Source organism: Triturus cristatus, chromosome 6 (genome assembly GCF_964204655.1).
Source record: "Triturus cristatus chromosome 6, aTriCri1.1, whole genome shotgun sequence".
Taxonomy (NCBI): domain Eukaryota; kingdom Metazoa; phylum Chordata; class Amphibia; order Caudata; family Salamandridae; genus Triturus; species Triturus cristatus.
In genome coordinates, this window is record NC_140589.1 from 471612455 (window position 1) to 471900812 (window position 288358).

Consider the following 288358-nt stretch of genomic DNA (forward strand, 5'->3'; position numbering starts at 1 on the left):
CGAAGCTCGCCAGCACACAGTATTGCCTTATGATTTTAACGCAGCTGATGTCAGCTTTGCAAAACGGTGATCTGGCGATGTATAGTGGGTCTCAATTGGGGTAGAATTCATTTTTATGTCTATCCCAATGACAGCTTTAGCTCTCTCTAAAGCTCCATGTTTTCCAACATATTCATAATTCAATGCATTCATATGCATACATACAGGGTCTTCAGGTTAATCCTCTTCAACCATTGAACTCTTTGATCGTTATTCACATATGTTTCCGGGACCACAGCATACAGCATGTGGTAAGTGGTCAGCCCACTTAATCCATTGACTATTTTGATCAATGAGTGAGTTTTTCATGATCAGATGTGCACAGCCACGTGAAAGTGGTGCACATCAGTGCCAGACCTGATGTGTCATTTTATTTTATATAATTGAATAATTGTTTGCATTTTCATCTGTTTGCAATTTTTCTAATGCACACTTGCCATGGCATGAGCTATTGACAATGCCAATGCTTGTTAGTGTGATGAGGTGCGAGTCTGACTGAATAGCTGAGTGCATTTCATAAGCATGTGGTTTTAATGTATGTAGGGCCAGTCCTGGACCAGTGATATGAAACACAGGGAAAACCCCTCCAGCAGCCCTCTGTGCCTGAGTCTATAAAATGGCACGGGTGAAGAGGCAAAAGGATTCCCTCATTTGCATGGGGCCGCGCCCTCTTGCAAATTAGAGAACACTCTCTGTGGGCGTTATATGTGCACCAGTGCTATCTGCAGTGCTTAATTTGTGGCGGTGCTTTCCACTGCTTAGCACCGGCACTTATTTATAAGGGCCGGGTCTACAGCTGAGTGCCAACTCACATCAACAAATGCATGATGTGAAATGACTGCAGTGTTCCCACTCTTTCTCCCGAGTCCCTGGTGAAGAGTGCTGCTGAGGCGCTGCCCTGCTTCAAACATTTGTTATGTTTGGAGCTGCGGTGGGGGCAGGAGACCTTGGCTGGCGGATCGAATTTCACCGGCTGCATAGATTTAACATAATTTTTTGTGCTGCTGTGCACATGGAATTCCAAGATCACTGGAGTTCGGAGAGACTCGTAGTATGGCATTTGTAAGGTACATTAAACTGCAAATATTTTTATTGTTAATACTGGGGCCTAATTGTTTGCATTATCATTGTCGAATGTCAAAAGAATCAAGATGCTGTAACTCACGAAAAGGAGTTTCCAGGCATAATTACGGCCTGTGACTGGAAGGCAGCACACCTGCTTGGAACAGTATATGGGTGTATATTTTAAGATAAAAGACAGTGCCTACAATAATGCATACCAATTTGCCGCTGATTCGGCAGGATTTGGTACTGTGGGCCAGCGGCATCTGCCGCAGCGTGCGTAACCTTTTTCAACATTCCGCGCCCTGCACACACGCGCGAGTCTCGACGCACCAGCACCGCCTCACTCAAACGCCGTGCCGTTTTATGCACATCTTTAGAAGGAAGATTTAAATTGGCAGTTCTCAGCCAAATTCATCATGTCTGCTGGATCTGAGCTTTGGTGAGTGTTGTTGTTTCCATTTTAAACACGTGTGTATTATTCTATTCACTACATCTTGCAGGGATTGATCTGAGAAGGAGGTGCTGTGCTTCACGGTTCTAAATCCCAGCTTCTTGAGCATTCCAATTCCCACAGATAAATCGGCAGTGCAAGTGTCGCGCTGGTTTTCCGAGAATTGTATTGTAAATATATCAGCTGTGCAACGGAGTCTTTCATCACCTGTCACAATTGCGGGGCTCTCATCTATCCCGCTCAGGCAGGCCATGGAATCGGTTTGTCAATCCCTGGGCACAGCTTTTTTGGGGGGGAAATTGGCGTTCAGCAATTCCTCTCCTGACTGAGTGTGCCGTAGCCAGGACGTGCTTTCACAGGCAATACCATGAATTACTAATGATTACAATATGCTGTGCTAGATTTGGGTTTGTGATGCTAGAAGTGCTGTGAGGATGATGGTGGGAATAATAACACTTCTGTAGCACACAGTAGCATTTGTCTGGTCTCTAGGCCCTGATAACTATATTAATACTCATCCCACTTATGTAGCATACAATTCCATTTTTGTATGTTTATTCGTGTCAGACTGTGGCTGGGATCAAATTTCTCTGCCACCTCCTGAAGTAAGTGTGGACTGTTCACTAGCCTCCTTTCTTGCTAATCACGGAGCCCTGTTTGTGCCTAGTTGCTGGTGGGTTTTTCATTCACCAGAGGTTTTTAAACCAAACATATCTTGTCCCCAGCACCAAACAACGCACCAGGGTAGAGCAGTGGTTGAAGCAGGGGAATCTGAGGGGCAACACTTACCCATACTTTTAAAATTTTAGACGAACAGTTCCCCTACTTTTTCTCAAAAGACCATCGTCCTCGGGCGGTTAGAGAGAGTAGGCATTTCCAACCAAAATGAAATGTTTACAGCTGCAGTTCAACGTATGCTATTCACTCAACCTACCCCCCACCCACCACCTCCTCAGCTTGCTTAGTCGTCCATGAGCCCCCTCTGAATCTGAGTGTGGCGTGCCCTTTCATAACTACGTATCAAGACATCACCAAGCACTTCTTTCCTGCAGGGACTGGAATTGGAATAGTAAGTTAGCCTGGTTCATAACGTTAGCCTGGCTGGAAGTGATTTTTATTGAAATATCTAAATTGTTAATGAAAAAAACAATATAGTGATAATTACGGTATGTAAACAGCGTAAGAGCAGGTCGAGTTTATTGTAGTAGATATTTTTGGCACTGATATTTGTATGGTGGATATTTTTGTTGCCTCAGTTAAGGCAGGGAACCCTGTTAGCTGTGTTGCCCCGGTGTAATGTTCGCCTGCGTCATAATGTTGAGTATCGCATTTTGACCTCCCTGACAACTTGCATTCATATTGAGAAGGACAACTGTCCTTCCAATCTCAAAGCAAGGAGGTAAATGCAAATCCCAGAAGAAAACCTCACCATGGTGAAAATAAGACCACACAACATGCCTTAATGCATTGTTAAAAACTCCAGTTGTCTACACAGTTGCCCTTGAGACTGCTTCTTTTTCTTTCTAAATGCACACCCCCCCTCCTCTCTTTCTTACAGCATCACGTTCATGGGAAGTATGTCATGTTGTGATACTGTGTTTAACAAGTAAAGCATAAGTTACACGCCTGAACTGTGACCAACACTCCTTCCGTGGGAAGATAGCTCAGTGATATATGTTCTAGCTGTTGAGAGGGGTGTATATATGTGTGTGTGTGTAATCTGAAAGCATCCCACTTAGTCATTCATCCTTCTGAAGTAGATGCACTGAATAGTAACACCGAGTATTTATAGTGCTTTAAAGTGACAGTGCCCACAGTTAGCTAGCACTCTAAAAGCAAGTTACCACATTATATTGTTCTAACTTTTAATTTGGCCATATAACACTATATGAAGTAAATTGTCTAGACACAGATGTTATTCACTTTTTTGCTTCAGAGTCGGAAGACACCCTTTCAGAAATTCAGGTCAGGGATTACATCTGCCAGTGATAGTTGAGGATGTGGGTGGAGCCATTAGAGTAAGTGGAAGGGGCCAATGGAGGAAGTGGGTGGGGCTGGGGAACGTGGGTGTGGCCTCTGACAAACCTTTGAGCACCTGGACTTCATATTTTACAAATTAAGCACTGGCTATCTGTCTTACAGAAAGGGCCTCACAAGCATTTGCAGCCCCTTCTGTAATACCAAAGTACCCTGGGGGCATGGAAAGTGGGCACAAATACCCATTGCACCCCCAGGGCACCTTGTATAATATGGCCCCAGGATCAGTAAGAGCTACTTTTAGGATTGGATTGGCAGTTGAATCATCAGCTGTCCATCATGGCATACAGCCCTGCTGGAAAAACATAATTTTCTTTTAGAAACTACACAATTACCCCTTCACACCCCAAAATTCACCAGGAGATAGACTCACTGATTACACTCACTTCATACAATGTTTGGTATGAACACATTTTCCACTGCTGTTTTTAGATCCCAGACAGATACTGAGCAGGATCAGATAAAGACTAGGAGGCTTTTAATTTTATTAGCGATGTATGTTTCCTGCTGGTACCTTGATTCAATGCCTGCCCACATGGTCACCGCCAAAACTAAATTGCATTGATGGGCTGTATTGACAGTTACTACCAAAGAGTTTTCCACAGCGAGTGTTGATTTTCTACATTTTGATGTTAGCTAAAGTTTAAGACTCTTGGATTTGCACTCTACTATTTGCAGTGATGGCCCCTTTGTGAAAGCGTTGGGGCATTGCCCACTATGTTTGGTACCCCGCACCCAGCCCCTAAGTTTGGTGTAAACAGAATTACCAAGTATATTTGTTTTCCGGCTGTAGGTGCATTTTTGTTGTTGTTGTCAATGAGCCATGGGGACAGGATGCTTGGTGATGAGTGGGTGGGGCTTAGAAATTCAGTACAGCAAGATTCACCTAGACGCACACTTGCACTTCAAAGTGCACATGTCAGGTTGGCCGACTATCTGTCCGCCTATCCTCCTCTGTGCATAATGCGAGGAAGGGGTGGGAGGCCGCAGCTCCTTGCTCTCAGAATGAGCGTTGGGTTCACCTGCCTGATCCAATCCTGGTCCTCTCTCATCAAGGTAGCAGCATCTGCTTTGGCCAGGACTTGCAGCGCGGATCATTTCTGCATGCTGGGTTGTTCTGTTTTACTGCGGGGTTCCAGCAGTTGCTTGTCACGATTGGCAGTGCAGTGGTTTGGACACCGACAGGTAGTTTAGCAGGCTGATTTGGCTTGTGAGACCCAGAAGAACTGCTGCCCTGCTTTACATTAGCCACTCAGAGCACAAGGTAGGAAAAGAATGTTTAGTAGAAGAAACTTGAGTGGACGTCACTGTTCTGCCACTTCTTGACAGATGAAATGACGCAGGCCCATTATACTTGTAGCTAGAGGGAGATGTGATGCTGATGTACAAAATGTTGGGCCACAGTAAGAGATCATGTCCCTTTACTGGGTGATGTAATACCGCACATGTTAAATACAGATACAGTAAAATTAGGTATTTCCCAGGTGTTGCATAATCTCACCATTCCCAGTTTCACAGGCCAAAATGGGAAATAATGTGAAAATGGATCACATTATTACCCATCCTAAGCTGCAGAACTCGACATACTACATCTTTCCCCCATACAAATTTGGATTGAGCATGAGGCCTGAGGTCGTTCAGCTGCACGTGCAGCCGTGTTTCATAGTGACTGGTGGACCCTTGGAGGGACAGCCAGGTCACAGGGTTTGTGCAGCTCCACACTCAACAATCTAATTCAGCCACAACACATCGACTAAACCCCATTGTACCTTCGCAGCTGTAATGAAGATGCAGGAATCAGGATAAAGGTAGCAATATCCTTTAATAACTCGAAGAGCAGACCAGCATACAAACAGTCCTCCTCAAGTCTAGTAACTGTCTCACAATACAAAAGATACATTCCATAATGACCTAACACGTTCTACCAAGAACACTAAGCTGTCATCATACAGAATTAAGAACTAAGAACACACTAAGAATGTAAACACAACACATCCCCCTTTTTCCCAAAACAAAAACGAAAGCTAAAAAAAAAACATAAAAATAATAATCATAAAAACAACTTAAAAACACTAAAATTCCCTAATAGTTAACACCATAAAAAAATATCAAATGGATATGAACATTTAATAACTTAAGCGATACTAAACCTACTTATTGGTGACAATGTAATCTTTTAACCAGGAAGGCACCACCCTCTTTCTTGACGAACGACGATGAGAAATCGATCCATCCATAGGAGAAGAGGAGTCAGAAACAGTAAAATCTGAGGTTACAAAGGCTTGTGCAGAAACCCCAGTGTTAACATTAACATCAGACATGGTAGTATTTGAACAACTGTCCTGAGTATAGATGGAAGGAACCTCTCCAGAAATACAATCATCTAAATCATCAGGCATCCAATTATAATTAGCAAGGTCATTCTTGCACTTGGCAACTCTGGTTAAATTCCAAACCCTACCATCACTAACCCTCACAGAGTTAAGTAGAACTTCAATTACTTTAATGGGTTCAGAGAATTGAGAAACCCCCTTTTGAACCTTGAACGGTTTTTTAATACGTACCCAATCACCTACATCAATGACAACTTCTTTAGCACTATGTTTCATGTCATAATAAGCTTTGTTCCTATCATGCACACGTTCCATACGAGCACTCACTTCTTCCCTAGACCAAGGTTGCACCTCATTCGAAAATAACCACGTGGGAATAGCCTTAGACCTAGGATTTCTCCCTTTCATAAGTATAAAGGGAGAATATCCAGTTGAGTCATTTACAGTAATACGATAATTCCACACTGTTTTCCCAACTTGAGTTGGCCAATCAAGATTACTCTTCAGTGAAAGTTGAATAGTGTTTTTAAGAACCCTGTTGAATCTTTCAACCATTCCATTGCCACTAGGGTTATAGAGTGAAGTAGTTTTATGTGTAATGCCTAATTTTTTGAAATACATGGTAGCTTTTAAAGATAAAAACTGTACCCCATTATCAGTAAGTATATATGAAGGAATACCCTCAATCACAAATGTCTCATCCAAAAATAGTAGAACCGACTCTGTATCTGCACTTTCCACAATTTTAACAACTGGCCACCTAGAAAATAAGTCAATAAGGACAAGCAAATAACAATGAGAACCATCTCTATTACTAATAGGTCCCATGATGTCAACTGCAATGCACTCCCACGGGTTTTTAGGTACAAAACCAGTAGCCATTGGAGGACGAAAAGTTTGCAAAATTTTATCCGAAGAAGCACAGATGGTGCAATCTCTTACTACTCTTTCAATTTGAGAATCAAAGTTTGGCCACCAAAACAATCTTTTAACCAGTGACTTCGTCCTAACAATTCCTGGATGGCCTTCGTGACATAAATCTACAATTCCTTCACGCAAATTCCCTGGTGGAATTATCCTCTCCCCCCTCAGAAGAGACTTATGAGAAATAGACAACTCAGACCTAACCTCCCAATACGGTCTATAGTCTGCATTCAATAATTTTTTATCCTTAGGCCAGCCATTCGTGATAAAAGAAATTACTGCTTGGAGAATGTTGTCATCCAAATATTGCTTATCCCACTCTTCTCTATCAATTGCAGAAAAACCCTGATCTTGTACAAAGGCAATATGTAATTCATTCCATTCATTGTTTTCACATTGTTCCAACATTAAGGGCATTCTTGATAGAAAATCTGCAACCACATTACTTTTGCCCGGTACATAAACCACCTTATATAAAAAAAATTGCATTCTCATAGAGATCCTAGCTAATCTTGCTGAAGCAGTGATAGCACCTTCTGTAGTTAAGATCTTAATCAAAGGCTTGTGGTCACATCGAAGAACACATGGTTTCCCCCAAATAAAAGATTTGAAATGCTCTAACGCCCATGCACACGCTAACGCTTCTCTTTCTATTATTGGATATTTCTCCTCACAAGGTGACAATGACCTGGATGCATAAGCTATAATGTTTTCCATGCCCTGATTGTCAACTTGAGATAAAACAGCTCCAAGGCCCTGGTTACTAGCATCTGTAGTAACTACACTATTTAACGAAGGATCAAAACTATGAAGAGCAGTAGCTTTTGCTATGGCTTCTTTAATGGTCTTAAAATCAGTGTCACAATCTTGTGACCACACAAAGGTACTGTTTTTTTTTTAAAAGCTGACGAATATTGTATGTTTTTGTTGCAAAATTAGACACATATTTCGAACAAAACTCTGCCATACCTAAAAAGGATCTAACATCGTCCTTACCGGACGGTGTAGGAGCTTCGGCAATGGCAGAAACTAAAGAAGGTTTAGGTTTCACCCCTTCTTCATCAATAATATGACCTAAATAGGTTACACTTTTTTGTGCAAATTTACACTTCGAATGCTCAACCGTAAGACCATTACTTTGCAGAATGCTTAACACTTTTTTTAACCTAGCCATATGCTCTTCCTCATCACAGCCAGAAACAAGAATGTCATCTTGAAAAAACATAACGCCTTGTTCCTCCTTGAAAAGATGGTACATCAACCGTTGAAAAACAGCAGCGGCTGAGGCCAAACCGAAAGGCATGCGTTTATATTGAAAACACCCGAAGGGGGTGATAAAGGATGTAAGTTTCATTGATTCTGGGGACAAGGAGATCTGATGATACGCTGATGACAGATCTATGGTCGAAAACCACTTTGCATTGTTTAAATTAGAAACCATTTCATTAATTTTTGGTAACGGAAACCTGTCCACAACAATATTGCTGTTCAGGTACCTCAAATCTACACAGAGCCGAATTTTTCCGTTACTACGTCTCGCTACGACAATCGGAGAAACCCAATCTGAGGCCTCAGTAGGTTCGATAATATTATTAGACACCAATTTATCCAATTCCTTACTAACTTCCTCCCTAACCAAAATAGGAATATTCCTGCATTTGTGTACTTTGGGAGACGCATCTTGTTTTAGAATAATTTTGTGCTCAAATTTTCTAAGATTACCTAGAGCACTACTAAAAACGTTCGGAAATTCCTTTAAAATTTCCTTACTCACTGTCTTACTGTCATCAACAACCAACACTTGTTCACTACTGTTGGGGTCCAAAATTATATGTAATTGTTTTTGGTCAAACCATCCGAGAACTGGTGGTCCCTTTTTCGCAATATATAATTTCCCTCTGCACTCTCTTCCTTTGAATTTAAAAACAAACCAACGATAACCCAGAAGATCAATGGTTTCACCACCATACCCTTCAGGGTGAATGTCAGGTTCCAATAACTGTGCACCCACCTTTTGTATAAAAGAAGATTTCCATAATTCTTCATTAATGATTGTGAAAGGTGAGCCTGAGTCTGCGTAGATTTTGATATCTACCCCACCAATATCCATCAAACACATTGGTTTGTTGACCATGGTTCCCTCATCAATATTTAGTACTAATTTATCATGTAAATTCATGACCAAATCCCCCTCATCACCATTTCCTTCAGTCTCACTAGCACCTTGATAGCTTTCATCCGAGTTGTTGACAAACCTTACACTGCTTTTACGTCTTCTACAGGCTTTAGCAAAATGACCTTTAAGTCCACAATAAGTACATTTGAATTTAAGTGCAGGGCACATTTTGTTATCTGCTAAATGTTCCAAACTGTTGCATCTATAGCATTTAGGTTTAGATCCATTAGGAGGTGCATATTTAGTAAAAGCAGGTTTAAAACTCGAATTACTTTTCTTTTTTTTCACTCACATTAACCTTACGTACAACATCAGCAATACTATTATCTTGTTTGAGAACAGTAGCACATCTGCCCGAAATTTCTGCTTTACGCACAATAGCCAGAATATCATCCAAAGGTGCGTCACCATTTATCCATAGTCTATCTTGTATTGTGGGGTTAAAGGCATGCATTACTATTTGGTCCCTTATTAGATCCTCTTGTAACACCCCAAATTTGCAATCTAAAACCATTTTTTTCAAATCCGCTAAGTAATGATCAATACTTTCGTCTTTAGTTTGCTTCCTAGAAAAGAATTTATACCTCGTAACGCCAATGCAGACCTTAGGCGCAAAATAGGTATCCAAATGTAGTAAGGTCAAAGCATATACATTCATATCACCTGGAAAACAAGGTTTAGACATTCCTTCATACACTTTTAACCCAACTGGACCCAATGCATGTAACAGTAATCTTTTCTTTTGCGCATGAGACATTTTCCCTTCTTCATCCAATGCATCAATGTAATTTCAAAAGTAAGGTTTCCACTCCAACCATTTCAAAGGAGGTTCTGTTCCTGAAACCCAAAATGCTTGTGGGGCTGTAATATTATAATTGGGTTGATTCATAATGTGTTAGATTATTACTTGCTTAGTCTCAAGATAAAACTTTTAAAATTGTATATAGTACTCCTCGTTGAAACCCGGTTTGATTACCGGCAAGTAGGTACGCTGTTTGTGCTGGAGCAATTGCAAATGAATATCCTTGAAGCAACAAAAAAATATATATATAAACGAAATACTCTAAACTGGATCCACAACACTTTTGATTACTCCTTCCGCTGAAAAATTCAGTGCAAACGTAGCGTTGACTTCTAATTCCTCTGAATCACGATTGCGCTGTGTTAAATGTGTTGAAACGTTGCTCTGCGCGTTATTTCCTTGTTCTGCCACGGAGTGATGGTATCCTAGCAACGCGTACACAGGGTTACGCACGCACGTTGCTACGACGCTTCCGCGCTCGGCTTGATGATCGCGCACAAAATACAGGCAGCAAGGGCGCGCTCGAGACACCGCAATGGCGAAGACGAGCTCGAGACTCAACGGATTCAGGTAGGCTCTCACGTCAATTACTTGACCTCCCAGTCTTACTTTCTTCGTTTAACTTGAAGATTAAGCTCCGTTGTCCGCTCCGCTCGCTCCGGTTCCCTTTTATCTTCCGATGCTCCCGAACAGCATAAGTTCGTAACTTCCTCCCAGCTTGACAATCTTCTTAATAGTGCTTCCAAGGTTAATGTGGGTTCATCCGCTCTTCGAAACTCGTCGCCAGTGTAATGAAGATGCAGGAATCAGGATAAAGGTAGCAATATCCTTTAATAACTCGAAGAGCAGACCAGCATACAAACAGTCCTCCTCAAGTCTAGTAACTGTCTCACAATACAAAAGATACATTCCATAATGACCTAACACGTTCTACCAAGAACACTAAGCTGTCATCATACAGAATTAAGAACTAAGAACACACTAAGAATGTAAACACAACAGCAGCGGACTGCTTTGGGTTGAATAACAGAGGGACTGTTGCTGCATGCTATTATAGTACCCCAAAATAAGTCCGTTGACTCAGTTCATTTAATATACACTGCTCACTTGACAAACTGTGCATATTACCTATTCTCAATGTAAGATTGCGTAACAAACTGTGGGCGGCTTCGACAGCCCACTTTCCCCTAGAGAAAAATAACGTAAATTATAAGGATTTCATTTATACAAAACCTGTATAATGAGAGGAAGTGCCGTGAATATCGCTTCATGACAAATCCAGTTGTCAGGGCTCCCTGATACACAAGCTGTTCATGCATTTGAAGCTTGGTGGCGCTGCGCGCTCCCTCACCCTCGTGAGGTGAGCACAGTGATGTGCCACGGGATCTGTAGCCAAAGTTTACCCACTTTCACTTTGATTATGTATTTGGAACCCGTAGAGTATGAGCTTGGCTTCTACTCCTACAAAGAATACTAACATGTTCAAATGTGCTATCTGGGCTTAAAGAGGCACATCTATCAAAAGCTGTAGTATTGTGCTTAATACAAACACAGACATGGCGCACGGCTGGTGGTAAGTGAGCGTAGGCTAATACCTGACATAAGGGTCTCCTAAACAATTTGGGGTAGAGCCCTGCATAAACTGTTGTTTCTTAAAAAACACACACACCTTGATATATTTCAAGAGAAGGGACAGATACATCTCTTGCTGTGCAGTAGTGCTTTGCGAGTCGAATGTGACAATTTGCTGATCTGCATGTGGTGAATTTTAGTACCTAACATGTTCAACTTTTTTTGTTCAGATTTCGTGGGGGTGGAGGCTATGTGTTTTTAAACCACAGTACACATTGGTATTTAAAGGAATCTAAGGCAGTATTCTTCAGAGGAGATACATTACTGAAAAGGTTGTTGTGTGGCATCCACTGGCAAGATGTTAAATGTTGCGCCTTTCCATTGTCGCCTTTGTACCCCCAGGTGAGGCCATTTGCTAATCTCGCATAATCTGCGGTGTTGATTACAAAAACGGTGAGGATGACCCCCCCAAACCTCGCCTTATGGTGCTCTCTAGGCTCGCTAGGCTTGCTTGCCGACTCGGTGATGGGGCGAGCACAAGGTAAGTGTTTTTCTTTTTTTAAATGTAATTTTAACTCGTCGTTGTCTGTCGACTCCCTCCCCGCCCCACTGAACTTACCTGCACAGGCCGCTCCTGGTTTTTGAGTCATTTTTCTTATACATTTTTTATAGATTTTTAGAAATTGGTTGTGGGATTTTTATTGTGTGGTTGCTTTATTGTGTTTTGACCTCTTAAGTTTTTTTGTATGCTAAATATCTAAAAGGTTTTACTTAAGGTAAACCTGTCAGCTCTGTGCCAGATCTTCCAGGTGTTGATCCAACATTTATTTTACTGAACTTGTGTGATGGACCTGACATGATTTTTGGAATTATTACTTGGGAAGGACTCACAACTTCCCAACTCATAATATTGGAGACCTCTTTTGAAAAGTATAAAAGTTAAATGAAATTTTGAAAAAAGGGCTGTTATGTTTGATCACTCTAATACAAGTCCATATAGTCTTTTAAAATACAACAACCATTATATTAATTTTTTGGAGTGCCCATTAGCTTAGGGTTCCTCAGAGGCTAAGGATTGGAACTTGCTTCGCTTGTTTGTAAAATCTAAGGGGCTCAGAAAGTGGTGGATTCATAGGAAGTTCTAGTGTTGGCAACGCCAATCTCAGATGGGTACGGTTCTGATATCTTTCTTGAAAACATGAGGGAGAAGTAGAATTCTTGAAAAAAAAAAGTTTAAGTGCTAGAAGTGCTAGAAAAAATATGCTTTGTTTTAAAGGTAAAAAAGGTTATGTGCACTCAGTCAGTAAAGGTAAACAGAAATGGGGTGAGGCCCTTATAAAGCCAAAGGAGTTTAGGCCCTTAAATTCTGATGCTAGCATATATAATGTACCCCCAAGCTGATTATTTAGGAAATGGTTTTTAAGCAATAAAATGTGTTAATTGTGCACAATAAATGACAGCACTGCACCAATGTGAACCACATAAAAAAATGTTTCTGTGAATAATGGTAAAAACTGGTACTTTGATTTGGTTGCAGACAAGAAGCGACCCTTATTAATTCCCAGGTGTCCAGGTGTCCAGAGACATTATGTATGCACATGCCTGTATGTGCCAGATTACGCCTGCCAATGCACACGATCATCCAATGAAAGCAGCCCCAATTTATGAGCTTCTTTCACTTTGCTATCCATCAGCATGGAGCTGCTGCATCCACTGAGAGCAGCCTCAGATTGGCAAGCTGGGCAATCAGTAATCGGCCGATAAGGCTCTGGCTAAGGCAGTTAGTGGGCTGTTTTTTTGGTCTACTAAGGACTCCAGCCCTGGTGCACAATATGAAAGGTTGTTGTTATAGCCCTATTAAACATATATTTAGCTTGACCCCATGCACAAGAAGACAGGCCATTGGCCTCATGTCCTAGGCAGAATGACAATGGGCTGCTCCATCAGTCACAGCACGAGGAGTGTCTGGCTCCCTCTTGGTGTGAAAAAGGCCCAAGGAGCTGCTGATGGGAAGCCATTAGCACTTGCTTTGCAGGGGACTGGGGCAGGGGAGAGGACTGCAGGAGTGGTGGGGAGTAAGTGAGAGCCAGTGAGGGAGCTTGTCAGTTTATTTTTTTCCCCATCTACTCCATGCAACAGGCGGAGATAAATCTGTCTCTGCTATTCTCCTGTGTCTGCCAAATATCAATTACTGCAATCAACATTGGCCTTAGTTGACCTTGAAACTGGGGAATGAGGTTCAAATCCCAGCATTAGCTCAACATCTGTGATTCTGGGCAAATCACTTAATCTACATGAACCTGAAAGATGAATGTGACCCTCTGTAATTTTATCTGATGCTGTTTAAAGTGCTCCAATGCCTCTGGGCCAAGTTTGTACTATATAAAACTGCATGTAAGGAAAGTGACACTATTTTTTTTGTTTATTTTTGCATTTACACACTAGCATCATTTCATTTCTCAGAAGGTCATGTATCCCAGCAAACATTAATCATAACACCCACAACAAATCTACAGATAAAAAAGCAATTAGAAGTGAGTTCCTAGTATTTTTGATAATTCTGAGGTTCCAAAGCATATTTTTTCCATTAGGATGTTAATTTCCTAATTACAATACTGTCCCTATAAGATTTAAAATACTTTTATCACTACAAATGTTTGGCATCATTTAGCTCTATGATCCTAACCAAGCAGTGCATTTTGAAAGGTTGCGATCTGCGATTGTGAGCACTTTTTGTACAGTAGTTTGGAGTGCAAGTGTCACACGGCCCATGGGGACATTGTTGTTTTTTCTAAGTTAGCATGAGTACGCTGCAGATTGTTCGCTGTTTTGCACACGTTACTACACAAGTCTATTTTGCAAATGCCTCTTTAGCCGTTTTCACAAGAGAACCTATTGCTATGTTCACACTCTGCAGGTTCCTGGGATTTAGTCTGAACATTGCGATCAACGTCGATCAACAATGTCCCTTGCTATGCTGTTCTGGTCAGGCCAAAGCACCTAGACGAAACATACTGATGCACCTGATGTTTGGGTATATGTACTTTGGTCTTATTGGAATACAGGAATAGGTTGCACACACTTGGAGAGGGACCTTTCCATGGAGAAGAGCAAGACAGCACCTATGATGTAGAACTACCATCTAAAGATTGAGGTACGGGGGTCTGCAGATAATGCCCAGAGATCTTCTGATATATAATCCTTCTACTTCTAAACAAGGGGAGGGAGCATAGGCTACACTGTCTTTTTTTTTATAATGGCAGCTCCTTTCATGATTTACGAACTAATTGTTATGCTTACCATATTAGTGTTATGCATTTTCCTGATTGCTGTGGCACGTATACTGCATATTAGAGCACGTTAGTTAAAATAAATATTTTAAACTTGTTTGTGTCTCTGTCAGATCTTATTGTAGACCAGTACAAGAGTGTGAGCACAAGCGTGTGTCTTGCAACCGCGATTCCTGGGGTGTCTAATCACTTAATCTCTGTGAGTGAGTAGAAGAGCAGGCGAGACACTATAGATAGTCAGTCCTGGGCTCATGGGTACCAAGGTGGTAGGAAGACTCAGTCCCTATACACTAAGGTTCCATAATCCTACGCATAGTTCCGTGTGCACAGAATCCCTGCACCACAAGCTCACAGCTGATCACCGCTTCGGACACATTCTTGCCATTACAACAATCAAGCTGTTTAAGCATGAGTAAGTTCCTCCCAAAATTTTATGTGGGACAGCTGAGTTTTCACTCAGCTTAGGCCAGCAGGTCAAAAGGAGACATCATCAACAGACACACACCACAATTCCACCCCCTCACACTCCTGGGAGAAAGTCAAAGGTTGGCTTGACCCCAGGAAAAGACGAGCTCTGCACCAATAGCACTGCTCCGTTGACACGGATATTGTGTTTATTATCAGGGCATTTGCTGCACCTTAATGGTGTGAAAGGGGCCTGCAACTTTTGCAACTGAAATTCCTGGAAGGAAGATAGGTCTTGCCTTACAGCCAAGGACTGGTACTTGGAAGAGGGTGGTAATTCAGCATGCATATACGGGTTCTCAGTTTAACAACCTCAGACTGGGACAGAAAACAGGCCTTGCCTCCGAATTGAAAGTGACCCCAATAGCAAATCAGATAGCTGATAAGGCGGCCCACATTTGTAAACCAGGGTAGTTTTAAGCTTATAAAGACAAGCTATATAGGCATTTTGCAAGATATGGGAGACTGCATGCATGTATGCTTACAGCTGGCAGGCAATGCTTGTGGTAATATTAGAGAAATCAACGCAAAAAACCGTCCCACCAGACCATAAACCAGACACACAAAAAGCCAAAAAAACAGCCACACACTGATCTGTCAGACCACTTCCTCGGGCACTGCCAGATTACCCCCATATAGGTCTGTCCGACCCTCACCCATCCAGCTGTATGTATTTGCCTTTGTTGCGCACGGCCCACTTAGCCTCACAATGCCACTTTAGCCACCTCATATCATATGAATATCAGATCTCGGGTCTGGAATATATTGTCTTCTACTCTTTGTTTGATTTGCAAAACCCTAGTACTACTGTTGTGCTTTTTTCGATGTGTTGTATTTTACTTACCTCACCAAATAATGAGCATTATTTTCCCCTAGAGTTATATATAGAGCAAACCTGACCCGAAGGTATCAGAGCACTTTACATGAGCACCAGTTGTGTTGCAGATGGACACATCCATTTTGTTAGACATGTGGAGATTAAGGGATTTGCCAGAATCACAGGATGTTGTGCGCCCTTGCCAAGACTCTAACCCGGTTCCCCAGCTTCGGGGGGTGGGGGGGTCTACTGCTCTAGCCGTTAAGCCACATCCTCTCCCCAAAGTATTTATTTTGCTTGACAAGACCAATGCGCTGCTGTCAATTTGATTCTGTGGTGATGAGGTACACCGATCACCCAACATATTCTTATATTTCTCGTGTTGCACTTTCAAGTCATATGTGTTCAATTTAAAAAAAAAATGCTGTGTCTAAAAACATGAGCAGCGTTCTATTTTTTGTTATCATTAGATGGCAGTAGAGTAACATGACTGAAACTCCAGTGGCTGCACACACGTTGAAAAGTAGAAATGGAGGCCAAATTGATGGCACGATTGCCTAGGCTCACAATTCATATCAAGGGATACACCGCAAAAAGTTTTTTAACTGAATATATACTTTACAACCTGAATGATGAAGGTTCCATTGAAATGCACCTTTCATATATTATAATTAAATCGTGTAATTGTGCAAAAAGTCAACGTTGCTGGCCTCGCAAACATGTTTTTTAAAATGTACTCAGAGATATGGTCTGCGTAGAGTGTCGGTCGCATCCTCGCCACCTTCCTTCCCAGAGCACCGCAGGCGCCATTCTAGCAAATTCAAATTGAAAGTCACGCAAACAAGGTTAATCATAACAGCAAAAGCTTTCGACTGTGGCCTCGTTCTAACAGGGAAGACACGAGCCACTTCCTTGTTTCCATCAACATAGATTTCCCAACGGCAGCCAGGTGAAGCAACACACCGCCCCCGGAAAAAATAAAAGAAAGCGTCTAGAGGGTGGGGGAAGAAAGCCGTCAGTCTTCTGCACGCCCCTGCAATTTCTAGGTGAACACCGGCCTCCGAAATATCCCTCAAATCAATGTTTGTTTTCCTCTCTGCCTATTTGGCTTGACAACACCAAGAGAGAGATTGAAAATTCCAAACAGCGTAAAGCTGATCGAGCGCGGCGCTCTACCTGCAAAGTGGTGATAATAAAGAGGGGATCTGGAATGACTCCCGCAGAACCTTGGCGCCGTGGCTTCATTTACACACATGATTAACCAGAGCAGTTGTCAAGGGAACATCTAACCAGCTGTCAAGCCGTTCCGGGGATTTTTCAGGAACAGCGACTTCACTTCTAACCGCACACAAGCGTGAGACGGGCACGCATGGTCCACTTCACAGCGTCTTCCCGTTGCCCTGAAAAGTATAATGGTTTCTATTAATTAAAACATGTAAAATTAAGTTATGATAGTCCAGGCACCTTGAAACAGTACAGTCAGGCATATTTTATAATTAACCACGTGTTTTGAGTCACCTTTCACATTTGAACGCCGCTGACTTCTTACTCTCGTCTGCAACCTTTCCCGCTACGCGAAGAAAGAAGACGTCTGATTTAACATTTCTTAGGCGGCTTCAGATATTAATAAAAGGCAGGGTCATAAATGATTCATCACGTGGCTGGCATTTCAGAAGTGCGTCCACGTCGCAGCCGCTGCGCCGCGCGCCCCTGCCCGCGAACTTTCCTGATTACTGAAATGAATGGTTCCTGACACCCGAGGCCACACGGAGAGGCGCAGCTTACTCCGCAGGACGGAGTCTCCAAAGGCCTTCTTCTTCTTAGCAAACCTAATGGCGTAATTATTTATGCGCCTATCCAGTTTGTAATTAGGGGAAAATAAGCAGCGGGCACTTGTTTCGTATGGTGAGATAGCAGACGCCTCCCAATGCTTGAGGGGCCTCGGGAGGGTTTTAAACAGCCGCGAAGCAAGCCGTTCATTTTATGCTACCACAGTAGGCTTGCATATTTCTTTTTTTTTTTTTGCTTCGACGAGGCTTTCTATTCAGAGGGATATTCCTGCGGTAAATAAGGTGCACCCCGACGGAATCTGGGACTCCATCTAGACTAGAGGTATGCGTAATACCTCCCCTCGCAGTCTTTAATTCCAGAGCAGTGACTGAGGCAGGGGTGACGGTGCAAGGACTTCGAGTATTGAATCGAATTATTATTGCTAGGATGGCCCGGCGGCCCGGGGCAGAAAGAGCACACCTTTTTGAATCCTCGGATTCTTTTACAAATCGCTGTTAGTGGGTTAGTCTAACCATTTCAACTTAATAAAAAATGGATACCAGGCCTTAATTGTACAGTTTGGATAAATAAAACCATATGACGGGAAATGTGGTGTCCAGGTGACATGGTCTCATCTGGTCACCCAGCCTATTTCCACCTCTTGTAACTTCCCATTCCTTGTTTACACGCGGGAGTACAATGAATGCTTCGGTGAAATCTCGAATATATCGTCGTATTGCACAATTCCGTGCTTGACAGTAAGGGCACTGCCTTGCAGTGATGCTGGTAATCTCTGACAGTGGTGAGGCATAATGTTTGCCCTGATTCCAGCGAGTGAGAAAGCTAGCAAACCTGACTCCTGGTAGAATTCGTGGGTGGGTCCCCCCTTAGAAAATGTAGAAAACAAAAACAGTCAAATAGTGCATTGAAAGGGCAATTTTCACATACATTTGCTAAGAAGCCATAGGCTTATACATTTTCTAAAAAGCAATAGGCTCAGAAAGGTGCACTCCAGTATTTTCATGGCGTGTCAATGAAGCGTGGTGTTCCCTAGGAGTTGACATCCCTTTCTTTCAAAATTTTCCATGAAATCTCCCATATTGTAAGATATACCTCTAGTGTGCAACGCATAGAATTTTGCCTTAAGTGTTCAAAAATCTAATGGGGGTCCGTATATGTCAATTATTAATACCAGTAAGCCAGGGCCAGCATTTTGTCAAGTGCGTCCCCTTATATCATCGGTGTCCCATTTATGAAAAGAATAGCTCACAATATGCCAGTTCCAGAAGGTGGCCTTGCATACGCAGTGCTTTAAACGGACAGGCATCTTAACGGCAGGATACTGTTATTCTCCCATTAGAAATGTCTATCCATTTAAAATATTGCATGCGCCCGAATAGGATAAGTGACTCATACTACAACCTTCAGTATGTTAGTGATAGACTTTTGCTATGGGTGCCGCCCCATATGCTATGGCTCTCTCCTAAGCCAAGAGAAATGTCTAATAAACCAGCACCACCTTATTGCTATGAGTGCCTTCAAAAGCCAAACATGACCTTTACTGTGTCAGGGCCAGCTGCACTCTCGCAAGCATAACACACACAAATACATACACTCAGAATCACCAATGCAGTCACACAGATAAACACACACTCAATCACTCCCACTCTCGTACACTCTCATTCACATTTCTACTTTCTGTAACTTACATTCACTTTCGCCCACTTGCACTCAAGTATTTAAACTCGCAATTGCTTTCTCTCTGTCACACACTGACTCAAGTGGACATGCCCAAAGCTCTTATATACCCCCACACACACAGATCAACATTGAACACATTTTTACTGTGCTAACTGTGCTGGTGGCTGCTTCTAATTAGGGAGTCTCCATTCCCCCGTGGCAGCAGTAGGGCAGGAATTTGGAAATGCTGGAAATAGGGACTAGCTAGCCAGAATTTCCAGGCTGCAAATGAGAAGATGGACAGAGCAGCAGGGACACTATTCATAAGAGAAATACCCAACTAAAGCCCTCTCCAAGTTTCTGATAGGACTGGAACATGTAGCACCATTAGAAGATGGTTCAGAGCTTGGGATCCTTACTCTCCTACTCTGTCATTTCTAAGTTGACACAGGAATGCACTGATTGGTGTCCTGCTAGCACCATTTTAGGAGTTAGCACATATTCTGGCGTTCCTAAGGCACATGCAGTATGTCTTCTAAATAATATGAATTGTGTCTATGCGAATATGTCTGAAAAACACTCTCACACAAGCTCAAGCCAGGCATTTCTCTGCATGTTCTAAACCAACTTTTCAGATGAAATGCTGCTGAGCCCCCTAAGATCCAAAGATGTCAATTTATTTCTGTCACCAACTGCAGAGTCTCTATCTATCTATCTATCTGTCTATCTATCTGTCTATCTATCTATCTATCTATCTATCTATCTATCTATCTATCTATCTATCTATCTATCTATCTATCTATCTATCTATCTATCTATCTATCTATCTATCTATCTACCTATCTATCTATCTATCTATCTATCTATCTATCTATCTATCTATCTATCTATCTATCTATCTATCTATCTGTCTGTCTATCTGTCTGTCTGTCTGTCTGTCTGTCTGTCTGTCTGTCTGTCTGTCTGTCTGTCTGTCTGCCTATATAAAACCTACTGACAGTTGCCAGTAGGTAATTATAGTTAGGCCCTACTTTCAAGAGGAAGAGCGCTTTTTGTTTTGCCAATAACTTTGTCACCGTTGGATGAATCTTCACAAAATCTTCCAAACTAATGTGACGCTCAATTCAACTGCTGTTTGAAAAGTTTCAGGGTGATTCGTAAAGCTGGGGCCAATAAAAAGGGGGGTTCCAAAACACGTTTTCCCTATGTTAATTCTCATAGGGACTTTAGACACCACTACAGCCCGAACCCCTGGAGGGAATTACATCAAATTTGGCAGAAAGCTAGATCTTGGTCCAGAGTAGTTTGGTGTAAATCCATTCAATAGTTCTAATGATATTAACCAAAATCCAAATCAGCCTATCTGGGGGCCAGGATCCTCGCAGATCTGACAGTCCCTATGCTATAATCAGGTTGGCTGAAACACTTCAACCAGGAAGTGTTGGCAGCCATCTTGGGACTCAGCTTCAACTGAGTTCCACAAAAAACACAAAAAATATAGAAAAGTGGGATCCTTAGATTGGTGTCAAAATAAAAAAAGAAAACAAGTATGGTCTCCCGCGCTGGGCCAGGTCCCCGGGGCACTTTAAGAAAAAGAGTTGGGGTCACACAGGGCCCCACTCCTAAGGCTCTTAGAGCATCGGGGACCACCACCTCCCAGGGCTTTATTTAAATAATTGAGAGGGGCAAATGAACTCCCCTCCTGGGCTTCCTTGGCATCCCAGGCAACACCACTTTCCTGGAGCTTTGTTTTTAATTATGGAGGGTGGCCACTCTGACCCCTCCTCCTGGACTTATTACATGACCCAGGGACCACCACCTCCCTGGGAATATATATAAAAGGAAGGGTGTGTGTGTACCCCTGGGGGCGGGGGAACACCACCTTTCTGAGGCCGGCCCATGCAGATGAAAGAAGGGAGCAACACGGCCCCCTTCTAGAGTCAATAATGGCCCTGGGGACCACCACCCCCCTGGGCAAGGTCTTTCTATGTCCCAGGGTGCCCACCCCTGGGACATAGCTGTTTGCTCTGACTAGCGAGTTCTTTGACAGCTCCAGCCACATCAGAGCAAACACAAATTCCTCCCTCAGCAAACAAAAGATGTGAAACCGCTCCCGCTTGCTGAGAGCAGAGTTTACATCTGTTTCCCAACCCATTGCTAAGAGAGCAGGTAGACAGCCAAAAAGATTGCTCGAACAGACAGTGAGCTGCATGTTTAGCAGCTCCGTTTCTAAAAGTGGTATTTTCAAACACACAATATAAAAACCATCTTTACTGAAAGATGCATTTTTACATTCCGAGTTCAGGCATACTAAACTCCATCTTTCTATCTTGTCCCAAAGGAAAGTTATTCTTATAAGATGTTATAAATAAACTTCCATTCTGTTGTGCAATTGTGAAAAACAAAATAAATGGATTTTACTATCAAGACTCGTCACCCACTTCAGTTCGTGTCCTATCTTTCACATACACTGCACCCTGCCCACAGGGGTACCTTGAGCCTACCTCTGGGGTGTCTCACATGTAATAAAAGGGAAGGTTATGTCCTGTCAAGTGGATGCACTTGCTAGGTCGACATGGCAGTAGAGACCATGTGCACACACTGCAGTGGCATTCCTGAGACCCCTTTGAAAGGCTGCTAGTGTGGGTGGCACAATCAGCGCTGCAGACCCAATAGCAGCATTTGACATACAGGCAGGCCCTGGGCACATACAGTGCACTGTACTAGGGACTTAATAGTAAATCAAATAGGCTAATCATGGAAACACCAATCCATATTCACAATTTACAGAGGGGACACTTGCACTTTGGCACTGATTATCAGTGGCAAAGTGCCCAAAGCATCTAGACCAGTAAAAACGAAAACCAGCACACATCAAAAACACAGGAGGCAGAGGCAAAAAGACAGGGGAGAGAACGCCAAGGATGCCAGGTCTAACAACCACATAACAAATAACGATTTCCTATGTGGTACTTATTACTTTATGGATGCATCTAGGCTTGATTCTACTTTCTCACAAGTGGGGACCACAAGGGACGAGTGTATAAGCCCCCCATTAAAGTTTTTTACATTTCGTTATTGGATTTTTTAATAGGAACATTAATAAAGCAATGTGGTAGCAGTGTATCAAGTGTGCCACGTTGTATCTGTAATGATGATTACATGTAGAGAAAAAGCAAAAGCATTTAAGACAGAAAGGATGCCATGTCTAACACTTAGTAGTTAGACCCCGGGTTGGCCAGGTCCCATAGGTAGTTTTTATAGTAATGCAGGGGGTGCTCATGCAATACCCCGTGTGCACCGGGAACCTTCACCTCCCTGGGGCAAACATATGTAACCTGAAGCGGGGGGTCTGCATGGCCCCCCTGCAGGCCCAGGAATTGTCACCTCCCCAAGGCAAATGAATAATGAGGGGGCCGTTAGGGCATCTGCAGCCCAGAGCCCACCTATGGGAGCTCAAATTATATATATATGTAGGGGGTCAGTTGCTGACCCCCCAGCCCTGGGCAGCACCAACTCCTGAGGGACAATTTGAACAAAAGAGGGGAGCCATGCTGTCCCCCTCGTGGAACCCTAGATGTCCCTTTGGGCGGCCACCTCCCAGGGCAGGCTCCAGGGTGCCTATCCCCGGCACATTGCTGTTTGCTATGGCATGGGAGGAGCACAGTTTCCACCATACCATAGCAAACAGTGCTCTGCTTTGAGCAAGCGACAGCCTTTTGCACCCGCTTGCTCAAAGCAGAGCACAATTTGCTTTTACACACAGGGAGCTGCATATAAGCAGCTCCGTATGTCTAAAAGCAATGCTGGTTCCTGAAGGATGTGGGGAGCTGGCAGGGACCATGGGTCAGGGTAGAGGTACTCTCACCCCATTTTTGACATATGGGGGTATTATTGACATAAATTTTGTGTCTAAAATTGGTTTTTTTAATCACTGGTGATATTTGCAATGTCTCCGCAACCGCCAGTGCGACCCCCATGTACTGTCACGGGTATCTACATACTTGTGATTCCCATGAAAGATTGATTTTAAAGATTCATTTTATATAAACTACCTTGAAAAATATGATTTTGAAAAGTGAACTAATAAACCCCTAGTGTTTAAAATACTGTAAAATGTGTGCATAAATGTGTTTTACACTTTATAAAAAAAGGCACGATTATCACAGTTACCGACGTCTTCACGATACTCAGAATACTCTTGAACATGGAAAATTGGTATTAAATATTGTTTTTGTATAAACTCCCCATAAAAATATGAGTCTAAACAGTGCAGTAATAAACCGCTAGTGTCTAAACTACTGTAAAATGTGTGCATGTATATGTTTTTTCCCTCTTCAAAAAGGTGCAATCGTCGCGGTTGCCGAAGTCCTCGTGATCATCGGCGTCAACATAAAGACGAATAGTAGGGTTCAAATACAGTTTTTTTTAAAACGTACTAAAAATTATGTGTACTGTTAGATCTGGGGGTCTCTAGTTGGCAGGGTAGGTACCGCTGTCCAAGTAGGGACCCTTGCTTCTAGTCAGGGAAAGGGGGATACACTGTTAAGATAACCCCTGCTCACCCTCTAGGTAGCTTGGCCTGAGCAGTCTAGGCTATCAAAGGCAATGTGTTAAGTATTTGTACCAACACTCACAGTAACACAGTGAAAACACCACAGATTTACTCCACACCAGTTTTAGAAAAATAAGGTATCTTTACTAAAAACTTCACAAGACCAAATACTACAGACAAACCAACATACAATTAAAAAGGTTACTTTAAAAATAGTTCAAGAGTTTGCAGAAAGTACTCCAGGATGTCAAAATCAGTGTCCTGCACAATGCGACTCTCAATGCACAAAATGCGACACTTTCGTGCCCAACAGTACCTGTAGTTGCGATAAGGTTCCCAAAAGCTATAACAAGGAAGATGGCAAAGGCGATGCGATACTCCTGAGATCCTGGGGAGGCTTTGCAGCAGCCCTGTTTCACGCAGCAGAGGTGGATGCGCCGGCTCCGATCTGTAGGGGGAGGATGCGATGACTTTGGCCTTCGTTGCGTAGGTTTCTTGGGGGGAAGCTTCACGCACAGGTTCGATGCGACACTCTTCGATGTGGTGCGATGCGTGGCGCAGCGTTGCCTTCCGGCGCCGCAACTCTCGATGCGCCACGGAACGGGACTCTGCGTCGACGCACCCGATGACTGGAGACTTTTCACGCACCGGCAGTGGTGCGGCTCGCAAACTGGTTCTGCGACAACCCTCGCAATGGCCGGAATCTTCACGCTTCGGGACGATGCTCGACGCACTCGGCGATGCGGGGACCCTGCGTGTTACGATGGTGCCGCGATTAAATTTTCCTCGCACTCTCGTCTTGCGACACGCAATCGGATGATGCGTTGGGTACCAGTCACTCTTGTTCACGCTTCTGTTTCCCAGCTCCCAAACACAGCAAAACGACCTCCTGAGGCCCCAAGACTGGGCAAGCACTCCAAGGCAGGTCAGAACTCTCTCAGCAGAGTTCCAGGGGAGCTGGTGGTGAAGTCCTTTTGTTCCTGGGACTTCTTAACAGGGAGCCAGCTCTTCTCAGGCCCTTGGAGATCAGAATCAAAAGAAGGGGACACAGCAAAGTCCTTCCCCTCTCCTTGGCAGCAAAGCAAAACAGCAAGCAGGCAGTCTTCTCCTCTTCAGTCCTTTTCAGCTTTCTCCTTGGCAGAGGTTTCTTCTTAATTCCAAAGTGATCTAAAGTTTTAGGTGTCTGGGGTCCTCTTCTTATACCCCTCCAAGTCTTTGTCTCTCTTTGTTCCAGTGGGGGGATTCCCCTGCTCAAACCGGTTCCTGGGTGTGCTCTGCTCTGGAGCACCTGGTTCCTTTCAGAGTGAGGGGCAGGGTCGTTAGACGCTCAGCAGGAGGTGGAGCCTTCTTTGTGCCAGCAGAGGCAGAGTCCTCAGCCTGGCCAGCAGGGGGTGGAGCCAGCATTGTGTTTGTCAGGGGCAGCCCTATTCAAACCCAGGGACTACTCCTCCCACCCATCTAAAGCAGATCTCCCTATTCACCCTGCTGCTGACTCCTCCAGGCTCCTGGAGCCACCTAGCCCATCACATGACACCAGTCAGCCAACCAGCACACAGGCACACAGGAAGGTTAAACAGGAGAATAGCTACTTTCTAAAAAGTGCCATTCTCACACAGTGAATTTAAAAACCATCTTGCTAAAAAGATATATAATTAAATTCTGAACACAGAGATACCAAACTTGGATTTTCTATCTTGCCCTTATGGGAAGATAGGCATGTAAACAGCCTTCCCCATTCTATCCTATGGGCAAGATAGCCTCTCAGCAGTGAAAAACGAAAATGGCTATAATTCACTACCAGGGCATGTTACACACCTCAGTACATGCCCTACCTCTCAGATACACTGCACCCAGCCCAGGGGGGTACCTAGGGCCACCATAGGGATGCCTGACATGTACAGAAAGGGAAGGATAAGGCCTGGTCAGTGGGTACACTGGACAGGTCGACATGGCAGTCCTGGACTGCACATAGGCACTGCAAGCAGGCCTAAGACATCATTTTAGCGCTACTCCTGTGGGTGGCACAATCAGTGCTGCAGCCCACTAGTAGCATTTGAATCACCAGCCCTGGCACACGCAGTGCACTTTACTAGGGGCTAACAGGTGAAACAAATATACTAATCATGAATAACCAATCAATATAACAATTTACCAAGGGAGCACTTGCACTTTGACACTGATCAGCAGTGGCAAAGTGCCCAAAACATCTAAACCAGCAAAAACGAAATCCAGCATAGCATCAAAAATACAGGAGGTAGAGGCAAAAAGTCAGGGGTAACCACGCCAAAGATGCCAGGTCTAACATGTACAAACATATTATTTAAGTTAGTAATGTCTGTATTGTTCTAGTTAGAATCATTTTTTTAAAGGTAACGTTTTTGGAATGTGGTAGTGGTCGTTGAATGTCTGCTTTTGTTTTGCGATTTCACAACGTAATCACAGTCATCAAGTCATGGTTGTAAATATCAGAAATTCTTTACAAAAAATATTTTACAAGAAAATGAACACATTTTTCGGCACTTGGGTGGCTCTAACAAGAGCCTTTGTGTTGAGAGTGTGTGAGAGTGTGTATAAGACATCTACAGATAAGACTGTATGCAGCGTATAAGGTTGCTTAGAAACCCTGTTCTGTTCATCTGCAAAGTGAACTCCCCCACTTCTATACTTTCCATGCATGCCAAAATATAGATTGTTGTTGTAGATAGAGTCCCTGCTATGATCTTTGAGGAAAGCAAAAACTGTTTTATTAGCATGTTTCCTGGCTTTGTCAATCTGTGGACAGAATTGATTTGACAACTTCTATTTCTGTCTTTGGCATATATTAAAGTACAATAAGACAGTGTGAAGGAAACACAGCATCAGGTCTGCAAAGGTATCCTTCATTAAGATTCCAACCCTACCCCAGTGAATGTGTTTCAGCTGCTGAAACTCTGTGCCTCTGTGGCCAAACCAACTAATCTCCACATTTGGCAAACCCAAGTCCCTGTCAATGCCTCTTTCTTTTGCAGCCTCTTTAGTCTTTAGCTGTGGCCTACAATTAACATTCTAAGCATTTTGAAATGAATGAGCAATAGTAGCCAGGAGAAGACTGGAGCTGAATGAGCTAGTTTTCCAAATGAAAAGCAGTTAAAATGGAGATGTTTTAAAAAAATATATATATTTCATTGGACGCTGTCAGCATGTAAATGAGTACAATTAGGTAGTGTGATGGATGCATTAGCGAGTTTCCTATTATTGGTTGTTGCTTAAAAAAGAAATGTAATACAGACATGGGATATGCTTTTGAATCTGTGGAGTAAACCACATCTGCTGTATCTCTTTTTGAAATAGCATGTTCCTTCTAGAATGTTCTGTGAAACTGTGATCTACTGGTTCCACTGGGTTGCTAGGTACACTGAGCTAAGAGTGTATTGGGGGGAAGGATGCTAAAGAGACAGAACCTTTTTTTAAAGTTCAGGAGTTATGATACCATTTAAGTAATGGTAAACTTTAATTTCCAACTCAGGAATATTTAATAAACTGTTGTGCAGTATCTAAATTCAATAAAATGAAGCTAAATATAGGTTTGACCTCCCATTTTTTGGGTGATTACTCTGCGATGATCGTGCAAACATCACCAAAACATGGAGACAGGAACCTTGTTTTGAAAGAGATGGAAAGGGTCAACCTATGCTAACCATTCACAATTGCAGATACAGTAGTCTAAAATAAAGGACATGATTTCATTTGCGGCCTTTCTCATGATCATAGAGTGTAAAGTTGAAGAGGTTTCCATTTATAGTTGCTTTCTATGAGAGTGGTGTACCATTCTTGTGCTTAGTTTTTACAAATCTTAACATTGTCACATCTAACCAGAAAGAGCTAAAACAACAATATAATCTAGGAACTCAATTCACAGGTGTGTATATAACTTTTTAATTATTTAAAAAATGTACATTAGAAATAAGGATGTATATTGGAGTTTGATAAAAAAAGAGTATCACAGTGATGTGAAAAAAATATATATCAGTTCAAATGTACCTGGCAGAGGGTATGTGTTCAGGATGTTAGTACTGTTGAAAGTTACCATGCGCAATGCCTTTAAAAATGACACTGTTTTAAATGTCTAAGCATCATGTGTAGAACATACAGATCTATGTTATCTGGGAACTGAAGTACATATAGTCATAATATTAAACAGGAGCAGTGTAATTATGAGCAAACATAAGTGAATGTGTTGTGCCTGTCTATGGATTATAAAGTAGTAATACTTGTTAGGTATGTATTAGGAAGTGTTTTTCAACATGGTTTTTAACTTATACAACAGGTTTTCAAATGTTTAGATGGTGGGATATGGTTTTTATGGTTGCAGATAGTAATATGTACAAATAGACTTGTCAGTTTACTTAAAGATGTAGAGAACTGTATATTTTTGGAAAGATGGCCTGAAGGTGTATATCTATTATGAAATCACATATATGTTTACATGGTGATCTATGTTCTTTAAGGCTGTTGAACATTTCATGTATTTGTTGAGGGTAGTGCATTTCTTTAAAAATGCTCTGTTTAAAATTGAGGTGGTTAATAGTGCACTGTCTCTTGAGAGTTCTTGTGCTAGCTTCACTTGGTGTGTAATGTTGCTTTTTAGACAAGTTCAATATATGTTTTAAAGACACAGGACATATTTGAGAAATTATGTAGATATACCATTAAGAAAAGGTTTTGTGCTTTGAAAAAGTGAGAATTGTTTTCAGTTTTAGAAACTTACCGATGCATGTGCATGTATGCTCCTAGAGACCCATGCATCCAATTATATAACAAATGAGATATCTAGACTTCACTCATACATAGCTCAGTATAAAAGGAGAAATACAGTAAAACAGGTAGTTTCATACTGACAGGAGGACTTTAACAATGATTCATAGATATAGTCATAACTATTATGTATCTAACAGCAATGGCGGTACTTTCACAGTAAGCCAGGCACTACCCAGGCACTCATCCAATCAGCCAGTCACTACTAAGGCATTCATCAAATCATTCACACACTGTCTACGCACTTTTTCAATTACACAGCCACTAAATATGCACTCTCGCAATAATGAAGGCACTAATTATGTAGTCATTGAACTATGAAGGCAGTACCCATGCATTCATCTGATCACCCAAGCACTAACCATTCACTTATACAATCACCAAGGCTACACCTATGCAGTCATTCAAACAACCAAGCACAACATACTCACTCATCCAAACACACACTTACAACATAGTCACTGACCGAAATAATGAGGAACAACCAATGCACTCATCCAATTGCGCAGGCAGTACATGTGCAGTGAAACTATCACCCATCCAGTACCTTTGTACTTATTCAGTTATTGAAGCAATACTGTTGCACCAAAGCAATCACCCCACGCTTGCTTTCATGCAATCACTCAAACTTTGACAATGGAGTCATGCAATCACATTCAGACACTAGTCATGCACTCATCTAATCAGGCAGGCTCTACTAATGGTCTAATTCAGTTATCCAGGCACTATGCATGTACTTATCTAAACACCCAGGCACTAACTGCTCACTCAACCAAAAACACATCAGCATCAGCAATGTACTCATCCAATCACTGAAATACTACTCATGCACTCATCCAATCTGCTAGGTGCTATGTATTCACTTAAACAATCATATATGCACTACCCATGCACTCTGTAAATCACCCATGTACTATGCATGCACTCCTGCAATTATCCAGGCACTAGAGCTGCACTCATTTAATCATCCATCATCCAACCACTAGCTATACATGTATTGAATTATCAAGGCATTAGTGATGCACATTTCAACTTATTTAGGCACTACTCATGCACTCATCCAAGGACCCAGATAGTAGTGATATACTCATGCAAACACACACGCAGTAACTATGCATATATAAAAGGACCCATGGAGTTCTCACATACTCAGGGAATCATTGAGACACCACCTGTATCCTCAGGGAATCACCTAGGCACTACCTATGCACTCATTCAATTATCCAGGGAGTATTCATGTATTCAACCAAAAACACATATATTTATAAGTTTTAGTGAGACATATGTAGTCTTTAAGAACCATCTGGTGAATTATATATGCAATCTGTCACACAATCTTTTGCATGTACTCTGAAGAATTAGTGAGCCAAATGCTCTGCTAGAGATTAATATGCAGATTTTTATATGCACCGTTTCACAAAATTTAAATGTGATACATTTAAGTCGAAAAGTAATGAGCTACTAAATACACAAGTGGCACAGTGGTATAGAGGCACACAAATAGGTGTTATGTTATGTTTTCGGATTTACAGTGTTGAGACACTGTATGAACTTCTACAATCTTCATTTTAAAATGTACTACAGAAGGGATAAACTGGTCTTTCACCACGTATAAGTGAGAACTGAGATATGATGTGGATGTATTGTAGGAGAAGGTGCTTTATTGTTAAAAGGTAACTAATAAATAAAGTTTTGTGTTTTGCTTTCTGGTTGGTATATTGAGGTAAGTGCACAAGAAAGGAAGATGCACTCTGATTGAAGTCAGTCAGGAGACATATGTTATCCAAAATTTCTTCTTTTTATTAGTTTAGTTTGTTTTTAAAACCGGCACACAGCCAATGCGTTTCGTTCCCAAGTGCCACGGGAACGTCGTCAGGGCGTACTCAAAAATTCAAAAACACAGGTGTAACCGAATTGACTCCAAGGTCTGTTAGTATGCGACGTCACATATAGTGGTCGTCCAATACAGATAGTTCAAATATATCTTTAAGAAAAATCAATAGGATTGCCAGAGAGTGAGGCTCCAAGGTAAACAGAAGTCCTAAGGTATGGAATGAATAAATATCAGCAAAAAACAAACTCCATATGTTTCTGGAATAAATAAATAGAACTCCCAAATTATAAGGCCCCAAGGCATGCAGATGTACTCCGATGTGGAACAGGGGACTGTCAACAGAAGACGGTAAATATCTCTCAAAGAAAAGCAAAGGACATCCTATATCTCATGCCCCAGGGCGCGCAGTGCTCCTCAAAATTAGGAATCACGAGCTCAAAGTAATACGCGAGTCCTATCCGGAGTAGTAAAAGGCAGCAGCATGGAGTTTGTTTTTACTAAACTGAATGATGAACTTAATCCCATTACCTCACCTGTATTAGATTTTTCAAATTATATCATGATTAATATAACATGCCTTAATAGCCATGATAGATCTAAGTTTGCTAACGATTGAAATAGAAACTTGGTTCCTCTTGTTTATCACCAAACAACTTTTGAGTATTAAATACTCGTCTATCATCATTTTAAAAGTGCTCTTTCCGACTGTATCTACAGACCCAATGAACGCTGAGTGGCACTGAAAACATGGCAATGGGCATTAGGCAGTAATGCTGAACCTGAGGTGCAGATGGTGTCCCACTTTTTGGGTTCTATTAGATCTGTTTGGAACTTTATACATTTTGGACCACATTAGACTTATTGATCATTGATCATTGTACTCTCTGGATGTGCATCCAGATTGTGATAATGCAATAAAGGCAGCAATCGTTTTGGATGTTGTGCAGTATTACACACGTCAATTGGCTACTCCATGTGACGTCGCATACTAACGGACCTTGGAGTCAATTCAGTTACATCTGTGGCACTAGGGAACAAAACGAGTTGGCTGTGTGCCGGTTTTAAAAACAAACTATGCTAATAAGAAGAAGATATTTTGGATAATGTATGTCTCCTGACTGACTTCAATCTGAGTGCACCTTCCTTTCTTGTGGACTTTATCTAATGACTGACATCCTTCAGCAGCGGATGCCGGGAGTAGCTGCACTCGTATGGGATATGTGTGGTGGAATTTAAGTGCTTGACCTTGGTCAGCTGCTGTGTGCTTTTCTGCATATTGTGGTAAGTGCATGTAATTATGTAGCAAGGTTCATCTGTAGATTTAAAACTGCAACATAACATAAAAAAGTTTTTGTATTATGTGTAAGTCAGTAGTCAATTAGTTGGTATGTTGGCTAAAGTAAAAATTTAAATATACTTATTTTTTTACTGAACAATATATTCATAATTACAGACAGTTAAAATGCCAACTACAGTTTGAAGGAAAAAGCAGCCGAAGCAACTACAGTATCTCTGCAGAGCTGACACACAAAAGGGGAAATTGCAGAAAAAGTGGTGAAAAAAACCAGCTACTGGTAAGAGGACAAAGTCATTTCTTAAAAGTTCATCTGGACCCCTGCAAGGATTTGAAAATAATGCCAATAAAAAAAAAACTATGAGAAACAATAAAAGTGGACAAAATCTATATTACAGGAACAGGAAAAAGTGTATCAAAGATGTACACACCTTAACCAGGAGACAATAGCAACTTAAGGAAATCAAAGGCAAGATCTTTAGAAGTAGGGTGGTTGCAAATATATTGAGAAATATGAAAAAGTATAGAAGAAGAACAGTGGTACGTTGAGGGAGTAGTTAATAAGGCCTTTGCTTTGAAGAGGAAGCTTTTAATTTTTCTTATAGATAGAATGAAGACTCTTGACAAAATAGTGTTGTATAAAAATAGGCAAAACAAAAAGAAAAGATTAGTCAATAGAAATATCAGAAGCATGCTAGATTCGGGGGGGTCAGCGGCAGTGATCCTCCTGGACCTCAGCGCGGCCTTCGACACTGTTAACCATCAAGTGTTGATCCAACGGCTGTCTAACATGGGAGTAAGAGGTGTTGTACTGCAGTGGCTTCGTTCCTTTCTCACTGGCCGAACCTATCGGGTCTGGGAAGGTAGTGCGCGGCCTTCTCCTATCCCCCTCCAGTGCGGGGTCCCACAGGGCTCTTCCTTGAGTCCCACTCTATTTAATGTGTATATGGCCCCCCTGGAGGAAGTGGTGGCACCTTTCGGGATAAAAATCGTCAGCTACGCTGATGACACTCAATTGGTAGTGGCTCTCTCCCAATTGGTGAAGAACCCGGAGGTATTGCACCAATGCCTGTCCCAGGTATATACCTGGATGTGCGACTCAGCGTTGAAACTCAACGGATCTAAAACTGAAATTATGTTACTAGGGCATAAGGCTCCCCCTCTCCCTATGTCCAGCTGGCCTAGCTGCCTGGGAGATCTCCCCTGCTCCAAACAGGAGATTAAGAGCTTGGGAGTTTGGCTGGAGCAGGACCTTTCTTTTAAGACGCAGGCGAAGAAAACGGCAGGGATCTGTTTTGGGCTTCTTCGCTCTGCCCGTAAAATCCTGCCCCTTCTCCCCCCTACTTCCAGGAAGCTACTCATTCAGGGGCTGATTATATCTAGGCTAGATTACTGTAATGCGATCTTCCTTGGCGCCCCAGAAGCCATGCTGAGTAAGCTCCAACAAGTGCAAAATGCCGCGGCCAGGTTACTGACCAATGCTCCTAGGAGGCAGTCAGCTGGACCAGCCTTGAAGACTTTGCATTGGCTCCCAGTACGTGAGAGGGTCAAGTTTAAGTCCCTCTGTATTGCCCATAAAGTTCTGCAGGGCAAGGGCCCCCCTATTCTATCTAAGCTGGTGGTACCCTATAAAGCTTCCAGAACCCTGCGCTCGGACCAGAAATCCCTACTCAAGGTCCCCAGGGTGCATAAGGCCCGCACGGGCGGCAGAAGATTCGCAGTGCATATCGCGACCCTCTGGAATGCGCTCCCGCTGGAGCTGTGTTCAGAAACTGGCATCCTGCGTTTCCGGAAACTGTTGAAAACCTATCTGTTCCCTCTTTGATGCGCACTCTGTGTTCTTGGTTAGGGTATGACTGATCTAGCGCTGGGATGCCCGAGGGTAACTGCGCGCTATATAAAACCGCCTACAATACAATACAATACAATTTTGTACAGTTTTTAGGAGAATGTATACATACTTCTAGTACAGAGCCTTTCTTTATTGAAGAAAGCTATCTCCAGGATAACACATTAGTTCATGGTATAGATCAGGGGTACTCATAGTACGGCCCGCGGGCCGCCAGCGGCCCGGCAAGCCTTCTTTGGCGGCGCGCGGACCGTGTCTCGCATTTTGCATTTCCGGGCCTACGAGTTAACAGAGAAGATGGCCGGAGCATACGTAGTGAATACGTATTCAATACGTATTCATCACGTATGCTTCTGCGGCCATCCTCCGTTTACTGCTGGCCTCTGATTGTGTGCCCGCCTCTGTGACATCACGCACGGCTCCAGCGGGAAGCACAGGCCCTTTAAAAGTCAGCTGTAAGTGCAGCACTTTTACAGCTGACTTTTAAAGGGCCTTTTGAGAAGATTCCTGTGTCCGTGGGGCCGATGACGTCCTCTCCAGGCCCCGCAACCTCTTCTCTTCGGCCGCAGCCTCTTCTCGCCCCTTCACTGCCTCAGTACGGCTGAGGGAGGGGATGTGGTCCGTCGCCTGCGCTGCCGACTTTGGTGCAGGAAACCAGGGTTCGAGCTTCGAGGTTGCGTGCACATCCTGTGATTCTGGGTAAATAACTTAATCTCCCTGTGCCTAAATATGTAATGTAAATACGGTGCTCATGTACAGCGCTCCAATACCTTCGGGTCGAGTTCGCGCTATATAAAAGATGCAAAAAAAAAAAACGGATGTATTAACCCCCATCCTAGAGGCACAAAAGCCAAAGTTTGTACTGTTTGCACACGTGATTTCTGTTTTTTTTTATCTGATGACTGATTAGCGCCAGGTTTAGAATCCTATTTAGGGCGTTAACTCCTGTTAGTGTTTGCACCTGAAATTAAAATTGCACGCACATGGGAATGACAGCCTAAATCATTTCTGCACTACTGTTTTCAATTATCTTCTTCTCGACACCCCATCATTTTCTTTACTTTCATAGGACACTTTGACGTCCAGGTTTCCGTTGCTTTCCCTTCTATGTAGGCAACGTTGAGTCCAGTAATACACGGTCTTTCCTAGGGCACTATCATTAGTTATTTCCAGTCTTTTCTAAATCACACACTTTGTGACCACAATTTTCGGGAGTGATAATGCATCTAAGTTACCGTGCATTCCGAAAAGTTTATCTGACTGGCACAGTGCAAAGACAGAGTGTGTGAAAGAGACATCGGTCCTCCTCCGCTTTGCAATTTGGAATGGTATGTATCCACAGCTTGCAGCCTCAAGTGAGATCGCAAACTAATGAGTGGTGTCTAATACACAAAGTAGACTCTATCCCAGAGAATGGTGGCGGGCATCCGCGGACATAGGGGACAGGGGTCCAGGGGACCACTGCATGATCCCACTAATGCAGTTACCTGCATATGAACATTACAAAAACACTGTGTGCTTAAGGTATGGGGGTCACTTATGAAACACACATATTCACGGAATACAAACACAGGAGTGGAGGTCTGCTGTCTCTCGTAGACCTCCATTACTGCATTTGCAGTGATTCACCAGGGAGTGAAAAATGTCTCCTGCCTAATAAAGATCTAGGAGTCAAGAGGCTTTGCGTCCTTTTGCAAAGGGGCATTTTGGGATGCAATAGATTACAATGGTAGTTACAAGCATACAAGGGACACCTCAGAGTCTCCAGGGACCTGTGGTATGTTAGTTTAGTGTACAAACAATGATCCCTAATGGGAACTATACTGAAAGCCGAATGGTAATTTAATGTACAAATAAAATGCAAAAAAGCAAAAACATAACACACAACAGACTGGGTACTAGTGACAAACATGCTTGGTGGTCTTTGAAGTGTGATTTACATGTGTGATACAAGTGATAAAAGTGCTTATCAATACACACTGGGAGTGGGGAAATAGCTGAGACGGTCGCAACATACTATGAAAACATTTACACATTCATGTCCAGTAGGTCGGGGGGGACTGCATAGAGCTCCTGGCGATCTTGACATTGGAGATCCTCTATTATGAAGAATGGGAGAATCTGGCTCGTGACCTGATGGTAGAATAAATTGAGGGGGCACTCAGGGGGCTACAGTCGGGCAAGAAGGTGGGACCTAATGGCCTCTCCCTTGACTTGTTTAAATGTGTAACTCATAAAATCGCACCTCACCTCCTCAATATGTATCTGGCTGGAAGAGAGGCAGGGACCCTCCAAGCGGACCAGAGAACGGCCACAATTGTGGTAATCCCCAAAAAGGATAAGCCTGCAACGGCCTGTAGTTCGTACCTCCCTATATCCCTGCTCAACATGGAACTTAAAGTACTGGCTAAGGTTCTGGCAAATTGACTGTCGGACGTTATGACATCACTGATCCACAGCACTGATGGGCATGTGCTGAATATCCGGTTACTGCAAATTGCCATGCAATCCCACTTAAGATTGCTATTGTCTGATAATAAAAAAATATAAAAATGTGCTCCTTGTTGTTACATCTGCTTTGGAAATACAGCATTGTTTAGTAATGTTTTGAAATGGTAGTGATTTTTCCCCCTCTAGTTCCGCCCCCACTGACCCCGCCCCCTACTGACCCCACCCCCACCGGTGCTGCCCTCGGCCACAAACCACACTATAAATTTGGCCCCCGAGAGAAAGTTTGTGAGTACCCATGGTATAGATGAAAGAGGATTATTTTATTAAATGAAGAATAGCACTTCTATAGGGAAAGAGGTGATGTGTGGTGTTCTTAGCACCTCTGCCAGCCCGTGGGTTCTGGAATGCTTATGGTCTGGAATGTGGGTCACCTAGTGATGTTTAAATGAATTGTCAGTTGTCTTCAGCTCGCTGCTGGATGGGGTATCCATGTAATGCTTTTACCTGAATAAACTACAATTGTACTACTCTTCACGTGTGAGACAGCTGCTTGATGATGGTATGATGGTATCTAGAAATGTAGAACAAGTTAATGCTGCAGAAGAGGTAAAGGGAAGGCGTAGTCAGGCCCTGTATCCAAATGGTATCATAGTAGTGTTTGTAGTATTTGATAGCAATCCATTGATATAATAGGAAAATGTCTACATAACTATCCAAGGTGAAGTTTAAAACACAAAATAAGTAATTTAGAAGGATTTGATTCTTTCAAGGTTAGAAAGCATACTCATTTGGAGGGACACTCACTACCTTCTTTATCAAAGATAGTGTGGCGAAGCACCAGTCATCATTTCAGGATGTAAGCTGTACACCTCTCAACAATGCGAAGTATAGTTAGGAGGTGTTACTATGTGGACAGTTCTGCTTTATGTTTAGAAGAAATGAATAGAACACTTTTCTATGGTATTGTGGCAGAGGTAGAACAGATTTGTGATGATGTGCAGAACAGGACTATACAGAAAATGAAGAGTTGATAACAGGAGGAGTTGCACAACAGGACACTGGTATTATAGTTGATAGCTTTGAAGAAGCGATTACGAAATTTAACACAGTGTGCTCTGAAAAACCAGAGTATGTTTGTATATGTTGTCGACACACTCACTACAAGATTGAAACACGGACTGTTGACTTGTATGTAAAAAGTGAAAAAGAAAATAATGATAACTGTCAAAAGGTTGCTGATTACTTATTTGTAGAAGAACTCATTGTCTTGTTCACACAGTAAGTTATATGTAAGTACTATTACAATACATTTGAGGAAGATAAAATGCCAGCTAGTGTTGTGCATAATAAGTCAATACTGGTTTCTATTCCAGAACTACTTCAAGGTTTAACATTTTTATGAGACAATTCTTATACAAAGTATACATCCATTTCAGGCTATAGTCTGTATGGAGCCAAAAACAGGCAAGTTAACACTACCAGAGCTGCAGAAAGGTCTAAAAGGTAGAGTACTATACTGGATTTGTAGTGTTTTTTCAAAATGTTCAGCAGGATGCTCAAGAAATTGTAATGGTAATGCTAGAACTGTTAGAGGAAAAGGATGTGAATATGAATTAATTATTTGGTTTAAGTTATAAATGGAACAATGTGAGAAGTTGGCCTGGTATATGCTGTCCACTAATTAAAGTGAGCACCTTGTACCAGTCCAAACAACCCCTTATGGTGATAGGTTAAAGACAACCTTTATTGAAAGCTATCCTAGTGACCACAATTTTCGGGAGTGATAATGCATCTAAGTTACCGTGCATTCCGAAAAGTTTATCTGACTGGCACAGTGCAAAGACAGAGTGTGTGAAAGAGACATCGGTCCTCCTCCGCTTTGCAATTTGGAATGGTATGTATCCACAGCTTGCAGCCTCAAGTGAGATCGCAAACTAATGAGTGGTGTCTAATACACAAAGTAGACTCTATCCCAGAGAATGGTGGCGGGCATCCGCGGACATAGGGGACAGGGGTCCAGGAGACCACTGCATGATCCCACTAATGCAGTTACCTGCATATGAACATTACAAAAACACTGTGTGCTTAAGGTATGGGGGTCACTTATGAAACACACATATTCACGGAATACAAACACAGGAGTGGAGGTCTGCTGTCTCTCGTAGACCTCCATTACTGCATTTGCAGTGATTCACCAGGGAGTGAAAAATGTCTCCTGCCTAATAAAGATCTAGGAGTCAAGAGGCTTTGCGTCCTTTTGCAAAGGGGCATTTTGGGATGCAATAGATTACAATGGTAGTTACAAGCATACAAGGGACACCTCGGAGTCTCCAGGGACCTGTGGTATGTTAGTTTAGTGTACAAACAATGATCCCTAATGGAAACTATACTGAAAGCCGAATGGTAATTTAATGTACAAATAAAATGCAAAAAAGCAAAAACATAACACACAACAGACTGGGTACTAGTGACAAACATGCTTGGTGGTCTTTGAAGTGTGATTTACATGTGTGATACAAGTGATAAAAGTGCTTATCAATACACACTGGGAGTGGGGAAATAGCTGAGACGGTCGCAACATACTATGAAAACATGTACACATTCATGTCCAGTAGGTCGGGGGGGACTGCATAGAGCTCCTGGCGATCTTGACATTGGAGATCCTCTATTATGAAGAATGGGAGAATCTGGCTCGTGACCTGATGGTAGAATAAATTGAGGGGGCACTCAGGGGGCTACAGTCGGGCAAGGCGGTGGGACCTAATGGCCTCTCCCTTGACTTGTTTAAATGTGTAACTCATAAAATCGCACCTCACCTCCTCAATATGTATCTGGCTGGAAGAGATGCAGGGACCCTCCAAGCGGACCAGAGAACGGCCACAATTGTGGTAATCCCCAAAAAGGATAAGCCTGCAACGGCCTGTAGTTCGTACCTCCCTATATCCCTGCTCAACATGGAACTTAAAGTACTGGCTAAGGTTCTGGCAAATTGACTGTCGGACGTTATGACTTCACTGATCCACAGCACTGATGGGCATGTGCTGAATATCCGGTTACTGCAAATTGCCATGCAATCCCACTTAAGATTGCTATTGTCTGATAATAAAAAAATATAAAAATGTGCTCCTTGTTGTTACATCTGCTTTGGAAATACAGCATTGTTTAGTAATGTTTTGAAATGGTAGTGATTTTTCCCCCTCTAGTTCCGCCCCCACTGACCCCGCCCCCTACTGACCCCGCCCCCACCGTTGCTGCCCTCGGCCACAAACCACACTATAAATTTGGCCCCCTAGAGAAAGTTTGTGAGTACCCATGGTATAGATGAAAGAGGATTATTTTATTAAATGAAGAATGGCACTTCTATAGGGAAAGAGGTGATGTGTGGTGTTCTTAGCACCTCTGCCAGCCCGTGTGTTCTGGAATGCCTATGGTCTGGAATGTGGGTTGCCTAGTGATGTTTAAATGAATTGTCAGTTGTCTTCAGCTCGCTGCTGGATGGGGTCTCCATGTAATGCTTTTACCGGAAAGGACTTCAAGGTTTTGTCCGATCACAAACCTCTAAAAGAGGTTTTTACAAAGAAGGGTATTGACTTTGTTTCCCATCGTATTTGCAAATGGGTAGTAGCCCTTCAAGAATTTGAGTTTGAGGTGTCGTACTTACCTGGTGCAAATAATGTTATCGCTGATTGTCTTTCAAGACTTGGTTCAGTTAAAAATGACAAATTACTTAAATGTAGAACTCAACCACTGATTGTTAGGGAGCAAGCAGTTAGTCCATGGTCTGACATCTCGATAGATATCTTGAGGCCTGTGAAGTTCAGTTCTCAAGATAGGTATGTCATTGTCTGCATGGATTTGTTTTCTCAGTGGCCTGTGATAAAGGTGGTAAATTCAGTGGAGGCTGTTGTGGTGATTGAATTTTTGGATTATATTTTTGCGTGTGAAGGCTTCCCACAAACCCTTTTGTCAGACAATGGTGTACAATTTACTTAAAAAATGATGCAAGATTTTATGTCTTTGAGAGGAATTAAGCAAAAGAGGTCTTCTTTGTACCATCCCCAATGTAATGGTGTTGTAGAGAGGTTTATCAAGGTCTCGAAGGAGTCTATGCAACAAGCAAGATCCTGTGGTGAAAATTGTGAGGTGGCGTTAAGAAAGAAGGTCAAGGAGTATAGATTCACTCCCCATTCATCTACTGGCGTGGCTCCTTTTCGTTTGTTCAAAGGTAGGATTGCAAGTTCTGAAACTGTTCCTTTCTGGGTGTGGGACAAGAGGTCCTTGGTGTGTGACAATGTGGGGAGCACGGATGGATGGAGAGAAAAGGAGAAAAGGTTAATGGATGAACGGAAGGTTCAGTATGATGAAAGGAAGGCTGTGAAGAGTACCGTTGTTGGTGATGGAGATTGGGTCAAAATCAAGTCTCCAAGGAAAACAGGAGGCATTCCCAAGTTTAGTAAGCCTTTTCAGGTTAGTAAAGTGTTTAAGAACGCCATAAAGACAAGTGATCACAAGATTTTGAACCTGAGCAGGGTTGCAAAATTTCGTCCTGTAAAATCTTGCGATGGAACTGACGATTCTCCCACACGTGAGGTGGTCCCAGAGTCTGGTGCTGAAGAAAGGGGTTCCAGACCACTTTGTGTGAAGCGAGTGCCTCTAAGGTTACAAAATTGTGTTACTTGATTGTTTTTTTTGTTTTTGCTCTTCCTTGTTCAAAGTATTTTTTTTTAATAGATATATTTGTTTCTACTATATATGTTCCTTTTCTAGGTTGTTGATTTGTGAAGGGGAGGTGATATGGTGTTCTTAGCACCTCTGCCAGCCCGTGGGTTCTGGAATGCTTATGGTCTGGAATGTAGGTCGCCTAGTGATGTTTAAATGAATTGTCAGTTGTCTTCAGCTCGCTGCTGGATGGGGTCTCCATGTAATGCTTTTACCTGAATAAACTACAATTGTACTACTCTTCACGTGTGAGACAGCTGCTTGATGATGGTATGATGGTATCTAGAAATGTAGAACAAGTTAATGCTGCAGAAGAGGTAAAGGGAAGGCGTAGTCAGGCCCTGTATCCAAATGGTATCATAGTAGTGTTTGTAGTATTTGATAGTAATCCATTGATATAATAGGAAAATGTCTACATAACTATCCAAGGTGAAGTTTAAAACACAAAATAAGTAATTTAGAAGGATTTGATTCTTTCAAGGTTAGAAAGCATACACATTTGGAGGGACACTCACTACCTTCTTTATCAAAGATAGTGTGGCGAAGCACCTTTCATCATTTCAGGATGTAAGCTGTACACCTCTCAACAATGCGAAGTATAGTTAGGAGGTGTTACTATGTGGACAGTTCTGCTTTATGTTTAGAAGAAATGAATAGAACACTTTTCTATGGTATTGTGGCAGAGGTAGAACAGGTTTGTGATGATGTGCAGAACAGGACTATACAGAAAATGAAGAGTTGATAACAGGAGGAGTTGCACAACAGGACACTGGTATTATAGTTGATAGCTTTGAAGAAGCGATTACGAAATTTAACACAGTGTGCTCTGAAAAACCAGAGTATGTTTGTATATGTTGTCGACACACTCACAACAAGATTGAAACACGGACTGTTGACTTGTATGTAAAAAGTGAAAAAGAAAATAATGATAACTGTCAAAAGGTTGCTGTGTACTTATTTGTAGAAGAACTCATTGTCTTGTTCACACAGTAAGTTATATGTAAGTACTATTACAATACATTTGAGGAAGATAAAATGCCAGCTAGTGTTGTGCATAATAAGTCAATACTGGTTTCTATTCCAGAACTACTTCAAGGTTTAACATTTTTATGAGACAATTCTTATACAAAGTATACATCCATTTCAGGCTATAGTCTGTATGGAGCCAAAAACAGGCAAGTTAACACTACCAGAGCTGCAGAAAGGTCTAAAAGGTAGAGTACTATACTGGATTTGTAGTGTTTTTTCAAAATGTTCAGCAGGATGCTCAAGAAATTGTAATGGTAATGCTAGAACTGTGAGAGGAAAAGTATGTGAATATGAATTAATTATTTGGTTTAAGTTATAAATGGAACAATGTGAGAAGTTGGCCTGGTATATGCTGTCCACTAATTAAAGTGAGCACCTTGTACCAGTCCAAACAACCCCTTATGGTGATAGGTTAAAGACAACCTTTATTGAAAGCTATCCTAGTGGTAGCTATAGAGAGCAGCCTTCGGGCTAAGTCTTGAAGGAATGTAAAGCAGCTTGTTTTACCAGTCTATAATCTCTTGAATGACCAAATGAAAGGACAACCACACCAGGTATATATTCAAAATATATGTATTTAAGATAAAACACACCCCTCTAGTCTCTTTATGAGGCTGGAGTTCGAAGTACTTAAGTTACAAATCAGTATTCAACAGTAAAAGCACAAATACACATTTGGGCCCTAGGGGCGTATCAAACCATATACCAATAAAGTGGCTAAACTAGACACAAGGCCTAGAGCCTTTAGAAGTGCTTGGGCCCCAAGGAACCACCCAAGGTAGTGGCGTAGGGGACCCACAGGGGACACGTGCAGTGTTAGAACACAGGCGTGAATCGCCGTTAACTTCTATGGGGAAAGTCGCGGTTGGAAAATTACAAGTTAAGGACGCTTAGAGGACGACTACAAGCAAAACCTTTTGGACTTAGAGGTGTCTAGGGCCAACACCCACGGGAGCACAGGAGTACTCATGTTACCTCACCCAGGGAAGCCGGGTGCATAGGTGTCTTTTGGTGTCGGGTTGTGGCATCGTTATCAATGGAAGCTGGCAAAGAAGTGCTGCTGCCGTGAAGAGGAGAAGTGTCCGAAGAGATCCAAGCCTGGATCAAGAATGGTAGGAACCTGAAAGCAGAGGGAACAGAGCCTGGGTCACTTACCAGTGACCAGGGGCACTATAGTCCAATGCCCACAGAAGGTCCAGGATATATGTTAAAGAGTTTCGTCCAGGGTAATCCAAAGTCTCTAGGACTGGGTTCCTATACTTATACTAAGATAGGGGGTTGGACATACTCTGGGGACCCACCTGTGAGAGGGTTTGGAAAGGGGGGTGGTTACACCCATTTCCTTTGTCCAGTTTCACACCAGAGCAGGGGCAGGTAGCCCCTGCAACCGGTTTGAACTGGGCTATGCACAGGGACAGCAAACGTGCCCCCAGTGTAGGACTTCAAAGCACCAGAGAGTGCTCCCGCCCTCTATGTCGACACTGGCGCTCACTTCTAAGACGGTGCGTCCTTTCCGGAAGGGACAAGCCGGTTTCAATTGCATCAAGTATAATTCCGCCGCCTCGCGACAGCTAAATCAGGAGAGGCAAAACGCGTTGGGTATGGCAGCGTTTTTGAAATAAAGCCGCCTTGAACTTTAAACACACGAGTGAGTGCGTCCTTAAACAATAATTTTAGCTGTCGCGAGGCGGCGGAATTATACTTGATGCAATTGAAACCGGCTTGTCCCTGCCGGAAAGGACGCACCGCCTTAGAAGTGAGCGCCAGCGTCGACATAAAGGGCTACATTGTGGCAAAAAAAAAAGAATATATATATATATATATATATATATATATATATATATATATATATATATATATATATATATATATATATATATATTCAGTGAAAAAACCATAGGTTTCACACATGTTATAGTTAGCTGGAAATTTAGTGCAGGCAACTATAACTCACGCGACCGCAATCCTCTGCTGATGACATATGTGTCTTTATGAAAAAAAAATATTTGTAATATATGTATAGCTAAAATTTAATGGAAGAAGACATGGGCAAATAAGTGTCTAAATACAGTATTAGCATCAGCAGAAGATTGCGGTCGCGTGAGTTATAGTTGCCTGCACTAACTATAACGGGGGAATTTCATTGGTTTTTTATCAGTAAAATTTCCAGCTAACTATAACATGTGTGAAACCTATGGTTTTTTCACTGAATTTGCAAGGTTTTTTAAATGCTAATTCCTAACTATAACGTGTGTGAAACCTATGGTTTTTTCAGTGAATTTGTGCGTTTTTTTAAATGCTAAGTTACTTTACGCCATTCGTGGCGTGCGTGCCCACTTAACGCAGTTCGTTCCGTGCGCGCACGGTGCGCTTCGCGCACCGCGCGCCCACTTTACGCAGTTAGTGCCGTGCACGCACGGTGGGCACGCGGTGCGCGTAGCGCACCGCGTGCCCACGTTACGCTAGATGGGCCATGTACGCACGATGCGCTTCGCGCACCGTGCGCACATGGAGGACATATGATGCTCTTCGTTGTGAAAGGTAATATTTTACTTTTTCACATCTGTTATAGGCCATGCTCAAATGGTGCCCTTCGGGCACCATTTGCACAAGGGGTGGTGAGAGTATGGATAATTTTTTATTTTTTTAATAATTTTTACCGTACGCGTACGGTAAGCGTAATCGGCGAAATTATCGAAAAAATTAATATTCCGTTTTTGGCCTTGGGGGATCTTTGAGGACTCCCTTAACATGGCTAGGTGCTTATGAGCTGTCTAAACAGCCCCTTTACATGTTTTTTGCCTTTGTTTTTTAACCCCCACTCAGACTGCGAGAGAGAAAATGGCGGCCGCCGCTTCCTGGTTTCGACCGATTCGAATGTTTACTAAGATCTAACAGCCAATCAGAATCGCGCTCGCGCACGTCACCGTACGCGTACGATAAGCGCACCGTAAGCGCACCGTAAGCTGGCTCAGATATATATATTGATTTAAAGGCTATTTTCTCAGAATCTACTGAACAGATTTACACCAAACCTACAAAAGGCACTTCCTTGACCTGTAGACTACCTCTCTGCCAAATTTCAAGGAACTCTGTTCAGCCGTTCGGGCTGTAGCTGTGTCTAAAGGTCCTATGGAAAAATGCATGGGAAAAACGCGTTTTGGGACCCCCCTTTTATCTCAGCCCCCGCTTGACGAATCCCCCCGAGACTTTCAGGGTAGGAGCGGAGCGTAGCGCCCCATTAGTTTTGAAAATTTCACGAGGATTCGTCGCCCGGCGCCAAAGTTATTCCAAATAGAATGTTGCGGTTTTCCTATGGAAACAGGGTCCTAACTATAACTACCTACTGGCGACCGCCAGTAGGTAATATATGTATATATATATATGTCATCAGTGATGTCATGAGTGATGTCACTGACCATGTCATGAGTGATGTAATATGTGACGTCATCAGTAGTACATTGCGGGCGCGCGAGTTATAGTTAGCTGAACTAACTATAACGGGGGAATTTCATTGGTTTTTTACGAGTGAAATGTCCAGCTAACTATAACATGTGTGAAACCTTTGGTTTTTTCATTGAATTTCTAAGGTTTTTTAAATGCTAATTCCTAACTATAACGTGTGTGAAACCCATGGTTTTTTCAGTGAATTTGCAAGGTTTTTTAAATGCTAATTCCTAACTATAACGTGTGTTTAACCCATGGTTTTTTTCAGTGAATTTGCAAGGTTTTTTAAATGCTAATTTTTTTTTCTTTCTTTTTTTTTTTTTTACATATTTTTATTTTAATTTTCTATCCTTTTTTAAAGACTATGGTTAAATTTTTAAAATTCTATAATATGTTTTTTTTAATATATTTTATAAAATAAACATGTAAAATTTATTAGCAATACATTTTTTTTTGTATTTTTTTTTTTTTTTGGTACGCGTACCGTAAGCTTACGGTAAGCGTACGGTTTACGCAACGTCTGTAATTTTTCTACGCTGTTTGCGTATAGTTACGCAATTTGCGTAGCCGCGCGTACTCCACGTGGGACGCGTACGCGTGTACGCTACACGCGCACGTTACGCGGAAGTGTCGGGTAGTGACTGTTATGCGCATGCGCGCAAGCGCGTGTCTTTTTTACGCGCATGCGTACTTTGGCCGTAAGCGCACCGTAAGCGTACCGTAAGCGTACGGTAGGTCATGTGATCATGAAACACAACTTTTGATTGGATGAAACTACTTTCAGTTCTAGAACTCTCCTACACCACACCCTTTCCCCTCATTTCTGCTTGTGATCCCTTAGGAGAAGGAGCTGGGTTGTCTTTGTGATACGATGGCAGAACAGCAGAGCTCTTCTGAGAGTGAGGCTAGCACTAGCAGCACTACCTTGAGGCAGAGAGCGAGGAAACAAAAGACCTCTTATGTATGGGATTATTTTACTTTTCCTGAAGGCCAGCTAAAGGTAAATGCACCCTTAGTGACTTGCAAGCTGTGTCAGCGTGTACTTTCAAGAGGTAATCCTGACAGGAAGTATTCCTTTGGGAATCATACCATGATGAGGCACCTCAAGGATGTACACAAAAGGACACATGCTCGACTTTTTGGAGGTAACCCTTCATTAAGTCAACCAAGCACATCCACAGCAGCTCAGCCTGGACCATCATCTGCAGGGCTGAGTCCTTCTTCTGCAGGTCAGGTGAGCCCTTCATCTGTGGGGGGAGCATCTCCTTTTGCTGACCCTCAGGAAATTAACCCTCGATTTCTGAGGGTTGATATTCGATGCGCCTCTTGTCATGATCTAATTTGTCATAGGGAGACCAGTGTTTCCCTAGTGAACAACAAAATAGATCAGCACACTTGTCGCAGAGACTAATATTCCCACTCTTTCTTTCCTCTGTCCCTGCATGAACACAACGTCTCTTTTAAGAGCCAACCTTATCTTTCATCTTTTTTTTATATATGTTTTTAAAAACTTTATTTTTTTTTTTTTACCGTACGCGTACGGTGCGCGTAATTTTTTTTTTTTTTTTTAAAAACACTAAAAATCAATTATCACATTACAAGGTCCTTGAGAGACTACAATTACTAATATTGACTTACCATACCCACTCAAAAAAATATTTATTCATTTGTTTTTAAAAAAAATTGCTTTAAAAATGGTTCTAGTTTTCGAAAATTTTCTATATCAATCTGAAAAAAAAGAAAAAAGTATTAATATTTTTAAAACATTTTATAATACAGTACACATATTTACATATTTATCAAAAAATATTTTTGCCTTATTTTTGCTGTTTTCAGAATATATTGCATTTCACTATAAATTGTGAAAGCAATTGCATTCATCATTTTACAGCGGGCAAAAAAAAATAACAATCTCAAAGATTGTATTAAAAAAGCACAGAATCTCTTTTTACTTCAACTTAACATTATAGAAATGCATAATATTCTAAAAAAATATCATCTAATACCAATACTTATTTCTTTAAAATACCGTCTGATATGTTTGTTTCAGAAGTATAATCACAATATTATATCTCAAATAACTCCACATTACATCTGGTTCCATTTCCTTTAGGCCAAATAGTAATTTTAAAATTCTTTTTTGATTAAATTTCCAATGGTAATCCAATAAAATTCTAAAGTTTTATTTGTACAGATCTCACCGATTCTCTGTAACATATTGGTTCCCGAAAGATTTATTAATAATTTATTAAGTCCACAATAGAATTGGTTACCTTTCCACATGGCCAAATAGTAATTTAAAAAATCTTTTTTGAATAAATTTCCAATGGCACTCCAATAACATTCCAAAATTTAAATTGTGCAGATGTTACCGATTTTCTCTAAATTTTTGGTTTTCCAAAGTTTCATTAAAAATTAAAAAAGTCCACATTACAATTGGTTATCTTTCCATTAGGCCAAATGATAATTTATAAAATCTTTATTTTTGAAAATTCCAATGGTAATCCAATCAAATGGTAAAATTGTTTTGTCCAGATCTTGCCAAGTCTCTCTAAAATTCAGGTTTCAGGAAGATTAGATAGGAATTTGCTAAATCAAAAGGCAAACGTTGCTTAAAAACCAATTGGGAATCATTACACAGTGTCCAGCCTTTTTCACATTTAAGATAAACTGTGTAATGTCCAGAAGTAACAGTAGGTCCTTCATGGAAAATTATTGCAACAGTTACAAAAGTTTTTCCTGAAATTGATAATTGCTGTCCTGTAAACTTCTTTATTAAAGTATCCAATTTTGAACCATCAGCTCTACATCGTTGCATCATTAAAATTACATACAGTCCGTATTCCTTTAAAATTAATGTTGAAAACATGTCAGATTGACACTCACCGCATTGCATGCTATGATTAGCATCTTTAACTAATTTAGCAAAAGTGACTGTTTTAGTCTCTGGCAATGTCAAAAAAATAAACCTTTCATTATCAACATTAGAGCCACATATATTATAACAGTTTTCACAACTATGTTCCCATTTATAAGAGAGACCAAATAAATTATCAATTGCAACTTCTTCTTCTTCCAGTACCTGAAGAAAAAACATCAAAAATTCGTGTGCATCTTGCTGTTCATTTTGAGAAAACTGTGTTCGTCCTGAACATACATCTAAAAGTTTTCTAATTTCAGTAGCACTTTCTATTTGAGTTTTATCATTACTCAGCTTTTGAAAAAGGAGACTCAGCTCTGAACAGAATCTTTTTCCCTGATTTACTATTATCTGCTCTTGCAAACTTTCCAGATAAAATGCAACATTCAGCACTACATTTGCGTAGCAGTTGACACCAGAGCTATTTTCAAAATGACATCCTACAACCTGTTCTTCTTTTTCCTTACTCTTTTTGCTTGCAATTACATCACTCCTCTTTTTTTTCCTCCTCTGTACATCTTCATCACAGATATTCTCATTTCTCCTTTTACGAGAAACTACACGTTTCTCCAACACAGGATACTGACCTAAATGAGGAGCATAGCTTCTTCTTAATCTATTATACTCCTTTACACAATTTGTATCAGCACTAACTTTTGAGTCATCCAAGTCTATCATGAATAAACCTGATAATGTTTTCACTCGTGACAAAGCAACATGTGCCATACCTTCTTTGAACACAGTTGAACCAATGTTCACAAATGCACAATCTACAGTCAATCCTTGAGACTTGTGAATAGTTACAGCATATGCTAGCGAAAACGGAAACTGCTTCCTACGTACATATAAGTCTTTCACAAGCATGAAACGAACTGAACAACGACAAATGTCTTTAACTTCTTCTATCTGATCAAATTTTATTTTTAAACATTCAGTTCCATCTTTTTTCTGATAATTAATAAAACCCACAACTCTTCCCATAGCTCCATTAACTAAACCTTTTTCAACATCCAAATTTCTCCTTAAAAATACTCTACAGTTCATGCAAACATATAGATTTTTTTCTAATCCAGCTGTTTTGGAAATGTTCTTCTCTAGTGAATCCAATTTATTTTTCAGTGTGCCTGTTACTGTGACAGTAATTCTTCCATCCTCTATTTTGTCCACTGCTTCTAATTTCCTGATCTCTTCCTTTTCCAATTTCAAAAGCTCCTCATTGAATATTGAGCATTCACGTAGAGTTGGCATTAAGCAGATGATACTTTTCTTTTCTGCAATGTTCTTGTATATCTTCTCTGCAACTATTTCTTCCTTTGGAAATAAATTATGTAGCAGCCGACTCTGTAATGCTTTTTTGCCAACTTCTGTGAGTAGTCCAATTCTGATATCTTTCAGAATACTTCCATATTCTTCATCGCTTGCTTGCCTCATATTAGTAGTAAGTTCCTTGTACTCAAAGAAGGACCAAATATTTGTATTTCCGATGCTTCCCAATGACTTCTTTGTGTCTTCATGTGTCACAGTATTAAACACTGGTTGTCCTTTAACTGGAGTAAGTTGCAAAAGATCTCCAAAAACTATGACGTGTTTTCCACCAAATAACATGTCATAGTCTGTCTTCAGAATTTGCTGCATTCTTAAATGCACAAAGGCAAGCATTAAGTTTGAAACCATGCTCACCTCATCATTAATGAGAACTTGCATCTTCTTCAAGACTCTTGAAACTTCCAAGTATGCTTCTCCAGTTAGCTTGTTGTATTGTATTTTGTTCTCATGCTCCACTGGTAACATTAGCAAACGATGTAAAGTGATTCCTTTTATGTTATATGCTGCTAACCCAGTTGGAGCAGTAACCACACAAGACAAAGTAGAATCCGTTTTTTGCTGTAGGTAGCTTCTGATGACTTTAATTAGGAAACTTTTTCCAATTCCAGCTTGTCCGCTTACATACATCCTGATTGGATGAAATGATGTGCATGAGCACTCTTTTTTTTCATGTAGAAATCCGTGATCAATTTTGTTTCTGATCTCTTCATAAATTTGTTGCTGCTCTTCGTTCAGTTGTCTTTCCAAATTTTGTAAGTCTATAAATTCTTCTTGAGCTTGATTCATAGCCGTTTCCACTTCATTCATGGCTATTGATGCTTCATTTTCAACGATTGGTTGTCCTAGGGGATCTTGACTGAGTGTTTCTGAACTTTGGCTGTCCTGAGAACTGTCTCTAGCTATTTCTGCTGCAATTGTAGTTTCCTGTTCAATTTCTTCATTTAACATTTGCAGATAACTTGAGAATGTACTGCATTGTATGCTGTCTTTGCAAGCATTAAAAGAATCTTCATAGCTTTGAAATTCTCCCAGTAGTTCATCCTCTGTACGCCATGGTTTAAACAACTGTAAAAGAGCCAAGTAGTAAAATTCCTTCTTGTCAGTAGTGTCGCAACTCAGCTTCCTGTGATTTATCAAACTTCCTTTTGTTTGCTTCACCAAACATCCTTCCTCACCAATGACTTTATATTTTCCATTGTTGATGTCTTCTGCGGCTTTCCGTGAATAAATGTAGTTCTGCAGCACTTCATAGAGACACATGTTCTCCAGATGTTGACTTCTCTTGGGATAATATGTGTCCAACATGTTTGATTTCAAAATATCTGTACTTTCTGGGTTATTCTCGGCCAAATATTCAATTTCTCCAACAGATTTTAGTACCCGATTTCTCATTGCTGCAAGGCCTAAACTTGCCCAAATTATTCTTCTTGACTTCGAGTAGAGACTTGCAGAAGATAACCTATCTGAACATTCGTAGGATCCAATTTCTCGATGCGATAACATCTTCAAACTGAAACTGTACAGCTTCTTACTGACAGTCTTCTCGTGAGAAATCTCTTCCCACATTTCCTTCAATTCTGTTTTTTCTGATTTTGTAATGTAAGATGTTACATATCGAGCAACAGCAATGGAATTGTCAGCTACATACTGTATATCCATGTTAGCGTTCCACATGGATAAAATGACTGGGTTGTAGTCATTTATATTTTTTGATTCTTCTTTTCTTTTAAGGTTGTAGGTATTCTTAGGTGATTTTCTTGTGATAGTATGTCTCACAGCTGACATAAAACTGTTTACTCTTCCATTTGAAAGAACAGGTCTAGGAAATCCAAATCGACATTTAGTGTAGTATTTATCTTTGCTCTTGTATTTCCGTCGACAGTATTTTCCACACCGATGACTTTGGAAACGTAAAACTTGCTCCTTTAACTTTTTCTCTTCTGTGCTTTTTGGTATAGCACATGTTGCATATTCTTCAATGTAAGATAACACTGCTTCATCAGTATCTGTTCCAAACTTTGGGGCATCCTTGATCCACAACAGCATATGAATATGAGGAGCACCTCTTGCCTGGTACTCTTTTCTCCAAAAGAAATCTACTACTACTCCAAGAGGTGGATTTTTTTTATTGCAGATGAAGGACATCATAGCCTCAAATCTATGATTGAAATATCTGCAAACATTAACCGGATCCAATGAGCACAGTTCTCCTGCTGTCTTGTATTCGATGTTTTTAATGTTTGAATTTGCCTCTCGTAGAAAATCCAGTAAATCATCCCAAGCGTACTCCGCACAGCTTAGGGTAACGAACCATGTTGGTGTTCCTAAATTCCATAACATGCATTTTAATTCACCATGGCGTCGGTACCAATATTCATTTGTCCCACGCTGACAAGCCATCAGATTGATCAGTTGTGTTTCCAAATGATCATCTCGGTGCTGCACTTTCTCCATAAAATCCTTAGCAGACACATTTTGTAAATGTACTCCACTTTTTAAAATGTGATTTACTGCATAAGACAGTGCAGACAAGTCGCTTTCAAATAAAAGATGGAACAAATAAGGAATACTTTGTCGAAATCTGGGATCTTCAGCATATAGTCTTGTAGTCCGATACTCAGAAGATGGAATCTGTTCCGGACGTTCATCGTATCGTCCTCCTTTTCCTTTAGGAAACAGCTGGGGAAAACATCGAGCTTCCAAGCTCTCCAACCATACACTCACAGGACTTCTTTTTGCTTTCTTCATCTGAAAGAGATCAATATTGTCTCCCATAACGTCTTTTGAATGAAGAGGATGTATGCTAAAATGTTCATAAATTTCTTCTTCCTTTGACTTGTCCACTTTTTCAATTTGTCCAGTTGGTGTTTCTGTGTCTTCTTGTAAATCTTCTTCTTCTTCTTCTTCTTCTATATAAATTGATTCATACCATTTGTTATTCCTTTTCAAATACAAATTTGCTCTTTGTACTTTCCGTACATCTACCAGCTCCTGCCAAATCTTCTTATTCTTTGTAGGTACACCATTAACCAGAATAATTAATGGTTCAGTTTCCAAAGTATCCGCATCAATAGTTTCCATATTTTTTTTCAAATCCAAGGGCAAATACACCACTCTACCTTTTAAACCTCTCAGTAAATCAGAAGGAGGTAATTTACCAGTTTTGGGCTCCATACGTACTATGGTCTGGAACGGATGAACACATTGAATGAGTATAGACTCATATGTATTTAATTCAGAAAGTTCAGCAGGAATAGCATCCAATTCTAAATTATTATGTACTGCTCTGGTCGGCATTCTATTTTCCTCTAACTTGTTGTAACAGTATTTACAAATACGCTGTACTTCACCCAATTCAAAACAATTTTCAAGAAATATATATGTGGCAAAATCCTTCCACTTATAATTATCTTCATTTTCACTCTTTCTGTAGAGATCAACATACCTGGTTTGTTTTCTATAATGAGTTCTGCGGCAACAAATACAAGTAATATTTGGTCTTTCATTAGAGATTATTGCAAATTTTGTTATGTGATCATTAAATGTCTTACTTACAGAGGGTTCTACATTCTCTTCCACTTCTTCCTCATTTACTGTGTCCTTCTCTGCACTGTTTTGTTCAGGACCAAAGTAACAAAACTGAATTTCATCAACAACCTTCTCTACATCTGATACCGTTCCACGGAACAGAGCCCTATTCAATTCATCTAACTTTATTGCTGGACTTTTAGCAAAATACAACCGTCTCACAAACTTTCTCATTTCAGTATGATGAACAGCCAACATCCTAAAATGATGGAAAACACTATTACACACTTTCCTAGATAGACAAGCCAGAGAATGACCCTGCAAACCAGTATTCTCTCTCACTCTGCACGGATCTAGACTTTGAAGCACCTTAATCTTCTGTTTTATACTTTTTTTACTAAATTCTCTTAGAAACTCACGAAATTTGTCAATAGATTCCTGACGCACAGTGCAAATACTACTACAATTCCAAGTGTACACTGGGGCTTTAGGACGTCTCCCCATAGCCTCATCCGCCATCACTTGTACCTCATCTCTTGGAACCATTATCTCCTTCTCCATTATGCAACCATTTTTTACTTCGTAAGCACGACCTCTGGTGTCAACTGCATGCAGCAATCTATTACTTTGAAAATAGCTCTCTTCATTAAAAAAAGGTTCACTACTTGAACTATGCATCCACTTTCCTAAAAACACTTTACAAAAGTTTGTTCTGTTCACTACTCTTTTCCTTTTGCTATGTGAATTCAGTACATTAACCATTTTGTCTAATGTACGCATCCTATTCAAAATTAAAATGAATAGTTTCCTTTTTAATTCTAATGCCTTTGCTGCAATGGCTTCAATTTCTTTTTTTCTTTTATAAAACTTACCCTTTTGCTTATATTTCTTCACATCCTTTATCAAATTGGACATAACTCTTCTCTGAAACATTTTTCTACGTATCTCTTTAAACGCTGTTTTTCTATTTATGTAAATCTTTTCAGTTGCAGAAGGTATATTTGCATTAACTAAATTCTCAATTTTTTCCTGTCCTTTTCTTTTCAACACATTCTTTCCAGTACAGACATTTTGTACATTTTTCATTCTTTTGAATATATTTTTTAGAAATTGTTTTTTCTGCTTACCAGAAGATTTTTTCTTTTTCCCAACATGAGCATCTTCTACTAACTTTGGTCCTCCAGTTGTCTTCAAATATAGGTTTTTTTTGTGAGTTTTTTGAACTCTGGATTTTGTAGGCATCTTAAATTTTGTTCACTGCTCTTCAGCAATACCTGAAAAAAACTAAAAAAAAATTCCTTTATTTTATTTAAATACATTACTACATTTCTTTTCACATTAGTCACAAAACGAAATTTCTTTGCCAATTTGAATGCACACTTACTGCTCTTTTTTTTTGGCAAGTGATAATCACTTTTACAGACTGACACATTATGAATCCACTTGTCAGATTTTTTTAAATGCACATGTCCAAACTGCTTTTTCAGACCACCACCATGTGTATCCTGGGTGACTGCCTACACTCCAGCAAGGGCAACCAGCCTTAGTGATGCTGAATGTCTTTGCATTACAGACTGAAACCTCAAAACCCACTCGCTTGTAAATACTGTGCATGATTATACATGGAAAGGAGCTGGGTGTGTGCTAAGAGTCTGCTTCTGCACCAAAAAATCGCTCCCCCTTTTTCCTACTAATGCAACAGTGAAATCACCAGAGCAAAACGCAATAAATCTCTGCCTGTAATTCCTATTTGCACACAGAGTCATGTTTTCACATTAGTCACAAAACGAAATTTCTTTGCCAATTTGAATGCACACTTACTGCTCTTTTTTTTTGGCAAGTGATAATCACTTTTACAGACTGACACATTATGAATCCACTTGTCAGATTTTTTTAAATGCACATGTCCAAACTGCTTTTTCAGACCACCACCATGTGTATCCTGGGTGACTGCCTACACTCCAGCAAGGGCAACCAGCCTTAGTGATGCTGAATGTCTTTGCATTACAGACTGAAACCTCAAAACCCACTCGCTTGTAAATACTGTGCATGATTATACATGGAAAGGAGCTGGGTGTGTGCTAAGAGTCTGCTTCTGCACCAAAAAATCGCTCCCCCTTTTTCCTACTAATGCAACTGTGAAATCACCAGAGCAAAACGCAATAAATCTCTGCCTGTAATTCCTATTTGCACACAGAGTCATGTTTTCACATTAGTCACAAAACGAAATTTCTTTGCCAATTTGAATGCACACTTACTGCTCTTTTTTTTTGGCAAGTGATAATCACTTTTACAGACTGACACATTATGAATCCACTTGTCAGATTTTTTTAAATGCACATGTCCAAACTGCTTTTTCAGACCACCACCATGTGTATCCTGGGTGACTGCCTACACTCCAGCAAGGGCAACCAGCCTTAGTGATGCTGAATGTCTTTGCATTACAGACTGAAACCTCAAAACCCACTCGCTTGTAAATACTGTGCATGATTATACATGGAAAGGAGCTGGGTGTGTGCTAAGAGTCTGCTTCTGCACCAAAAAATCGCTCCCCCTTTTTCCTACTAATGCAACTGTGAAATCACCAGAGCAAAACGCAATAAATCTCTGCCTGTAATTCCTATTTGCACACAGAGTCATGTTTTCACATTAGTCACAAAACGAAATTTCTTTGCCAATTTGAATGCACACTTACTGCTCTTTTTTTTTGGCAAGTGATAATCACTTTTACAGACTGACACATTATGAATCCACTTTTCAGATTTTTTTAAATGCACATGTCCAGACTGCTTTTTCAGACCACCACCATGTGTATCCTGGGTGACTGCCTACATTCCAGCAAGGGCAACCAGCCTTAGTGATGCTGAATGTATTTGCATTACAGACTGAAACCTCAAAACCCACTCGCTTGTAAATACTGTGCATGATTATACATGGAAAGGAGCTGGGTGTGTGCTAAGAGTCTGCTTCTGCACCAAAAAATCGCTCCCCCTTTTTCTTACTAATGCAACTGTGAAATCACCAGAGCAAAACGCAATAAATCTCTGCCTGTAATTCCTATTTGCACACAGAGTCATGTTTTCACATTAGTCACAAAACGAAATTTCTTTGCCAATTTGAATGCACACTTACTGCTCTTTTTTTTTGGCAAGTGATAATCACTTTTACAGACTGACACATTATGAATCCACTTTTCAGATTTTTTTAAAAAGCCCATGTCCAGACTGCTTTTTCAGACCACCACCATGTGTATCCTGGGTGACTGCCTACACTCCAGCAAGGGCAACCAGCCTTAGTGATGCTGAATGTCTTTGCATTACAGACTGAAACCTCAAAACCCACTCGCTTGTAAATACTGTGCATGATTATACATGGAAAGGAGCTGGGTGTGTGCTAAGAGTCTGCTTCTGCACCAAAAAATCGCTCCCCCTTTTTCCTCCTAATGCAACTGTGAAATCACCAGAGCAAAACGCAATAAATCTCTGCCTGTAATTCCTATTTGCACACAGAGTCATGTTTTCACATTAGTCACAAAACGAAATTTCTTTGCCAATTTGAATGCACACTTACTGCTCTTTTTTTTTGGCAAGTGATAATCACTTTTACAGACTGACACATTATGAATCCACTTTTCAGATTTTTAAAAAAGCCCATGTCCAGACTGCTTTTTCAGACCACCACCATGAGTATCCTGGGTGACTGCCTACACTCCAGCAAGGGCAACCAGCCTTAGTGATGCTGAATGTCTTTGCATTACAGACTGAAACCTCAAAACCCACTCGCTTGTAAATACTGTGCATGATTATACATGGAAAGGAGCTGGGTGTGTGCTAAGAGTCTGCTTCTGCACCAAAAAATCGCTTCCCCTTTTTCCTACTAATGCAACTGTGAAATCACCAGAGCAAAACGCAATAAATCTCTGCCTGTAATTCCTATTTGCACACAGAGTCATGTTTTCACATTAGTCACAAAACGAAATTTCTTTGCCAATTTGAATGCACACTTACTGCTCTTTTTTTTTGGCAAGTGATAATCACTTTTACAGACTGACACATTATAAATCCACTTTTCAGATTTTTAAAAAAGCCCATGTCCAGACTGCTTTTTCAGACCACCACCATGTGTATCCTGGGTGACTGCCTACACTCCAGCAAGAGCAACCAGCCTTAGTGATGCTGAATGTCTTTGCATTACAGACTGAAACCTCAAAACCCACTTGCTTGTAAATACTGTGCATGATTATACATGGAAAGGAGCTGGGTGTGTGCTAAGAGTCTGCTTCTGCACCAAAAAATCGCTCCCCCTTTTTCCTACTAATGCAACTGTGAAATCACCAGAGCAAAACGCAATAAATCTCTGCCTGTAATTCCTATTTGCACACAGAGTCATGTTTTCACATTAGTCACAAAACGAAATTTCTTTGCCAATTTGAATGCACACTTACTGCTCTTTTTTTTTGGCAAGTGATAATCACTTTTACAGACTGACACATTATGAATCCACTTTTCAGATTTTTTTAAAAAGCCCATGTCCAGACTGCTTTTTCAGACCACCACCATGTGTATCCTGGGTGACTGCCTACACTCCAGCAAGGGCAACCAGCCTTAGTGATGCTGAATGTATTTGCATTACAGACTGAAACCTCAAAACCCACTCGCTTGTAAATACTGTGCATGATTATACATGGAAAGGAGCTGGGTGTGTGCTAGGAGTCTGCTTCTGCACCAAAAAATCGCTCCCCCTTTTTCCTACTAATGCAACTGTGAAATCACCAGAGCAAAACGCAATAAATCTCTGCCTGTAATTCCTATTTGCACACAGAGTCATGTTTTCACATTAGTCACAAAACGAAATTTCTTTGCCAATTTGAATGCACACTTACTGCTCTTTTTTTTTGGCAAGTGATAATCACTTTTACAGACTGACACATTATGAATCCACTTTTCAGATTTTTTTTAAAAAGCCCATGTCCAGACTGCTTTTTCAGACCACCACCATGTGTATCCTTGGTGACTGCCTACATACCAGCAAGGGCAACCAGCCTTAGTGATGCTGAATGTATTTGCATTACAGACTGAAACCTCAAAACCCACTCGCTTGTAAATACTGTGCATGATTATACATGGAAAGGAACTGGGTGTGTGCTAAGAGTCTGCTTCTGCACCAAAAATCGCTCCCCCTTTTTCCTACTAATGCAAATATAAAATTACCAGAGTTGTACACAATAAATCTCTGCCTATATTTCCCAACATGTGTAACCTGGGTGACTGCCTACATTCCACCAAGGGCAACCAGCCTTAGTGATGCTGAATGTATTTGCATTACTGAGTCCAACCTCAAACCCTTAAACTATTCATTTTTTATACCAATACACCTTAATTTATCGTGAAAACATAGTCCATATTATTTTACATGTTCCTCACATTTAAATTTCTCCCAAAACAGAAAATAATAAACGCAACTTCAACAAAAAGAATTACATTTCTATTTTTCATTTCTTAATTTACCATATACATCCCCTCTCAAACTCTAACCTCACCTTTTAAATTAGTTAGTTGTGAAAGAAATGTGGCACTCAAACAGCAGATTATCAGAGCCAGGATCTCTGTTCTCTACACCTCTCTCCTCTCAGCAGAACCAGATAATGGCAAACTTTCCCTCTATTTTTCCACACATATACATGTAAGTTTCAAATCTCAGTGCTTCCCCCTTTTTTTCAAATGTAATCACACATTTCTATTGGTTGAAAACCAACCCTTTTCCAAAAGTACCCTGCCCCCAACTTGACTTCTGCCTAGTACCCTTCCCCCAACTTGACTTCTGCCTGCTACCATAGCAACAGCTCATGGAACACTGCTGTGTGGAGTTAGGTCAGAAGTTCGCCACACAATGTTTCAATTCCACAGAGCAAGAGTGCTTGACTTTTCAAACCTAACAGCAAATCCATAGTACTGTTCTTTGGTAACACATTTTTTTGTACCAATACAAAACATGCTTCTATTAATTTACACATACAGCCTAGTTTTTATTCTAGAATGGTATGAAACAGCCAATCAGTTCTTTTTGTTTTGAAAAAAATATGTATGCCTCCATTTCCAAACTGTCTTTCTTTTCATATTGCCATTCTACTGAAAGACACCTCCTGAGTGCATCCAATTCTCCTTTGAAGATGTTCACAGTGTGGATTGTAGGGCACAGCTATGTCTTCTGGAGTGAAAAGTTTGCAGAGAAAACAGGTATGGTGAGAGACCTTGCTTTGCCAAATGTAGACATTAAATGGATTGGTCAGAGAGGGTTAAAGTGGCACCAATTGATGCCATTGGTGAAATCCTTCATGCAAATCCAACACCCTGACCTCATAATAGTGCACTGTGGTGGCAATGACCTAGGCACTTTGACTGGGGTAGGTCTGGAAATGCTTATGAAGGACACCTTTGCACAACTGTTTTCACTTTTCCCTAAAACTGCCTTTGTGTTTTCTAACATATGCCAAAGGCAAAAATGGAACTGGTCCAATCATTTCTGTCCGCAGATTGACAAAGCAAGAAAGCGATTCAACAAATCTGTTTCTGCTTTCCTCCGTGACTATGGTATGGGTTCCATTTACCACAACAACTTGCGTTACGACATGCAAGACATTTATAGAGGAGATGGTGTGCACTTCAATGATGAAGGGAACAGAGTCTTCCTCTTGAACCTTAGACTCTGCATCGGTACTTACTTGTAGGTACCACAAAAAAATCACTTAATAAACACAACGGCTCTTTTTAGAGCCCCCTAATATCTAAACACTTAAATCTGAATTTCATTCTTTTTTTGGTTTTTTTTTTACCGTACGCTTACCGTAAGCTTACCGTACGCGTACCCCGTGATTTTTTTTAAAATCAATAAATGTTTCCTTTGTACTTTTCTGTCTTTCTTTGACCCCCTTACAAATGTTAGGGGGTCTGTAACTCTCTCCCTTGCCCCCTTTTCAAGATATCACTCTTTTTTACCGGAGTGAAATACACAAAATGGCGGCCGCCGCTTCCTGGTTTCGGCCGATTCGAATGTTTACTAAAATCTAAGAGCCAATCAGAATCGCGCTCGCGCACGCCACCGTACGCGTACGGTAAGCTTACGGTAAGCGTACCGTAAGCTGGCTCAGATATATATATTGATTTAAAGGCTATTTTCTCAGAATCTACTGAACAGATTTACACCAAACCTACAAAAGGCACTTCCTTGACCTGAGGACTACCTCTCTGCCAAATTTCTAGTAATTCTGTTCAGCCGTTTGGGCTGTAGCCCTGTCTAAAGGTCCTATGGAAAAATGCATGGGAAAAACGCGTTTTGGGACCCCCTTTTATCTCAGCCCCCGCTTGACGAATCCCCCCGAGACTTTCAGGGTAGGAGCGGAGCATAGCGCCCCACCTATTTTGAGAAATTCGCGAGGATTCGTCGACCGGCGCCAAAGTTATTCCAAATAGAATGTTGCGGATTTCCTATGGAAACAGGGTCCTAACTATAACTACCTACTGGCGACCGCCAGTAGGTAATATATATATATATTATCTACTGGCGGTCGCCAGTAGATAGTTATAGTTAGGACCGTGTTTCCATGGGAAATCCGCAACATTCTATTTGGAATAACTTTGGCGCCGGTTGACGAATCCTCGCGAAATTTTCAAAATAGGTGCGGCGCTCCGCTCCTACCCTGAAAGTCTCGGGGGGATTCGTCAAGCGGGGGCTGAGAAAAAAGGGGGTCCCAAAACTTGTTTTCCACATGCAATTTTCCTTAGGGACCTTTAGTCCAAGGTACAGCCCGAACGGCTGAACAGAATTACTTGAAATTTGGCAGAGAGGTAGTCCTCAGCTCAGGGATGTGCCTTTTGCATATATGGTGTCAATCTGTTCAGTAGTTCCTGAGAAAATCAAAAGTAAAATCACATACATATCTGGGCGGAGCCTAACCACACATCTCATCCTGAGATCTGATTGGCTGTCAGCACTTCATCCAAGAAGTGTTGGCAGCCATCTTGGGACCAATATACATGATAGCACCTCATTAAAAAGCATTGCAGTTAATAGAAGGTTTTAAGACTTTAGTTACATTATAAATCATTTGTTGATGGTACAATACTCATTTTAGGAATTGTGGTATGTTCTAAGGTGATTTCACCATGTGAAAAAGCCTTCTGCTGGGATATCATGATTGAGAGATTGAGGGGCAGCTAACTGACCACACAGGGAAGGTGGGAGGGGCCATGGCAGCACAGAAGACCATGCATGGCAAGTGGGAGGGTTAGTGGCAGCACAATGGCTATGATGGGCAAGAAGGAGGGTGCAGGGGCATGCACAAAGGACGATGGAGGATAGAAGGGAGGGTCAGGACCTGTGCAAAGACACGAAAGTTCAGGGGAAGGGACCTCACAACAGACCACACGGGGCAGGCAGGAGGAGCAGTTGCAGCACAACAGACCAGGGAGGGCAGAAGGGTGTGGCAGTACAATGTACCATGTAGGACAGGAGGAAGAGGATAGGGGCATGGCATGTGGACAGGCAGGGTGGAGGTGGCAGGGACAGGTTACAGTCATCTGACAATGCTAGGCAGGTGGGAGGGGAGTGGCAGCTCAACAGAACACTCAGAGTAGATAGGAGTGGCAGGTCCATGGAACATGGTGGGCAAAAAGGATGGAGCAGGGGCATGCACAAAGACATCGGAGGGCAGGGGGAAGGAGAATAGGGGCAGCAAGCTAAGCACAGAGGCTAAGCAGGAGGTCAATGGTGGGGCATAGAATTGGGCAATGGAGGGCAGGAGGAGTGGACTGGTACATCATACTAAATTGAGGGCAGTGGCAGCACATCAGACCATGCATGGCAGGAGGGAGGAGGCTAGTCCATGGATTCACACGACAGAGGATAGGGAGGAGGGGGATGGGGCAGCAAGCTAACTGTTCAGAGAAGGCGGGTATTAGGAACTTTATTGTTTTTAAAACGTGTGTCTGTGCGAACTACTTAAAATATGAACAAGTATGCAGCATAATCTCACTTTTATTCAGAAAGAAGAGGACGTTTGTGACTGTGACTCCGGGCTCACTTGGCAGAAACACCCCCTGACCCTCCACCCCCTATCGCAAAATGTAATGCCCATGAAAAGGGTAGGTGCACACAGTGTTATATAGAACATAGTCCTGAGAGCACGATTGAAAATGAAAACTAGATATAGTGTATGGTATAAACTATGCACCAAAAAGTGTGATATAAGATGAACCGGGCGTGATATAATATGCAATACATTGTGCGCAGTGACAGATTCATTGGAGAGCACGAGATAGCACAGGCACTAGCGCGTGCTATGCGATATGCGCCTTGGAGTGTAATATGCACAGGGCAGTGTTGTGTAACCTAACTAGTCTCTAAAGTTGTAATATAAAATATGTGCTGTGGAGTGTAACGTTGCATATGCACTGTGACAAAGATATGGATCCCAGATTGTAATATGTATGGCATAGCGCTGTGCGTTATAACATAGGCATCGAGGAAGGCACGTTAGATGGGGCAATATAACCCGTGCGAAGACAAGTGTGGCATGACATATTCACGGGGTGGTGTTACAGTGCACATGGGCTAGAGATTGTCATAGCATATGCACTAGCTAGTGGAATACAACACAGAGGTGTGTGGCACTCGGCAGGCAATGGTGGGTGAAACACAGAATTGGGCTCTGCCAGGAGCACGCTGTGACTCTCAAGTGATGTTCGTCCCCTTTCCAGAGAGTAAAATAAAAAGTATTACACATCCGGCAGTGGATGTGTGTTTTATTAACCGTGAGGGGGGTTTCTTGCATAGTTTTGGTCGAATTTTTGTCGAATCCCCTTTGAATGGCTTGGTGTGCGTGTGTATTAAATGTGCCCGTCAATAGCTACCCATGTTTGTATAAAAAAACGACAAGGGTGTCTACCGGGATTAGGCACGGTAGGGCATCAGACATGTCAGAGCTTCACTAGTGGTGTAAATACATTCCACGTGGATTAATTGTATGCATAGTCGCCTTTTAATGAATATCACGCAAATCGTCATGGTGATAGGTACGTACGGTTTGTCCAGCATGTCCTAGGTGTGTCTATAAATATATATTTTTTTAAAATAATAAAAAACAGTGGCCGGCCCTGGGGATTGGGGTCCCTGGGGCCGATTAAGGCCTTGGGAGGGGGGCCACGCGGCGCCCTTCCAAATTTTTTTTCTCAAAAAAATATAATTAGGAGACAGGCCCTGGGGGATGGGGTCATCAGGGCCAATAAATTAGAATAAGAAGGGGAACCACACAGCCCCCCTTCTTAACAAAATAAAATCAATAAAAGACTGGCATCGTGCCGGAGGCCACGCCCCCTCCTTGCAGCGCTCTGCAAACGCGCCCCTTGGCGAGTTGTAAGTTGGGGAATTAATTCCTCTTCAATACTGAGGGTCCCTGAGGGCCAACTAGCCCAACAGGCATCTCCAGTATGCGCCGGGGAGCTGTGCTGCAGACAGGTGTTCTGAGGCCAAGCCCCTTTTTACAACTCTCTGCAACGCAGCTCTGTGGCGCTTACTGGAGGTACCTAGTGGTCTAGTTTGACCCTATGGACCCTTAGGATTCAAGGGGACTTAATCTCTCAACTTAGAACAGCCACAGGGCACGTTTACACAGTGGTGAAGGGAGGGGACGGGGCCTGAGGTGACGTGTGCAAACACGCACTATGGCACGTTTTAAATTGGGGATATAATTTCCCTTCAATCCTGAGGGCCCCTGGGGGTTAACTAGCCCACCAAGTGCTTCCATTAAGCGCCACTGAGCTGCATTGCAGAGAGGTGGTCCAGGCCGTGCCACTTTTTACACCTCTCTGCAACGCAGCTCTGTGGCACTTACTGGAGGTACCTAGTGGGCTAGTTGGACCCTAGGGACCCTCAGAATTCAAATGAACTTAATCTCCCAACTAAAAACGGGCACAGGGCGTGTTTACACAGTGGTGAAGGGAGGGGATTGGGCCTGAGTTAACATGTGCAAAAACGCCCTGTGGCCCGTTTTAAGAGGTAGTTTTAATCCCCCTGCCCTATTATATACTAGGGGCTTACAGAGGAGGTCATGCTAATCACAGGGGAACCCCAACGCATAATGTTCCCTAGTGTATGTAGGTGTTTTCCCTGTATTCTAAGTGTCTTTTAACATAGCACTGGCTCTAGGACTGCTTAGTCAGACTCAGTTACCACCAGTATCCGTCTGAAAAAGTTGAGGGTACAGGATGATTTTGCAACAAGGCTTCTTTCTGCTCTTCTTTTTGTTCTTTCTGCACGTTATCCTTCTTCCTGCACTTTTCTTCGTCTTTGAGGACTTCTGTTGCTTCTTTCTGCACTTCTTTTTTTTCTTTCTGTGCATTTTTCTTCTTTCTTCACATGTCCTATCTCTGTAGGCATAGTTAGAAATTAGCATTTAAAAAACCTTTGAAATTCACAGAAAAAAACATAGGTTTCAGGCACGTTATAGTTAGGAATTAGCATTTAAAAAACCTCAGAAATTCACTGAAAAAACCATAGGTTTCAGGGGCGTTATAGTTAGCTGGACTTTTCACTTGTACCAAACCATTGAAATTCCCCCGTTATAGTTAGTTCAGCTAACTATAACTCGCGCGCCCGCAATGCACTGCTGATGACGTCACATATTACATCACTCATGACATGGTCAGTGACATCACTCATGACATCACTGTTTGAGAGAAAACTATTTTCTCATGCTTTTCCCACAGATGTTTGGAAGGTGATCTATTAGCTAACTGAGAGCATATTTTCTGTAAATTCACATTATCTTTCTCAGTCATGTGAGAATGAAGTCTGACATTCTCAGTAAAACATGTACATCCAACAAGGGCAGAGACTGTCAGTTGATTCCTTTGGGTTCTACTGCAGCTTCCCAGAGTGTTCTAAAGAACAACTAGAGCGCTAACAGTCCTACTTCTGACAAACGTATGGCACACCTGAAGCCATCTTGGTTGGAATAAAGTGGTAATTCTTAAAACATTTAATTTAAAAAGGAACAAAATGGGGGGGTTCATTTTGCCATTGAAAGTATGATTAGTGCTGCAGAAAGAAAAATTAGGGCACATTTTGAGTGACTTCTCAAATCCTCTTCTATTTCATTAAAAAATTCTGACATGCAGACTGAAACATGCACTTTCAATACCAGCAGCAGACTTCCCTGGTGAGCAGTAGCTTTACTACAGTGATCTAATAAGCAACTAGAGTGCTAACATTCTGAATTTATGGCAAATTTGTGACACATCTGAATGCCTTCTTGATGGAATCAAAGTAGAAAACTGAAAGTATTTCCTACTGAGGAGACTGTAGTAAATGAGGAAATTAGGAAACATCATAACAAATAAGTCTCCCAAAATGGCCACCAGAGACAAAAGAGCCCAAATGTAGCCCAAATATCACCCAGATGTAGCCCAAGTATAGCCCAATTACAGAATGTCCCAGAGTGTTCTAACGAACAACTAAAGCGCTAACAGTCTTACTTATGACAAAAGTATGGCACACCTGAAGCCATCTTGAATGAAATAAAGTGGTAACACTTAAAACATTTAATTTACAAAGGAACACAATGAGGGGATTCATTTTGCCATAGAAATTATGATTAGTGCTGCAGAAAGAAAAATTAGGGCACATTTTGAGTGACTTCTCAAATCCTCTTCTATGTCATAAAAAAATTCTGACATGCAGACTGAAACATGCAGTTTGAATACCAGCAGCAGACTTCCCTGGTGAGCAGTAGCTTTACTACAGTGATCTAATGAGCAACTAGAGTGCTAACATTCAGAATTTATGGCAAATGTGTGACACATGTGAATGCCTTCTTGATGGAACCAAGTAAAAAACTGAAAGTATTTCCTACTGAGGAGACTGCAGTAAATGAGGAAATTAGGAAACTTCATAACAAATAAATCTCCCGAGATGGCCACCAGAGATAAAAGAGCCCAAATGTAGCCCAAATATCACCCAGATGTAGCCCAAGTATAGCCCAATGACAGAATGTCCCAGAGTGTTCTAACGAACAACTAGAGCACTAACAGTCTTACTTATGACAAACGTATGGCACACCTGAAGCCATCTTGATTGGAATAAAGTGGTAACACTTAAAACATTTAATTTACAAAGGAAGAAAATGAGGGGGTTCATTTTGCCATAGAAATTATGATTAGTTCTGCAGAAAGAAAAATTAGGGCACATTTTGACTTCTCAAATCCTCTTCTATTTCATAAACAAATTCTGACATGCAGACTGAAACATGCACTTTGAATACCAGCCGCAGACTTCCCTGGTGAGCAGTAGTTTTACTACAGTGATCTAATGAGCAACTAGAGTGCTAACATTCAGAATTTATGGCAAATGTGTGACACATCTGAATGCCTTCTTGATGGAACCAAAATAAAAAACTGAAAGTATTCCCACTGATGGAGACTGCAGTAAATGAGGAAATTAGGAAACTTCATAACAAATAAATCTCCCAAGATGGCCACCAGAGACAAAAGAGCCCAAATGTAGCCCAAATATCACCCAGATGTAGCCCAAGTATAGCCTAATGACAGAATGTCCCAGAGTGTTCTTAAGAACAACTAGAGCGCTTACTGTCTTACTTATGACAAAAGTATGGCACACCTGAAGCCATCTTGATTGGAATAAACTGGTAACACTTAAAACATTTAATTTAAAAAGGAACACAATGAGGGGGTTCATTTTGCCATAAAAATTATGATTAGTGCTGAAGAAAGAAAAATTAGGGCACATTTTGAGTGACTTCTCAAATCCTCTTCTATTTCATTAAAAAATTCTGATATGCAGACTGAAACCTGCACTTTTAATACCAGCAGCAGACTTCCGTGGTGAGCAGTAGCTTTACTACAGTGATCTAATGAGCAACTAGAGTGCTAACATTCAGAATTTATGGCAAATGTGTGACATATCTGAATACCTTCTTGATGGAATCAAAGTAAAAAACTGAAAGCATTTCCTACTGAGGAGACTGCAGTAAATGAGGAAATTAGGAAAGTTCATAACAAATAAATCTCCCAAGATGGCCACCAGACACAAAAGAGCCTAAATGCAGCACAAATATCACCCAGATGTAGCCCACATGTAGCCCAATGACAGAAGTGTGCAAAACACTTATTTTTTGTGTATTTGCAGTTTTATATAGTGCAGACTTGTCAGGTATTGGAATGCTTTACATGAGCATTGGTTACATCACACAAGATCAAATTCATTTTGGTTGTAGACATGGGGAGATTAAGTGATTTGACCACAATCACAGAATGTTGAGCTGAAGCAGAAACTCCAACCTGGTTCCCCAGTTGCAAAGTCTGCAGCTCTGGAAGTAACCCCACATCCTCTCGCCAAGGTGCAACATTTAATCAAGTGGTCAACTGGATAACAAAAACATAAAGATTACAAATAATTTAAAAGTTCTTTGTCGCTATTTGAAAACTCACAAAATATGTCCTCATTTTAGTTTTTTAGAGCACTAACCATAATTTTGATGCAAATAAGAACCTCTCATATATGTAATTTCTAAAGGAAATACTCTAGGTATTACAGTTTTGATTACATCAAGATGACGTCAGGCGTTCCACACTTTTGTAATAGATATAGAATGTTAGCAATCTAGTTGTTCATTGGGATACTGTTGAGAGGCAGAGGCTAGGGGCACGGTCTCTGACAATTGAAGGCAGGTAGGAGAGTGCAGAGGCAACAATTTGACCACACTGGGCAGGTAGGAAGGACAGTGTCAGCACAACAGACTATGGAGGGCAGTGGAAAGGGGGGCAGGGGCAACAAACCAACAATACAGGACTGGCAAGAGAGGCTGTGGCAATATAATAGACCATTGTGGGCAGAAGGAAGAGGCAGTGGTAGTACAACCATACTTGCCAACAGACCCGTTTCAGCCAGGAAACGTCCAATGTTTTTAATCTCAAATGGGCTTTATTTGATCTGTCTCCTGTCTACAATCTCCTCTATTTCAATGTAACTCAAAGGGAAAAATCAATACCCCAGTTTTTTTTCAAAATCTCCCTCTTACCAAGTTCAAAATGTTCGCAAGTATGGTACATTGAATCATGGCAGGCAGGAGGAATTGGGGTAGGGACATGGACTTGGATAACAGAGGACAGGAGGGACATGGAGAGGTGCACCAAACTGACCCTACGGGGCAGGCATCAGGGTTTGCAGCAGCACAATACACCACACAGCGCATGCGGGACGGGAGTGCAGCACAACAATCCATAGAAAGCAATAGGGAGGGGACAGGACCATGCACATGGACAACAGAGAACAGATGGGAAAGAGGCAATGGTAGCTAGCTGACCATAATGGACAGACAGGAGAGAAAGCTGCAGCATAACAGACCATAAAGGGCAGGAGGGACGGATCAGGGGCATTACAATGGAACAGACAAGCCAGGAGGGAGGGAATAGGGGGTCTGCACATGGAAACAGAGGGCTGGGGGCAAGGTGGCAGGGCAGGAGCAGCAAGATGACCATGGAGGTCAGGCAGGATGGGCACTAGATACAAGACACACCATGGAGAGCAACAATGAGACTATGGTGGCATACACACAGACCATGGAGGGAAGGTGGGAGGGAGTCAGGGGCAGATAGCTGACCACACAGGGAAGGTGGGAGGGGCCATGGCAGCACAGAAGACCATGCATGGCAAGCAGGAGGGTTAGTGGCAGCACAATGGCTATGATGGGCAAGAAGGAGGGTGCAGGGGCATGCACAAAAGACCATGGAGGATAGAAAGGAGGGTCAGGACTTGGGCACAGACAAGAGTGTTCAGGGGAAGGGGCCTCACAACAGACCGCGCGGGGCAGGCAGGAGGAGCAGTTGCAGCACAACAGATCAGGGAGGGCAGAAGGGTGTGGCAGTAAAATGGACCATGGAGGACAGGAGGAAGGGGATAGGGGCATGGCATGTGGACAGGCAGGGTGGAGGTGGCAGGGACAGGTTACAGTCATCTGACAATGCTAGGCAGGTGGGAGGGGAGTGGCAGCTCAACAGAACACTCAGAGTAGATAGGAGTGGCAGGTCCATGGGACATAGTGGGCAAAAAGGATGGAGCAGGGGCATGCACAAAGACATCGGAGGGCAGGGGGAAGGAGAATAGGGGCAGCAAGCTAAGCACAGAGGCTAAGCAGGAGGTCAATGATGGGCCATAGAATTGGGCAATGGAGGGCAGAAGGAGTGGACTGGTACATCATGCTAAATGGAGGGCAGTGGCAGCACATCAGACCATGCATGGCAGGAGGGAGGAGGCTAGTCCATGGATTCAGACAACAGAGGATAGGGAGGAGGTGGATGGGGCAGCAAGCTAACTGTTCAGAGAAGGTGGGTATTAGGAACTTTATTGTTTTTAAAATGTGTGTCTGTGCGAACTACTTAAAATATGAACAAGTATGCAGCATAATCTCACTTTTATTCAGGAAGAAGAGGACGTTTGTGACTGTGACTCCGGGCTCACTTGGCAGAAACACTCTCTGACCCTCCACCCCCATCGCAAAATGTAATGCCCGTGAAAAGGGTAGGTGGACGCAGTGTTATATAGAACATAGTCCTGAGAGCACGATTGAAAATGAAAACTAGATGTAGTATATGGTATAAACTATGCACCAAAAAGTGTGATATAAGATGAACCGGTGCGTGAAATATAATATGCAATACATTGTGCGCAATGACAGATTCATTGGAGAGCGTGAGATAGCACAGGCACTAGCGCGTGCTATGCGATATGCGCCTTGGAGTGTAATATGCACAGGGCAGTGTTGTGTAACATAACCAGTCTCTAAAGTTGTAATATAAAATATGTGCTGGGGAGTGTAATGTTGCATATGCACTGTGACAAAGATATGGATCCCAGATTGTAATATGTATGGCATAGCGCTGTGCGTTATAACATACACATCGAGGAAGGCACGTTAGATGGGTCAATATAACCCGTGCGAAGGCAAGTGTGGCATGACATATTCACAGGGTGGTGTTACAGTGCACATGGGCTAGAGAGTGTCATAGCATACGCACTAGCTGGTGGAATACAACACAGAGGTGTGAGGCAATCGGCGGGCAATGGTGGGTGTAAAACAGCATTGGGCTCAGCCAGGAGCACGCTGTGACTCTCAAGTGAGGTTCGTCTCCTTTCCAGAGAGTAAAATGAAAAGTATTACACATCCGGCGGTGGATGTGTTTTTTATTAACCGTGAGGGGGGTTTCTTGCATAGTTTGGTCGAATTTTTGTCGCATCCCCTTTGAATGGCTTGGTGTGCGTGTATATTAAATGTGCCCATCAATAGCTACCTATGTTTGTATGAATAAACAACAAGGGTGTCTACTTGGAGAGTACCCACCGGCGGGGGCTCCGGGATTAGGCACGGTAGGGCGTCAGACACGTCAGAGCTTCACTAGCGGTGTAAATACATTACATGTGGATTCATTCTATGCATAGTCACCTTTTAATGAATATCACACAAATCGTCATGGTGATAGGTACATACGGTTTGTCCAGCATGTCCTAGGTGTTTCTATAAATATATATATTTTTAAAATAATAAAAAACAAAGGCCGGCCCCGGGGGGTGGGGTCCCCGGAGCCATAAGTGGCCTGAGGAGGGGGGCAACGTAGCCCCCTCCTAAAGAATTTTAATTAAAAAAAGGCCATGACCCGGGGATTGGGGTCCCCGGGGCCGATTAAGGCCTTGGGAGGGCCAAATTAATTTTTTTCAACAGAAAAAATTAGGGTGCAGGCCCTGGGGGATGGGGTCCCCAGGGCCAGTAAATTTGAAAAGGAAGGGGGGCCACACAGCCCTCCTTCTTAAAAAAATAAAATAAATAAAAGACCGGCATCGCGCTGGAGGCCACGCCCCCTCCTTGCAGCACTCTGGAAACGCGCCCCCTGGCCAGTTGTAAGTAGGGGAATTAATTCCCCTTCAATACTGAGGGTCCCTGAGGGCCAACTAGCCCAACAGGTATCTCCAGTGTGCGCCAGGGAGCTGCGTTGCAGACAGGTGTTCTGAGGCCACGCCCCTTTTTACACCTCTATGCAACGCAGCTCTGTGGCGCTTACTGGAGGTACCTAGTGGGCTAGTTTGACCCTAAGGACCCTTAGGATTCAAGGGGATTTATTCTCTCAACTTAGAACGGCCACAGGGCGCATTTACACAGTGGTGAAGGGAGGGGACGGGGCCTGAGGTGACGTGTGCAAACACACCCTGTGGCGCATTTTAAGTTGGGGAAATAATTCCTTTTCAATCCTGAGGGACCCTGGGGGCCAACTAGCCCACCAGGTGCTTCCAGTAAGTGCCACTGCTCTGCGTTACAGAGAGGTGGTGCAGGCCGTGCCCCTTTTTACACCTCTCTGCAATGGCGCTTACTGGACGTATCTAGTGGGCTATTTTGACCCTAGGGATCCTCAGGATTCAAGGGGACTTAATCTCCCAACTTAAAAAACGGCCACAGGGCATGTTTAAACAGTGGAAAAGGAAGGGGACGGGGCCTGAGGTGACATGTGCAAACACGCCCTATGGCGCGTTTTAAGTTGGGGAAATAATTCCCCTTCAATCCTGAGGGCCCCTGGGGGCTAACTAGCCCACCAGGTGCTTCCAGTAAGCACCACTGAGCTGCGTTGCAGAGAGGTGGTCCAGGCCGTGCCACTTTTTACACCTCTCTGCAACGCAGCTCTGTGGCGCATACTGGAGGTACCTAGTGGGCTAGTTGGACCCTAGGGACCCTCAGGATTCAAATTAACTTAATCTCCCAACTAAAAACGGCCACAGGGCTTGTATACACAGTGGTGAAGGGAGGGGACGGGGCCTGAGTTAACGTGTTCAAACAAGCCCTGTGGCGCGTTTTAAGTTGGGGAAATAATTCCCCTTCAATCCTGAGGGACCCTGGGGGCCAACTAGCCCAGCAGGTGCTTCCAGTAAGCACCACTCCGCTGCGTTGCAGAGAGGTGGTCTAGGCCATGCCCCTTTTTACATCTCTCTGCAATGCAGCTCTGTGGCGCTTACTGGAGGTACCTAGTGGTCTAGTTGGACCCTAGGGACCCTCAGGATTCAAGGGGACTTAATCTCCCAACTTAAAACGGCCACAGGGCGTGTTTAGACAGTGGGGAAGTGAGGGGACAGGGCCTGAGATGACGTGTGCAAACACGCCCTGTGGCGCGTTTTAAGAGGTAGTTTTAATCCCCTGCCCTATTATATACTAGGGGCTTACAGAGGAGGTCATGCTGATCACAGGGGGACCCCAACGCATAGTGTTCCCTAGTGTATGTAGGTGTTTTCACTGTATTCTGAGTGTCTTTTAACATAGCACTGGCTCTAGGACTGGTTAGTCAGACTCAGTTACCACCAGTATCCGTCTGAAAAAGTTGAGGGTACAGAATGATTTTGCAACAAGGCTTCTTTCTGCCCTTCTGTTTATTCTTTCTGCATGTTATCCTTCTTCCTGCACTTTTCTTCGTCTTTGAGGACTTCTGTTGCTTCTTTCTGCATTTCTTTTTTTTCTTTCTGTGCGTTTTTTCTTCTTTCTTCACATGTCCTATCTCTGTAGGCATAGTTAGAAATTAGCATTTAAAAACCTTTGAAATTCACTGAAAAAACCATAGGTTTCAGGCACGTTATAGTTAGGAATTAGCATTTAAAAAACCTTAGAAATTCAATGAAAAAACCATAGGTTTCAGGGGCATTATAGTTAGCTGGACTTTTCACTCGTACAAAACCATTGAAATTCCCCCGTTATAGTTAGTTCAGCTAACTATAACTCGCGCGCCCTCAATGCACTGCTGATGACGTCACATATTACATCCCTCATGACATGGTCAGTGACATCACTCATGACATCACTGATGACATCTCAAATGACATCACTGATGACATCATCCTTGTGATAGAGTGGCAGACCTCCTCTCCCCCTAATATAACCTTTGATACACACATTCAAAAATAGAAACTAAAATTTTCAAAACATTGGACATACCAATATCAGTTACAACAACCTATTCAGTAATTCTAAGATCCACATACACATCCACTCCTTCACCAACAGTCCTATACAGTCACTCATACATGTACTCACTCATCATATGTACTCATACACCTATACATCCTGTTACACAACGCCACTCATCCATAGAGTTACTCACACACATAGTTACTCATGCTAATAGAGAATCATACATCCATTTACTTGCATATACAGTTATACACACACCACCACACTTACTTCTACAGAAACTTACACATACTTAGTTTTTTAAACAATCACTTATAGAAACACATACTTATTCATACAGGAACTCTTTCAATCTCTCACTCTCACATATACTCACTTATATACACCAATAGTCACATATACTAGTTTAAAACATATGTAGTTACTCATAAAGACACTATTGAGACAGTCTATCACTCACTAACATACCCATGCACACACTCATCCACCCATACAGTCCTGCATACATGCTGTCTTCAACACATACAAACAGTGAGTCACTCATTCATGCACCTATACACTACGTAATACCCCCACCAAACCATACAGACACTCAGACACTCATACTGATACTCAAAAAAACAACTAATAACCTATATAGACACTCATGTAGCTACTCACCAACCCATGCAGCCACTTATACACAAAGTGAGAGACTGATACAGATATTTACACATTTAAACATTACTCATTAAGCCATGTATTCACTAAGATACACTTAATCAGTCAGTTATACAATCAATTTTTCAAAAACAAATCATCCATTTAGACACTTATATACCCATTTATTCTTCCATCGACCTTGAGAGATACATATATAAAACATATGTAATTTTCAGAAAAACACACATTCACTGGATGATGTCATCAGTGATGTCATTTGAGATGTCATCAGTGATGTCATGAGTGATGTCACTGACCATGTCATGAGTGATGTAATATGTGACGTCATCAGCAGTGCATTGCGGGCGCGCGAGTTATAGTTAGCTGAACTAACTATAACGGGGGAATTTCAATGGCTTTGTACGAGTGAAAAGTCCAGCTAACTATAACGCCCCTGAAACCTATGGTTTTTTTCAGTGAATGTATATATATATATATATATATATAGTCACTGAAAAAACCATAGGTTTCAGACATGTTATAGTTAGCGGAAATTTTACTGATAAAAAACCAATGAAATTCCCCCGTTATAGTTAGTGCAGGCAACTATAACTCACGCGACCGCAATCCTCTGCTGATGCTAATACTGTATTTAGACACTTATTTGCCCATGTCTTCTTCCATAAATTTTTAGCTATACATATATTACAAATATTTTTTTTTCATAAAGACACATATGTCATCAGCAGAAGATTGCGGTCGCGTGAGTTATAGTTGCCTGCACTAACTATAACGGGGGAATTTCATTGTTTTTTTATCAGTAAAATTTCCGCTAACTATAACATGTCTGAAACCTATGGTTTTTTCAGTGAATTTGCAAGGTTTTTTAAATGCTAATTCCTAACTATAACGTGTGTGAAACCTATGGTTTTTTCAGTGAATTTGTACGGTTTTTTAAATGCTAAGTTACTTTACGCCATTCGTGGCGTGCACGCCCACTTAACGCAGTTCGTTCCGTGCGCGCACGGTGCGCTTCGCGCACCGTGCGCGCGCAGTGAGCACGCGGTGCGCTTCGCGCACCGCGCGCCCACTTTACGCAGTTAGTGCCGTACACGCAAGGTGGGCACGCAGTGCGCTACGCGCACCGCGTGCCCACGTTACGCACCGTGCGCACATGGAGGACATATTATGCACTTCCTTGTGATAGGTAATCTGTTAAATTTAATTTGTAAGTGATGACAATAATATGCCATGCACAGAGAGTGTTTTTTTTTTTTATTAAAATTTTTAGCGTAAGCGCACCGTACGCGTACGGTAAGCGTAATTGGCGAAATTTTCAAAAAATAAAAATTTACCGTTTTTGGCCTTGGGGGATCTTTGAGGACTCAACTAACATGGCTATGTGCATGGGCGCTGTCTAAACAGCCCCTTTATATGTTTTTTGCCTTTGTTTACAGCCCCCCCCTCAGAGTGCGAGAGAGAAAATGGCGGCCGCCGCTTCCTGGTTTCGACCGATTCGAATGTTTACTTAGATGTAACAGCCAATCAGAATCGCGCTCGCCACCGTACGCGTACGGTAAGCTTACGGTAAGCGTACCGTAAGCTGGCTCAGATATATATATTGATTTAAAGGCTATTTTCTCAGAATCTACTGAACAGATTTACACCAAACCTACAAAAGGCACTTCCTTGACCTGAGGACTACCTCTCTGCCAAATTTCTAGTAATTTTGTTCAACCGTTCGGGCTGTAGCCCTGTCTAAAGGTCCTATGGAAAAATGCATGGGAAAAACGCATTTTGGGACCCCCCTTTTATCTCAGCCCCCGCTTGACGAATCCCCCCGAGACTTTCAGGGTAGGAGCGGAGCGTAGCGCCCCACCTATTTTGAGAAATTCGCGAGGATTCGTCGACCGGCGCCAAAGTTATTCAAAATAGAATGTTGCGGATTTCCTATGGAAACAGGGTCCTAACTATAACTACCTACTGGTGACCGCCAGTAGGTAATATATATATATATATATATGTCTTTGACGTTTGCTATCCTTTGGGCACAGAAGGAGCAGACACAGATGTGGTTGCTTTGATTTTAGTTGTGCTGTCATCCATAACGCGTTTTGCCCTCCTCGACGGCCTTGGTCACATGACATGTACACGTTGTACAAAGCATTTTATATGCAGTGTTTCAAGCAACATAGAAAACATAGAAGCAAGACTTTTCACCTCAGTTTTTTCCTCAAAACAAATATGATTCATTATTAAATTATCTAATATTCATCTATAATTCATTATTACATGGTAGGACTCGTGTTGGACAATATCCCAAAAATTCTTTAATATATGGGAAAATATATACCAAAAAAGTGCATGAGTGCCAATTTCATGGGTATTCCACTAATACCGAGCAAGCACCCTATTACATACTACATGTATTATCCAAGTCCTAATGCTGGCAAATAACCTTTAATTATTACTGACAATTCATAATGTCTCGGAATACGTATTATTTTGATAAAATTATTATAATGGCCAGTGCTCTTTATGAATATTCTAGCTGCCTGGTTTATACTTGTAGTTTTGTTAACCCTTACATCATGTCATGATTTTGAATTACACGATTCTTGCTTTATTTTCCCCTATTGATTCCTATTATGATAATCACTGTCACTCACAAAAATTCATGGGCTAGTGCCCTGGTATGGATTCTACTAACACAACTAAGCATATTTGATTGCTCATTTGATTATGATGGAAGATAAAAAAGAAAAAAAGAAAATTATACTAAAAAAACTCACCCAAAACATGGGGGATCCTGTCATGGGACATGATTGCAGCCCAGAGAAATCTCATATTCACAAACAGGAATGCAACTCCTCATCATAATTTAGCCCATTGGGTATTTTGCAATCCAACATGATTATATATCTTGTTTCCAATTCTCTCAGCAATCTTGTGCTGTCACCTCCTTCTTTACTTGGGGGTACTGCATCAATTAAAAATACCTTATTTGCTCAGGGTCTTTTTGATGGACTTCTTCACAGTGGTGTGCCACTGGGTAAGTACGATCCCCATTTGTGATCACCCTCATGTGTTGAAGAATTTGCCTCTGGACTGGCAATGAAGTGCTGCCTACATATCTTAGATTAATGTGCAAATTAGCACTGCACAGCAAAATCCGTTTTGAAACTGTTTACCCCATTAATTTTCACCCCTCCTCTACCAATTGGAGGGTGGTATGTCATGGTATTGTGGCCTATGCTGCATGCCCTGAAGTGTGTACACTTCCTAAAGCCTTGTGGTGGTTGTAACCAGCTTTGTTCATGATTTGTCCAACTGCATCTTTTAATGATGGAGTCCTCCTATATGTGATTAGAGGGTGCTTGGATACTAAATTGTCTATGACTGGATCTGCTTTTATTACATGCCAGTTCTTTCTCAACAATCTTCAGAGCTCTTTGTCCTGATCATTATATGTGGTTAAAACACCTTATTGGGGCCTGCTCTTCCCTATCCTTAGTTTTTGCTTTGTAAAATATGTTTTTCCCTCCTCTCTTTTTTCGCAGCTTTCGGAGCTGCCTCTACTACTGTAATGTTGTTCCCCCTCTCTTGGAATCTGCCAGTCATTTCATCCTGACATCTTTTAAAATCTTCTCTAGTACTGCAGTTCCTCTTTGCATGCAGCATTTCACCATAGGGAATGCTAATTTTTGTATGACATGGGTGAAAACTTGAGGCAAGGAGAGTTGTGTTTCCTGCTGTGTTCTTTCTGTGGAGTCTAGTTTCTAACTTGTCTTCATGAACATACACTTTGATATCAAGAAATGTTACCTTTGTTGTACTTAGTTCATGCGTGGATTTTAGATTTAACTCATTATTGTTGAAGAGCTTCACAAATTGTTCTGCCGAATTTACTGTGCCCTTCCATATCTCAAAAAGATCGTCAATAAACCTAGCCCAGATTACTATATGATCTTCCATGCTTTTGCATTTTCCCTGCGGAGCAGCTGTTCCTCCCACCAGCTAACATGCAAGCATGCATTGCTGGGGGCCAAACAGGTGTCCATCGCCCTTCCCATGTGGTTGTTGATACAACTCGCCCCCAAACAGGAAAAGATTTGTATTCAAACATCTCCTAGCCATAGTCATCAACATCTGGGTGTCATTGTACAGGCCTATAGATCTGCTCTGTTGGAAGTGTTGCATGGCTTTCAAGCCATCCTCATGGGCAATGCTTGTATATAACACTGATATGTTCATAGCAATTAATACATCATCTTTTTCGATGGGTATGTCATAAATCATTTTTAAGAAGTCTCCACTGTCTCTTACATATGAGGGTAAATCTTTCACATATTGTTGCAGAAAAAAATCTATATACTTTGATGTGTTCTCCATCATGCTGCCATTCGCAGAAATAATTGGACAACCTGGGGGACAGCTGGCATTTTTATGAACTTTTGGGATCAAGTATAGAACCGGTGTTCTTGGATTTTCATTTTTTAAATACATATATTCATCATGTGATAAAAGGCCATCATTCATCCATTTTTCCAATTCTTGTTTGGAAAGGGAATGAGCCTTGATTTGTGCTGTTTGATTGCATTTCCTATAGCAATCTTCCTGTCCCAATTGAGAACGGGCTTCCTGCAAATACATGTCCATTGGCCACAGTACGACGTTACCTCCTTTGTCAGAGTTTCTCACCACCACATTCTTATTTTTCCTCTATTTGACAACCAGATTATTATACTTTCATTCTTTGGCCATTCGTTTTATGCATCCTTGACCTCCTTATGCAGCTTTTTCAGACCTTCTGTTATCAAATCATGAGTTTGAGTCTTTTGCTGTGGCTAGCATCATCCTCCAGCGTGGCCAAAATGGCGTTGGTGCCGCTTCTCCCACCTCTATACCGTGTTCTTGTATGATGTCCAAATTTGTTAACTCTATGTTTGGTTCCTCATTTTCAGTTTCCAGTTGTCTCAAGGTTCGTAGCAAGGATAAGTCTGTGATGGTTGTGCCCTCATCGGATACTTCCAGCATATGCATTTCCACTCTGGGTATATTGGTGGATTGTTTGTTCAGTATGTGCACTTTTAGAAGCTTCAGTTTCCTTCTATACTTGAAAGTAGTGATTCTTGATTGAGGATAATTCATGGGGCTCTTAGGGCACTAGGATAATCTTAATAATAAAATGTCCTCTTCTGCTTTAGATAAAACCAGGTTTGTTAAGTTTACAATAGTCCCTCCTTTGCTATTTTTAGTATCCCTTATTTCTGCTTCCATGATCTTTTGGTGTTTCTGTTTTGATGGCCTGATTCTCTTCTGTTGTTGGCTCCGCCAGTATCTTCTTCTGCTTGCTCTTGAGGCCTTGGATTTCTGGGTCTTAACGTCTACCGGCGATCCAAGAGTAAAAAATCTAGCTCATCTGAAATTGACATCAGTTTGGCTGGTAAGAATTCACTTGAGCCATTGACTCTGTTTGGTTCCTCATTGTCTGTCTCCAATTCCGATCTCATTTCAGGTTCAGTGTCCATCTGTTGTTTTTCTTGTTGTTTTCTGTTCTCTGTCTCTTGCCGCTGTCTTCTTAAATGATAAAACCTTCTGGCAAATGTGAATATTTGCCTATGCTCATAATCAATTTTGTCCCTTGTAAATTTCTGTACTTTCCTTTGTTTAATTATATCCTCATGTTTTTTCCGATAGACTTCCATCTCTGTCCAAAATTTGGAGATCACTTCCACTTCATATCAGGTGTTTAAACCCATTTCCAATAACACAATTTCCTGCAAAACCCGTAGTCTATCCTTGTCAGCATATTTTATTAGGATTTGGACCATTCTGGCAGAAGCTTCCAGGTTGCTGGCTGACCACTCCTTTAGCATTTCCGGATCCAGATCTCTAAGCGTGGAGCAACCAATACTCTCAAGCCTCAAGGTATCCTACCAACATCCAGGCATTTTGTTAAAGACATCACTCCCCACCATTTGGTGATTTCTCTGTGGTGTAATTTATCTAACATTCTTAAACTTTGCTGTATGTCAGTCTCTTGACTAGAGATTGCACCCCCAAGCTGATCTTGTATCAAATTTTGCACGCTTGCTTCACTGAATATTTGTTCTGCTGCTTCCTCCCTTTCGAGTATCATGTTGGCTGACATATCGGCTATTAGTGCAATTATTGCTGTCAGTTGAAAACAGTTGCCAAGCCCTTTACTGACAGTCTCTACTGCCCCCTCACCCGTACACTTTCTTCCCACCTGGAACCTTCCAGATGTACCAGTAAACCCTCCGGTCCTCCGCGCACCACTGAGATCTTCCAGTTCTTATCTTCAGTATTGGGGGTCTGTGGCTGCTTGCGCTTCGTTAAGAAAGCACCGTATACATATACTGAAGTTACAGGTAGCAGGGACGATATAGTTAGAACAAAGAATAAAAAAACAACCTTAGAAGTTCACTAAAAAACAAAGCTTAAAGAGGTGTTATAGTTAGGTTAAGATTTTACACACACAAAACCATGGAAATTCAGCTATTACAGTTATCTCAAGTTACTGTATCTCATGCCCTAAGTAAACTATAACTCTTGACCCCACCATGTAGTTTTCTCATCAATACTTTGTCAACAAATGTTGCACTGATATTTACAATACTGTCATGGAAGATGTCATGAGTGATGTAATATATGGGGTAATTAGCAGTGCATGTCACAGGCGTGAGCTATAGCTATTTTAGGGCATGGGTTATGGTTGCTTGAGATAACTCATCCCTGTAACCATTTTTTCTCAGTGAATTTCCTTGTTTTTTAATGCTATTAAAACTATAACGTCCATGTAATCTTTGTTATTTTCAGTGAAGTCTAGTTTTTTTTAAACATAAAGTAATAGTTACATGCTATACTCTAATACAACCACTACCACTCTTGGCTGGTTTGCTGCAAGGCATGCCCGGTGGCCAAGTCCTGTGGCCAACTCCCCGCATGCACCCAAATAAATGCTGCACATGGCCTTATGCTGTGTGCGGAGGGTGGTAGGCCACATGGCCTGGTCTGCGATCAGTCCCTGTGTCCAACCACTCAAAGGCAGCCAACATGTGGGCCCCAGCCCTGCGCCGCTTTTGGCTCCAGGGACTTCATCCCCCAAGGCTCAGTGCATTTTTTAGGTAGAGTGGTGCAACAGGGCCCGCCTCCCCGGGCTGCTTTTTGTCCAAGTGACCTAATCTCCCGGGCTCAGTCATATTCTAAAGGGGAGTCAGAAAACAGCCCCCTCTCTGGGCTAATTTTAATCTTGCAAACCCCATCACCTAGGGTCACTGCGCATTTTGTGGGGGAGGGGGGCAATTGTACCCCTCCCTTGGCCTTTTTGGCCCCAGGAATCCCATCCCTCAGAGCTCAGTGCTTTTTTCTAGGAGAGGTGGTGCGTGACCCATTCCCCGGGCCATATTTGGGTATGGGGTCATGCAGCCCCCCACTCCAGGCCAATTTCAGCCTCAGGTGCCCCATCTCCCAGGGCCCAGCCATATTGTAAAGGGGGAGCGGGCCCACAGCCCCCCTCCCCCAGCTTATCTCGGCCCCAGCAACCACATCCCTCTGGGTCTATCAAATTACTAAGGAGGGAGGAGGGTTTCACAACCCCCCTCCTGGGCCAATTTCAGCACCAAGGAGCCCATCACCTGGGTCGCAGCCAACAAACTGTGAGTGCCCTTGGGCCCACCCAGGGCATCTACCATATACTTGTTGAGGATGTGGGTGGAGCCCCAAGGCCCCAGCTGGCTCCCCACATCCAATAAGAGCTGGCATTGCTCCCACCCTCAGAGAGCATCTCAAAAAGCTGAGGCCTGTGGAGAGGGGCAATATTCAGATCTGTTTCCTTGCCCACATCCCTGCAAGCAGGGAAACAGATCTGAAGTCTGCTCCCAGCTATCAGGAGCATTTTTATGGTTGAAATCTTTTTATTGATTTTGAAAAGACAAGCATTACATTAGCTGACACCTACATCCACCTGCCGGTGGGGAACATTTGTTTAAACTAGAAATAAAGATAGAAAAAGAAAAGAGTAAAAAAGAGAAGAGAGGGTAAAGAGATCTATCTCTGTTACTTGTGTGTGAAGCAGCAGGCAAGGGCTGCCTAGATGTTCTAGCTTGGACAGCCGACTGTTATCCCTAGTCCTTGGGGGGAGGGATTAGTGAGGCAGAGCACTCTAAGGTACTTTGGGCAAGTAAGCTCAGAGAACTCATTGGACAAGAATTCTATAGTAGTACCCCATGTTTTATCAAATTTAGAGAGAGTACGGGTGAAGCCCGCTGTAATCTTTCCATCCCCAATATTTCCCATATCTTGTATAGCCAATCCAGAGGAGTGGGGGTTTCTGACATGCCCCATCTAGCCAGAAGTACCTGTTTGGCCGCCCCCAATGCCAGCATAATTGCTCTACCCCTGTCTGATCTCAGAGGGAACATCAGGGCATTCGGGAGTCCCAAAATTATGTATGAGGGGAGTTTAGGTAAATCAGTGTGATATATATCATCTATATGCCGCACAATTACCTCCCAGTAACTCTGTATCTTCGGGCATGACCATAAGATATGGGTGAGCATGCCCGGTAGACCACACTGCCTCCAGCATTGCCCATTCCCGCCCGGTTTCCACTTAATAGTTCTCACTAGTGTGTAATACCAATAATGTGCAATTTTCAAGAACATCTCCTTGCCTGCTGTGCTGCACGAGGTAGCCCTAGCCGTATATATGATGTCCTGCCATTCCTTGGGGGAGAACTCGCGTTCCTATTAGGATTCCCACCTGCGCTGCGCCAGAGATTTATTAGTCTGCCTGGTTGTGTTTAAGAAAGCATAAATGTCGGACAGCAACCGTTTATCTGACATTCTGTTAACATACCACTTCTCAAATTTTATTAAAAAATGACCAGCATGGGGTCTTATCTGTGGTAGTGTGGCCAAATGGCGAAGGGCCAGATATTGCCAATATGCTTTTTGAGAGATCCCAAAGCCTTCTATCAGTCCTGTGAAATCTATTACCCCGTGCTCATCGAATAGGTCCCCAATGCGTTTACAGTTGGCTTCTTGCCAATGGAGACACCCCTCCACTGTGTGGGCCAGTGGGAAGTCGGGCTTGCCTATAAAGGGGGTCAGAGGGGAAAGTGGGTTGAGAGGCCATGTGGTACTTGTACACAATCCCACATACCCAGGGTGGCCCGTAAAACTGGTGACACATATACCCCACTGGCCAGTGTTTCCTGGGAAGCCATGGGATGTTCCAAATGTGCATGCCTGCTGTTGAGCGGTCAATTAAGCACCAGTACTTCTCCGACTCTAACATATACCACTCTAGCATGTACCTGAGTTGCGCTGCCTGGAAATACCGTTCCAAGCATGGGACACCCAAACTCCCTTCCTCTTGCCTTAGATATGACAAGTTGCGGGCTAGTCTCGCTTTCATACCTCCCCAAGCAAAGTTAATAATAAGACGTTGCATCTGTGATAACATATTGGGTGGTGGTCTGAGCAGGAACCTCCACATTACATAGAGGATTTGTGGGAGAGTAGTCCTTTTAACTGCAGCCAGTCTGCCCAGCCAGGATAGGGGGTGTATTTTCCAATTAGAGAGTTCATTCCTGACCCCGGCTAGAATAGTGATGTAGTTCACTGAGGCCGTCATGACCAGGGTAGGGAACAGTTGAAAACCCAGGTACAGGACTCTGTCAGTAGCCCACTTAAATGGAAATTGTGCCCCTAGGGCCTGTTGTTCTGCTTGGGGGAGGATCAGGCTCATAGCTTGAGTTTCATGGATGTTAACCTTAAAGCCCGATGCTGAACTGAAGAGATCTAGTTCTACCATTAGAGGGGGTATCGAGATTGCTGGTTGAATCAGAAATAATATTACATCGTCTGCATACAATGACATTTTATGCTCCCTATCTCCCATGCAGATCCCAGATATTCTTGGGTTCTGGTGAATTTTCTCTGCAAACGCCTCCATATACAAAGCAAAGAGCAGGGGTGACAGAGGGCAACCCTGTTTCATGCCCCTCTGGATCCCAAATGGCTAAGATGTCACCCCGTTAACTCTAATAGGTGCCTGAGGGTCCCTATATATGGTGTCCACCCTTTGCATGAAGCGGTCTCCTGCACCATATTTACAAAGTGTCTGTTGCAGATACGGCCAGTGGACCCGGTTGAATGCCTTCTCGGCATTGCTCGGAGAAGAGCACCGTGGGCGTCTGAGTACGTTGTGTCCTATCCAGCAAGTGGCACATTTGTCGGGTGCCATCACTACAGTTGCGTTCCGGGATGAATCCAGACTGGTCGGGGTCAATCAACCCCTGAATATGGGGTGCCAGATGGGCAGCCAAGATGCTTGTAAAAATCTTAAGGTCCGCATTCAATAATGAGATGGGACGATAGAAGCACACTCCCTCGGGTCCTTACCAGGCTTAGGGTTCACTACCACTTCAGCCATAGTAGTAGTTGGAGTCACTCTACCAAAGTCGCTGAAGGTTTTGTAAAAATTGGTCGAGAAGCCATCCTCCCCCAGAGCCTTCCCTATGGTGAGTCCCGCTATGGCTTTAATAACCTCTTCCAACCGAATATCCGCATCTAGGTTTGCTGCCTCCAAAGGAGGAAGGGGTGTCACCGGGACATCTTTCACGTAATGATGGGCCTCTTCCAAAGCTAGATTGTCTGTCCTGTGCAAATCTGTATAAAAGGATTCAAACCTGGTTGCTATGTCTCCGTCGGAACATAAGGAATGTGAGTACTTCTAATCTCCTCAATGCGTCTACCAGTTATCTGAGCACGAAGCAGAGATGCCAAGAATTTCCCATCCTTATTGCCACCAGCGTAGTAACGCTGCTTGGTTCGCATGAGCGAATATTCCTCCCGGTCATAGTCAAGGGCCTTTAGCTGATGTCTAGCTGCAGTCAGTTGCTACCGAATCTGAATGGCGCCCGTCCTCTTATGAGCCCCCTCCAATTCCTTCACTTGTGATCCAAGCTGCTCCCTCTTTGCTTTCTTATCTCTATTAGGCCTGGGCTAAATTTCCGTTCTGCTCGCGGAAATTGCGATAATTTGACATTTTTGCGTTCCGCAGAGCGCGCGAAAATGTCAAAATTTCCGCATTCCGCAGCTTAGCGATAATTTGGTTCTTGCTCGCGCTGTAAAATAATACATTCTCGCACGCGCGCGATCGCCTTACCTGAATCCCCGCGTTCGCCGACAAGTTTTCCCGATCCGGTCGCGTTCTCCACGAGATGTTGGATTGTTGGTAGCCATTTGCGCTGTCTCGCGACAGTTCGCGCCCGCAGTAACGTCATGCGTCGCGCGATCACGTCTTTCTTCTCGCGATCATGCACCGCGAGAAGAGTGAAAACAAGATGGCTGCGCCCGCAAGCAACCGCATGGGTAAGTTGGTGAGCTGTTAAGAACCAGTCAATATGGGCATAGGTCTGATGAGCCGCTGAGAAGCATGTATATTCCCTGGCTGTAGGGTTTCTGGCCCTCCACACGTCAGAGAGTCCTAATTCTAACAATTTCTTCTTCATCGAATCCGAGAATGCCCCGGTGTGTCCTTGTCTTTGTACGGATCGGTCCAGCTGTGCGTCAGGAGCTATATTAAAATCCCCATCTGAAACCAGGTCGTCGTCTTGGGAATCCAGAATAGTGCCTAAAGCGATATTGAGGAACAACTCGTGGCGCTCGTTTGGGCTGTAGATGGATGCTATATTACATCTCTACTCTCATGGCTAAAGCTAGGGTGACCAGGCGTGCCGGATTTGCCAGGACTTGTCCCAGTTTTAAACCAGCTGTCCCAGGAGATTTCAAGAAATTTAGCTCATGTCCCGGTTTTTAAAGAGCGTCGACTGAAAACGGCGGGAGGTGCTTTTTTATGTTTTACAAAGCAGTGAGAGTTAGCAGTTGTTTCAAGAAAGTAATTTATTTGACAGGCAAGCTACTGGGTTTACAAATTGCATTTTATGTATGTTCTTACTGCCTGTTCTGTAATTCTCTGCTGAGGACCGCTGTCATTCTGTGCGCTCACTTGAAGTAAAATTGTCGTCCTTCTTCTATTTTCATGAAATGTCTCGGTTTTTGGCTTTAAAATTCTGTTAACCCTACTAAAGCCCTGCATGTTACCTCTGCATGCATCCCTAACACCTTGCCTGGGAAGTGTGTAGCGAACAAGACCGCTACCCCACCCTTCTTGTCTCCCGAAGAGGAGAAATATTGTCTGCAAACCACAGGAAGCGGAGGCGCTTCCAATCTGACCGCAATAAATGAGTCGCCTGAATAAGGCAAATGTCATTGCCAGATTCTCGCAAAAGTGCCTGTATTGCCCTCCTCTTCACTGAGGAATTAAGGCCTCTGACATTGAGACATAAGGTAGAAAGTGTGTGGCTAGGCCTAGTCTGCTTTTGGGAGCCAGTCTCAACCACCCACCTCCCCATGCCTCCCAACTGCACCTGCCCACCTCTACCCCCTCCCCCTGATGCAACCCTCCTCCCACACATACGCCATTCTGCTCAGTCACGTTGTTCCGTTATTGACTCACCTCTAACCCCTGTAGGACGGACTGCAAATATACAGGAAAATTACAAAAAGGAAAGATGGGGTTCAACAAGATAGGAAACAAACAAAGCAGGAGTGCATATAGCACTCTCCAGCAGGATTAAAGCACGTCAATGTGCATGGGTCCATTCTGCCTGCATTTGGTTCTCATAGTAAGGGGGGTGTGACTCCAGCTGTGGCCGAGTATTGTGAAGGAGAGGCCGGAGGAATACCTAGCCCATTACATGAGTCTTACTAGGTGCAGGACAATCAATCTCCTTTGGGGTCTCCTGACGCCTCTTTACTCTGCACTTGTTGGAGCAGGGCCTCCCTCTCCTGCTGCTGTTCCTGCTCTGTAGGCTTCCCCGGTCTCTGACGTCTTCTTCTAACGGTCTGCCTCCTGGATGCCTCAGGCCGGCGCTGGCCACAATCAGAGTCCTCCATGATCAGGTTGGCCCAAGTATCTCCTTAGCTTCTCCCAGTGATCGTACCATTCGTAGTTCGTTCTCCCAAGTGAAGGATAAGCTAAATGGATGGCCCCACCGGTATCTTATTTGTTTGTCCCTCAGGAGAGAGGTGAGTGGCTTCAGCTCTCTGCGGCATTGGAGTGTGAGGGGGAGAGGTCTTGGTATACTCCTACCTGGAGACCCTCAAAGGTAATGGTGGCCTTATCTTTGGTTGATTCACAATAAGGTATTTTTGCCTGTATGAGTGGAAACAGGTGAGGATGCCTTGGGGTTGGCCTGGGTTTGAGGCAGGACCCCCGGCGCGATGTGTGCCGTCAAGGATATTTTCTTCTTCCCCGAGTTCTGGTGTTACATGCCTGAGAAAGCGTGGTACCCAGTCTTCCAGGTTGCCCCCGTTGGCCTGCAAAGGTACACGCTTAAGGCGTATATTCAATATTCAGGAGCGGTTTTACAGATCCTCTAGGCGGAAATGCAGTTCCTCATTGTGGTCTCTGAGCTCCAGGAGCTCCCTGGTCTGTTCCGTAATCTCCTCGTCCCTGCGGTCACCTGCTCGCTCGAGGGAGTCGAACCGAACTCTGATCTCTTGAACGTCTGCCTTAAGCTGTTTGACGTCGGAGGCCATCTCCTGGCATAGTGCCGCGAAATCATCCCTGAGAGCACCAAAAAGCTGTTCCATGAAGCACCTTGTTATGGGTTCCATCGTCGGGTCCTGCGCGGGTTCCATTTCCTTCTCCACCATCTGTATGTCTGCCACATGTGAGTCCACCTTTTTTGAGCCTGACTTTTGCAGGAGATCGTTAATGGTGGAGTCTTTCTTGGAATGGAGGCATGACATTTCGAGGACCCAGTTGAGCGGGAGGTGAAGTTTGGAGCCAGGGGGTATACCATCTCCTCCTCAAAGTAGGTGCCCGTATCGGCTCCGACCAACTGACCTTACCGCTCTCTTCGCCAGCTAGTCCATATCTTTAGCGGTCCAGTGGAGAATGCCTGCTAGGGTGCTTGTGGACTCACAGGTACATACACAATAGAACCAAGGAGATCCCGGATCCCAGGTCTGGAGAACCCTCTATGACTGGGCCCTAAGCTGGGCCTCTCCGCCAACAAATAGACTCTGTGTCGCCCTGGGGGCATGGATTGGTAGCAAGTCTCTGTCCACTCGGCTTGATCTCTTCGCCGCTCCTCTCAATTCACTGCTCGCTAGATCTATCTTCCTGGCGCAAGCACTCCGATCCATTTATAAGGCATGTGCTCACTGAGTGCACCAGGGTCCATGCCTGGGCATCGCCGCAGGCCTCATAGCGCCAATCCAGCCATCCGATGCCTCAGGCAGTGTACACTAGCATGCGTGACCGGGCGCTAACCTCCTGCAGGAGATCATTAAGGCTGCACCCTCACAGATGGCGGCTCTAGACCCCTCAAGCCTGGCACCCGCTTCGTTGCGCAGTCTTGGCCTGGGGTTGGGGAGGCCCAGTCACCTACACTGCTGCTCCACTGGGCCTTGCGTGGCTGCCCCCAGGGGATTGCCGCTCTGTTGGTGATGGAGCGGCAAGGAGGCCTCACATGAGCGCCGTCCCACCTGTGCTCTCACAGCCGTGCATGCCGTGACTACACAACTCTGCGGCGTCAGAGATACCAGGTATCTGTTTGCTGCTCCTCAGATCCCCGTGTTGCTTGCAACCCTCCTACGCCACCGGCAGTCACCTCGTGGGAGCCGGCCCTCTCAGGTCGCAATGCTGGTGTGGCTGTATCACGGCAGCAGAGGTCCGCTGATGCTCCTAGTGTGGGCAGGATGGGCACTGGGGTCACTGCACATCGCGGACGGACTCTGGGGACTCCATTAACAACGCTGAACACTGTTCTTCAGCCACAGCAAACGGAGCTTCTCAGGCTAGGTGTTGCTCCACCACCATCTTGGTCACACTCACGCAGGAGCATTTGTAAAGCTCCTGCTAGCTGGTAGTGGACTTCATGTTTGCTTTCGCTTGGTGGGAATTTGGGTGGGTACCTTGGGACATATCAGGAGCTGGCCTTGAGGGATGGGGTCCCCGGGGATGAACTCTCCAAGGGGAGGGGGGCTGCATGGCCTCTCTCCACCTTTTTAAGTGCCGGCAGGTCCTGGGTGAAGAGGTCCCCAGGGCCATTAATGGCTCCGGTAGGGGCCCTTCATCCAGCTCTTTCTTTTAATTGTGACTGGGCCTGGAGAGGGGCGCTGCGTGTCCCTGTGTGTAACTTTGGCCAGGCCCTTATGGATGGGCTCCCCTGGGACCAAATCAGCTCAGGAGGAAGGCCACATGCCCCTGCCCACTTTTGATAAGGGTGGGCCCTCAGGGCCAAAATTGGCCCAGGGATGAAGGCTGCACAGCTCCTCTCCCCTAAAAGTAGCCCGGGCAGGGGGACTTTGTGCGCCCTCCTATATTATTATCATAAACTACCCTGATGTCACTGACCATGTCATGATTGATGTAATTTGTGAGGTCATAAGCAGTGCATTGCATGGATGTAAGTTATAGTTAGCTCAAGTAACTATAACTGCTTAATTTCTATGGTTTTGTTCAAGTGAAATCTGAAACTAACTATAATGTCCCTGTAACTTTTGTTTTTCTTCAGTTAATTTCTACATGTTTTAAATTCTATTTCCTAACTATAACGACCCTGTAACCTTTGTTTTTTCCAGTGAATATATGTGTATATTAACTGGAAAAAACAAAGGTATATATATATATATATAAATATTCTCTGAAATATATATGATGTCATCAGTGATGTCATGAATGATGTAATTTGAGATATCATCACTTATGTCACTGACCATGTCATGAGTGATGTAATATGTGGTGTCATCAGCAGTGAATTGCAGGGGCGCAAGTTAAACTTAGCTCAACTAACCATAACGGCCGAATTTCTCTGGTTTTGTAAAATGTCGAACCAACTTTAACAACCCTGAAACTTGTGGTTTCTTTCAATGAATTTCTCTGTTACTTTTAAATGCTAATTTCTAACTATAACATCCCTGAAACCTATGGTTTTTTTCAGTGAATGTCAAAGGTTTTTTAAATGATGCTTTCTAACTACAACATCACATGGTTTTTTCAGTGAATTTCTAAGGTTTTTTAAATGCTAAATTCTAACTATAACGTCCCTGAAACCTATGTTTTTTTCAGTGAATTTCAAAGGTTTTTTCAATGCTAATTTCCAACTATACCTACAGGGGTAGGACATATGCAGAAAGAGGAAGAACTGCTCTGAAAGAAGCAAGAGAAATGCAGAAAGAGGCAACAGAAGTCCAGAAAGACGAAAACAGGTGCAGAAAGAAGCAAGAGATATACAGAAAGAACCAACAGAGGTGCAGAAAGAGGCCTTGTTGCAAAGTCATCCTGTGCCCCCAACATTTTACTGACTGATACTGGTGGTACTCTGACTAACCAGTCCGGAGCCAGTGCTATGCTGAAAGACACTTAGAATACAGTGAAAACACATACATACACTAGGGTACACTATGGGTTGGGGTACCCCTGTGATTGGCATGACCTCCTCTGTAAGGCCCTAGTACATAATAGGGCAGGGGGATTTAAACTACCTCAAACTCAGAAGTGCAGAAAGAGGCAAGAGAAATGTAGAAAGAAGCAACAAAGGGGTCGAAAGAGGCAGTAGAGGTGCAGAAGGAAGCAAGAGAGGTACAGAAAGAGGCAGGAGGGATGCAGAAAAAAGGAACAGAGGTGCAGAAGGAGGCAAGTGAATTGTTGAAAGAAGCAACAGCGGTGTAGAAAGAAGCAAGAAAAGTGAAGAAAGAGGCAAGTGAGATGCAGAAACATGCAAGAACTTTACAGACAGAACCAACAGTGGTGCAAAAAGAGGCAAGAGAGGTGCAGAGAAAGGTAGGAGAGGTGCAGAAAGAGGCAAGAGAGGTGCAGAAAGGAGGAAGAGAAGTGCAAATAAAAGCAACAGAGGTGCTGAAAGAGGAGCGAACAGTGCAGAAAGAGCAAGAGAAGTGCAGAAAAAAGCAACAGCGGTATAGAAAGAGGCAAGAGAGGTGCAGAAACAGGCAGGAAAGGTGCAGAAAGAGGGAACAGGGGTGCCGGATGAGGCAAGATTGGTGCAGAAAGAGGCAAGAGGGGTGCAGAAAGAAGCAAGAATGAACCAAAAGAGGTACAAAAAGAGGCAAGAGGGGTGCAGAGAGAGGTAAGAGAGGTGCACAAAGAGGCAAGTGAGGTACAGAAAGAGGCAGGAGGGGTGCAGAAAGAAGGAAAAGAAGTGCACAAAGAGGCAAGAGAATTGCTGAAAGAAGCAACAGAGGTGTAGAAAGAAGCAAGAAAAGTGAAGAAAGAGGCAAGTGAGATGCAGAAACAGGCAAGAAAGGTACAGAAAGAGGGAAAACAAGTGCAGAAAGATACAGCAGGGGTGCAGAAAGAAGCAAGACAGATGCAGAAAGAAGCATTGAATGTGCAGAATGAAGCAAGAGAAGTGCAGAAAGAAGGTACAGAGGTGCAGAAGGAGGCAAGAGAATTGCAGAAAGAGGCAAGAGAGTTGCAGAAAAAGGCAAAAGAGGTACATAAAGAGACAACAGGGGTGCTGAAAGAAGCAAGACAGGTGCAGAAAGAAGCATGGAAAGTGCAGAATGAAGCAACAGGGTGTAGAAAGAGGCAAGAAAAGTGTAGAAAGAAGCAAGGGAGAGCGCAGAGCACGGAGCAGAGAGGTCTGAATGCCGCTGGCCATCCCGTGTTATCCCGACGAGCCCAGCCCTCCACCCTGCTGAGTCCCACCACCATCCCGCCGCCCCGCTGCACCCGTGGAAACGTGTAGCGGGAAAGCAAGCAAAAGGTCTGGTCAGGCCCGGTGAGGTCCGGTGAGGGCTAAGGGAGCTCAGCCACCCAGGACTGGACCCGAACTCGGCTCTATGCTCTGGGGCACCAGCGCAGAACCGTGTTGGGAAATTAAAACAGAAAACAGAAACACCAGAAAGAGGTTTGGAGCAACGCGAGTCATCAGGCACCAGAAAGGAGGCTCGGAGCAACACGAGTTTGCAGGCAGCTGGCAACAGGCAAGTGAACAAGTGGCAAGAGGTAGTACCTTTGAGCGTGAGAGCAGTCGCCCTTAGCGGCTGCTGCAGAGTGAAGTGCCTGGGTGTGTACACGGAGCCGGCCCAACTAGGTTGGGTGCGGCTTGCGGCACCCCAGCATGCTCTGCTCGCTCGCTCCTTCCTCTGCCCCACTCGACCTCTCCTGTTCTGCGCTGCCCTAGCCCACGCCACGCCACAGTTGTAGTCCTTTACTGCCTCACCCTTCACTGACTAGCCGAATAGCACATAGCACTTTTTAAGCCCTAGTTAAGTCCTAGTGTTCTGTTAAAGTGCCAATCAGCACGCAATACTTTAACCGAGGACAGTGGATCCCCACTGAGTGTCTCCCAGAAGTCCCAGAAGTCCAACCCCCAGGTTGGTGAGCACCAATTGGGTATGAGGTCAGGGAGAACAAGAGGAGGGGAGAAAAAGAAAATAAATCTCAACCTATGCCCAAAAAAGCAAAGGAGGGCCTCCTGCCCACCGATACGGACCGTATCAGTAACTCTCCCGGAATGGACCTCTCAGTCCAAGGTGTATCAAACAAAGAAGATAAAATAGACCGGTAAGAGCCAACAGGAGCACCCTTAGTAAGAGCAAGTGCTACCACTACAAAAAGAGGTACAGACTCTGCTCCACTCTTCAGCAGTGAATGAAGCAAGGAAGCTACTCTCCTAGCCCCAATAAGGTACAACTCATGCCCAAATAGCAGCAAACGGGCGCTGATTACCGATTTCTTAAAAGTAGCCATCAAAACCACTGAGGAAAACAAGGGCCGCAATGATCCTAAGTCCTCTAAAAATAAACATTCAACCAACAACATCACAGACCTCTAAAGCGAAGCCGACACATTTCCCCCTTGTGACATAGGTTCTAATAGCTGCGAAAACAAAAGGAAAGTACCCCAGGTCACGGGATCAGAAGCTGTACTTGACACAAACAATGAAGTCCCAAGCCTCCAACTTCTAACAACCAAAGTTCTTCACCCCCAGGAAACTCGCCAAAGCTCTAACCACCAAGTCATCGAGGCACTAATTCATTGTCATTTGCCCTCTTTAGACTCCCAATTTCAGCCGCAACAACATTTTTCACCCGAAAATAATGTATACAACAGAGATAACGAAGAAAACTCAACACATCAGAAGAACACAAATATCTTGAGTCCTTTTTGTGTTCAGGGGTTCACTAAACTATACACTAACAATCAAAACAAGCTCAATTCATCATTATTTCTCTTGGAAATGGATCATCAACTCGGTCAGGAACTTTGTCAGTCTGAACCACAAGTTCAGAACCATATCAAAAACTTGGAAACTAAGAAGTCACCTTCCCAAAAACACAATCAATCCAGCATTAGTCAGGGTTCCTTGGGCGACTTAACATCGGAGTACCCATTCCACCAGGAACAATCTGTTCAATCCTACTCTGCAGAACCCAGCACCTCCCCAACACCTTTGGTTTGGCTGCACCTGTTAAACATCATGGACACTATTGGCAAAGCAATCTCCTATCACGCAGACAAGTTAGATACACAAGTCGATCTATTAAAGATCCTAGCAATTCATGTTCAAGGGGTTGAACAAAAGCCGCACAACTTTAACGAGATGATCAAGAAGGTGCAGGGAGATCGGGAAACAACACACCAAATCTGCCACTGCCATTGTACTCAAATAATCGAAAAACTAGCAACAGTTCCAACCTTACTGACACAAATACTGGGGACAACCAGGGACACCCTAATCAAGCCCGTAACACCAGCTGAGAAAGAAAATAAAGCATTAAGAGAGGTGGATATGGTATGCCCCAGCCCTTCTATGGGAAAAAAAATACAAGTGAAATGGGGACGAACCCAGCTCAGGCACAGGCAAGTTCCCCTTCTCTAAATCCACCTATTGTATCTGGGAATCCAGGCGTTCCAGACACGGCCAAAACACGGCATCTCCTGCAAGGCAATCTAAAGTACTAAAGCCACTAACAAAGCGGGAAAGAAAATGCCACAGAAATGCCAGAAAAAGCAAACAAACCAGACAGGCATTCAACTCAATCACCGTCATGACCGAGCAGGACAGAAACCAAAATGAAGATAACACAATTCAAAATATCCTGGAAACAGTAAGCTCCAATGAGCCACTGACTCCACTAACCAACTCGGATATAATCTCAAGTAGACAGAATCAAAACAAAAGGGAGCAATCTCCATCAGAACATTTTTACAGCCTATTCAAGCCTTCTGTAAGGAAATGGAAAAAGAGCTCAAAAGCTCAGGTTACACAAACTGCAACACTAATACCAACATCAGGGCACACCACGCCAGAAAGCAGTACTATTCGCCAACCAGAGGCCACTTTGGTCACGACAAATTATAGCGGGGAAAGATGTACCCCAGAAACAACTCATAGTTATGGGCCAGGAGGCAATGAAGTTTCTCACGCAAGGAACAACGAAACAGATTCACAAAACAACATACATGTTCTCTCAAATCCACCTCCGACCAACGCAGAGCACATAGCAGGAGATAAAGTCACTGTAAGGAGCTTAAGTTATGCACCGCAGCATGATCTTCCTAACAATAACAACACATTTGAGGTATAGAGTTCACACAAAACTCTTACCCCCCCGGTCAAGAAATCACCACAGTTAAATTTTTTGATTACTCCTTCATAGGCCAGATCTGGCAGCAGAAGGACTCATTTGCAAAATGGGGTATTGAGTTAAAAAAGGTCACTCATCCCCGCTATTCAAGCCCAATGCATCCGCCAAACCACACAGAGGGCCTCTTAAAGGGAGCCAAAGGCCCTGATCATCCTAGTTCAATGAAGGGCACAGATCATACAGCAAGGAAAATCATCATCACCGTTGCTCATCCAGAGGCAATCAAGTCTCTGGGTTCCCGGCAGTCGAACACAGCCGGTACTTCCCTTGAAGGGGCATGAAGAAACTCATCATATCTGCTCATGGAATGTGCACGGCCTCAGCACGAAGTTAGAAGAACCAGATTTCATGGAATTTATCATCAAGTCCAACATCCTTCTCTTCCAAGAAACATGGCAGATAAATCCTTCGCCGATTGTAGGCTACAAATAATTTTTTAATCCAGCAAAATACGGGAGAGAAAAATGTGGCCTTTCTACTTTTATTTCAACAGACATCGCATGGCAGGCTTCTGCCATAGAGCTTGACTCTTCCTGGATGTTATGCATTAAACTTGAGTATCTGTCCATCAACAGTTTGTTAATACTGAATATCTACATTCATCCAGCATCCAAACAAAAGAGGTCAAGAATTGAGAAATTAATAGCTACATTAGTAACACTTAAACTCTCCTACCCAGATGCTAATATCATCCTGTTGGGAGATTTTAACATGAATTTATTGCATGACACAAAAAAAAGCACAACAGGCAAATCACCAGCCCCCAATTGACGTGATACACATTGCAAGAGATGTGTGGCCCTTCTTGAGGACCTTTCAATGTGCAAGCTTACGGACGAGACCAGACTGATTGCCCTGCAGCATTCACAAGGGTAACTCAAAAAACAGGATCAACCATAGACTACACATTCACGAATAAGGATCTTTTCCTCCACATCTCAAATTTTCAAGTAATTGACAGGGCGGAAAGTGACCATTAACCGCAAACCTTCACGCTGCAAAGAAATACGGCAATACCAGACAAAAACAACACAATATCCCTTCCAACTAAAAGCTACAACTTAAACACCTCATCTGCAAATGTGAACGCATCAACGATATCATGAGCACATGTATTAGTCTCCTGGAGAGTTTTAAATTAGAACCACTGTGCATAAAGGCCTGGGAGTCTTTTATTCATGAACTAAACAACTAAATTCTGAATCAGGCCAACGGCCGTAAAGTTGGAAGACAAACAGGGGCAGCTTGGTTTACGAACAGCTTGAGGAAACAAAAGCAACAATTGAAAAAAAAACTAAGACAATTAAGAAACCGGAGTACAAAAACCTCCCAGGAAATTCTGTCCTTAATATCAAGAACAAGAAAAGATTTTGTAACGTTTGATCAGTTTGAGCTAGAAACAAGGCTTTTTTTGTTCAAATCTGCAGATTAGGGAGCAGATGATGAATTATGTAGCTAATGCAGAAAATGTATAATTGTGCGAAAGTCGGTGCAGCCAAACAGTCACATAATTCCAGTGGCCCTGCTCATACCTCTGACTAGGTCCACAAGTGCCCCTCAGTGATTTCTTCTTTTTTTGTCTCACTGATTTCATAGTTGAGCTTCTATGAAAATGAGGAAGGCTAAACCTGAGGATAACACTCCACAACACAGATTACCACACCACATAATTACTCTCCATAACACATAATCCCACTCTACCTAATTCCTATACACTAAATACCACATACTTTCTATCCACATAATTTCACTGCACAACATTCCACATAATTCCACTGCACACAACGTACATCCACTCCACTCCAAAACACATTAGTAAAAAAGTTTTGCATTTACAACGCCAATAGCTCTAATTCTCGCAAATGCGAAACCTATTACATTGGAAACACTTCTTTAACTAGTAGTAGTCGCGTCTGCGGAGTGGTGGAAAAAGGGTGCTGGGCCTCGGACCAGCGCTCAGGAATTGTGCTGCGTATGACTTACAGGAGGTATCAGGAGGGTTTCTTGGCCCTCAAAGTCCCTCAGTAGTAAATTGGCCCTCATCCCCCTTCCTGTAGTATGCCAGGAGGTGTGTTTGCAGAGTGGTGGAGAAAGGGTGGCATGGCCTCCGAAGACATTTTAGCAATCCCACTGTGTGGGACTTACTGGAGGTAACAAGAGGGGTAGTTGGCCCCCAAGGACATCCTTGGGTACCAACTACCCCTCCTATTACCTCCAGTAAGTCCCACACAGCAGGATTGCTAAGTTCTCATAGCAGGCCACACCCCCTTTGCCCACCACTCTGCAAACGGGCTCCCTGGTGGACTCTTGGATGGGGATTGAAGTCCCCTTCTCTGCTGGGGCTCCTTTAGGAGCCAACTAACCTACCTCGTACCTCCAGTAAGCCCCACACAGTGGAATTGCTGAGATGTGGACAAAGGTCATGCCCCCTTTCCTCACCACTGTGCAAATGCGCCTCCTGGCATGTTCGAAGTTGGGGTATTAAGTCTCCTTCATTCCTGAGGGTCCCTGGGGGCCAACTAGCCCACCGGGTACCTCTAGTAAGCACCACAAACCTGGATTGCTGAGAGTGGTCCGAGGCCATGCCCCCTTTTTACACCACTCTGCAAATGCAGCTCCTAATGCACTGCTGCTTGGGGGATGAAGTCCACTTGTGTCCTGAGGTACTCAGGATACAAGAGAACCTCATTGCCCCACCAGCAGTGCATCTAGAGGCGTGTTTGCAGATTGGTGTAAAAAGGGGCATGGCCTCGGCCCACCTCTTTTTTTTCAAACAAGCCCCAGGGAGATAGCGGTCCCCTGGGCTGCAGGGGCCAGTGCGGCCCCCGCATACATTATAAATATTGCCCCCGGGACCTGGCCCACCCTGGGGCTTAATTACAACACTTTGTTTTTTTAATTTTCTCGGACGGATTTGCGCACCCAGCGCGAATTCGGATGAATTTCTTTTTTAAATGCTTTTTTGGGCCCTGGGGGTCCTTGTGGGACCTCCTGAGCAAGCCTAGGGGGTCAGGGTATTCGACCATGCCCCCTTTTCTTGTTTTTTTAATGTTTTTCCTACTCTTTTCTTGTGACTCAGATGGCTGCCAACACATTCTGGCTTGGAACAGCCAATCAGAATTAAGCTTGTGCTCGGGAGGGTTCGAGAATCCTCCACGGTGCTCAGATATCGATATTCTTTTTTTTTTTAAATCTCAGGAACTACTAAACGGTTTTACACCATTTAAAAAAAAGTCGCTTTCTGAACCAAGAGCTACCTTTTTGGCAAATTTGGTGTCATTCCGTTCAGCAGTTCAAGTTATAGCCTGTTCCAAAATTTCCTATGGAAATTAGCATGGAGAAAATGCGATTTGGGACCCCCCTTTTTTCTTAGCCCCCGCTTAACAAATCACCCCCAAACTCTCAAGACAGGAGCTGACCTGAGCTGGTCATTAGTTTGGAAAATTTAGCGAAGATTCGTCAAACTGCGCCAAAGATATTGGCAAATCAAAAAACCCACTTGGGATTTACTATGTTTTTAAGTGACAGTAACGAAGCGGACCCACTTGAGGTTATATTGCCGGCACTACATGATCCAGAATGCCTTCGGCCACGCCCACTGGGGCAGGAACAGTGAAAATCAAGGGGTGCCGTCATTCCGCTTTTTTACCAGTCAACAGTTTGCCACTGAGGAAGAGACCAAGTCTCGAAACGCGCCTGGCTGGCTGAATATCGTGATGTTTTTCCACCGTGTCTGACTGCTGCCTTGCACACAATAAAGCGGATTATCACATTTGCAGTGCGGCTCTTCAGGGTAACTTTCTTTGTTGTTTATATATGCGGCCGACCCAGCTGCAAAAGAGCTGCCACTGCGAGGAGCGGGTCCGTGGAGGTGCTGACTGCACTTCCAAACTTACGGAGGCAAGTGGTAGCAGTGTAAGGCACAAACTAAGCAGCATGCCACGTTATGGATTTAAACGTCAACCCACTTGGGATTTACTATGTTTTTAAGTGACAGTAACGAAGCGGACTCACTTGAGGTTATATTGCCGGCACTACATGATCCAGAATGCCTTCGGCCACGCCCACTGGGGCAGGAACAGTGAAAATCAAGGGGTGCCGTCATTCCGCTTTTTTACCAGTCAACAGTTTGCCACTGAGGAAGAGACCAAGTCTCGAAACGCGTCTGGCTGGCTGAATATCGTGATGTTTTTCCACCGTGTCTGACTGCTGCCTGGCACACAATAAAGCGGATTATCACATTTGCAGTGCGGCTCTTCAGGGTAACTTTCTTTGTTGTTTATATATGCAGCCGACCCAGCTGCAAAAGAGCTGCCACCGCGAGGAGCGGGTCCGTGGAGGTGCTGACTGCACTTCCAAACTTACGGAGGCAAGTGGTAGCAGTGTAAGGCACAAACTAAGCAGCATGCCACGTTATGGATTTAAACGTCAACCCACTTGGGATTTACTATGTTTTTAAGTGACAGTAACGAAGCGGACTCACTTGAGGTTATATTGCCGGCACTACATGATCCAGAATGCCTTCGGCCACGCCCACTGGGGCAGGAACAGTGAAAATCAAGGGGTGCCGTCATTCCGCTTTTTTACCAGTCAACAGTTTGCCACTGAGGAAGAGACCAAGTCTCGAAACGCGTCTGGCTGGCTGAATATCGTGATGTTTTTCCACCGTGTCTGACTGCTGCCTTGCACACAATAAAGCGGATTATCACATTTGCAGTGCGGCTCTTCAGGGTAACTTTCTTTGTTGTTTATATATATATTTATATATATCTATATATATATATATATATATTACCTACTGGCGGTCGCCAGTAGGTAGTTATAGTTAGGACCACGTTTCCATAGGAAAACCTCAACATTCTATTTTGAATAACTTTGGCGCCGGTCGATGAATCCTCGCGAATTTCTCAAAATAGGTGGGGCGCTACGCTCCGCTCCTACCCTGAAAGTCTCGGGGGGATCCGTCAAGCGGGGGCTGAGATAAAAGGGGGGTCCCAAAACGCGTTTTTCCCATGCATTTTTCCATAGGACCTTTAGAACGAGCTACAGCCCGAACGGCTGAACAGAATTACTCAAAATTTGGCAGAGAGGTAGTCCCTAGGTCAAGGAAGTGCCTTTTGTAGGTTTGGTGTAAATCTGTTCAGTAGATTCTGAGAAAATAGCCTTTAAATCAATATATATATCTGAGCCAGCTTACGGTACGCTTACCGTACGCTTACGGTAAGCGTACGGCGGCGTGCGCGAGCGCGATTCTGATTGGCTCTTAGATCTTAGTAAACATTCGAATCGGCCGAAACCAGGAAGCGGCGGCCGCCATTTTGTGTATTTCACTCTGAAAATAAAGAGTGAAAACAAGGAAAGGGGGCAATGAGGAGAGTTACAGACCCCCTAACATTTGTAAGGGGGTCAAAGAAGGACAGAAAAGTGCAAAAAAAACATTTATTGATTTTAAAAAAAATCACGGGGTACGCGTACGGTAAGCTTACGGTAAGCGTACGGTAAAAAAAATAAAAATAAATAAATGAAAAGCAGATTTAAGAGTTTAGAAATTAGGGAGCTCTAAAAAGAGCTGTTGTGTTTATGAAGTCATTTTTTTAGTGGTACCTACAAGTAAGTACCGATGCAGAGTCTAAGGTTCAAGAGGAAGACTCTGTTCCCTTCATCATTGAAGTGCACACCATCTCCTCTATAAATGTCTTGCATGTCATAACGCAAGTTGTTGTGGTAAATGGCACCCATACCATAGTCACGGAGGAAAGCAGAAACAGATTTGTTGACGTGCTTTCTTGCTTTGTCAATCTGTGGACAGAAATGATTGGACCAGTTCCATTTTTGCCTTTGGCATATGTTGGAAAACACAAAGGCAGTTTTAGGGAAAAGTGTAAACAGTTGTGCAAAGGTGTCCTTCATAAGCATTTCCAGACCTACCCCAGTCAAAGTGCCTAGGTCATTGCCACCACAGTGCACTATTATGAGGTCAGGGTGTTGGATTTGCATGAAGGATTTCACCAATGGCATCAATTGGTGCCACTTTAACCCTCTCTGACCAATCCATTTAATGTCTACATTTGGCAAAGCTAGGTCTCTCACCATACCTGTTTTCTCTGCAAACTTTTCACTCCAGAAGACATAGCTGTGCCCTACAATCCACACTGTGAACATCTTCAAAGGAGAACTGGATGCACTCAGGAGGTGTCTTTCAGTAGAATGGCAATATGAAAAGAAAGACAGTTTGGAAATGGAGGCATACATATTTTTTTCAAAACAAAAAGAACTGATTGGCTGTTTCATACCATTCCAGAATAAAAACTAGGCTGTATGTGAAAATTAATAGAAGCATGTTTTGTATTGGTACAAAAAAATGTGTAACCAAAGAACAGGACTATGGATTTGCTGTTAGGTTTGAAAAGTCAAGCACTCTTGCTGTGTGGAATTGAAACATTGTGTGTCGAACTTCTGACCTAACTGCACACAGCAGTGTTCCATGAGCTGTTGCTATGGTAGCAGGCAGAAGTCAAGTTGGGGGAAGGGTACTAGGCAGAAGTCAAGTTGGGGGAAGGGTACTGTTGGAAAAGGGTTGGTTTTCAACCAATAGAAATGTGTGATTACCTGTGAAAAAAAAGGTGGAAGCACTGAGATTTGAAACTTACATGTATATGTGTGGAAAAATAGAGGGAAAGTTAGCCATTATCTGGTTCTGCTGAGAGGAGAGAGGTGTAAAGAACAGAGATCCTGGCTCTGATAATCTGCTGTTTGAGTGCCACATTTCTTTCACAACTAACTAATTTTAAAGGTGAGTTTACAGTTTGAGAGGGGATGTATGTGGTAACTTAAGAAATGAATAATAGAAATGGGAATTGTTTTTGTTGTAGTTACATAATGTGTCAGTCTGTAAAAGTGATTTCAAATTGAAAAAAGAGATTTACACTTGCCCCTGAAAAAAAAAGAGCAGTAAGTGTGCTTTCAAAATGGCAAAGAAATTTCGTTTTGGCACTAATGTGAAAACATGACTCTGTGTGCATAGAAGAATTATAGGCAGAAATGTATTGCGTCTTGCTCTGGTGATTTCACAGTTGCAGTAGATGGAAAAGAGGAGCGAATTTTTGGGGGAAGAAGCAGAGGCTTAGCACACACCCATGTGCTTGCCGTGTATAGTCATGCACAGTATTTAGAAGCCAGTGGGGTTTTCAGGTTTAAGTCTGTAATGCAAATACATTCAGCATCACTCAGGCTGGTTGCCCTTGCTGGAGTGTAGGCAATAATAATAATAATAATTGTAGTCTCTCAAGGACAATGTAATGTGATAAATGATTTTTAGTGTTTTTTTTTAAAAAATAAAAAAAAAGGTACGCTTACCGTACGCGTACGGTAAAAAAAAAAAAAAAAAAGTTTTTAAAAAAATGTAAAAAAAAGATGAAAGATAAGGTTGGCTCTTAAAAGAACCGTTGTGTTCATGCAGGGACAGAGGAAAGGAACCATGGGAAAATCATTCAAAGCTACAAATGTGCTGATCTATTTTGTTGTTCACTAGGGAAACACTGGTCTCCCTATGACAAATTAGACCTTTACAAACTGCGCAATGAATATCAACCCTCCGAAATCGAAGGTTCATTTCCAGAGGGCCAGCAGAAGGAGATGCTCCCCCCACAGATGAAGGGCTCACCTGACCTGCAGAAGAAGGAGTCTGCCCTGCAGATGATGGTCCAGGCTGAGCTGCTGTGGATGTACTGGCTCGTCTTTCTGAAGAGTTACCTCCAAAAAGATGACCATGTGTCCTTCTGTGTACTTCTTTGAGGTGCCTCATCATGGTGTGATTCCCAAAGGAATACTTCCTGTCAGGATTACCTCTAGAAAGTACACGCTTACACAGAATGCAAGTAACTAAGGGTGCATTCACCTTTTGCTGGCCTTCTGGAAAAGTAAAATAATCCCAAACATAAGAAGGCTTTACTTTCCTCGCTCTCTGCCTCAAGACAGTGCTGCTGGTGCTAGCCTCACTCTCAGAAGGGCTCTGCTGTTCTGCCATCGTATCCCAAAGACAAACCAGCTCCTTCTCCTAAGGGATCACAAGCAGAAATGAGGGGAATGGGTGTGGTGTAGGAGAGTTCTAGAACTGAAAGTAGTTTCAACCAATCAAAAGTTGTGTTTCATGATCACATGACCTACCGTACGCTTACGGTACGCTTACGGTACGCTTACGGCAAAAAGTACGCGTGCGCGTAAAAAAGACACGCGCTTGCGCGCATGCGCATAACAGTCACTCCCCGGCACTACCGCGTAACGTGCGCGTATTGCGTAAGCGCGCACGCGTCCCACGCGCGGCTACGCAACGTACGTAACTCTACGCAAGCAGCGTGGATAGATTACGGACGTTGCGTAAACCGTACGCTTACGGTACGCTTACGGCAAAAAGTACGCATGCGCGTAAAAAAGACACGCGCATGCGCGCATGCGCATAACAGTCACTCCCCGGCACTACCGCGTAACGTGCGCGTATTGCGTAAGCGCGCACGCGTCCCACGCGCGGCTACGCAAAGTACGTAAATCTACGCAAGCAGCGTGGATAGATTACGGACGTTGCGTAAACCGTACGCTTACCGTAAGCTTACGGTACGCGTAATATAAAAAAAAAAAAAAAAAAATCTAGAATTACATTTTACATGTTTATTTTAAAAATTATATATAAAAAAAATATTTAAGAATTTTTTTAAAAAAAGCATAGTCTTTATAAAAGATACATAAATTAAATTAAAAATTTGTTTGAAAAAAATGAAGAATAAAAAAAAAAATTAGCATTTAAAAAACCTTGCAAATTCACTGAAAAAACCATAGGTTTCATACACGTTATAGTTAGGAATTAGCATTTAAAATACCTTGCAAATTTACTGAAAAAACCTTGGTTTTCACACACGTAATAGTTAGAAATTAGCATTTAAAAATCCTTAGAAATTCACTGAAAAAACCATAGGTTTCATACACGTAATAGTTAGGAATTAGCATTTAAAAAACCTTAGAAATTCACTGAAAAAACCATAGGTTTCACACACGTTATAGTTAGGAATTAGCATTTAAAAAACCTTAGAAATTCAGTGAAAAAACCATAGGTTTCACAAATGTTATAGTTAGATGGACATTTTACTCGTAAAAAACCAGTGAAATTGCCCCGTTATAGTTAGTTCAGCTAACTATAACTCGCGCGCCCGCAATGCACTGCTGATGACGTCACATATTACATCACTCATGACATGGTCAGTGACATCACTCATGACATCACTGATGACATCTCAAATGACATCACTGATGACATCACTGATGACATCATCCTTGTGATAGAGTGGTAGACCTCCTCTCACCCTAATATAACCTTTGACACACACATTCAAAAATAGAGACTAAAATTTTCAAAAACAATGGACATACCAATACCAGTTACAACAACCTCTTCAGTAATTGTAAGATCCACATAAACAACCACTCATTCACCAACAGTCCAATACAGTCACTCATACATGTACTCACTCATCATATGTAATCATACACCTATACATCCTGTTACACAATGCCACTCATCCATAGAGTTACTCACACACATAGTCACTCATGCTAATAAAGAATCAAACATACATTTACTAGCATATACAGTTATACACACACCACCACACTTACTTCTACAGAAACTTACACATACTTAGTCTTTTAAACAATCACTTATAGAAACACATACTTATTCATACTGGAACTCTTTCAATCTCTCACTCTCACATATACTCACATATATACACCAATAGTCACATATACTAGTTTAAAACATATGTAGTTACTCATAAAGACACTATTGAGACAGTCATTCACTCTCTAACACACCCATACACACACTCATCCACCCATACAGTCCTGCACACATACTGTGTTCAACACATACAAACAGTGAGTCACTCATTCATGCACCTATGCACTACGTAATACCCCCCACCGAACCATGCAGACACTCAGACTGATACTCAAAAAAACAACTAATAACCTATATAGACACCCATGTAGCTACTCACCAACCCATGCAGCCACTTATACACAAAGTGAGAGACTGTCACAGATATTTATATGTTTAAACATTACTCACTAAACCATGTATTCACTATGATACACTTAATCAGTCAGTTACACAATCAATTTTTCAAAAAAAAAACAACCATTTAGACACTTATATACCCAGTTATTCTTCCATCGACCTTGAGATATACATATATAACACATATTTAATTTTCTGAAAAACACACATTCACTGGATGATGTCATCAGTGATGTCATTTGAGATGTCATCAGTGATGTCATGAGTGATGTCACTGACCATGTCATGAGTGATGTAATATGTGACGTCATCAGCAGTGCATTGCGGGCGCGCGAGTTATAGTTAGCTGAACTAACTATAACGGGGCAATTTCACTGGTTTTTTACGAGTAAAATGTCCATCTAACTATAACATTTGTGAAACCTATGGTTTTTTCACTGAATCTATATATATATATATATATTACCTACTGGCGGTCGCCAGTAGGTAGTTATAGTTAGGACCTAGTTTCCATAGGAAAAGCGTTTTTTTTTTCCGAATAACTTTGGCGCCGGTTGACGAATCTTTGCGAAATGTTCAAAACTTATGGCCTGCTCCGGTCAGCTCCTATCTTGAAAGATTCGAGGTGATTCGGCAAGCGGGGGCCAAGAAAAAAGGGGGGTCCCAAAACTTGTTTTCTCCATGTTAATTCCCATGGGAAACTTTAGACACGGCTACAGCCCAATCTGCTGAACGGAATTACACCAGATTTGGCAAAAAGGTAGCCCTTGGATCAGAAAGAGACCTTTTTGTTAAATGGTGTAAATTCGTTTAGTAGTTCCTGAGAAATACAAGAAATAGAGATCGGGAAATCAATTTCCCATAGGAAACTTTAGACACAGTAGTTGCTGAGAAAATCAAAAAATAAAAGTTTCAATATTTAGAGGTGCAGTGGATCCGCGCACCCTCCCAACCACGAGCTTTATTCTAATTGGCTGTCAACACTTCAAACCAGGAAGTGTTGGCAGCCATCTTGTGCCTTGGTAACCGAGGCACAAGAAAACAGAATAAGAAACGCAAAAAACAAGAAAAGGGGGCAGGGTAGAAACACCCTGACCCCTAGGCCTGCTCAAGGGGGTCCCACAAGGACCCCCAGGGCACAAAAACGCATTTTTTTTTAAAACAAATTGGCCGAATTTGCAGGCTCCCGTGCTTTGTTTAATTAAGCCCCTGTGTGGGCCAGGTCCCCGGGGCATGTGAAGTAAAATTGTGTGGGCCCAGGGGGACCCCCGCAGCCCCGGGGACCACTACCCCCGGGTCTTTGATAAAATATTTGCGGGGGGCACATGGTCCCCCTGCAGCCCCGGGGACCGCCACCCCCGGAGCTTGTTTTTTTAATGTTTGGAGGGCCTCCAAGGCCCCCCAAGCTCCGGGGACTGCCACCCCCCAGGGTTTTCATTAATTATTTGCGGGGGCACACTGCACAATGCACACTGCACAGTGACATCACTGATGACATCTCAAATGATGTAATATGTGACGTCATCAGCAGTGCATTGCGGGGGCGCGAGTTATAGTTAGCTGAACTAACTATAACGGGGGACTTTCTCTGGTTATGTACGAGTGAAATTTCCAACTAACTATAACTTTCCCTAAAACCTATGGTTTTTTCAGTGAATATATATATGTATATATATATATATATATATATATATATATATATATATTCACTGAAAAAACCATAGGTTTCACACATGTTATAGTTAGCGGAAATTTTACTGATAAAAAACCAATGAAATTCCCCCGTTATAGTTAGTGCAGGCAACTATAACTCACGCGACCGCAATCCTCTGCTGATGCTAATACTGTATTTAGATACTTATTTGCCCATGTCTTCTTCCATACATTTTTAGCTATACATATATTACAAATATTTTTTTTTTCATAAAGACACATATGTCATCAGCAGAAGATTGCGGTCGCGTGAGTTATAGTTGCCTGCACTAACTATAACGGGGGAATTTCATTGGTTTTTTATCAGTAAAATTTCCGCTAACTATAACATGTGTGAAACCTATGGTTTTTTCAGTGAATTTGTACGGTTTTTTAAATGCTAAGTTACTTTACGCCATTCGTGGCGTGCGCGCCCACTTAACGCAGTTCGTTCGCAGTGCTTCGCGCACCGCGCGCCCACTTTACGCAGTTAGTGCCGTGCACGCACGGTGGGCACGCGGTGCGCTACGCGCACCGCGTGCCCACGTTACGCTAGATGGGCCATGTACGCACGATGCGCTTCGCGCACCGTGCGCACATGGAGGACATATGATGCACTTCGTTTTGAAAGGTAATATTTTAATTTTTCGTAATTTTTATAAGCCATGCACAAATGGTGCCCTTCGGGCACCATTTGCACACGGGGTGGAGAGAGTGTGGATAATTTTTTTTTTTATTATTTTTTATTTAAATATTATAGTTTATCTCAGCCGTAATAGGCCATGCATAATTGGTGGCCTTCGGCCACCAGTTGCACACGGGGTGGGGAGAGTGTGGATAATTTTTTTTTATTTATAATTTTTTTCCGTACGCGTACGGTAAGCGTAGTCGGCGAAATTAGCGAAAAAATAAAAATTTCGTTTTTGGCCTTGGGGGATCTTTGGGGACTCCCTCAACATGGCTATGTGTGTGGGAGCTGTCAAAACAGCCCCTTTACATGTTTTTGTGCTTTATATTTTAAACATCTCTCTCAGTGCGAGAGAGAAAATGGCGGCCGCCGCTTCCTGGTTTCGGCCGATTCGAATGTTTACTAAGATCTCAGAGCCAATCAGAATCGCGCTCGCGCACGCCACCGTACGCGTACGGTAAGCGTACCGTAAGCGCACCGTAAGCTGGCTCAGATATATATATTGATTTAAAGGCTATTTTCTCAGAATCTACTGAACAGATTTACACCAAACCTACAAAAGGCACTTCCTTGACCTGAGGACTACCTCTCTGCCAAATTTCTAGTAATTCTGTTCAGCCGTTCGGGCTGTAGCCCTGTCTAAAGGTCCTATGGAAAAATGCATGGGAAAAACGCGTTTTGGGACCCCCCTTTTATCTCAGCCCCCGCTTGACGAATCCCCCCGAGACTTTCAGGGTAGGAGCGGAGCGTAGCGCCCCACTTATTTTGAAAAATTCGCGAGGATTCGTCGACCGGCGCCAAAGTTATTCAAAATAGAATGTTGCGGATTTCCTATGGAAACGTGGTCCTAACTATAACTACCTACTGGCGACCGCCAGTAGGTAATATATATATATATATTGGATTCAAGCATTCACCAACTTTCGCTGTGTGGTGGAAAATGAACGCACAAACTCCTCTTCATCGGTAAATACAAATGTTTTATTGTATTTGTGACTCCCTTCTGTCTGCCATGACGCGTTTCGGCCGGTAAACGGCCTTGATCACATGAGGCTGACTTTGCGAGTGACAGTTTTTAAAGTGATAACACCCAGATCACATGATGGATAGACATCAAAGACATACTATGGTATACATTTTGTATATCCCTGCAAATAGGAAAAAAGATCACATTGACTGTACAATACTGATGCAACATTATCAATCATTTGTATATAGATGAAACATTTCAGCATCCCTCATGTAGAAGTCTCTAAGCTGAATATAATTAAAGCCTGAATGCTGGCAATTAAAAAAACTTAGTGAGCCCTGTATAATCCGGTAATCAGCGCATGATTAAAGCGCGGGCCAGTATAAAATTAGCTGCAAAAATGCAATATTGCTTAGTGCAAACCGGCCAATAATTAGGATGCGAAATGTGCAAATCCTGCTAGAAATGTACCTAAAGGGCTGTCAAAACATGTGTTGCACGAATGAAAACAAATTGCAGGGAAAAAAGTATATCAAAGTTTCATGTCAATCCATTTAAAGAGTGATGTACCTAGTGAATTTCTATCAATGTGTGTGTATTTATTTGTTTATTTGTACTATATTTAGTGCGTGCACGTTGAAGTGCAAAAATAGTTATAAAGTGCAAAGTGCAAATAATGTGCAAATGAGCAATTAATGTGCAAAATATGTAGTGTAAGCACAATACGCACGCATAAATAAATTAAACAAAACATCATGGTAAAATCTAATGTCCATGAGGATGAATTATTTAAAACAGTCATATAGGTGCTATTGTAGGAAATTTGTAAATAACAATGATAGCGAGGTCAAATTACAAAAGAGTAAAAGAGACACAGAAAAAAGACTATGGGACAAAAATGTATCCAGATTAATTGGCATAATGGCAAGGAGAAAAAGGTCAAGGAACATAATGGAACGATATTTGCAAATTCTGTAAAAGTGAGCAATGACGAGGCCAGACATTGTAAGAAAGTTTATAGCAAAATCTATTATAAAAAATTGTGCAAGTCTTCCGTGGTGTTAAGCCCTAATGGTGCCTTACTATCGAGCTCTATTATAAGACAAGTCTCGAGTTGTCTCAACATACGTTCTCTGTTTCCTTTTTGTTTCAATTTGGGGATAGCATCAATCACGAAGTACGAGAGGCAGCTAAGGTCATTGTTGTGGACAGCCTTAAAATGGCGTGCCACTGGGTAGGTGGTATCATTATTGACGATAGCCCTCAGGTGCTGCAGTATACGGGCATGTACCTGGAGTTTGGTGCTGCCCACATAATTGAGGCCGCAGGTACAGGTTAAGATGTAAACTGCGTATTCCGTACGGCATGTATAATGTCCGCCTATGCGGACTGGTGTGGGACTGAAAGGAGTGTTATAGTGAGATTTGTTAACTCCGAATTTGCATGCCCTGCATGATGCACATTTAAAAAAGCCTTTGATGGGATGCAGCCATGACGTTTTGGTTATGCTTTCAGGGTTTTTTAATCACCAGTTGATTTCTCATTGACACTGCCCGTCTAAAGGTAGTAGTAGGTGTGGTTGGTAATCTAGGTGCCAATACTGCGTCTGTTTTAAGAATTGGCCAGTTCTTATTAACTATCGTTCTAAGTTGTTTGTGTTGCTGATTGAACGAAGTAATGAGACGGGGTGCAGTGGTGTTCTCTGGGATATTTACAAGTACAGATGTTTCAGTATTTTTGTTGGAATTTAGTAGGGCTTCTCTAGTTTTGAGGGCAGCCTTATCTCGAGCTTGGTGAAGAATGGTGCCATTGTATCCCCCTGCCCTAAATCTGGTTAGTGACTGCTCAGAACATCTAGTGTATTCTTCATTGGTGCTGCAGATGCGTTTTAATCTAAGGAGTTCTCCATAAGGGATGCTCCGAATGAGGTGGTTGGGGTGAGAACTGGTCGCATGGAGAGTGGCATTCCCTGCTGTGGGTTTTCTGAAGAGTGTGGATTCAAGCCTGTTTTCCATGACATAGATAGTGGTGTCTAAAAAGGCGACCTTGGATGGACTGATCTGTGCAGTGAACTTAAGATTAATGTTGTTGTTATTTAGTTCATTTATAAATATTAAAGCACTGTCTTGGTCACCCTTCCAAATAAAAAACACATCATCTGTGTATCGATGCCAGTGCAATACATGTTCCTCAAATGTTCTGGCCAGGGTGCCATGGAGAGTCTGCTCCTCCCACCAGCCCACGTGTAAACACGCGTAGCTGGGAGAGAAGCAGGTTCCCATAGCCACACCCCGTTTTTGGCGATACACTGTGTTATCGAACATAAAGAAGTTATTGAATAGACACCACCTAACCATTTCTAAAAGCATCATATTGTGATTATAAAGGCCTAAAGGTCTTTTGTCCAAATAGTGTTTCACAGCAGTCAATCCAGCATGATGGTCTATGCTGGTATAGATAGACTCTATATCCATCACCACAAGCAAAAGATTTTCACCCCACATGACATTTTGAATTTTGTCCAAAAAGTCCCCTGTGTCTCTGATGTACGATGGCAATGCCTGTACAATGGGTTGCAGGAAATAATCAACATATTCTGTGATATGCTCGCACATGCCTCCGATGGCCGAAATAATGGGTCTGCCTGGCGGGGGATTAGTCTCTTTGTGTATTTTGGGAATTAGGTACAAAGTTGGTATGATAGGGAAGTCATTTGCCATGAAATTAACTTCTTGATTAGAGATAAGACCTTGCCTTTTCCAGCCCATGGGATCTTTTTTAATTGTGTCTTTGGCTTTATGATATTCGGTCAGGGTGGCTTTGGCATAGCAGTCTGCATTGGACAATTGTTTGTGGGCCTCCTGAATGTGTTGTTCCCGTGGCCAGATGACCAAATGACCTCCTTTGTCCGACATGTTTATCACAATGTCTTTTCTGTCTCTCAATTTGCATATGAGTTTTTCATATTGGATATTCTGATATTTGAGTCTCATTTTATTGTGGTTAGTTTTGTGATATAATATCTTGATGTCATCCACTAATCGTTCGTGAAAAATATCTATGGCATCCTTAGGCATCATGGGGTAAAATTTGGACTTGGCTTTGAAAGGACTTAAACCAGCACTTGATTCCGTTAGGTTGTGCAATGAAAGCCTTTCCTGGGTTGAAATTTGACTGTTGGCCATCATTTCTTCTTGATAATTCTCATTGTTAAACTCACTGATAGTGAGCATGATGGAGGCATCAGATGCTTGGAGATTGGGTAGGTCTCTGGTATTAGAAGTACTGCGGTTGGCAGGCATGGCTGTATGTGTGTTGCCCTCTTTGATGGTAAAAAACTTTTGAAGTTTAAGCTTCCTGATATATTTGTATATATCGATGCGAGTTTTACCATAGTTGAAGCTGCTTTCCGGGCAATAAAATAATCCGAGTGCTAATATCTGCGTTTCTGCTTTGGTAAGTGTTAGTTGCGAGAGGTTGATTCCAGTATTGTTGTCAACTCTTATCTCCTGCGCCACTGCTTCCTTGGCTTTCCTCTTCCTGCATTCGCGCCTCTCTCGGCGCCGTTTGTTTTTCCGTTTGTTGCTGCTTGAGGAACATTCCGGTTCCGCGGCCGCAGTGTCTGTAGACGGTCCTCCGCTAAAAAATTAATTATATATATATGACATTCATTATCTGAACTCCAAAAAGCAGCTACTTGGGCGTCTTTTTCTACCTTCTTTGATCAAAATAAAATCGCGGTGGGAACCGTGATGCTGTGATTGTGACTCTCTGTTACAATGCTCTTCACTTTGATTTTGTATGGTATTTAAACACTGATCCATGATCAGGTCTGTGATATATTTTACTGTTGCAGCCTGTAGTTGAACAAAAGGAACAGTCACTCTCACTAAAGGATTCAGAAGAGGAAGAGTATCCTGGAACAATGCCTGGGTTATTTACTATTAATCCAGATGCAGAGACTGTATTATCCATTAAATGTCTACATCACTTCTCTCAATGTGCCATGTGCATGCAAAATAGTTTGCATAGAACAGTGAGTGAAATGCACAATTCTGTTAGCAGAACTGGTAATGAACTGGAAGAGCGTGCTTAGAATGTAAAAAAAAAGAAAACCATGTTGTTTATTTCACCTCATCTGACCCTCCTACCGAGAGCGTTTATGCAGTGAAGGAAGATTCTTTGGCGCACATGTATCTGTAATCCCGCTTTCTCTAGAGGTGGTGAGAATACCCCATCATCTGAGGATTGCCGAGTCAATATTCATTTGTTCACATTCACAATTCACAACTATGCCTATACATACATGGCAAAGAACTGCACGCGATGCAATAATCTTTGTGGGTCCACAGCGTGTCCGCCACTCAAATGTTTCTGTGTTTCTGTGTGCGATGTCGTATAATAAGCCCCTTTATCACCAAGCTCGACACCAGCAGTTCCGCTATTGATTTAGCTTTTCTACAGGAATGATCGTTTGTATTCACGTCGCATCACTTTCCCGGCAGGATTTCTGTGTTCTTTCCAATCCCAGCCCGCCCGGCACGCAGTGCAAACGTGACCTCTACAGTGCGCACTCACACCGCGGGGATAGAAGCTGGCTGGACGGGAAAGGAAAGGCAGAGGGATGCCAGCTCACTAATATGATATCGAACTGTAATTTCGCAATTAATATTTATATTTGAAAATATAAATTTTTATATTATTTCCAGGGGCGGCTTGTGACATTTGAAAGTGGTGGGGGGTAGAAGTTGCTCGGTGTTATGTCGCAAACGAAGTGATCGAGCCTATCATAAAGCCGGTTTGGGGAGTTCTTTTTTTTTTTTTAGAAGAGTGAGCAAATCGTTGCTTTATAATATCAGAAGTGCATGATTGTGAAAATGTAGGTGCCATTTCAATGGAAATGTGCTATCTGTGAATGACCGTGGGCTACTGCACCATACTTTAGTAATATAATTGCCACAGTGTGCCCAAATAAATGCATCACCACCAGTTACATACTACACCCTTACCACGTTCCTGAACAAATGTAACTCATTTGTGACACAGGTGTTTTATACTACCCTTTGATTTTTGTGCTACCTTTTGATTGTTTACATTCCCTATGATTTTAGTTATGCAACATTGATGGCAGCAGTCCCGCACCCTGACAATTGTTCCAGCACACTACGGCGTGTAAATATGGCACAGTAATCATGTCTTGTGAGCGCGCTGATTAGAGTCCTGTCAACAATCGGGCTGATTCCAGCTAATACCAGACCTCCGTGAACTGGAACAATTTAGACAGACTAGCAAACAGGCCACCAGCATCAAACCCGCTCAACACTCACCTCTCACATGGTAATGCTAGAACTTTCTAGAGTTGTCTGGAAGTTTCTCCTCCTTGCACTGATGGGTACAGGCCACAGGGGCAGCGATGCCAACCATTTGGAGTATGTGTATATGATCTTTCCCGGCCCATTAAAATGTTCAAAGCATGCAGCAGACAAGGAGTAGCAGCCAGTGAGGGCCTCGGAATGCCAGGTAATTACCTCCAGATATGTTCACGGAAGCAACCACACTACGGAGGAAAACCAGCGAGGGGAAGAGATGAGGAAAGGAGAGCGGAGCGCGCACCTCACCGAGTACAGATGGAAAGTCTCCGGAAATTGATCCCTCAAGGCTGATGTCACCTGCACTCACCTGCGTCCTCGCTTGTGCCTCGAGTGCGAGGACTAGTCCTCGCCCAGCTTTGCACATGCACAGCAGGAAGACTCCTCGAGACGACGTGGAGAAAAAAGAAGATTTCACATAGTCTCACGGGGGAGCACCAAGCAGAAACTGCTCTATGGTGTTCATTCTCTCCCTTCAGTTTTCCCCGATGCTGGTAGGTAGGGCAACACCCCCTACGCCCCTTAATACCAGCCGCCACTAATTATTTCACTACAATCTAAATAAAAAGACTCCAATATGGGTTGCCCAAGACAAACGGTCTAAGGGCAGTGCAGTCACTTTGAATCTGGGAACCCTATGGAATGCCGGCCTCGGCTCAGCATCCTGTGACTTTGCAAATCACTTACAGGCACATGCATCAAGCTAGGATTTTGTGAGTCCTTAATTGCGAATATTAAGGATTCGCAATTAAGGACTCGCAAAATCCTATGCATGTAGGAATCGCTATAATAATAGCGATTCCTACACATTCCTTATTTGCGACTCGTAAATAGCGAGTCATAAATAAGGAATAGCTTCCGATTCATTTCTATCGGCCTATAGGCCCATAGGAATAAATGGGAAATTGCAAGCGCAATTTGCGAGTACCAATTGGTACTCGCAAATTGCTCATGCAATTTCAAGGGTGTCAAAAGGACACCCTGTTGCACACCTGAAATTGATCTGTGCACAAAGGTTGCGCACACACATGTCCCAAGGACATGTGTGTGTGTAACCTACAACTTTGAAAAATGCACTTTAGTGCATTTTTCAAAGTTTTTGCAAATTACCATGAAGTTCAACTTCATGGTAATTTGCGCCCCCTAGTAGCGAAATTGCTACTTCAAAGTGGTTCTTGCATTGCATTTAAGGAATCGCAAAATGCGATTCCTTAAATGCAATTGCAATTTGAGAACTCGCAATTATTTGCGAATTCTCAAATTGCGAGGGCCTTGACCGTTGATGCATCGCAAAAGCAAATTTTGCGATCGCAAACGGCAGATTTTTGCAAATCGCACCGTTTGCGATCGCAAAAAGCTTTGATGCATGTGCCAGTTAATCTCCCGTGTCTAGAATGCGGATCGCACTCTGGCTCCCATATAAAGCACTCTAGTGCCCTTGTGCCAAGTTTGAGCTACATACAACTGCAAAAAGTAAAAAACAGTCTTCCCTCCTGCGTCTGGTGGAGGCATAAGCCAACCCCAACTCCCACAAACCTACTCTCAACTGCACATCACCTCCATCTGCAATCTAAGGGGCACATTTACGAAGGGGTTTGCATCACATTTGCACCACACAACGTGATACATGAGCGATGCAAATCCAAAATGCGATTTAGCAAGCCACACATGACCATTTTGCGTGGCCCTGAGTAGCTTGATAAATCAGGGGCAACGCAATGCATCACAAATTGCTGTGTGTCATTACTCTGTCCTGGGAAGGCACTCCATGGACATTGCATGGGTGTTCTCACACAACTCCGATGGATTTTGACGCATTCTCAGCTTTACCATTACTGGTAGACCTAGGAATGTGCCAGGGGAGGCGTAACAAGGGGAAATATCTTTATTTCTCCTTGTTACTTCCTCTTTCTTTGTGTGTTGCAGAATCCAGCACACATAGAGGAATATTCCTGAGGGGATTGTTTATGTGCAGGTAAGGGCACCATCCTGCACAAAAACAATCCTGTATGCAACAAAAGCACCCTTGCACCATGGTGCAAGGGTGCCTGTGTTGGCACTAGGCAGCTCATTCTGCACCAGCATTTGGGGAAAGATAGAAAAGCGCCATATTGGGATAAATACAACGCATCCCTGCCCTTTTCCTGTAACGCAGCACAGCAAGGTGACTTGCTGCGCTGCATTACTTTGCCATATATATACCCCTAACTTCCTTTTCCACTTTGAAATCTGCCCTTGACTCTGATACAGCTTAGACCCCATGGGAAACTTTTACTTAGATTTACTAACACTATTCAAAAGGTTTGCATCACAAAAGTGAAACAAACTGGAGCAAAGTGTTAAATTGAGATTTACTTTTTTTATTGCCGTTTTATATAGTGGGAACTTGATCCAAAGGTATTGGAGTCCTTTACATAAACACCAGTTACATTACATAAGGACACATTTATTTTTTGTAGGCACTTTGTAGGCACTGGGAGATTAAATTATTCGCCTAGAATCTTTCCAGTGCAAAAGCTTAAAAGCAGCCCCAAAGTTACGCAAAGTAGCATTGTGCACTACTTTGTGCTAATTTAAGCCAAGGGGTGCACCATTGGTAGAACATGATATGCCCATGAAATCACCCATGGATTTTGACTGAAAGCCCTGTCTAGTTAAGAAAGTAGACAGGACTTTGCAACAATAATGTAAATCTCTTCGGGGCAGGCATAACAGTAAAGAAAAGTTTTCATTTCCTTCTAATTTTCCCAAATTTGCGTGTTTGCTGCATTGTACAGCACAAATACAACATTGGAAATGTACCAACTATATGGTACTGTTTTGTACTAGAATGGTGCCCTTCCAGTACAAAACCTATGCTTAGTTATCGAGCAAACCCTGTTACACTTAGGTGCAAGCGTGTATGCATATCGCAAGGCAGTCTAAAGTGCGCCAGTGTAGGGGCAGAGCGATTCAGAACCATATTTTAATACATATTCTGCTCTGCTCTCTACCTTTCACGCAATGCAATGCAGCGTGCTGCGTTACTTGAAAAGTTGGTAAATTTGGTCCCAAGTTTCTTTGTCTCTTTTCCCTCTCTAACAGCCAATCTCTGTCTCTTCTCACTGCCACGGTTCTTGATGCATACTACATGTTTGTGATTCTTTTAAATTGAACTTTCTGTGAAGCAGTCGTCCTCTAACATAACATTCAGTCTCCATGTATAGTGATTTCTAGCATTGCTTTCCATGGGTGCTTAGAGGTGGGCAAGCCAACACATTAACAGGAAGAAATAGTCTGTATCTAAATCGTGAAACAAACAGAATGTGAAAATATGATAATCTCTTTAGGATTAAAAGATATTTCTTTAAAAGTCAGATGTCTTTTACCGTAATACATCAGAATATTTTTGTATAGTGCCCTTCTTGAACTAATGTATTAGAATGTGCACTCATATGTGATAATGACGAAAATCGGAGGCCCTATGAAATTAATTACGATATTTGCCTAGGTTCACACATTTTGGTCAAGTGGGAAAGCCAGGAATGGTCCCAGGTGTTCTGGTTTCACATAATGTAATTAACCCACTAGATGGGTACCTATTTCTATCCTTTATAAACACCATAGCTTTATGCTTTGTTTTGACATTCTTGGCACATGATGGTAGAACGTGGGTGGGAGGCAGAAACCACATTAAAGCGCGGGTTGTTTTGGGTTTGAGGGTCCAAGAGGGGCCAAGGGCTTAGCCAGCGCCAGGGATGCAGCTCAAGCCTGGCTCGAGTATTTGAGGCTCGCCCACCTCTATGTATGCCACATTAATAGTCCATGAGTGTGCTCTTCAGGAAATGGAGGCTTCATATACTTTCTCTGAATGCACTGAAGAAGTGAATCCAGTGTTCACAAAAACGTGACTACGCACATAGCGTGTTGCTGTTGCATTTGCACAGAAATAGTCAGTAAAGTAACAGAAGAGAGCTCACAATTTTAAATTGTGATGGTCTATCTCAAGTGCAAATAAAAGCCATTATTAAAACGAAAATACAGGAAGCAAAAATTCACCGACACAGCCAATAGATGCGTGCAGGCAGAGACAGATTCAAGACTCACCAAGTTAAGAAAGAATAAACAATTATTTAACAAATCTTACATTTCCCCAACCCATAGAAAGGCTGTATGAGATGCATAACAATAACAAAGAAGCAAACTCAAAAATATGAGGACAAATCTTGAGTATCTCTAATGTACTCCCTATTTTACATGGCAATAATATCGCTTCCTCTTGTCACGTACCACTTTGCCTTGAGGCAAGTATATATTTAATGTTGTTAATTTTACTATTGTTAATGTCCCGATATAAATGTGGGTTGAAATAAAATAGTAAACCTATATGCACCTTAAAATGTAGTGGTACGTCGATGTATTGGATGTTATATTATTACAAGCCGATATTAACAAACACAGAATAGTGCAAACAACCAGAAATACATGTATTCCATCGAATATTTTAACACAGTTGTACCCTCAAACTCAACCATAGACCATGAGAGAGTCCATGAAAACAATAACTGTTGCTTCTATTGTCTTGTCTGGATTGGACATTGAACATTTTGGAGTTTGTGGGTATGTTTTATGCTTTATTGGGCTTATTTCACATGTTGATTTCCCTGATATTAGAAGAAACATTGCTATCAGTAAGCACAATTCCATACAGCCTTCCATATTTTAAGAAATTGGGATACTGGTTCAGGGGGGTAAAACCCTACACAAAACCTTGTCAGGGTGAATTCACGAGCTAACGCTAAATTAACCTGTGCTCAACCCCCTAGAAGCTTGACAGAGAGCAGTCATGCTTAACTTAGAGGCGGCGTGTAAAGTAGTTGTTCAGCTCTTCGAACAGTAACACAGCAAAGACACACCACAAAAGGATCCCATACCAGATTTGGAAAAATAGATCATTGCTTAATAAATAAAGCAAGACCAAAATAACAAAAATCCAATCAGTAGGATGGGACATTTGCAAATGTAAATATTTCAGTGAAAACAGCGTCAAAAAGCACAAATCGCCACCGGTGGACAACTGGTCGCACTGGACTGAAACAATCAAGTTCAGGCTATTCTCGATGGAGTGCGGGCCAGCTACAGAAACCCTCTGAACAAGAGTAGCTTAAATCCTGGTTTGTGGAGCTTTGTGAGGTCCTGCGCTGAGGATGCGTTGCTCAGCAGAAGTACGATGTAAGGTCCTGCATCCTCGTTGATGGGAGCTTTGGATACGAAGTCTGGCATCAAGGATGCATTGCACAGTCACGGCGATGTGTTGGTTCTGAAGAGCTGCAAGGCTGAGATGCGAGAACCTGTGTCATCATCAATGTTGCTGCCGATGGGAGATTTGCGTTGCAAGGGCGTGCTTAGGAGAAGCTTTGCACAGTGGCGGTTTCAATGCAAGTTGTTAGGTCGATGCAGAGTCCTTTGTGTCAGGAGAACCTTTGCAGCAGATGTGATGAATAGGTTCTGCTCGGGCTTGCGCCGCACAGCAGAGGAGATGCGTTGGTTCTGCTTGATCCACAGATGGGCTGGGAGAGCATCTTTGCGCCCACTTCCAAGGGTTCAGGACAAGGGTGGCACAAATTTGCAGGGTAGAGCTCACAGATGGCAGAGTCACGGGGCTGCGTTCAAGGTTGTGGGAAACTTCTGTCCCTAAGGCTCTAGTCATGGGGGCAATTCAAATAGCCCTTGGAGTCACTTTGGGGTGCTGGGTTCAGCAGATGCAGGTCCAGTCCTTCTAAGCCAGGCTAGAGGGAAGCAGGCAGCAGGTCAGCACAGTAGGGCAGCAGTTCCTTTAGAGCAGCAGCCCGCAGAGTGGCAGTCCTTTCAGCTGCACAGCAGTCCATCCTCCTGACAGAGTAACCACAGGTCCAGAAATGTACCAAAGAGTTGGTGTCTGAGGTCCAATACTTATACCTGGTGCATCCTTTGAAGTGGGAGCAGCCTCTAGAGGTCCTCTTTGAAGTGCACAGTTTTCCAGCCTCCTGTGCCCAGGGTCCAGAGTAACTGCAGGAGATATATAGTCATTTGTTTGGAGGCAGGACACAACCTATTCAAGTGTAAGTAGGGTTGTGCCTGCCTGTGATGGCTCATCCAGGCACACAAAAGCCATCTATTATATGTGGCTGTCTAGGAGAATACATGAAACCCAACTGTCAACTATACCCAGTCATGTGACCCAGAGACAGGCTGCGGGCACTCAATGGCTCAGGCAGGAAAATACCAGCCTTCTAAAAGTGACATTATCAAAATTGGAATTTAAAATTCTCTTTACCATAAAAAAGGAGTTTTCATTACGATTCCAAAGCCACCAAACATGAACTGATTACTTGTTCCAAATTGTAAGGAACAACTTAGTAATTGTAATAAGTTAACTCCAATGTTATCCTATGGGAGAGGTAGGTCTTGAATTAGTGAAAAAACAAATGTATTTTCAGTTTCAGTTGAGTTTTTTCAGTACCGAAACATGTAAAATGTAAAAGTACATGTCCTACTTTTTAAGCACACTTCACCCTACACTCCTGGCTGCCCAGGGCCTAACCTAGGGGTGACTTGTATGTATTAAAAAAGAAGGGTTGGGCCTGTGAAAAAGGATTATTTTGCCAGGTCGAAATTGCACTTTAATACTCCACATAGAGGCCGCAAAGGCAGGCCTGAGACATGTTTAAAGGGCTACTGATGTGGGTGGTACAATCACTGCTGCAGGCCCACTAGTAGCATTTAATGTATAGACCCTGGACACATTTAGTACCACTTTACTACTGACTTACCAGTAAATTAAATATGCCAACTGGGTGTAAGCCATTTCTACCATGTTTACATGAGAGAGCACAGGCACTTAAGCAAGGCTTGCAGAATCCTAAATGCCAACAAAACCAGGTTCAGAAACAGGAGGGTGAAGGCAAAACAGTGTGGGGATGACCCTGCAGAAAGGGCCAAGCCCAACACATACCTTACAAAACATGTACACAGTCTTTATAAGACTGCCCCAATTCGCAAACATGGGCCTCTTTTTAGCTATCTTAATTTACTAATACAGTACACTTTTATTTTGGTGCCGAGGTCTATTTTCTCTTCCAGTCTGACCCTGTTTCTGGGTTTTTACAGCACAGCTCGCAAGCAGTTGTATCACTTACACAGTGAACCCAGTGGACTTTTGGCACACACCTGTCAAACATTGACTTTTTGATCAGCCTCTTTAAGCCATTGCCTTGAGATGTTTGTCAATCACGTCTTGCATCAGCCCAATGGATTTTTCTTCTTTCATCTAATACTATTGGCTCTTTCTGGTTATCCTTCAGCCTTCACATTTGTGTTTTTACTGAACTAGATGTAAACCTCTTTACAATGGTAGTCCACTTTGTCCACTTCTGCAGGCTGCTCCCTGTGTGTCTTGCTCTGGCTGTTCTTCTGTGAAATAGATTCTAACTGTTGTTCTGCAAAAGTAATACAAACATAAGCCATCTAAGCTACTGCAGGGGCAATTGTTTGGCTGATCTATTGTGAAAGAAAAATAAGGGCAATTTTTTTTGCATTCTTTTCATAAATTAATGCAGTAGAAGTGTACAGTGGTATATATTTGTGTGTATGGATATTCATGTGTTTATCCTTTTTCTCATTTATTATTCTAGTTGTTATAACTAGTACCAATACCTGAAATGGACTGGGACTCTGTAACCGTGTTTTTCTACAGTGCTTTTTTTTCGATTTATTGATCATCCGATACTATAATTGACAATTCCAACATTTATAGGACGCAGGGTCAGATAGCCAATTTGCCCGGTTCTCCTGGGTTATTGAGAGTAATACATGCTTTAACAAAGTCTATCTTTTAGATAAGGTGCTTGGTACATATACTTCGCTCTATGTTATCCCTTACAAACTATACAGTCATTTTCAATAATTAAACTAACACTCACATAAGAGAATAGCTAGAGTTAGAAAACAGCATTTCCGGTTAGAATTAATGTATATTGGAGTCACCTTGGACAAATATTTAAAAAGCCCTCACCCACAATTTGTGGGCTTCTTCATCATCGGTCAGTCTACATCTCATCAAATGTCATGTAGGTATGGGCTCAACCAGCAAATATGAGAGCTGTTAATGTTCTGTAAGGAGGACCAAATATAGTGGTTCTATGCAGATTTAACATTGTCTTTAAGTAGCCATCAATATTTATCGCCTATAGGTTCCTCAAACAGAGTTAAAAGGTTATATATATGGATGGACGAGGGAATGTATTATCTCCCCATGCTTGTTGACAAATTTGAGCATTCCATTTTGCCACTATGGATCAGGAGGCTTTCAAGATCCCTACGAGTCTCTCAATTCAATTGAATTATTATTGGTAGTAGACATATAAACACATATACAAAACACACAAATACATTCAATGATGCTTTCTCGAATCTGCTGTCAGAGGTTTTCCTAAGAGAGATCATATAACATGCACTTTATTAACATACAAGGTCTAATCAGCATACAGGTGTAATAAGGCCTGCTGAAAAAACCTAACTTGGATCAGGACAATCTTGCTAATTATTGCCCTATTTCCCTCTTGCCTTGGGTGAGTAAGATTCTAGAGAGGCATGTAAATAACAGCATGGTAGCCTTTCTAGAAACTAATAATCTACTACACCCCTCCCAGACTAGGTTTCGCCCCAAAATGGGTACCAAGACTGCCCTCCTTGCAGTGACTGAGGAATCAAGAAGGATTTTGGATCAAGGGGGCACTGCAGCTATTATCCTTCTTGACCTCAGCGCTGCATTTGATACTGTTAATCATGCCACCTTGCTTCTTAGACTCATGAATCTGGGAGTGTCTGGTATGTCAGTAGAGTGGCTGCAATCTTTTCTCAGTGGCCGCTCTTTTAGGGTCTTTGAGGGAGATGTAGTTTCCGATCAGTATCACCTCAATTGCGGAGTCCCTCAGGGCTCTGCCCTGAGCCCCACGCTATTTAATATCTATCTGAAACCTTTGACAGAGATCGTCCATCCATTTGGCATAAAAATCGTCTCCTATGCAGATGATACCCAGCTCGTGGTAGCTCTCAACCACCCTGAAGGGTCATCTAGCACGCTAGGCTGCTGCCTAGAGGAGGTTGCCAAGCGGATGGAACGATCGTGCCTTAAGCTTAATGGGGATAAGACGGAGCTTATGTACCTGGGCAACTCCCCTGTCTTTAATCCAGCCTCTTTTTGGCCAGACTGCCTAGGCATGGCACCGGCCCCTAAAGATCAAATCAAGAGTTTAGGCATCTGGATTGATCATTCTCTTTCGTTCAGTCACCAGGCAGCAAAACTCTCTGCAACCTGCTTCAGGCTATTAAGGATGCTGCATAAGGTTTTTCCCCTTCTCCCTTTCCACGCTAGAAGGATTGTGGTCCAAGCACTGATCCTTTCTCGCCTGGATTATGGTAACGCTTTATACCTGGGAGCACTGCAGTATACCATCAATAAGCTCCAAGTTATACAGAATTGTGCTGCCCGCAGACTTCTTCAGATTCCCCGTTGGCATTCTGCTAAACAGGCATTAAAGAGCTTGCACTGGCTGCCTATCAAACAAAGGATCCAGTTTAAAGCTGTGTCTGGTCCACAAAGCCTTCTGGAAGAATGGCTCTCCCATTCTTCAGTCATTAATTACCCCTTATAATCCGAAGAAAGACCTTCGGTCATCTGGATCTTTTCTTGCCCTTCAACCCAGAATAAGAAGGGCCAGATGTGGTGGTCGATCCTTTTCATATAATGGTGCCATTGGATGGAGTGCTCTTCCACTTCAACTACGGAGGGAACCTAACCTTTTATCCTTCTGCATGTTACCAAAAACCTGGCTGTTTTAGCTTCCTTCCTTGTCTCCTGTTTCTTGCCTGTCTGTCTGCAGTGCTGGGAGGCCTACGGGTAGCCATCACGCTTTATAAATGTCATTCCATTCCATTCCATAAGCGTCAAACTGCAAACTGTGCTCTGCACTGCACTCTGGTGAGGAATTGGGTTGGGTGATACTTTGTCATAAAACGTCAACAGAGTGCCCCTGATTATCGAAGGGAAAGGCCTCACTGAAGGAGGAACATCTCTCTGTAGTCAATGTTTGTGACGTTTTCTGAACTTTTTCAAATATAAATCAATATTGTTTGGCATCACAAGGGATAACAATTTCTGAAAATTGGTGATTCATTTAAAGTTGCTACGAGAGTGTGCCCAAAAATATATTGCCCAGGGCCCAAAGATCCAGAAAATACCACTGATCTCATCAGTGTATTCATTGCAGTCATCAGAATGGCGCATGTAAATCTTCTGGATATGAACCTTCCGAGTTCAGTATCTGACTCAGATATAGATTGTGCTGAAGCTCTATTTGCTTTCTTCACAAAAATGAGCTCAAAATATCTTATAGTTTTGAATGAATGCTTGGTGCGACATGTATTGCTGTAGGCTGTTTTTTTAATACTGAAAAGGCTAATATGTAAGCTGTGTCGAGCAACTGTTTTTAGATGTGAAAATTCAACCAGGGGAATCGTAGTTGCCTGGGATTTTGATTTAATTTAGCCACATTTCAACTAGTAATACTATTGTAGAACTCCAGAATAAGAATGCTGATATACAATGTGGATAACAAGGACACACTTTCTCAAAATACCCCTCAGAAAATAGTGGCAAAAATGGAGTCCTTGACAATCCTAAAGAAAAGGACACATTTTCCTCTGACTACTCATGTTGTTTTAGTATTCTTGAAGGCAGATAACTTTCACCTAATTGTTTCTGGCCCATATCCAAGTGTCCAAACACATTTCAGAGGGTCATGGGGCAAGCAAGATCTACTGGGCCCAACCGTGGGGGTGAGGCCTTTTACTTTCGATGTTCCAGGGCCCGACCTACTATGGGTCCTTACCAACTGGGCAAAGTACCCCTTCAGCACTTTACTTTCAGTGGTAGAGTGGTTTAAACAGTCCAATGCTTCTCGGGAGGAGGTAGATGCAGGAGGTGAACACACACTCACAGCTCAAAATAAATTCAATCGCAACAATAAATGATTCTCTAGTCAGATACTTGATTTTATGAAGAAAAATAGTATTCATATGCAAAATAAAATATGGCATACACAATTATTAAACACAGTTGTCCTGAGGTCAATATTCTAGTGTTAAATAGGCAGGTCCCCGAGTGCCATATCTCTCTCTCTAATGGTAGTGGTCATTCCCCATTTATGATAAGCGACATTCAGGTTAGGCCCCACTAGAGGTCAAAGTCTTTTGAGTCCAACTCTGAACCCTTTCAAAGACAAAAGTGTTTGTGCGTCCATGGTGCTATGAGGCAGAACAAGTTCCCCTGGGCCTTTTTAGCCCTGTGATCATTTTAACTGCTCCTGTCAGGGTTGCTGTACCGGAGTCCATGGAAGCGTTAATTGCTCGGGCGTCATAGAGATGTGTAGCAGTGGCCGGCGAGATGTAGCACTCCCACCTTTGCAGGGGCATCAGCTGGTTGTCAGCAGCACTTCCTCCAATGATGCGTAGAGTTTCTCTGATGCCTGTCAGAGGTAGGGGGATGAGAGTTTGAGTACTGATGGTTTAGTTAGGGCTCAGGCATTTGCAGGTCACCATGGTGACCTTTCCTCTCAGCATCTGCAAAACCAGAAAATGACCCTTGCATTTCAAGACAACCATCCCTGGCATACCGGGTCACCAACGTTACTCCAAACATGACCTATGACCCAATAAGTAAGTATGGCAGTAAAGCACTCTGCACTGCGGTCCCCTCTGACATACGTAGTCATCGACTTTACCCTACACACAAGCTTTGGCCTGATCAGTGCAGCAAAAACCTAATTCACAGTGCCCCCTCCGCACATGAGCAACAGACCGATCTGTGCAGCAGCTGCATCCTCACTCCTCATTTGGGATTTACTCATCAGGATCCTCCAATGGACCTTGCTCCCTCCAAGTGCTCTCTTCTTACTCACAGGACACACTGCTCATGGCAAGCAGGCAGACGCTAGTGCTCCAGGCTACAGGGCAGGTGGTCTTGGATTTCCTTGGATGATGTCCACCTCACGTGGCTGGGACACTGAAAGACATTTGCCCCCAGTCCTGGTCACAAGTAGAAGTCTTGCAGAGCTTCTCCTTCTCAAATAATCAGCCTGACTGGCTTCCCACCAGATGACAATTTAGGGGGCCTCCAGGTCCTTTCTTATAGTCCAATTCCAGTCACAAAATATGATTTTCGTTGGCGTGGTTGTCCTCCTAAATTTTTGTCTTCAGAGCTCCTGTTTTTGCTGGCTTAGTTTTTGCTGGTGTTCCAGCTCTATACACTTTACCACTGCTAACTAGTGCTAAAGTGCTTGTGCTCCTGCTAAAAAAATGTGTTAGATTGGCTTATACCCAGCTGGCATTTTTAATGTACGTGCAGGTCCCTAGTAAACCAGTACTACCTGTGCCCAGAGCCTGTAAATTAAATGCCACTAGGGCCCTGAAGCACTAATTGTGCCACCCACTTAAGTAGCACTTTAAACATGTGTCAGGCCTGCCACTGCAGCCTGTGTGTGCAGTTTTAAACAGCTATTTCGACTTGGCAAAGTACACCTTTTTAACATGCAGCACGGCAGATTAAAGAAGGCAATGTGAATAATTTAGATGCAGGGACCCCGAGGACATGGTTTAAGTAATTTAGTTTTACCAGTTTGGAGGGATAAACGCTGTTTAAGGGCTGATTGTAGTCCACGGCAGAGGGTTTAAACATGTAATGTTTTTAAAAAAAATACACGCACAGTGTTTGTCACAATGGGTTCGGAATTGTAATTCATTGATATATGTTTTTTTATTTGTAGTGAAACCCCTGAAGAAAAGCTCACCATAGCTCGAAATGCATTGGGCATTTTGATTCACTTCTGAAGATGTGTTTCCGTGTTTTGTGGCGTGCCCTGAAAAAGGATTGGATTAGCATATCTGAGGCATGAGAAGCTATTCAAAATACGCCGTTTCACGTGCGATTAACCATCTGAAAATAAATGAAGTCTTTACTATACAATATTTTGGAGTACATGGATTAATACATTTTTTGACATCTAAATATTAAGATTAAATGAAAGAACATGCTGTGCGCTCGTGCAAGGAACGCGAAGACGTTCCTAATTTTCAAGTTGTTCAAAGTAAGCGTGAATCAGGGTGGATCACGCAATCGGGCTGCACGCTCAGCAGTGCTCAAAACTATGACAGTTTATGAAGAAAAAGGCAAACAATGGTGTGCACAGTAACTCTATGATGGAAAGTACACCAAGTTTTACCAGACCCACACCTTCTTTTTTAATACACATATGTTCCCCGTAGGGTAGGCCCCGGACAGCCCAGAGAGCAAGGCGCAATGTATTTAGGGCATGTACTTTTAAGTTTTACAGGTTCTGATAGTGAAACACTTACATTTGTTTTTCATTACTGTAAGGCCTACCTCTCTCATAGGATAACAGTGCAGTAGCCTTATTACCATTTATAAGTGTAATTTCCTAAAGGGAACAGGTACCCTCTTCATGTTTGTTGTCTCTGGAATCACAATTTAAAATCCTAACTTATGGTGAAGTCACATTTTAAATTTAAAATCTGAAAATGTCACTTTAAGAAAGTTGGCATTTTCTTGTCTCAGCCATTTGGTGCCTGCAGCCTGTTCCTGGGTCGCATGATTGGATATAGCTGACAGTTGGACTTTGTCTATTCCTCCTAGACAGCCACACCCAATGGGGGGCTTAGATGTGGCTAAATGGGCCATCACTGGCAGGATGGGAGGGGGAGCTGGGCCTAACCCCATTTAAACTTGAATAGGCTGTGTCCTATCACCACACAAAGGGCGGCATACTCCCTGTAGTCAGTCTGGGGTCATGAAGGCAGGGCACCTGTGCACCTAAAAGGCATGCCTCTAAAAGCTTCTCCCCACTCCAAAGACACAACTGCGTATAAATACTGTGCCTCAGACGCTAACTCTTGAGTATTCTTCTGGAACTGTAGCTACTTTGCCAGGAAGAAGGATTGTTGTGCTGCTGAAAGGACTACCACTCTGCTGGATTGCTGCTCTGAAGGAACGACTGTCCTGCTTTGCTGGCCTGCTGCCTGATGCCCTCTTGCGTAGGGAGGAAGAACTGGACCTGCAACCTCATTTTGAATGCCGGACACCAGAGTGACTCCAACAGCTGGTCTGCTGGCCTCTTGATCTGTGAGCCAGGAACATAAAAGACTCTCCAACACCCTGCATCAGCCCGTGGACCCAGCTCCTGATCTCCAAGTGGTGCCTCTCAGCTTCTGGAATATTGGTGTATCCCAGTGAGCTGAAATCAAGCTTTCGGGCTCTTTGCAACATCAAATGGGCCTGTTCACACCAAGACCTCGCCACTCGCACTGTGATTCACTGCAAAGCTCCAGCAACACCTGCCTGCGATGCCAGCTGGCTATTTGCCAACAGCCTCCCACAAAGCTTTCTCTGCTCTTCAGGGCCCTCTTCAACACAAACTGGAATTGGCACAGGCATTTATAAGGTAAACTTCAGCGGGCCTAACATGGTGACTGCATCCAACCTGCGCTCCATAGTGGTCAGCCTAAAAGTGTGACTTTGACCTGGTCCAGCGCAACCAGATATCCATAGTTGGCGCTTTGTTCTTTTTAGCACTATTTTCACAAAATCCTTTTAAAGTTCGCATATCAAGTTCTACTGATTGGATTTTTGTCATTATGATCTTGTATTCAATGTTAATCAATATTTCTAACTTGGTGTGGGGTCCTTTTTGTGTGGTGTTTTCACTTTGTTACTGTTTGAAGTGCTGCACAAATACTTTACGCTTTGCCTCTAAGTAAAGCTTGACTGCTCTGTTCCAACCTACCAGGGGGGTTGAGCACAGGTTAATTTGTGGTTTGCTTGTACCTTACCCTGACAATGATTGTGATTACTGCTTGACCAGGGCTCACAACCCAGTCAAACAGTAACCTAATTTCTCACACTATCCTTTCGAATTGTCAATTGTTCCTAGCTCTATCTGCATTCCGCTCGCTGACGTTTCATCCCCCCCTTGCTCAGACCCCCAACATTCTTAAAAAAGAAGGGATGATGCAGATATATACTTACAATTGTCTTTCTGCTCCTATGGCACCAGTATCGATCACCTCTTTTTTTTCCCAAGTTCCTGTTGTTTAGTGCCCTCTTTGTGTTCATGGCCCAGGATCTGGACACAGCCTAGATCATGGCTTGTACATAGAGGCCATGCTTTTCATCATCAAGCTCATTATCCTTTCTGTCTGGTTATTATCCTTTGCCCCATGCTCGAAGAAAGTCTAAACATGATAAAGATAGGACACTCCTTCTTTGGATAAAGGCAGTGATTTGTTCTGAGGTGTTCGGACTCCTCTTCTCGGGGGACCGGTGCCAGCTTCTATTTTACCCGTGGCACCTGATGAAGCCCCTCTGATCTGGTTTTCTCGGCTCCTGCCGATTCCACCAAATGAAAAACTGCAGGCAACATGATCTCTGTTCTTTTAATTTGCTCTAGTAGCCTGTACCTGGCTTGAAGAAACCCACTTTCCGATTTTCGCGGGTGGGCTGAGCCCGCAGAGACATTGGACTTTCATCCGGGGCGCTCCGCTGGTCGAGGGTCTCGTGGGGCGTCGGGCGCTTGCTTGCCGACGGTCCGGGTTGCAGGATGGGAGAGCAGCAGGTGCCGGAACCAAGGTGAGGCGTCATCGGCCGGTGGATCTGCTGGGCCTCCGTGGGACGTGAGAACAGAACCGCCATTTTCAAACCAGGCGCCCTCACGGACTGTGTGAACGGGGTAGCCGCTCTGACTCGGGACTCGGAGGATCGGACAAGGTGAGCGCCCAGCGCTTTTGGCATTGCCTCCCCGGTGCACTGCTGGATTGCTGGCGGGACGTTCTCCGCAAGTGTGGCCAGTGCGTACTCGTGGAGCCGCCTTTGGCCCTGTGATCGCCGATGAGCTTCCTCAGCGGGACGAGACACCAGGGGCGGGGTCGCCCTCGCTGGGCACATACTATTGAAGACCGTCCAGGGCCAATAACCAAGTGCAGCAGTATCCCGTTTTGGGCAGATGGAGTCCTGTGAGTAATGAACACCCGATAGCCTGTGTGTGCAAATATAGACATTGTACCTGTTAGCCACTGTGCAGTAAAGCGGCAAATCGTTGCTTTGCAGCCACAATCTTGCACAGAAGTCACTTTTTAACAGCAACAACAAACTGCAGCACTTTCGCCTGTTGCCAGGAACATCAGACTGCACTTCTGGAACTGTTCAGACTCCATTGTGTTTGAACCTGCTTCTTCTGCTGTTTAGTTAACTGTCTGCTGATGGTTCGTAGCTTAAAGCTAAACTCTGCTTCTCTTCTCGGAATTCATCAAATCACATGAATATTTTCTCATCAGTGATACAGAGCCGCTTCGCCGATTTGGTACCTGACAGGAGCAAAACTACAAGTCCCAGGGGGGTGTGTGCCAGAGCCCACAACTGAGCCTGCTGCATCGGTGCCAATACTGTTACTATATAACGCCTAACGAGATCCGCTGCGCGTGCCGGGCGAAGCCTGGGCCAAGGGTGGGCCAGTTTAAGCCCATCGGAGCCCGGAGAAGACTGGACCGGGCCCCCCCCCCAACATGTAAATCATCGAGGACTGCTCACTGTCATGTAAGTACTCATTGAGTATCAACAGTTCTTTGTTTGCATCTCTATTTATAATGGCGGAGCGTGATGGAAGGGGGAAAAAAGCTATGACGGGTGGCTATGTAGCCGGTCATTAGACCAATTTATTACGAGGGCCACGTCTGTTTTGGCTCATGAGATAGCCATAACAGAGCGTCGGCTCTCTCAGGGCCCAGTTTTAACGAAAAGATCCTCGCTGGGGGCCCTGTCGAAGGCTTGTACACCAGAGCGGTGCCAGCAAAGGGCTGTTGTTGCCGGGCCCCCGAACTGGATTAATTGTCAGTCATTAGAAGATTTGGGCAATATTTCCTTGACCGGAGAGTCGTGCCACTCGGATGCAAATATTGATAGAGTATTGACAAATCCCAATGGCAGTATAGTAACTCTCAATACGGATATCCCTGGTACCTTTTTACACCTACAGGGGCACCCCCAGGAGGTGGTTTCCAAGAGGAAGCAGGGAGGAGTTGTTCAGCGGGGAAGAAAGCCCAAGACTCCAAAACTTAATAATAATAATGACTTGGTTGTTGTGGGGCCTAAAGCCACCGAAGGCCCGTTGGCGAGCCCACCCGTTATAAGCCCTCCTCATGTGGTCAATATTGTGAGCCCACTATCTATGGTGAAAGAGACTTTTTTACTGAAAATAGGTGACCTTATATCATCAGCTTTGCAGCCCCTCGAGGAAAGATTATTGTTAATCGAGAAAAGGCTAACAAAAATCGAAGAACTCTCTAGGTCTAGTTCGGATTTTATAAAGGACAAAATGGTGAAGTGTGGCCAAGTACAAGTAAAGTATGTATCTGAGGGTTCTTTGGTTTCTAATCCTTCATTGACCCGCAGCCGCCCACCAAACCCTATGGACCCTATGGTGACTAGGGAAATTGCAGATGACTCAAGTATCATTATTGGACCAGAGGTACATTTAACCACAGCTTGCAAACCGATAGTAAGCAAAACCCAACAACAATCAGGAGAGGGTCAGTTGAAAACCTCAAATGGAGTGTCGAAGGGGAAATCTAATGTTGAAGATCTGAAGATTACCCCCCCATATATTGACCTACCCCCCGAAAGCTCTCCCTATGCTGTTGTTTTGGCCGGGGTCCCCGAACTGGAAAATGGTGGAACTGAATCCTATGTTGAATTGAAAAACAAATCCATTCACTGGTTGAACTATAATAGACCTCTCCTGATAAATGTCCAATGTCAAATCCTATTTGCCAGAAGAGTGAGTTGGGTAGGACATAGACCCAAAGATATAGAGGGGGATTGCATTGTCATTAATTTCAAGGACAGTAGGGTGGTGGAATATGTTTGTATGGGTTTCCCTAAAAACTTTAGATCTAGTATCCAGACTTTGGATCTAAGTTACTTTTACCCTCCACCAAACTATAGTGCTAATGATAACCTAGGTTACCATGGTAGAATCAGGGGATGGTGAGGCCAACAGGTTAGGCAGGGTCATAGAGAAGAGGTGGGTAGTAATTTCTATCCACCAGGTGTTCCAGTAAGTAATAGATTTAGTGTACTAGATCTTGTGGATTGACTACCTTCCACCGTCCCGCTCACAGTGATAACGCCAAAGAGGCTGAGAGACACCATCAGTGGAAAGGCGGACGGGGGATAAATCGAGCCCCTTTGATTAGTGAAGCAATAGGCCCCATTGATAGTGAAAGAGCATCCCCAGTTAATTTTGATGCAGAGGATGAGAATTCTGTTTTTTTTACGGATATATATATCCCAACCAGTAAAGTCAGATCAGACCCCGTACCAGTGATCCCCCCCCTTTTTGTGCCGAGTTCCCTGGATTGTCAGATAGCGAAGGGTTGGAGATAAATGTAGAGAGTGGTCTGGAACTGCAATCTGGTGGCCCTAGAATACTGTCATGGAATATTGCGGGCCTCGCGGCCAAACTTGATTTGCCGAACTGGGGAGATTATATCGACTCCCATGAGATCTGTCTCTTTCAAGAAACCTGGGCCCTAATTCCCCTCTATAGAGCAGGGTTTGTGGCATATTGTGAGCCAGCTGTCAAGGGCCCTAGAGGTAGACCATCGGGGGGTCTATGTATATGGGTGGGAACCCACCTCGGATGTGTGGTAAAAAGAGTTGACACCCACTCCCCAAATATTGCTTGCGTTCTCCTGACTCACAGAAATCTACCAAAACTGGCCATTATTAATGTTTATTCTCGCCAGTCCAGTACGGAGGGACATCCCCGACTCTAGACTCCTTGGCTAGTCTTCTCAATTCCCTTTCGGGTAATGTATTCTTTTTGATTGGTGGGGATTTTAATTGTCACTATGAACCCCTCAATGGTTTTATGAAACCTATCACCAGTGATGAGGATGCAATCTGGTCAATCCCAGCGCCCAATACATATCTGATAAGGGGGTGGACCCCATTAGTCCTTCAAATGACATCGCTTACCCTTACCTTTTCTCTGAGGGCTTGCAATGGACGATTTCCGAGAGATAATCCAGGGCACTCTACCTTTGAGAGATTAGGCCAGGAATCAGTAATTGACTACTTCTTATCTAGTGTCGAAATTTGGCATAAAGTGGCAGATTTCAGCGTTGATCCACGTATTGAAAGCGACCATAACCCTTTGGTCATATTGTTAGGTTTTTGTATGACTGAATTAGACCAAGGTCTTGTAAACCCCCCTAGAAATGATCTTACAGTGATCGATGGAGGGAGACGTATCCGCTGGGCCACAATAAACCAATCCCCGGAAATAAAGTCAAAAATGTACAATAGTATTATCCCCCTCCTAGAAAAGGCAAGCTCTGCATCCGGTGATCCTGCTAATCCAGGCCGTGGCGAAAACCTGGGGAAAATCCACCAGGCAATGGTTACAACCTTGGCGGACTTCTTCAATAGTAGTAGGCCACCCAAGTGTAAACACAGTGGAGATAAAAACCCCTGGTTCAGCAGGGGGTGTAGGGAGGCAAAGTGAACCCTGTTAGCATCTCTTAAGGGGGGCATGAACCTGTGTATCAGGGAAGCCAGGGATGTTTTTAAGAAAATTCTCCTTAAAGCTAAGTCAGAATGGGAGGCTATTAAGGTTGCCCTAGATTCAAAAGATGCGAGAGCTTTTTGGAATCTGATCCACACAGGAAAAATAGAGGGCAAGACCAATATTGAACCAAATATTGGTGAGGAAGCCTGGCGTCTACACTTCAAGGAGTTATATTCAACTTTGCCAATTCAATTGAGTGAGCCTTCGGTCCGTTGCTCTACCCCTGATCCCCTATGGAATATACCATCATGTACCCTGGTTGAGGTATTATCAGCCTTGGGCAAGCTACAACTGAATAATGTGCCAGGATTAGCCAGAATTCCTGGGGACCTGTACAGAAACAAACAGGTAGTGTGGGCTCCTTATTTCCAATTACTTTTTAATGCAATTCTTCACGGTCTCCCAGCTCCTCCTACGTGGGCTGGGGCAGAGATTATTCCTATCTACAAAAAAGGGTCCGCCATTGAACCGGCCAACAATAGGCCAATTAGCCTCATTAATGTATCCCCAAAAATCTTTGCAAGGGTACTAGTGAAAAGATTGCAGGAATGGATTCAAGACCATGATATCCTGACCCCGTTGCAAGCAGGTTTTAGAGCCAAAACTTCCACTATAGATCAGTTGTTCAGGCTTCAGTTAATTTACTGGAAGCATGTAGTTCTGGAAGGTGGGAGCCTGTACCTAACCTTCGTGGATTTGAGATCAGCATTTGATATGGTGGACCGCAACCAGCTGTGGAGTATTTTGCTGGCCATGGGAGTTCCACCATATCTTTGCTTCCAGTTTAAATGCCTCCACGAAGGTACATTTGCTAGAGTAAGGTATGGCAAGAACGGGCAGTTGACAGCACCGTTTCCCGTTGGCAAGGGGGTGAGGCAGGGCTTTGTGCTTGCGCCAACCTTTTTCTCCCTCTTCCTCAACGGGCTAATTGAAGATCTACTTGCCATCAAGCATATAGACTCCCCAAAACTGGCATTTCGTAAACTTCCCGCATTAATGTTTGCGGATGATACCCTGCTGCTCTCGAAGTCAGCTATGGGACTGCAGCGTGTGGTAAAGGGGTTTAGTCAGTTCTGCAAAAAGAGGAACCTTGTGGTTAACATCAACAAAACTAAATACATGGTCTTTAATGCCACTTCCACCAACTGTCCACACCCGATGATGGATGACAGACCCCTTGAGAGGGTCTCCATATTTGAGTACTTGGGCCTCACCTTGAACGATAAAATTGGATGGGGTCCTCAAATCAATAAGGCTAATCTTAAACTAACCCAGGCTGCTGGGGGAATCTCAAAAGTCCAGAAGAGTTGTATTTTAAAGACTATAAGCCCACTGCTTGAAATTTATAAAGTCCAAGCTAGGTCAGACTCCCTATTTGGGGCGGAACTTTGGGGGCATGTGGTAAATATTTCATTACCGGTACTATTTTTTATGCGGTAAAATCTAGTAAGAATAACTCAGTAAATATAAGAGGCAGAATCCGTGGTATTAGAGGTTCTAAAAGGCTTTATTCCTTTACAAAGGAAATACAATTCGAATTGCAGGCTTCAAATTCCATCACCACGAAAGTTCAGGAAGGAAGGCAATACATTATTGACAAGTAATGGTATTTATATGGAAAGCATTACATTAAGACAGATGCAAGAGGCGTAACAGCTGATAATACAGATATAATACACATACGTAACGAAAAAAGGCGTAAACATGGGTGTAACTAAAATACGTCATTAAACATGATGTCACAAATGGGTGGATCCATAAGAGAATCCTGCAATGTCAGCAGAAATACTTGGCAGAGATGCGCGCGCAGCCGCATGACGTGTGATTGACGTGCAACTAGAGGGTGAAGGGGACTTGACATTTAGCTCTACATGTGGAGACAGAAGTCTGAGGGGTCATGTCAACCTAATCCCAAATCATATCTAATATCTTATGTTTAAAGAACTGTATTATCCAAAAGGAAAGGTCTCTCGGACGGGATCTATTCTATACTGACTGTTAGTGCGTGTACGGGCGTCTAAGTGTCTACATGAGATGCGAGGGGGCAGGAATCTTCCATGGTAACAGGGGCTATGAATTACTTGCACGAGGACAGTGAGGCCTGGCCCCTTGCACGGTAGCTGGAGGAATGTTTACCTAAACTACTAGACAGGAATGCATCGGATGAGGAGCGAAGCAGATAATCTTGAAGGTGAAATACAGTTTTTGGCAGGCAACAGGCTGGATCAGGCACCGTTAGCCGCGCAGGGAGTAGGACAAAGTTCATGGATACAGATGCAGGCTCGGGCTGGAGCTTCCAGAGGCAGAAAGCAGGGAAGGCTTGATGGCAGAATTCGGGGCCTACTCGCCTGAATCTGTAAATGTGGAAAGTGAACCACATAAGGTCGGTGGCCTTTCATACTTAGGAATGGAATATCTGACCCATTCATAGCGGATCTGAAAGAGGACATGTTGACGGTGGACGCACATGTATTTGCGTCTTCAAAACTGGAACTGGAGGGAACATACATGTACTTATAGCATGCACATGGAGCCGTTGGGGTCTACGATAGGGGACATAACTGATCACAAAATTCATATTTCCTCATTCCCTCCTTGTCCCCTACGGACCCTCAGGAGATATCGATCTTCATCAATCCATCGATCTGTTCATATAGCATCATTTGTTCTTCTTTCTTCTTCCGGGATTTTGAACGAAAACTTGGAGGTGGGATACACGATGTGGCACACAGGCCACAAATCGCTGGCCCACATTGTAGACATAAGCAGCAACTGAATAGTATGAGAAAGCCAATACCTAGGAAGGATAGGATCCTCCATCCCCAGGCGGACAACACACTCCAGAACCAACCGGACCAAGTCCAGGTGCCTGGACTCTGGTGTATCTGGCTTATAATCTTATGAAGGCGGGTTATGGCTTTATATACTGACGGTGAATTTTCTGGTATGAAAATGCAGCAACTTGATCCGATGACCCTACAAGCTCCGCCCCTATCGGCCAGGATGACGTCAAGGACAAGACGATTTTGAAGCACAACAATCCGCATAGCAGACTGCTCTTCTGTTAAATTGCCTAAGGCGGAAGTAGTCTCGTTTACTACTGCTTCAAGGGTTCTAGTTAATCTACGTATCAGTTTACTATTAGTGACTGTTCCTATATAAGGAAAGAAACCTTTATTGAAATCTGTGTATTGCTCCCATGCCGTTTCAGTGTAATCGACAATCGGGAGATCTCTCTGCTGTCTATTGTGTACTAAATGGGTATTTCTGTGATAATCAGGAGGAGCTAGGAAAACAGGTGGCAGAAGGAATGCTATGTAACAGGTACCATCCCAATCCAGAGGTAGACATATATATGCGGTCTGGCCACATATGAAGTAGGAATGACGGGAAGCTCTAAATGTAGATTTGCCGTGATCACTGAATTTTATTACAGTGGTGCATTTACTATGGCCCATGTGTATGGAACCATTCTTTCTTACACATAATTCCCCTTTAACTGGGAATACTGACATAGCGGGCAAGATTGGTGTGGCTTCGGATTCAACATTCAGGATCATGAGGTTAAGTGTAAAATTTCCTAATCCATATACTTCATTTTCTAGATCAGTTCCTGTTCTTTTGGGAAGTCCCTCCTTGTTAGGGTAGCAGACTTTAAGCAAAACCAGGTTCAGGTTTCCCCATACCCAGTTGTCTTGATAAACTGCGGAATTTGAATCTAGGGAATTAATCAAACTAAACCATGCTCCACAGGAGCCATTGTGTGTGAACGGATACGGAAAGAGGGGCAAAACTCCCTTATAGTTCTGATAGGGAGGGAGTCGGCCACATATCCAACAATTTGTAGCGTTGCTGGTCTGATGGGAATGATGTAACATACTAATAAAAGTGTTGTTGCGCAGCGCAAATCTATAGGACAACTCATGCGGAGGTAATTCGCTAAAAGAATGTTCAGCAGTAACATTGTAAGCACGTTTAGAAATAGGGTAATACATATGCAGCAATATACTAAAAATGATGATCAGAAGACTTAGAGAAAACAAAATTAATAATGTTACTGTGCAGTGACTACGAAGTGATTTACAGTACGCATGTTTTTTCAGCTTTATCTGTCTATTTCTCTCTCTATTTCGGTCTAGAGGATACATGTCAGAGACAAATTCAACCGATTCACCTTGGAGAGGACTTAAACAATCAAATTGTCTGACTTGCTAGACCTTAATTTTAGTTTATAAAGTTCAGTTTTCATGGGTTCAACCAAGGGGAGCTTTGAATCAGTCTGTGAGGGAATACAAGGCTGAGTGTTCATATCGGTCGGTAGTCCATAAAATTTCTTGATATGACTCGAGTGCAACCATCCTTTACGTCCCTCGATCTTTACGGCTGTCCTTGTTCCTAGTAGAACAAGCTTTGGCGATTTCCACCTAGGCTCCAGTTGGGTCTTCCGGTCGAAATTCCGTACCAGAACCAGATCACCTGGAATCACGTCATGGGGCTTCACCTCAGTGTTATCGGGAAAAGCTGCAGCTACCTGTGAACGACAAGATTGTAGTGCAGACATCAAGGAAGCCAGGTAATCTGTCAGCATATTACAGTCAACATCAGTGATTTTGCGAGGTATAGGCGTCCCCCACATATTTGGTGGTCTACCGAAGATCACCTCGTACGGGGATAGCCCTGTTCGAGAATGTGCTACCATTCTCATGTAAAAGAGTGCAACTGGTAAGGCTACTATCCAATCGACACCTTTTTCTCTACATATTTTGGACAATCTAATTTTCAGAGTTTGATTATGGCGTTCCACGAGACCTGCTGCCTCGGGATGTCGGATACAGTGGAATTTCCATTGGTAGCCTAACAAGAGTGAAACGTGTTTCATTAGTTCGGATGAGAATGGCTGGCCGTTATCTGAGTAGACAACACGTGGCAAACCATACCGTGGGAAGAATTCTCGAACTAACTGTTTGGCAGTAGTCGGGGCAGTGTAATCTGAAACCGGGTAGGCTTCTGTCCAACGGGAAAGAGCACAGACAACTACGAGAACATATTTGAATCCTCGACATCGTTCCATCTGGATATAATCCATCTGGAGGACTTCAAAAGCATGATCGGGAGGTTGAAATCCACCCTGCTCTACGGGGATGCTTTTACCTGGATTAAACTGACAACATATCATACAGGTACGTACTTTCTGTTTGGCTGCTGCTCGCAAGTGTTTGTTGAACCAAATGTGTTGAATACTGTCTAGCATAGCTTTTTCTCCTAGGTGCGCTGGACTATGTATTGTGTTAATGATGACTTGAACCATGGAATCGGGAAGAAACCATATAGATTTTTCCTTCGTCATCCATCCTTGATCCGTTTGGATCCCTCCTAATTCAGTCCATTTCTTTATTTCTTCTGGTGTAGCATGTGTCTGTATGTCAATTATATCAAGGGCGGGATCCTTAACTGTCATGCAATGTGTTGGTGTCGGAACTATTGTCTTTGTCGCGTCAGTTGTATGAGTCTGGTTCTGAGCAGTCTGTTTAGCTGTTCTGTCAGCTAGGTCATTACCCTGAGAAATGATATCGGTAACTTTTGTATGAGCTTTGCATTTCATAATCGATATTGCAGTAGGTAAATGAATCGCATCTAATAGGGCTTGAATGAGGGGTCCGTGTTGGATGTGGGCACCATGAGAAGTTAGATAACCTCTCTCTCGCCACAGCACGCCGAAGTCATGGACGACTCCGAATGCATAACGTGAATCTGTGTATATGTTGACTTTCTTATCTTTTGCTTGAGTACAGGCTTGTGTCAGAGCGATGAGCTCTGCTGCTTGAGCTGACAAAATGTTAATACAATTTGTTTCAATGACTTCAGTGTCTGTTGTGACTGCGTAAGCGGCCACTAACTCTCCTGTACTTGTTCTCATACATGAACCATCTACATACAATGTCAAGTCTGGATCTGATAAAGGGATATCTGTCAAGTCTTGTCTGGGTTTTGTCGTGATAGTAATGACTTCAATACAATCATGTGCTAATGGATCTGTTCCATTTACTGGCAAAAGCGTGGCAGGATTTAACGTATTACAACGTCTGATTTCTATGTGTGGCTGAAATAATGTTAATTCATAACCAGTGAGTCTCGCTATAGTCAAGTGTTGTGTTTGTGTGCGGTTCAAGAGAACCTCTACTGCGTGTGGTACTTGTACTGTCAATTGATGTCCTAACACTATGGCATCGCTTTGTCTGATTGCTAAAGCTGTTGCTGCCACTGATTTCAGGCACGCAGGAAGAGCCTGAGCTACTGGATCTAATGTACTAGAGAAATAAGCACATGGTTTGTGTGATCCTGCTTGTTCCTGAGTGAGTACTGACAAGGCAGTACCTTCGCGTTCTGTAACAAAGAGTGTAAACAGTTTATTGTAACATGGTGTTGCTAAAACAGGTGCTTGGCATAAAGCTTTCTTTAAGCTTTCAAAAGCATGTGTATGTTCTTGAGTCCAAGGGAGGACAGTCGATGTGGCGGCCTCCTGTGTTGTCAACTGGATGAGTGGTTTTGCTAGAAATGCATATTGAGGGATCCACTGCCTGCAGTATGAAGTGAGGCCTATAAAAGCCCGCACCCCCTTTTGTGTCTTGGGTGGTGGCATGTTAGCAATTAACTGGATGCGGTCGGGTGTAAGCTGTCTTCCCTCCTTGGACAGCGAGTGCCCAAGGTAGACAACTCGCGGGACACAGAATTGCAGCTTAGAAGGGGACACCTTGTGCCCCTTGTCGGCCAGAAATTTTAAAACCGTCAGTGACGCTGTTTCACATTTAGGTTCGCTTCGGGCGGTGATCAACAGATCATCGACATATTGAAGCAAGGCAGTGTTAATTGGCATGTGGATACTGTCAAGTTCTCGTTTCAGTGCTTGGCTATAGATGCTGGGGCTTTCTGTAAATCCTTGAGGTGCGCGTGTGAATTTAAAACTTCGTCCATTTAAACTGAATCCGAACAGATATTGACTTTCCGGATCTATTGGGACGCTAAAGAAAGCATTCTTGAGATCAATTACAGTGAAGAACGTTGCTTCTGAATCAATAGCTGTTAGTAATGAAGAGATATCTGGGACTACAGGATATTGTGGTACAATGCATTTATTTAATTCGCGCAGATCAATAACTAATCGATATACTGGTGGTGCTTTTGGATCCGTTCTTTTAAGAATCGGAATTATCGGGGAATTGCATATATTGGAGTCGGTTTCTACAACCACTCCTTGTGCAATGAGTTCGTCAATGATTTGCAGTAAGGCCGCAACAGCATCTGGTGGTAACCTATATTGTCGCATTCGTGGTAGTACTACTCCTGTTTTTAGTGTGACTCGATATGGTGTAATGTTCATGCAACCAACATCAGTGGGGCCTTGTGCCCATAAATGTGTAGGTAAACTCTGCAGCCGGTGATCCATGTCTCTGGACACGTAGTGACCTTTAAAATCACGTAAAAATAATCGTACTCCTTCCGGGGAACAACATATTATAGCTCCTAGAGCTTTCAATGTTTTTATACCTAACAGGTTTTCTGGGCATGATTTAGTAAGCAATAAATCTGTAGTACGTGTCAATGGACCAACCGTAAGTGGAAGAGGCTGTGTTACTTCATTAATGATAGGCTTTCCTGAGAATCCAAGGGAAATATTCTGTGAGCCTGAGAGGGGTGCCCCTGGAACTTCACTGCGTCGTATCGTTGTTCTGCTTGCCCCTGTATCAAGTAAAAACTTTCTGTCTTCCCCTAATAGTTCACTATGTACATAAGGTCCCTCTTGATCTACAGGAACCTCAATTAGGGGTAAGCCAACTTCCCTCTCTAGGCTATTTCATGTGTATCGTTGATAATCGGGATAATCTGCTTGTGCATACTGGTACATCTGTTGCGTTGTCGCTTGTGTGGCAGAAATAGGCTGCGCTGGTGGTGGTGCTACGGTCTGTTGTGGAGCTGCCTGTTGCGGAGCTAATTGTTGCGGAGCTGACCTAGGTTGTGCATGCTGAGGAATTTGTTGTTGATTCTGATCCTGTCTAGGTGGACGTGGTCTTTCTTGTGTTCTACCTGTGGCAATATTATGTTTCAGGACTGGACAATCGTGTATGTAATGACCTTGTTGTTTACAATAGTTACATGTCCCTTTCGTTGGACCTGCGGAATCACCCTTTTGATGACCATCAGCTGGAACTGACTGAGCAACAAGCATTTTCATTTTTGTATCTTTCATACGTCTTTGTTCATGTTCTTGTTCTTCTCTAATTCTATTGTGGTGATATTGTAACATCTGTAACATCTGTGACGGGGTGTTACCCTGCCAGGTACTCTCAAATTTCAATACTCTATTCTTAACTTGCGGTAGGGAATTTTCAACTAATTTTGTCACAAACAGATGTGGATATGACTCGCTACTTGCTTTTATGCCACTATTTATACCAAAACATTTTTCAAATCGGGAATAGAAATCACTAGTGTCTTCATCTTGCTTTTGTTTACAGGCTGAGATTGCACCCCAGTCCTCCTTTTTCGTAGTTAATAAACGTGGCAGTACCTGCACTAGTAATCCTGGTAGTGCTGTAGTCTTTTCCCCAAGCCCTGCTCCTGCAGCTCGGGCCTTTTCTTCGTTTTCTAATGCTGTCCAGTCTATCTTTTGGTCTCCCACCTCCCATTCCTTTTCTTTGAGTTTCTCGTAAACACCGGCAGGCATTAACACTTTCAGTATTTTCATAATGTCGGGGTAGGTATACTCTCCCATGAGTAGCATGTCTTTTATCTCACGGTGGAAACCTGCTGGATCCTTGTCATGGCTGGGTACTACTTTCTTCATTTCTAATAATTCGATTTTAGTTATAGGCGTGTACACAAACACGCGTGTAAAGTTATTACCTTCACCTCTGATTGGGTGCACTTCGCGTAACGGATTCAGTCTATCTATGTGGTACATTTTTCTTCCCATAGTGGGAACTGGAACGTGTTCTGGGCACACGAAAGTTATATACTGGTTTCGAAATTCTAGAATTTCTTTAATCAAATCAGTACCTGACCCTCTCCATTTATTCGTGAGTAGTTCTATCAATATGTCAGGTAAGGGTCCAGGATCGGAGTGTTGACTTTTATATAATATAAGGAGGTGTTGAATCATGTATATACTAGCTAAACGCTGTTCGTATGGGGTAAGATTCAGAAACGTGTGTACTAGTGCATCATCACTGTATATGCTGGGACTGTCAGCCCATTGTACTGCTGACCTGGCCAATTCTTGTTCATCCATGGAATCGAGCATATGGTACCCCCTTCGATCTCGGAGTAATTTATCAGCGGCTTGGAATAGGTGTTCAGGGGACCTTGTATTTAACATAGGGGTTTGAAAATGTCTATTACATTCTGGACGTATCGGACATATCGGATCATTGAAGCCTCTAGTATTATTATGGGGTCTTCCTCTACCTACGTAAGCTATCGTTTCTATTTGTTCTGATTCTTGCTCCTCCTCTCCCTCTGATTCAATTCTGTCTGCTTCTCGTCTTTCTTTATGTATTCGTTCTACTTCCTTGCGGATCTTTCGATACATGGCGATTATACACGCCTGTTTATCATGTTTCTCTTCTGATATATTCTGACCCCATTTGGCAAGTTTTTGCATGGTATCATGATCTGCCCCAGGCCTGTCTTGGTTCCTGATCACGCAGTTTATGAAAAAACGTAGTAGTTGTCTTTGTACATCCACTTTCTGGTATTCCATAGCTTCGTTAATACTTTCTGGACCTCGCCCTGTTTGGACAAAGTGATATATATTGTCTAGGTGTTCAACCATTCCTGGTATCGTCATTAAATATAATGTAGCTCGTCGTATACGTAGTGATGATATTAGCAATCTGTCCTGTTTACCTGGCACTGGATCGTATCTACAATCCACAAGATGTTCTTTAAACATGTCGGATGTCACTAGCTGGGGTGTACGTTGGAGTGCTAAATCTCTAAGGGTCTGTTTATTTCGCGGCGGGGTGGCAAACATGTCTGTCGTACCTCCTGTAGCACCATCTGAGGTGCTGGGCAAGAAAGGATTCGTTGGACGTAAGATAGAAATTGTAGATGCGGGAAAAACAGTAGAAACGGATGGACCTGTTGGAACTAGTGCAGGAGTTTGTTGCTGCGGAGATACAGACGGATGCTCTTGGTGTTGAACACCATCGGTAAGCGGTCTGTGTGGTATGGTATTAGCATACTCGGGAGCTACGTCATCTAAATAGGAGGAAAGGAAAACGTCCTTTGCTGTTTTAGGATGTGCTTTTATCGGGAGCAATGGTGGAGTCAAGTCTTTTGGTATTTCCGGGGTAGCCTTAGGTAATCCTTCGGCCAGAAGAGGATACATACCATTCATCAAAGTATTTCTTTGTCTATCTACTTGTTCTGTTTTTACTCGGGTACCTTCCTCTATTAATAAATTTTCTCCGGTTTTATTCGAATTCTCCTTACCTTTCTCTTCCTGCCTGAGCGCTTTTTCTGTACGTCTATATGATTCTTTACGCCATAATTCAATGGCATCTTTCTGTGACTGTCTGGCTTTCTTTTTCCATAATTCTTCTTCCACTCTCATGATGCAATCTGCATCCCAGGTCCCCGCTGCGGGCCATTTTTGACTTTCTGGCAAATCCTTGGTGTAGTCCACCCATAAATCAAGAAATAACACGGCATCTAGGCCATGCTTATGATACATAAAGTATCCTGGAGTGTCCCTCGGTGGAATGGGAACAGCTTCTTCGAGTACCCCTTTTCTAGTTTTGATCTGTCTTAATTTAGAAAAGAACGGCATTTTTAGATCTGTTTACTTAATCTTAAACGCACTTAATACAAATAAACACAATAATGAACAGTCATTCACACCACAATGTATAGAACGTATTAAAACATTTAACATTTAACATTTAACGTATAATGATGACTAATAGGAAACTAGTTACTGACATAATACTGACACTAGGTAATACTTATTTATATGCAAGACATACTAGATATACTGCTAAACAGTACAGATACACTGCTGAAACAGTGCAGACCGGACTTGTGTACCCAAACCCGTCTTGACCGGCACAGACTATGTGCACGTTTAAATGCCTCCCCGACAATGGTACTCACCGGGTAGCGCGGAACGGAAGGCCTCGGAACTGAACTGAAACTGGACCGGACTGGACTCGACTCGACTGGACTCGGAACTTCGGAACCTGGTGGGCCTCTGTATACCTCGGATCTTGCTCTCTCAGCTAGGCTCTGGTCGGGATACTTCGCACTTCTCACCGCCTCGTCTGGGTGTTGATCGCAGCCTCAGTCACCCCCGCTTGGCCGGAGGGAGATACAGGAAATCCTGCAGGTACGCGTTTTTGTCCGTTCAGCTGTGGCAGGAGACCGGGCCTGCAACGCACCTCCGGCGCGTGAGATGAGAAAGTGTCCCTATTCGGGCGCCAATTTCTGTGGTAAATATTTCATTACCGGTACTATTGTTTATGCGGTAAAATCTAGTAAGAATAACTCAGTAAATATAAGAGGCAGAATCCGTGGTATTAGAGGTTCTAAAAGGCTTTATTCCTTTACAAAGGAAATACAATTCGAATTGCAGGCTTCAAATTCCATCACCACGAAAGTTCAGGAAGGAAGGCAATACATTATTGACAAGTAATGGTATTTATATGGAAAGCATTACATTAAGACAGATGCAAGAGGCGTAACAGCTGATAATACAGATATAATACACATACGTAACGAAAAAAGGCGTAAACATGGGTGTAACTAAAATACGTCATTAAACATGATGTCACAAATGGGTGGATCCATAAGAGAATCCTGCAATGTCAGCAGAAATACTTGGCAGAGATGCGCGCGCAGCCGCATGACGTGTGATTGACGTGCAACTAGAGGGTGAAGGGGACTTGACATTTAGCTCTACATGTGGAGACAGAAGTCTGAGGGGTCATGTCAACCTAATCCCAAATCATATCTAATATCTTATGTTTAAAGAACTGTATTATCCAAAAGGAAAGGTCTCTCGGACGGGATCTATTCTATACTGACTGTTAGTGCGTGTACGGGCGTCTAAGTGTCTACATGAGATGCGAGGGGGCAGGAATCTTCCATGGTAACAGGGGCTATGAATTACTTGCACGAGGACAGTGAGGCCTGGCCCCTTGCACGGTAGCTGGAGGAATGTTTACCTAAACTACTAGACAGGAATGCATCGGATGAGGAGCGAAGCAGATAATCTTGAAGGTGAAATACAGTTTTTGGCAGGCAACAAGCTGGATCAGGCACCGTTAGCCGCGCAGGGAGTAGGACAAAGTTCATGGATACAGATGCAGGCTCGGGCTGGAGCTTCCAGAGGCAGAAAGCAGGGAAGGCTTGATGGCAGAATTCGGGGCCTACTCGCCTGAATCTGTAAATGTGGAAAGTGAACCACATAAGGTCGGTGGCCTTTCATACTTAGGAATGGAATATCTGACCCATTCATAGCGGATCTGAAAGAGGACATGTTGACGGTGGACGCACATGTATTTGCGTCTTCAAAACTGGAACTGGAGGGAACATACATGTACTTATAGCATGCACATGGAGCCGTTGGGGTCTACGATAGGGGACATAACTGATCACAAAATTCATATTTCCTCAGGCACCGCTCATCTAATGCTCTCGCACTAACTGAAAATAATTTCATTAGACAAATCCTGACCTTACCAAAAAATACTCCACTTGTACCGCTAAGGATGGATTTGAATATCCTTCCAAAAGCAGATCTTATCTCATTACGTCCGTTGCTTTATTGGCGGCGGCTATGGAGCACTCCGGAGTTGGGCTGTTACAGGGAGGAATTAAAAGCAGTAATGACATCATTGGGGGCTGGCAGTATACCCTGGCTATCATTTGTAAGGCACTCCTTCCGTGCAATTGGAAGGGAGAATTTATGGATCAACCCAGAAGAATTCTACCCAGCCATTTCTAAAAAAATCTTGGCAACTGCACTGAAAGAGTACAAATTGACAAAAATTTTGCAGTCAGCCAATCCCACGAGTTTAACTTATGGGTGTCTGGATTTTAAGTGTCACTATGAATTTGAGCGGGTGCTGGATTCTATACAACCGTTAATAGCTAAGAAGCTGTTCCTGCAATTTAGGTATGGGACACTACCGCTATATACGATAACAAATAAGTGGGCGGGAGCATCCCGTTGCCTTTGCCCTGGTTGCCACGTGGAGGAAGAAACAATAGTTCATGTTATGCTTTTCTGCGTGGCATACAAACGGATTAGACTGAAATGGATCATCCAACTTTGTGGAAACCTGGGCATTAGGAACTACTGTGAATTTTTTAGGATCCTAAAATCTGACACTGACCCGGTTCATGTGGTTGTAATTTCGAAATTTCTTTTTTCTATGTGGTCAATACGTAGGAATTTGCTAAAACTAGACCAGACTACAAGTAACTCTGAGCCTTCTCCCTTTTTGCACCCGCCACTTTCTGTGTTTTCTGTGATTTCTATGGCCAGTAGGATGTTATTGGAAGCAAACTTAAGAGAGTGGTATAAGTTTTTATTAGTAGGCTGGAAGCCGAGCCCGGGCTTTTTCTTTTAGATTTCTACAATTTTTCTTTTTTCCTTATTGTACGTTCTAACCTATGTAATTTTTTTAATTATGATTTTCTGTTTTTATTTACCGTAATGGCATTTTTATTTATATACGTTTATATCCTAATGTATTTTATGATTTTCTACATTTTATCTAGTATGGATCCCAAATTGATGTACATTTTGTTTATGTGCTTTTTTGGCTGTAACAGCCGCAATAAAGTTTTATGATGATAAAGACAACAATAACAGACTGTTGTAAAGGGAAGAGTGAGGTGATCAGGGTGGGGAGAGAGGCCGCCGGGAGGGAGAGGGGTGTCTGTGATAAACTTGAGGGATGGCTTCTTTCAGAAAGGAGGGTACCTGCCAAGGAGGGGCGCTGCTGATGAGTAGGGGGATTATCCATGACATGTGTGCCTTAAAGAGGACATAAACGAAAAGAGATATGTCATGAAGCAGAAAGCGAATGACAAAGTGTGAAGTAGATGCTATCATTGACAGGATGAAGAATATATCTTAGAGTTAGATGCTGGCATAAAACTGAGGATTGCTTGTTAAGGCAGATAGGAACACTGCATACTTTTATTTTTTTTATTTTTCATCTACTGTTAGTTTATATGTTTTGGTATTGTTTGTGCTGGTATCTGACACCGATTCAGGTGCTCCCAATACTGTTGTGTTCTTTTTGACATCTTGTCCCCTTTCTGTGCCCCAACATCTCCAGTGGTACATGTTACTTCATTGCCTCCATGCTCTTTGGGCCACGGTTACCAGTCTGCATACCCTCCAGCTGTACTAATTTACCTAATACAGTGCCAACATTAAGGGCAATGTAACAGGAATTTGGAGCCTGAAGTGGGTAATGGGGACTGTGATATAGTCTTGTGCAACTCACTGGAAGGTCTCTGTTCTTTTGATGGTCTTCCGGTATCAGCAAGGTACAGACAGTGCAACTGCTTGCATCCATCCCCATTCTGCTGTCCAAGCATCAGATTGACAGAATGGACTGCACATGCTCCTAGCAGTCAGAGTGAAGTCAGTACTCCTTGGCCATTCATAGCTGTTAGCTTCATTTTATAGATCAAGGATGGTGGGTATTGAAAAATAACAGCCATTATCTCTTTCAATAGATGCTTCTGCCTATTTTTGAGGAATATTTAAGAGCACAGAAAGCTGTGGAAATAAATAACTGCACCTCAACCTACGTATAGTGGCTTCCCATAAATATAAAGTAGTGTGTCATGGTGTATTGTCCTAACTATAGGTCTTAAAGAATGAATCATAGACAGAGCAGCCAGAGGTAGCCTGTTCTTAGCTCATCGTACTGCATCAATTGCCACTCCATAGTCATCACTGATATCTCACGCTTCACAATCACATCCAAATAGGATGTACATAAAATGATTGCTCCTCAGCTATCTACTGCATTCTTCCCCTACATGCATCATCAGCTTTGTGGTTGGAATTGATGTGATAGATTTAAGTAATCAAGACAACCGAGCTACCCATTTAATCTGGAGGTGTTTGGGTCAACTATAATTATATATGGGATAAAGTACCCCCTCCCATACATTATAAGGATATTGCAAGTCACCAAACAGTTCAAAGATCATACAGAGGAACAAGGCAGAAGGTCATGTTCTTTTATAATCTTACAGAACTCCGAGGTGACATGCAATATCCTTATCATGTTTGGTAGGGGCTACCTCATCCCATATGATACATGGTAACACCATCACCTTTCCCACAACCCACTTAGATCCTGGGGTTGAAGCTCTTTCATATGAAGTAGAGAGGATGTTTTCAAATATGAAGAATAACATTTGATCCTCTAGTGCAAAATTAATGACATCTAAAAAGCTGTTAGATAGTTGTTGCAAAAATATATTAGAATCAGTATAATGCAAATGGTTTAAAAAGAAAAAAACTGCAGTAGCTCAGAAGGTGTAGAAACATGCAGAAAGATTATAACTTACCTAAGGAGTGCAACAAATGAACATGTTGCCATAAATATCTCCTTTCTGCTTGTCACTCTAAGCCAGAAAAACAAAGCAGAAGAAAGAAAAGCCACCTTTAATTGTGTTCCTTAAACAGCTCCTTTAATTGTGCCCCATTACCTGGCCCTAGCAGCAGGCAATGTACCATTAAAACACAAATGTAATAAGCTATTACAGTTGAGTTATGGAGTCATTTCTTTATAATAGGCAGCTGAAAATGACACAAGTCACCCATTATAAAGAAATGAGAGATGGAAATTTAGTACACCCAATATACTTGCAGTCAGGCACCCAGGGCAAGAGAATACACCGGTATACCATGCAGAAAGCATTCCCCTCCCTTCCGGTACTTCCTTACCCATTATTTCCCATATTCATGCTCCCGCCCCCTGCAGTCCATTTCCATTTCTGCTCTTTGTTGTCTTCTCAGTCTCTCTACCACTACTTGCTTCTCAATACATCTTATCTCACTATCCTGACATACTTTTTCTTACTGACTCTACAAATATATTATCTTTGTAGCTTATCTTTCTATCCTATTTTTGACTACTTCCATCTTTCCACCTGTTGGAAATGACCTTTTTTAGGGTTAGTTCCAGGTTTTTCTGCTTCTTCCTGCTATTTTTTCCTGATCATGCAAGGTAGGGCTTAGATTCTTTGGGCACTTTGCCACTGCTGATCAGTGCCAAAGTGCAAGTGCTCCCTGTATAAATTGTTATTGCAATTGGTTACCCAGGATTGGCATATTTAATTTACTGTTAAGTCCCTAGTAAATTGTACTGTGAGTGCCCAGGACCTGTAAATCAAATCCTACTAGGGGGCCTGCTGTACTGATTGTGCAACCCACCTAAGTAGCCCTGAAAATGTAACTCAGACTAGCCACTGCACTGTCTGCTTGTAGTTTTGACTGCCATGTCGGCCTGGCAAGTGCACCCACTTGCCAGGCCCTAACCATACCTTTTCTCACATGTAAGGCATCCCTCGGGTAGGCCAAAGGTACCCTAATGGGCAGGGTGCAGTGTATGTGAACTGTAGGACATGTGCTGGTGTGTGTGACATACGCTGATAGTGAAATACTGTGTATTTCGTTTTTCACTATTGAAAGGCTATCTGTCCCATAGGATAACAGAGGAATTACTATGTAACATCTTACAAGTATAACTTCCCAGGGGGACAAAATGGAAAAATAGAGTTTAGGCTCTCTGAACTTAAAATTTAATAACACATATTTTCGTGAAAATTGTTTTTAAATTGTGTGTTTGAAAATTCAACTTTTGGAAAGTAGGCATTTTATATTTAACCATTCTGTGTGCCTCTGCTGGTTTGTATATTGACTATCTGGTTTTGGAGTGACAGGGCCTGGGGGTGTGCATTCACTGAAGACAGCCACTGGGGAGGGTGGGTTGAGGTGTGCCCTGCCTTTCCTGGATGACTTGGCTGCATTTAGAGTAGTGGGAGGAGTTTTCATTGCACCTGAATAGGTACAGTCTTCCTTGCACAATGCTGTCTCCATCTCCTGTGGTCATGCTTTACCAGAGAGGACAGAACAGGTTTGGACTGGGTTTGTAGACCCTGGCCACAAAAGAACAAAGACAAAGTGGGGTATAAGTAGTTGACCTTCAATCCCAGAACTTTAAATCACTTTTGAACTCAAGAGGAACCTTTGCCAAGGAGAAGAGCTGGAGAGCTGTAAGGAGTAGTACTGCCCCTTTGCTGTGTGCTGTGTGGCGTTAGCCTGCTGTTGCAGCTTCTGCAAAGGAAAGGTCAAAGACTGGAACTTTGCTGAAAAACCTGTTCGAAGAAGAATGTCCACGGGCAAGTGTGTGCCGGCCTCCTGTTCAAAGACTTCACCTGCAACGCTCTGACCAGCTTCTGTTTGGACTCCTGCATTCAAAAGGGTGGCAATTCCAATCCCTGACAATGGTGTGGTTGGTTTTGCAAAGCAAAGAAAACAATCTCCAATGTTGTCAGTCATGTTGCTTTGACGGCATGACCTGCACCAAGGCCAGGAGCACAGCATGTGAAGTGAACGACGCACTGCCCTGCCAGCACCGCAGCTCCGACACCCTTTAACACCTGCCGACGACTGCAGTTATGGTCCTTCCCAAGGCCATCGCTCACACAGACTCATCACCGCCAATGCCGGCATCCCGTTATCGCAGTGCCGATAACAGCAAAGGGTGACTCCACAAACTTGCTGACTTTAAATCTTCTCACTCGTCCCCTGTCCTGGATTCAACATGTCTCCTCCTCGTGGACACGATGCATTGCCTCTCCTCAGGCAGTCAGGGAGCCGGCCTTGAGCTCAGCACCGACGCCTCACCTCCACTACGCCATGCATCATCATAGATTTCGTTTCCTAAGGTGCTGTTTGTTTGGGTGTCCGTGTGACTCCATGCTCGAAGCCACACACCTCCCAATCGGCGCTGTACTTTGGATTTATTGCTGTCACGACGTTGTAATAGGTGGAGCTATTTGTTTTCTACTAGCTTTATTTTTGAAATATATTTTTTTTCAGTGCTATTTTACTACATATATGCTGGATTTTTTTCGTTTTGATCTTGTTACTTTTAAATAAAGATACTTTAATTTTCTAAACTGGTGTAGTGTCCATTTGTGGTGTTTTCACTGTGTTACTGTGTTTTAAGTACAGATACTTCACACATTGCTTGTGGGATAAGCGTATCTGCTCCTGCCAAGCTATAAAGGGGAGGTGAGCAGGGGTTATCTAAAGTGTGTATCCCCCTTACCCTGACTAGAAGCAAGGGTCCCTACTTGGACAAAGGTACCTACCTCTACCAATCAGAGACCCCCAGTTCTAACACCACCCTTATTCAGCTCAGTGTGTCTTCCCTGTAACTTGCCTCAACCTTTCAAATGTGCATTCAATTGGTTCCGTCACTCCCACTTTGTCTCCTCCTCTTATTGCCACATCTTCTAACCATCACTCTCCATCGTCTCTCATATTGTACTTTTACTGTTAGTAATCTTGTTCATTGATTGACTGACATGCTTAGCACAAGTGCATAAACACTATATTAATAGAGACAACACAAGATAACATTAACAGGACTATAATATATTCACGAGCTATTCCTCAAGACCTGAGCTCAAAATGTTGGCTGTGTGAATGCTTTTATCAGGTATACGCACGGCGGACTGGCCGTTGCGGGCACCAGGTGTTTTCCCGGTGGGCCGGAAGGGTGGAGGGCGGTTTTGGTACAGGAGGCCGGTTTTGCAGCAATGCGGCAATATTGTGTCCCTGTACCAAAAACAGCTGCAGTATTTTCCATGTGCATGCCCTGCCCAGCGCTACCCGTCAGACTCAATTGCCAGGGCCGGTTTGCATTCCCAGTCCGGCCCTGGGCCTATGTGGCTGCTATTCAGAGTGCTGGAGAATGGAGGACATGCACTGGGCAGCTTGGGGGCCAGGACCTATAACATGACATGAAAGCTGTTCAGGAGAATTCGTGACAGCAGAGATTACTTTCATGGCAGTCCTCTTGTCTCTTGCATACAATGATGCTCTGCTATCATTGCAAAATGGCAATCAAACCATGTGCTTGAATGTCCATGTGTGGCCTTTGCACAGAAAGGACACCTCACCTCTGGGCAGAGAATTGGAACCGTTGCTTAGTTATCAATCTGTGTAGAGCAAGGATGTTTTCACACGGAATGTGGCTGGAGGCAAATCAAGGCATCTCTGGCTGGTGGAAACCAGGCCACTTAACTGTAGAATTTGAGAAATAAGATCACACAAACACACAGTTCTCTTTTTCTGGAGGCCAGAAGTGGCATTTAATGACATAGTAATTTGTCTTCTCACTTCAGTGCCTCCCCTGCCCTCTTCATACACCCTTGCAAAATCTTTCCGATGTCTAGAGGCCACAAGACATCAAACATAACAAGCAGTGCCAAATCCAATCAGTCTCGCCTTTTAAAAGCAGACCTACTGGCTTTGCAAATGTTTTTTGGCAATGCTGTTCTTAATTGGCAAAAAATGCATCTTGGCTGACGAGAACAGCTTTGGCAAAAAAAGGAAAATAAAAGTGCAAATATGTGCACGGGCACTTGCATGATCAGACTCATCGGCTTATGAGTCATGATTTGACGGCGTCCCGTGCAATGATACCGTGCATGTACACTGCATGATGCAGATTGCATTTTTGTTTAATTAAGTGCTGCTAAATAGCAGGCACCTATCTTGTGATGGTAATAAAAAAGTGAATACAATAGGAGTAAAAGCTCATGTTAAGATAGGAGCAACCCTGCAGCAAATTGCAGCTGCAGGGAATTCCATCAAAATAAATAAATACATGATAAAATATGATAAAGATAAGATATGGTAGGGAGCAATGGAGGCATGGGGTAGTGGATTAGTATTTAAAAAACAGCCAGCAGCATGAACAATGGAATAGTTGGAGGTGCAATGGAATGGCTCTGAGGCAAGGACCCTACAACACAGATTGTGGGAAGATTTTAGGGGAGAAACAGCATACGATGGACAGAGCCAAAAACACATTCATTCCAATGGACTGTTGGATGAGAATGTAAAGAGTAGTTCTCTGAGTGCAAGCAATGGAAGGACAGTTTTGAATCAGAATAAAGTGAAGAAGAAATGCTCCAGTGCGAGACAAACAAAGAATTGAGAGGAAAGCAATTGAATAAGAAGCAGGGAAGTTAGCTCGATAAAAAAGCTGTTCGATCAAACAAGTGGCTGACCCAAAGCCCACTATCTGAATATATTTTAACGTGTCAGAGAAAATCTAGAGCTGTCTGTAGGTGAGACCTAAAATAATATTATCATATCAAGACACTCTACTCTAGACTCTAACTATTAGGGGTTTACTTTTATTTTCTAAAGTAAAAATGCCACTTGACAACTTCAGCAATAGTCAGCATATCTATGCACTATTTTTAAAGTCGGGGTACTAAAGGTACAACTAGCAGATGGCATTAGAACCCTATCTTTTCGTCTTATTCTTTTGAACCTCCTGTTTTTCTATTTAACAATATGTTTATACTGTAAATTCTGCATGTAGGGGTTCATGATGAAGTTGGTGTGAGAAGAAGACATATTTCCAACATTTAATGACTTTCAAAGTCATGAGGAAAACAAGAAACGAATAGAAAGGTAACTCATTATCAAAGGAACATCTCTTTCCAGAGCTATCGTGCCCATTCAAGAAAAAATTGCCAGTCTGTGGGATAAACCGACACCAGGCTTAAATGGAGGAAAAACAGGAAACTCGATACACTACAATTAGAACAGTAGTGGAGATCTCTTCCTGAGCCATTGTTTGCATAACAATGTGTATGCACGCCTCTATAGAGTACAAAACCACAGCCCACACTCTAACCACTTGTGTGTTCTCATTCCCAACCGAGTGATTATGCTTCAGACAGCAGACACCTTGGGCTGTATTATAAATATGGCACACTTTCCTTGTTTGCCCCATGGCACACCTTTCACAAGGTTTGCCGTAAGTAAACAAGAAACTGCGAGGTATTACAAAGAACGCGCTATTCCAAGGGCAACAGCAAATCAGCAGCGCATTCAAGTGAAAGACAGAGAAGCTGTTAAATAACTGCTCTGTGTTTCACAGTGAAGGGGCATACATCCTGCACTTTCAAGGGAGATATGAGATCTCCTTGCAGGCGGGTACAGTGCAATTGGATGTCTGGAGGGTCATAGAACTTGTTGGACTTGGCCCTTTTTGCAGGGTAATCCCAGAACTTTTTGCCTTCCTCCTGTTTTTTTCTGACCTGTTATTGGTAGTTTTATGACTCTGGGCATTTTACCACTGCTGATCAGTGCTAATGTCCATATGCTCTCTTTGTCAATTGATGTTATGGATAAGTGATTCCATGATTGGCATATTTGATTTACTTGTCAGACCCTAATACAGTGCACTACGTGTGCCCAGGGCCTGTAAATCAAATACTGCTGATTGTGCCAACCTGAGAAACAGCTTGTAAAATGTGACTCAGGCCTGCCATTGCAGAGCTTGTGTGCAGTCTGACACTGCCTTGTCGACTTGGCAAGTGCACACACTTGCCAGTCCCTAAACCTTCCCTCTTCTACATATTAGTCACCCCAGGGTATGCCACGGTACCCCTGTGGACAGGGTGCATTGTATGTGAAAGGTAGGGAATGCCCTGATGTGTGTAGAATGTCCTGATAGTAAAATACTGCTAATTTCGTGTTTCACTATTGCAAGGCTATTTCTTCCCATAGGCCAGAATGGGGAGTTAGTTATGAACATCTTATAAAAATAACTGACCCCAGGAACAAGATAGGAAAATAAAGTTTAGAATGTTAAGATGCATCTTTTAGTGAGGGTGATTTTTACATTCTGTGTTTGAAAATACCACTTTTAGAAAGTAGGTATTTTCTTGCCTAACTATCCAGTGTGCCTCTGCTATGTTTGTGTATTGTATGTCTGGCTTTTGGATGACAGGGGCTGGAGGAGGGTTGTGGCTCCAGAAGTCTGATGAGTGAGGGCTGGGCTGAATAGACCTGGGTTGCACATCTTCACCTGAATAGGTTTGTGCCTGTCTTCCACAATGACGGCTCTGCCATCCTGTGGTGTGTCTGAAGCCAGGGCTCACACTGACAAAGGAGGTTGTTGTGCAATTGCAAAGTGCCCCACAGAGCTGGTTTTTGCTAAGTACAGACACTCTCTGACTTCAGAGAACAAAGGATTTTGGTGTATAAAAAGAGGGGCTCAGACCCCAGACTTTTAGGTCACTTCTGGGAATCAAGAGAAACCTTTGCCAAGGAGAAGAGCCGGCTAAGCTGAGGAGGATCACTGCCCCTGTGCTGTTTGCTGTCTGGGGTTGTCCTGCAGTCACTACTTGCTGCCAAGGAAAGGAGAAAAGGACTTTGCTGTTTGCTTTGTCATCTTCAGGAAGATCTCCAAGGGCTTGAAACTGAGCTTGCCTCCTGTTCTGAAGTCTCAGGGACACAAAGACTTCACCACCAGCTCCCCTGAATTTCCTTGCTGGGAATTCCAACCTGCAAAGAGGTGCCTGCTGCTGTTTGGGACCTCTGGAGACTTTTGTCGCTGGGAGCTGGGAAATCGACGCAACACTGAAGCGTGTTGCACACACACTGGTTTTCCGACACATCACCGAAGAAACCGTCGCAGCACCTGCGCCGGATCAAGAAATCACTATCACCACACCAATCACGACGCAAGCCTGCTGTGTGGCTGCAAGAAGACATGCATCGTACTGGATCGACGCATTGCATCGAGGCGCCAAGACTGTCGCACCATTGGGGTCCCCAGTAAGAAACAGATGCATCAACTTCCCACACAGTAAGGAATCCACACATCACATCACCTCCCCTGTGCTGCAGTAAGGAACAGACAAATCACCACCCCTGCATGTAAGGAACCGACGCATCACTTTCCCTGTGGCCATTTTGTTTGCTTATTGTGTCGTAACTAATGTACTTTTGAGAAAAGTGTCACATTTACAACTTACATTGAACTGAACGTTTTCTACCATTTGAAAGCCTTATTTTTAATACTGTATTGTGTATTTTTGTCATTTGGTCTTGTTTTGGTTTAGATAAAGATTACTTATTTTTCTAACCTGGTGTGATGTCCATTTGTAGTGTTTTCACTGTGTTACTATATGTGTTCACTAATGCTTTACACACTGCCTCTGAGATAAGTCTGCCTGATTGTGGCAAGCTACCAAGGGGGTGAGCAGGGGTTATTTTAGGATTGTATCCCCATTACCCTGACTAGAACCAAGGGTCCCTATTTGGACAAAGGTACCTACTTCTGCCAACTAGAGACCCCCATTTCTAACAGAACCCCCTTTCAATCCTTAAGAGGGTTGCTTTTAAGAGGCGCACTGTGAACTTTCAGTGCGCCTCCTAAAGGCATGTTTGACTCTGCCCCAACGTTGGTAGTACATTGCAGGTGCAGAGGCAAAGTGATGCCTTCATTTGCATGGTGCCATGCCCCCATGCAAATGACAGCGGTAATACAATGTGGGTGCAGAAGCAAAGTGATGCCTCATTTGCACGCCGCCTCATGATAGCGCTGGTGCTACAAGTGCCCCAGCACCACAGAATTACAGAAGGGGACGCACAAGCGTCTGCGGCTCCTTCTGTAATGCCATTGTGTCCCGGGGATGCCCAAAGCGGGCACACATGCTTTTTGCTCCGCCGGGTCACAATGTATAATACAGCCCCTGGTAAGTAGGTGTCAGGGTATTTCATCTTTTTAAATTGAAATGGGTTTCCTGCCTGAAGGGATCCTACACAGAAAAGATTGAAATGCCGGTGAGGCTTTGTTATCAGGTTATCCCAGACGTTATGGCACCTTTCTCATAGAACATTGGCCATCTTGTGATTTGTTAATGTGAAAGGGCCTGGTTCTAGTTCTCAAAATCATGTAGAGCTAGATTCGTTAACTCTAGTGTAATTTGGATGTCTTTTATGATATATTTGCTGCCTTAATTTTCTTTTTAAAGATGAAACAATACGAAATGCTGATGATTTTTCCGATGTTATTTTGACCTGGTCTCGAATCGAAATTCCATCCAGGCCAGCTACAAGTGTTATTGAAATAAAAATGACACAATCAGCTGGTAGAGTGCTCGGTTTCAAGAAAGTGAGGAGAACGCTGTAATTTAAATACTCTATCGTCCCTTCTGCCCTTCCCTTCTTTATCTGTCTGTTTGGCGCAGCCTATTTGCTGACTTCTTTTGCCAGGCTCAGCACGTTTGCAGACACATCATTAAAACCTGCTGTGATGCACCACAAGTATACCTTAAATTATGAGCTCGAGTGGTGATTCTCTTGGCGCATCTGCAGATAATGTGTCAAATAAAACTCTATTTTTAAAAGCAGCCTATAGTTTAGAAGCAGTTCTCATTACTGCAGCTATCTGTGCACGATCTGTGGATGTTTACCACCACCGCGGTGGAAGCAGTGTTATGCAGCTGGCATATCCATTATAATCAGAAAAGTATTATATCCCTCACCACCACTTATAACATAAGCATGTAGACAGTGTGTGGCACAGATCCAGTCACCTACAACATACATTTGGATGTAATTCAATTAGAACTGTATGCTGAGGGAAGCTGGTAGCACAAGGGTAAGCTACTGTGATGAGCACAAAGAAATAACTAAACAATATTTAGAAGAGGTCTCCATCCTTTTCTGTAACAAGAGCTATTTATGTGTAATGACAATCCTCCTGAGCTACTAATATTACATTAGTGGCCACCGTAGGCAAAGATTGCCAGCAGCGAGCACTTCAGTGTATCAAGCATTGTTGCCAGTAGTAATGTAAAAAGCGTTTGTCAGCGTGGCATGCCTTTACATGGACAATACATGCCAGTGATTGCTCTAATGACCCTCGCACCAAGGTAATATCATTGGGAATAAGTCTCTCCAACACATTTTGATTTTGATCACTCAATTATCAACTTTAAATATTTTGGGAAATTAAACCATTTTTCTCAAAACATCAGTTTATGAGTTCTGAAAAGACATACATTTTCATCTCAACTACATGCTTTTAAATTTTGGTATACCTATATAAGTCAACAAAGGAAACACTTCCGAATTTGTAGATTAGGCTGCACACAGGAGAGCTACTTACAAGGAGCTGGAGAGGTACCTGTACCTCACGAGCTACTCATTGTTGAAGCCGGATTTAGAATAATCCGGTAGGCTGTATGTAGTACTACATGCAGCATTTACGGATAAGGATTCCTATGACTTGGAGTAACAGGATGTCTCAAACCATGCAAGATTTTCAGGATATTCGCTTTGACTAAATGTACTCTTTTTTTTAAAATCTCTTTTATTGAATTTATGCATTTTTTTGTAAGAATTTACATACATATACGATGTCGCTTCTATAACAGTTACATTTGGTACAATGTCTACATTTTAACAGGCCATCAGTACATTACAGGGTACACCATTATCAGCTTAGTTCTTGAAAAATATATCTGGTGTATCTCAACAGCAGCTACAAACTTAGAAGTATTTTCATTACTTAACTTTTAGTCATCATTGCACATTATATAGTTGTTGGAGGGAGGACCACCGGGGAGTCGGGGAGACTAGTCCGGCGCACCTTCCTACCGCACAGTTATAGCCGAGCGCCGCTGAGAAGCCCCCTTCGGGGAGGTCTTTCTCCTATAATCGTACTAGGCCCAGTAACACCACCACACAGGACTCAATATCAGTTGCTTGACTTGGTTCTTTATCAGAAGTAGCACGTTTCAATATTTACAGTGGGATCGAGGGATCCAGTAAGAGTCTCAATGTCTGTTAGAGGGATAGGGTAGCGGGACAGTCTTAGTACCAACCAGGTACGGGAGGGCTCTGCGCCAGACCTTGAGTGCTGGGCTCGGAGCGGCTCGGACGTGGGGAGCCGCGACGGCGTCTGCAGGGCTCGGGTGGTAGTTCCGCTTGGGTCGAGCCGCGACACAGTCAGCAGGGCTCCGGTGGTAGATCCGCTTCGGTCGAGCCGCAACGAGGTCAGCTGGGCTCTGATAATAAGGTTCAACAAGGTCAGGCCGCGACAGCGTCAGCAGGGCCCCAAAGGTTCGTGAAGGTCTTTCAAGCACGGGGGAGCCGCGAAGTCGTCAGCAGGGCTCAGAGTGTGGGTTCAGGATGAGTCTTCTTCCGTAGGGTCAGCCGCGATCCGATCAGCAGGGCTCTTGACTCCGGGATACAACTGTTGTCCTGTTGTCGGGTCGCCCCAGATATAGGACTGGAGCCCTTTGATGTCCGGACCCTTGCGCCCGGAGGGGGCGGAGAGGCCGGGTAGGGAGCGGCCAGACGCCCAGCAGGAGAGGCACCAGGCCCCAGAGAGCGGTGGGGTGATCGCTCCTAGGTGTGGAAGGACCTTTGGGGGTCCCATCGATACTGCCCTCCGCCGGGAGTGGGAAGGGTTCACGTGGTATCCCCCGGGCCAGGGGTTGGCGCCTCGATGTCGGGCCTCGCTGGGACAGAGGCCGGGTGAAGCGGGGTCACGCAGGTGGTCACGTGGAGTGACGTATAATCCAAAATGGAGGAGCCCCGAGGTGCATGGGACCTCGTGCGGCTTAGCGAGGGGGAACAGGACCACACCACAAGGCCGGCTCCCACATGCGTCCCCCCCAGCTGAAGGCAGGGAGAGTCACCCATCTCCTTGGGGGTTCTCCTCGCCGAGGCGGAAGAATCGGGAGAGGCCGTCAGCATTGGCGTGGTCGTTGCCGGGCCGGTGTTCAACAGTAAAGTCCATCCCTTGCAGCGAGATGGACCAACGCAACAGCTTGGGGTTCTCGCCCCGCATTTGCATGAGCCACCGCAAGGGCCGGTGGTCAGTTTGGACCCTGAAGTGTGTGCCCAAAAAGGTAGGGCCGAAGCTTCTTGAGAGCCCATACCACGGCGAAGGCCTCCCGCTCGATGGTGCTCCACCTCTGTTCTCGCGGCAGCAGTCGGCGGCTGATAAAGGCCCTTGGCGTCCATCTGGGAGAGGACTGCCCCGACCCCGTACTCCGAGGCATCGGTCTGGACTACAAATTCCTTGCTGTAGTCAGGGGCCTGTAGCACAGGGGCAGCGCACATGGCCGCCTTGAGGGTCTCAAAAGCGGTCTGACAGCGGGGCGTCCAGTGCACCGCCTTGGGCTGTTTCTTGGAGGTGAGCTCCATAAGGGGCCCCACAATGCTGCCATAATCCTTGATGAATCGTCGGTAGTAGCCTGTGAGGCCTAGGAAGGCCCGGACAGCGGTCTGGGTTGCGGGGGGCTCCCACGCCTGGATGGCGTCGACCTTTAACTGGAGGGGCGCCACCTGGCCACTCCCCACCTGGTGGCCCAGATAGGTCACAGATCCTTGACCGATCTGGCATTTACTGGCCTTAATGGTGAGCCCGGCTCTTTGGAGAGCGGCCAGGACTTCCCCGAGGTGTCCTAGGTGCGCGGCCCAGTGATCGCTGAAGACTGCAATGTCGTCGAGGTAGGCCGCGCTGAAGGCTTCTAGTCCGGCCAGGACCTTGTTCACTAGCCTCTGAAAGGTCGCTGGGGCATTCTTCATCCCGAAGGGCATTACCCGAAAGTGGTAGTGCCCATCAGGGGTGGAAAAGACGGATCGTTCCTGGGCGCCGGGAGTGAGCTTGATCTGCCAGTACCCAGCGGTGAGATCAAAGGTGCTCAGGTAGCGGGCGGCCCCCAAGCGATCGATCAGCTCGTCTGCTCGTGGCAAGGGGTGGGCATCGGTCTTGGTGACTGTGTTCAGGCCCCGGTAGTCGACACAAAATCTGAGTTCTGGGGCAGTGCCAGGGCGGCGGCCTTCGGCACCAAGACTACCGGGCTGGCCCACGGGCTGTCGGAAGGCTCGATGACTCCGAGAGCGAGCATCTTGGCGACCTCGGTCTGTATGCAGGCTCGGACTCGGTCAGGTACTTTGTAGGCGCGGTGTCGCACAGGGGGGCTATCCCCAGTGTCCACGTCGTGGACGCACCAGGGGGTCACCCCGGGCGTGAGGGAAAAGAGGGCAGCAAAGGGTTGCAGTAGCTTCTGGCAGTCATGGCGCTGTTCTGGTGTCAGGGTGGCGGAGAGGCGGACGCCCTCCAAGGAGCCGTCTCGGCCCGAGGACACCAGGAGGTCGGGTAGGGGCTCGGAGTCACTTTCACCCCCATCGTCGGTAGCCAGCAGCAGGCTCAGTTCCGTGCGGGCAAAGTGGGGCTTGAGCCGGTTGGCGTGCAGGACCCGGAGGGGGTTCCATGTCGACCAGGTAGGTGACGGGGCTCTTCCTTTCAACTACCTTGAAGGGCCCGGTCCACTTGTCCTGCAGGGCGCAGGGGTCCACGGGTGACATGACCCAGACTTGCTGGCCTGGCTCGAACTCGGTGACGGAGGCCTTTTCGTCATACCAGCGTTTCATGTCTTCTTGGCTGGCTTCGAGGTTGGCTTCTGCCAGGACCCGGAACTTCCGAGTCTGGTTCCGCAGGGTCAGAAGTTACCAGTAGACGTCGGGAGGGGCATCTTGGACTTGCGCCTCCCAGCCCTCTTTGACCAGGCTGAGGGGCCCTCGGACGGGGTGCCCATACAATAGTTCGAAGGGGCTGAAGCCCAGGGATTTCTGTGGTACCTCCCGATAGGCGAACAGGAGGCAGGGCAGCAGGACATCCCATCTCCTCCTCAGGGGCTCTTCCAGGCCCTTGATCATCCCCTTCAGGGTTCGGTTGAACTGCTCGACCAGTCCGTTCCCCTGGGGGTGGTAAGGGGTGGTGAATTTATAGGTGACCCCACATTGTTGCCAGAGGGATCTCATGTACTTTGAAATAAAGTTCGTTCCCCTGTCGCTCACCACTTCTCGGTGGAACCCCACCCTGGAGAAGATGCCCATCAGGGCCCGGCCCACCACTGGAGCTGTCACAGTGCGGAGTGGGATGGCCTCGGGGTATCGGGTGGCGTGGTCGACCAGTACCAGGATGAAGCGGTGTCCCAGGGCGGTTCGGGGGTCGAGGGGCCCCACGATGTCGATCCCCACTCGTTCGAACGGGGTGTTGACGGTTGGAAATGGTTGCAGGGGGGCTTTCACTCGACCCCCAGTCTTCCCGCTAGCTTGGCAGGTCGGGCAGGACCGGCAGAGATGGTCCACGTCTCTTCTCATTCGGGGCCAATAGAAATGGGTCACTAGGCGGCTGTAGGTCTTGTCCCGCCTGAGGTGTCCGGCGAGGGGCACGTCATGTGCCAGGTTCAGGAGGAACTCTCGAAATCGGAGGGGGACCACCAACACCCGGCCGGCCCCTAGTTCGGCGACTTTCTGCTCACTGTACAATAAGTCATTGTCCCAATAGACCCAGTGGGTTCCCGTGGGGTCCCCCGCAGCCTGGGCGGCCGCTTGCTGTCGGGCCCCCTCGAGGGATGGGCAGGCCTTCTGCTCTTGCTGGAATTGTTCGCGGGTGGGCCCCCCGTCGTGGCGCCACTGGGCCAGCTCGGGGATCTCGCTGAGGGAGGCGGCCTCGTCGGGAGAAAGTGCGGATGGCCCGGCCTCCTCGTCAGGTTCCTCCGTGCCGGAGGAGGGTGATAGCTCCGGGCCCGTCGGCTTGTCGGGGGCCGTGGCAGCGGCTGGTTGGGCGGTCATGGACCGGGTGGTGGCGCAGGCCCACTCGGGCAGTCCTAGCATCCCCAGATGCTCTCGGCGATCCACCTGGGCCCAGGGGGAGCTCTCTAGGTCGTTCCCCAGGAGGCAGTCTACTGGGGCGTCATCGCGGACAGTTACTTTTAGGGTGCCGGCCACTCCTCCCCACTCGAAGGGGATCCTGGCCATCCGGCACATGCTCTCGGTGTTGTCCGCGGTCCGGACAGGGCATAGGATATGCGGCAGGATTTGTTCGGGGGTCACTAGGTGGTAGCGGACAGCGGTCACACTGGCCCCAGTGTCCCGGAGGGCCTCGGCCCGTCGTCCGTTGATGGTGACCCACTGTTGGTACTTCTGGGTGTTGCTTGGGATGGCAGCTCGGGGCACCATCTCTCGGGAGCCCAGGCATACAAGCGACATGGCAGCTGGTTCCCACTCGGGGGACCCGTTGTCGTGGTTCTCCTCCTCATCTTCTCCCTCCCCCAGGGCTGCGGCGGCTATTTGCCGGGGAGGGGGCCCAGCGGTCCCGTTCCGTCGGTTCACGGGGCAGGCCGGGTCGCTCGCATAGTGGCCGGTCTGCTGGCAGCCGAAGCAGGTCACTGTTGGTCGTGGTCCAGGCCGTGCGATAGGGGCCCCCCTTCGGCCCAGGGTCGGGGACGTGTGGTTGGTGGCTTGGCCTCGTGGCGGGCTTCTGGGCGGCCTGGCTGGGAATTCTCGACTGCGGTGGGACCCCCCTCCTCCGCCTCGCTGGCGGGGAGGTCCCGTGGTACTTCGTTGGTAGTCCCCCACTGGGTTCCGGGGGACCCGGGGGTTGACCCATCGGTCTGCTTCGGCGGCGAGCTTCCGGGGCTCGGTCAGTTTACTGTCCAGGAGGTGTTGCCTTAGTTCAACAAAGCAGTTGTTGGCGAGGTGCTCCCAGACAATGAGGTCGAACAGTTCATTGTATGAGGTGACCTTGCTCCCTTTTATCCATCCTTCCAATGCTCGGCTGAAGAAGTCCACGTATTCGACCCACGTGGTACCGGGGAGCTTCTTGCAGTCCCGGAAGCGCTGCCGGTACATCTCGGCTGATAGTCCGTAGCGTGTGAGTAGGCTTCTTTCATGTGGTCGTATGATGTCATCACCGCGTCGGGGAGTTGCAGCAGGGTATCCCGGCCCTCGGTGAGGAACCTCCCCCATAGGCCGGCACCCCAATCCTACCGGGGTACCCGATGGGAGGTCATGGCTACTTCGTACGCTCGGAACCATTGCTGGATGTCGTCATTTTTATAGTACTCCTTGACGACATCCTTGGGGATGTGAACCTTTGGCTCGGTCAGTGGCAGAGCGTCCCGGGCTCCGGGGTTGCTGGTCTCCCCCGTTTTAGATTTTAGTTCAAGTTCCTTGAGGCTCCTCTCGTGCTCGAGGGTTAGCCGTCTCTCCTCTAGTTCCCAATGCCGCTTCTTTTCCTCGATTTCCTCCTGCAGCCGTAGTTGCTCCAACGCTATTTTCTTCTCCGCCAGTAGGAGCTCACCGTCCAGCCGGAGTCGGGCGAGGTCCATTTCGTGTGTCCGGACCCTCTCCCGTTCTCGCATTTCTTCGTGGGAAAGGCTGGTTTCTGGGATGGTTCGCCCCCGTCTGTCGGGGTTGGGGTCGGCAGGTTTCCGTCCCGGGCCGAGGTCCCTTCGGCTCGGGGCGGAGTGGTCTCGGGTTCTGTCCAGGCTTTCAGGGCTTTCTGCATTTCTTCCTTGGTGCCCAATCCTGTGGTTGGGATCCCTTTGTCCTTGCAGAATTGTTTCAGTTCTTTGTGGGTGTATTCTTCCAACCTTTCCGGCTGGAAGGTTGCGGCCACGGTTGCCTCTTGGCCTTCGATGGTTCCCTTTTCTTTTTCCGTCTGGTTAGGTAGTGGGTGCGTTACTTGCCTGTACGATTGCGTCTGGCTCGGATCCCGTCGCTGGCCACCAAATGTTGGAGGGAGGACCACCGGGGAGTCGGGGAGACTAGTCCGGCGCACCTTCCTACTGCACAGTTATAGCCGAGCGCCGCTGAGAAGCCCCCTTCGGGGAGGTCTTTCTCCTATAATCGTATTAGGCCCAGTAACACCACCACACAGGACTCAATATCAGTTGCTTGACTTGGTTCTTTATCAGAAGTAGCACGTTTCAATATTTACAGTGGGATCGAGGGATCCAGTAAGAGTCTCAATGTCTGTTAGAGGGATAGGGTAGCGGGACAGTCTTAGTACCAACCAGGTACGGGAGGGCTCTGCGCCAGACCTTGAGTGCTGGGCTCGGAGCGGCTCGGACGTGGGGAGCCGCGACGGCGTCTGCAGGGCTCGGGTGGTAGTTCCGCTTGGGTCGAGCCGCGACACAGTCAGCAGGGCTCCGGTGGTAGATCCGCTTCGGTCGAGCCGCGACGAGGTCAGCTGGGCTCTGATAATAAGGTTCAACAAGGTCGGGCCGCGACAGCGTCAGCAGGGCCCCAAAGGTTCGTGAAGGTCTTTCAAGCACGGGGAAGCCGCGACGTCGTCAGCAGGGCTCAGAGTGTGGGTTCAGGATGAGTCTTCTTCCGTAGGGTCAGCCGCGATCCGATCAGCAGGGCTCTTGACTCCGGGATACAACTGTTGTCCTGTTGTCGGGTCGCCCCAGATATAGGACTGGAGCCCTTTGATGTCCGGACCCTTGCGCCCAGAGGGGGCGGAGAGGCCGGGTAGGGAGCGGCCAGACGCCCAGCAGGAGAGGTGCCAGGCCCCAGAGAGCGGTGGGGTGATCGCACCTAGGTGTGGAAGGACGGTTGGGGGTCCCATCGATACTGCCCTCCGCCGGGAGTGGGAAGGGTTCACGTGGTATCCCCCGGGCCAGGGGTTGGCGCCTCGATGTCGGGCCTCGCTGGGACAGAGGCCGGGTGAAGCGGGGTCACGCAGGTGGTCACGTGGAGTGACGTATAATCCAAAATGGAGGAGCCCCGAGGTGCATGGGACCTCGTGCGGCTTAGCGAGGGGGAACAGGACCACGCCACGAGGCCGGCTCCCACAATAGTGCATATATTTAGGTACATTTAAGTGCAAGTACAATAGATGTGAATTTGTGCAAGAGTCCGTCCAATTCTAATGCATTCAACAGAAGAATAGAAAAAACAACAAAGAACATTGACTCCGCATGTAGCACCCTTCCCGCTTCCCAGCTATATGCTCATGTACTGTTGCCCTGCTGATGTATCTCTCAGTGTCTCCCGATTTTGATGTACGCGCCAGCACAATGTCATGATTAACACATATTTGTCCATAAGATATCGTGGCATGTACGCAAGCGATGTGCCCGTTTATGTCATCCACCCATACGTCACTCAGCCGGGGGGTCTCACAGGTCCCCACCTACATTATGCTGCAACTCGATTAAAAACATGTCCCAATATGTTGCTATGGAACCTGGAGCAGGCCCAATGTTTCCTCATGCCTGATGGTGATGCTTTCTTCCTTGGCCCATGCTAGCAATGAGTGCCGCCATGCCTTTGCATGTGGTGGATCTGTTGCTTTCCACCTTTTAGTTAGTAACCTCTTGGCTACCACCATCCCTAAATCTAGGAACCTGGATGTTTCTTTGGTGGCTGACGTTCTCTGGAATTTGTGCAATAAGTATACTGGCCATTCAAAAGGCAGTTCGCGGCCTGTACAGGCATGCAACATACTGGCTACCTCGCTCCAATATACACCAATCTGGGACAGCTCCATAACATGTGTATTAGATCAGCTCCTAATTCAGCACATCTCAGGCACACTGCGTCTGCTCGATTGAAATATCTATTGATCTTAGCAGGTGTGAGGTAGGCCCTGTGGATTATATACAGCTGAATTTGCCAGAACTGCATGCTTCTGGGTATATGTGTTGGGCTTTCTAGTATCTGAGTCCATTCCTTGTCTGTGATTTGGTGCCATAGGTCTAGCCCCCACTTGCGGCAGAGGGAATCTAGGCTTATCGTTGCATGGGTTCTAAACGAGGCGGTGAATCAGTGTATGAGATGTCTGCCGCGCCGCATGACATGTAGATACTGTATGGTGAGGTGCGGCTGAGGCTCCGTGGTTATGTCACCCCATCTGGTCGCTAGTGTGGTTATCAGCGAGCGGTGCATGAGAAATTGCCTCGGTGGGAGCCCCTCGTTGTCCACCAGAGACGTGTATGGTATAAGTGATCCATCACTATATGGATCCCCAAGAGTCTGAACGCCTCTATCCTGCCACCTCTCGATTATCTGTGCCGTGAGCACTGCATGGCCACTGGGGGATCCTTCTAATGGTATCGCCAGCGCATAGGGAGCAACGTCTCAGGTTACGTATAAACTCCTGTGTAAACATTTGTAAGCCACTGCAAGTAACAATGGCTCTGGTGTCCTTGACTTCGTGGCAGGGTGGAAAAGTCTAACAATCTGTCCCAGTGGGTAGGGTGGTTGCGTGGTTGCCGTGTCTGTACAGTTCCTATCCGCCAGCCACCGTGCTACCCACTGCAGTTGAACAGCTAGGTAGTAGTGCTCAAAGCAGGGTGCTGCTAAGCCCCCTTGAACTGTTGGTAAGTACAGCTTTGTTAACGTCATCCTGTGCCGGGCATTTCTCCATGTGAAGTCTCTAATCTGTTTCTCTAGTGCGGCAAAGAAAAACGCAGGAATATATATAGGTAGGTTCGCAAAGTAATATAAGAGCCTTGGGAGGACTACCACTATGGCTAGTGTCACTCTACCTGTTACGGCAAATGAAACTGTGCCCCAAAAAGGACTTTTCGACATTTATCCGTGACCCGGAGACTGCAGCAAAGCTCCGCAACAGGTGTGCCAGTTGGTTAGGAACTCTCTCAATGTCTTTTATATAAACGAGGAGATCGTTGGCATAGAGCAATATCTGGTGCACGGCATCTCCTAGAGGTATACTGTCTCCCAGCGTGGTACGCATTGCCTCTGCCAATGGCTCTATTGGAGCACGAAGAGGAGGGGGGACAAAGGGCACCTCTGCCTAGTTCCTCTGCGCACCGGGCTAGCATCCGAGATGTAGGGCCTCATTCTGTCCCTGACCGTAGTGTCGGTGTAAAGCAGGTTTACTAATTGAAGGAACCCTGGGCCCACATCATATTTCTGTAGTGTCGCAGATAGATAGTCCCATTCTAGGGAGTCGAAGGTTTTTTCCAAGTCCAATATTAGACATCCTGCTCTTGGCCACTCCTGTACAGCATCCGTCGCTACTCTGAAAAAGCGCCTCAGGTTAAGAGAAGTGCTCTGGGAGGGCACAAAGCCGTTCTGGCCAGTATGGACCAGCATAGGGACCACCTGCCCTAGTCTATCTGCTAACACCTTTGCAAGTATTTTATAGTCTGTATTAAGTAGGGCAAAAGGCCTTTAAGAGCCAAGTTCCATTGGACCTTTATCTGGTTTTAATAAGGACACCAAATATGCTTCTCACATTGAGGGAGGAAGCTTTCGCTCCTCTAAGGTGGTAGTGTATGAGTATGGAGCCGTTGTGTAATCGATACTCAATATGCCTTATAGTATTCCGCTGGTGGCCATCCAGTCCAGGTGTTTTCCTGGAAGCTAGGGAACCGATGGCATCTCCTATCTCCTCTAGTGTGAGTTGGCCATTGAGCACTGCTTGGTGCTTGTCTGCAACTGTGGGCAATTGTATAGAGTCTAGAAACCCCTCTAATCTCTGCTCATCACAGCACCCATGAGATTAATATAGCTGAGTATAGTGTTGCGTCAAAGCTTTATGTTTTTCATGTTGTGTGTATAACACATTCCCTGTAGTTGTTCATATGGCCCCTATCGGAGCGTGGGTTTACTCTTGTTTTATCAGCCAGGTGAGCAGTCAGCCTGCCCTATCGGCTGAGGCATGTGTATGGGCTGTATGTGCAGTATAATTGTGACATCTAAGGCGTTCCAGCAATTGAGAATGATCTGCACGCATTTTCTCTAGGCGCCGCGGATCTTTACCCTTCCCCTCTCCTTCCTGCTCATGTCACAGTAACTGGGATTCTATTTTCGCAAGGGAGGCAGACAACTTTTTGCAGACATTCCATGTGGCTCCCATACAATGCCCTCTGATTGTTATTTTAAAAGCCTCCCATTCTATTAATGCACTACTCGCTGTGTCTTCGTTTAGCGCAAAAAATGCAAGAGTGGCTGTCCCTAATGATGAGCAAAACTCTGGGTCCTCCAACGCACTAGTCTGAAGGCGCCACGTTGGTATGGGCGGGCAATCCTCCTCCCACCCAAGTTGCATCCACAGAGGGTTGTGGTCTGTGTCCGGCCTAGATATTCCGTCTTTTTAATGAATGGGAGTAGTGATTGTGAACCCACTAGTCTGTCAAGTCGCATATGTAGTCCATGCACCGCTGAGTAATGCGAGTAGACTTGTGCTGTGGAGTTGAGAGTGCGCCAGATGTCTGTGTGCCCAGTGTGCAAGCCAGTCTGTAAGAGCCTAAGCGTTGGATTTGGCGGGGGTTCTATGAAGGGGTGGAAACGACCTGTCCAGGTATATGCTAAGTACTGAGTAAAAGTCTCCTCCCACCAACCAGGTAATTCCAGTCCATGGAGCTAGCTTCTCTGATAGGTGCACAAGGAAGGAGGTTTGGTCTACATTTGGGGTGTATACCGATCCCAGCAATATTGTTTGACCATTTAATTGCCCTCTCACAAAAGTGTATCTATCTTCAACATCGGTTATGTCTTCCTCATGCACAAACAGGATTCCCGCTCTCACCCAAACCAGTGTACCTCGCACATGCGCTGAGTACGTGGCGCCGAATACCTGGCTTCTCCATTGCCTAAGGAGCCTTTCCAACTCTGTGTGTGATGTGTGTTTCTTGTAGCAAGGCGATGCCAATCGAATGTTGCTGTAGGTAGGTAAATAGGGAATATCTGCGCGCTGGCGTGTGCATTCCGCGTATATTCCATGTTAAGATGTTAACTTATGTCATGTCTGACTCATACGTTTTTCAAAGGGTTTCTGAGATGGGCAGTGTAATTCCGAGCATGCGGTGTATATGGGGGCCCCGGGCTGGTCGTGTTTCACCAAAACTTCAGTTTAAACCTAAACATTTGTAACTATTGGGGGCGAACTCTTCGAAGATGTCCATCCAAACTTTATGTCCAACAATGACAAAATTATTCCAGTATAGTACCTGGTAGGAGTAAGTGTGGCATGTGCTTGACTACGATATTTGTGTTCCCTTCATGTCAAAAATATAGCCACCCACCATCCAAGTCGGTGTGCAAGGCTGTATATTGTCAAGGTGTGAGTGTTGCTGGCTGGGGATTGCGTGTGAGATTAATGCATGGTCAGCCCACTCGTCATCATTTGGTAATCTAGCCGCGCGCAACCCACACCTCAGAAAATTGTATAACAGCGCATCTACTTGTGTGCACTGTCTTCTGTGCACTGTATAGGCCCAGTGGTAACATAAACTATTCCAGAACACCAGCTGTCTGAGATGTGTGTTGATTGCATTCGACTGGATCGGTGCTGGTGTTGTGTGTTTCCCACGTCAGCGATTTCTCCTACCCTTCAGTTTGGCAGGTTCTGGTGTGCAATGATAAAGTGTTACCACCCACCTACACAGACAGTAAGCAGGTGGGCTTGTTGCGTGGATTGTGTGTTTCGCTCCTGCATCGGGTCCACATGTGAGATGTTCGTGTCTCTAAATAAGGTGTCAGCATTACACAAATCACCAGCACATATATATTTTCATGGACAAACATTTCAATTAAGTCTCTACTTGCGTTAGTAGCGTCTGGCAGAGTTCATGGCATTAGCGTTCCTTCATATAATGTTGTTGGCGTTTTGCCGAGTCACAGCCAGCAGCAGGGCGTCATCGGGGTCATCTGGCCTGGGAGTCAATGAGCCGCTGGCCATTGCAGATTCAGAGGAGCATGCATCTTGGCACTCCCGATACATCGTAGCTCCAAGTGCCGCAACGACCTCGAGGGCACCCTGCCGTTCCATTCTGCTCTGCTCCGGACTCAGTGCCGCTGTCGCTGATTTCATGTATCCAAGTTTCCCACGCCTCACCCGTCGGCGAGTCCTTCTACCAGCAGTCTTGGCTAGTTCCGTAGCTAAGGGACGAATTCCTATCCACAATCCTGACTCCTCCAATCAGTCCCATATCTCTGCAGCTGAGTTGAAGTGGACCACGCCTTTTGCCACTACCCTCAGCTTGGCGGGGAACAGCAGGGAGTAGGTAATTTCCAGCTCGCGAAGCTGACGTTTCACTGTCGTGTAAGTGCTTCTGCATCTCTGCACTTGTGCCGTGTAGTCCGCAAACATTATGATCAGGCTCCCGCCGACCTTGAGATCTGTAATCGTCCGAGTTTCACGCAGGGCTGCATCCCTGTCTCTATTGTATAGAACGGACGCAGTCGGCTCCCGGGGGAGGTTTATGGGCCGGCACTCAATGTGCCCTTTCAACTGCAAAGTGTTTCAACAATGTCCCCAGGGGTAGCATGTCCTGAAGCCAACGCTCGACGTGAAGTTCTGGTTTCCGTCCTTTCTCCCATTCTGGGAGGCCGACTACATGAACATTATTGCGGTGGGGGTGCTCCTCCTTGTCTTCAGCCCTGTCTTCCAGCGCATGCATGCGGTCCAAGATGTCTTGCAGGGCCGCAATGTGGCTTTGGGTGATTGGCTTCAGCTCCCTAAGCGAATGATCCTATAAGTGAACTTTCTCTGTTAGTTTATGATGCGCGCAAATGGGTAAAGTCCGAGATGACCTTGTCAATCCTGGATTCAAGGGACGATCTTGTTTGGTCCAACACATTTCCGATTTTTTCCACTGCTGCCAGCACTGAGTTTAGCTTTGCTGCGAGTGTTGTGCTCAGTGTGTCCCTGGTCGCTTCCCCTCCTGTGTGTGTTGGCTCCAGATTGCCAGTATGCATGGTGCCCTGTTGTGCATTTGTATGCAGACGGCCCATTGCCAGTTGTTGCGCGGTAGGCATTCACTCGCAGCAGGCGGCTTCTGTACGACAGTACGGGTGGCGCTGTAGCGCGGCTGCAAAGCCAGGTTCCATTGCTGCACACCTGGTAGCTGATCTGGTGTTTGGGGCACCTTAGCTCGATATGTCATCCCTAGTATTTTGCTGCTGCTAATGATGTGGGTTGGTTCTCGGTCTATTTCCCGGCCAACTGTAGTTCCATTATGAGTTTTTTCTGAGCCATCTCGGCCTTGTTGTGGTGTTGGCTTTCTGTAGGGTTGTGCCAGGCTCAGAGCGGGGGCCTGTAGGGATGTACCTCTGCGGGTCCGCACCAGACTGTCCCAATTTGTGTCCCTGGCATGTTTTGGGGTCCCTAGCACGTTGGCAGTAGGTTTCACTTACTCCCGGCAGTTCAGCCCGGTGCCTCGCTGCTACTTATGGGCGATCTCATGCTCCACTTCTCAGCTCTGCGTCTGTCTCCACAGCTCAGGGGGTGCAGTGCTTCACACACCTGGGGTCGCTTTTGCTAGCCCGTGACCGGGGGCATACGCCTCAGTTCTACTCCGAGCTTCCCATCGCTACCTGTTGCGTCTTTTCCTGGTGGCAGCCACGTTCATGCTATCTCGGTATGCGGACCGTTTACTACCCCCATTGTCACTGTGGGACTTCCCCGATTGGCGAATGGGTTTGCAGGGGCTAATAAATAGTGCCCTGTCCACTCCCAGGTGCGGGCTCACGCCGATCCTCACTGCTTATCCAACAGGCGTCCCCCCTATATGGCCCGGTGGCTTCCTGCTAGGGAGTGAGTTTTCCAATTGGCTTCCGGGCTCCCAATGGCCCCCAGCGTGCCACAGGCAGCAACTAGGCGCTTGGTCTCGCTGCTGTGTTTTGAGGAGGGGCACCACCAGTGTCAACCACTACTCCCGTGGGCCTCTGACGTTTTCCTTACTGGTGGTGACACCTGTTTGCCGGTCCAGTCGCATAGGCCTCGAACTGTTTACTGTGCCTCTATGCAGTCTTTCCAATCATCAACACTGCTTGCACAGCAATCGCGAAGGCACCCTAGCTTCCCCTCAGTCTCACAGTTACAACTTCAGTCCAGCCGGGTCTCTTCCACCCAGGCCCCATAGGGGGGGGCGCATTGGACCGCCGGTCACTGGGCTCCTGATTCCACAAAGCGTAGCCCATTAACAGCCAGACACGTCTCCAGCTTCGGCGCCAGCGTCTGGTGTCTGCCGCTCAAGCTCCGACCTCCACTTGCGCTGTGGCGGGCGCCTCCCTTCGGGTGCCGCTTTGGCGGGGACTGGCACCGCAGATCACAGACCGTCCTCCATGCCACCACGGGATCCCTCCAGTCGGCGGGGTCACACCTATGTCCACCTTGCACGGCTGTGCCTCCGTCCGCTCAAATCGCTGGTGGGTGATGCCAGGGCCGCCTCCATCAGGCCTTTCAGGGGAGAAGTATTGTGTTCTGACGGCCTCCGGGCATTCCCCTTTGCCTGGGGCACTACCAACGACAGGCAGGTGTCCTCCTTCGCTAGCACTGGTGTTGCTCCTGGCTTCAGATGCATCCCGTTTAGGCTGTAGATGTCACCACTCACTGTAACTGCTCCCACTTGTCGTCCGCCGCGTTTTTCCACGCTCGCTGCCCAGTTGCTGAGGCCGTGAAGCTCTCCTCGGCGATAACTCAGACTTTATCCGGCCACACGATCTCTGCGGGGTCTCTTTAGTGACCGCAGCCCAGCGCTAGTTTATTCCTGCACATTCCAGGCATGGATGGCTCGGGTGCTGGGTGATATTCAGGATAACTAAGGGATTGCTGGCAGAGCACTAGCTGCTCGCGTCCGCCATGATGGCTCGCTAGCCACGCCCCCTCTTGACTAAATTTTCTCTTATAAGTAGACAGTGGTAATTCTGAAGAGTTCGCATAGAGCTGGCCCTTCTGGCCCTAGGCTGGATCCCCAGCAGGTGATAACAGTCTAGACACTCAAATTAGGCAAACAAAGATGTTTCTTTTAAATGTGGAAAACACAGGACAGACAGATTGATGGCCATCTGCAAATTGTTACCGTCGTCTTTCGGATGGTACAGATTGAAATTAATCTAATTCTAACCTTGCGAACAGATTTATTATACAGCAAACATAAAAGTCAGGTTGTGTTTCGCCGTGGAATGTATCTGTGTGTGGGGGGGGGCATTCTCTGTTGTAAAATGGGCCCCATAAACCTTCAATTGGCAGTTAGTAGCGCTTTCACTATCTTGCTATTTGTTTTTAAGATTAAACAGGTTAAAAGTGCCCTTTCACATTCTCATGTTTCTGTTCTGTTTTGGGGATGGCTACACTTAAAGCTTGATGTTTTCTTCTTTTAGTGTATTTAGTATAATATTGCGTATTTTAATACAATTACTTAAACGGATGAAGAACATTGGAGAACACCAAAGGCCACATGAACGTTTCGAATGAATATGATAGCGAATGACGAGTGAACGGCAAGCATGTCTTGAATGTGATAATATTAATACAATTACGTGATAGAAATGAATGATATATTCTGCGTATACATACCCGATACACTCTGCAGTAATGCAAGTCACCTGAGGTTACACTGAGAACATTTCTTATCTTTTCTGATTGGATTCATCAGCCTCTATCTCCTGTGTTTAGTTTTCAATTCTCTAGCTTCTCGGTTCCATGGCGGCCTTTATAGAAAGCTGATCAGTGAATCCCTAGCATATCCAATTACCAAACAGAGATTTCTCCAGCACAACTTTCAACCTGGCAAATTTCCTTCTAATCTCACGCACGTTTCTGAAGTTTTTATTCTCTGTACGCAGAATGATTTCTTTACTCACTGTAAACTTCATGACGCCGAGTTACTGTGCTCCTCATCCCAGGAGATACTTGTTGAGGGGGTCCCAGCTCCAAGTGACCCTTTACACGCGTCTTATCTACAAGTATGCTTCTTGCAGTTCTTTAACTGGGTTCAGTTTTGACTGTAAAGGGCCTCTCAATCCTTCAGGCCATCCTGCCTGTAACAAACTGTTTAATATTGTGGGTGCTGTGAATTAGGAAGAGAGGGAGTGAGGGTCCGACTGGAATGAGGAGCACGGTAACTCAGGCTGATGAAGGTTACCGGTAAATAATCGAATCATTATCCCCTTTTAAGCGTTCCTTGTCCCAGTCGATACTCATAGAGGATGTAGAAAAGCAGAAAGGGCACCTCGTTGTTCACAGATGCCATACTTGGATTTAACAATGCTTTCAATAACGTAATTGCAGCATTAAGAATACCAGATGCAAAATTAAAAGACCTATCTGTCCACAGGTCCAAATGATAATGTGATATGAAAGTGTTTTGAGAGGACCAGATTTCTTGTAGTGAAATCCCTGCCCATGAAGTGGCAAGTGCCCTTCTTGTCATGCTTTGAATTGCCTTGGGTAGGTCAGCACCTGTGACAAGTAGGCTTGCATTATTGCTTGTCTAACTCACCTGCTTAGTGTGGAACCAGATACCTTTTATCCTTTGATGACAATTCCAAGGGGTACAAAAAGGGCACATATTTCTTTGAAATCTTTTGCTCTTTGCATATAGATTTGGATATCCCTTTTAATATCCAGGGTAACAGGAATGTGGTCAGGAGACTCCTTGGTGGTTACTGGTAATATTATTTTCTGGGAGGGATGGAACTTTGTTTGTATTTTGGCCTTATATTTTGATTCTGGCCTAAGAACCTCTGTCTGGTAAGAACGTCAAGCAGGAATAATCAATTACCACCAATGGTCAAATTTCTACTCATCTTTCGGCTGAAGTGATTGCAAATACAAAGAGGCCAATTTTGAAGATACCCATGAGACATCGTCAGAGTCTAATGGCTCAAACGAGGGTACTTGTAATCCTTTCAACACTGCTGACAAGTCCAATTCTGCAATAAGATTTTTTTTCACAACCGATTTCTTAGCATAACACTCTTTAATAATTTTGCTGCTAGAGGAATACACTTTGAGATGTCAGAAGAAGATTCTCTTAAATCTCTTATGGCTGCCCACTGAACTAACAATGTTACATGAGCCAAACCATGAAGAAATCCATCCTTTCAGCAACTCTAAGATTTGAAACTGATCACAGATGTTATGCTCTAAGGGCACCATTTCATGACCATGTTTAGAACATGCTTTGAGTGTAGATTCTTTTCTTGAAGTTTGAATGTCTAGTGCCACCTCCATTGAAGCCTTCAGTCCTTGTAAAGCTGTTAGATGTAAATTGCCCAATTGCTTTTGTGTTGGCAATGGAAACAGAAGAGATAGAAGGTCGTGGCAATGGACTATTGAGAGTCTTGTCAGTAGAGGAAACCACACTCTTCGTGTCCAGAGTGTTGCAATGAAAATCACTTCCATATTCTCTGACTGGACCTTCCCCAGCACCTTTGATTGTAATGGTATTGGTGAAGAGTTGGCCAAACAGCTAGGACAGTCAACCTCAAATCTGGGGAACTGGGTTTGAGTCTCGGCAAGGACATGCAACATCCTGTGATTCTGGGCAAATTACTTAATCTCCCCGTGCCTAACACAAATGAATGTGTCCTCATGTAATGCAACTGGTGCTAAAGCACTCTGATATCCGATACCCTCGGGTCAAGTTCACGTTATATAAAACTCTATAAAAAAAAAAGCATAAAGATACCTTGTTTGCCACTGAATTGAGAGGATGTCAACCACCCATACAGCTGGATACCATTGGTCTAAACAATACTGAGGCAGTAGAGGAGTGGCCTGGAAATGCAAAAAGATCCAGCCGTGGCATCCCAAACGAATCCACCACTAACCTGAATGCATCCAGACTGTGAAGATAGACAGATTTAGAATTCCTGGCTGAGTCTGTCAGTTTATATATTGCCCCTCCTGGACTATATACTGCTTGCAGGGATACTACGTTGTTCTCTGGCCAGGTAAATATCACATTTCCCAACTTTGCTAGTGTTTTGTTTATTTATTAATATTATTATTATTAATATTATTATTTATTCAATCGATCAAAAATATGATCATTCACAGCTTAAAATACAGTACAAAATCAATATACCATTAAAAAATGCAGCAGTATAAAAACCATTAAAGGTGATTTATATAATACATAAAACAGTCTTCTACATTTTCCATAAAAAATTAGCCTGCGTCTGAACAGAATACCACTGAATCTGGTTGGAATTATATTAACAGTGCTACAACACAGGAACACGTTTGCCCATTTTTGACCTTTTCCACCATGCAAACATTAAAAACCTTGAAACAGCAAATACCAGCTTGTGGTATCTGACTTAAATATACGCATGGCTTCCAAAGACAATTAAAAGATAAAATGCGACATACAGGGGCCAGCCAAGTTTTCCTAAGTTCAGCGTAAAAGGAACAGCAGAAGAAAACGTGCTCAGTGGTTTCAGGTGAAATATGGCACAAAGGACACAATGAATTAACAGACAGGTTTCCCCATGAACTCTTCAATGCATTCAAAGGAAGGGTTCCGTATCTAAACTGGACATACAAGGCTCGAGCCTGAGGCGGTTCAATATCATCCAGAAACACTTCAAACGCAAATACTCCTTTGGTATTTAAAAACCCCGCAGTCAAAGTGCCATGTGCAAACCGGTCAACCCTTTCTGAGACCATTAGTTCCAATAACCTTTTTTTGACTAAAGGGATCATAAGTTTAGTCATAGACCCTGGGTCTTCCCAGAGTTGCACCATCCCAATTTTTGTAAACCAGACCTTGATCTTACTAAACCACTTAATGCGGCCTGTTTGATTATGCAGAGCATTCAACTCTACCAAAGCCTCCCTCAGGGGCACCTGTGTTTTGTTTATCCACACCCTGATCCAGAACAGGCTTGACCTCAAAATGGCATAACGGTCAATAGGTTTTAGGCCAAGATCTAATCTAAGTGGCAGCAGAGGTGTATTCACTGGGAGGTTCATAATGGCTCTCATGAATTTATTTGAATGCCACAGGGTGTTCTGGCAATAAGCAGTGTGTCATCTGCAAAAAGCAGACAGGGCACTACCTTTCCAGCCAATTTTGGGGAGTCGCCACCGCAGTTAAAAAGTTCTCCTATTAGGCCATTTATGTAGAGGATAAACAATGTAGGAGCAAGAACGCATCCCTGGTGAGCGCCCTTCTGAACAGCTATGGCATTTGTCAGGGAGCCCTCAGTATTCCACTTGACCCTGGCGAAGGTATCTTGGTGTAACCTAACCAAGAGTCTGAGAAAATAAGCCGGTAGACCCAATGAGCTCAGTGCTAGCCAATGTTGGGACCGATCGATGGAATCGAAGGCGGTCTTTAGGTCCACGAACACTACATATAGGTGACCTCCTCTAATTGTGACTTCTTTCCAGATTAATAGGAGAAACCTAAAGACTTGGTGATGTGTGTTCTCTTCAATAAACCCGCACAGTAATCCAAATGAGCAAGGAGTCTTCACAGTTTCAGTAGATTTATTGTAGATAACAGGATACACAAGTATTCAGTGTAAAGGGCTCAAGGTGGCTGCTCCAACTGATTCAGAAGCAATTCCAGCCTCAAACCCAAACATTCCAAACATGTATTACATAGAATACTTTGACAAGTACAAAGGAACATTCCAATCCTTATATGTAAAACAAGTTCACTGAAAAATAATGCACAGGCACCACATATCTCCCACCTTTTAACGAAAAAAGGAAAATTACACATTCAACAAAATTGTGAAAATAAAATTACATATTTGATAAAACTGCGAACAAAATTGCTTATTGGACATACCTACTAGGAATCCTCCTAATTCTTGAACTCTTTCTGATCTCAGGAGAACTCTTATCAAAATTTACCACTGGATTATAAACAGGATTGATTCTGGCCAAGCGACCAAAATTCCACCATTGGCCATTCTCTAATTTTGCACTGTTACCTTTAATTAAGATTACACGTGCAGGATCCCTGAATTTTGATTTACCTTTTTGTAACAAAAGAGGGTCCTTGACACGAACCAGGTCACCAACAACAAATTTGACTTCTTTCTTGGAGACGGGCACGGAGAGTTTATCACAACTTCTATCACTGGCTTCATCACTACGATTTTTAGCAATGAGCGAATTCTCTGCAACATCACATTTATTGTTCAGACAATTCAACTTCCAAAATGGATTGAGCGTAGACACCACTTTCCTCCCTCTCATCAACTCAAAAGGAACACAACCAGATACTGAGTGAGGAGTAGTCCTATATGCCCATACTATGAGAGGCATGTTCCACTTTCTAAATGTGCTGCAGAGTGCATCACACATGGAAAGAGGAAAGAACGAGGAGAAAATAAACATTTCTCCTCATTACAATTGATCTGGGGAGGCGTAAGGTTTTACCCTTCCCCAGGTTTGCGTGATTAAGTAAATCTGGGGAAGTGTCAAAACCCATGGATGCTTGAGGGAAAAGCCCCTGCAAAGCCCATGGGATGCCTCCCTGGTGCAGAGTAAGGCAATGCAGCAACTTGCGCTGCTTTTTCCTACTCCATATTATGAAGCTATTCAAAGCCAGGCAAGGTGGCGTTGCATGGCTTATTGATATGGTTGAGAGGTTTGCCATTCTGGTGGTGCATGTCTCTCATAAATGAGCCCCTCAGTATGTAATGTTTCTGATAGCTGAAATTATAGTAATAAATTTACATTGTCCTGTAGCTATAACTAACAGACCAACTGGATAGACAGGAACCAACAAGATGCCATGAAGGAGGGACGGACTGTTTATAGTCATAACTAGTTAAGGGACTACAAAAAGCATACATGTTGCTAAATCTCACATTTAAGGTCTTTATGGAGGTGGGGCAACCTCATTGAGTGTCGACTCAGATGAGCAGCACTTAAGAGGGGCTAATAACCACGCATGTGTGTTTAAGGCTTGCTTAGCACTGTTTTTTTCTTCTTCTTATAAACAAAAAAGGACACTGTTGTTTTGCTCCCTTCTACCAAAGCAGTATGAAAAAAGGGACCAATAACTATCATTTTCATGAGACACTTGATTGCGAGGTGTACCAAAAAGTGTGGTCTGTGTCCTTAGCAGTATTTTCCTTCAGTATGATTGGCTAAAATTGAAGGCACAGCAAGCAACCTAACTAGTAATGCTGAGCAGTGTACATGACTTTGACACAGGGGGCCAAAGTAAAGAGTTTACCACATATGTTATCCTCCAATAACCATGGGCGTAGAAAGTGTGGGGGACCTGGGGGATATGTATGGCTCAAATTCTGGAGTGTGGCACATGGGGACAAGGGGAAAAATAAATGTTGCTCTCTCTTTTGTGATTAGCAGGGCTATTAGGGCTACCTATAATAGCTCTGCACTTGATCTATGAACTGCCTCCAGTTAGTTGACCAATCTGTCACAGCATAAAGGTGACTGCACAGACGCTAGCCGTCCTCTGCCTAACAATGCTGTAACGCTCCAGGAATTCCTTATCACCTCACTTCCACAGCGGCCTGTAGTCTGCACTTCTAAGGACAAAGGGAGAGAGGTCCTTTGTTAATTACTATTTGCATCTTGCCCCTCCTCAGCCCCACCGTACCTACAGTGGCATCGTTATTCCCCCCTCTTCACCAGTTTAAGAGGGTCCTTATGTAACGTAACTGGTTGTTTGGGTAAATTTTGCGCTATATAAAATCGCATTAAATATTAGGATGCTGGTGACATACACGTAGGACTAGGAACCAAGGAGCGCTGCCTGAGTGAAAGGCAGGACCAATTACACTTGCATATTGTAATCCACAAGCAGCTTTATTTTGTTGGAAGCCTACCTGTATGTAATAACAACCTCCTGTGGTCCTTTTATGGCAGCTGTTATTGGTGGGGGGACACTGGCTGCACTTCCGTGTTCAAAACTAAAAGTGCAGTGTAAGCGTCATGACAGAGGATGAACTTGAGTGCAGTACTGCAGAGTGCATCAGGGCCCCCCTTGTGCAACCACATTTCAAGCACGTGACACTGGAGGTGAGCGACACTCGTTTGTCCAGTGTTTTCTGTCTAGCTTTAACAAAACATTTTTTTTTATTAAAAAGACCATTAATATATGCCCACCTTGTACCTTGCCAAGTCAGTCCATTACCTGGCAGCAAGATAAATTTTTCTTGCCATAATTCCCCTTGAGCAGCTTGCCCTCTTTAACGATGAGCAAATGGGAGCCATGTATCTTCATAGAGTTTTTATCATCCAGGGTATTAGTTACAAATATGGAGTGAGTAAATTTCCATATGCACTGGATGCTGCATTAGAAGTGCGCAAAACGAGGATGATGAAAGATCTGATGTATGCTGGGAGTGACCTGGACAAGTTGGTTAGAAGCATTATTTAGATCTCAAGTATGTTATTAAGTTACAGGCACCGTAACATTCTTGGAGGGAACCGCAAAACTTCCTGTGGAAGGTTAACCTCAGCAGACAGACCTTGGTTTTTTGAGCACTCCTTAAAGGCTGCCAGGAAAAAGTTTCGGTAAATATTTTAATAATTGTACTTTACAAAGCCCGCACTCTTGCCTGTTCACCCTCTCAAGACCATGCCAAAAGTTGTTCAAAATGGGGGGTAATTTATATTGCTGGCTAATCCCTTGCCTACCTGCTGCCTTAAAGACTGAGCCCTGAAGTCAGCAGGAAGATTTGAAGAAGCAAGATAAGGAGGATTTGGTAAAGACAGTATGTGCCTAGGATTACACGGTTGATTAAACAGAAAAGCCGCTGTGCAATTCATTTACTCAAAGCTATCTCTTTCTTAGATCAAAGGTTAAAGGGAGATATTCTCAAAAATGTGTAATAAATACCGCAAAAGTAACTTAACGCAACTCTTCACATCGCAGTCTATCACGGGAAAATAACACTGTGTTAACGTGGTATTCACAACACGGTGGCACCATGCGATAGACCCAGCACAGCGCGTCAAATGAACGCATTAAAATCAATGCGACGCCGCAAAAATGCGAAACACCAACGCGAAAAAAGAGGCGATGACGCAAATTGCGATATAAAAATCAGCGAAAACCAGCCACAGGCTCGCAATCCCCAATCGACATGCAGGAAAATGCACTATAAAAGTTGGAAAAAAAACACATACAAAAGCCAAACAACAGCGAAACACATTGGAGACAGCCAGAGCAAGTGCAGAGGACAACGAGAACTCCACAAGCCCTCCGGAGGACCAGCCTGGGACCTTGGGGTCAGGGAAGGGCAAGGAGAAGAAGAGGAGGAAGAAAAGGTTCAGTCCGCAGGGAAACAGGATCCTGACAATGGAGGTGATAGAACACCATCAACTACTTTTTGTCACCGCCACTGTGTCACTGGCAACTAAAAATGGAATATGGCAGACCATCGTGGACAAGGTGAATGTAGTCGGAGTGCTGAAGAGGACAACGGAAGAGGTCAAGAGGTGCTGGAATAAATCCAAGCGCAAAACCAAGCAGAAACTCACAAACAACCGGAAGGCAGCAATGCAGACTGGAGGTGGGAGCCCAGCACCACAGGAGGAGCTGGATGCGATGGAGGAAATGGTGTCCACAGTCATCAGTGGGGAGATGGTGGCAGGAGTCGGGGGACCGGAAACTGCTCAACATGAACGGACACAACAGCAACAGGGTGAGTAATGACCAGGGACTGGGGGGACGGGTGGAGGTGGGCACAATGGCACACATGCACAATTAAGCATAGCACAGCTGCGGACAAACCATGCCCCAGACCCCAAACTCCCACCAAGAGACCAATGCATCCAAGTATGCAACATCTCAGCACTGTACAAGCACAGAAGTCAGAGGCACACCGTAGTTAAGGGATAAGGGGCAGCAAAATCAGAGCTGCAGGGGTGACTCCCCCAAAATGCGGCACACACACACCACTTGCAGAGCACATCAACATTGACAACCACACATCCACAACTGAACAGAGGACCCAACTGGTGCCATTTGTGGGCAGAAACTGGCCAATCACATGTGGCATAGCAGGGAGATGTGAGTTGACAATGTACAAGTACAAACACACATCTGTGATGTTGTCGAAATGTCCACTGTCCCGCATCATATATGCAGCTCCCCACAAACAGTCACAATGCACCATGTCATGCAGTCTGTATGTAAACATGTACACTGCGTCAACACACGTGCACGCAATTTTAAAATGCCCTTTATATTGCAGAGCAGAAATTCAACACCTCCGGGGAACCCAACCCCTGCACAGAACACACAGCAGGCAGCAACTACCACCAAGGCTGCCTCCCAGGACCCCCATGACGAACACATGGCCTTCCAACGCCGTGTGTTGGGGTGCCAGGAGAAGCTGGCTGAACAGGTGCAGGTGGGGTTCGACCGCATGGCAGACAAACTAGACACCATATGTGGGTGTCTAAGTCCCATCAGGGACCACTCACAGTCCCTAACGGACACCCAGAGTCCACTCCATGCCCTCCAATGAACCATGGCTGACTTTGTCAGAGTCCTGACTCAGAGACAAGAACGAATGTCTAGTCAGAGTGGCTTCAGTGAGCTCGCCCGGGAGTTGGGACTCATGCGGAGGCTCATGGAGAACATGGAGCAGACGTGGGCGGAAAGATCGGCTGCCATGGCTGCACACAAGCGAGAGGTTGCTGGGTCACTCAATGACATAAAGGCCCTCCTTATGGCATTGCTGCCACAAGGCCTGGTGCATTCCACCTCCGGCCCCTGAGGTGTCAGTGCCACACAGTGCTGGAGACAGAACACCACCACCCACATGTAAGGCACATGAAACAGCAGAGCACAAAGATGCAGATGAGTCTGCCCTCGTGGTCAGAAGTAAGCGATAGCATTCATCTCCGCCATATGGCCTGTTTCTGCTTGGTTCTGCTCTCTGCATCATCAACTTCCACCGTCCCCTGATGCACTCTGCGACACTCACCTTGGACCTCGACATCGACTGCCATATTCTGTTTGGTCACCAAAGACACAGCCATCAGACTGCGGACTAAACTCCTCCTCTTCTGATGTACTTGTCGTTCCCTGAAGGACTCTTGCTGGCCCTTCACAGGCTGACAATGTAAAGTGGGGTTTTCAGGGCCCTGTACTGCTCAAGCTGCAACACTCCGCTGAATGTGCATTAAACATTCATTTTCACACCGATGTGTCATGTCTATGATCTTGCATGTGTGTGTCAGACGTCCACAAGGTGCCTTGACAATAATGAGCACATTGCAAGACAAAAGTCATGGCCCAAGAGAAAGAATAATGACAGGGACCAATGGTTGGACTAAGCTGAACCGAAAAAGGCACTCTAAGATGGCCGCCGCCTTCGAATCGGCGGCGGTCTAGTTTATTTCCCCACAGGTGTTCTGAGGCTGTGTGAAGCGCACGCGCTGAGTCAAACGCGCACTTCACTGAAGATTCAACCGAGTATGCACGTTCAGGAAAGGCTCCACAGAACTTTAGTACCAGAGAAATAATTTGTCGGGAATTCATCCGGTTATCGTCCGCTAGTCCCGTCGGGAGTAGTTTAGGTCAGCGCAAAAGATTTTCCAGCTTCGTACCTGGTTTCTCTTTCTCATAATTCTCGTCAAAGGAAAAAGGAGACCTGGCGGCTAGAAGTTCACTCGAAGTTATCCAGAGGAAAAGAAAGAAGAGAACAAATAAGCTAAGTGAAAATTCAGTTGAATAAAGATAGAATATTTCGTGAGCATAATGTAAATAGAAAGACTTGCACAAGGTTAAGAGGCTTAGACAGATACTTACCCACAGGACGTATTCGACCGTTTCCTCTGCTAATAAAAGGAAGGTTTATTGAACCTGAGACAAAATGTTAGACGATGTATAAGGTCAAAGATTTATAACAGATACTTTCCAGTACAGAGTTGCACAGCAATACCCTACAAGAAAGTAAGAGGAGAGTTACATTTTAAAACACCTGACAGTTAGAACAAGATTACTTAGAAGAATAGAAGCACCACTCAAGAAGTAAGTGAAGTAATAGCCATTCAAATATACTTACCCAAGGTGAGGTAGGAGGTAGAAGGGGCTTAAAGTATAATTTGTTTGATAGGTGAATCGGTCTGGTGTTTAAACAAGAAAACAAGAGCAAGCAACACAACGAAGATAGAGGAGAGGCACAGTACTTGAAAACTTGGGTAGGCATAGACCCTAGGAGAGAAAGGAAAGAGCGAATAAAAGTAGACTAAGTGATTAATTAATCTTGTTTGCTATTTAGATTCTCTCAGACAATATTCAGTCTGCAGTTCGGAAGAAGAAGCAGGCGAAAGAGAGAAGACGAGTTTCAGGACCAGTCTCTTCTTGGTTTATTATTTTATCCACTCCCCCTTCCCCCCAGAGGGTAGTCTTGGAGTCTAGATATCTTACTGGATCTCCGGAGTGCCTTTGAGGGGGAGTTGGGAATCAGCATCTCTGTTCCTGTGTAAGACTCAAGTAAGAATTTCTCTGCATCTTGACAGAGTGAAGTGCCCACATTTTAAACAACTTGCACCCGGACAGAGATGGCTGAAGGAATAAGCTTTCAGACCTTAGGAACGGTTTTAGAGACTATACAGAAGGAGTTGGTGGCAGTAAGAGAGGAAAATCAGAGTCTTAGAGAAGAGGTAGTAAACTCAAGGAAAGAAGCGGTGGAATTGGCTCAGAGATTAAGGCAACCATTTAGTACAAGACAAGAAACATTAGATCCCCCTGTTGAAGGCCCAAGCAGAATAGCAACACAAGTAATCCATTCTTTGTCCCCAGTTATACCGTTAGCCCCCCCAGAGTGATTTAGTGGGGACCCACAAAAGGCGCAGATATTCATCACTCAGTGCTCTTTACACTTCATGTGTCGCCCTTCATTTTCCCAGATGCGCAGTCAAGGGTGGCCTTTGTGCTGTCATATTTGAGTGGAGATGCGGCGTCTTGGTCCATGCCTCTGGTTTCCCGTGATGACCCTCTATTGCAAAATTACGAAGCATTCAAGCAAGAATTTCTTCGGAATTTTGACAGGCGAAGAATCTCTCAAGCAGTTGATAATGAATTACTTGATTTAAGGCAGGGAAACCGAGACCTTGTGGCATATTTAGCACAGTTTAACAAATTGGTAGTGGAAACTGACTGGCCCGAGAGTAAAAGAGCTGCAGTTATTTACAGAGGGCTGAGAGACGAACTCAAAGACGTGCTGGCGCAGATACCAAATCGACCCACGGAAATCTCAGAGTTGGTAGATCTGGTCTTAGAGATAGACTTCCGTCAAGGTGAAAGAAAAGGAGAAAAAAGAAGAGATTTTAAACCAACGATTCCCAGATTTGATAGGGTTCGGTCTGAAGGCACCAGAATTACAGATGGGCAGATGGGTTCGGAACCCATGCAAATAGGAAAGATAAGAGGTCCCTTAACAAGAGAGGAAAAGGAGAAGAGGAGAACAGGCAATTTATGTATGTACTGTGGCTCCAGTGGCCATTTCGTGAGAGGATGTCCAAAGAAACCAAAGACTTCCTTGAAACCGAAGGAAAACTTGCAGCACCACCTGTAGCGGGAGTTGGACCGGTGGATGCTAATAAAAAATCAACTCCACAGGAACATCAAGTAGCGAATACCCTGCAGTCATCGGCCCCACACTTGGTTTTATCCATGGTAATTAAGTTTTGACAAATAACCTTGACAGAGGTTTCAGTAATGATAGATTCTGGAGCCACCGGAAACTTTTGCGATTTAAAGTTTGCAGCCAAGGTGGGTTTGCGAGCAATACTGAAACCTAAGAGTGAACCAGTCCGGGCAGTAGACGGAAAAAACCTCTCCTCCGGACCCATAGTGAGCCATACAGAGCAGGTGCAACTCGTGTCTAGTGATGGCCATGAAGAAGTTATTCAATTCAACTTAATTGACGCACCCCAGTTTCAGCTCATCTTAAGTCTGCCCTGGCTTACTGAACACAACCCAACCATTAATTGGAGCTCCAGGACAATAGAAATGGATTCGGAGTATTGCAAGAAGAACTGTTTTGAAGCGTAGGAAAAATCTAATGAATGTAATCCTGCTCATTCGTTGTGTACAACTGGAGTATCAGAGTCCGTCATCAATTCCCAAGAAATTCCACACGAATATCGAGATTTTGAAGATGTTTTCAATGAAACAGAGGCAGAACAATTGCCACCCCATCGAGTGTATGATTGTAAGATAGATCTTGTACCAGGCACTAGTCTGCCTTGCAGTCGAGTTTATGCCCTAACAGAAAAGGAACATCATCATTTAAAGGAATACTTGGACAAATACCTAGCAAATGGTTTTATCCGGCCATCACAGTCTCCAGTATCTTCGCCTCTATTTTTTGTGCCGAAGATGGAAGGCGATTTGAGGACCTGTATTGATTATCGAGCGATCAATAAGATCACCAAGAAAAATCGTTACCCGCTTCCACTCATTTCGGTTCTATTGGATCAGGTGAAAGGAGCACAGATATATACCAAACTCGATCTTAGAGGAGCTTACCACCTTGTTCGAATGCGCGAAGGAGATGAGTGGAAGACAGCTTTCAGAACAAAATTTGGACTATTCGAATATCAAGTCATTCCGTATGGTCTATGCAATGCCCCGGCGGCTTTCCAACATTTTATAAGTGACATACTCCATGAATATATAGATCAATGCGCGATTGTGTACATTGATGATATTCTGATTTATTCTTCCAACAAAGATAAGCATCGAGGGGAAGTCAGAGGAGTCTTACAGAAGCTCAGAGAAAACAAGCTGTTTGTGAAACTAGAAAAATGTGCATTCAATGTCACACAGGTGGAGTTCTTAGGTTTTGTCCTTTCTCCAACTGGGATAAACATGGATGAACGAAAAATCAAGGCTGTGGTTGAGTGGAAGTCCCCTGAAAATGTTAAGGAGGTCAAGAGTTTTATAGGGTTCGCAAATTTCTACAGAAGGTTTATCAGCGAATTCTCACGGAAAATACTTCCCCTTACATGCTTACACGATTACTCAGGAAAGGAATCCACTTTGAATGGACTGAGGAAACTGAAGAATCCTTTAAATCCCTGAAGAAAGACTTCACCACTGCTCCAATACTCTTACATGCAGATCCTTTGGAACCCTTTTACTTTGAAACTGATGCCTCTGATCTAGCAGTCGGAGGAGTGTTATCCCAGCGGCACAAAGTAACTGGTCAGTTGCATCCAGTCGCCTACAGGTCAAGAAAACTGACACCTGCTGAAGTGAATTACACTATTACGGAGAAGGAGTTATTGGCCATCAAAGACGCCTTCAAAGAATGGCGACACTATCTCATGGGAGCTCAACATCTAGTAACAGTTTTCACCGATCACCGGAATTTAAGATTTCTGAAATCAGCTAGAACGCTGACTCCCAGACAACTTCGATGGTCGTTGTACTTTGCTGATTATGACTTTGTAATCACTTACAGGCCTGGGGCTCAAAATGGGAAGGCTGATGCTCTCTCCAGATTAGGAACTAGCAATCAGAAGAGTCAAACAGAAAATCAAACTATAATTCCAAGTGCGAAAATCATCGGCGCCACCACCTCAGTAGACCTGAAGGAACAAATCACCAAAATCATGAGTCCAGAAGAAATGCAAGATTGGGTCAAAGGATAAGCTGGGAGGGAAATTCAACATCAGCTACCTTACTATAAGGGGGCCTTGTACTTGCCCACCGAAGAATTACAAAATCAAGCTTTGTAAGAGTGTCACGATGCTCCTTTGGCAGGACACAAGGGAGAAGCCAAGACAGAAGAATTGATTAAAAGACATTATTGGTGGCCTCACATGACCAGAGACATTGAAAAGTACGTTAAGACCTGTGAAATCTGCGCTCAGGGAAAATCTGAACAGCAGGCTCCTAAGGGATTGTTACAACCTCTGCCTACACCACCCTTCCCATGGCACACGGTCACGCTAGACCTAATCATATATTTACCTCTTAGTCAAGGTTTTAACACAATTTTAGTGGTAGTAGACGCATTTTCCAAAATGGCACATTTCATGGCTCTAAAAGGGGTTCCCACTGCTAAGCAGCTAGCTAGACACTTCAGTACACAGATAGTGAAGATTCACGGAATCCCAAATGTTGTCATTTCAGACAGGGGTACACAATTCGTGTCTAGTTTTTGGAAGGCCTTCCTGGAAGGTCTGGGGATCGAAGCCAGATATTCGACCAGCTACCACCACGAGACAGATGGACAAACGGAGAGGGTGAACCAAGAGTTAGAGCAGTATCTAAGGTTGTTTCTTTTAAAACAAGATGGTGAGTGGTCAGATTATTTATGGGCAGCCGAGTTTGCACACAATAACGCCAAAAATTTCTCCACAGGCTATTACCCATTTTACCTGAACTATGGCCGACACCCAAATTCCACAATAAGACAAACTGATCTATCGGTCCCAGCAGCAAAAGATTTAGTATCTTACCTAAAACTAGTCCACCAAACAGCTATTCAAAACTTAGAACAGGCCAAAAACAAATATAAGACTTATGCAGATAAAAGGAGACGAGAGGGCCCTCTCTTAAAGAGAGGGGACAGTGTTTGGTTAAGCACAAAGAACCTTAGGTTAAAAGGTAACAGAAAATTTCAACCCAGATTTATTGGGCCCTATCTGATAGAGGAAAAGATGTCTCAAGTTACTTATCGGTTAAGGCTACCAACCAAGCTGAAAATTCACCCAGTCTTTCATGTGTCCTTGTTGAAAAAAGCACCATCAGAACTGCGGAAAAACCTGGCTCCAAAACCCATCCACTTAGAATCTGGAGTTGAGTTTGAAGTAAAAGAAATTCTCGATTCAAAGGAGACTAACGGAAGGTTGTACTACTTGGTGGATTGGAAGGGCTATGGACCAGAGGAGCGATCTTGGGAATTGGAATCAGATGTTCATGCTCCAAGATTGGTGAAATCTTTTCACCAAAAATTCCCTATGAAGCCAAGATTGAGAGGACCTCCTTTGTTGGAGGGTACTGTCAGACCTCCCCAAGGTGCCTTGACAATAATGAGCACATTGCAAGACAAAAGTCATGGCCCAAGAGAAAGAATAATGACAAGGACCAATGGTTGGACTAAGCTGAACCAAAAAAGGCACTCTAAGATGGTCGCCGCCTTCGAATCGGCGGCGGTCTAGTTTATTTCCCCACAGGTGTTCTGAGGCTGTGTGAAGCGCACGCGCTGAGTCAAACGCGCACTTCACTGAAGATTCAACCGAGTATGCACGTTCAGGAAAGGCTCCACAGAACTTTAGTACCAGAGAAATAATTCGTCGGGAATTCGTCCCGTCGGGAGTAGTTTAGGTCAGCGCAAAAGATTTTCCAGCTTCGTACCTGGTTTTTCTTCCTCATAATTCTCGTCAAAGGAAGAAGGAGACCTGGCGGCTAGCAGTTCACTCGAAGTTATCCATAGGAAAAGAAAGAAGAGAACAAATAAGCTAAGTGAAAATTCAGTTGAATAAAGATAGAATATTTCGTGAGCATAATGTAAATAGAAAGACTTGCACAAGGTTAAGAGGCTTAGACAGATACTTACCCACAGGACGTATTCGACCGTTTCCTCTGCTAATAAGAGGAAGGTTTATCGAACCTGAGACAAAATGTTAGACGATGTATAAGGTCAAAGATTTATAACAGATACTTTCCCCCAGTACAGAGTTGCACAGCAATACCCTACAAGAAAGTAAGAGGAGAGTTACATTTTAAAACACCTGACAGTTAGAACAAGATTACTTAGAAGAATAGAAGCACCACTCAAGAAGTAAGTGAAGTAATAGCCATTCAAATATACTTATCCAAGGTGAGGTAGGAGGTAGAAGGGGCTAAAAGTATTATTTGTTTGATAGGTGAATCGGTCTGGTGTTTAAACAAGAAAACAAGAGCAAGCAACACAACGAAGATAGAGGAGAGGCACAGTACTTGAAAACTTGGGTAGGCATAGACCCTAGGAGAGAAAGGAAAGAGCGAATAAAAGTAGAATAAGTGATTAATTAATCTTGTTTGCTATTTAGATTCTCTCAGACAATATTCAGTCTGCAGTTCGGAAGAAGAAGCAGGCGAAAGAGAGAAGACGAGTTTCAGGACCAGTCTCTTCTTGGTTTATTATTTTATCCACTCCCCCTTCCCCCCAGAGGGTAGTCTTGGAGTCTAGATATCTTACTGGATCTCCGGAGTGCCTTTGAGGGGGAGTTGGGAATCAGCATCTCTGTTCCTGTGTAAGACTCAAGTAAGAATTTCTCTGCATCTTGACAGTGTGGTGGTATGGATGCATGTAGGATCAATGAGTTCCCCTTATGTCCATGTTGCTCATGTTGTGGGACCTGGGTCACAGGGTGACACCTTGCCGACTGCGTGCCGGGTGGTGCTGACACTAGAACGGAGACACACGCACTAGTTACTTCCTTGTCCAGCCTAGACCCGAACCACGCCCAGAGCCTGGGGGTCATTGTTCATTCCCTTACGCTGGACTGGCATACGCCAGGCCAGACCACTCTGCTTACGCTCACAGGGGAGGACGACAACGCTACGGGCCCGATTCACAGAACTAACTTAAGACAAAATCCTAAACTTACTACCATTTTGGTATTCACAGAATGCACTTACTGCTTTTGGTATTCACAGAATGCACTTACTACTTTTGGTATTCACAGAATGGATTTATGACTACTAACTTTACGTCTGCACTCGGCCCGGAGGCAGAGCTTCTGGGCCGGAGGCGGAGCTTCCGGGCCAGAGGCGGGGCTTCCGGGCTGGAGGCAGAGCTTCCGGCCCAGAGGTGGAGATTTTGGCCATGGCTAATTCTCCGCCACTGGCCGGAATCCCCACCTCCGGGCCGGAAGCTCCGCCTCCGGGCCGGAAGCTCCGCCTCCGGGCAGAATTTCCGGCCCGAGTGCGGACGTAAAGTTAGTAGTCGTAAATCCATTCTGTGAATATCAAAAGTAGTAAGTGCATTCTGTGAATACCAAAAGTAGTAAGTGCATTCTCTGAATACCAAAAGTAGTAAGTTTAGGATTTTGTCTTAAGTTAATTCGGTGAATCGGGCCCTACATGTCCCAGGTCTACCCTGTAGGGATCTGCTGCTCACACATCTAGGTATCAGCATGCCACAGACACTCCCTCACACCCATCCAGCACAGGCATCAAAAGACATGTGACCCTGTCAATAAAAAGGCCCTGGTGCACGTGCTCAGCACAGCAAAGCATATTGCCCGTTGCCGGGGGGGACATGATGGCGTCCACACCACAGGACTCAATCATAAAGGGTCTATGTCTTGCGGGGCACAGACTTGGTGGCACCGGATACACTGCAGCAGGCACAGGCACACTGCCACGGGACGGTGTCTTTCGGTGCACTGAGGTAGGGGCACCTAAAGTGCTGAGCGGGTGTGCAGCCTGCGATGATGCGCCGTCCAGGCGGTCCGGAATGGAGGCATTATTGTGAGCCCTGCTGGACCGCAGTGTAGGCCTGAGCCAGCGGGCAGTGCTGGCCTACCGCCATGTGGCGTCGCCTCATGGTTCACAGAGTTAGTGGCTCCTTGAGGGCTGAGCAGATGTGCAGCCTGCGATGAGGCCGGATGCACTGATATGTTCACAGCCATAGCGAAATCAAGACCCAGAATCAAGTGTGTGACCTGGTGGCCCACGGTGCGGGGCTTCATGATGTGGAGGGTGCCATGGTCAGTGTGGGCTCAACCATGTTTCAGGGAGCACTTAGAAAGAACTGGCCAGGGGATATAAAGAGTAAAAATCCTCCAGCAGATCCCGGTATCCCTTTATTAGTGGAACTACAGGGGATATTAAAATATAAAAAGGAAAATATGCGGGTCACACAGAGTTTTATGGTCCTATGACCTTAGTGCCAACATGTATCAGTCCGAAACATTTGTGGCCCATTCAGGTCCCGGACTTTCTTCAGGGCAAAAAAGGTCCTCCCTGGTTGAGATAGTATCAGGATATTACCTATCTATACAAATATGAATACAAGGACAGGTAGCGGCTCCGTTGTAAAAATTATCGGACACAGACAACCTATCTTGTTCTCCCGTAGGTTTGTATTACTCCATCTGTGAAAGAAACAAGAAGAAAGGAAAGAAATGTCTTTATATGCCCGTGGGGTACTTATTGTGGTATAAGATTTTGTACGGGAGGACGTTTCCCCACCAGGAATTACCCCTCCGCCCTTACGGCTCCAGAGAAGATCCCCTTCTCCGTGTAGCTATAGTTTATTGCAGGATAGAGATGCCTAGCTTAGAGTGAGCATGCCACTTGCTATTGCAAAGTGCACAGAGCAGGGATACAGCAGAAGTGAAGTGCACCTTGCATTGTATAGGAGCAAAGGACAACTGTGAAAAGCTGCAGACAGAGCCTCTTCCCCTAAAAAAGAAATGTGACCTTGTCAAATGAAACAGGTGCTCGAGAAAAACCTATTAAGTTTGCATGGAGTAAAACTGCAAAAAAATACAGCTGGATTGTGATGGAACCAACCACTCCCACTAATGTTCTATTGCATGAGAAAATCAGAGGTTGCAACCTTAAATAATGATTAGTCAGTGAAATGTTGGGCATGTCATTAATTGCTCTCAATGGCTCTTTGCTTTTCTGCCAAGAAAAGCCCTCTTGAAAGTAGCTTTTAGTCCTTCACTTCTTACTATTAGTTGGCTTCAATGTTGCTCTTATTTATATCCTTTTCATTTGTGAGAACGTCTATGCATGCCATGCATGCCAGCTTCACTTCATTTCCATGTTTTTGTTTTGTGTTCTTCCATCTGCTTGTGCTTGGATTGTGGCACTTTTTTGTGGGTGTCTATTGTTTCTTCCTATGTTCTTTTTAGACACTCTTATGTCACTCTATCTAATATTTTTGTTTTTGTTGTCTTGGGCCTGCCACTCCTGCAATTTGATGTTTGGTTTCCAGATTTTTCAAAGCATCATGTTCCAGTGAGCCACTTTTCTCTGGCCAGTCTTTTCCAAGTCACATAACAAAACAACAACGCAGTTTATTAAATTGGAACCATTCACTGAGGGTGCATTTGTTTCTGGCTTGTCTTCGTGTGGTCAAATGCCGTATAATGATGACGTCCTTCCCAATTTGGAAAGCAAATGTAAGTTATATGTTTTAAAACAGTAACAATTGAGAATATTGGCACTTGCTTACATGCATGTGTATGCTTGCTGTTACTAGTTCAAAGGTTGTACCTCTCAATAGCCTCAATAGCACACCATACCATACTCATACCATGATTTACTATACAATAACAGGCCATTGCATAACACACCATACTATACAATAACAGACCATAACATACCATATTATACAATAACAAACAATAACATCACATACCATGCAATACTATCCATGACAGGCCATACCATTACCATACAATGACAATCCATACCATATTACACCATATTAATCACTAACAGCTCACACCATACAATAACAGTTCATACCATACTATAAAATACCATACTATACTGTACAATGACAGGCCATACCGTATAATACTATTCAATCACATCATCGTCACCTCTTTTCACCTCTGCCCACCCCTGAACTCTCAAGTCACTCTCACCTGCCTTTGCCCATCTCTGAACAATAAAGTCACCCTCACCTCACCTCCCTTTACCAATACCCACCCCGGAACCCTCAAGTCACCTTCACCTCCCATTACGTGTACTCACCCCAAATCTCTCAAGTCACCCTTACCTCCCTTTGCCTCTACCTACTTCTGAACCATCTTGTCATCCTTACCTCCCATTAACTCTCTCCATCTCTAAACCCTAAATTTACTTTTTAAAAAAAAAATAACATGAAATGTTATTTAAAGAAAAAAGGTACCTTTGTGATAAAGACTGTGTGGTAGAGGATGTTTCCCCTCAGGCATGTTACAAATGTTTAGGGGGCACTGTCAATTGTTTTATGTCCTCAAGTATATTTGGCAGGAACATTCATGTCTTTTACAGTTTGCTCTGTCCCTCCACCCACACCCACACCCAGGTCTCGCCTGGCAGCATAGGCGCTGTTGCTTGCGAGACATTTTGTTTAGCTAAGGGGCTAAGAGCCTGCCCATTGGTTGGCTTCATTCTCACTGTCATTTCCTTGCTTCTCTTTGGTCAACAAGTGCCAGATTTACTTCTTCTTCTTTTGTTTATCCCTATCCTGTATCATAGCCCAAGTACTGTTTCTCAATGTCTTCTTTATCCCAGCTCCACCTACAAAAAGTGCTCTTTACTGCCAAGCTGGTCAAAAGGGAAATACATGGTCTTCCCGCTGCTGGATCTCCCTCTTCCCACTTCCCAAAAGTTCCAGGATTACATATATGTGATATTTACTTATAGTAAACTTGATGTACATTTTTCAGCGCACAAGACACAAATCACCAGCCTAAGTACAGGACACACAGTTCTAGACAGAGTTGGTTAAATACACAAGGCCATAAAGTACAATAGCCACAAATAAGAAGTAATTTGGTTGCATCTATAATGCACTACTCCATAAAAAATGGAAAATAAGGTTTCACAGTGGTACAGTGAATCAGTAACCCCTCCATGTCTCAGTGTTATCAGTCCACCACATGAAGGACTTCTTCAGTGAACCTTCTCCAAGCAAGCAAAATATGCATCTCTAAATTCTGTAATCTTTGGGCCAATATTGTCCTCAAAGAGGCCAGGGAACCAGTAATCCTCCCCCTCAGGTTCCAATATTGACTATGTTATCAGAGAAAGGGAGTGTTTTTCTCTGAGTTTCTTAACATAAATCCAAACACATTGACCGTACATAGTCTTTGAAAAAGCGATGTCCGTATCAGAGCTACCAAACCAGGAAACTTCTTTTCTTGGCAGCAATAACTATTCTGCAGAGATTTGTTCACTGTTACTATGCAACTCTCCAAATGTCACTTGTAAATAAATCATCAAAAATCTTGAATAAGGCCTCCGTGCCTTCAATCATTGTTTCAATTAAATGCTGAATATTTTAGCTTGAATAATCTTATCACGACGCATATTTGCTAGTTTTGAGCATTTCATATAACATGCTGTTTGTTTTTTGTGAGCTTCCCACATAACAAAGTTTGTGTGCTTTAGTGCATCCCATTACTCATTTTTGACCTTCCATCTGCTGTATTCATTTGTAAGCTTCACACACAAACACTGTTTCTGGTGTGCATCATTAACACCTCATATCTGAGCTTTGCCCACAAACCTCATTCTGCATATTTCACTATACCTATCGTATGTGAGCATCTCATATGTGTCTCGTACAGCAGACTTTTTTTACATTGGTAAGCATATCTCTTCCACACAAACACTGTGCATCTAATTTTTGCGAGCATCCCACACAAGGCTTATACTTATTGCAAATGTATCTCATCAGACTGTTATATTTTGCACAAACAATGCGATTTGAGTCAACTCCACACTCATATCATCCATCTGCAATAACTCTTCCCATAGATTAAACAACAAAAGTTTTTGTATTGTGTTTTATACTTTGAAATGCATTAGAGTTTCTCCACCCTCCAGCAACATGAATGCAAGCGACAAACATCCAGTATTTGAAAAACTATCATCTCTGTCCATTTTGTGCCCTGCTAAACCAGGGGCTTCAAAGAGGGTTCTTTTAGACTTCAATAGTCAGACACATACACAGAATTCTTTACCATGCATATGTAACATGTTCACTGTACACACATACACACACACACACCTATGACGTGTGCTGAGGATTTCTTTGTATATTCTGTTGGCTTTGGCCGCTATTTTGGGGAGGTTGGTGGTTCTCCTCACCTTACAGCACCATCTTCCAAATAAGTGGTTTTATGTACAAATACATATGTTATTCTCTTGAGTGGTGCCAATATACCTAAGCATTATACCACTGTTCATTAGTAGTTACACACACACCTACATATACACAAACACACACACACACACACTAAACAAGTACATGGGTTGTTGTTTCCTGGTTCTGTGTTTCACCATACTCAATTGCCCTTGAAACTGTGTAGCGATTTAAGTCTGGTGGTGGTTTGGCCCAGAATACTGCTATTGAAATCTAGGTCTCAAGCCCTTAAATTTCATGTAGTTGCACCACAATTTTTATAGCGGACTCGGACGATCTCTGTACGTCCCTTGAGTAACCAGCTCTTCTACCTACTTCAAGTCCACAGGCAGAGCTCTGGCTCATCTGAACTATTACCTGATGGTAATCCTCCAGACTCTCTGAGCAGAAGGAAATGCAGCATCAATAGCCACCAAAATCCAGTATTTAGTCAGACCAGCAACTTACTGCCAGTGACTGGATCGCAAATCGCAAATCGCAAAAGAGGGTCACTGTTACTACTACTGCTAATAAGTAAGTGTATTATAGGGTTGTGTCTAGTGTAAAAAATGAATCATTTCTTGCTCAATCTGTATGGATACTGGGTCAAATTGTGATAATGCATTCCCTTTCTCAGCATTACATAATTTGCACATGTTCTCTTTCTCTGCTGAGTACTGAAGCATTCTGTAGTACTGTACGTGTATTACTGTGAACAAAATCTAAAGCCTTACAATGTCATATTATGTTCCCCAGCAGATTCATTTTTGCCACAAGGACAAAAACACTTCCCTTTTAGAAACCTGCTTGACCGCATTGCCTGTCATTTTCAGCAAAAAGATCTTTCAGGTAGGTTCCTCTGCCACTGTAAAATATATGCTGCAGTGTCATATGTATTGCTGAAACACATTAGTCAGGTAAGGTTTGGGCTAGAATGCTTTTCTTGCTGTGGAAACTGAACAGTGTTATAAAGCACCTAGGTAGACCTTCTAGGAGGTCTTTGCACACACTCACTGTCACACTACATTGGGAGAGAATCCTAATGCTGAAGGCAGGTTTGTCAGGGTGCTAATAAAAAACTGTTTGAAACTTTTAAACTGCAGTTAATTATTCTGTTTGTCCCCAAATTGCAACAGCTAAAAACTTATTTTTCCTTTTCTTCCTAAAATGGGAATTTGGAAATTCTTTGCAAAGAAACAGCCAGGTGAAGTTAACCTATACTCAGACAAATAAAAAATGAATATGATTTATTGGATTGATATGCCAGAGATGCAGTCTGCAATTCAATGTTGTGTTGGGGCAGCATATTTAAAAATATCAAGTGGTTACACACCAGCCCCAGAAACATTTTGTGGATTTGTCACTGCCTCAGATGAATCAAACAACAGTTCTTTTGCAACAACAACCAGTCTTCAGGATAACGAGGGAACTCTTGGAAGTGCAGAGACACCAAACCAAGTATACAACAGCACTGTGCCCATTCAAATCATTATAACACAGTAACAGACTAAGAAAAAGTGCATTCTGCTTTTCAAGACAGATGGTTCCAGGATTTCCCTTGGCTGCATTACAGCGATAGAGTGGCAGGAGTGCTATGCTTTCACTGCATAACAGCTAAGTCACTGAAATTAAGTGAGCTTTACAGGAACACAGAAGAAGAATTTTGCAGCACTGGGTGTAACAACCGATAGAAGGCAATAGAAAGGTTCAAAAAGCATCAGAACAGTTATGCTCATTCATATGCAGTGAGCCAGCCAGCACAGTTAAGAGAAGGCCAATTAATAATCAATCAATAGTTATCACAGCAAGTCCAACACCAGAGAGATGCCTGACTTTGTCTTAACAAGGTAATTCCTACTATAGCTCATCTGGCAAAACAAAGCCTTGCACTTCGAGCTCATGATGACAGCAATGGGAGTTTCCCTCAATGTCTTATTGTAGGAGCAGAAGATGTACCTTCCTTGAAACAGTGGATTACAGCAAATCGAGCACAATATCTCAGCCCAGACATCCAAAATGAAGTTCATCAGTTATCGTCTCATGCAATTTTGCATCAAATTCATACAAATATTGGTTGTAATCCATTTGCAGTAATTGTTGATGGCACACAGGATATATCTGGTCAGGAACAAGAAAACTTTTCTATTTGTTACCCTGACCATGATTTGTACACTCATGAACATTTTATTGGACTATATCAGGCAGATAATACTACTGGTGCTGCAATTGCTACAACTGTAAAGGATGTGTATTGCTGGCATGTTCTTTCTCTGTCAAAGCTGGGAGTATAAACATATGATAGTGCACCAAATTTGTCAGGGACATACTACGGTACACAAGCATTAATACGCTAATAACAACCAAATGCTGTTTATGTCTTTTCTTGAGCACATTGTACAAAACTGGGTATACAGGTTGCTACAGCAAATAAATGTTCCATAATGGAAGATGCACTATTTTATGTCCAACAACTTGGAAATCTGTATTGGCAATCTATGGCATGCCGTACAATATTACCAGACCTCATTCAGCACAGTTTTGAAGGCCTTGCAAATGTGTTAAAAATAAAATCACTGTGTCCAACACGCTGGACAAAGCTGTACAAAAAGTAATGGATAATTTTGCACCTATTCCGGAAACCCCAGAAACAATTATCCAAAGTCCATTGGTGATGTGTGTGCTCACGCTTATGGTTTCTGGCACACTTTCAGAGAGGAACAACTCTCCTAGGTCTTCAGATTGCTCTCCAAGTACTGCAGCTTCTGCAATGTTTGAACATTGCTATGCAAGGACACCACCAAATTTCAGAGCTACTAGATGCTGTGAATTCAGCAAAAAGTGCAATACTAAAGCTTCATAGTGATGAGTCGTTCGACATTCTACTCGATTGCAACAACCACATGACTGCTAAGTACCATCTTAATGCCACTGAAATGCCATGACTGCGGCAAATCCCTATATTGATAAATGATGGAGCAGCAGAAAGTTATCATCCTGCAACCAAAAGGGACAAGTATCCCATCAGTATTTTGAACTTTTAGGTACAGTTTCGATATATCTCTCTTAGCGTTTTGATTAGTAAGGCATCCAAGCCTATGAAAAACAGGCAATGGCACTGAATCTATTTTTTAGTACAAATCTTTTGACTCTTTGCTGCTCCCAGATCAATTAATTATATTATCAAGTATTTCTTGAGTCCCAATACTAGCAGACAATGCGTCAAAAAATGCTTCCAAAAGAGAGAGCTTTTATTTCACAGTTTGGGAAGCTACTACAGATTGTTTTGCGTATTCCAGTATCTTCTTGTGTAGCTGAAAACTTGGCTAAGATCAACTATGTCCCAGAAAAGACTGAATCATGTTGCCATGTGCAACATACATAAAAAGATGATGGACTCAGTTGACCGACAGACAAGAGCGAAATAATTGGTTTTCTGCACTGAATGGCATGAGAAATTATTTAGCTTTCAAATTTAAGTCAATAATTTTATGAAATCTGCCTGCATCAAGAAAAACTGATTAGTCCAATTGCATTTTGAGGTTTTGGAATGTGGCTAAGAGCATATTGTTTATTTTTCCTTTTTTTGTTCTACCTTTCTTTGCTTGATGCATGAAGATGTAAGATTCATAAACATGTTTTTTTCACATTTGGTATAATTACTTTATAGATGTGAAGAACAATAAAGCATACTTACAAACTGTGACAACATGCTGTCTTTCACAATATTTCACTTCAAAAGGACGCAATTGTATTCATTTAACAAATCATACAGTTCTCACACGACGGGCGATTTTTATAGGACCACTGGAAAGTCCCTAAGATTCTTCCTGCCCCCCCAGAAATCGTGTCTCCTATGCACCAGCAATAACTATTTTATTAAAAGCTTTGTGCGAGTCACTAATTGCAATACAATAACTGTAAATGAATGGGTAATGCTATAATGCAAGCGTGTGACAACAGAGTGTCTAGGCAAAATACACAGACGGGAACAGCGCTATCTGTCAGCACTATCTGTCATCTTCTCAGCTTCTTTCCCCAACTCCACATTCACATTAGCCACCAGCCATATCTAAATAAGTCTGAGAACATAGCCCTGAGACTACTTTGAATGACATTTATGGACATGGTTTTAAAGATTATGCAGCATGTATTGGCTGTGAAATCAACTCAAATCTGATCTTGTAGATCTTTCATCCCTGTCAGCTTAATTTTATGATGATGCAATCTCCCATCATCAAACCATGCAATGCTTTCTATTTGTGTTCTGTCCGGCCAAATTCTCCTGAGCAGTTTAGGCATGGGGCCCACCTAGCTCTCCCAAACAGACATAGTTCACAGCCACTAGTAACCAGTGCTCAAGATGTCAAGTCTGCCACAGAGAATGGTACACTGATATGCCTCTCCGACTCTCTCATTATATGCTGACACAACCAGTCAGATATATGTTGAATTTCTTGCATTTGAACAACATCTCTTAGGTGTTTCTTGGACAAATGTTTCCTAGTGCTTGTCCTGCGATTATCGAGTCATTCTGCTAAGCCCACCAATGGGCCATTTGGATTGTCATGGAGAATTCCTCCTTCCAATTCCACTTGCGGTGCTATGCAACACAAGTTCCACACACCACTTTCCAGGACTTTGAGCCAAATTGCAGAGCAGTCTCACTACTTCAGATGAAATGTTTGCACTCTTTTTGTAAATGGAGCAAGGAGACAATCTGCCCTTGATACAGTCTTCGTAGTTCTTTGTAAGAATACACCAAATAACTATAGCCACATGCTTCTCAAAACGATTTTCGCAAATTCGCCTCTGAAAATATTCAGAGGAAAATATTTCCCCCTCAGCTACTCACAATACTCACTTAGCTCTAATCTGAATACGCTGAAACCTGCCCTGCTTTCAGAAAGAGGGAGCATCTCCGCTATGAGAATGTTCTGTTAGCTGGAATGGGATAAGTGTCTAACTGGAAAAAACAAAGTTACAACATTTGTCTTATGTTATTCTAAAACTATACATGAATATAAGATTTGAAAAGGATTCTATTAGTGTTATAGATTCATCACATATTATGCAAACTAGTGTGTATGAATGGGGAATTCTCACTTCCAGACTTAGATTGTTTACTTTGATGTTGTAATCCATCCTGCGATACTTTCACCCTGTGGATGAAACAACATAAAGTACACATGCAGGCTTGTGCAAACAGGGTCTAGCTCATGCTAACAGTGTCTGCTGCAGTCTTGGGAGAAAACTGTAGCCACTGTTAGATACAGTTTTGGCAGATAGCTGATAGCTGCACAGTGTTAAACAACTGAGGTAAGTAATGTACAGGAAAGCAAAGGCTTGTGATTCAATGGAGGGCAGACGAATCTCCCAAAGACAGCATAGTCCTGTAAGCTTAGAAACACCTCATGCCTCTGTCTAAACAAATGGCACAGAGACCTGTCAGCCTTAGGGTGGTCTTCCCCCAAACATTTTGCCATCCTCCTCCATTTCTTTCTGACCCCGTTTTTGCTGGCCTTAGAGCTCTGCACACTTTACCACTGTTAACCAGTGCTAAGGTGCTTGTGCTTTCTCATCTAAACATGGTAACATCAGCTTATATCCAATTGGCATATATAATCTACTTCTAAGTCCCTAGTTATGTGGCATTACATGCACTCAAGGCCTGTAAGGTAAATGCTGCTAGTGGTCCTGCAGCACTGATTGTGCCGTCCACTAAAGTAGCCCTTTAAACATAGCTCAAGCCTGCCATTGCTGAGCCTGTGTATGCAGTTTATATTGCCATTTGAACGTGGCAAACAAACAACTTGCCAGTCCTAAACCTTCCTTTTTAATACATATACGTCACCCCTAGGGTACCACCAGGACAGCCCAGAGGGCAGAGTGCAATATATTTAAAAAGTTGGACATGTACTTTTAAGTTTTACATGTCCTGTTAATGAAAAACTCTTAAATTTGTTTTCACTACGCAAGGTCTATCTCTCCAAAAGGATAAGATTGTAGTTGCCTTATTACAATTTATAAAGCAATTTCCAAATGGGAAGTGATAACATGTTTGGTGTCTCTGAAATTTAAAACCCTAACTTATGGTAAAGTCAGATTTAAAAATTGCAATTCTGAATTCCAGCAGAACCAACACAATTCCTCTGCTGGAGGCACATCCCGAGCAGAATTAATGCATCCCTGCCACTGCATGAATTGGACTCATCGCAAAGATAGGCACTGCCACCGCAACATCTTCGGAACCATCACTGTGCAATGCATCCTCAATGCAGACCCTTGCATCCCTCATCCATGTCAGCCTTGACGACGATGACGGACTCTGCATCGCAGCCTCACCGCTCTTTGGAACCTATGTATTTTCCTGCCTGCATGCTGCATCCGCGACGTGGACTTCGCATTGCAAGTCCCCATTGATGAGATATTTGGCACCGACGCATAGGCCTTCACACTGCAACAGCACCGCACCTCAGAACTGATGCATTGCTTTGGCTGGGTGACACATCTTTGACATGGATCCATAAACCAGGATTTAAGGAACTTGGTTCAGTGAGCCTAACTGAGATCCTGTAGCCGGCTAAAGCTTCATCGCAGTCGACTTGAACTTGTGACTATGTCCCATGTCCGGTGCGACCAGATATCAGCAGTTGGAGATTTATGTCTCTTGGTGTTATTCCACACAAAAAATTTAGATTCAATATCTCCGGTTCTACTAATTGTTTTTTGTCATTTTAGTCTTGCTTTATTTATCAGATTAATCTCTAATGTTCTAACCTGGTAAGGGAATATTTTACTGTCTCAAGTAATACTTTACACATTGCCTTTAAGTTAATTCAGACTGCTCTGTGCCATGCTACCAGGGATTTGAGAAGAGGTTAATTCGGGGTTTGCGTGTGTCTTACCCTGACAAGGACTGTGGTTGCTGCATGACCAGGGCTCACACCCCAGTCAACCAGTAACCCGATTTCTTACAGTACCTTTCAGAAACCTATGAGTGATCACCACAAACAAACCCTTGCTGAATTTCATACCTGTTTATATCAAGAACAGCAAGCAAGTTGAAAACACAAGAAATAGGAAAAATTAACTCCCACTCAGAAAAATAGAAAAGCTGTGGTAAAATATGTTTTTAAGGTCATCTGTGTTTTCTTGAAGACTTTGAATACGAACCATTCCCTTGTTTACAAGTTTGATCCTGAAACCTGGTGAGATTACCATAGCAAACCTATAATAGATGCCATGTATAGGAAACAAAAGATATGCTTTCTTGTACCGCACTTATCCCCATTTTTCAAAAATGAAAAAAGGAAAATTTGAAATATTTGTGTACTTTTTTGTTCCTTCTGTGGGAATCCACATACCCTAGGTATCACCAGAATGTCCAACATGGGGGGCGAAAGATGCAAATTTGGGTAATTATTGTGGGAAAAAAGTTATTAAGGCTTAAACATGAAAATGGCTCAGCACTGGGCGGAAAAGCCTCCACACTTAGAGGCCGAAAAACAAATACCATAGAGTTATTTTCCCAACTGCATAGAGATAACTAGGCAGCAGCAGCCTGTCCTTAAGGGAGGAGGAGTCCCCCCACCTTTTGGCCAATGTAAAGAGACCTAAGGTCAGCCAATAAGGGAAGGCAGCAGTCTCAATCCTCCTGGAACTTCCGAGGTTTCCCTCCATGCATGCTGCAGAAGGAATGTGTTATGTGTTGATTTAATGCTTGGTGCGTGTGTGTGTGTGTGTATATATGAATATGTGTATATGTCAGTGCGAGATTTGAATAGGTGTGAATGTGTGTGTGTGTGTGTGTGTGTGTGTGTGTGTGTGTGTGTGTGAATGCATGGATATGATTCAGTGCACCCGTGTGTGCGTGTGGACCCCACCATCGCTTGCTCTAATTACCAGCTGCCACCGTAACTAGGTGATCTCAGAAGAAGGAATGGAGGACTAGTTTTTATGGTCTACTTGGAATAAAATATACAGCATAAATGAGACATGAATGTTATGGTCAATAATTATTCAAACACTTTTTCGACCTGTTCACCTAACCAGCTGATTTCTGTATTTATAGAAACTGCTGTTGCTGCGTATTAGGATTGTTCAGCATCTTATTGACCTTGTATGCCCCCCAATATTCTGTCTTTCAATTAGGATTAGTGTAGTTCCAATTTCTTTGCCAAAATTAGTAGCCAGTCCTCCTTCTGTTTCTTCATCTGCAACCACAGATTGCAGCACTGGAGCACAATGGTCTATTTTTAGTTTTAACCATGATTCCTTGAGACCACTACTCCCACACCGTAGTTATATGCACTGTCTTTGATTGTGGTGCTACCATACCTGCTGCGAGGGCCGGTGCCACCATTCTAAGCATTCTCGCCATTCTGCTGATGCGATTATCACTCTTGCTATCAGTGAAGTGGTCTTTATGAACAACATAACAATATTACTACCTTTGTTTGAAGAAACCAGCTTCCATGTTCATGTTCACAACTGTGGCTCAAATGTTTGGTAGAAATCCTTCAAAGAACTTATGGGGAATCCTACCATCCAATGTCTTGAACCAGCATGAGCAAGGGGCACGGCTAACCTCTCCGAAGCATTTTAAACTGAGCTTAACCAGCAGTATAATAGAGGAACATTGCAAGTTCAATGAACTGCTGGGTCGAAACACGTCACTGTTTACAACAAACCTAACATATTTTATTGTCATACCCAAACCACTGCCTTGAGGTATATATAGAGGTATGCTTGTTTATGAAATCACTATGGACTAGAATTCTTTGCACCTTAGTAGAGGCGATTTTTATCCCATTATTATTTACCTATTGCTTTGGGAAAACTATCTTCTAAAAACATTGCTTCTAAATTTGTGGAAAGAACAGGCCCCCCAGCTGGAAGAATATTCAGTCAGCAAACACTGAACCAGGTACAGCACGTCAAAGGGCTTCAAGAAAAAACTGCCTTTTTTTGCTTTACGATCCTCAGTTTGTAGCACAGGACAAAATGGCTGGGTGTTTAGTTGCAACTTCTTGTTAGAAGACTCTAAAATATGTTTGATAATAACTTCACGCCTTCATTCATTCCTGGCTTTTAGTTTTCTTAAGTTATGCTTAGATATTTGCATTCCATGCCAGCCTTGGCCTCTACTGCAGGAATAGCTCGCAAACCGTAATAACCCAACAATGCTACAGCAACAGCTCGTCATCCACATACATGCAACATGACCAGCCTTGGAGACCATGGCCGACTCCAGTCGGATTCAACCCTCAGGGGCAACGCTCTTTGCATAAGACATCATTGTGCTAAGGACTTGTTAGATCCACAAACTAGTTCACAAATGAGTTCACCACAATCATTACATAATAGGTCCCTCAAATCAGTGTCTGCATACCTTCTCGTCCTTGGGCTTTCAGGCAGTTGAAGCACAGAGAATGGACATTGAGAGTCCAGGACCCCATGCTGTGGAACATAAGGAACCTAAGACTTGGGCAGTGTCAACCATAGGCGACCCAAAGACAGTTTACAGCACATTACAAAATAAATAAGTAAATAAACTAATAAATGAATGAATAATTAATAAATAAATGTAATATGAATGGTGAAAGGCGTGCTGTATTGCATAGGCCTCATTTGTCCATCACCTGTTTGAAGCCGCAACGTCTCTTAGGGGCTTGCACTCCTCCATGATCATGCAAGATCCCACCACACCAACAGCAGCGAACACACACTGACCACCATCCTCTTGCACCTGAGATGAAACAACTGGTAGGTGTGCAAACCTCTGAAATTACACACCCTTTGTATGCGATTTACACCACACTGAATTCATGTAACTTGGACGACAGACAGGCTGGATGGGGAATAGTTTAATGAAATGATGACCCAAAGGAGAGGTTTAACTACTAAGAACTCTGATTAAAGCAAGCAGCTCCTTAAATAGAAATAGTCCCTGATCAGCAGGCTTGGGATCCTTGAAGCAACGCTGCTGGCGCCTCCGCTCCCTTGCCTGGTCTTTCCCTGCATTCCTCCATGAGTCCTGTGTTTAGAGCTCTTACTTCTGTGCCTCTGTTGTATATAGTTGTATATATGTTCGATAAACCAATATCCAAAACGATCAGTCATGGAAATGTCTTCAACAATCTACGCATATTGTTGCTATTTCTACAATTATTTAATTTTGCATGCGGAATGGTAAAATTACTGAAAAGATTTATGTTAAATTTAGCTCACAAACAGTAAAATCTTATAAAAATTGTGAATATTCTTTCTGTTGAAAACATATTCTATGCAATGTTTTAAACGTGGGGCATACATAGGCGTTCCAGTGACAAATGAACGTGTGAGGTTACAAAATGAAAACCAATTCCAGATAATCTATCAGGTACAACTGTGAGAGTGAGGCATTGCCGCCACTGTTCTAGAGACCGAGTTTCATATCAAGCGTCGGAGTTATTGCTAATCTGTTATGTGATCAATAATTCAAAGGCTGCACAAGGTGTTTGTTTCAGACCGCGGACCGGAGTCACAATATTTGTTGAAGCTGTCTGTAACGTGATGGGAGATTAGCTTATTTATGGTCGCTCCTGCCTGCTTTCTCTTGCAACTAGCAGTTTTCAGCAGCGCCATTTGGTGCTTAATGTTCCGCAACTGGTGTTTTGTGCCGCAGCTCTTCGGTATTCACACTGTCAGCTGAATATATTAAAACATGCCCCTGCTCGTCTTGGACTAAAGGTAGCCTGCTCCATCCTTTCTTCCTCTTCTGAGTGGCACAGATACAGGCGGGTCCGCGATGAAAGCAAGTGATTTAGTGTGGCAGGCTGTTTGTTGATTTAGTTCCAGATGAGCGAGAAGATAAAAGCCAGAAATGAACTGAAGACTAGATAGGAGATATTACACGCAAAGCAGCAATAACCACAGGAATCGCTCATACACAATATAAATTATGATGTGAAATGAACTAAGACTATAATGTATCAAGGCCTGCAGGATTTTACACAGCTGAGTCCCCTGCTCGCAGAAGCCTGAAATGATCTCCGTTTGTAAAGCAGCCGTCGTCAGCAGAGCGGGCTGCACGCAGGGTCTGCTAGACTTGTTTGTGCTTCCAGGGCTCAGAAGAGCCGCACAGCACCAGACAGAGAACAGAGATTCAAGGGCCGCATTCAGGAAAGGTTTAAGAACCATTTTCAATTCGAAATTCCACACCTGCAGTTTTAGAATGAGGATTTTTGGAAATGACAAAGCTTAGACTCTATGCACTGTGACAAAAAATTCAGCAATATTGTTCGGAAATGACCCTTTCAGAAGGTTCACCCCAAACATTGTGCCTTCCTCCTCCTCTTTTTGCTGAATTCTTTTTGTTGGCCTTAAGACTCTGAGAACCTTACCACTCCAAGCCAGTGCTAAAGTGTATGTGCTTCTCCCCTAAACTTGGTGGCATTGGCGTATACCAGATTGGCATATTTAGTTTACCTACAAGTACCTTGTAAAGTGGTATACCATATGCCCAGGGCCTGTATTCTAAATGCTACTAGTGGGCCTGCGGCAGTGATTGTGCCAGCCACAAAAGTAGCCTTTCAAACCTGTCTCAGGCCTGCCATTGCAGTGCCTGTGTGTGCAATTTACTACCACTTCGACATGGCATTTAAAACCACTTGCCATGCCGTAAACTCCCCTTTTATTACACATTGCTCACTCTTAAGGTAGGCCCTAGGTAGCCTTAAGGGCAGGGTGATGTGTACATAAAAGACAGGACATGTACTTTTAAGTTTTACATGTGTTAGTAGTGACGAACAAATAACTTAATTTTTTACTACTGTGAGTCCTACGCCTCTCATAGGCTAGAATGGGAATTCCTTAAAACACTTTTGCGCTGTAATTCCTGATTACAAAGGCGTAGTGTTGTATGGTGTCTCCAGAGCCTTTCGCTTTCTGTGATTCCATGGAACATGGTGATCAGAAAGGAAAGCTTGGGAGTCAGTTGTGTGTGGACAGTTGGATCCTGGCCGGCTGCTTCCTCCTGGCTATCACTATGTAAGTTAATGAAAGAAGAAACGTACCTTGACTCCAACGGCACTTCATTTCACAGGCGACGAGCGGTGTGGAGTTGCCAGGAGGAGAGCACCTGTGGTGGGACACCAGCTATTCTATGTCACGCTGTGGAAGCGTTGTGGTCAGCTTCCCGTTCAGAGGTGAACTGTTTCTCTGGCAGTTCATCCTCAAAGATAAGCAAAAGTAATGGCTGGCCTCCTTTGAAATATTGTGTTTTGGTATTTTGGGGAAACAGACACTGATTGGCACGAGTGCCACTGTGCTCCTGGGGCTCATGCAAGGCAGTGAGGTGCTCACGCAGTATCCAGGCAAGGAGGAGTGGAGCTCCTGGCAACCCCTGAGTCACAGTGCAGGCGCGTTATTCGGCTTAAAGGAATAGCTGATCTCGCTTATCATTTTATGGTCTATGAAGGCGCTGGCAGGCACAGCTTTATACAGCCTCTGAGTATTTCTTTGTTCTGTGAGCGCTGAAAGGCACAGCTTTATACAGCCTGTCAATCTTGATTGTCTGTGCCAGTGCTGACATGCACAGCTCAGCGTCTAGGCCGTAGTATGAGAAAAATTAAAGTAAAGAAACTCAGAAAAGAATATGGTATACATATTGAAGTCCTTCAAAGCATGACAGACTTACTGGATCGGTGCATTATTTTAATGTTGTAACAGTGGTGACTACCTTTATTATTTTAGTTTTATTTTGTGGGGATCAGTGGGTGACATCAGAGACTACTTTCTTTATTTTAGTCTTTTGTGTTTACGCCTTAGTGTGGACCATGTAAATTGTGATGGTTGCCACTCAATTTCTTTTGACACCTAGAGAGCCTATGGTGTTGCAGGAAGATTAGAAGGAAGGATTCCAAGCATATGTGGAGGCCATTGGTGGTGACATATGAACAACTTAATGCAAGTTGGCCATGTTGAAGCATTGTTTAGGGGCTGTGGGTAGGCGTATTTTGAAACATTTACCTCTTTTACTGAAGGAAGATGAGGAGGATTCTGATAGTGATGACTGCGAGATAATTTGGTGCACAGTATAATTTAATTGGAGAAGAACATCTAGGAAATGTTCCACATCGCAAAATATTTGATCCAGACATTAAACTGGTGGCTTATGGAAACAAGCCCATAGAATTGTTGGGGTATTTAGAAGGGGTATTGGAGTTTCAGGGAGTGGAGGCACATTCGAAAGTGTATATTGCTAAGGATGGGCTGTGTTTGCTGGGGTGGTCTCAACAAAGGGATTTGATGATAAAACTGGATCCAAATCATCCTGATTTCAAATATTTTCAAGAGTGAGTTAGGGCTACTCAAAGGATTTTCTCACACGATTGTGTTAAAGAATGGTGTGGTTGCTAAGGTACACAAGGTTCAGACTGTGGCTTTGGTAATGTGGAAGCTCATTAAGAAAGAGTTGAGTTGCAAACATTGTGCGACTCAGGAATAATTGAGACGATTGAGGCCTCAGAATGGTTGGCCTAGTGGTTTAGGCCAAGAAGCCTAATGAGGATTTAAGGATGTGTGTCAACCTGGGGGATCTGAATCAGGCTATTTGGGTTGACAGACATCTTCTACCTTATATTGGGAAAATGTTGGCAAAAATCAAGGGTGAGAGTATTCTCTATCCTGGATCTGTCATCAGCTTATCAACAGATAGCATTGCATTCAGATTCAACACATCTTATATCTTTTGTTACCCCGGAAGGGACGTACAGGTTCAAGCGCATGCCCTTCGTTTTAGCTTCAGCCTCCGCTGTGAGGGCAATGCACCATCTATTTAAAGGAATAAATAACACGATGTATTTCAAAGACAACATACTAATTTTTGCTAAAAAACTGACAAAGCATGATTAAGTGTGGTCTAATCTGACAGGTATTTGCAACACAGTGGGTTGACCATTAAAATGTAGAAGTTTAAGTTTGAGGATAGTGGTGTACAGCACCTAGGTCATTCGCTGGATGATAAAGTAGTGTCTCCTAAATTGAAGTTGGTGAAAGCTTTAGAGGATGCCCCTTCACCTGTGGATCAGGACCAGTTAAGATCCTTTTTAGGGTTGGACGAATATTACTCGCAGTTCATTCCTAGCTTTGCGGACAAACTGTGAGCATGTAAGATTTGATGATAAAGAAGGCTAAGCTTGTCTGGTGTCTCGAGTGTGAGAGTAAATTCAGGCAAATTAAAGAGGAGACAGCGTCTGCGTCTGCTCTCAAGCCTTTTGATACCTGCGACAGGAGTGTAGTGTGCACTGACGCCAGTGCCGAAGGTTTGGATGCCGTATGAGAACAGGTTTGGATACTGTTCTCATACAGCAAAGACAACGGAGAGAGGTGACTATTGCTTATGCATCTAGATCCTTGAAAGGGCTGAGCGCATGTGTTCCACCATTGAGCGAGAAGCGTTGACATGCTGGTGGGGGGAACACAGTTTGTGGTTTGCAGTGATCATCACCCTTTGGTTGAGGTGTTTACCAGCAAATGGACCATTTTAGCTTCGTTTAGGATAATGCTTTGGGTTTTGCGGATGATGGAGTTTTCGTTCACTATGGAGTGCATGTCATAAAGGAAGAAAGTAGTGGCAGATTGTTTATCAACTTTGCCGGTGAAATGTTTAGGTGATGATGAGTTGGATGATGGTGGAGAAAGGATGGTGGTAGTTTACATGATTACAGGAGGTCGTATTGAGCATGATGAGTGGCAGAAAGCCGTGAAGGAGTACCAGTGGGTGGCCTGCCTTGTGGCCTGCCTAAGGAAAGGTTCTGGATGAAGTGGAGTCGTTTCAGAATATAAGTACGGAATTGTCTCTGGAGAATAGTATTCTATTGAGGGGGTGTTAGACTTGGGGGTCTCTAGTTGGCACAGTTATGCACTTGTGACAAATAGGGACCCTCTCATCTAGACAGGGTAAGGGGGTACACTCCTAAAATAACCCCTGCTCACCCCCTTAGTAGCTTGGCATGAGAAGACAGGCTTATCTCAGAGGCAGTGTGTAAAGCATTTGTGAACACATACAGTAACCAAGTGAAAACACTACAGATGGACACCACACAGGTTTTATATAAAAAATAAGTATTCTGTATATAGATTTAACACAAGACCATTAAACGACAAAAACACACAATACTGTTACTTTAGATGGTAGAAGTTTGCTTAGTTCTCTTAAGTTCTTAAATGCGACACTTTAAGTCAATGTACCTTTTAGATGCGACACGCAGGGCAACGAAAGTGTTGCAACGATGTTGATGCGATGAAGTTTTTGGTGCAAAGAAATAAAGACGTGAAGATCTTCCAGATGCGGTATACTTCTCCGATGTTGCGAGAAGACTCGACTCGATGCGTCAGCTGCAGCGGCGACACCCTTTACGCGATGCGACGACAGCGGCCTTGGCAGCGACACTCTTCTCCGACGTTTGCGAGACGCTTCCGCTCGATGCGATGTTGCAGCGGTGACACCGCTTTATGCGATGCGACGACAGCAGCTCCGACGGCGGCACGCTTCTCCGTGGATGCGAGGTGCTTTTCTTGATGCGGTGCAATGCGACAACTACGATGGCTGCGATGGTGACACGCTTCTTCCTCGATGCGAGACTCTTCTCTTGATGCGGTGCAATGCATCAGCTACGATGGCTGCGATGGCGACACGCTTCTTCGGCGTTGCGAGACACTTCCTGGATGATGCGAGACGCTTCCGCTCGATGCGATTCTGCAGCGGCGACACACTTTACGAGATGCGATGACAACAGCTCCGACGGCGGCACGCTTCTCCTTCTTGAGTCACGCTTCCAGCTCCTTGCGACACGCAGTCCCTCAGAAGGCCCAACAACAGCAGCAGGCACTTCCAAAGAACTCTGGGGAGCTGGGGGGTTAAGTCTGTTGTTCCTGAGACTTCAGCAGGAGGCAAGCTCTTTTCCAAGCCCTTGGAGATCCTTCACAAGTTGAGCAAAAGTACACACAAAGTTCCTTTCTCCTCTCTTTGGCAGTAAGGCAACCACTGCAGGCCAATCCCCCAGTTTCAGGGATAGTTTCCTCCTCAGCTCCTTCTGGTTCTTTCCTCAGCAGAGGTTCTTCTTGTTTTCCCAAAGTGATCTAATTTCTTGGGATCAGGGTCCCAATATTTATACCCAGAAATCCTTTGTCCTCTGAAGGCAGAGGGGCCTTTGCCCAGTCCAAACCAGTTCCTGAGCACTCTGTTTACCAGACCTCTCCTTTCCTTTCACAGTGCAGGGCAGAAACATTAGACGCCCCACAGGAGGTGGAGCCAGCATTGTGGAAGGGAAGAACAGCACTAGAGCACTTTGTTGACAGGATTCCTTCTCTTCATTCACTGTGCAGGGCAGAGACATCAGCCGCTCCCCAGGGGGTTGAGCCAGCATTATGGAAGACAGGCACAGCCCTATTCAGCTCCCAGGTGCAACTCCTCCCACCCATCTGGATGCAGATCTCTATATTCACCACTGGGACACCTCACCCTGTCTCCTGGAATTCCCCAGCCCTGTCACTCAAACTCCAGACAAAGGAATACACACAGCCTAGCAGAGACAGGTTTGAATGGTTAGACAAGAAAATGCCTACTTTCTAAAAGTGGCATTTTCCAACACAGAATGTTAAAACCAACTTTACTAAAAGATGTATTTTATCATCCTGAGTTCAGGCATACTAAATTCGAATTTCTACCATGTTCTCTGAGTCAGTTAGGATTATAAAATGTAATAACCAAACTGCCCATTCTGGCGTATGGAGAACAGGTAGCCTTGCAATAGTGAAAAACGAAAATGGCTGTAATTCACTATTAGCACATGCCACACACACCAGGGCATGTCCTACCTTATCCTTACAATGCACCCTGCCCTTGGGTCTACCATAGGGGTGTCTGATATGAAGAAAAGGGAAGGTTTAGGGACTGGCAAGTGGGTGCACTTGCCCAGTCAGCATGACAGTACCAGACTGCACGCAGGCTCTGCAATGGCAGACCTTAGACACATGTTTACAGGCTACTTCTGTGGGTGGCACAACCAGTGCTGCAAGTCCACCAGCAGTATTTGGATTACAAGCCCTGGGCACTCCTGGTGCACTGTACTAGGCTCTGACAGGTAAACCAAACCAACCAATCATGGAATCTCAAATTATACATGAATTTACAATAGGGAGCACTTGCACTGTGGCACTGGACAGCAGTGGCACAGTGCCCTGAGCAACTAACACCAACAAAAATACATGAGGCACAACGAAAAAATGGAAGGGAGACTCACGCCAATGTGCCAGGTCTAACAGGGGGGAATTGTTGGTTGTGACTAGGGTGTTGAGGTCATGCATTCTTTGTTTGGCGCATGAGGGTCATGTGGGCATGAGTGCGTCTAAGCAGAGAATTAGGGTGGAATATTAGTGGCCCAGTTTGGACAAAGAAGTGGAAAGAGAGGTCAGAGGGTGCCTGGCATGTGCATTGAGAGTTAAATCACAGAAGACTGTGACTTTTCCTCCAGTGGATGTAGAGAAGATGGATGCTCTTTGGAAGAAAATTGGAATGGACATTTCAGGGCCTTACAATGTCTTAGATGCTTGTCTTGCGTATGCATTAGTTATCGTTGATTACTATTCAAGGTAGCTGGATGTGGAGTTTTTGAATCATGTGACAGCACAGGATGTGATTAAGGTCGTAGAAAGGTGGGAAACGGAAGGTATTCTAGAGATTATTGTAACTCACAACAGTGTACAATTTGTGTCTCAAGCTATGGGATCATTTTGACAGTTGTGTGGAGCACATCACGTCATCTGTATATTACCCACAAAGTAATCGCCTGGTGGAAAGGTGGAACAGGACATTGAAAGAAGGTATTCAGCTGGCTCTGAGCCAAGGTGAACAATGGAGGATGGCTGTGTGTTAAGCTGGTGTGGGCTTATCGCAAAACGCCCAATAAGGCTACTGGCAAGATACCTTTTGAAGTCATGAGCGGAAAGAAGTCTTGTTCAGTGTTAGTTAAAGGGGTATTGAGAGAAAGCAGTAGTGGAGGGTTACTTGAGGGTTCTAGAGGTGAGATTAAAGCACAGTTGGCTGCTGGTGATTGGGTGCGTGCGAAGAAAGGATTGATGGAAATCAAGGGTATGTCTAAATATTCCAGGCCGCTCCAGATCAAAAAAGTGAATCTCAACAATATTCTTTTGAGTGATGGTAATGTGTGGAATATCAAGAAGGTGGTGAAGGTACCTGATTGTCTGTTAAATGGAGTAATGACTGAAAGTGGTGTGGAGTCTGAATGTGAAAGGGATAGTATGAGAATGAATGTGCTGTCTGAACGTGGGGAGGGGAAACAGAGCAGGACACATCATTTACCAAAGAAGTTTGAGAATTTTTTCATGGACCATTGAAAACCTGTATTTACAGTGTGTTATTCTCATGTTCCCCCTCATGTTGCGTAGTCATCTGGTAACAACATTGTTATGTGTTGATCTCAATTGCCTGCTGTAATCTGTTAGTTATTTTCACATTGACTTATATTATCATTAATTGTGGATGCTATCTTTGTGCATTACTTTTTTGTTGTGTTGAGTGTTCTATTGTAAGGAGGGAGATGTGGTGCATCCTGTCTCGGGAGCCTTCCACTTTCCATGATTTCATGGAACATGGAGATCAGAAGGGAAGGCTCAGGAGGCAGTTGGGTGAGGACGGTTGTATACTGGCTCATTGTTCCCTCCTGGTTATCACTATATAAGTTAATAAAAGAAGAAACTTACCTTGACTCTGACTGTACTTCATTTCAAGTAGCTAAATCATGTTTCAAATCTTTGGAATGGTAATGATCAATCTTATTTAGTGGTTAAGTGTGAGAAGTTGGCATGGCATATGCTGGTCACAAGTTATAGTGGCCACCTTGCAGCAGTCCAATTCGACTCTTATGGTAGATAGGTTTAAGACAACCTTTTAAAGAAAGCTATCCTAGTGGTAGCTGTGGAGAGCAGCCTTCAGGCTAAGTCTCAGAGGAATGTAAAGCAGCTTGTTTTACCTTATAATCTCTTGAATTACCAAAGTAAAGGACACCACACAGGTATATATATCAAATATATATGTATTTATTTCTAGACACACTCTACTAATCTCTTTATGAGATTAGAAGCCAGGAACACATTCAAATATCAACGTTTCACAATAAGTTAAGCACAAACATGGCTGGGGCCCTAGGGGCGTACCAGACTATATACTAAAAAAATGGGTTAGGAAAGTCGACTTGCAAAATGACAAGGCCTAGGGTTTGCTATTGATTATAATGGAGCAAGTCACGGTTTGATTTTTAAAGTTTTAGGGTACTTCGAGGAAGTCTACAAGCAAGCCACTTACAAGGTAAGTAATTTGAGGGCCAACACACACTAGGGCACCAGAGTGCATGAGTTACCTCACCCAGGGAAGCCGGGTGCATAGGTGTCTTTTGGTGTCGGGTCGCGCCACTGTTTTCTATGGAGACCAAAGAAGACTTGCTGCTTGCGGCGACTGAAGAAGTGTCCGGTGGAATCCAAGGGTGGATTCTAGATGCTGAAGACCTGAAAATTGAAGGGACAGTGTTCACAGTCACTTGCCAGTGACCCGGGGCCAGGAAGATGGATGCCCACGGATGTCGGGTGATTTCAGGTGATCAAGGGTGTTTTGACTCTTCGCTCACGAGGTCCAAGAGAGATCGATGATGACCAGCAGCTGGATTCTGAGGGTCTCATAACGTCTGCAGCTGATGGCAGTGTTGGCAACTGGATTGGAGCCAACAAGCCTTGGCAACAGCAAGTCTTGTGTATAGTGAAGAAAGTCGATGGTGCAGACTAGCAAGGTCTGAGGGACTCACCCAGTGAGAGTGAGTGAGGGCAGGCCTGGAGCACCCAGGGGAGCCCTTTTAGTTGATAAGAAAGTCTTCGGGGGACCCACAAGCCAACAGGCAATGGATCGCAAAGGTGCCTCTTGAAGAACTGCTTCACAGGAGCCCACGGTCACTCGGGACAGGGTAGGCCTCTGATTTTTACTGCAGTACCTGCTGGAGGCTTGGGCCACAAGTGGTCTAAAGCACAAGTTCATAGAATGTCGTAAAGGGGTTGCACTTGACAATAGTGCCCGGTACCCGCGTATTGCTGTTGCTCGTCACTCATGGGGTCCACTCGCCTCAGCTCTGCTGGTGACTCACAATGGCCATCGAGAAGTCAGGAAATCTACTTCCAGGGCTGCAGGGACTTCGGACTCCGGCGGGAGTGGGAAAGTTTGTGACCGTTGATTCAAATTTTTGGTGCCTGCCAAGTAGGGGAGTCACTCCTTGACTCCAAGGGAGATTCTTCTGTCTTCCAAAGGTAGTGGAACGTCAAAGGGCCAGGTTTCTTCTTTGTAGAGCATCGTCCATCTACTTTGCAATGACAAGGTTGGCTATCTTATACTGAAGATAGGGGAAGGACTAGCTCTATGACCACTCCTCTGGGAGGGTCAGGGTAGGGGTACTCCCACACCAGTTACAGGTGTGGGGGTATGATTCCAAGATGTTTGACACCAAACACGACATGTTTTGATGCATTCATTCCAAAGTTATCATTAACCGGGAGGTTATAATGCACTTAAGAGTATATGGTTTAACCGCATCCACAAACAGCCACAAGGAATAGACCCTGCCAGCTGCAGAGGGGCCCTGCTCAAGCAGAGGCACCCCCTCACATTGTAAACCAAGCACCCTGCTCTCGGGATTGATAGGGCCTGCCTTAGGGGTGACTGATAGGTTTATATGTGTGTGTATGGTGAGATATAGGAACCTATACCTCTGTGAGGAGTGCTAACACTACCTCACCCAGGCTGCAGTAGCAGGCCTGTGGTGTCAGATTTAGTCTGCTTCCCAGGGGTGGCATAATACATGCTTCAGCCCCTGGTAGGCCTGTGAAGTGCCTATGCCCTTGGTACCTAGGGTACCATATACTAGGGGCTTATAAGGTACCACAGTATCCAATCACTAGTGCATCTAGTATGCACTCAAAGTTGTTTAGAGGGAACAGGGAGACTGGGGCCCTGATTAGCAGGGACCCAGCCAGACTATAGCCAGAAACCAGTGTATACATCAGTAGAAAAAGTGGGGGCAACATAAGTGCAGATCCTACTCTCCTACATACAGTTTGAATTGCCAATACTATTTTGGAAATGCCACTTTTAGAAAGGGAACATTCCTTTGCTGTTAACTTTGCTGTGTGTGCCTGCAGCCTTTATCCAATACACATCTGGACTGGGTGACAGCTACACTTTGCGCATTCCCTATAGACAGCCACAAATACAGGAAGGTTGGGTGTGACAGAGGATTAATATGCATTATGATAGCCTTCCTGGGCAGGAAAGGGGGTGAGAGCTCACACTTACATTTGAATAGGATGTGTCCTGTCCCCACACAAATTACTGATTACCCCCACAGATAGCCTGACAGGTAGGACTGGAATGAAAGGGGATCTGTGCACTCCAAGGAGCTGCTTTGAAGTCCCCCCACTTCAAAGGCACATTTTGGTATAAGTACTATGGCTCAGACTCTCCCACATCAGTATACTACTGGACCTGGGAAGACCTCTGCTGGAGTAAAGACTGCTGTGCTGTAAGGATTGCCACTTTGCCTTGACTGACTGCTCTGAGAAACTGCTTATCTGCTTTGCTGAGCTGCCTTGCTGCCTGCTGATCTTTGCCTTGCTGAGGACAAGGGCTGGACCCATCTCACTTGAACCCAGAGTGACTCCAAGGGCTTGCTGGGTTGCATCTTGTTTTTCTGAAGTCTCAGGAACACAAAAGCCTTCCTACAATCTTGCTGGTGCCGCTGGACTCTGCCATCTGTGAGTCCTACCCTTGTGTGAGGTGTCCCCTCCAGTCCTGGACCTCAGAAGTGGGTTCTGCAGCTAATTGTCTACAAAACCGATGCACCATCACCACTGTGCCAGTCGAAATCAACACATTGCCCTTCAACGCCGACCCATTGCTTGTATTTCAATGGAGCTCGATGACGGCACAGCGACTTGACTGTTTGGAAAAGATCGATGCACGTGCCCTCAGCATCAATGCTTTGCTCCATCTAAGATACTGTTTCAACGGGACCTGCGTGAATTTCATAGCCGGCATGCCCCCCATCTCAGTCGGTCTGAACTTTACTTTTACCCTAGTCCCTCGTGACTTCAAGCAACCTGTTAGCGCTTTGACTTTAAAGCACTGTGTAGTAAGGAACCAGATGAAAGTAGTTATAAGTTGTTGGTTTATTAGCTACATGGACAGCAGAGACAGGACTGCCTCTGACAACAGCTCCAGCAAGAATGTCACAACATGTCATTACTAAGCAACCATCAACATTCTAGATCATTGGGTTACAGTAAAGTACAGTAAGTCAGCTGAAGCATAACAGAGAATACAACACATCTTGTCTTCTCACAAAAAAATAATTAAAAAAATAAAAATTAAAATTAAAATAATATTAAATAAAACAAACATTTTATGACCTGTACCTGGCAGGTTTAACAATGTTTCTAGAACTTTTTCTTGAAGAAAGATGTTTAACACAAGGAGAAGAACTCCTTCTTGAAAGAGAAACAGTGGTACAATCACGAACTTTAACTATTCTGTTGAGATTCCACCAATGCCCCCCATCAACCATAACAGCATTTCCCAAACTTTTGATGACTTTAACAGGTGAACTAAATTTGCTGTCACCTTTCTTAGAGTGTACACCACTTTTAATCTTAACAGTGTCACCCACTTCTAGTTGCGTCATTTTAACACCTTTACGAGCATCAAACCACATTTTTTGTTTGGATTGTGATTCAGACACATTTCCACTAACCAGGGATAGCAAGTGTGCAACATCAGACTCAGATCTCACCCATCTCCTCATCCAAGCTGGTCTGAAACTAGTGTTTGGTTTACGCCCTCTCAATAATTCAAAAGGTGAAATCTTCATAATCGAATGTTGCGTAGTTCTGTAAGACCATATCATGGCATTTAGTGCTTTACAAACATCATGACCACCAGCTCTTGCCCACCTAACACATTCACCCACCACCCTATTCATCCTCTCAACCAAGCCATTACTTTGCGGTGATAGAGCGAACTTTTATGGTGCTTAACACCAGAATCTTTTAGGAATGACTCAAACTCTGCACTAACGAACTGTTTGCCATTATCTGAAATTAAGGTTTCTGGAAAACCCTCTCTCAACCACACACTGTTGAGAAAGTCTATAAGGGCATGTGTATTGGCATCTTTCACCAACTTAATTTCCGGCCACTTTGATGTGTAATCCATTAAAACTAGAATAAAACGAGCCCCCCTGGAAGGACCTCATATGGACCCATCACATCAATCCCAAGTTTTGACCATGGACTTTTAGGACATTCAATTGGTATCAGAGGTGGAACAGACACCTTCAAACTTTTATCAGAAGCCCCACAAACACAACAGCCAGCTACCATAGAATCAATCTCAGAATCCATCCCCGGCCACCAGTAAACATCCCTGATACGATGTTTAGTGAGCGTGGTACCCAAGTGACCCTCATGAGCTCTCTCAATAATAGTTTTACGAAATAGAGCAGGTGGAACAAATTTATCTCCCCTAAGGAGTAGTCCATCTTCGATGGAAAGTTCATCTTCAACTTTCCAAAAAGGTTGCAAAGGAACAGAGAGTGCTTTTTCCCTTGGCCACCCACTCTTGACAAAATGAGCTACTTTAAATGACACACAGTCAGACTCCAGGGCTTGTTTCCAATCATGCTCAGAGCCCAAACTTAGAACGGGTATGTCAAGGACTGCCACTAAACTATCATCACAATCCTCACTTGAAAATTCCTCAAGATTAACGTCATCAATTTCACCTGACTTAACAGAAAAACGGGATAACAAATCTGCTCTCCCATTCTTTCCTCCAGCAATATGCTTGATTGAGAACTGGTACTGTAATAGTTTGGTAACCATACGCATGATCCTAGGTGAACAACACTTACTCACACTTCCTCCCAGAATGTTTACTAAGGGCTTATGGTCTGTCAACAATTTAAACCGTTTTCCCCAAATATAGGGTCTAAACTTCTCGATAGCCCACGTACACGCAAGCAATTCCCTTTCAATGACAGAATACTGCAGTTCAGGAGTTCTCAATACCCTTGACGCAAAACATACCGTGTTCTCACTGTTGTTGTCAATTTGCATCAAGGTAGCACCAATTCCTACCTGACTTGCGTCCACAGTCACACAGCAAGGCAAACTCGGGTCAAACGGTTTGAGTATAGGTCCATCACATAAAGCAGACTTCACTGATTTAATGGCAACCACACAATCTTGACACCAATCAAATTTGACTCCCTTTTTAAGTAGATTACTGATGGGACGGACAACTGTGGCAAAATTAGGAATAAATTGAGAATAATATTCACATAACCCCAACAAAGACTTAACTCCCCCTTTATCTATAGGGTCTGGTGATTCTGCTATAGCTTGAATTAGGCCTGAACGTGGACTTACCCCTTCTCTGGAAATCACATGTCCCAAATATTCCACTTTAGTGCACAAAAACTTACATTTTCCTTCCTTCAAGACTACACCACGTTTCTTGAAAATGGTCAAGACTTTTTCTAGAGCAATGTCATGGGAAGTAATATCTTTTCCAAAAATAAGCACATCATCTTGGAATACGAGGACACCATCAACACCCTTCAATATACTACTCATTATCCTCTGGAAAACGGCCGCTGCAGACGCAAGTCCGAAAGGCATGCGACAATAGCGAAAGGTTTCCAGAGGTGATACGAATGCAGTAAGATGTCGTGACTCATCATCAAGTTCTACCTAATGGTACGCACTCGCCAGATCCAATTTAGAGAAATAGCACGCTCCTTTTGTCGAGGTCAATAAGTCACTAATTTTGGGTAGCGGATGGGAGTCAACCCAAATCTCCTTATTTAGGGACCTCAAATCCACACAAACGCGAAGATCCCCTCCTCTTTTTCTTGCTACGACCAATGGAGAAAGCCACAAGGAAGAGTTTGTGGGTTCAATGATCCCTTTGCTCCTAGAGCATCCAGGCGGTGGTCTCCTACCTGGGTTGCGGATGCCGTCTCTTACGGCGGCCGCATTGCTGCCTCTGTCTGTCCACTCCTGGGCCTCCTGGCACAGGCCGCACTGGGATTGGCTCTTCTTGGGGGGCTGGGCCCGCCCTCTGAAGGCATTGCCCAGCAACGCGTGGGCTTTGGCCCAGTGCCTTCTTTTCTCAATGTAGCCTTACTGACTGATGCCCAGCAAAACACTCCCCACACCAGTTCTTACATAGCACAGGACATGCCAGCAGAGCCCCGGCTATAGGTTTCATTGGTACAGCATGGCACGGGTGGGCAGGCAACCAGCACAGAGCCTCTTAATGAAAACAGTGCTCTCAAAACGCGCTGATCAGGGAGCATAGCAAAAAGTGCTCCTCCCGTCTTGAAAATAAAGTGCTCAACACACTTTACAAATAAAAGAGTGAAGGCCACAGTGCTCACAACGCCTTGCTTTTGCAACTTTATGAAGGAACAGTCCAGTCCTTTCCCTGCCCCAGGCAGGAACAACTATGCAGGCCGTCATATCCCACACAAATTAGGTGCTGCGCACACAGCTTCTCCAGCGTTCCTCACCGGCAGGTTCTTTTGAAGCATAGCAAGTATCCTTCTTGAGGTCTTTCCCTGATACTTCCAACAGGAGGCAAGCACACACAAACCTTTGGATATCCTTCCCAAGAAGGATATCACAGCAGGGCAAACAGAGTCAGTCCTTTCCCTCCACCACAGACAGAAGCAGCAACTGCAGTCCAACCCACCCCCTCACTCAGAAAAGGCAGTGCTCTTCTCACAGTCATTCCGCTCTTCTTCTTGGCAGGGTCCTCTTGTTCCTTGAAGTAATCTTAAGTCCTGGCGTTTAAGATGCAATACTTATATACCTAATTTTGTAATTGTTTTCTCTCCTGTAAGGGTCTCTGAACAAAGTCCAAACCTGGTGCAGCATGACCACAGGGAGCGGAGACAGCTTGTGAAAAGGGAGACACAGCCTGTTCAGGTGCAAGCAAAGCTCCTCCCACACTCCAAATGTAAACCAGGTCTATTCAGCCCTGCAATGAGTCCCCGAAACAAGGCAGCACACGCCTCATTCCCCCCAGTGAATGTCTAGAGTGAATGCACATCCCAGATCCTGTCACTCAAACACCAGACTCAAACAGCCAGAGGCACACAGAATGATAAAGTAAGAAAATGCCCACTTTTTAAAAGTAGCGTTTTCAAACATAGAATTTAAAAACCACTTTTACCAAAAGGTGTGTTCATAAAGTTTTAGCTCATGGAGCCTACACTCCAGTTTTCTATCCTGTCCCTAAGGATAGCTACACCTGTAAAATGTTACAGTGCAGCCCCAATGATTAGCCTATGGGACAGACAGCCTTTCAATAGTGAAAATCGAAATACGCAGTATTTCACTATAAGAACGTGTCAAACACCAGTATATGTCCTACCTTTCACATACAATGCACCCTGCCCAAGGGGATACCTTGGGCCTACCTTAGGGGTGCCTTACATGTAAGAAAAGGGAAGGTTTGTGCCTGGCAAGTCGGTGCACTTGCCAGATCAACATGGCAGTTTACAACTGTGCACGCAGACACTACAGTGGTAGGTCTCAGACACATTTACAGGGCTAATCATGTGGGTGGCACAACCAGTGCTGCAAGACCACTAGTAGCATTTGATTTACAGGCCCTGGCACACACTGTGCACTTTACTAGGGAATTTCAGGTAAACCAAATATGCAAATCATGGATAACCTATCATTGTCGCAATTTATACAGAGAGCATAAGCACTTTAGCACTGATCAGCAGTGGTAAAGTGCCCAGAATCCTTTAGCCAACGGAAAGAGGGTCGAACAAATAGGAGGTAAATGGCAAAAGATTTGGGGATAAACCTGTCAAAAGGGCCAGGTCTAACAATGGTTTGTCATCTTTTTTTTTTTTTGGAAAAACCTTTATTGGTCACAATCAAATAGTACACAGCTTTTTACCTACATCCTGAATGAACAGGCCGGTAGCGACAATGCAGTGTCATGACCAAGAAACATTAGCTGGCAAGTACCGACCATTCAACACAGCTCAACGCCTACAACCCTTAAGGGCCGGCAGCGAAATAGGAACACAAGCTGTTTACGTGTGCAATGGTGTGCAGTTACATAGCAATATAAAGTCAACAGGGAATAGTTGAGGTTTCGTTTATCTGTATTAACCAACTTAAAAAAAAACAACAACATCAGTGCTCTACCAGAATGTGTCCACCATACACAGTATGTGGCATAAAGGACCGTTCAGCGCAGACCTCTCAAGAATATGTTTATTGGCTAATCCCAAGGGATTCGTTTGTAACTTTACATAGCAACTAGAATCACTCAATTGACCATTGATTTCTGCACAGTAATCCAATCTATCCATCACCACAATGTTACCGCCCTTATCGGCTTCACGGATAACAATATTCTTGTCATTCTTCAAACTTTTAAGTGCTACTCGTTGTTCCCAAGTTAAGTTATCTCTAGTCTGAAAATGCCAACCATTGGTGATAGATGAAGCAGAAATTTGCCATCCTACATTAGAGATACTATGGATGTACTCAACAAATTACAGGACTTGAAATGGGAATCAAATATGAGTCTAGTAACACTTGATGTGGTAGGCTTATATACATGTATTGAACATGATAAAGGTGTGCAGGCATTGAATCATTTTTTGAGTAGCCGAAGTGCAAGTTTGAGAGATCATTCTAAGATGTTAGTAGAAATGAGCCAGCTGATTTTGACCAAATTTTTTTTTCTTTTTGAGGATACGTGGTACCATCAAATCAAGGGGACCGCAATGGGCTCCAGGTTTACTCCCTCTTATGCCAATCTCTTCATGGGATGGTATGAGAGGGAGCATGCCTGGGGTAGGGGTGCTGCACAATGGACAGATCAGATTCTATTCTGGGTTCGTTTTATTGACGACGTTTTAATGATTTGGAGGGGGAACTCAGGTGATTTGAATGAATATTTGGACTATTTGAATTCTAATAATTACAATATTACTTTCACTATGAAACATGATTTTGAAAAATTTGAGTTTTTGGATGTGGAACTATTTGTTGAAGGTGAAACCATTAACAGTAGACTATTCAGGAAGAATACAGCTATGAACTCGATACTAAGAGCAGAAAGTGCTCATGCTGGCTCAGTAATCAGGGGAATTCCTTATGGGGAAATGGTTAGAATTCGTAGGAATTGTAGCACTGAAGTAGACTTTACTAAGGAGTTGGATAATCTTCAGAAACGTTTAACAAACAGGGGATATCAGCAAAAGAATTTGATTAAGGCTAGGCAGAGAATTTTGAGGGTGGATAGAATTAATACTTTGAAACAAAAAGAGAAAACTCAGACTACTGAGCGAATTGCATTTGTGACCACGTATTGTTCCCAACAAAATCAAATTTATAAGGCTCTAGGAAAGAATTGGGGTCTTTTGAAAGGAGTGACAGGTTTGATGAACGTAATTGGAGATAAACCTGGGATTGTGTTTAAACGCGGTCCTACTATTAAGGAAATAGTGACCAAAAACTGTATAGAACCAATTGCAGGTGTGGATAGGATGTGGTTACCACCACCTCCGAATGGTTTCTATACGTGTGGTACCTGTAATGTATGTAATATGGGTATCAACAAGATTAAGGAGTTTTCATATAACACAAACAAAAAATACCCCATCAGGGAATTTATAAATTGCAACAGTACTGGGGTCATTTATGTTATAGTGTGCACATGTCAAAAGTCTATATAGGCAGCACTAAGCCTAATTTGAAATTGTGAATACAAGAACACAAACGGTCCATCAATAATGAGGACATCAGATCACCACTTTTTCAGCACATTAAGGAAGTACATCCTACGAGGAGAGATGTAAGATTTCATGGGATACAGAAAATAGAACTAGGACGTAGAGGAGGAAACTGGGAATTAAAGATAAGACAGGAGGAGGCACGTTGGATTAGTAGATGTAGAACAGTGGAGCTAGGTTTGAACAGTGACTCTGAGCTCCACTATTTCTTGGAATAATATGAAATTATTGGTATCCTCTGCAGTGTTGTCTGATGTGTTGCAAATGGAGATGGGATTAGATTGGATTATCGAGTGGAATTTCCAATAGGAATTGTAATAGATGGATGGCATTATTGGTGATTGAGGGTGGTTGTCATAAGTGATTCTGCAGTGTTAACGGAAGGTGCCAAGGTAGGGAACTGTGCCTGTGAATATACCACCTATCGTTGAGGCAGTAACATTTATTTGAACTGGTCTCTAATTGTATTGGGGTCTTTGGATAGTTCAAGTATAAGGTAAAGAATAAAATAATCCCTACACGATTTGGGTAGAGTTATTAGCGTTTCGCATTGATTACACCACAAATCAGGTTGATTAAGGATTGGCCTTTTTTTCGTTGGTAAATGACGGTCGGGGGATGTAATAATTATCGGACTACGCTTGTTACATCACACAGAGTAAAAGGCGATCACATTGGTGGAGTAACTAACGAATAGGAATAGCCGTTCCCTTATTTCCGTTCTTTACGGATGTTAGGAGAAACTTGGTGGACCAGATAGGGAGCTGCTTGAGCCCTTATGTTAATGAGGCTTTGAAATGAGGAACATAGATTGGTTCGGGATCACATGGAACGGTATCCAGACCTAGTTCAGAATTCGTTATAGTAAAACGGGATTTGATTGGCGGTTCGAACTGGTGGACCAGATAGGGAACAGTCTTAGTGATATGGTAATAAGGCCTGAAAATCGGAAGAAATGATTGGTGTTTGAAATCGGAGTAAATGATTGGTGTTTGAATCTTTTAAAAAAGGAGCTTTAGCGGTCTAAGGCTACAGAGCAGGGCTATCGGACCGGCTGCAAGGCACGAGGAAATACTGGTGCAAGGTATGTGTTTAGAATAGGGCGATTCAGTTTACTTTTGGAGGACCAGTAGTAGGGATACTAATTGGGTGCCATTTGGTTATATTTTTAGAGGAATTATTAGCAAACAGGAGGACAATTAATAAGTGGAAATTGCGGAAATATAGATGGATGATGAAATGTCTTAAATAAAGATGGTGGTTTCAAGCTACTGAGCTGGATCATCGGACCGGATGTGGAATATATGAGGATATATTATTGCAAGGTACGTTATGGTAGTTGGGCGCGCTCAGCTTATTAACAGTAGAGACTGAAGGAGGGTTATTATTGATGTGTCTTTTGTTATATATTTTTTAGATTAATTAACTGACATACGGAAGGATCGAATGGGATAAAAAAATCATTGACAAGTGCTAGGAAACGAAGAATTGGAAAGAGTACGGAAGTAAATGAAAGCATAGATTTGCAAGGATTATTCCAAGTAATATTGAGGTGAGAAATAACTAGTAGGGATATGGAAGCTAGAGGATATTATTGGTGAGAGGGAAGAGGTCTAGGGAATTTATGACGTAAGGGTCAACGTTTAGGAAACATTATTTAATTTTTAGATTATACTTTCATGCTTTGGAGAATAAAAGGTGCGCAATTGGAGAAGATACATCACCCTGAATTATTTAAACAAACAGATAATAAATTGGGAGATCTTATAAGGAATATAAACATGGAGGCTATCCTCCTAAATAATAGAATATATAAAATGGATGACAGACCATGGGTGGAATCATGGGCACATTCTTGATAAACAAGTGATAGAGTAACAATTAGATTATCACTAGAACTGCAAGCAACTATTAACACTGTTCTATCATAAAGGGATATTTTTGATCATGATCAACAACATTGTATTGTCAAATAGGTATATTCTGTATACTGTGGATATTTTCCTTCCTTGTACAGATATTGTGGTAGGATTCATATACTGACTAATTTATAGTGATACGATGTTCTTTTTCTTTCATTACAGCCCTGATGATGCCCTAGATAGGACGAAACGTGTTGGCTGTACGATTATATACACTGAGCATTATTTACTGAATGGACTTATTATATGTTTATAATTTTTAATATTGTTTGAACAATGTATATGAATTGGCTGTATGACTGTATACACTGAGCATTATTTACTGAATAGGTTTATTATAATGTTTGTAATTTTGAATATTGTTTGAACAAAGTATATGAAATAATGCAACAGCTTTACATGTGATGGTTGAGATGGAAACCAATGTTACAGTTTAGTGGAATACTATCGAACAATTGATTATTTGAAATAATTGGGAGAGAAATACTCAAAGAATTACAAAGAATAAGAAATAAAAACAAATAACTCAAATTTATTTTGTACTACAACATTTATTTGTGGATAGCATGTAACATTACTCGGCTCCTTTCTATTATACTTCTAATGTTCCATAAAAGAGATTGTCACCATCTAGCTAAATAGCGTAATCTACCCTATGCAGAGAAACCCATGAAAAGTTTATTTTCAGAAAAGCGCAAGATTTCGGAGCATAGTTAAAGACTAGAACTTCCCATAAAGAGTTGTTCTGGAAACTCAGCCAAGTTCCCTACAGCTGCAGTAGCAGCTTTCAGAATATCAGTAATAGAAAAATGATTGTTGCAGTAGCATTGATCAGAGAAAAGGAAGAAAGATAAAGTCACCTTTAGCAGTAGCTGTCGGTAACAAAGGAAAAGTGACTCTCCTGTAGCAGAGTCATAAATTGTTTACTCCAAGTTAGTCTCAGTGGTCAGAATACAGATTCGGCCAAAGAGCAAGCCCATGTCCCTTAACTCACTTGGAAGCCTCATTAATATAAAATCACACAATAATGTAAGGAAACTTAGTAGGTGCTCGAATCTCTCCTCCAATGGAAACCGCTCATCTGATATTCTCATGAGAACCTCATGAGAACCTTCTTACCTGAGTTAAGAGCTGCGCTCCATGTCTATTTTGAATACAAATACGATCAGAGCAAGAAGATATCAGGCAACTTCGCCATGGTATGGACCAGATCTTAAAAGCATAAAGGCCAAATGTAGGAGAATTGAACGACGAACAAGGAGATCTGATTATAGTAAGGAGCACAAATTGGCATATAATCTAGCTTTAGAAAAATACAAGGAGGCCATTATAAAAGCCAAATCAGCATACTTCACATATAAAATTGAGGCGGCTAATAACTCCTCTAGGAAGCTTTTTAAATCCATCCAGCGGTTATCTAAACCGCAACAGGCTAATCAGTATAGACCGGATCAAGCATTCTGTAATAAGCTGGCTAATTTCTTCCAGACTAAGGTACATCTGATCTACAGCGACCTCCTGAACTCAGCTCCTGTCGCGGACGATTGTAACAGGCCGCCACTGGAGGAGAAGGCATTTCAGTGCCAACTAACCAGTTTCAGGTCGCTCATCCACGAGGAAGTCAACAATATCCTTCTTACCATTAAATCAGGATCTCCTAATGATCCCTGTCCACCGGCCACTATGCACCTGGTCTCTGGGAAGATCAGTTTGAATCTAACTCCCATTTTAAACAAAGTGTTAGAGACAGGGATGTATCCTTGTGCCCGGAAAAAATCATGTCTTCGGCCAATCCTGAAAAAGCCTACCCTTGACCCTACCGAGGTAAAAAATTATCGACCTATTTCATGCCTGCCAGTAGCAGCCAAAATCCTTGAAAAATCAGTCAACCGGGAGCTAACCAAATATCTAGACTCCAATAATCTGCTCGACTCAAGTCAGCATGGATTTCGGTCATGTCACTCAAATGAGATTGCTTTGATTATGGCAACGGAGGAAATTCACAGACAAGTGGATGGGGGGCAGAGCTGTCCTGATCCTCTTAGACCTATCAGCAGCATTCGATAGAGTGAATCATACGGTGTTAGTGCAGTAGCTGAAGGCGGTGGGGATTGAGAATATGGCTCTGCCCTTCTCTACTCCTTTCTAGCCTCCAGGGAACAAAACATACAGTGGGAAAATCTACAATCCGACACATTTCACCTTCCTTGCGGAGTGCCGCAGGAATCAGCCTTGTCACCAACTCTATTTATTATCTATGTTACTTCACTGGCCAGAGTCGTCAGACAGCATGGCTTTACTCTAGTCTCGTATGCGGACGATTCACAGCTTGTCATTTCCGTATCTAAACAGCCAGAGACCCACCATTAGCTTTCATGCCCGCTTGACGGAAATTATGAGCTGGATGAGTCAACATTTTTCTTAAGATCAATACTGATAAAACAGAGGTAGTGGAGTTTGGCAAGGGCCAATCCCTGTGGAATGAAACTTGGTGGCCGATTGAGGCTGGTGAATGTCCTTGTCCAACAGCTAAGGCCAAGAACCTAGGAGTGATCTTTGATGATCAGCTTAATTTTGCAGCCCAGATCAATCGGCTGACTTCCTCCTGCTCCTTCTTATTGAATGGTTTACGGAAGCTTTTCCCTTTAATCCCCCAGGAACTCAGGAAGTCGGTGGTAGTAGCTCTTATTCTTTCAAAAATAGACTACTGCAATGCACTCTTTATGGGCATTGACAAGGCTCAGAGGGCGAAACTACAATCACTACAAAATGCATTCCTAAAGGCCATTCCACCTCGGCTGGCATACGATCTCTACACTGGCTCCCTATCCAGCAACAAGTAGAATTTAAAGCCCTCTGTTTGGTGCACAAGGCACTACATGGAGGTGGTTCGGTTGATATACAGAAACTGTTCTACACGCCCACCGGAAATCTTAGATCCACAAACGTGGGTCTTATTAGTGTCTCCAAAATTCGCAGAGCAAGATGGGGAGGTAGGAGTTTATCACATTGTGCAGCAAAATTGTGGAATCAGATGCCTATCGCGATGAGAATGCAATCCAACAGGTAACATTTTAGGAAACATTTGAAATCCTGGTTGTTACCCACCAACTAAGTCGCCGTTGTCAACATTACAGTACCTCTTCACACTATGAGCTCCAAGACGCAGCGGCATTCGAGCGCAATATAAAATGTATCTTATCTTATCTTAGTCAGATGCTCTGAAACAAATGTCAATGATCTTCTCGTTACGCATACATACAGTATCTTTAAATTATTGTTCATTCTAGCAGTCTATTTAATATGAATTCACAGCAAAGCTCTTTGTTTAATATGAAATTATCTTATGTGGTAGGATGAGGCCAAGGAAACATAAGCTTGTTGCTGGTGCTAGTCAAAAAGTGCTAAACAAAAATATTTTTAGCTATGAGGAAGTCTCAAAAGAAAAAGGCTTTGGGCCTAATAAGAGGGGCACATCTAAGAATGTTAGCCTAGCATAAACATCTTTATTCACGTTATTCACATATATAATTAAGCAAGCAAATTTTCCCTACGTTTTATTTCTTATATAAAAACATTATTTTATCAAAACTGAAATGCATCTTAAAGTGGCTCTTTTACACTTTGAAAGCAAGCACATTTTCCTACGTTTTTTTTTGTGCTATGTGAAAACATTTCTGCAACGATTTAAATGCATTCTAAAGTGTAACTCTAATATGGTCTGCACGTCTAAATTTGTTTTAAAAGATTCCTTTCACTGATAAAACCAAATTTACTAATTGATCTTCACCAATTGATCTAGTCAAGTGTTTTATAGGAGAGAATAATGACATAAATACAAAATAAGACCCATTTTCAAGTGAGTCCTTAAATAAGTGTGCAAGACACATCTTTCAAGATAGTCTGTGATTACTGCAATGATTATTTGAACACGATCTACCTGTGAATTATTTGCAGGTGGTGTTTATGTACATTTTTAAAATCCAGTTTTTGAATTTTTATTGCATATTTAAAAGATGTACTATATTTTGAACATCTCCCGTGGATGGGATGTCGCACCTTTCTATTTAATGTTGCAGTAAGTCAGAAGTTGAAGGGCGGGGCTGGCCCACGTGTATTCGCTTCCTGCTTTCCATGGTGGCTGGAGAGGATGGGCACCCACCCTGCACACACCGAGACCGGAGTAATTGGGGACCCTCTGTAGGGTCCGATAAAGGGAGTCTGGGTGTTACTCCTGCATCTGGATCATGGCCGGGCCCTAGATGTGCCACTCCTAGAGCAGGAGAGGACTACCCTGCAGCGCCATTGGAATTAAAGAAGCACTGAGGGGAGCTGTGCCTTCTTCCCTCCGTGTCCTGAAGTTTTGTGTTCGGCAGAGGGGACGGGCTGGGCTCAGCCCATAGAGAGAGATGGCCAGAGGGCTGAAAGACCGCCGGGCTGGGCCTGGAGTAGTTGGAGGCAGAGGAGGAGACCTGCACCTGCAGTCAGAGAGGACTCCAGGAGCAGTAGGCAATCTGCTGTGCAGTAAGGAGAGAGAGCGGCAGAACAGTGATGATCTTGTTAGACTTCAGTGAAGCCCTACTGCAGCGAGAGCAGTGAGGTGAACTTGAGATAAGGGTGGGTGCTCTCGCCCCTTTACGCTGGCCCTAGAGGACAGACCCCATAATTGATTTTCTGGGTGCAAGTATGGGAATATATATATATATATATAAACATTGGCCCACAGATATAAGACCCAGAGGGTCATTCAGAGACTGCACATATTGGGAGCCTGTCCCGGTGGTGCTTCCTGGCAGCCGTGAGTCACGAGTGAGAAGCAACCAAGAAGAGGAGGGGAGGAACTACCCTCCCCAGCCTGCCTTGCGATCATCTTTGCGCTGGAAAGCGCATCACTGTCCCGCGGCATGGGTGAATCCTGTCCACGCTCGATGGAGCCCGGAAGAGGCTGGGCTGGGCCACCCCCCTTGGCTTTCAGCTTTCGCCTCAAAGCTGATGGGAACATGAAGAAGACACCCCTGCTGTAGCACCATTGCAGGTAATGTTGTTCTTGTCCTCCTTTTGTGGACATCACCGCAGGTCAGATGCTTTAAAAACTAGGAGGAAGAATCAAGCCCACATGGCTGGAGTTGTTTCCCTGAGATTTACTCCTTGCTCCACGTCATCTGGCTACCTGACAGGGTAATGGGCAAATGGAAGGACAAGGGTAGCCCCAATGGAGTCCCCAAGCTAGCCAAATGGTCCACATCAAGCACAGCACTGAACTGTGTGGTGGATGACATAGATACACTAATAGAGGAAGTTGAAAGCCTGCTTAGTGGTCAGGATAACCTACCTAAAGCAGGTCGGAAAGTGGCAGAAATCTTTCAGTAGCAAAAATCCTCCAGGAAGTCTCCAACTATGTCCCTGGCCTCTAATTGTAATGTTGTTAGCTCAGCTAAACCCAGAGACACAACTAATAAAAAGCAGTTGGAGCACAACTCCACAATAGTATTACCTGACTCCAAACCAATTAATTCCAATGCCGGGCAAACTGTGGCTCTGGAAATTGTATGCGTGAATCGGTTTGATCCTGTTGCTATTGAGATTGAAGACACTGCCAGTAGGAGCAATAGTGACAATGCATCTACTCAGATAACTTCTAAGAAAGAGGCTAAGGAGAAGAAGGGTGAGAGTATACCGAATGCTGATAATAGTATTTTTCGGAATGAATTGAGTGAGCTCAAATCAACTGTCAAACAATTAGTTTCAGAAGTGCTTTCTCAGAGAATGACTGTAGAGTCTCAGAGACCAGCTAAGCAGGAACCACCTGGGTACAAGCAGAGGGAATGCAGTGGGCAACGATCCTCAACCTCAGAGTAATGAATGTGCGGGTGATGGTGGTGGAATCAGCAGCTCAGGCACTGACATACACCCTCGGAATGTAGTTCCCCGTAACGCCCCTGAAATTCATCGTGACCGCATGCAGCGCTTAAAATCTAACCTAACCCAGGGGGATTGCCTTAAAAGCCATTACACCTTCTAACCCGTATGTCGTCCCGTAGGCACAAGGTAGATTTTGCCATCAAGGTGGAATGAATGAAAAAGCCAAGGTGGTATCCCCTCCTGTGATGACTCCAAAAGGGGTGTCTGGTTTAAACTTACATGATGAAAGACAATGCGAAGATGAGATTAACAGACCTTGGCCGGGGGTCAGACAATGCAGCTCTTTGAAATTGTCCAGAGTGGGTAGAAATATGGGGGCAGATTTACAAGCCCCTTGCGAGACATTTACGCCGCCGTTGCGTCACTTCTGTGACGCAGCGGCGGCGTAAACCATGCGCCATGTTGCGCCTTATTTACAACGTGATGCATCTAGGGAGATGCGTCACGTTGTAAAGCCCTGCGCTACATTAAACCTGCGTCAGGTTTAATGTATGCACTGTGGGCGTTCCGTCGGAAAAAGCCTCGGAAAAGTGACGCAGTGAAATCTACAAGATTTCACTGACTCACTTTTCCGACGCTGCTGCGTCAAAACCCTGCGCCTCCTTGAAGCAGGCGTAAGGCATGACGCAGCATGTTCGGTATGGGCAGCCCCTGAGCATTGCTGGAGTTGCGTCGTGCTTGCGACACGACTCCAGCAATGCGCCGCCCTTATGCCATCAGATGGGTCACGCATCTGTTTATCCTTGCGCCATGATGCGCTGCATTATAAATGCGACGCATCTGTGGTGGCGCAAGGGTAAACTTGCGTGACGCATCTTTCCTGGCGCATCCCTGCTGATTTGCAGGGATGCGCCAGGAAACATAAATCTGCCCCAGAGTTTTTATGACAAATGTTCAAAAACTGGCATGTGTATCAGGAGAGTCAAATGAATGCCGTTCAATCACAAGATCAGACATAATACTGTGAAACGTTGCTCCATAAGTATGGCATTTGATGACATCACATTGCATTGGTTGGTAGGCATATAGTGGATGGCTCGGTCAATTTGAACCTGAGTACTTTACCACCCAATGGGTCTATGATCCAGTTCAAACACTCTCCACCAAGTAAGGTGCTGGTATCTGATCCAAAGAACGGGACTCTTCTTGATGATATCTAGGCCTGGGCGGTGATCTTCACTCCATTCGTGGAGTTTTCTGCACTCCGCACTTCGCGAAGCCTGCGGAGTGCAAAAAACTCTGCTTCGCAATGTGCAACAGGGTTTTTTCCCCGCTCGCGATCGCGAACGGTAAGTTTGCGATCGCGAATGATAAGATCGTGAGCGCGAACTGCTGCTCGGGTAGAATTTCTACCCGAGCGGAAGAAATAACAGCAAAAACTGCAGTTCACACTGCACTCCGCTACTCGCTGAATTTCGCTGAGATTTTATGTAACTTTGCATAGTTCCGCATAGCAAAACTCCGCAATCTACGCCCAGGGTTAATGATATCCACAACAAAACTCCAAAGGGGCAGACAGAGACTGAAGCAGGTCACACCTGACAGGTGCAGGGACTGCCAATCCACCTCATCCAGGCAAGTCTGATTTAGGAAGGTTACTACTTTGGTACACCAACTTAGTTAACACAACAAGTCGGGGTCAGTACAAGCAGGTATGTGGGAGGGCAGTCCCTTGTTTCGATGGTCACAGCACCAATCACTATGGCTAACTTGTCCAGTGTCTAGGAAAGGCAATCCCTGCACTTTTAGAACCTGCTAAGAAACTGGGGATACTGTCTTGGAATTTAACAGGCCTCAGGTCTAAGGTTATATGCGAGGAGTGGGGGAAGTCTGTCGACAATTAGGACATATGCCTTTTCCATGAGACATGGGTCACTGACAAAATGTTCAGAGTGGGTTTTACAAATTACAGTGTTGAAGCAGTACCGTCACCAAAGGGTCATTCTGCTGGAGGGCTCATTATCTGAATAACAACAAATTTGTGTGTTAACATTAAAAAGTATGATATATACTCCAGTAATATATTAACCTTATAGTAACAGATCAGTGCTCTTGGTTAACATCTATAAAAGATTCCTCTCCCAGGATCATGATACTCGCACAATGCTGGGGACCTAAACATTAAAGGGCCTCTCATAACATATTTCTTGCAGGGGACCTAAACATTTCTTTCAAACCCTTGAGGTAACTGTGAATGTTACAGATGAAGAGGATGCTGAATTGGGCATCCCGATCCCGAGACAAACAAAGCCAGTTAAGAATGTGAAGGCAGCATTTCAAGTTGCCTATCTCACTCTTAAATATGGGTTGAGGGCTGGTAATGGACATTCCAACTCCGACCATGTGCCAAGTCACACATATAAAAGAGCGAACTATAAAACAAGGATTGGCTAAATCCTGCTTGATTTACTCCTCTGGTGCAAGCTATTGGAAATGTGAGTTACTGAGAGACTTGACAGTGACCATAGTGCCCTAACATTAGAACTGTCTGATGTGTTTATTTCCCCCAGGAAAGTTTCCTCAATCCATCTATTATTTGCAGTAATAAAAAGATGGGTTAAATGTCCCATGATGAAAAGGAGCACTGACACTCTGGCACAAATATATGGCATTGTAACTCATTCACTGGTAGACCGGAGTACCCACAGATTGGAAGTGCAACTTATGCTAGATATATTCACAAGTTTACTGGGCAAGATCAAAAAGTTTTTTTTATATGAAAGGCTGGGGCAAGGAAATGGGTAATAGCAAGAATGAGTGGTATGATTAGTGTTGTAAGATATCTAGACATGCACTAATGGAGGCTATTAAAACTGGTTTGAGAAGTATGAGCCAAAAAAAGGAAGAAAGCTTATAAAACTTTCTAAATTGAGGCAAAAATGAAATGGCACAAAGGATTTTGGAGAGATCTACTTGTTGTAGTGCAAGCCAAAAATAGCAAACAGTTTTGGCATTGATAGCTAAAGGGTCAAAAACGTAGTTGCAGAGGAAAGCATCCACATACAACCACAGACTTGGGTAGACCACTTTGGTCTGCTTTATGCAGGACTAAAGGACACTAGTTTAGGGACCGCTGAGACCCACGTTAGTTTTTCCTCTGACATAGAATTGGAAACAGATCAAATCATTTCCACCATAGAAGGATCTCAGGGGGCAATTGCCACACTACAATGGGGCAAAGCCCCAGGTCTTGACAGAATTTTGGGTGATGTCAATCCCTCGCACCCAAACACTTGGGGTGTGATTCTTAATCACAGCTTTAATGCCATCCTAAAGTTTTCGCATCCTAAAGGGAAGCAGACATACCTGATTCTTGGTTAGGTGCAGAGGTAGTACTTATATTTAAAAAAGGGCATTAAAGCAGTCCTGCGAACTATAGGCCTATCAGCCTAATCGATATTACACAGAAGATATTCTGTAGTCATTTGCTGGATAGGCTTCTTGATTGGATGAGGGAAGGGAATATACCGTCACCCCTGCTGGCAGGTTTCAGAGAAAATAAAAGTACCATAGACCAACTGTTGCATTTCTTAAAGATTTGATGGAAATATGTGACAATTAAAAAGGAACATGTATCTGTTGTGTTTGTGGACCTGCATGCCACATTTGATCCAGTCCCCTGAGAAAAACTTTGAGCTGCCCTGAACAAATTGGAGTTTCTGAGAAACTTACTGCTGATAATGATAAGACTTCACAAGGACAACTATGCCCAAGTTAGATGGGGGAGGGAGGGAGGGCGGGATGACTGCTCGGAGCAGGGTGAACAGAGGAGTGCGTCAATGATGTGTACTTGCACTGACTTGTTGCAGGGATTCTGCTTATGCACAGAACTATGCTCCGGAAACCAGGACCTCAGAGAATTGTGGTGTACCAGAAACTCCCCTCAGAACCAAGAACCCCTTATCCGACTAGCTTAATATCCCATTCGTTAGCCTAGATTTAGCTAGGCGGTCCCAATGTATAGACAAACCAGAACAAGCGACTTAGATATTTCTCAGGATTGGTGGGAATCCGAAATACCTGTTCGTATCTATTTGTTAGTCCACAACAGAATAATACAGACACGGTAAAGTTTAAAGAGTTTATTTTATAAACCTCGTGTCCTAAGATGCAGTACTTTGGCTAACACTAGCAGACTAATGGTACAGATCAGAACCATAAGCATTGTTACAATACCATACAAAATGAAAGGAGCAATCATACTAATAATGACAGTGGTATACAGCCACACTCCTTTCTCTAGAATCTAATACATTATTATTAGACTATTAGAAGGTCTCTTAGGTTAACAGGGGGGACCCCATACCGTATAGATCAGCTTAGTAGAATCACATCAAAGGATCAGCTAGCTCTCTCATGCATCAGCTCTTCTGTTCGAATGAATGTAAAACCAAACTGTTCTGCAATATTAAAGACGCTTGTCCTTCAGATATTGGCAGCTGTATGCATGATATGTCTAGAAAGTGGTACGATCAATCTAATCACAACACTCTGTACCTTCTAGTGACCCAGACTCGTTCTTTGCATGATGTACAGACCAAGGGCACATTTCACTGTTAAGAATGTGAAACAACAGTTTGTTATCCTGTAAGGCAAAGTCGAGTCAGCATTTCTAAAATGAATAACACATAACAACAGTGTCGTGTGCAGCGCAGCAGAAACGACAAGCTGGCTTGCTAACAATTACCTCGCTTATGCTAACTTAGTGTTGTAAATAGGGCGTGGCTTAACCCATCCCACACCCCCCCCATGATCGGAGCACGAACGCAGAGTTCAAGTGATATAGAACGGAACCAAGGGCATGACCTATAAGTCCATATAAGGTAAGTGTAAAGTCCGAGAATGAAAAAAAAAGAAAAAAATCGTTAAAAAAGTAAAAAAAACATTCGATGGAAAATTTACAGCCCTGGATGCATCCTGGAGCGACAATGTCAATCAGTCAATCCAGAAAGGTATATGCACCGTAAGTTGCAACAGCTTCCAAGAGGAAATCATTGGAGCGTTCCGCAAAAGTATCTGCCATCCAATTTAACAAGGGAAAGGAACACACGTGTGCATCAATTATCGGAGCATCCAGCACCATGATAGGACAACTGTCAGCATCCTCTATATAACTCCTTTCAAGGAATTCAATAGCCGCCTCTCCGATATCCCAGTTACCAAGGACTCCGTGTGTAACACCCAAAGCCATAAACCCGACACCAGAACAATCAAATTCATGAGCCACTAAGGGACACATTAGTTCATCAAAATCCGGGTCAGGTGACGCCAAGTTTGACAGGCACAAGTCCAGAGCCCATTGGAAGGGACAATCTAGGCAATGAAAGACAGGTTGCACACACGTAAAAAAGGGAAACCGGAAAGACAATCCATACTTGACGCTCAAGACCGCCAGAGGTAAAGTGCCGTAGTAATCAAGCATCTGGTTACGAAGATGGAGCAGGCGGAGCATGCTGTCTTGCAACTCCTGGTGTGCAGCCATATCGAAGTGCGCAGATCAACAAGAGGATCCCAGCCACCAAAGCGAGGAGCAAGGGGAACCCTCCGAAGACACTCAAAAAAATAGAATGTAAAAATGCGGGGATCACACCAAAAACAGTCTGGAAAGATGTCACGAGGCCCGAGCCCACAATTTAAAAAAAATGAACAAGGCCAGTCGTAGACGAAGCATTAAAGATAGTTTGAATCAAGGTTCCAAAATGGAGGGGGAGGTCAGTATTTAAAAGAGCTTGTACCTCAGTGCGTGTGTTCGCCACATTAAGAAGAAATGTTTCACGGGACGAAGTCAACGCAACCTCTTTTTTAGACAAAAGAGCCCTTATTCTGCTCATCCTATTGAACTCTGTGTTCAAGGTTGGAATCGCTGGCCAGATGGATATATCGAGTCGGCCTTGCGGGGGTAGGAAAAGGACGTTATTACAGCAAACTACTTTTTGCGAAACAGTGACTATGTAAGGAATACCCACTAGCATCCCACAGCAAGCTTCACTATTTAAAAGCAAATAACTGCCATTGGCAAGCAGCTTAAAAGAAGACGTTATAACTGGCATTGGAATCCCCTTTAGGACACAAGCTAAATTAGGAGCGTGTATATTGCAAGCGCCATGTAATTGTATATGTCTACAAACCACAGAATGATCAGGAGCGTAAGTGCATTCTTCACCCTTTAAGTAAACCTCCTTGCCATCCCTGACGCATCTGTAAGTGAACGGAAGTGACCAAACTTCGTGCAGGAACGCATCCCCAAGTTGTTCATATCTGCCAATGGCATAATGCTTCATGCACGAACTAAATTTGAACAGACTAAAAGGTAAAGTGACTAGTCCGTGTATAAGCCACACGGCTGAATTCAACTCAGCAACAGAAAAAGGTAAAGGTTCTAATTTTTCTATGTGCAACAATGCGTAAGTTGCGTCTTTCATGGACATGAACTGCTGTTTTGCTGTCAAATTAAAAGGAAGGAACAACGATGAAATATTCATGTAATCCCAAGGGACTTTCCCTGCCTTTAACGTTTGTAATGTCCAATCAAACTGCATAATTGAACGCAATTGATTTTGGCCATGATACAACACAGATACATCATCTTGCACAATATCTACGACAGAAGAAACAATATTATCTAATGTATAAATTCTAGAAGACAAAGTATTAATACTATTATCTATCACAGGCAATACTTTTTCCATATTGGCCTGGTCAATAGCACGTAATCTAGAAGCAGCTTCAATTTGCGACAATTTCCAAATTTCATTGTAAATAGCATAAGCCCATCTTTTGGACCTGCCATTTGCAGGATCCTTAATAAAATCATTCAAATCTATTTTGTCATTTAATCGTGATAAATGAAGCTTAACTGAAGTTAATGTGGAATGTTGCAGCCACGACTGACATAACTTACCTACAGAATAGGTAGTCACTGTGTGAAGATGTAAAACGAGGGTCAACCCTAAGTTGTGTATACCCCGGAGCCAAATCCAAAAACCGACGTTGACAGGAGTCTGAGCTTGTTTGCCAAACCAACCAACCCTCAGGATTCAATGTTGAAATATTGAAGGTGCCATTGGAAACAAGGGACTGCAACATAGTAAGGGACAGATCTGAGTGATTCTCCCAACTAGGATAAGCACCCAGATCCGGGATCGAGGGGGAAATTAATTTTTTAGATATAGCCAATCCAAAACAGGTGGTCTGAAAAATAGACGAATTCAAAAATAATATATGGTTTGGGATAAGACAGGCACGATGCAAGGCCTCCGTTCCCTGTACTTGCCACGGTTTAGTTCCCCAAACCGATTTAAGATCGATAGTAGCTTTCCATACTTCATAACCTCCAATAGCCAATTCATCCATAAAGGATTTAGAATATAATAATTTTGTGTCTGTCAATCTAACCTTAGAAGTGGGTTCTACCGCCACCTTAAAATAAAAAGAAGCAGGGTCTGACACACTAAAATCCGAAAAGTATGTGAATTTTTTCAATAAAGTGGCAGAGCTGCCAGTCATAGGGACAGGACAATGTTCCCACTGAGTGAAATTAACAAAATTTCGAAAAGTATTTGCTCTGTGTAGGAAATATGTGCCATAATGTTGAAAACAAAATTGCTCATCATAGTTTGCAGTATTTAAATACAGATCTTCAGCATCAAATGCAGCATAATATTTCAAATCAGAAAATAGTGCTTCTCTTGCTTGTACATCCCAATCATCTGATCGGATGTTTTGTTTAACTACATCACCCATAGAAACACGAAAAACAGTTGGCACATTAATAACTTCGGTGGGACCATGAATTTGAAAGTTCACTGCATCCCACGCAATCCCATCAGGTACAGGCCAGGCGGTGATGTTCACAAACGTCTGGTCTCTTTTCATGATGTGTGATGAGGAATGTGGGGCCAAAGTTCCATCAGTTAATTGAATTGTAGAACGTCCATTCAGGTAGTGTCCATTGATAAGTCTAAAAAACACTACCACAAAGCCAATTGCCATGAATAAAAAAATACAAATCAGCACCAGCCAGATGTAAGTCCAAGGTGCAACCAAAAATGTCTCTTGAACCAGGCAAAAAATATAGAAATTTTGGAAGGGCCAGTGGAAGTCAATGATTCAGTTTCAAAGGAAGAATGGGACTGGGTAAGTGCTGTGGTATGTAATAGGGACAAAGGGACTTCTGCAGGATAAGCATACTCAGGATCATCAGGCAAGCCACCAGCAGTAGATGGCACAGGCGGATCATCAACTGTGAGCATCTCAATGGAAACCTCAGGCACGATGATAGAGGGTGGCACCACAACAGAGTTTCTCAGCATCGAAGGGCAGGAAACCGAAGGTGTCATACTATGGAGAATCGGCCACCCTGTGTAGCTTGACATTCTCAATTGAAATGTACCTGTTATCCTTACGACCAGGAAGTGGAGGCAAAACAACTGTACGTGTACCCAGCACTCCAAGCACCGGGACTGGTGCACGATAAGAGGGGCCAAACTCCTTCTTGTTCTCCACCTTCTCACGGACCAGGTCACCAACTCGAGGTAGCCAGCCGACTACCGGAATCAGGAGCGCTTCTTCGGATGTAGAGGGCACGTGTTCCTTTGCTAGAGTGTCTCTGGCTTCTTGTAGATTCTGCAATACAGCACAGTGGTCATCTAGGTCAAAAGGCGCGGCAGCCGCCGCCATGTCTAGACCGTCAAGGTCTGGAACAAACATTCTCACTCCAAAGAGCATCATGTACGGGGTCCTCCCACCCAGAGACCTTCTAGGGAGGTTATTAAGTGCACGCTGGACGTCATACAAGTGGGCAAGCCAGTTCCGGCCTGTACCTAATACCTTGGCTGTCAATGATTGCTTTAGGTCACGGTTCATTCGTTCCACAACACTATTGGCCTCAGGCCGGTATGGAGACGAAAATTTGACTTGGACCCCCAAACTTCTCATAGCTTCTTTGTACGCCTTAGAGGTGAACGCCGGGCCCTGATCAGAGGGAAGGGTACCACACGCAAAACTCCCTATAAAGATACGCAATACTTTGATGACAGTCCTGGCATCAGCACTCTTTTGTGGCCACACCCACAGAAAACGTGTGCACGAATCCACTGCAACCAAGATGTACTTGTACGCAGTATCAGAGGTAAAAGGACCGCAGTGATCTAAATAAACACACGCAAGTGGTTGATTAGATATATGCAGCTGTGTTGGAGGTGGACGCGCAACAGAAGAAGGTTTAATCTGCTGGCAAATGTCACAATGAAGCACATAAGCCCGCGCTTGTTTATACAAACCGTACCACCAGTAACGCTGCTGCAAAAGTGACACAGTTGCCGACACTCCAGCATGCGCAGACGCAACACCTTCGTGGGCAGCCGTTATCAAAGCTGGTCCACTGTCCACGTTGGGAATCACTCTATCACCAACGTCATTAATCCTCACTAACGGGACTTTATCAGGACTTAAGTGATAATGGTATCGAGAAGGGAAACCTCTAGGGAAGTTTGTCCCAGTCTCAGAAGCAGCAATAGCTGCCAAGATGAAAGCATCAATCTTAGATTTTGATCTTGTAACTGCTGCTACTAAATATGTTGCCACTGCGGTTTTTGCTGCCTCATCAGCCAAACTGTTACCGACAGCATGGACACCAACTCGTTGGTGACCAACAGTGTGAATTACATTCACAAGTGGCAGACTCCCTTTAAGTTCTGCCACTCGAGCCTAAAGCGTTTTATGCTTCACTGTGCCACCTTTGGAATCACGAAAACCATTCATAATCCAAAAAAGTAAATTGTCGTTGTAAGATTGAACACAATAGTAAGAATCACTAACTATAAGAGTAGTGACCCTGTGATCAGCAAACTCAAGTGCAAGCACTAGAGCATGAAGCTCCGCCAACTGCGCGGTACAATCACCCAATGACTGCGTATGCACTGCATCAGATTGGAACTCTCCATTTACGAAAGTACCGACTACAATTGCGCAAGCCGCTGAATAAGCGTGCTTCGATCCAATTGCGGGTTGCGCCGACCCGTCAGTGTATATGACACAATGGTATTTCTCGATGGGGCGCAACGACAGAGGAGCAGGATGAACGAATTCATATTCCAAACTCTCTTGAGTCTGCAACGCCGCGTCAAAGATGTATTCGACGTCAGGCGAAGCCAAGGAGGTCGCCCATTGTATCCACCTTGGATGCAAAGCCTTAGAATTCGGTACACTAGCTTTAGTGACTGCTTCCAGTGCAGGAAACGGTGTTACCACTAGCATGCGCTTTCCTTGTGATAGCGCTCGTTCTTTCAGGATCGCCATCTGAACTGCTGTTAAGACTTTCTCAACAGTGGAAAATCGCAGCTCAGCCGAAGTGTATAGATGAGATTTGTATGCAATGGGGACGGTGTCGCCCTCATTGAACGTTAAGTACGTGAAACCCTCCGCGCCTGGAACAATTCTAATGACCAGGTTGGTGTGGTTATCACGAGTTTTTAAATATTTAGCAGTAAGAAGATCAGTTTGCAAAGAATACAAAGCCAATGAATGCTCTGGCAGCCAGCAAGATCTGGTAAAAGTTGGTTGTATCAATGCATAAAGTGTCTTGATACGCTGGGCATAATCAGGAATGTAGTATCGACCAAAATTCAGAAAGCCCAGCAGGGATTGTAGTCTTTTTAGTGTCGTAGGGATACGAAGGCGTGTGCATTTCTCAAGGAATTGCGGTACCAAGCCTCGACCCTCATTATTGAGTTCGTACCCCAAGAACAACACTGTAAACTCAGCAATGTGGGACTTCTTAAAGTTAAACTTGTAACCGAAGTCTGCAAACATAGTCACTATGTTATCCACACGAGCAAGGTGTGGAAGCAACTCGTCGTCAGTCAGATAGATGTCATCAACATACGAGTATGCCTCCGGGTCTACCATCTCCAAGAGAGAGACCACGCGAGCGGAAAAAACTCCAGGGCTGTTCTTATAGCCCATCGGGAGCCTCTTGAACAATTTTTGTTTTCCACCCGAAGTAGATGCCGTCCACTCATAACTATGAGGGGCCAGGTTATGGCAATAAAAGCCATTGGATAAGTCGAGCGTGGTTTTGAAACGTTTTCGCACAAGACTATCGACGAGAGCCGAACTATGAGTATTTTGTACCGCACACGTCCGGCAATGCAAGTTTAAATGCCGGTAATCCAAAACTAGGCGGTACGACCCGTCAGGCTTCGTCACAGTGAATAAAGGATTATTCATGGGTGACACACATGTCTCAATCACTCCTTGATATTCCAATTGTTCAAGGATGGACGCGACGTGAGATCTTGCCTCGCGACGCATGGGGTATTGGGGTTGAGGCTGGGTATCAGTCCGCAATGGAATCTCATGATTGGGAGAACACTTATGCCAGCCAACCTGATTACGATATAACGCAGGTGCAAGCACCTGTGCCCACTCCCCGGCTAACCTATTAGACTCATCCGTGGGCACTGCGTGCCAAAAGGAAGGAAGAATAACTTCCTCTCCCCTTGGAGTGCCTAAAATGAAAGCCGGAGGCCAATCTTTCTCCGCCAACAGAATATCATAGGTTGTCGTAAGATTGTCCCAAAAAACCACTTTAATTTTGCGTTGTATGTCACCCTCAATATTAAGGACTATTTCAAATAATCTTTCTGGGGGAGCTACGCGAGTATCAGCAGTTTCAACTGTCACATAAATGTCAGTTGCTGTCGCCTCCAGAAATGGACGCAATGCTTGCCGCACTACTGTAACTTCCGCCGCGCTGTCTAGCAGCGTTAGTGCCCATGTCATGTTCCGAAGCTGTGTCCGTACCATATGAGGCATATCTCGCTGAGATTGCAGCAACTTTCTTTTTCTGAAACGGTGGACGTTGTCTGGCAGAGTCTTCCTGCTTGCCTTTACCGTCAGTCTGGCGGGGCTGGTCTCGACCTTGAGTACCCCGTCCTCTCCCACACTCTCCACCACCAGTATGCGAAGTCGATGTTTCCTGTGGAGAACGAGGAGAGCGTTGTTCAGAAACCTGAAACCTATCAGGTGACTTTATACGAGTACGATCGCGCAAATCATAAGTGCGTTCACTATACGACTGTACGGGTGAGGCAGAACGAGAAACCTGTTTCTGTTGCTGTTTTTCTTGTTTTTTGGCTCGCCAACTTTGTTTAGGAAAGTTGGGCTTTTCGTCTTTTGTAGACGAACTCACCTTAGTTTGCTGTACTACATCAGGAATTTTGATGGTGGGTTTCACGCCCAAGGCACTACGTCCAACCATCCTATAGGCTTTTGCAATAATTTTTGCGAACTCCCTGGGTTTATCGGCATCATCCACAAGTTCCAGCATATTACCAACTTGGAACTGCATGGCATCTCCTTTGAGGTTGCCCATAACCATGGAACAAACCACATCGAAACTGTCGACAAGCCTTAATCCTAACTCAATTGCTGCCTCCGCACCATGATTGTCTTGGACTTTCTTGATGACGGAGGGTAGTACAGACATAGACGGAGTGCCGTAGCACTTTGAATAGGTCGTAGCAAAGACTTTGCCCCAATTGTCACAATCAACAATATCAGGGACCAGGTCCTTCAGCAAAGTAATGGTGAGTATCCTGTGTTTATCCACAGGTGTAGTGTTTGGAAACACGGCTTCCAATTGATAACATTTTTCCGCAAGCCAGTAAGGAAATTCATCCTTACTGAGGGGGCGCTTGCTGACAACCGCATTAACCAAAACAGGGCTTATCACCACCGCGTGATGGTGATCAGCCCCGTGTCCCGCAACCGCAGGTGCTCCCACCTGGACTGCGCGTGACACATACTGCACTAAAGCCCTATCGACCGTAATCAGGGTTGTGTGTAGTGTTCGTAACTCACCCACTCCCACCGTTAGGTAGCGTGGGTGTGGTGTATATCCGGCCAGTACCGGCCAAGTGGCCCCTGCAATGGACAACGGGCCCATTCTCGCCGGTACGACCTCATGGGGAGGGCGCCATTAAACCAAATTGTATGCTGCCATGCAGAAATAGGTATTTCTAGCGTCCTATATGGGGCATATACCGCAGGCACAGGCGTCACTGTATATTCGTGGAACAAATTATCGTCCGTATCCACCTCCTCAAAGGTCACCCATGAGTAAAACAACTCATAAGGGTAGGTGGCATCAGCACTGACCACAAAGACCACAGACATCCCGTCATCAGGGACCCCATAAGCCCTCAAATGAGTGCGTAGAGGAACCCTACTATAAGCGGAAATATTAACCGCCATAAGGACACACTAAAGAGTAACAACGATATTTACAGTAGCACTTGGGCTCAAAAGTTGTAACCTTTTTAATTTTCAAGCTTGATAGAACCTTTAGTCAAAACCTAGGTAGGTTAAACCGTCACTCTTGTTTTCCGGAAACGAGAGCGAGGGTAGTTGTGGACTAAAACTCAAGTACTACTAAAGCGTCTCAGATCATAAGACCAAACGTTAGGTGCGCCATGTTGCAGGAATTCTGCTTATGCACAGAACTATGCTCCGGAAACCAGGACCTCAGAGAATTGTGGTGTACCAGAAACTCCCCTCAGAACCAAGAACCCCTTATCCGACTAGCTTAATATCCCATTCGTTAGCCTAGATTTAGCTAGGCGGTCCCAATGTATAGACAAACCAGAACAAGCGACTTAGATATTTCTCAGGATTGGTGGGAATCCGAAATACCTGTTCGTATCTATTTGTTAGTCCACAACAGAATAATACAGACACGGTAAAGTTTAAAGAGTTTATTTTATAAACCTCGTGTCCTAAGATGCAGTACTTTGGCTAACACTAGCAGACTAATGGTACAGATCAGAACCATAAGCATTGTTACAATACCATACAAAATGAAAGGAGCAATCATACTAATAATGACAGTGGTATACAGCCACACTCCTTTCTCTAGAATCTAATACATTATTATTAGACTATTAGAAGGTCTCTTAGGTTAACAGGGGGGACCCCATACCGTATAGATCAGCTTAGTAGAATCACATCAAAGGATCAGCTAGCTCTCTCATGCATCAGCTCTTCTGTTCGAATGAATGTAAAACCAAACTGTTCTGCAATATTAAAGACGCTTGTCCTTCAGATATTGGCAGCTGTATGCATGATATGTCTAGAAAGTGGTACGATCAATCTAATCACAACACTCTGTACCTTCTAGTGACCCAGACTCGTTCTTTGCATGATGTACAGACCAAGGGCACATTTCACTGTTAAGAATGTGAAACAACAGTTTGTTATCCTGTAAGGCAAAGTCGAGTCAGCATTTCTAAAATGAATAACACATAACAACAGTGTCGTGTGCAGCACAGCAGAAACGACAAGCTGGCTTGCTAACAATTACCTCGGTTATGCTAACTTAGTGTTGTAAATAGGGCGTGGCTTAACCCATCCCACAGACTCTGTTCACCCTTTAAATTAATGGACTGCTCAAATCACTAACTGACTGTAGAGGCAATCCCCCTAAGCTTTGCTGGTCAAGTAGTGGCATAATTGCTTTTTGCTGATAATACCATACTTATTCCCAGAACCCTGATGGGGCTTCACAACTTGGGAGCCAATTGCAATCTTAATAGGAAGGCCTCCAGGCAGATTCCGAAACAAGCAAATCAGATTTGGAGCCTCTGTGTTCAAACGAATCTTCCCCTGTTCAAGTACGATGCGAAGATCTCGTCCGCATCAACCAAAACATTTTCGAACCCTGATCCTGTCGTTCCGACTCGTTCGCAGCCGAATCGTGCCACGCAATGGAGCCTACTTCCGAAAGAGCGAGTACGATGCACGATTTGGACAGATGTATTGACTCGATCTCAGAAAGATAAAACGGCTGTGGGAATCAGAGCTTGGGGGCTGTAGCAGGCCCCACTTCACCCGGGGCCCTCCGAATCAGTCCTGTGGGGATACCAATGGGTCCCCCTTTCCATGCATGCACATGGTGTACGCTTTTCCCTATTCACCCCTTTTTGCTATGGGAGCTTGTGTACTCATTCGGTATACAGACTCCCATAGATTTCAATGGGAGTCCGAGCAAACCGAGTCGGTCAGCATCCGGTGCATCGGAATCAATGGCTCGAAATCACAGAGCTCACTTTGTTAGGAAAGCCCTCCGGATCCGAGCTGTATGGAGGGCTTTCCTAGCGAGATCGTAATTGGCCTCTTAGTAGTCTGGTTTGGGGTGGCCTGTGAGGAATTTGTATTGGAAATGAATACCAAGAAAACTAAATTAATGGTATTCAACCCACATAAGTCCTTTAGGGGCGTGATAATGCTGGGCTTCTCTTCATTTGAGCATGTGAAGCAATTCAACTATCTGGGGGCAAGGCTGACTAATGCACAATCATGGAGCTCACAAATTGCAAAAAGCCATTTCTCGCTCCAACACGTAATCTCCAACACGTAAGCTCTGATCTAGTCATAAAATTGAGAAATTCAATCTGTAAACCAGTGGCCCCAGCACTTCAAGTGTACCTAGCTCAGGGTATTGGAGCTGCATTGTATGATGCAGAGTTATGGGGCCAGAATAATGTTTGGCCCATTGAAAAAAAAACGAAAATTCTTTTATGAGATCAGTCCTGGAATTTGCTTGAATTGCCCCCTGACTCCTATGCGCTTGGACCAGGGCATAAAGAATGTAGCACACACCATTGCTTTTAGGCCTCTTGCATACTAAATTCGAGTCTGGTCTAATAATTCACCACTACTTATGAAAGAATCATTACTTGATGTATTAACACTCAATACTAGAGGAGTATACCGTGGCTCAATTGTATCAAATGTCGGGTGTATAGAATGAGCATGAGTGGGCTTTGGAATAATCCCAGCAGTATACAAAAAAGTACCTTGCCCATCCTTAAAAATAGATATTGGCTTTATTTTAATGAAATATGGCGAAACAAAGAAACTGCAGGGGAGTTAACAAGGGGGTTCCTGGACTTTAAAGATAACATGCACTTAGAGGAATTTCTGAACTGTATAGAACCTTCGCTAGCAAAATCATTATACTTGAAGTTCAGATAAAGTATTCTAACAGTTAACAAATTCTGTACTAAATGGAAGGGTGCTAACATCTTGCCCATTTGCCCATCATGTATGGGTGAACATGAAACTGAAGAACATTTCCTGTTCTTCTGTCCCAAGTACACTCAGATTAGAAGAATTTGGTTAATTCCGTTATGCCTAATTTTAGCCACAAACCATTTAAAAGACACTATTAGGATTTTAAAAAATGTGTTACCCCGCAACTGGTCCCAAGATGCTTGTGTCTGGTCCAGGGAAGACCTGGCTTGGCAGTTCTGGTTGGACTGTCCCATGAGGCACAGGGTCAAGACTGATTTGCTTATAGCTGGGCCTGAACTGGGGTGGCGAAGTGAGCTAAAGAATGATGATGGGTTTAACCCAGATCTGTGCCTGGGGGTGAGTGTTGGAAAAGTTTTGGTGCTCCATCCGTAATCTCCTTGTGTTTGGCATTTTGCACTTGCACAATCTGTAGATCGGCCATATAATTAGCGCTATAGCAGGAGGGACAATGTGCGCTTTTATTTAAAAAAAAAATCTTTTAAACAACTACTACATGCCTCAGTGATCCTAATTTACTGACAAATGTGTCACAATTGTGTGCCCCTTGACATGAAAAGTAGGTACTTGCATCTGGTTTAGCAGAGTTTATACATAACAGTTTGCATGCTTATAATTACAAAGAAAATATTGAATGTGTATTGTCAACAGCTATTACTTTCAGTGCCCCATCTCCATCTTTAAAGAGCAAGAAGGAACAAACATTGAATGTTTCCACGTCTGCTCTCCAAGCTGAAAGCATGGCTCAACATAACATTTCACTTGTTCTAAAGAGAGGAAGGAAAGATTTTTGTTTTCCTGAAGTTCCGCACACTTAGGGGCCTATTACAATTTTGGTCGGAAAGCCTTTCCGACCGATATCAATGGTTTCAATCCCAACCGCATAATTACAATCTAGGCGGTCAGAATTGAAACCGGCCGGTCATTCAGACTGGATTCCGATGGGCTCAAGAAGCCCATCTGTCAGTCCGAGACCGGCCCATAATCCCAATGGAAGGCATTTCCTCTGTTGCGATTATGATGCTCGTTTTCTGACAGGATTTAAATGCCGGGTTTTTCGACATAGAAAGCTTGTCGGAAGGAGGCAACTAGCAGGGCCTCCTTCTCCTTGCAGGGTTCTATGGCACCTATGGTGCCCCCCTGTTTTCCCCTGCACTGTATGGCAAGCACTGGCTGGTTTATGTCCATAGCACAAGTTCCCATAGGGAAATGTGAGCGCGCGACAGCACCATGTCTGGTCATATCATAATTATGTTGTCTGGACCGCCGACCAGGGGTCGGTCTCATTTCCGCAATGATGTTGGTCAGAGGCAACTCCGACCAACATCATAATCTGCCCCATTGTCTATCAACTCACCACAGTAAATTCCTTCTTATGACTTTATTGCAATAGTTACAGGTAGTGCAAAAAGAGAGAGCATGGGACCATGTATTACAGCCTGATTAAACTGCAGTGCTCATTTGGTTGCACAGGGATTTATTTTCTATTATCCTCCCTCCCACTCACATGACTTGTAAGCAGCACAGTGGGTGATTAAACTCTTGGAAGGCATGTCAAACACACAGAATTGTTATTTCTACTCGTTCTTGAAAGGACAAATGCTGCAAAACAATCTGGAAAACTAGCGCTTTCCTTTAGCTACATCTTGCATTCGGAACAAGAAAACAGCCGGGTTCTCAATGTTTTAAGCAATGTCTGAGATAAACTTAGCAAACCCTGCCATACAAAGCGCAGCCTAAGTTGGATGATTTGACGAAAAAGATTAAATGACACAGAAATGTAGAACTCTGTAAACGGTGGGTTCATCTTTATAGCGACTATCATTGCTCGAGGTAGCATAATTTAATGTGCGTCCTTGTGTTAGTTTACTTTTGTTAGGAGCTGAATAAAGAACAGAAGCAGGCGAAATTACACACCAAACTCCAATTATGATGATAGTCATTCTTGCTTCAGCAGATGTCTTGCCAGAGGGGTAGCTATAGATTGTCCAGTAAGTGTAGTGGCACCGGGGCATAGAGGCCTTAGGCAGTGGCGGCTGCCTCAGAACAGGGGGGGTGTAGAAAAAATAATAAAAGATAAACCTACCTGTCACTGTCGCATCCCCCACTGCCTCTACTCCGTCCACAGAACCAGAAGCACCCAGCTCCCTGCCTCTCCCAGCCAATCACGACGCTGCACCAGCAGAGTCAAGAATGGTCTGAGTTGCCAAACAAGTCGGCCAGGCAGTGCCTGGGAGGCTGAGTATGTGGAGAACCTGCCATGTTTGCATGATGGTTTGGCCAAACCGTCATGCGCACTTAGGGAGTTCAAAATACTCCTCACTCGGCTCTGATGGTGGCGAGCCTAGCCCCGCCCCGCACGACCTGGCTCCGAGTCCGGCAAAGAAAATGATAATAACTCTTGCTATTATCATTTTTTTTTTGCACTGCTCGCTGTGCAGTGAGGCGATTCTCCTCCGCCTTACCGCAGGAGCCGCCACTGCCCTTAAGGCCCAATGAACCCCAATAATATATGTAGTTTATATCTATAAGGAGGCCCATTTTCCTTCCTTGAACTAGGGCCCATAGCATCTTTGTTACACATCCTTGTTTTGGGGTAGTAGACCTTATTGATGTAAACAGCAAGCTACTTATTTAGCTCAGAAAGCCATTTACCCAGCATCACACAATGCAGCCATGGTGGAAAGAATACATAAGAATCCTGTTTCCTCGGTTTATTTCGGTTTAGCTGCAGGACCAATCTTCTCCATGTAAATGTAAAGGGAAACCAAAAAAGTGCGCAGTGATTAAGGTTTCCAAAGGTTAGTTTTAGAACATTTATTTTTTAACTGTTTTGTTTGTTGAGTGCTAAGTCAATTGGTCAGGTTAAGGGTTCTATGTCGATGAGATGGATAGAAGGTGGTTATAAAAGGGTATTTTGAGAATGTGGACGCAAGTGAGCATGTGTGTGCTGAAACAAGCTGCCAAAATACAAGTGCGACAGTGACATTTCCAACATAATCTTTTGACATAATGTTCTTTCAAACACAGGATGGGAAAGCTTAGAGCCTAGAATTAAAATGCCTGCATCTAATGCATTGAGACATCCACTTCATCTTCCGGCAACCTAATTGCTTTGTATATAAATTAGTGGGCGGCAGAGGATGTGATCTTCTCACCAAATGTTCATCACGGTTAAAAAATGTATTCGTTTCCCAGTATTTGGTGGTATCACGTTCTAAAAATATCCAGCTTGAGCCTAGCTCAAGGGGTGATGGAGCAGAAGACGTGTTGTATCTAATTCTAATTATTGTGTGTCTGGACGTTTTCCAGCCCAGTACTTGAACACTTGTATTGCTGGTTGGAGGAATGACTGAAAATTATTTTATCATCTGTTTCCTGTGGTCAGTAAATATATTTAGCACAAAAGTAACTGGATTAAAGGAAGTGTTAATGCACCTGATCTTGTAGAGCCATCTGTCAAAAGATGTAGAATAAGTAAGTAGATGAAAACAACCTTAAGAAACTAAAGTGGAAATGAGAGAAAAACATTTTTTTGCATGTAACTGGGAGCAGAATTTTCCCACATGAGCTTTGTCACAATCTTGCAGTCTCTGGATGAACTAGACGGTTCTTCTTATGCCCATTCTATACTTTTCTCTCTCATTCTATCCTTTTGCCTCCAATTCTGTCGTCCCACTCTATCCTTTCTTCTGGCAATTCGCCATTCATTCTTCTGTGCCCTAATCACTTCTTATTTATATTTCTCTATTTCTGAAGTCCCTTGCCTATTACCTCTTCCTTTCTTAGGCTCTTTGCCTTTCAATTTCTCGGCTTTATCTTCATGTTTTCTATTTTCTTCAACCTACACACCTTACCTTCTTTTTCCAGGTTTCCCTTCTCTATGCACTCTTCATTTAGAGCAATAATATCCATGTTCTCTTCTTTCTCTGTTCTTCTTTCTCGATTTTACTAAGCTCTCTTCTTAATCAGTCTCCTAATCTCCATACCAATCCTCTACATTTGCCCTCTTTAGTCCACTCTGTTATGAGCTATCATGCCTTGTTCTGTTGCTGTACTAATTATCTTCCCCATTCTATCTGCTGTTGTTTTCTTTGTTCTTGCCCTCTTTCCTGTTCCCTCCAATCATGTTTACTTTTCTCTTTACGTTCTCCTTTGACTGTTACCCCTCCCGTTTTGTATTCATTTTACTCAATTCCTACTATCCATCTCACCTTGTCTCACCTTGAATGCTCACTCACTTTTCACCAACTTCTTTCCCTATTTCGCCATTTGTTGGACTTGGACCTCTATGCTAGGTCACCCCAAAACATTTTGCCTTCACCCCTCCTGTTTTTTTAATTTGTTATTGTTGCCTTTAGGGGTATTTGCACTTTACCACTGCCAACCATTGCTTGTGCTCTCTCCCTAAAACGTGGTAAAATTGTCCTACATCTGATTGGCACATTTAATTCAGTTGTACGTCTCTAATATATGGTACTACATGTACCCAGCATCTGTTAATTACATTTTACTAGTGAGGCTGCAGCACTCATTGTGCCACCTACTAAAGTAGCACTTTAAAACATGTCTCAGGTCTCCCATTGCAGTCTGTAGTGCAGTTTTAAATCCTTTTGCCAGGCCTAAACTTTTTTTTAATTAAGTCGAGCTTTAGCAGCAGTGCACATGCGCTGCTCACTCTGCGAGGCATGCAGTAGTAGAGTATGGGAGACAAGCTACCCTCACTCTCCGCCCATATTTTTCATTGGCTTCTGTCTTTGTCCTTCGTAAATTCTGTCTTCTGATTGATTATGAAGCTTGTTAGTCCTGCCTTATTATGGCATGTTGTCATTTGTACCCTCCCATGGCTATTGGCCCCTTTACTTCCAGTGTTACTCTACAGTATGTATTATTTAGAGCACTATTTTTGCCCCCATCCCCCGTACTCCTGTTGTCCATGCCTTCTTGCACCCCCCAGCCACCCCTCCCTGCCCGCACTACTGCTGTCTGTGCCTTCTCGCACCCCAGCCCCCCACCCCGCCTGCCCACCCACCCACACTCCCGTTTGTAGTGCAATAGATCTCACGTAAGTGCCAGTTCTATTGCATTGCAAATGCTTGTTTAAGTATTGACATGTCTACCTAGCACATGAACTTCTCTGCCTGATGCTGAGGAAGTGAAACTCTGCCATTCTCGGTTGGACCATGTCGCTCTGGCAATACCTTGATTTCTCTGTAGTGCTCGGAGACCTGGGGCGTGGCTTTTCTATTCATTTCTGTGGACCAGCGGGTCCCCGCACGTCTCTGCTGGACAGACAGTGAGTCTGTTTTGAACCTTCTCATATGTGTGTGTGTGGAGGGGGGGGTTGGGGATTGAAAGCCAGCACTTATCTGTAGTACCGTGGGACAGTGCATGTCTTCAGACTTTTGAGAGAACATGTAAGTCTCGTGAGTACGTGAAACTCTTGGCATCTTCACTTACCTGCTGGGGACTGTGAGGCAGCGACTGTGAGTCAGGTAAGGCAACTTTTTGTAGCGCTATGAGGCATTGAGTACGTACGCAACTATGAGACTGTGAGGTGTTGCATCCCTGTCCATGCTGCGAGACAGGGTACACGTGTGCGTCTATAGTGAGGCTAACACTGAGTGATTTCGCTGTGAGAGGGCGAACTTGCTCTCTAAGATAGATGAGAGCGCGCGTACTTGAATTGAGATTTCACTGCCTTCTCTATCCCAACTGCACTAAAACACAAAATGGTTCCTTCTATCTCCCTTACTTCTCACATCTTCTCCACTTTAACACATGCCCTCTCTCTCCCTCATGCTGATTTGACACATCTGTCCCTTTTGCGGTGAATGCGGGCCATTGAATAGCCTCTGTTAGGCCAGCCTCGCTCACATGCCCCCTCTGCCCTGGTTATTTGATTTGCCGGGCCACTTCCACACTTCCGAAGGTAGTGATTACCATGTTGTTATGAAGCGTTTCTTTGGCCCATGAATACAGTTATTGCAAGGTCCCACAATTCACACTGAGGAGGCACAGTTCGACGTAGACACCACAGTCGCACCGCCCCGGCTCAAGGGCACAGTCAGAAAGAAACGATCACTAGACTACTTCCCACATCAACACTACCAGGGCACACCCCTATATACATACTATAGGATCAAAGGCTCCCTCTTCCCCTTCAGTGCAAGGCCCCTCAGTCCTATACAGACATGTGCCACTGTGAAACTGTAGTGTACAAAAAGTATTGGATCGAATGTTAGAAATAATCCCAGCCACTGGTAATTACTAGGGCCACATCCCAATCCATCATTATTTTGCACACCATGCCTCCTCAATTTGGACCTAGCTATAGGCAAGGCAGTCTTCACCCTGCTCTAGTCAGAGGAGTCCTGCCCAAACTGCCAGGCCTGGTCCTCTGTGGTCCAGAATGCAAGCACCCCAGGACTGGTTTAATCTTGTTTGGGTCTTTTCAGTCAGGTGTATCTTGGATCGAGTGGCACAGCAGAGCATGGAACCTACGTCTGGACGTATCTGCCGCACCAAGGGCAGCCCACTGAAATATACAAAAAAATGATGGGTGAACATCCCATAAGTCTGGCTGTTTTTTCAGGAGTTTTGTACCTCTTGCATGTTGTCTTTGTTCAAGGAAAACGTACAATAGTCCATTTGCTCGTTTCACTCACTCTTTAGTGTTTTAGCTAGATGTGTTGTACTTGTCCAGTGTGTGAGAGAAATTACGCGGTGTTCTTTTTGCTACTACCACCTGCCCTTTATTATTTTTTTTGGGTAGGGTAAGGTTGCCCTGCAGCTGTCCGTGGTGTACCTTTGTTGTGTTGTAATGCTTAGTTTAAGACTTTTCATTACACACAAGAAAAAACAACTCACATTGCCTATGGAGGCTTTAATGCATGATGTGATGGAAATTTGATTTGGCCATAGCAACACAAGAGTGGCAAACCATGACCACGAACAGTGCAACTCCCCCCAGCACACCTCCGACTGGCTGGTGCTGCTGGGACTCGACTGAGATTGCCGACTGCAGAGCATAAGAATCCTGTCAGTCAGCAGGCACAAGGCCAAGATCACAGCATGATGGGCCGTGCTAGACTACACCACAGGAGGGGAGTGACATGGAGTGTTCATGAGACCCCACGGAATTCTGGTTGTATAAGTGATCCTAACATTCCAGATAGAAAGACCCTCCCTGACCCTCCCATGGAAACTCGTCTCACCACTTCCCTAAATCGCTGAAAGTGAAAACTTTGCCCACTTGGCTGTATTACACAGCAGTACACTAGCCCCCGATTCACAAAATCATGAAATGGAGAATTTTGTGAGTCACATTTCTTATCCGTTGGTGGAAAAGATTTCTGAATCAATTCTCTTGCACAGGTGGGTGGGTGGGGGGAGGGGAGAGTAAGGCCACCCTACTGCTGCACCAGAGCAGTGTTTGCCAGGCCCATGGGGGTCACTGCGAGCCTGAGACTCAGTGCCAGCTTTCTCCTCTGCCACATACGTTAATCATTTCTCCATGTTGGATGCTGCCAACACTGACCTCTGGAGGTAAAGGTACAGGGTCTGAGGGAGCACTGACTGGCTGGTCTGTGGAGGTGGACGCGGGTGGCAGGCTATTGGGCTGATATAAAGGGGTGGCACAAAGTGGGGGGCAGCTCCGAGTGAAGTGGAGAGCAGTGTGCAGTCTGTAGGGCACCGGTCTGAATATCTGCACTGTACAGCTATTGAAGCTCAGTTATATGAGTATCCGTAAACATTAGTTATTTAAGCTCCTGCAAATACTTTTGTATAGTGTAGGTCTGAGGATCTGTCACTGCTATTACACTACGAATTCATAATTCAAGCCAGGGTTAAAAACAGGACCCTAGACAAATGTGTTCTTCCAGAATCATGGCAGAGGCTGACTAACAAATTTCCAGGTGAAATTTTATTACGTATTCATTTGTGCAAACTACAAACGTCCTGCCAATCCCACATACATGTAAGTGTGACACTAGATTATTTGCAATAATGTTTACTAATTACACTACATTAGTGATTTAAACCATTGTTCATAAGACTAGAATTTATTGCATCATGTATACATGCTCGCGATTAAGAAAACATAATATGCAAAGTACCCTCTTTATGTTTTCTTCAGTATTTGCTCTTTTCTAATGCATTGCACTGCACGCCTTGCTACACACCACAGGAAAAAGTGCATAGATCTGGTGCACTTCTCTTCACCTTCTGCAGAACCTTTGTCAGGGTCATTTAGGTGTAAGTTAGGTGCCCTTGTAAGTGTTAGAAATGCACTTCGAAACACTTGCAAGTTCATTTTTCAGGTTGAGCATTCGAGACCTCCTGTATATACTTTAATATATACTTATATGTGTATGTGCTTTGTGGGCTCTGGAGATCAGCCCTAGGACTTGTCTTCTTCTGCTTAAGGACTTTCTTTTCTGTTCAACTGCCTCTATTTACCTGTCTTGATAGAAAACGACCAGTAAAGGTCATTAAAATACCAGAATTGCTTTCTGCTTGTTCAACTGCCTCTATTTAACTTTCTTGATAGAAAACCACTAGTAGAGGTCAGTAAAAGACCAGAATTGCTTTCTGCTGAGGGACTTTCTTTTTTTAATTTTTCTGGCAACTGCCTCTATTTAACTTTCTTCATAGAAAACGACCAGCAGAGGTCAGTAAAATACCAAAATCACTTTAGCATTCTCTAGATTCCAGTCCATAGAAATTGTCTTCCACAAGCACCCGTAGACAATAATATATTTTTCAAATCTAGTATTTTCAGTGATATGACTACCGAAGGCCCTGATTTTATATTAAAAACAGAGCTTTGGACTATACCATTTCCAGCTGAAAGGCAATATTTCTTTCCATGTGTTCTCATATCTGGCGTGTCACGCAGTTTGGTGCTTACCTTCCCTCAATGTTAAAGAACAGTAGATGTTTCAGCACCCAGGCTAACGTGCAGCACAGCTAAATACATATAAGGTTCCAAAGGCGAGACGAATTGCATTGCAAATGCTTGTTACAGAAGTCACCCCTAAGGTAGACGTTAATGGTCTATAAAACAGGGTTCATTGTATTCAATGAGTAGGACATTTAAATTTAAGTTCTACATGTTCTGGTGGTAAAAAAAAAAAAAAAAGCATTAGCATAGCCAATAGGTCTCGCCTTTGGGACCTTATAAGCGTTTAGGTATGCAGCACATTATCCTATGTATTGTATTGCTAGGAATTGAATAACTGTACAATTACTATATATTGTGTTATGCTGTCTGATTTATGACAAAATGCTTGCCTCTTCCGGGTGCTGTATGCATGCTTTTCAATCTAATAACATGTGTATCTCCCCTTTTGTCCCCATGTGCTGCTGTCAGTGTGTGCTCCCTACAGTGCATTCTTCTGTGCTACTGCTCTTGTGCTCTACTGTACTTGGGACCTACGGCCCATTGCTGCTGCCTGTACTGTCAATTTCATTCCCAGCACAACTACTAAGCATCACACTTCTCTTAGTGCGACAATTCAGACTATTCCAGGTCCTCAAAGCACTTGCAAGGCAGGAATATGCTATTTTAAGGTATATTGAATTAATAATCAATGGTTGTTGTGCTAGTCTCTATGTAAGACAAACAGCACCACCATGTGGCAGACTGGTATAAATTCTGGTGTTGACAATTAAGTGCGGGTCCTGCTCAAAATAAGTATTGATTTTCCATGGTGCAAACTCTTTGTCAATCTGCTACTGTTTTCGTTCAGTTTAATACAACCCGCAAAAAGTCCAAATTCATTTGACCTATTTTTAACACCTAGGCATTTTCACAAATACAGGCTCAGAAATGATTCGCCTTAAAGTTCAGGAGCATAACATAAAGGGGCAGATTTACAAGCCCCTCGTGAGACATTTACGCCGCCGTTGCGTCACTTCTGTGACGCAGCGGCAGCGCAAATCCTGCGCCATGGTGCGGGGTACTAGATGCGTCACGTTGTAAAGCCCTGCGCCACATGTAGGCGTTCCTGCGCAGGGAGGGGCGTTCCAGCGCAGGAACGCCTCCTAAAAGTGGCTGAGTGAAATCGCCAAGATTTCACTCAGTCACTTTTAGACCCATGCTGCGTCAAAACCCTGCGCCTGCCTGAAGCAGGCGTAAGGATTGACGCAGCATTAGCACAATTGGGCCCCCTAGAGCATTGCTGGAGCTGCGTCGCGCTTGAGATGCAACTCCAGCAATGCGCCACTTTTACGGCACAGATGCGTCACGCATCTGTGCCGTTTTTGCCCCATGGTGCGCCGCATTGTAAATGCGGCCCATCCATGGTGGCGGAGCTGTGGCGCACAATAACTGGCGCATCCCTGCTGATATGCAGGGATGCGGCAGTTATTGTAAATATGCCCCAAAGCATTTAAATATTCTCCACGAAACACAGTTTAAGACTGGCTTTTTAGACAAACGCAGCTTCCAGGTGAAGACAATGCCTTTAGTTTGTACATATTCACGGGACTCCTTTATATTTGTTCGATTTGTAAACTAAACGTATCCGTTTCGGCTGCCAGATGTGTCCCAATTCGAGCACAGGGATTAGGCGACAGGTACAAACTGAGCCATTCCAAAGGTAACTTTTTAAGGCATGGACGGGGTTTGAACCCGTGATCTTCGGTTTACGAGACCGACGCCTTACCACTTGGCCACCGCGCCGCCGTTGTTAGAATGCTCGACCGAGTAGAGTCAGATTATATAACGTTTTAAAGCTCATAAAGTACCATTACCCATTGTCGCAGCGGGTGCCTTTGGTCTTCTCCCCAGGGTCCAAGCGTTATCAAGATAATGACAAGTGCGGCTGCAAACGTTAAAGCGACGCACTTGTTTTCCTTCCCAGTAGCGGTTTACATCTTTGCATTTCTTGCTCATACATTAACCTAAGACATCCTACAAAACACTAACAATTCACCTCCACCATGATCTTCATAAACACATTATTATTCCAGGACTGACAGAACCAGTTAAATTAATTATTATTGTTGCAACCAAAAGGGGTTTTCTAGCCTCTTCAAAGTTCAAGGAACGAACGAGAACAGGCGGAAAGGGAAGAGTCGGGGTGCAGGCCAGGGTCTTCCAACAGGGTTGATAGGCCTTTTTGTTTTGGGCTTATGAAAGTTTTGATTTTTCCTTCATTGTTGCCCAGGTGCAGGCTTGATTGGCGAAGAGAAGGTATGCTCTAGCCTTGCATGTCTAGTTAGAGGGCAGGGGCAAGCAAGACCAGTCTAAGGTGCCTGACATGTTGTGAAATCACATGCATTTTTAAGGGTGTAGTATATAGCTGGTGGTGCACTTTGGCGCACACTGTCACACATATATTATATTAATACATCACAGTGTGCCATATAATTCACTTTACAGAAAGCGCACACTGCAGTCAGTGAAAGAAAACACCCATATCCAGGTTAAACAAAACATTTAAAGGCTTCTTTATTGCTCATTCACCGTCCGAACTCCATTATGATTAGTTTGGGGTGCCGCCGCACCTCGCGCGTCCCTACCTCCTGGGCTTATGTAGCAAATAGGACTATTTCCATACTTGACATTTCTGCAATTCGTCAGGGGCTCGCTACATTGATAACCCAGATTCTAAAGCTGGCCGTGTTACGCACTAGGCCAATGACCCCCGCACTGCTACTACCACCGTCAGTACTTTTACCATTTTGACAAACCCAACATAGAGGCCCAAGCCTTCTCACTTCCCTAGACTTGCAACTGCTAAAATACCCCCGGTCTGGAATCATTTCTTACAAAGACGTTCCATTTTTAAATATGACATTCACTAGATTTGCAGGCTGTTCTACCGATAAACTGAGAGTTCACCCCTTTTTGTCGGCACCGCAGTCACAGAAGGAGTGTCTGATGTCGCATTATCAAATGCCTAGAATAGAGGAGACGTTTGCGGTTGCTTTTGCAGATAAGATTACATTTGCCTTTAACGTTCATTGAAAGAAACTAAAAAATGGTACCTGGGGTCCGTGCTGTTAAACTCCGTTTTAGCGAGCACGCTTTTTTTGTTGCACTTGCTGAACAGCTTTGGTTTATTATTGTGTCTTTATAGCAAATCTTAACACCTTGTATGGGGCCATGCACAAAACCAGAAGTATTATTAGTTTCGTAGGCAAGTGACCGCACCACACACATTCCTGCTTGCTTTAAGGGCGGATCCGCGTTTCCACCACATCCCACAATAGACTGGGTGTATTTATCTTGGAATCATGAAGAACCTCGCACCGGCTGATGATTTTATCTGATTATTACGTTTGGGACGTTTAGGTAAAAACCAGAGCGTGAGCCAATGAGCGAACACTTAGCCAGAAAGCAATGCCTAGTAAGTGCCTTTTCGGCACGCCGTGCGCTCTCTTGCTAATGAATCACTCCGAGAATTATTAGAACAAAGATTTATATAGTGCACCTTCCTGGCAAAATATGTTTTGTTCGCCCATCAAACTTGCAAGTTACCGTGACATGAGATGCTTTTGGATAAAATAAAACCTCCGCCGTCATTTGAAATCATGTTTAGTTTTTTGTCAGCCAGCCAGCGGTGGAAATGGGACAGTAAGGGGCTAACAGCACACTGCTGCAAGACTGCTCTGCGATACTCTTATTGAGAGCGCTATTCACACATCACTGATTCAGACACACCAAATACCCTTTGGTCTCCTGCTTCTGTGAGTCCACTGCTGTAATCCACGCCTGCATCACAGATGCGATTACAGCAATATGACCAATGCGGTATTACACACATTACACACCAAAAGGCTGCCCCCCACTACTCACCGCTTATCCCCCCGCATGCTGCACACTGCCTCCCAGAGACCCCCACAACGGTCCGTGATCCACATGAGGCACAGCTGCTCATTTCCCCCAGTGCCGCATGGAAAAAACGTCTTTCCTCCCCCGGAGACATTCCGCACCGCAGCTCCTTTTCTTTTTCCCCCAATACCTTTCTTGTGTGCAGCAGCAGAGAGCGCGCATTACTGGTGCTCGGGCAGACTCCAACGGCTGATCACTCGATTTCCGCCAGGCGCGCCGGAAACAACAGCTGCTTCCCTCGCAGGCACTTCCTGCAAGTCCCGGCCTCACCTGATCGTCACGCCACTGAGGGTGCCTTTGGTCGTCTCCCCCGGGACCAAGCGTTATCAAGATAATAACAAGTGCGGCCGCTAAAGTTAATGTGGCGCATTTGTTTTCCTTCCCAGTAGTGGTTTATGTGGAGTGCGGCCGGAAGTCCATGGACCGCCTTTCCCTTATGGGAACAAGTAGCTAACACATGGCACTAAAGCTCGCTCCCGCAAGGGAATCGCCAAACGTGCAAGCGTTGCCATTGAAAGCAATGCAACGCTTGCACGTTTTTTGGGAGAAAAGCTGATCGATTACAAGAGGACCCCTATGCAGCGCATATGCGCTGAGTAGGTACGACCTAATAAAGTCGTGTATCACTACTGTAAGGCCTATCTCTTAACACTGGATTCCCTTATTACTTTAAACAGGTTCTAACGTTGTGTTGGGAGCAGATGGAGATATTCTGTTTAAAGTCAAATAAATTGTAATTTATAATCCTCCATAGTGGTGAAGTTGGATTTTAAGTCACAATTCTGAAAATCCCCCTTATAGAAAGTTGGCATTTCTTTTCCCTAACCATCTCTGCCAGTATCCAGGGACACATGACCTTGAATGGCTTTGCAGTTGGGGTTTGTGTTTTCCATCGATGCAGTGGCAGGGTGGGTGGGGCGGATCTATTTCCTGCCCCACGTGAATGTCAATGGGATTGCCCCCAGCCACAAAAATGAACTTGACACCAGCATTTCGTCACCCCAGACTTCTTGTATCCTTAACAAGGGAAGGGAAGAACTTTCCAGACCAGATATGTGGGTTGGACAGGGTGTCCCCCCACACACAAAGGGTGGCACCAGGTATTCATATTGAAACCTCAGAACAACTCTTCAGAACACTCATGGACCTGTGGGCATTGCAGACGAAGGACTGTCCTGTTGCTGAGGACTACCTTGGTTAACCTGAGTTAATTGACTGATCTCCTGTGTGAGCTAAAGGAGCATGAAAAGCTCCAGATTCCTTCCTGCAAATGGCAAGGTTATGCTGCACTGTACCTCCTGGACCTGCCCAAACACTGCTGGTCTTAGCTTGAGTGAGTTCCTGATCCCCAAGTGGTGCTTCCCCAGGTCATGAATCCTTGGCTGCATCAGTTTGAGCTTTTCCAAAGAAAAAGAGGTGAAATCCTGACATTTGGGCTCTTCATGACCGGGAACAGGCCCCTTCACGCCAAGACTGCCACTCACGTTGACTGCCATTTCAAAGCTCCAGTGAGACCTGGTCTTCACGCTACACCAACCACCAGCGACTAATGGTAATGCCAGATCTGCACTCCAAACAATAGCACCATTAGCCTGTGGTGGAGGCAGTGTAAAGCTCCAGCTATGACTGACCACAATGCCCAATTGACTCTTCACACTGCCGCGATGTGATGCATGACCTACTCCTCGTGCTACACTGAGAATTTATGGTGCTTTCCCTCAACCTCGTGACCTCCTCCACCATGAATGGAATCCTCCACGAGAGACTTTGAAAAGGTAATATTTTCACCAAGACTAACCTGGTCCCTGTATCCACTGTGCTCCATTGTGCTTGGCCTAAACTTGTGAATTTCCCACAGTCTAGTATGACTAAAAGACCGTGAGTGGCACTTTGCGCTTTTCTGACCTATTTTGCAATTGTATATCTCTGGTTCTACTCATTGGATTTTAATCTATCTGCTATCATTTATTCATTAAAATGTATTCAATGTTTCTAAATTAGTTTGGAATATTTCTTATTTTGTTTTTTCACTTTATTGCTTTGCCTGCGCTTTGTTAATGTGCTGCATGGCAACTTTAGACATTACCTCTAAGTTAAAGATGACTGCCTATGCCAAGCTACCAGACGGTGAGGCATAGGTTAGTTTAGTGACTTTCTGTGGTTCAGCCTGAATAGGCCTGGGGTTTTCACCAGAGTGGGACTCAACCATGAACCAAATTTTGTGTACACCATTCTACTGTAATTACCTCATTTTCTTCATTCTCACAATTCTATATTTCCATTGTTCCTCAAATGTGTCCCTTTTCACAACAAACTTTTCAATGTGTCCATTCATAAATACCAGTTGTTCTTGTCACCTTGCCTTCTATTTCCTTTAATTCTTTACCCCTTCTCTGCTCATTCTTGTTCCTTCTGAATTCATCCCTCTTCATCACTTTTGAAGAAAAATGGAGGCGGCACTAGGAAAGAAGTCACGAACCAACAGACATAAACTTATTCATAAGACGTCTTCCGTTCCCGGATTGTGGGCACGGAATTTTGTAATATGGTTGTGTCGACCGTAACGCCTATTTAAATATATTGAATTATACTCATCGTCTGTTGGTTACTATTGGATGACCTTCGTTCTGGCTATTACCAGTAATTTTTTTTAATTGAAATCGATACTGTATTATGCCCTGATGAAGTTCCACAAAAAGGAACGAAACGCGTTGGCTGTTGTCCTATGTGTCTCCATATTTTACATGAAGAAGAATTAAAAGGACTATTTATGAATAAGTTTACGTCTGTTGGTTCGTGACTTCTTTCCTGGTGCCGCCTCCATTTTTCTTCAAAAGTTGGTCTTTGGGTTTCCAAGTGAGATCTTTCCGCAGCAGCTCACGGAGACGTTTGGCACAGGAGCATCAGGAGCATCAGGAGCATCAGGAGCATCAAACTTATGGGACTTTGATATAGATGTGCACAACATTAGTCGGCTGTGGGATCTTTCCTCTTCATCACTGTGCATTCTCTTCTTTGTCCTTATTCTCTTCTCACTTGTTCCCATCTCTTCAGTCTCTCCCCACTTTCATCTCTTATGTACTTTCTTGTTTTTTTCTCTTCACACCTCGTTTTCTCTTTCTCATAGTGGTGTGAACCTGGGCTTCTATGGGAATTCACAAGGGCATATTATCAAGCCCCTTATCGCCACTTTAGTGGCAGTTTCCTGCCGCTAAAATGGCAAAAATGTTATCGCCTGTCTTGATAATATGGCCCCAGGTTTTCAACTTCCTCCTGAATTGCATTAGATTCTCAATTTGCCTAAAATCACTTGGGAGTTCATTCCAGAGCCGTGAGGCCGCAGAACTAAAGGCTCTCCCTCCAGTCCTGGATCTTTTAAATCTTGTAATGTTCACCAAATTTGCTGTCGACAAGTGAAGATTTCTTAGGGGAATATACCACGTGAATTTTCTCTGCAGTGGTTTAGGACCCAGACCATGTACTGCCTTAAAGGCAATGCAGAGGGATTTAAATTGTATTCACTGTCGAATCGGCAACCAGTGGAGATTCCCCAAGGCCAGAAGTGTGGAGGAACTGCGCTGCCGGTTTAAAGCTAACTTTGCTGCTACTGTTTGGATTCTTTGCAGTTCCAGTATCAAGGAATTTGGTGCTCCAAGGTACAGGGAATTACAATAGTCCAACCTGCTCAAAATAACACTCCTTACTATTTGTGTCCAAGCAGTAGTTGGCAATAGTGGGAGTGGGAATTATGCCTATTCCAGTACTCTCCTCTTTTTCCTTATTCCTTTCTGATATAGTTTTCACTCTCTTCCCCTTCTTTTCTCGTTTACCATACTCATTCTTTTTTACTTTCTCTTTCTTTCCATCTGTCCTTATGCTACCAATCATTTTCTTTTTACCTATCTGTCCTTCTTTAAAGGCATTTCATGCTCTCTACTTTCACTTCCTTTCCAACTGGAAATTGGCTACCACCAAGGATACCGCCATGATGAACACCCACTCGGGAGCCCCCACAGACCCGTGCCCGCTGCACATCTACCAAAGAGCCGCCGACGCCATAGCACCCGAATTGGGCCGGACCATTAACACCTCCTTCAAATCCGGCATCTTCCCCGACGACTGGAAGCAGGCTGAGGTCAAGCCCCTCCTCAAGAAACACTCAGCAGACCCGACGGACCTGAAAAACTGCCGGCCCATCTCTCTCCTTCCCTTCGCAGCAGAAGTCACAGAGAGATTCGTCAACGCCCAGCTGACCACCTTCATCAAAGAGAACACCATTCTCGACTCCTCCCAGTCTGGATTCCGCAGCAACCACAGGACCAAGACCGCCCTAATCGCCGCCACCGATGACATCCGCATGCTGCTCGACCAGGGACACACCGCATGCCTTATCCTACTAGACCTCTCTGCAGCCTTCGACACCGTCTCCCACTGCACCCTCGCTGTCAGACTCCACGATGCCGGCATACGTGGAACCGCCCTCATGTGGATCCGCTCCTTTCTCGCCGGCAGAACCCAAAGGATCAGACTCCCACCCTTCCTCTCTGAACCCACAGAGATTAACTGAGGAGTGCCCCAAGGATCCTCGCTCAACCCCACACTCTTCAACATCTACATGGCCCCCCTCGCCACCATCGTTAGACAGCATGGGCTCAACAGTCTCCTATATCGACGACACCCAGCTCATACTCTCCCTCATGAAGAACAATAAAGACACCAGACTCAGCTTCCAGGAAGGAATGAAAGACGTCGCGGCCTGGATGAGCAACAGTTGCCTAAAGCTCAACTCATAGAAGACGGAGGTCCTCATCTTTGGGCCCTCCTCCACCACCTGGGACAACAACTGGTGGCCCTCCGCCCTCGGAAACCCACCCACTCCGACAGACCACACCCAAAACCTTGGCATCATTCTAGACTCCTCCCTCACCATGACCTGCCAGATCAACTCTGTCACCTCCACCTGCTTCAAATCCCTCTGCATCCTCCGCAAGACCTTCAAGTGGATCCTCCCCGAATGCAGAAAGACCGTCACCCACGCACTCAAAACCAGCAGACTGGAATACGGTAACGCCCTTTATGCCAGAATCAACAAATCCCTGCTACACAAGCTCCAAACCATCCAGAACACTGCAGCTAGACTCGTCCTCGGAAACCCACGACATGAGCACATGCCCCAGCACCTACGAGACCTCCACTGGCTCCCCATCGAGAAGAGAGTAATCTTCAAGCTACTCACCCACGCCTACAAATCCCTCCACAACATCAGACCCAAATACCTCAACAAAAGAGTCCACTTCCATGTACCCAAAAGGAACCTCCACTCCGCCGACTTCGCCCTGGCAGAGACCCTACGCATCCGCAGAACCAGAGCAGGTTGAAGAGCCTTTTCCTACATTGCAGCAGAGGCCTGTAACAAGCTCCCAGTTAACATCAGACGCTCCCCCACTCTGCACACCTTCAGGAAGAGTCTCAAGACCTGGCTTTTCGAATGATCCGGAGCTGCACCTCCCCCCCAGCGCCTTGGGACCCTCACGGGTGAGTAGAGTGCTTTAAAAAGCCCTGATTGATTGATTGACTTCCATTTACCCACTTCTCACATTACTGTCCCTTTCCGTCTTCTCTGTCCAACTATCCCTTACATTAGCTACTCTACTGCCTTCCCATTTTTAGTTTTTTCCTTTCATCCTCTCCTTACCAATAGTCTCACACCACCAGCCTTCCTAGTCTCACTGTATGATTCCTTCCACTGACTCTATTGATTTTCTGCTGCAAAAGGTTCAGACACAATTATGCCGCTCAACAGATGAAAAGTCTTTGCCCTATTTACATTGGTCTGTGCTGGTCCACTTCAAAAATGCTTTGCCACAATCAGTGTTATTGTTCAATGATGAACGATGCTGTTGTTGTACATCAGGCCTTAGAATCCTCCTGAGCAATTCTCTGCAAATCAAACCAGCATTCCAAAGGAATCTGATAGGCTGTATGTCATTATATAAAGGTTTAGAATATCATTATACATGAATAATGCATTGTTAGACCTGTCATTCTTAGGGCGGCCTTCCCCCAAACGTTTTGCCTGCTTACCTCCTCTTTTTGCTGTATCTTTTTGTTGGCCTAGGGACTCTGAGCACTTTAACATTGCTGATCAGTGGTAAAGTGAATGTGTTTCTCCCCTAAACATGGTGACATTGGTGCATACCCAATTGGCATATTTAGTTTACTTACAAGTCCCTTGTAAAGTGGTATACCATATACCCGGAGTCTGTAATCTAAATGGTACTAGTGGGCCTGCAGCACTGGCTGTGCCACCCACACAAGTAACCTTTCCAACCTGCCTCAGGTCTGCCATTGCAAGGCCTGTGTGTTCAGTTTACTGCCACTTTGACTTGTCATTTAAAACCACTTGTCAAGCCTTAAACACCCCTTTTATTACACATACATCAGCCCTAAGGTAAACCCTAGGTAGCCATCAGGGCAGGGTGCTGTGTAACTAAAAGGTAGGGTTTGTACTTTTAGGTTTTGCATGACCTGGTACTGACAAACAGCTAAATGCGTTTTTCAGTACTGTGAGGCCTACTCCTCTCATAGGCTAGCTTTGGGAATCCCTTATCACCCTCTTAAGCTGTAATTCATGATCAGAAATAATGCTTTATATCTTTGTAATGGTAATGATAACTCCTCTTCAATGGTAAAGTTAGATTTAACATTATTATTATTGAAATACCACTTTTAGAAAGTTTCTTGTTGCAATGTTTGTCAATAGTTCCATTGACAAATATGGCAACTAGATAATTTGTTTGTATAAAAGTAGAAGTTGTCTTCTCTAGTTTGCGCAAGGATCCAAGCCTCCCTTGAGTAAAAACTTTTAGAAAGTGGGCATTTCTCTGCTCTTATTGCTCTATGTGCCTGCAGCCAACCTCCAATACACGTCTCAATGGGTGACAAATACACTTTGTCTATTCCTTCCAGACTGCCACAAATACAGGAAGGGTAGATGTGACAGAGAATTCCTCTGCATTCTGATAGCTCTTCCCGGGCATGAAGAGAGGGGGAGCTGAATAAGCAGTGTTCTGTTTCCCACCCAAATGGCTGATTACACCCTATTGATAGTCTGTTGCTAAGGCTCGGAATAACAGCCTGCGTGCACTTCAAAGACCCTTCTTTAAAGTCACCCCCACTTCTAAGGCACAACTGGCATAAGTACTGGGGCTCTGACCCTACCAAGACAGTACTCTACTACACCTGTGAAGAACTCTGACAGGAGCAAAGATTGCTGTTCTACAAGGATTGCCTCTCTGCTTGACTGCAGCTCTGGAAAAACTGCTTTCTGCTTTGCTGTGCTACCCTGCTGCCTGCTCATCTTTGCATTGCTGTGGGCAAGGACTGGATCCATCTCACTTGAACCCAGAGTGACTCCAAGGGCTTTCCTGCTTGCCCCCATTCTGACATCTGAGCGCCATCAAAGACTTTCTCCAACCCAGTACCTGGACTCTGCCATCAGTGAGTCCTGCCCTGCCAAGTGGTGCCAATCCAGTTCTTGGCCCTTGAAAGGTGATTTCTGCTGTATAGAACCATGAAAAATGATGCAATGACGACTTTGCGGTGATCGGAACTGACACATTGCCTATCAACATTGACAGATGAGCCAAACGATGACATTACTTCAACAGACTGCCCAGCTCAACGACAACAGACAGTGTGGCTTGGTGACGACGCAGTGCTTGCATTCTAAAGGGGGTTCATCAATGAAGCCTTCACCACCTAGCTGGATCAGAACCAATGCATCCAGTTTTCGACGTTGACTCTTGCTCCACCCAAGGTACTTTTTCAGCGGGTCCCGTGTGAGTCCTGTTGCCAGCCTGCCCTCCGTCGTGGTCGACCTGAACTTTGGATTTTCTCCAGTCCAGCGTGACCTCAAGTAACCACTAACTGTTATTTTCTTATAAGCACTACTTTTTAAATGTATTCTTTAAAACTTCATAACTCCTTGTGTTACTCAGAAAAATATACTCTATTTTTCTAACCCTGTGTGGAGTATTTTTGAGGTGTTTTCATTGTGTTACTGTGTGTGTGTTTTGCACAAATACTCTACACAATGCCTCTTTAGAAAAGCCTGACTGCTCTGTGCCAAGCTACCAGAGGGTGAGCACAAGTTATCTTTTACTTTGTATCTAGCTTACTATGACTAGAGTGGTGGTTCCTGCTGGGATAGGGTGCATACCTCTGTTAACCAGGAACCCCAGATCTAACATACATCCACTACATTGACATAACCACTACATTGCAGAGAAAGTATGTATTTCTTATTCTTACCACCACAACTCCTTACCTATACTTACCATGCAATATAGATGTTGGATTCATATAGTGAATGCAATTTTATTGTTTTGCAATGTAACCCTTGCTACTTGGTGCCCCACCATCATGTGATGTTGTTCATTCTTTTTTAAACTCTGATTCACCCATCCACAGAGCCACACACAATTCCAAAATGATTGTAGAAACAGAGTTATAGGCCAGATATAATGGCTTTGTCAATGCTAGTTTGTTTTTGTATGGTGGGAGATTTAGTGATGGATGGGTACCCTGTTATTCTGGTGAAGTCATTACCTATTTGGTTTATTGTATGCAATAACACAGAAGAGAAAACCCAATTAAGGCCTCATTACGAAATGTTAGAATAGGGTGGGGTATTTACCAAATGTGTTACCCCATGGTGAGGCACTTACCACATGCGGTAAACATCTTTAAAAAGACTACTAGCGTATCAACCCAGGAGGTTGAGTACCCCTCTCAAATAACCATTAGAGACGGGCTTAACTTAGAGGCAATTAGTAAAGTTTTTATGCAGTACCAAAACATTAAGAAAGTCAAAACATCACACAAGTAAACTCCCAAAACAATTTAGAAAAATAGGGAATATTTGAAACCAAAATAAAAAAATACAGGAAGGGAACCTGGAATTCAGAATTTGTTACGTTTAAATGTACAAAATAGCACCAAAAATCATTAAGCACCAACCATGGGTATCTTGTTGTGTTTGACCGGTACGTAGGTTCAAGTTAAAGCGAACTGAGATGGATGACAGGTCAGGTACAGAAATCAAGTTCTAACAGGTCAGAAATTTTTCTTTGGACTTATGGCCTGAATAAGATCTCGGCAGATGTGTTACTCCATCACAACTGTGACGAATATCCCATTCGCCGAAATATAAATCCCATTATCTCTTACGGGATTTATGTTTCAGTGGATGGGATATCCATCACCTTTGTGACAGAGTAAACTGTCCGCCAAGATCTAAATCAGGCCCTTAGTCTCTAAAATAGATGTAAGAAATCCTCAGAGGGCAAAGTAACAGACTGTGGATGAAGAGTCCTCCATCTCGTCAGATAGTCACAAGACGAGGTCTTGGTCAACACGTTGACCTCTGACGGGAATACTTCAAGTGTGAGAAATTTGAATTTCATGACTAACGGAAGGACCCTCCCTGGCAGGAGGCATTTGGCGCTTTTGCCTGGTGAAGATTTTGCCCTTCAGACTTAGTCACTTATTGGGAGCTCCTATTCTTCCATCGGGCAAGGCTGTGGGCTGTAACTGAGGATGGCTCAACATGGCTGTATACATTCTCCAAGAGATCCTGCTGAATAGGATATCCTGCTGTGGAAAAGCTCAGAGCAATATGAGTCTTTGGCTAGAGGTAGCGCACATTGCTTGGATTAGGGGAACAACCTTTACAACGCAACTTTTACAACGCACTACCATTACAACGGATTTTTTACAACGCATAATCCATTACAACGCATGATATTACAACGCAGGATACTACAACGCATTTTTAAAAACTACCTTTACAACGCATTCCATTACAACGCATACTACCATTACAACGCATACCATTACAACGCATAATATTACATTATACTATCCAACACTTACCCTACTGATGCACCCCCTGGAGTTAGAATAGTAATTTTTACCCCTATACTATCCAACGCTTACACTACTGATGCACCCCCTGGAGTTAGAATAGTAATTTTTACCCCTATACTATCCAACACTTACACTACTGATGCACCCCCTGGAGTTAGAATAGTAATTTTTACCCCTATACTATCCAACACTTACCCTACTGATGCACCCCCTGGAGTTAGAATAGTAATTTTTACCCCTATACTATCCAACACTTACCCTACTGATGCACCCCCTGGAGTTAGAATAGTAATTTTTACCCCTATACTATCCAACACTTACCCTATTGATGCACCCCCTGGAGTTAGAATAGTAATTTTTACCCCTATACTATCCAACACTTACCCTACTGATGCACCCCCTGGAGTTAGAATAGTAATTTTTACCCCTATACTATCCAACACTTACCCTACTGATGCACCCCCTGGAGTTAGAATAGTAATTTTTACCCCTATACTATCCAACACTTTCCCTACTGTTGCACCCCCTGGAGTTAGAATAGTAATTTTTACCCCTACACTATCCAACACTTACCCTACTGTTGCACCCCCTGGAGTTAGAATAGTAATTTTTACCCCTACACTATCCAACACTTACCCTACTGTTGCACCCCCTGGAGTTAGAATAGTAATTTTTACCCCTATACTATCTAATACTTACCTTAAATGTAATTTAATATTATGCGTTGTAATGGTATGCGTTGTAAAGGTAGTATGCGTTGTAATGGTAGTGCGTTGTAAAGGTATTTTTTAAAAATGCGTTGTAGTGTCATGCGTTGTAATGTCATGCGTTGTAATAGATTATGCGTTGTAAAAAATGCGTTGTAAGTGCATGCGTTGTAATAGTGTGCGTTGTAACGTCATACATCCCTTGGATTAGCTTGGCAGGTTAGTCCAAGACCTCCGGAGGTCTTTAACGCCAAAAGGTTTCTAAGTCCAGGTGTGGGGAAAAGTTAGGAGGAGTACGCTTTGACATCAGCCAAGTGTCCAGAACCTTGGAGACAGCACTTGGGGATCAAGATTTACTCCAGCAGCAGGGTGCAGGACAGGTTCAGTTGGAACTGGTCAGTTAGGCTGTTGCAGAAAAGACCTCTTGTAGCTTGTTGTGCTCCTGTAGCTTGAACAGGACATCAGTTTTATGACCCTTGAAGTCCATTTCTTGATCCTGGGTGCAAGAGGGAGAGCAGTCCCAGTCTTCGAGGTTCATCTCAGGTCACAGACAGAAAGTTTAGTCCTTTCCTGTTTTTCCACAGGTCCCAACGTGTTCTGGGGTGCCAACATTTATGCCTAGCACCAGTCTGGGGGTAGGAGAAAATCCTGGTCACTTCCTAACCAATGGAGTAAACGTTTCCAGGGGCATCCCTACCCACTTTAGCAGCATTTCTTCTGTACCCTTCTGCAATAAATCCCACAGTACACTCCCTATCTAAAACCAAGGTGGCAGAACCTTCCTTACCCCCTGCAGAGTTCTTGTGCTCACCCCAGTGGTGCAGCCAGGGAAATGAGCAACCCTTCCTCGTAGTCACTCTAATGCTAGTTCTTCAGGCAGCTCCTCTCTCAATGGTATTGATACCTGGCTGGTTTGGGGGGCAAAAAAGGGTCCTGCCCAGATGCCAGAAGTTCCCAGACACAGCCCACTGACCACCCTGCCAAGGGAACAGCCTCACCTTCCGCAACCAAGTCTCTTTTTCTGTGCTGTGGGAGCAATATTATTAAAGTTTATATTGTATCCCAGTGCTTTACTATGGAACAGCCAAACCAACTACTGTGAAAATAGCCTTTAGGGCCTGTTCACTGTAAGGACAAGTTTAACATTAAACATTTACGTGTCTTAATTTTAAGGACAAAGCAGCTAGCCTTATAGACAGCAAGGCCTATGTAGGGGTGACTTATTAATATCTGAAAGAAAGGTTTAAGCTTGTCAAAAGGGGTTTATTTTGACATATCATATTTGCAGTTTTAAAACTGCACAGCTAGACTACAATAATAGGCTTGCAGTCATGTTTGAACTGTCTCTGCACAATGGGCGCTGCATAGAATAGGGACCTATAGGTAAGTTAAATCTGTCAATGAGGGTTGTGCCAATTTCACCATGTTGAAAGGGGGAGAGCGGGCACTTTATCGCTGATTAGCAGGGGTAACATGCACAGAGTTCTACGGCCAGTAAATAGAGTAAAGGCCAAAATCTGGGGGTACAACACTCAAAAGATGTTCATTTCCAAAACATACATTTTGGCTTTTTTCTTTTTGGACCTTTTCCCTTGATTAATTTAGGCAGGTTTGACCTGGCGGTAAATTTATCCTGCTTAAATTTATCAGGGGAATACTGATGTTGTGATAATTATCACACAACTTGTTATTCCAATCCCTGTTCAAACACATGTTTGCACAGAGATGGAGTTTATCCCTTAACTCTAATAAGGGACTAAGGGCCTTATGTAGGTAAATTACATTTACCGATTCTTAAATACCGAATTTTACCGATTCGGTATTTATGAATCGGTAAATGTAATGTAGGTAAAAAAATACCGATTCGGTAAGTGTCGGTATTTTAGAGTCGGTATTTACCGATTCGGTAATGGCAACCTGTATCTCATTGATTCCTATGGGCCAGGAGGCCCATAGGAATCAATGGGAAGCCAGTTACCATTACCGAATCGGTAAATACCGAATCGGTAATGGGGGGAGCTCAATCAAGGGTGGCAGGGTGTCACATTAACACCCTGTTGCACACCTGATTTCTGCATGTGTGCACATGTGGCACACATACATGCCCTGAGGGCATGTGTGTCTGCCACATTGCACACATCTAAGGGCCAAAAAATGCACATGGATCAAACAGAAAATAAAGAAGTGATTGCATTATTAGATACTATGGTATCGCTTGAGCTGACCTAACACATCTTTATACCCACACATCAAGCAGGCCATGTGCTGGAGCAAGTCTTCTCTAATGTTAGCCAACAGAACAGAGAGCACATTCTGCATGTCTGAAATGATCATTATTTGATTATGTTCATATAGCTTGCCTTACTAAAAGCGTGTCAGAGCTCCTTATGTGTTGACAGCGTTCCGCAGACTGCAGCAATCTGAGTTTATTTGTTCTTTGGAAGAGAGTGTTCCCTGTCTTCCGGGTTTAGGGGAAGAGGACGCAAGCTTGGTAGATAGCTGGATTCTAAATATAACCAACAAGTTGGCGCTCATCTCACTATGTGCACCCTATAGAAATAAGCAATCAGGTCCTTGGTTTACAGACAGACTCAGAGAAGAGAAGAAAATCCGTAAGATTATGGAAAGGCAGTGGCAAAAAAACTATAGAGTCAACTAAAAAATCTTATACAAGTCAGCACTAAGAAAGTATTCTGCCAAGGTCAAAAGAGCAAAGAAGCTCTATTTTGAAGAAAGGATAGAGGTAGCTGAGAATGATAGAGGTAGCTGAGAATAAATTGTGGGAAATTTTTAAAGTGGTAAAAAAATGTTTATGTCTCCCAAGGCCAGTGCTAGAGTTCAACAACCATCTACAGGGTGGTATGAACAGCTGGCCTCCTATTTCCAAAACGAAATCTCTAATATTCAAGCAAGTCTCATCTCCGACATCAAGCCAGAAGAGGGCATGATGGGCACAGTGAATATATATATGGGCACTGTAGTCAAGTCTGCACTACCTAGTTTTGACTATATTCCCATCAAGGGGACACTGGCAGCCAGTTGCAGCCTTAAATAAGGATTACTCATGGATCCTAGCAATCCCAATCTATAAGCGCTAGGGGCACTTGTCATCAACCCGCTAGTTAATAGTGTGCTAAATGCTTCTCTGGCTATAGGATAGTACCATATTCCTGGAAACAGGCGGAAATTCTCCCCCTGCTAAAAAAGCCCATCGCAGACCCCATAGAACAGTCTAACTTTAGACTGATATCTCTGTTGCTAGCTCTGTCTAAATTGCCGGAAAAGTTTGTAAACCAGCACTTTTTTCCAGTATCTGGAAGACAATAACTTGCCACACTCTAGCCAGTCTGGTTTTAGACAACATTTTAGTATGGAGACCTCATTGATGGAGGTCACCAAATACATCAAAGGTACACTGGATGCAGGTGGTGGAAGGCAGTGCTGATCATGTTAGGTCTGTCAGCAGCCTTTGACACAGTCTCGCACTCCAGCCTTCTGGTGCACCTTCAATCGATTGAAGTGGTAGGTCAGGCCTTGAACTGGCTTGCATAATTTTTGAGTGGCAGAGGACAGGAGTTATTGGTCCCTCCTTTTTCTTCAGAGTCCCTGAAACTTACAGTGAGGTTGACTCCTGGCTCTGCCCTGAGTCTCACACTTTTCAACAATTATCTTGCCCCACTGGCTGAATTGGCAGAGCCTTGGTGGCAAAAGAGACATCTTACACTGACAACACACATCTGCTTTTCTCCTGTGAGAAGAAAGTAGAGCTTGTAGGTTAGAGATTGATTCTTCTCTAGTGGTTGTATTTTACTGGATGACCATCAATCAATTAATGTGCATTGGAGACAAAACATTCTGTTCTTTGGTCAAAATTCCCCTGCTACATGACAGATCTTTGAGCCGGATGGTGCCGCCCTCAGGGGGGAGTGGTCAAGAACCTTGGTGTCAAATTTAACAGTCGTCTAATTTTTCAACCACAAATACATTTTCTGGTAGGCTCCTGCTTTGATCTGATTAGCATTCCATAGATGTATATGCACTTCCTCTCATTTTCTGTCCAAAAATCTGTCGTATAAGCATTCATCACATTGAGATTGGACTATGCAAATGCTCTATATCTGGGACTACCTGATGAATAGACTTCAGGTAGGATATAACACAGCCATCCACATTCTTCTCAATCTACCTTCAAGAACATTTGTCTCCTCCCATCTTCGTGCCCATCACAGGCTCTCAGTAAGGAAGAGGATCCTGTTTATAACACTTCATCACTTGGAGAAGGTTATCTGAGGACCAGAATTTGCTTCTGTCTCCCCATCTAGAACCGCTAATAGCATATGGACTAGGATTCTCAAAATTCACCTTTGCAGAAAAAGGGGAAGGGCCTTTTCCTATCGGGGGCCATCAGCATGGAATAAGCTCTTTCTTTAGCTCCGTGCTGTGGAATGAATTTCCATGTTCAGAAAAAGACTGAAAACATTGCTATTCACACAAGAAAAGAGGTCTTGTCAAAATTTGTGACTCTGAGCTGTGCACCGGCACACTCCTATGAGTAGCTGTGCTATATAAATATTGTTTTATTCACTCATTCAAAGAGCTGTCTGAATCACAAGATGTAGAAAAAGTATCTTTTTAAGGTCTTGTTTCTGTGGTCTTTTGCGAGGACATGAGAAACTAGGGAGTTTACCTGCTCAATTGGATGCCGAGAATGGGGAATGCATCACTTGTTTCCCCATATGTTTTAACACAATTACGTTAGCGTCTCTTCCTAGAGTAGGTTGAATTACTCAGGACTCTATGTTCAAGATCTATAAGGTCACCGCTCTTCAGGAGAGATGCCCATTTGAGCTCTTTTCCTTTCAAAACATGTCCGCTGATTTATAGCTTAGAATACTTTCCAGCTTGGAAATAATTTATTGCTTAAGTGTGAGGGCTTCATGCTTTTTCACTCTAATCTCTCATCAGATCTCTTTGTTGACTTTCTGAACTGACACCGTTTTCTCTGCTTAAATAGGAAATCGATATTTTTTTTCCAAATCTTTTTATTAGGAATAAAGTTGTATATGAAACATAGCTAAGCACTGCAAAATTCCTCGACCTTATTATCATCGATGCTTCCGACCACTCCATTTCCCACCCGCAGCATAGCCCAGTGAAAATGTCTTTGACTAATGATCCTACGGGGTGTTGAGGGCTTAGCCTCCTCATATGTTACATCTATATTCTTTTCAGTGTCCCCACATATTTATCCATTTTAGGAGGCAACATCATCCTTCATACACCACTTTCACAACGAGCATGCACCAGTCCAATTGATGTTTCCTACCTCTCAATTGGGGTACCCCATTCACAGCAGGGCCCTTAAGGTTAAGCTGTTGATGGGTATTATAGAGAGCCCTAAGATGTCCTCCCGGTTGCATCACAAGCCTATTTATCCGGGAGGCCAGTTCCTCTGTGGAGTGGTACTCAGCTGCACCACCTATAAATATTTCTGGATGCCTGGTAATGTCACACCACCATCATATCAACTCCTCGTCAATTTGTGTTGAGCTATACTCACAGGGCCTCCATCAGAAATTACCATTCTTATGCTTAATTTATATTGGGGAAATGTGTTTATGGAAAACGCCTATTGTATTACCTCTATTCTATTTCTAAGATGAACTAATTTAGTATTCTATCTTGTTTTGAAATATCGATGAATGGATTATTTGAATTTGTAATAGACTAATGTTTACTAAACAAAACAATTTAAATGTTATGAGAACCATTGATAGAAACTCTTTTACTCACACACTAACACTCTTTATTGATTTTTGTGGAGTCCCAAATGGACTTCACTGTTCAAGGTGTTTAATGTAAATCAATTCTCCTTGCCATTGAACAAAAGTCCATAGACCACTGGCACGGATTATTTAATGATTATACCCGAAGACTGAGATATAAAGATCCCAGCGCTATCAACTTGTAGCAGAGTGACAGCTAATGTCATGAGAAAAGTAGATAGAAACTAAATAATGAACCCACTTTAGAATTACCCAGTCCCGTAAGTCCCATGCCTGAATTTGAAGCCTGAAGGAGGATGCAGTTCCAAAGGAGGTTGCAGTAGTGGAGGTGCGATTATCAATCGGGTTGTGCGCCCCATTTGTCTTTTTTGAGCTTACATTCTTGTAATGAAGTAATATATCTTATGTTTTGGTAAAGTTTACAGGAATTGTGTCTATCCATTTGATGTTGAGCAGCTGAAGTTGTTATTGATTCTGAGTAGTCCAAGATCCTGGAATAGTTACTATAGAAAAATAAGGAGTCTGCAAAGGTTTTTTGATATTGGTTTATGAGGTAACATCGACCGCACAATTGAGATAGAGACTATAAAAAGTTGTTGTGATCATACTAATAGTGATTGGTGTTAGTGGAACCTATTGCTCAAAGGATAAACTATATCAGTCAGGGTGATTTCCCGCTGGTCAAGATTTTATCTATGTGCGTATGTGGGGAAGTCTGAAGGTGCTATTTTCGATTGTTTCTTGCTTGAATGAACTGCTTTTAATTCTCTAATCGAGCAAACAAAAGCTCTTTATTTATTGTGCTTGTGGGGATTGGAAGCAAATATGGTTTCATACAGAATTGAGAATTAAAAAAAAACATTGAATTTAACTGAATCACGTTTTTTTCATTAATTGTTAAGTTGACACAATAAAGAAATGCTTTGAAGCTTTTAGAAATGTAATGAGAGGTGATATGTGAGTCTTTGTTCGTGAAAGCGAGTAGGCTCCACCAGAAGGTAAGCCATGTTATTATATGGTGACAAAAGTAGGGCTTCATCCATGTTTGTGGCTTTGCCAATGGCACAAGATCACGGAAAAATAGGGAGCATTAAGGTTTCCACAATATGGTACTGTGATAGGCTGGCTTAGTATATGGTGCTCACTTATGTAAGTGTAGCACACTGCACTAATCCAGACAACACTTATGGTGATTTTAGTGGTCTTAGACAACCGTAGAAAGCACTCTAAGTGGCAGATGTGGAGAGCAGCCTTCAGGCTTAGTCCAGAAGGAGTGTAAAGCAGCTTGTTTTGGCAGTACTTAATCTTATGGTATAGGTTAAGTGAAAAAGAATCACAGTCTAGCTATAAAAATATGTATTTTATTACAAACACTCACTAACATATTGCAATATCTCCTACCCAGAGATATAAACACAATATACACATTACTTAGGACATGAAACATGAAAGTAGCAAAAATACACAATGGTCTCCAGAGGGAGACCAAATCATATACTAAAATAGTGGAATGCGAACCACGACTCAAGTCAAGAATGGACCCAGAAGACGTAGAAGAGCTGGGTACCCAAGGAACCACCCAAGGTGAGTATCTAGGAGCCCCACAGAGGTTGTGTGCAGAGTGGGAAAACGACTGCATGCTCAATGTTAGTCAATAGGTAAGTCGTCGTTGCAATCTTAAAGAGGAAGGACCCTTCCCTGCGGATCCTGAAGAAACCTTGTGGAAGATGGAATGTTGGAGTCTCACCCCACCAGTGCATTAAACCAGTCACCAGGATACCTACAGCAGGGAAGACGGGTGCATAGGTGTCAAGTGACGTCGGAAACCACCGTAGACCACACTGGAGGACTTCAGATAAGATTCTGCTTGGAAAGAAGACAAAGGAGTACAGTGGAACCCAAAGCTGGATTCAAGATGAGAGGTACCTGCAAGCAGAGGGGACAGAGTCTATGCCACTCAGGAGTGACCTGGAGGCACGGAAGAACAATGCCCACTGATGTCAGAGTTGCAGGAGAGGTTGGGGGAGCCCTTGAAGTTGCAGCTGTCGATGCTGTAGAAGACCAGGAGCCATTCACAAGCTGTCCCACGTTGGATGTCGAGGGCCAAGGGGTCAGTGTCCGGCAGGGGCATCAACAAGCCTTGGCAGCGGCAAACAACATAGTCCACAAAAAGGTGCAGTGACAGGAATAGCAAGGTCCAAGTTACTCACCACAAGCGAGTAAGTTGGAGAAAGTCCTGAGCAAACATAGGAGCCCACTGAAGCCAAAGAAGAACCTCAAGAGGACCCACAGGCCGAAGGCACAGGAGTCGCAGGAGGACCTTGACCAGCTCAATAATGAAGAAGGCCCAAGATGCAGAGTAAGTGGTGAGGGTGAAGATCTTGGCTGCAGGAGTTGCTTATGGTTTAAGCTTCTTGGAGCCTAAAAATCTCTGGAAGAGAGAGCCAACAAGCCTTGGCAACGGCAAGTCAACTCGGTGCACAGGGGTTCTGTTCCAGCAGTTCAGACGAGGGATACTGGCCTCAAACTCAGTATGGAGACAGTGAAGGCCTTGAGGTAGTTGCAGAACCACCACCTGTGTTTCTGAGCCTTTTGGAAACCATGGGAGCCCAGGATCAGCAGACCAGTCAGCTGCATTGCGGTGTCTGCAGATGCAGGGGAGTGACTCCTTCACTCCAAGGGAGATTCCTTCAGGTATCTTCGATGTCCACAGGCCTGGTGAGGAAACTCTGTGGAGCACAGGCACAAACATTGCAGAAGACCAGCAGGACGATGAGACCAGGAGCAGCAGCAATCTTCCCTGTTGCATTCTCGGTTCCCAAAGCGAAGTCCAGCGAAGTCCAGAGAGTCCAGACAGTCGAAGTTGAAGTGGTATGCGATCTGAATCTTGTCCCACAGCGAATATAGGGACCCACCCACAGGTAAGCCCTTAGGTTCCCTTAGTAAAGGGTTGGGACGATTCAGGGGTCCCTCCCAGAGTAGGCGCTGGACATTGGAGGGGAGACTCCCATGTCCTTCGTCCAGTTTCGTGCCAAAGCAGTAGCCAACGGCTCCCTGAACTGGTTTGAACTAGAGTATGCAAAAAGGCCACCAAATGTGCCCTTCAAGCAGTCTCAGTGGCACTGGCAAGTGCCGCCACCCTGTCCCAATACACTAAACCCTATCTGGGATGTGGTCACACTTCCCTGTGACAGGATACCTATTGTTCTGCCTTCCCCTGCTCGAATTTGGCTTCACAGCATGAGGGCAGAAACATGTCTCTGGCTGACAGCAGCCCTAGCTTGCTGTCCGGTTCTGGAAGACTGGTACCAGGAGCTTTACAGTCGGAGGAGCTTTACAGTGCATGGAATCATACCTCCCACACCATGCATGAAATCATACCTACCACACCGCTTACGGAGTAGAGGTATGCTTCCAACATGTTTGATACCAAACATCACAGGGTTCATTACAGCCAGTTTAGAGATGGTCCTCGCATAATGACGAATTGGCCACTCTACACGTCATAATGGCTGATGCACTTAAAACCCGGGAGAATGGACTCCGAAGGTTGTATGAGGTGTCCTGCTCATGCAGGGGCACATTTAGAACCGAGCACCCTGCCTTCAGGATAGAAAGGCCTGCCTTAGGGGTTGACTAATAGGTTTTAAGTGCAGTGACCCCAGATATAAGGAAACATACAGCCGTTGTAAGTGGTGCTAGCACCAGCTTACACAGGCTGCAATGGCAGGCCTGTAGTCACAATTTGAGTAGTCTCTCATGGGTGGCATAATACGTGCTTCAGCCCATGGAAGACCCCTGGTGTACCTATGCCCTGGGTACCTTAGTACCATATACTAGGGACTTATAAGGGTACACCAGTAGCCAATCTGGAGTGTACCTACGTACTCATCATGTCCATTTTAGGGAAGAAGCACAGAGACTGGGATTCTGATTAGCAGGATCCCAGTCAGACTAGTCAAGAAAACATAATGACACCAGCAAAAAGTGGGGGGTCACCATGAAAGCAGATCTTACTTTCCTACATGTACATATAATAAAAACATTATCAAAAATTTGAGGGGAAAAACTACATGAGATGAAGGTGCCTCCTAGACCACCACAGTATGAAGCATTAAATGCACGGGAGTGAGCAGCTCATACCAGAGAAAAAGAGAGATATAAGAATACAGGAAAGAGAGCAGCAGGTAATTATGCTGATGCTAAATGGGGTGAAAACAACAAAGATGGAAGAAAATGTGTAGTTGAGGGAGCTAGAATGTAAACAGCAATAACGAAGGAAGTTCCTGAAAAAGTGAAAGCATGGAAATGAAGATGAGAAGATAGCAAGGAAAATTGGTACTGATAGTAAATCGGGGAATGACTTATTAGATGCTATGTGGTCCTCACGCCCACCACCATATTCGGATCCAATATAAGGTTCAGAAGGTGTTGCAAACACTAGTAGTACAGTGTCTACAGCCCATGTTGACCTGAATATAATTCAGTTTGGGGAACCACTTCCAGCACTCTCAATTACGGCTGCACCTGCTGAAGCACTGACTTCTCCAGGTGTTACAGCTTCTATTGTGACTGTTCCTGCACCAATGTCACAAATTGTATCAACTCAGACATTAACAATTCATGTTGCAACTGCAACAATCAATATTACTCCGAATCCTGTTGCTCGAGGAACTGTAGGAGAATTAGTTGCAACAGGGTTTATTCCAACGTCGCAAAACTCACAAATTATTGCCTGGGCTTGACCACAATGAGTTCAATCATTAAGAGAAGGGAGAATAATTGTTTTTACAACACCAACTGCATGGGGAGAGACAGGGCCAGTCGATGATGGAATTTTTGCCTCATGGTTTGAGAAAACTCCTGAAAATACAGAGGGACCATCTACTAGTAAAGAAAGGGCGATAATCCTAGAAGCACCAACATTTAATGTGGAGTTGTGAGAGATTATTAGGGATGTTTGGATATTTAACATTTGAATCAATATCAGAAGCATGAGGTGATAATTCTGAGTAAGTAATTTACAAGGCGTGCAGCTGCCACTCACAATACATTGGCAGGTAAATATTAGGTATACCTTTCTAAGATTATTCCTTTGAAGAAAAGATTTAGGGCATAGTTAGATGCTGAAGAAATTGTGGCCATGTGATCTTCAGGAATGAGATTGAACATTTCTAAATTTGTGAAGTGCATTCAGAACCAATTTTGACAGATTTGAGAGAAAGTGGGCTAAAAGATATGGGAAGAAAACAAACAACCAGATAGTATAGAGGTAAATGGTAAGCCACCACCAGAACCCCAGATGAAGATGAGGCACTAACTTTCCCTACGAGAGAGATACCAGGTAGAGGGTATGTTCATGTGCAGTGGAGCAGAGATGGTTTGTGACAGTCACACATAACTTTAAAAAATTGAGAGGGAATCATGCCCAGTGGTATACAGAAGTAGACATGTTTGTGAAAATGTTGAAGGTCTTTTTTAACATTGTGGTACTGAGTGATTTTTCAGCTGAATGTAAGATAGCTGTGTGCCGTCCACATACAGAGCCCCCAAGCGATGCACATACTTGTCTACCCTCACCTATGGTGATGACAAAGTATGATGAGGTGATTACCTCTTTAAAGGGAAATGTCCCAGCAAGGGACATTCATTGGGTAAAGATCAATAAAACATCTTAAGAAGTTAAAGAGTCAGTGCATGCTGATTATGAATGATTGTTACCGGTATTCGAATAGCACAGTCTACAAGAAGATTCCAAAAAGGGTGATATGGGCTCCACATGCTGCATAAGATATTCAAATGGCTACCCCAAAGCTCAAAACTCACCATATCCCAGGCCCTCATCTCCAGCTGACTGGACTAAGACAATGCTCTCTAAGCAGGGATTGCAGCTCACCTCTTCCAACAATTATAGACCATACAGAATGCTGCAGCTAGACTCATCCTGGATCTCCCTAGATGAAACCACATCACCCCTTACCTCAGGGAACTCCACTGGCTCCCTTTACAGAAAAGATGCCAGTTCAAGCTCCTGACCAAAGCATAGACGGTCATTAAACAACTATGGACGCACCTACTCAAACCACCGCCTGACCTTCCATCAGCCCACCAGACACCTACACTCTGCATTCTGTTCTCAAACCCTCACCCCTCACATCTGATGTAGCAGATGCAGAGGTCGTTACTTCTCTTACCTAACAGCAAAGACATGGAACAAGCTACCATTTCATCTACAGACCTCCCCATCACTTCCAGAGTTCCGAAAGTACTTAAAACCTGGCTATTCAGCTATTCAACTGAACAATGTCAGTGCCTGGATACCCTCATGGGTGACAAGAAGTGCTGTAAAATCTACTGATTGATTGATTGATTGATTGATTGATTGATTGATTGATTGATTGATTGTGTCACAGTTCATTCTTGAGTAACGGCCAGAAATCAGTATGTACATAAAACAGAATGTGATTTGTTGGCAGACAAAACCTTTAGATGAGATCCTGAGGTATCCAAAATACTCTAGTAATGAATAAGAGATGAAGCAGTAAAGACTTAAAGAAAAATGAAAGCTGATGCAAACAAAGCTTGCTCAGAAAGTGTGTCAAAATCAGACATATATAAGGAACGTTGGTGGAATGCATGGGGTTGGTTTTCAGAATGGAGGTCAGACAGTACAAGAACTTGTTAGTGTTTCACAAGGAAGAGATCAAGGTGTTCCAACTGATCCAAATTCAGGAATAGATACTGCAAAATTGAAAAAGTCGACTCCTTGTCACTATAGTAAGAGGCTTGGGCACTGAAAGAGGGAATGTAGGCAGAATCCTAATAGAGTAAGTGGTGATTAGCAAATGCAAGGTGATCTAATGCTGATGCAAAATATTTCAGTTCAGGTCCCAGTTCAGTGAATGCAAACAACAAATCAGTCACAAATCCCTATGATGCGGGTCACACAAGCTTCAGTGGCACCACAAAAAATGGGCAACCACAGATTTATGATGAATCAAGCACCAAGAGCAAACCAAAATCCTTTCCAAATTCAAAGCCCATTTCAACAGTTCCCTATGTTTGAGAATGAGAGCTTTGATCTGACAATTCACAATCACGGTGCCTAAGGTGGGAGGAAGATTGTATATTTGACACAGTCTTAAATGTAGACCAAAGTGGAAAGATAAATGGTCAAATAAATTTAATTTTTAATTGACACAGGAGCTACCCGTTCCACAGAACAGAGGAAGTTCCAGACCTATCCCTCTTAGGAAAGAAGATTCAAGTTGTAGGTGTTATCAATAATTAAATAGCTAACCATATTTCGAGGTAGATTTCCATAAAAATATGCTCATTTGAGGAAGATCACCAATTTGTTGTATGTGACTCAAGTCCTGTAAATCTGTTAGGAAGGGATCCTTTATGCAAACTGAAGTACACCCCGGAAGGTGTTGAATTTCAAACATGTGATGAAGATCTGGAGTTTAAAATGGCCAGACAAGAAACAATGTTAGGTTGTACCCTATACAAACAATAGAGGATTTACCTTTCAACCTACAAGATACTGTGAAATCTGATGTATGGGATTTTTCAGGAAGGACATCAGATTTATCAAAGATGGAGGACCTGTCCAAATAACAATCAAACTGAATGCAGTCTTTCAGCGAAAGCCACAATACATTCTCACAACTGAGCCAGTGGCTGGAATCACTAGAGTGATTGAATCAATTTTAAAACAAGAAATATTGAGAGAAATAATTGTAAGTCGTTGCAATTTGCTGAAAACTGGCTCACAGAAGCCTAACAGTAAGTATAGAATTGTACTGGATCTTCGAAAAAAAACCATCACATTGAAAAGGGAATGTTAAAGGTGTCAGATGAGAGAACCACAGTAATTTCAATAAGTAATCCACCTAAAACACAGAGAGAGGTCATAATGTTTTTGGGAATGGTGCACTACTCTAGACAGTGGATATCCAACTTTTCCTTGGTGATTAAGTCTTTACTGAGGCTGATGCACAAAGATGTGCCATGTCTGCTTCAATGTGACAGAGATTGCTTAAAAGTGTTCCTAGAGCTGAGAGAAGGTCTTTGTCATGCCCCACCTTGACTGATTACACTGTTCATATTGTTTTAGAAGTGAGAGGGAAGGTTGCGCTCTCTCAGTACTTGCTCAATTGCATTGAGACTATCAACATTTTTCAACTACTCTTGACCTTGTTGCCGCAGGACAACCCAGTTGCCTTAAAGCATTTGCAACAGCTGGCTTCAGTACTGAGAGAAGTAGGAGTATAGGTATGGGACATCCTCGTTCACTGATTGTCCCTGGTTTTGTTGAGATTTTGCTCACTCGTAGTAAAGCTCAATATTCAACAAACAGTAGACGCACACATATGAATAGGTGATTCTTGCTGCAGAAAATGTTGTATTGAGATGGTGTCATACTCTGAATCCTGCTACATTGTTTCTACTGCCTGAAAATGAAAGTGATGGGAAGAGGTTGAGCATGGCTGTCTTGATGTTACTGATCTACGCAACATGCCAAGAACTGACATTCAGGATGAACTCCTTGATGAGTCCGACTATGTAATCTTTGGAGACAGCTCATGTTTGAGAGCCAAGTAAGGGACTTTCAGAGCATCTTATTCTGTTTGAACAATTCAGGGAGTGGTTGAAGCCTCCTGGCTTCGAGGTGTTACCTCTACCATGGTGGTTCAAGGAATTTCCCATACACAAGTTTGCTATCTTTCAACACAAATGCGAGTGACTATATTTACGCATAGTCAGTATGGCTTTGGTGTGCTCCATGATTTTGGACAGTGGTGGTGAAAAAAGAGATTCATGACTTCATCAGGACCTCCAATTCAAAATGGGGAATATGTGATGAGATTGTTGGAAGCATTACAATTGCCACAAGAAATTCCAGTAGTTAAATGCGCAGCCCTCGGGTGTAGGTAGAAATGATAATGTAATTGTTGGAAGCAGGTGTGCAGATGAATTTGCTCGGTATTCGGCAATTGTGGCATGCACATTTAACAGAGAGTATTCAAATGAATCTGCTGAGGACAAAACCTTTTCTTTGCCATTGTCAGTAGCTGATACGTGGGAGGAAATCAAGAGAATGAAGGAAGAAGTGTCAGATGCAGAGCAGAAAGGATGGATCAGAGCAGGATGTGTTAAAAATGGAAATGACATTTGGTTGTCATCCGGTGGAAGACCTGTGTTACTAGATAGCCTGCTATTTCCTATGACTAGACATTTCTATGGCCATGAGCAAATCAGAAGGGATGCAATGGTGAGATTATTCAGACAGAACTGGTTTAATCCCCTATTCAGAGTTTTAGCTGAAGAACAATGCCATAGATGTGTTACCTGTCAGCAGATGAATGTAGGGAGAATAACCCCAGTAACATTGAACCACATAGGAAGATCAGAACCCTTTAACAGGATGCAGTTGAGTTTTATTGAAATGCTTATTTGTAATGGACTGAGTTATAAATCCGGGTTATAGTGTGCATTTTCTCCTGATGGGTGGAAGCCTACCAAACACAGAGAAATGACAGCCTCACTGTAGCCAAACTGCTATTACGTGAACTCATACCAAGGTTTCTCTGGAGTCAGACTGAGGCACTCTTCTTAATAACGAGGTCCTCAGAATGCTGTGTGTAGCACTCCAAGTAGAACAGAGAATGCATTGTAGCTACCTTCCATAAGCTTGTGGCAC

The 288358-nt window shown here is 43.9% G+C and overlaps 1 long non-coding RNA gene, 1 other non-coding gene and 1 pseudogene across 2 annotated transcripts; 2 read left to right on the forward strand and 1 right to left on the reverse strand.

Moving 5' to 3' along the window:
- The first annotated feature begins 1409 nt into the window (after positions 1-1409).
- On the forward strand, positions 1410-227754 carry LOC146817308 (uncharacterized). Its single transcript, XR_014962528.1, has 5 exons — positions 1410-1543; positions 11802-11940; positions 32058-32178; positions 197275-197367; positions 227531-227754. It is a non-coding gene; the product is annotated as an uncharacterized LOC146817308 (long non-coding RNA).
- Positions 197788-198809, forward strand: LOC146817309 (zinc finger MYM-type protein 1-like; annotated as a pseudogene).
- Positions 227755-260000: 32246 nt separating the features above from the next.
- On the reverse strand, positions 260001-260072 carry TRNAT-CGU (transfer RNA threonine (anticodon CGU)). The gene has a single exon. It is a non-coding gene; the product is annotated as a tRNA-Thr (tRNA).
- Positions 260073-288358: the final 28286 nt, after the last annotated feature.